The 278,829-nt window shown below is 39.5% G+C and overlaps 8 protein-coding genes and 1 long non-coding RNA gene across 13 annotated transcripts; 4 read left to right on the forward strand and 5 right to left on the reverse strand.

Moving 5' to 3' along the window:
- Positions 1–1,232: 1,232 nt before the first annotated feature.
- Positions 1,233–6,518, forward strand: tmem72 (transmembrane protein 72). Its single transcript, XM_053621279.1, has 4 exons — positions 1,233–1,499; positions 3,208–3,279; positions 3,415–3,554; positions 4,305–6,518. The coding sequence occupies exons 2-4, from the start codon at positions 3,224–3,226 to the stop codon at positions 4,697–4,699; spliced, it is 591 nt and encodes a 196-aa protein (XP_053477254.1). The 5' UTR covers positions 1,233–1,499; positions 3,208–3,223; the 3' UTR covers positions 4,700–6,518.
- Positions 6,519–7,769: 1,251 nt separating this feature from the next.
- Positions 7,770–13,559, reverse strand: cxcl18a.1 (chemokine (C-X-C motif) ligand 18a, duplicate 1). The gene is made up of 4 exons (XM_053621282.1): positions 13,348–13,559; positions 13,137–13,269; positions 12,852–12,929; positions 7,770–11,111 (listed from the first exon to the last, which is right to left on the reverse strand). The coding sequence occupies exons 1-4, from the start codon at positions 13,415–13,417 to the stop codon at positions 11,021–11,023; spliced, it is 372 nt and encodes a 123-aa protein (XP_053477257.1). The 5' UTR covers positions 13,418–13,559; the 3' UTR covers positions 7,770–11,020.
- rassf4a (Ras association domain family member 4a) lies at positions 9,464–54,137 on the forward strand. The gene is made up of 11 exons (XM_053621278.1): positions 9,464–9,552; positions 31,385–31,467; positions 31,573–31,648; positions 44,011–44,159; positions 45,130–45,206; positions 45,596–45,762; positions 46,921–47,022; positions 47,156–47,207; positions 47,295–47,416; positions 52,060–52,157; positions 52,367–54,137. Exons 2-11 carry the CDS (start codon positions 31,412–31,414, stop codon positions 52,434–52,436), a joined length of 969 nt encoding a protein of 322 aa, XP_053477253.1. The 5' UTR covers positions 9,464–9,552; positions 31,385–31,411; the 3' UTR covers positions 52,437–54,137.
- On the reverse strand, positions 26,694–28,439 carry LOC128605639 (C-X-C motif chemokine 9). The gene is made up of 4 exons (XM_053621280.1): positions 28,251–28,439; positions 27,939–28,068; positions 27,762–27,845; positions 26,694–27,571 (listed from the first exon to the last, which is right to left on the reverse strand). The coding sequence occupies exons 1-4, from the start codon at positions 28,312–28,314 to the stop codon at positions 27,472–27,474; spliced, it is 378 nt and encodes a 125-aa protein (XP_053477255.1). The 5' UTR covers positions 28,315–28,439; the 3' UTR covers positions 26,694–27,471.
- On the reverse strand, positions 37,914–42,052 carry LOC128605641 (uncharacterized). Its single transcript, XR_008385581.1, has 2 exons — positions 41,451–42,052; positions 37,914–41,298 (listed from the first exon to the last, which is right to left on the reverse strand). It is a non-coding gene; the product is annotated as an uncharacterized LOC128605641 (long non-coding RNA).
- A 4,421-nt stretch (positions 54,138–58,558) lies between the features above and the next one.
- On the forward strand, positions 58,559–65,881 carry paox (polyamine oxidase). The gene is made up of 7 exons (XM_053621283.1): positions 58,559–58,840; positions 62,720–63,209; positions 63,334–63,533; positions 63,710–63,965; positions 64,044–64,156; positions 64,570–64,724; positions 65,107–65,881. Exons 1-7 carry the CDS (start codon positions 58,681–58,683, stop codon positions 65,251–65,253), a joined length of 1,521 nt encoding a protein of 506 aa, XP_053477258.1. The 5' UTR covers positions 58,559–58,680; the 3' UTR covers positions 65,254–65,881.
- A 2,382-nt stretch (positions 65,882–68,263) lies between these two features.
- Positions 68,264–106,212, forward strand: LOC128605643 (zinc finger CCHC domain-containing protein 24). 2 transcript variants are annotated; one of them, XM_053621285.1, is made up of 5 exons: positions 68,264–69,238; positions 70,861–74,592; positions 77,935–78,135; positions 102,705–102,869; positions 105,633–106,212. In XM_053621285.1, exons 2-5 carry the CDS (start codon positions 74,356–74,358, stop codon positions 105,744–105,746), a joined length of 717 nt encoding a protein of 238 aa, XP_053477260.1. In that variant the 5' UTR covers positions 68,264–69,238; positions 70,861–74,355; the 3' UTR covers positions 105,747–106,212. The 2 variants fall into 2 exon arrangements, with proteins under 2 accessions (XP_053477260.1, XP_053477259.1); XM_053621284.1 differs by lacking the exons at positions 77,935–78,135; positions 102,705–102,869; positions 105,633–106,212 and having other exon boundaries at positions 70,861–74,351.
- Positions 106,213–110,395: 4,183 nt separating this feature from the next.
- Positions 110,396–115,884, reverse strand: ppifa (peptidylprolyl isomerase Fa). Its single transcript, XM_053621290.1, has 6 exons — positions 115,744–115,884; positions 115,593–115,623; positions 113,817–113,905; positions 113,543–113,639; positions 111,707–111,782; positions 110,396–111,531 (listed from the first exon to the last, which is right to left on the reverse strand). The coding sequence occupies exons 1-6, from the start codon at positions 115,882–115,884 to the stop codon at positions 111,396–111,398; spliced, it is 570 nt and encodes a 189-aa protein (XP_053477265.1). The 3' UTR covers positions 110,396–111,395.
- Positions 115,885–116,775: 891 nt separating this feature from the next.
- Positions 116,776–242,516, reverse strand: zmiz1a (zinc finger, MIZ-type containing 1a). 4 transcript variants are annotated; one of them, XM_053621288.1, is made up of 24 exons: positions 242,349–242,516; positions 209,338–209,462; positions 194,684–194,758; positions 167,533–167,652; positions 162,189–162,302; positions 155,858–155,963; positions 134,343–134,478; positions 133,005–133,119; positions 132,669–132,886; positions 131,996–132,191; positions 131,405–131,695; positions 130,839–131,021; positions 130,688–130,753; positions 129,733–129,901; positions 129,263–129,404; positions 127,927–128,137; positions 127,330–127,435; positions 125,728–125,888; positions 123,915–123,982; positions 123,745–123,813; positions 123,368–123,612; positions 122,521–122,687; positions 121,564–121,827; positions 116,776–120,668 (listed from the first exon to the last, which is right to left on the reverse strand). In XM_053621288.1, exons 4-24 carry the CDS (start codon positions 167,599–167,601, stop codon positions 120,561–120,563), a joined length of 3,204 nt encoding a protein of 1,067 aa, XP_053477263.1. In that variant the 5' UTR covers positions 167,602–167,652; positions 194,684–194,758; positions 209,338–209,462; positions 242,349–242,516; the 3' UTR covers positions 116,776–120,560. The 4 variants fall into 4 exon arrangements, with proteins under 4 accessions (XP_053477263.1, XP_053477261.1, XP_053477262.1 ...); XM_053621286.1 differs by having other exon boundaries at positions 130,688–130,756; XM_053621287.1 differs by lacking the exon at positions 209,338–209,462 and having other exon boundaries at positions 130,688–130,756.
- Positions 242,517–278,829: the final 36,313 nt, after the last annotated feature.

Here is a 278,829-nt window from a genome sequence, read left to right on the forward strand (position 1 = left end):
TGTAATAGTGATCTGTATAAATAGGAACTAAATGGGCATTTGATTGAAAACAAAATGTTGGTTACTAGCTCTTGCAGAGTACTGTATTGCTTAAAACAATACAATGAGTGGCCATTGCATTTTTTTTCTTTTATTTGTCACATGAAATATAAATTTGTATTTATTTTTGCAGCATTTATATGATATTTTAGTATAATTGTAATGTCTAGGGGAGGCATGGTGGTCCAGAGTTTAAGATTAAACATTACAGCTCCAGGGTCCCTCGTTCAACCCTGAGCCATTTTTGCGTGGTTTTACATGTTCATGGATTTCCTCCAGATTCTTTGGTTTCCTCCCACTGTCCAAAACCATGCCAGTAAGTGGATTTGCAAACCTAACTTCCCCAGAGACTGTAGCATAGCATTGTCAAGATGGTTGCGGCTACTTCCATTTTTTCAGAAAAATGTTTAAGTCTCGTACTCCCGGAACCGGTACTTTGAAACAACAAACAAGGAAAACAATAAAATGCATGCCTTACTCATCTCATCCAAATAGCCAACTCCGTTTACTATAACAAGTGCCGGAGGAACCCGGGTGTAAGCTCCTCCACAATCACTTGATTGCTGCTGAATCTGTAAGTTGGATCGATCTGGTCCAAGCTCCTTTATCCTGTGTTCTTCTTCATCTGAATGCCTTGAGAGAGGGTTCTTTGTAAAGATAAAATCGAATTTTCTTTCATCTGGAAGAAATATTGTGCCTTTTACGCCGTTAACGATCTCTTGCAGTAGCAGGAAAGAGAGTCGTTGAGAACGGTCCAATCACATGAGGTCAAAAAATATAAAAACGATATTTATTTGCTAACAACAAAAGTGGGACTGTCTGGGGCACAATGTGCTGCACCCTGAGGACAATCTGAAGCAAGCCAATTAGAGAGCAGCCTCAAGTCAACTGCTTTTCAGATGTTTAAGGACCTACATACACATTCATTTGGCCAGTGCCCTGAACACAGATATGATCGAAATGCAATTTTGATTTTTTTAAATAAATGCTAACATGACTACCACGTGAATAGTATGACTAAATAATTTTTATTTAATAATTATTTTGCTATATTTAACTTATGTTTAACATATTTAAGTAACCTTCTTCTCTGGATAACTTGAAGGGGCAGTGTCCCAGCGCCCCCTATTGATCAGCTGCCACTGCTGCCTCATATTGTATACATTACATAAATTTAAATTTTATCTCCAGAACTGATATATTTCTATAATGCTGTTTTGTGACAATATCCATTGTTAAAAGTGTTGTACAAAAAAATGTGTTAAAGCTGACATTTACTGTATAAGTGAGAAGTATTAACCAGCACTACATACATAAATATACACAACAGCAAATGCAGAAGTAACCACATTAATGCTTGTGTGAGCATTGACTTGGAATCTCCTCATCTCAGTGTTGTGTGCTGTGGGAGTGGAAACACTGTATCAGACAGACTTCTACAGCCTGGCTGTGTACCTGTTGTAAGTATTCCCATTGATTTAATTAGCATGACCACATTCTGCACAAACTACTAATTTATAAGATGTTTACCACACCAGTATAAACAGTTTTTTGTTGTTGTTGTTGTTTTTTTGTTTTTTTTAATGTCCAGACAAGTGACAAATTAAAGGAACATAAAGTGTTTTAATAAGGTGTTGGTTCACCACAAGCCTCCGGCGCAGCATTGCTGCACCTTGGCATAGATTTTACAAGTCTCTGGATCTGTACTGGAAAAATGAACACCATTTTCCCAAAAGATATCCCCCTAGTTGGTGTTTTGATGAAAGATGCTCAGCTGGTTTGAGATCTGCTGCCTGTGGATTGAGTAGATTGGCCATAAGGCAATAAGCATATGATTTACATAATTTTCTTATCAAACCATTCAGTGAGCCCTTGTGCACTCTGGACTGGGATGTGTCATCCTGGAAGAGACCGCTCCCATCAGGATATAAATGTTTCATAAAAAGACAAAGATCAGTAAGCATAGGACAATTCCACAGATATTTCAACCTTACCATGGAAAAATTAAGCGGTGAGGACAGGAAAACTACTTTTAAAATGTTCACCCTCCTATTTAATCAACTCTACAATAATGCTTTTTGCAAGTATGTAAAAAATGTGTAGTCTTTCACAAAAGTTTGTTTAAAGTCACATCCATAAATTGCTATGTATTCGAAGCATGTGAATGAATACATGCATTTTTAAGATTTGTCTGCATTGTTGCCCAATATATTTGCATTTGCAAAGATCCTCTTTCTGAGGGGACAAGTGGACCTATATCTGTCACCAAAATTCCCCTTAAACAAAACAGAACCACTGGACTCCCTCACTGTATGGGGCTTTCCTTTCATTTGTCACCAGACTATATGTCACATCCAGAGTCTATGAATGTAGCATATGGATTATTTATATATGTGTATGTTCATATTGGTGTGTGTATTATTTTTTCATGAGGCAACTATTCATTACCACAAACACTTTTAACAACTAGGCATAATGTACCCTGGGTTTGGCTCAGATTTCTGAGCAACCGGTTTTTCCATGCATTTCATTTTGCCTTCAGGGTGTGGAATATGCTGGGATCCTTGTCTTAACACATATGAAAAGATAGAACACCAAAACCAGCATTAGACTATAAAAGTTTATATTGTTCATGTCTATCTAATGTACTATTGTATGCTAAGGGAGCAGGGGGAAACATAATATAGTTAGTGGCAAACACCTTCAGAGTTAATCTAGACTTGTTGTCTAATTATCATTTTGAACATGTCGCTATTTAAAAATGAAATGAGTCTCAGTCTTATTTTATGTCACCTTGTTTTATAACCATGCCATATCTTTTGAGCTGAAACAGAATACCTTAAAACCTTGATTATGTCATTTGTCTGATCTTGCCTTGAAAACTGAAAGGTTCTGCATGAATGAACAGGAGAAATATTTGAGAACCACAAAGCATGAATGCTGGAACATGTCCGGTTTAGACCAGAAAGAACATAGACATTATTGCTGAATTGATAAGGCTTTATGCTTAGACACATGAATGAATAGGTTATAAAGTCTAGTATATTATGAAGCTTGAAATATTCCTCTTTGCTACTTTTGTACAAGTGACGTTATATCTCTACACTGCTATATAAAAAAAATAATAAAAAAATTTTAAAAAATTATTGTGGTTCTTGCTTTCTAAAGGGTCTCATCAGCTGGAATGATGCTTTTTGAAATGACATATTTCATTGACGCTTTTTTGGTGACATGGCTTCCGTAAGTTCCAAATTATACAGTAATAGCAAAAACAATTTCACTTATGTATTATGTTACTATAATAATATACTAATTACTCTATATACGTTATTGCTATTGACTTTTCTCTGAAATGTAATGTTCAATTTATTACAGGTATCCGGTTACATCAAAATTCTTTGTCATTTGGAAAAAGATGGCAAATGTTGGAGGCTTCCAAAAATTCCTCTACTACACCATTATGTCAGCGATGTGTTTTTTGCATCCAGTGTTAGTCTGGCATGCTGTCATACCAGGTACAGTGTATACTCATTCACTGTCGGAGCCACTGGACTTGTGTTTGTGATTCTTTAAAATGATTTGCCAGTCTGATCACGGAGTATTCAGGACAGTAATAATATCCAAATACTCAAAATTATACTACAAATCCTATCACTTTGGCATACTACTACTAGACAATTCTACTTCCTGAATAGCTAAAATCATTTAATTACTTCACCACACAGTGCATATTTACTAACCATTTAAAACTGTAGCACTTAGATTGGTCGTTACGTTTTTTTTTTCTTTACAATTCAGTGTTATTTCTAAAATGCTTTACACAATAGGTATTGTCAGACAGCAGCTTTATAGGAGTCCAGTTATAAACTTAGATTCCTAATGAGCAAACCAGAATTGACAGTAGCAAGGAAAAACTGCCTCAGACGGCATGAGGAAGAAACTTTTGAGGAACCAAAACTCATTAGGCAGCAAGTGAACCATCAGTCTCAAAGATTATGTGTTGGAAGCAGGAAAAATGGGTAAGCGTAAGGATCTGAGCGACTTTGAAAAAGGCCAGACTCACAAGGGAACCCATACTCTGACACCAGATAGTGGGATTATGTCATTTCTGGTACACCATTTTAGACATGTAAAGTCAAACATTACTCAGTGTGCCGAACGGATGTAGAGAACAGACGGAGCAGAGAACTACATCTTTATGATTACAGCAAATTGTAGCTGGTTCACTATCATGAAAATACATTGAAGTCTTTCTCACACTTTAGGGACTATGCTGCTGCTGACAGGACTGCTGAACTTCATTTTGAGCAAAAGGGAAAAGTCAAGTCCTCCCAAACAATCCATTGAATCTTCTGGTGACTCAACTGTGTCCATCGCTGAATCGGAGGAACCTGAGCAAACATTTTCCTTCTTCCACATCATCTCTGGGAAGAGAGCCTCTTACCTACCCAACAACATCAGGTTGAAGAACACTGCTGACTCCTCTCAGGTCATGCTCGGACCAAATCATTCCACACAGCACATTTACAATCCACTGAGCAAAGCTGACCAAAGAAACGTGCACTTCACAAAGAGTTTTAAAGATGACACTGAGATGGAGGAGTTTGACATGGATCCAGAGGAGACCACCTCAGATAAAGCACCAATGATAAGAATGTGAGGGGGAGGCTGTGGGAAAGGGAACGGCACTGTGTAAATTCTAAAGAATTTTTTTTTTCCAATAAGAGTCATGCAATTACAAAAGCGTTTATCAGCACTCCATGTTGGAATGTGATTTTTTTTTGTTTTTTTTTTAAAGATCAGTGGAATCTGCTGTGAAGTCACAGGAACGTCCAGTTCATTTGCTTTCATATGCAGATACACTCACATACATTCTATTAAGAAATATTTACAGCTTGCATGGACATGAGGAGTACTGATATTTCAAAGATGCCATTGAAGACTCAAGATTGAACTGGAGTTTTTAGATATGTCGTATAGCAATTCACGATATAATCAGCAGTCGTTCTATATATTTAAATTATGTACATTATGTTTTAAGCAAAGAAGATTAAGTCTAAAGTATTTCGAAATGATCAGCCTCATGTTGCCTCTAGAATTAAAGCATCCTTCATAAAAATGAGCAAAACCTGCAGTAGGAAATAAATATTACACACAATAATTCTCCACTCAAACAATAAGAGAAAGTATTTATCTTAATCGTTATTTAAACTATCATTGTTCTAATGTTTTTTAATAATAGTGCCAAAATTGTTGACACCCCTAAGGAAAATGTTTAGGATTATTTTAAATAAAGCCAGATGCTCATTCTTAGGAGAACTACTTGTTGGGCATGCATACCATTAGTATCCAGTTTGACAGCACAAGGAGACTGCATACAAGGAAAGGTATCTGATGCCCCACTATAAATTATGGTAGTGTATCAGTGATGTTTTGGGGTTGTTTTGTGACTGGGGGCTCAAGGGCTCTTTTGAAGATTGATGGTATCTTGAATTCTGCTAAATACCATGTTATTCCAGCCCAAACCTTAGGTACTTCTGGCAGGAGGGTCAGACTTGGAGGTTTCAATAGATAGAGTTTTCAATAAGACAATGACCCAAACATATTTCAAACACAGAAGTGGAAGACCCACAATCATTGTTTTTAACTGATCGAGTCTGTATTTGAACCCTATTGAAAACCTGTGATATGAATTGAAGAAGAAAGCCAAGGGAAGAGTTTAAAATTGCATGGAGGAGTGGACCAAGATCCTTCAACCTGTGTTTTCAACCTTGTTAGACATTAAAGAAAGCGATTCAGTACTGTTATTCACTTCAAGGCAGACATCACAGAATATTAATGATAAGGGTGCTGATAAATTTAAATCACTGTTGTGTATAAGTAAGTGTAAATGTTTGAAGAAAAAAAAGATGTTTGAATAAAATCGAAGGTAGTGTTTCTGCCTCACAGCTCCAGGGTTTGATTCTGAGCTCAGGATGCTGTCAGTGTGGAGTTTCCTTGCATGTTTTCTCCCTGTCCATTTCCTCTGGGTTCTCCCATTTTCTCCCACTGTCCAAAAACAAAATTAGGGTGCTAAATTGCCCCTTGATGGCAGCTCATCCAGGGTGTATTCCCTCCACATAACCAGTGTTCCTGAGATAGTCTCCAGATCTACTGTGACCCTGAAGAGGATAAAACTATTACTGAGATGTCTGAATGAATGAATGAATGAATGAATGAATGAATGGGGAAAGAAATGAATGAAAACTGCTCATTTTCATAAAGTTTACGAATAATTCTAGAGGGTATATTGTATACGCTAAATACATATTTCACATTTCTACTAATCTATCCTATTTAACTATTCTCTTTTCAAGCCAAGATCCTTTAAAAAAGTCAACATTACATAAATCTAATCTCTCCAGTTTACATGAACCATATTATATGAGTAACTGTTACTGTCAGCTGTGTGTTCTTTGTTTTGAGAGCTGAGCCTTGGAGAGATGAACCATGGTGATGGAGGTGTGGTTCTGACTGCAAGCACACAACCTCATCTGCTTTTTTACCAGTTGAAAAGCTCCCCTAATAGACTGATGTATACAACCATAGGGGTGAGGAGTGAACTGCTTTAAAATAATATCACTCACTGAAAGCAGTTCACTCCTCACATCTATGGTTGTACACATCAGTCCATTAGGGGAGCTTTGCCTTAAGACAGTATCACCTACATTGAGGCTCCAAAAATCAATAAAGTCTAAGTGTCCATTCATCATCCTGCTTCTTGCTAGTCAGATACAGACAAGATTATCTTCCATCACAATTGGATGGCTGCAATCCTCTTGTGGTTAGCAGTCTGCTCACAGTCTATCCTTCACAGGCATTCTCCTATAAACCTCCTGCCAATGTCATCAAAGGATTGTAAATTTCTCTCTCTGAATTCAGTGTTTGTTTTACGCCAGATGTAACGGGACCTCTGTCTTCCAAACAGTTCCACTTTTGACTCATCAGTCCACAGAACATTTTCCCAAAAGGTTTGAGCATCATCAAAGTGTGTTTTGGCAAAATTCAGATGAGCCTTAATGTTCTTCTGGGTTAGCAGTGGTTTTCACCTCACCACTCTTCCATGGAAGCCATTTTTGCCCAGTGTCTTTCTGATAGTGGACAGGAACAGTGACCTTTATTGATGCAAGAGAGGCCTGTAGGTCCTTTTATGTTGTCCTTGGCTCTGTTGTGATTTGCTGTACGAGTCTTTGCTGTGCTTCTGGAGGAATTTTGGAAGGTCGGCCACTTCTGAGTTCACTACTGTGCTGAGTTTATCCATTTGTAGATAATGGGTATCACTGTAGATCTTTGCAGTCCCAGAGCCTTTGAAATTGCTTTGTAACCCTTCCCAGACTGATGTATTTCAATCACCTTCTTTCTCATCATTTCTGGAATTTCTTTCTATTTCAGCATAGTGTGTTACTGCGTAAGACCCTTTAACCAAGTTCATACTGTTGAAAACGTTCTATGTGAGTGTTGATTTGATTGAACAGGGTTTGCAGTAATCAGGCCTGGTTGCATCTAGTTCAGCTGAACCCCACAGATTTGGGAAATTAGTAACTACGGGGCAAATACATTTCCACACATGACCAGTTAGTATTCAATAACGTTTTTCAATAAATCAATAAATAACATTATCATTTAAAAACTGCATTTTGTATTTATTCAAGTTGCCTTTATTTTATCTTAGATTTTGTTTTAATTTTGGAAACAATTTAGTATGAGATATAACAAAAAAAAAACAATAATAATAAAAAAACAGTAGAAATCAAGCAAATACTTTTTCACAGCACTGTAATTTCATGGTCAATAGACAAGTAAATATGTAAGCTTAAAAAAACCCTGCTCCTATATTATCCAGCAACAAATAGGAATTTGATAGTGGACACTCCTAGAGTACAGTTGGCTAATTAAAACAAACATTAGTAGTCTCTAATAATAATGTAGTTAAAATTAAAGCTCTCTGAATGGAGAATGAAAGAGCGAATAAATTCCTGATCTGACAACAAGCTCTTGTTTTTGATATTTTCATATTTTGAATTATGTACCTTCTTCAGTGCTCTCATTGTAATACTCATATCCTTTTTGACAAAACTGGCTTCCTGCTGGGGAAGTGTCTTGGCAGCTCAAAACTCCAGCTTCCTCAGACATAAGTTCTTGTGGTGTCACATGTTTCTAGCTGGTATTCTCAGACCAGGCTCAAAAACAGGATGCTCAACACGTTCCGTCAGAGCTCCAGAGATACAGATGTATACAAACAAGTGATAAATTAAAGGGGGAAAGTAGTGACACTTATGACCAGCTCATTTTGCTGGTTTGTGTCCACACATAGATGGAAGGGCCACAGCAAAGGGTCACCTTTACAGCAACACACACACACACACACACACACACACACACACACATCCTTCTGGTCCTATACCACAGAATAATTACTTTAGTACAAATTGCTGAAAAAGTTAACGCTGGTTATGATAGAAAGGGGTCAGAACACACGGTGCATCGCAGCTTGCTGACGGGTGAGAGTGTCCATGCTGACCCTGTCCACCACCCAAAGCGCCTATAATGGCCACATGAGCATCAGAACTAGACAATGGAGCAATGGAAGAAGGTGTATCACAGATGAATCACATTTTCTTTTACATCATGTGGACGGCTGGGTGCATGTGTGTCATTTACCTGGGGACGAGATTGCACCAGGATGCACTAAAGGAAGAAGGCAAGCCGGCAGAGGCAGTATGATGCTCTGGGCAATGTTCTGCTGGGAAACCTTAAGTCCTGGCATTCATGTGGATGTTACTTTGACACGTACCACCTACCTAAACATTGATCAGAATGGTCTTGTGGAGTCCATGTCTCAATGGTGGCACAAGGGGGACCTACACAATATTAGGCAGGTGGTTTTAATTTTATGGTTGTGTGTGTGTGTGTGTGTGTGTGTGTGTGTGTGTGTGTGTGTGCGTGCGTGTGTGTGTGTAAAGACCACACATCGATTAGGGAAGAAGAAACTGCATAATCAGCTCTTAACCAAACGGGTCCTGTATTTGCCGGAAAAGCTTTATTTTTCTTTGTTTAATAACTAAATAAAACGCGATAGCAATTAAATTTAGAATATTTAAAGTTAGTTAGTCATACAATAGTATTCTGAGTCGTTTTTTTTCACAGTTTAAAAAAATACTGGAAAATATACGCCATTAGCGGAACCGCGTCCCACGGATTGGAAAGCCCTGATCTAGCGTTTCCGTGGTAACCGAAAAGAACCCGCCTTCAGGCGCATTTCATTGGCTATTTTTGTCACACGTTTCATTCTGATTGGTTCGCAAAGCCGTCACTTACTGTAAGTTATTTTGACCAAAGCGGCTGCCTGATCTTGAGCGGTTATGTAGAGTACTACAGAGAGGCTGGAAGATAAAGACTGCAGGAAATCCTACCCATCTTACCGTGATTTCTTTGTTGGCGGCGGAAAAAAAAAGCGCGACGTGTGATGAGATGGTAAGGTTAAAACGCGAATAACCTAATAGCTTGACAGAACTGTTTTCTGATTGTGAAACGCGATCGCTGAAGTGAGAGAGAAACCGGGTGGTTGGTCATATTTCCCACTGTTTAATAACTCTGCAGGTAAACGCTCCAGTTATCTGAGTTCCCTGCTCACTAAACTCATTCAGATTGAAACATGGGGCGAGTATTCAGTATTCAGCACTAAATTGCTGGACCTGAAGTTAGACTGGACGTGTAGCGTTGTGTCTCTGTAAGCAGGCCTTACTCCATTCATGCCAGTTACATTAGAAGGAAGTTTTCCTGCTGTGGGCATTAACTCGACACAGTCACTTGTTTTTGTGTGTCTGATCTGTTTTGCAGAACTTCTGCAAAATAGCTTCATATCCACTGACTGACTCTGATAAAGGGATATGCTGTGGGTGAGAACTCGTACTCCTGCACATATCCTGTAAGATCAGGCACTCCTTCATCTTCAGTAATGCTCCATCCTGCTCGGGTTCATGGTGAAACCAGAATCCATCCCAGGAACACTGAATACACCTTGAATGGGATACCAGTCCACTGCAGTGCAACATACACACATACATACACATACACATGCATACACATACATACATATACACACACATGCATACACATGCATACACGCACACACAAACACACACAAACACATGCATACACATGCATACACATACATACATATACCCACACACACACACATGCGCACACACACGCACACACATACATACATACATACATACATACAGACAGACAGACACATTCAATCACACCTAAAGGCAATTTAGCATAGCCAATCAAATTACAGGCTTGTTGTTGGACAGTGGGAGGACCCAGAAGAAACCCACACATGCACACACAAGCAGAAACTCTAAAAGATCGAATCAGGGACTCTGGTGCCATGAGCTGGTAGCAGTGTCTGATGTCCCACTGTGCCTCCTAACACAGCTTTTAGATAACAGTAATTTAGTTTAGAAATGGGGTTGAACTCTGATTTAAACTGAAATCCAGTCTTTGAATTGACTGGTTTAATTTGTTTCGCTGTTCCTTGAACCTTCCTTTTGTCTGGAACGGACAGGTTTGTTCATATTTGATATGGCAGCCATTTACTGTCTTTTCTCAAGATCGGCCTGACTGATTTAATAATTTATGGCCGTAGATAGAGTTGGGGTCATCAGAATATTCAGGTTCCTGTTAAAATAAGGACTTCTGTAAATAAATAATTCTTAAAGCAGTATCAGTCAGGCTGAAATATCTCTGTTTTTCTTCTTCTGGCATTTCTTTTCTGGGAATATTCACTACATTCGCAGTTTACATTTTTTAAATGTATCATTTTAATGTTACAAAATAAACACAAAACAGGTTTTACAAAGCAGTATAAGAAAACCGATACAAAAATAAAGCATTATATAAAGGGACAGTTGACAAAGAACAGAGTCTTTGACTAGGGTTGTGGCGTTTTTGGCTTTTTTGGTCTCCGTTTGACTTTTCCTGTCTGCAGACAACGCTTCTTCTTTCCTTCATTGAAGTTAATCCTACAGAAATCAAAAGGTTAAATGGGTTCATTACTCAGTGTTCAATCTGTTAAGAACCACAGAAGCGCTGAATTTATTTAGCTCTAGAGTCTTACATGGTCCTGACCATGGTACTCGTTACAGGTTAGGTAACGTTAGTCTAATTCAAGCACTGCTGAGGTTGTCTGTGCAGAATGGCACAAGTAGTATCTTCTACAACACAAGCAATTACCTGTAGTAAGCAGTACCACAAGACAGTTACATTCCTCGTAAATTTTCTTGTAGCACATGGCATTAGTAAATCTTTGTGCTTATCATTTAGAAATTACTTTTTAACCATGTAACAAACATTTCCAATTAAGTGTGTTGTGCTCATAGAGACAATGCTATATTTCTTTGCTTTGGAACCCTTTTGTAGTAACTTTGCTGTTACATGTTTCTCCATTCAACAGTTTTTCCACGTAAGTTGTTTGATAGTGTAAGTGTAGTATAGAGTCTACAGTTTGGAGAAAATAGTTTGCAATGGTTTCTAATTATATGCTGCTGTAACCACATAATCCATCCAAAATCTTTCTGTTGTCCCATTTAGTTAGCGTGCACTGTTCTGTGTATTTATTGTCCTGTGTATTTATTTTTGTATTCAAGTCTTATAGAGACAATAAATCTCAAGATTGAATTCAATCTTATCTGCAAACGGCTCCAGGTTTTCATTCCAGTAAAATAGAAATGTACGCTGAGTCTGACCAGATCACTGGAACCAGGTGTTGCTTCTGCTTGGTTGGATTAAAAACCTGCAGTCACTCTGACTGCTTTGTGAATCCAATTGAAGTCCCCTGGTCTAGGGCAGGTTTTGAGAAACGGGTGCATGCAGATTTTTTACTCTAACACTAGGTGACAGTGTTCACCAAATTCAATTGTTGATGCACTCACTTGCCAGTTTATTAGTTTTATGACAGGACTAGTAGTATTATTCCTATACGGAAAGAAGTCTTCTTGTATGTATGTATAAATAGGAGAAACGTGCAATTTCTACAGAAAAATCTATATTTATATAATCACTTACAAAACATATTATATCATTATTACATCCTACTACGTTTTGTTTTTACATTCACTTTGATAATGAATGAGGACGGATATTCTTATATTATGATTGTTAAAAGCTAACAGCAGGATTGGAAGTATTAGATCTGAACACTGAGGAAGGGAAACGATGATTATCGCAAACTGCTTGTGGTAAAATTGCGACCTATTGTCTCTTACTAATCTCAGCATTTGCCGTGCCTGATACAGTTGCACTAGTGCAACACACTCTAAAAGATTTACAGTTTATAACCCCACTAATATTCGGTCAGTGGTGTTTCTATGGTGGTCTCTTTCCACTGATGAAGTTACATTCAAGGGGGAATGACATTCTGCATAGCTAAAATGTACACCTAGCATGCAGGATATATGGTACACCTGATGAAATGACAAATGACTGTAGCTTCAGTGTTGGGTACCTGATGTGTAACTGTACACAGTATATGATGTCTCAAAAACATGCCAATATAGGACGTGCCTGAACATTTAATTGGCAATTTATGTTTTTTCATGACCTAAATAATATACTTTTTAAAAATTTTTTAGTAATGTAAGATACACAATAATTACGTATTTTCACATCTGTGATGGACTCTTTGACCATTTTATTTATATTCATGGTGAAAATGGTTGAAAAATGTACCTCTTTAGAGAAATGTCTTCGTAAAGTTTACGTACCGCTTCCAACATTGCTGCAGCCTCTTCCCTTGTTTGGAATTTGTAGCCAGACAAACAGATGTACTCCCCATTTTGATGCTAGGATTGAGATCATCAGATTATCAGGAAAAAACCAAAGTGGTCAGTTAAGGTTTTGGCTTGTTAATCACATCATTAAATTTCTCTAGGGGTAATTTAGCGAGAGCTTAGCAAGAATGCTCTTTCAGTACAAACCAGAACTTATCATTACTGTATAGCGCACGCACATTGGTAACATGGCATCCTTTTAACAATGGGCATACTTACATGATCTGAACTTTATAGCAATGAGGCCCTGCATCAATCACGTTGAAGTCCGTCATGCGTCTCCATAATACAGCATTACTCCCTCCGATGCACATACATTTCTCCCGAATGTTTACTGCTCCAGTCTTCTTATCTAGAAACAAAAAGAGAAACAACATAGGATTAACCAAACTTGTGAAGTGTTTATAGAAATGCACAGAGAATACTGTACCTTTGAGGAGGTTTATGCAAAGGAGAAACAGCAGCAGAGTTAAAGTCTTTTGCACTCTCCTGAAAGCCATGTCAGTTGCAGTTGCAGTACAGAAATATTTGTGCGTGGTTTTTCTGTGAGAGGAATGTTTCTCTCTTTGCTATCCCTTCTCTTTTTTTTTCTGCCTGCCCATATTTAGCTAGAACAGTGTCACATGACAGTTTCACATTTCTAGTTTTCTTCTCCTCCTCCTGCTCCTGAAATCTTACTTGAGAAACATGAAATCACTGTTAGCTTGTTAAATATTAACCCATCAAAAGCAGTCCTTCTTGAAAAGGAAATCATTGCCTGGGCAAAACAGAAATGACAAAAATAAAGATGGTTCACATTAAAGTGCACTTATTATGGTTTTGAAACGTGCCCAATTTTGTTTTAAATGTCTCATCCAATAGATTTACATGCATCCAAGTTCCAAAAAACATTTTAATGTGCTCATATTGTAAATTGCAGCATTACCTTTTCTCCCCCCAGTGTCACAAACGACTCGTTAAATTAACCATTCTAAATTATTTGTTCTAAACTCCTCCTTTCAGAGAGCATACTCTGCTTTCATTGGTCAGATGTCCCAATCTGTTATGATTGGTCTACTGCTGTCAGCGTGTGTCGAAAAGGAAACGCCCTCTACCGTAACGAGTTTCAGCTCCATCTGAAAAAAAATTAAGACCAGAGGCGGGGCTTTTTGTTTCAAACCTAAATAGTTTTGTTTAGGAAGTGCAGGAAATTTTGGACCACTTCAGTCTGCACTGACCCTGCTAGCTCACAAACTTAAACTATGAACTTTATTAAGCAAATCTGACTTGTATTTTTGGAGAAATAACATAGCAGAACTCACGGAGACTGGATTCAGAAGAAGCAGGTTTATTCAGCAGTCAGCAAGACAGCAAAATGAACCCACCTGGGCCCAGGGTTACATGCCTCACTCAAAGTGAAACATGCAACAACATACAATCGTTTACAAAGTGTCTTATATACAATTAAAGCATCCATGTACCTATAGGGAGTGCCCTTATCACAATTCTGCACACCTGTCTTTTTTCCTCTACTGTGTTCTGGGCGGGTGCTTTATATGTTTCATTTTTTATGTCTTTTAATGTTATCCTTTCATCTAAATGTATGATCCAAAACCATCTACCCTGGTTCTTCTAGGCAGAACCCTGGACCTCCCATTAAGAGGAAAAAGATAAATACTTTTTCCCAAACATACTTTACTGTGCCTTTCATAAAGAAAAGATACGCATATATCATATGGTACACAGCCTCCCAGTAGCCCCTGGACAGTTAACTATAAAATTATGTATCCCCCAAGATTTTATGTAAAACCCATGATTGTTAAAAAGTAATTCTGTAAGGGCTTTTATTTAACTACACAAAGTTTTCAAAACTCTTTTTCTGTGTGTGTGTGTGTGAGCGTGTCTATTTTACATACGCATAAATTTTCTTATCTATCCCTGCAGGCTTACCTCATAAAACAAATAACTATGTACAGGGGTGAGCGAAAAAACCCTCTCATTTATCCAACTTAATGATGGAAAAATTCTCACCCTGCCAGCTACAGTATTAATGTTCGACAGTGTATTTCTCCACCTGGACTGATTACATACAGTATCTCACAAAAGTGAGTACACCCCTCACATTTTTGTAAATATTTGATTATATCTTTTCATGTGACAACACTGAAGAAATGACACTTTGCTACAATGTAAAGTAGTGAGTGTACAGCATGTATAAAAGTGTAAATTTGCTGTCCCCTCAAAATAACTCAACACACAGCCATTAACATCTAAACCGCTGGCAACAAAAGACAGCACTTAACGCTGATTATGTTTGCTATATATACCGCTCGCCTCCCAGTACACAGTATTGGAATAGATTAGTTCATTTTGTCCACGCTGGTTCTTCCGCTCCCGGTTTATAGTAATAGTTCACGTTTCTTGTTTTGTGTTTTGACCGTGTTTTCTGCGACCGCGACTTCGATTCCTGCTTTGCCCCGTTTATGCCTGTTTGCTGATCGCCCGACCCTTTGCCTGTCTTGGCTACGTTTTTGGATTACGATTTGGATTTGTCTGCCTGCCCTTAAATAAAAATAAATGTCCGTACCTGCACCTGCTTCCATACTCAACTCCCTTACGTCTGGCGACGTGACACATGGGTACACTTTGCTTGCGTTTTGGATTTTCCTAACGATTTTACTGTTACATCAGATGTTAATCTAATTGTTACTACTGTTGTAGCTATTATTAATAGAGTTGCTAAGGTTACGGGTACCTTATTCATTGCTGAACTTTATCTTTGGTTCTATGTTACTTAGTTTTTTATACTCCCTGTTTATTTGCTCTTTGGATTGCTTCTATTCTCAGCCTCTTGTAGCATTGTTCTTGCTCTGGTTCTAGTGGCTGGTCCACCAATTATGTCTTCCTGTTCAGCAGTTAATTCTGCTCTTGACCTGGGTCGCTCCTCGAGTGGTTCCTTTAGTAGTTCTCTTCTGATGGTCCTTCTACCACTGTTGGTTCTTCTTCTGTCTGGGTTTCCTCTGCCAGTTCTTTCAGTTTTTCCAGAAGTGGACTTGGGGTGTTTGGGCCTCGTGCTAGTGTGCAGTGATTGAGATGATACCACCCGTTTTTACTTATTATCTTGACTGCTGTAGGTGTGGCCAATGTTACCTGATATGGCCCTGTTCTTCTCACCTCGTTCCACTTCCTTTTGAAGGTCTTTATGTACACCCACTCTCCTGATCCTACCTGCTGGAGATTGTTGTTAGGTTTGATAGTCCTTGCTTCTGTGGCCCATTTTACCTGTTGGGACAAAGCTCGGTACATTTTGGTTAGATGTGTTACATAGCATGCAAGTTCTCCTTCCGGCTGTTCAAGTGAGGGCCCTTTGTAGGGTCCTCTTAGTTATGGCACCGGCATCGGTCGGCCTGTAAGAATCTCATGTGGGGTTAGATGTGTAATATGGTTTGTTTGCATACGCATGCTCATTAAGGCCAATGGCAATGCTTGTACCCAAGTCAATTTAGTATCTGTGCAGATTTTAGCTAATTTTGCTTTCAGTGTCCCATTAGCTCTTTCCACCATTCCCTGTGATTGCAGACGATACACACATCCAAACCTATGCTTTATCCGTAGTACCTGCGACACTTTCTGAGCTACCTTGTTCACAAAATGTGCACCGTTGTCTGAACTAAGTTTATCTGGAATTCCAAACCAAGGTATGACTTCTCTACACAGAAACTTTACTACTGTATCTGCATCAGCATGTACTGCAGGGTGCGCTTCCACCCATCTACTGAACCTGTCCACTACCACCAAGATATACCTTTTTCTTTCTCTCCTCTCTGTCATATCCACAAAATCAATGATCAGGTATCTAAATGGTCCATCTGGCTGCGGAATGTGTCCTATTGGAGCGGTCAAACTTCTCCTAATGTTATGTTGTGCACATAATTCACAACTTGCCAACATGTGATCAATCATAGGGTTCCAAAATGGAATCCATCAGTCCATTTTGAGTCTTTTTACCACTTCCCCCCTTGCGCAATGGTCTAAACCATGCGCAGTCCTAATTAAAATGGGAAGTAAGGACAGAGGTGCTACAAAATGCCCTCCTGGCCCACGCCAGAGTCCGGATTTAATATGCTTCCCTGCTCCCATTTCTTCCCAACGCGTGATTTCCTGGTGTGAGGCTGCGTTTTGCGTTTCTGCTAAGGACGTTAAATTTTATTCTGGTGGAGGCGTTTCTTCCGGTACCAAGGCTGGCATAATGTCAGTACACTGCAGCGCTGCCCGCTTAGCAGCGTCATCCACTGCTGCGTTCCCTTTAGCGACAAATGAGCCATCCGCTTCATGCGCAGTACACTTAATAGCCAATTTGGATGGTATGTTATAGCATGTAATAGCTCTGAAATGGCTTGACCATGAGTTACAGGCGAGCCATCTGCTCTATTAAAACTAAGCTCTACCCAAATTGGTCCGTATAAATGGCACACCCCATATGCATATGCTGAGTCAGTATAAATAGTACAGGATTTCCGTTCTAATGTACAGGCTGCTGTTAAAGCCTTAAGCTCTGCCAATTGGGCAGAGCAGGGTTGACTGACAGACATGGCTTGAACAACATTGAATGAAGAAAGATCTGGATTTGGAGCCACGATTGCATAACCTGCCAAGTTTCCGTCCGTCCCTCTAAAACACGACCCATCTACAAATAATGTCAAAGACGACTGCGGCAATGGTTGATTTTCGAGGTCTTGTCGTGCCTTCAAGTACTTATTAGAAACTACATTTACATTACATTTATTCACTTAGCGGGCGTTTTTATCAAACGGACGTTTTTATAATACAAGCAAAGCGATATATCAAGCAGAGAACAATACAAGTAGTGCTACCATACAAGATCCATTAATTGAGTTCCAGAAGAAGCAAAGTGCACAGAGTAGAGGTGTAAGTGCAATTTTTTAAAATTAATTTATTATTATTATTATTATTATTATTATGAGTTGGTTAGGTGTTCACGGAAGAGGAGGGTCTTTAGCTGTTTTTGAAGATGGTGAGAGATTCTGCGGTCCGGATTGAGATTGGAAGTGCATTCCACCACTGAGGAACAGTTAGCGTGAAGGTTCTGGAAAGGGACTTTGCGCCACGCTGAGTTGGAACTGCTAAACGTCGGTCGCTAATCGATTGCAGATTGCGAAAGGGAACGTAGGCCTTCAGGAGAGAGTTGAGGTAGGAGGGTGCTGTTCCTGACAAGGTCTTGTAGGTGAGCATCAAGGCCTTGAATTTGATGCGGGCAGCTACAGGAAGCCAGTGGAGGGAGATGAAGAGGGGTGTGACATGGGTTCTCTTGGGCTGGTTGAAGACGAGGCCTGCTGCAGCATTCTGAATCATCTGAAGGGGTTTGATGGAGCTGGCTGGGAGGCCTGAAAGCAGTGAGTTGCAGTAGTCCAGTTTAGAGATAACAAGAGCCTGGACTAGTATCTGTGTAGCCTGTTCGGTGATGTAGGGTCGGATTTTCTTGATGTTGTAAAGGATGAACCTACAGGACCTTGCAGTTGCTGAGATATGGTCTGTAAGAATCACCCACAAACTATGGGTCTTTCATCAAGAATCACCCACAAACTATACCACAATCATGCGGCTCACCCTCCAACGGCGTTACCATCCTATCTGCCGGATTTACTGTCTGACACCTTTGAATAGTTAACTCTGGTGCAGAGAGTATTACATCATATCCTGTCTTACATGCATGAGTTATTACAAATGCTGGGCTTGTCAAAAGTGCGTGTAGAGCGTGGGTGGTGTATAAAATAGTTGGGTGACCCATAGTAATTGCAGATGCCTTTTGATACGCAAAAGCTGCTGCTGCTAATCCACGATAACATGGAGGCATCCCCTGTTCCACATTATCAAAGGTTGTGCTAAAGTAGGCGATGGGCTGTTTCCCCGGACCTTGCTGCTGAGTTAACATAGCATTAGAAAATCTCTGTTTTTCAGAGACATACAAATGGAAAGGCTTACTATAATCAGGCCCAGCCAAAGCTGGCGCAGAACAAAGATCACTTTTTAACTTTTCAAATGCTGCCAACGCCTCTGGTGTCCAATCAAGGTATGCATTTTCTTTATCCTGTCTTGCTGCTCATATTAAACCTCGCAAGGGAGCCGTTTTTAGTGCAAAGTCACAGATCCATTGTCGACTATAGCCCACTATTCCCAGAAAAGAAAGCATTTGTTTTACCGTCTGAGGTTTTGAGGCGGTTCTTTTGGCTTCTACATGGCTCGGGGCTGGAAATATACTTGTTCCATGCAAAATCCTGCCCAAATATTCTACTTCTTCTTTACAGAACTGCAATTTGTCCCTGCTGACTTGACCATTTCAAGCATTGTTATCCTTAACAATGTGGTCATTGCCTTTTTCATGTGCCTGACATTTAATGGTTGCTAACTGCCTAGGATGTTTCATGGCAGAAATAAATTGAACTATTTGTTTAGCATGTTGAATGGGTGTACAATCACTTTTTCTAACACCTCTTTTCTTCCAAACAGCTCCAAACAGGTGACACACTTCATGGGCATGAGCAGAGTCAATATACATATTAATAATTCTACTCTTAACCAATTAGCACTTAATAGTGATAGCTTTTAATTCAGCCAATTGGACAGAGCAGAGGTGCTCATAATGTTTTTGTGAAATTTCAAATGCAAAATTTTCCAGATGGAAAATCTGAAAAGTTCAAACGTAGGCTTGAAGAAATATGAATTTCGACTAGGCAATCATGTGTGCTCTCAGTGGCTGGCTCAATAGAATTAATTTAGGCAATAGAGCCCTTCAATAGCTGTGTTAGGCACACTAGTAGGTTTGATAGTTAAATTTTAAATGGCACAACGAATAACCTCATGACCTGGTTTATGTTAAGCTGTCATGTGTTACATGCGGCTGTAAGTCAAAATGACAGTGACCTGGTGTGATGAGTATGAGATTAATGTGCGAGAGTGAGCAATTTTCCCAGTGGTCTGCACTAAGAGAGCAGCTACAGCCATGGCACGGACACGCTAAAAATGTTTGTGCCACCAACTCAAATTTTTTATTTTTTTTTTTAATAAATAAGCTAAAGGCCTGAAAGTGCCCCCACCCTAGCCAAGACCCCTGCTGCAGCCTCAACCTCTTCCTTTGGTCTCTGCTCCGGATTTCAGTGCTTCTAGTAGACTGTCCATCACGCCAGTCTCATCTTTTTCTGCGTTGACCTCCAGCTACCTCTTATTCCTCTGCTGTCGTTTCTGCTGTACGGCATTCTCTTCGGCAGCCTTTGCTCTCTTTGAATATTTGTTGCATAAGTGAAAGTCTTTGTTGTATGTAGACAGCCACAGTATAGGTTCAGGGCATAAGCTTTCAGAAGGTAGCTTTCATGCCATAAGTCCATTCAATCTCAGGTTTTTTCTTAGGACTTCCAGCTCTCAGGATTTTTATCAGGAACAGCTTAGAATTTGTTGTGTGGTATGGGGCGGAGAATGACCCCAATGATGTCCTGTTGGTCTTGGAAGCGTGAGAAATTCGAGGGAGTCTCTGACCACAGAGGAGAAGATCGCAGGGAGTCCGGACCCCTGAGGGAGACGCACCCAGGCGTATTGTTGATTTTGGAATGCTAAGGTGAACAATGGCCTTGTGCTTTCTCATGCAGGCTAACACAGGTTAACAACAGAAGCGGTTACAGTAGGGACATCAGGCACTAATGGAATTATGGGGATGACTAATTAATTGATTTTAGAAATTCTTTGTAAGATGCTATCCTCTTATACCAGCCTTAAACATTGATTAATATGTGTGCTATAATTATATTGGAATTATTAACACAGTCACACCTTGCTGAACTAATGCCTGAATAACTGGGCGTATTCCTTCCTCCATTTCTGAGGATGGATGGTATTGTTTACTATGACTATGAGTATGTTTCAATTTAGCTTAATGCGGTATAAATTTTACCTGTACTGTCCATATAGCCCATAATGTGCCAGATATGTTAGCGAGTTCAGGATGAGGGATGCCACCATTGCTGTCAGATTTGAAAACAGGAGACAGACAACTGGGAACACACAACTTCAAAGCCCATCATTAGTGTGAGTGACATGTTCACTTTATGTATCAAATCAAAGTCCAGTAAATTAAAAGGTAAATAATCATCAGGTGATTTACTGTAACATGCAGTGGGGTTACACATGGATACTGAACTGGAACCCCATCAATTCCCACAGATTTAATATATTAGTTTTGTGGATGCTCCTTTATACTGGCTACAGCATGACTTACACTCACTTCACTCACTTCTTCTAGATTGCTAAATTATGTTATACTCTGTCTTTTGTTTCTTTGATTAAAGGAGATATTTGCCATAATAAATCCTCATATTGATTCTATCTCCAAAAATGTGTTAGTATTCCCTTTCATTCGCCTTTATAGTCCAACTTTATCCACTTAAATTCTGAACCTCTTACTTGCTCCTTACTTGCACCTAAACCACCAGACAATCAAGTTGCCTGTACTACACTCAAAAAAGAACTCAGACCCTTCATAAACATGACACAAACATGATTTAAATTTTTGTTCAGTTTCTGTAAATATATCAATTTCAGGGTTATTTAACTCTCTTCCAGTTACTTCTTTACCTTTCATATCCCAGTTGTAGGTAAGCGTTTACATGTACTCCTATTGGTATCATTACCCAATGTAATTGATCTGACTCTGCTAGTTTCACAAGTGCGTCACCCAGAAAGGACTTTTCCAGTTTCTTCTCACTATAGCCTCCCATTTAACATATGATCACTCTATACTCACCTCCTTTAAGTTAGTGAGTTGTGTTATGCTTTGTAAATAATGACTTTTCTTTTTCTTCAGTTAAAGAAGCATTTTCGTAATAATCCTCATACCAGCTCTCCCTAAAAATGCGTTCTTGTCCCTCTTGCTTCTACAATTAATTTATGCTCCCCTAAATTTATGTCTACCCCTCTTCTTAGGAAGCATTCCACTAGCCTACCAATAGGCAGCCTAACACCGTATACTTTCGGAAAACTGGTAACAAGACTCATCTAGTCAGGACTCCAATAGCCTAGATATATTCTGCAGTTTACTCCTACAACCCAATTCCAATTTACGTATGGCCACTCTTCTTCCATTTCTGCTATATTCTGTAATCTAGATATTTACATCAGGGACTTGTTATTTTTCCACTCTGTTAGCTACTGTCTTATCTTTCCCTCATCTATATAGAATCACTCTTTCCAACAATGATTACTAATTCCCCTTGTTTACACTATAGCTTGATGCACTCTCTCATTCATTGATTTTAATCCTTATAATTTAATGTGCTGCTGAAATCAAAAGAAAAGCAGCTGTCATGCAATTGATATGTTTTTTACTCATATATGCTCAAGTAGCAATAATGATTTCTAAACTGATGTCCACAAAAGTAAAGATCCAATCTGCAAATTTTAATTATTTCCTTTTTTAATAGCTTTTCTGAATATTGCTACCAGTAGAAGGCCAACTTCCTCCATTCTAGAATGATCCATTGTGTATGCTAACCTAAAGTTTACAAACCCCAATGGTATTTAATGTATAATAATCCCAATAATGTGGAACTAAAAAATAAAAAGTGTGTGAGGGTGAGAATTAGCCATTTATTCTACAGATTGCTTATCCGGGACCGAGTCTCTGCATCTGGGTCACAGCAGCTCTCAGAATCAACACTCTCTGTTTTGCTATTGGATTTAGCAACTAAACACACTTTTATAACTACACATTTAATCATAAACTTTTTACAGGATTGCTTTTCAAAATCCTTTTAACTTTTATAGCAAATCTTTAAGAGTGCTAAACTGGCTTATTGAACTTAGTACACTTAGGATTTATTCAAATAATGTGCTGAGCTAGATGAATTCGATTACTTTATTATTAACCGTGAACCTATTCCCCTATCTTCCACTATCACATTGCAACTTAGCTTTTTCCACTTTAATTCCGCCTAAGTATCTAATTCCTTATATGAAGTCAAATAAGCATGTATTCTTAGATCTAAACTGGGATCACCTTGTAAAAACATTACACATTAAACAGATATATAAATTATTTTATTACCGCAGTTTTGGCATATGATTAGTCAGGACACTGGTGGCTTTCTCTGTGTGTTCAACCGGTGGATGGGAAAGGGGCGGGGTTAGAGCTCCCTGCTGGGCAACCAACCCATAAAAACTCCTTACTTAATATTTTTATTTATTTATTCATTTATTTCTATACTTATTACTATACTTATTCATTTATTTCTATACTCTATACTTATTTCTATACTTACTTACTTACTTACTTACTTATATATATATATATATATATATATATATATACTTATATATATATATACTTATATATATATATATATATATATATATACTTATATATACTTATATATATTTATATATATATATATATATATACTTATATATATATATATATATATACTTATATATATATATATATAAGTATATATATATAAGTATATATATATACACATATATATATGTATATATATAAGTATATATATATATATATATATATATACTTATATATATATATATACTTATATATATATATATATATATACTTATATATATATATATATATATATATATATATATATATATACTTATATATATATATATACTTATATATATATATATATACTTATATATATATATATACTTATATATATATATATACTTATATATATATATATATACACTTATATAGGGGGCGCACGGTGGCTTAGTGGTTAGCATGTTCATCTCACACCTCCAGGGTCTGGGGCTCGATTCCCACCAGGGCCATGTGTGTGCGTAGTTTGCATGTTCTCCCCGTGCTGTGGGGGTTTCCTCTGGGTACTCTGGTTTCCTCCCCCGGTCCAAAGACATGCATGGTAGGCTGATTGGTGTGCCTGTAGTGTATGGATGGGTGTGTGAGTGTGTATGTGATTGTGCCCTGCAATGGACTGGCACCCTGTCCAGGGTCCAGGGTGTACCCTGCCTTGTGCCTGATGCTCCCTGGGATAGGCTCCAGGTTCCCCCGCGACCCTGAAGAAGGAGTAAGCGGTAGAAGATGGATGGATGGATATATATATATATAATTTTATTTTATTTTATTTTAACGAAGCCTATTAGTGTTCCTACCACCTTAGGTTGACCACAGTGGATCTATGCAATTTTATTTACAAGTTTATACAATATATTATCTACAAACTTATACATCTACTGATCTATACAATATTATTTATGAATTTTGCATAGCATAATCTTCCGGTTTTATACAACATTATTCATAAAACATGGTCTATGGACTTTGTACAGCGATATTTGCGGACTTTATACAACACTGCAATAACATTCATCCACATTCACTCTCTCTTTCACACAGCTCCACCTCCTATCATCGGACCAAAATTTCTGTATCTCTTTTTTTCCCTTTTTCTAAACCCAAACTTTTCCTACCCCGAGCAACACTTGCACCTGGCACCGTTTACACAACACGGCAATATCTCAGGAGGAAATAAGTTAATACTTATAACTTCTTCCAAAACCAACATTAAAACCTCACAATACTCACAACTCCATTTTTCGGAGTGCTATACTCTAAACACTGTATCCAAAACACAATACTCAGACACTACATTCGTTCATAATACTATGCTCAAAACACCCTGCTCGAAACACAATATTCATGACATGATATTCGTAACTTCAATATTCATAACTTCCATATTCATAACACAATATTCATTGTGTGACCCACCCGTGCAGTCCCGAATCAATCAACTATTAATTAATAATTAATTACCGATTATCATTTAATAATTAATAACAATTCAGCGGTATCCGTGGGCTTCCCAAAATACTTAGGTAATTCCCCCTGTCCACCCGTGCAGTCCCCAACCAATCAATTATCAATTAATAACTAATTACCAATTATCACTTAATAATTAATAACAATTCAGAGGTATCCATAGACGGGGTTTTCCCAAAATACTTTTATTATATAATTCCTCCTGTCTACCCGTGCAGTCCCGAATCAATCAACTATTAATTAATAACTATCCACCAATTATCACTTAATAGTTAATAGCAATTCAGTGGTATCCATAGACGGAGTTTACTTTCTACTCACCCGTAACAGTCCCTTTCTTCCTTATTTTATATTTTATTTTATAATTTCGTAAGGGCGAAAGGCGGTATCCATGAGTAAAAGTTATAATCTGTTATTAAACATAGATGTGCACATAAACTTCATTACAATGTACCCATCTATGCTTTTCACAGACGCATTTGCAATTGTTTATACCTTCATCCTAATCCAGTCTTAATATCATGCAAACACACTTTTTTAACTTCCAAATTTCTAATTTACTAGGTTCTTTTTAAGAAGGTAACGGAACTGATCCATCCCAAAGCGGGGCCTTCCCCCCTTCACAGACCATACAAAACTATAGCAGAGACTTTGATTTAACAGGTGTCTTCTTACCTTGTTCTATAGTTCGCCAAAGTTGTCTGGTCTGGATGGCGGAGCCGGTCCCCCCCGTCGGGATTCGGAGCTCCCGTTGAACCTCCTGGCTGGGGCTCGCCAATTCAATGCAGGAAATTTTGGGCCACTTCAGCCTGCACTGGCCCTGCTAGCTCACAAACTTAAACTATAACCTTAATTAAGCAAATCTGACTTGTATTTTTGGAGAAATAACATAGCAGAACTCGTGGAGACTGGATTCAGAAGAAGCAGGTTTATTCAGCAGTCAGCAAGACAGCAAAATGAACCCAGCTGAGCCCAGGGTTACACGCCTCACTCAAAGTGAAACATGCAACAACATACAATCGTTTACAATGTGTCTTATATACAGTTATAGCATCCATGTACCTATAGGGAGTGCCCTTATCACAATTCTGCACACCTGTCTTTTTTCCTCTACTGTGTTCTGGGCGGGTGCTTTATATGTTTCATTTTTTATGTCTTTTAATGTTATCCTTTCATCTAAATGTATGATCCAAAACCATCTACCCTGGTTCTTCTAGGCAGAACCCTGGACCTCCCATTAAGAGGAAAAAGATAAATACTTTTTCCCAAACATACTTTACTGTGCCTTTCATAAAGAAAAGATACGCATATATCATATGGTACACAGCCTCCCAGTAGCCCCTGGACAGTTAACTATAAAATGATGTATCCCCCAAGATCATGTGTAAAACCCATGATTGTTAAAAAGTAATTCTTTTATGTGTTTTTATTTAACTAAACAAAGTTTTCAAAATTCTTTTTCTGTCTGCGTTTGAGTGTGTGTGGGCATGTCTATTTTACATATGCACAAATTTTCTTATCTATCCCTGCAGGCTCACCTTGCTCGGGCCCCTTCGACACTTAGTTTTTTCAGGTCTAGAAAAGGAGGGTTTTCCTTTTTAATTTTTCTATTTTCCATTTTCTTTAATCTGATATAATTTCCCAACAGAAGTAAGTCTGGAATTACTGACGACTCGTTTCAGCTGTTCAGAATCGCTTCCTTCAATAACTCAATAACTATAATAAGTCAGTAACTCAGTTTGTCGTGCGCTTAGATTTTTGAAACTTTGCAGTCTTTCTTACATTCACAAACAGCTATATAACACATTACATGAAAGGTAATATTTGAAAAACCATAATAGGTTTAAGGTATTTTAAGGTAACTAAATCACAGTTACATACTCTGCTATATGTAGTATATCCTGTTGTGTCATGCTGTTAGAGATGAAATATTTTTTTCAAGTCAGTTTTCAAAACACCAGGCAGCAATAACAAAAGCAGTAAAATGATGGCAAAATTACTGTGACCCAGAAAATAGAATTGTGGAGAGTGAGACAGCTTCTCTGGTCAGTGTATGAGCAGTTTGTCTTCCCAAAGTCATGCCAATAGGTGGATTGGTTACTCTAAATTGCCAGAATGTGTGAACATATGTGTGATGCCCTGCGATAGACTAGAGTCCCATCCAGGGTGTAATACACTACAAGTGTATTACAGCCTTTGAACAAGTCCGACCTGGATAAATCCGTAACTGAAAATGAATACATTAATGAATTAGCAAACAGTAGTATGGTCCGAGCTTTCAGAAGCTGGAAGATTATTACATTATAACCAGTTCTTCACGCACTGTTGATTATTTGTTGTGAAATGCATGCATTAATAATGAAGTTAGAAAAAATAAACAAGACTCTTTTGCTTAAGTTTTTAAATTTATTATAAAACTTAGTGAAAAAATGTAATAACATTATTTTTTTTAAAAAGTATAAACAATGTGCAAAATATGTTTGACTGCTTTCATAAATCCTACTAAAACTGGTAATGAAACACGACCTTTTCACTGGATTATGCAGCAAAGACTGTGATCCAATGCATAGGAGTAAATCTTAGGAGTGCTGCTGTATGGTAACCTAGTTATGAATGGGGCCAGCCCTTCATATACACTTTGTCAACAGCCACACTGCTACAAATAGCTTGTACAGACTACTGAATCTGTCGAAGGTCCTGGTGTGGCACTGTTTATCTTTTGATTGTCTTTGATTTGGCACGCTGCTTCTTCTGACGCCGTGGTCTGAGTCTTCCCATGCATGTCTTCCCATTTTTACCCTCCGCCAGTTTTCTTTAAAAGAAATCAAGGCAATGAATCACTTAAATAATAGAGCATGGAAAGTACAAAATATGTTTGCACAAGGATTCGTGTCCTGAGCTTGTGTTCCACAATTTACAGGTTATAGCACTAAAAAATGTAGAGAGCTTTATGGAGGGTGAATACTTATGCAAGGCGCTGTGTTTACTTGGTGTATGCTTACCTGTGCCAGCATTTCAACAGTCTTTTGCCTTGACGTCCATGAGGACTTAGACACACTTTTCGGTTGTCCTTCTTCAGAATCACTCTACATTACAAAACACAGATTTTAAGATTCAGAGGAGCACTAAATAGGTAATCTGAACAAACGTTGGATTAATCTCGGGCCAGTGTTACTCACATGATCTCATCTCTCATACAGCCAGGTCTTTTTAAGGTGACTGTAAAATCTGAAAATGGTCCCCAGACTCCGTTGCTGGACTTTAGACAGACGCAGCGGTTCGGAACATACTGACTCTCTGCCCTCTGAACTGCATTAAAGAAACATGCCATAATTACATTTCTTATAGCTTTTGGTCTTTTCTGAAATAGCTATAATCAATATAATGAATATTTTAATTCATTACAAATGGATTGGTTACATATTTACAAGATATCCTAAAAGCCTTTTTCTTAATATAATATAAGTTTCAAAAAGCTGTGTGAAACTCACCTGTGAAATGGATACAGATTCCCAGAACCAGAAGAGCAGGGAAAGTGTGTAGTGTGGACTTCATTGTAACACTGCCAGAATTTTGCTCTCTTGCTTTTAAATACTGCGAATGGGATTTCCCAGCACTTTTGCCACTCCCTGGAAATTCCTTCACTATTCAGATAAACTACAGGGATTTATAAGAAATGGGATTGTTCTTGGCAGCCTTGAAAACGGGAGCAATGACATCTATTTTTAAAAGAGGCCTATGTCTATAGACTACGAGAATCTAGATTAGAGATGCAAAACATTTATATTTTTATTATCAGTTATTCATAAGAATGAATCAAGAAATAATATTTTAATCTACTTAAATGGCAGAGATAAATTGCTAGGTACTATGCCAGAGCCATATCTCCCTGCTGTTCTTGTGTGATTTCCTAATGAAGCAAAGCACTGTTGAGCCTGGCCAGTACCTGGATGGGAGACCACCTGGGGAAAACTAAGGTTACTGCTGGAAGTGGTATTAGTGAGGTCAGCAGGGGGTGCTTACCCTCTGGTCTGTGTGGGGTCTATTTCCCCAGTATAGTGATGGGGACACCACACTGTAAAAACAGCACCATCTTTCTACTCTATTCACTAATCCAGCTCACATTTTACCTGACAGACACACAAACAAACCAACAATAACTAAGAGTAGGTTTAAATTTCCTCTTTGTTTCGTTTGGGAACATACAGAGGCAGCACGGCTGACAACACTGAGGAGTTGCTGCCTAAAAAATTCAACATCAGATATATGGAACTATTGGATTTTACCCAACTGTCATGGCACACACAACAGCCGTTTGCAAAATAATGCAAAGGCAAGATGGGTACATTCAGGAAACATGACCAACTTGTATAACCACCAAGAAAGCACCCCAGAGAGTGTGTTGATATCCAGATAACATGCGCTGAAGTAAGCAAATGTGTTTGTAAAAAGCACTACTAGTGTTAATTCTATTCATGCTGGAAAGACATCACTGATACATTGACATTGTACCATACCAAGGCTAAAATACCTGTCGAAACGATCGAAAAAGTGGGTTTTTAAAAGTGGGTTTTTAACTTCTAAAAATAGTTGATTGAACGGAAGTCCAGAAAGGCTTTCTTTCCTTTTTTTCTGATCTCAAGATAACAGAGGTGGTTTTCTCAAGATAACGACTTATTTTTCTTGCGATCTCATGATAACAAAAGTTGTTTTCTCAAGATCACGACTTGATGTCAGAAAAATGTCGAAATGCATTACTGGGCATATATATAATACATCAGGGAGCACCTTAACAAAAAGTAGCTGGTACAGTGGTAGAATTATGGCCTTATAGCTTTGAGGTTCTGGGTTTGATCCTGAGCTCAGGTGACTGTGTGATGTTCAACTACATTTTTCCCAAATTTCCCCTTAGGGATCAAAAACAAACAACGAACTAAGTAACTATGGATGCAGACTAGTCCCTCAAATTGACTGGCAGTGTAACTGAGCACCTGTTCAGGATCACTATAGTGTTCACTACCTTCTCAAGTGGCTGATCCCAATTTGTAAAAATAAGGCTGGGAAATTTGGGAAAAAATATAGTCAATCGCCACACAGTCACCTGAGCACATGATCAAACCTGCAACCTCAAGGCTGTGATGTCGGAATTCTACCACTGTACTTTCTCTTAAGGTGCTCACTGGTATAGTATTTATGCCTAATAATGAATTTTCTCATATAAAATAAGTCATGATCTTGAAAAAACAACTTTTTTTATCTTGAGAGCACAAGAAGAAAAAAAGTTGCATGGCCTTTCTGGACTTCCGTATGAACCGGACTTACTGAGTCATTTCTCAGGTGTACACAGAACGTTACAGAGAAGTGCAATAAAAACCAAAACAATGAAACATGAATAGCTTATTTTTAAATGCTGAACAAAAAATGTAACTCATGTATTCAGTATTTATATATCAAATATTCACTCATCTGTCAATCACCTTTACATTTATTGCACTTTTAAATACTGAACACATTAGTAGTCATGGTGATGTGTATTTTATGTACTTGATTTATTTGCTTAATCTGCTAGAGTGTTTTATTTTAGAACTAACGGTTTACGTTTGGTTGGGAAGTGTACTTTATTTCAAATTAGTTTGAAAAGGTACTTTGGCTGAAGTGGTCTCTGTTGTACTATGCTATTTGCTTTGAGTTTCCTTGTAAAGCTGTATATTTTCATCAGTAGGGAATTTAATTCATTTGTTCTGTTCAGTAACTTGCAAAATAGGCTTAAAAAAAAAAAGACTGAAAAATGAACACGATAATACCGGGAAGCGTGATCCATCCTGAAAAAATTATAATTTTGCCAGATTGGCCCACCCCAACTGTTTTAGTATATTAATTTCAATCACCAAGTTTTCGGGTGTGCTTACTTTTAATCCTTGTGTACACTGATGTGATCTTATGAAAGGCATGTTTGCTTTTCGTATGCAGCATTATAACAGACATTTACTGTTTGGAGTTGACTTATCAGCGTTTCATTTATTCCTTTTTTCTTTCTTCATTTATTTCTTTTTTTTTTTTTTTTTTACTTGTGTTGTATCTGTCACCTTCACATGAACTAGAAACAACATAAAACATTTTTTCTTACTGAGTTCAGTCTGACTGCTCCATTTTCTAAGCAAGAATCATGTGAAGTCAGTTGATCTGTTTTTTGTGTGTGTGTGTGTGTGTGTGTGTGTGTGTTCTGTACATCTGCATTAAGAATGTTGGGCCTGAAAACAGGTTTGTGACACAGTGCTGCTCCACTTAACTGATTATTCTGACTAATCTTTGCAGCTGTAATCTAGACCTTTTTGTATTTGGATGAGTGATCTTGGAGATCAGTTTAAAAAAAAAAAACAACCTCTGAGGTGAAATGTCAAGACATGCCTGTTCAAGCTTGCTTGTTGTGACATGACTAAAGGTGTAAACTCCAAGAGGTTTTTTCCCCCTCCTTAATCTCTGGCATTTACTTTCACTTGATCCAGCTCCTGAAGCCACTGAATGGAACACCACGGCAGTGTTTTAGCTAAACAATGAATCTTTGTTGTCTTTGTTTTTTTCTATGCTTTGATTAAATGATCTGTCTCTCACTCACTCCATCTAGTTGAGAAGATAACGGAAATCTCCCATCATGAATCCTGCTCAGATCCCCTTTGTCAGAGTGAATGAAGAGAAAGTCATTTCAAAGTGAGTTCAACTCTGAGTTCAGATCTTTATTTTGAGCATCTCTGTTGTGCTGTCCTAAATTCAGACTGCTTGTTTATTTGTTTGTTTTTTTTATCCTTATTTAAGGTCAGAGCTGTTGTCCCTTTTAAAAACCTATAACTGCTACCATGAAGGAAAGAGTTTTCAGCTCCGCCTCCGAGAGGTATGTGCAAACTCGTATACCAAAAGGTCAATCCAGTTATCAAGCTAATGTTTACTGTCTTGGTCTTGTGTTCGAGTTCTGTGGAAAAGGCTTTGAAAGGCTATTTGTGATTAAGTTTCAGGAAGTAGTTTAGCTCATACAATGGATAAAAAAAAATCTCCACTCCCTGTTAAAACAGCAGGATATTGAGATGTAAAAAAATATCCACCTTTTAATGTTAAAATTACAACCCGTGCACTGCCATTGAAAACCAAACTGACACATTTCAGAGAAAAGAAAAACTTAGAATAACCTAATTGCTTAAGTGTTCACACCACTGAATGAATGGCTCTTGCAGTCGAATGCAAGCAAGAAGATGACAGAAAAATCCTACAAGAACAGCTGAGATTTATTTGGAGTTAATAGTCACTTAAGTTGAAGACAGGTGTGTACTAACTATTATTTCACATGAGCTTGATTGGTTGATTCTTAACACACCCACATACACAGTTAGAAAAGGGTGTGCACACTTAAACTTACCTTTACACTAAAGGTTATTCGAAATTATTTATTTATTTGTTTTTTTCTTTTTGTTGTGTTTTTTTTAACCTTTTTTTTCTCTGAAAGGTGTTACTTTGGTTTTACAATACAATATTACAATACAATGACATTTGTTACAGGTTGCAATTTTTACATTAAAGATGGAAATGTTCTGATATGTTTTATCTTTGTTTTACAGTGTTATACTGTGTTATAACAACTCGCCTTATACATTACAACTGGCCGTGTACAGTAATATGCCTCAAATGATTACATTTTGTGTACAGTTTGTGAAATGTCAAAATGTTAGCCACAGTATACTACTCAAGATTCTCAAGATTATATTTGTAAAACATGTTGCTAACTTCAGCGATAGTATTATCGAGGTTTTTTTAGCTGAACGGTGAAGCGGAGCGGATTCTTGATCTTGACATGACCCTATTGTGGACTTTGCAGTTTATTCTTTCTTCCCAATGGCTTAATAATGCTTTATATTTGGATCATTAACAGCACTATGCAAGGCAGACAGGAAATGTTGTTCAATACTGCACACAGCAAGTAAATCCACTGGAACAAACATGCTCAAACATGCTATAGCATGATTAAACTCCTGTGTACAAAGCAATGTTCATGAAGACAAGGTTTGCAAAGGTTGATGTGGAAGACCTCGAGCCCCCACCTCAACCCCACTGAACACCTTTGAAATGATTTGGTATATTGACTATGGCTCAGGTCTCTTTGCCCCACATCGGTGCTCGAACCCATTAATGTTCTTGTTGCTGAATGAGCACAAATCCCTACAGCCACACTGAGTTTATTATGACAGCAAAAGGGGGACAAACTCTGAAATGTGATATTCAATAAGCACATATGATTGGGATAGTTAGGTGTCCACATATTTTTGGCCATATACTGTATGGCTCATATGAATGTCACGCTCTGAAAGGCTTTTTAAAAATATTTCATTTTAAAGGAAACATCAGTGTCCCAGGGAGAGTTTCAGTAACATGGTTTGGTTCATTCTTTTGTTCATTTTTTTTTTTTTTTTTTTTTTCTTCTGGTTAGTTTTTTTTTTAGGGGGTTTTGGCTTCACTTGTCATTCATGGAAAATAGAGACACAATTGAGGCTCTGATTGTGAAAGTCTGAATGATAAATACTGTCCTGTTGTTTGGATTTGCTGTATTAGGTCAGCCTAGTAGGCAATTCCCAGCAGTCAGAGCTGCTTCAGGAAGGATGACCAATGACAAATGAGTGACAGTGAGCTAATCACAGAAAGTGCTTTTCCACTGACCTGACCTTGAAACTGCTGTTTACAGTTGATGAAGTCAACTGAACTTCATTTAATGAAGTATTATGATTAGTATTCAAGAAGCATCATGATTAAAGTTGGATCTCCCTTACTAACAACCATGTGCAGGTTATACCGATCAAGTCCATATGTTTGTAAGATGTTTGTTGCAGTGATATTACTTAACAACAGACTTAGAGTGGATATGTGCTTGAACAGGATGTGAGTCAGATAAGTAAACAAAGGGTGTGTTCATTAATGCTGAATTTTCTGCCGTGTGTGTGTGTGTGTGTGTGTGTGCGCGTGTGTGCGTGTGTGTGCGTGCGCGTGTGTGTGTGTGTGTGTGTGTGTGTGTGTTTGTGTGTGTGTAAATAACAAACAAATACTGGCTGGCTATTGCTTATATAACTTGTCTGCTGAATCTACAGTGGTGCTTGAAAGTTTGTGAACCCTTTAAAAGTTTATGTTTCTGCATAAATATGACCTAAAACATCATCAGATTTTCACAAAAAATTCTAAAAGTAGACAAAGAGATCCATATTAAACAAATGAGACAAAAATATTATACTTGGTCATTTATTTATTAAGGGAAATGATCCAATATTTTATATCTGTGAGTTGGCAAAAGTATGTGAACCTCTAGGATTAGCAGTTAATTTGAAGGTGAAATTAGAGTCAGGTGTTTTCAATCAGTGGGATGACAATCAGGTGTGAGGGAGAGCCCTGTTTTATTTAAAGAACATCTGATCTTCACAACACATGTTTGTGGAAATGTATTGTGGAAACAAACGCATGAGATTTCTGAAGACTTGATGAGAGTTGTTGATGCTCATCAGGCCGGAAAAGGTTGCAAAACCATCTCTAAAGAGTTTGGACTCCACCAATCCACAGTCAGATTGTGTACAAAAGGAGGAAATTCAACACCATTGTTACTCTCTCAAGGAGTTGTCGACCAATAAAGATCACGCCAAGAGCAGCATGTAATAATCCGTGAGGTCACAAAGGAGCCAAGGTAACTTCTAAGCAACTAAAGGCCTCTCCCACATTGGCTAATATTAATATTCATGAGTCCACCATCAGGAGAACACTGAGGAAGAATGCTGTGCATAGCAGGTTGCAAAGAGAAAGCCACTGCTCTCCAGAAAGAACATTGCTGCCCGTCTGCAGTTCGCTAAAGATCACATGGACAAGCCAGAAGGCTATTGGAAAAAATGTTTTGTGGTCAGATGAGACCAAAATAGAATTTTTGGTTTAAATGGGAAGGTTTATGTTTGGAGAAAGGAAAACTGCATTCTAGCATAAGAGCCTTATCCCTTCTGTGAAACATGGTGGTGGTGATACCATGGTTTGGGCCTGTTTTGCTGCATCTGGGCCTGGACAATTTGCCATGATTGATGGCCATAATTGGTGGAACAATGAATTCTGAATTATAACAGTGAATTCTAAAGGAAAATGTCAGGACATCTGTCCATCTGTCCATCTGTCTCAAGAGAAAGTGTGTCATGCAGCAAAACAAGGACCGTCAGCACACAAGTCGCTCTACCAAAGAATGATTAAAGAAGAACAAAAGTTAATATTTTGGAACGGCCAAGTCAAAGTCCTGACCTTAATCCAGTAGAAATGTTGTGGAAGGACCTGAAGCAAGCAGTTCATGTGAGGAAACCCATCAACATCCCAGAGTTGAAGGTGTTCTGTACTGAGGAATGGGCGAAAATCCTTCCAAGCCGGTGTGCAGGACTGATCAACAGTTACCGGAAATGTTTAGTTTCAGTTATTGCTGCACAGGGGGGTCACACCAGATACTGAAAGCAAAAGTTTGCATAACTTTTTACCACTCATTAAATAAGTGACCAAGTATAATATTTGTATCTCATTTGTTTAATTAAGTTCTCTTTATCTACTTTTAGGTCTTCTGATGATGTTTTAGGTTATATTTATGCAGAAATGTAGAAAATTCTAAACACAAGCTTTCAAGCACCACTGTATACTCCTTCTGAGACTTGTATGTGAAGCAGTCGTAATACTCAAGTAATTAACAGTCACAAATGTTGAAGCGGCATTGTATTAAAGCACATAGTGCATAGTGTACATAGTGGTAACGTATAAATCGAGCAATTTGAGGAAAAAGAAAAGCTGTGAACCGTTGTAATGGACTTTATGTCTTCATATGTGGTATCTTTGTGTAGATGTGATTAGAATGAATGATTTGTTATACTCCATATCCATGTCATCAACTCTTATGCTCTTATTTACTGAGTGCAGGCTTCTACGCTTGAATATGAATTTGTCCACACTTTTTTTTTTTGGTCTGGTCTTTCAATACTTGCATGCAAATAAGGAAGAAGTTGCGACATGTGGCTGAGGGGTTATTGAATAAATAAGACGTAAAGATCTTTGAAAACTGGGGGGTGAATAGAATGCAAGATATCCTGCATTTTCTGAGGGGAACAAAAGAGGACAGAAGGCTAGATATGAGTAACAGGACTGGGATCCAGTGGGAAGCAACTAAAAAAAAAAGTCATGCGAGTGAGAGGTTTCATGTAGGAATGAACAGTAAGATATGAAGTAAAGTAAGACCACATTGCTTTTCATGCATTTTCCTGTGTTCTTTCAATCATCTTTAGTAACTGTCTGGTCAGGGTCACAGTGGTTTAAATTAGGTATTAGTGTGCTTATAGTTACAAATAGAACTAAATTCATTAGAAAATATTGTGGGCAGGTACAAACAAAAATAATATCAGCATGAGAGGGATTACAGAAAAACATGCTACGTTCAATTCTAGTTGAGAACAGTTATGAACTAGGGTGATGTAGCTGAGGACCTGTCCGAGCCAGAATTTGCAGACCATGCTGATACCGCTGCATTTCCACTTCTGTTTTTAATGGGTTTTCCAGTGTTTCCAAGAGCATAGTGGTTCAAATGAAATTAAGAACAAAAACCCCTTCTGGTTTAGGTCATGGCCACTTTGGGAGTAAATCAGGAAACGGATATATGTCTGGAGTACTTCTTCTTCTTCTTCCCTTTTTCTTTTTGAAAACACCATAATTTGTACATTGTACTCATAAGGCACACATCTTTTTGGAATATACATGTACTTATTAGTTTATTAGCTTGTGCAAAAGTACTCCTATAAAAAGCACACTGTAGCACATCTACAGGTTGTCCTAAAAGTCTTCATACATAGGGGATATGAACAATTTTTAGCTAAATGTAACTTTATTTAAAAACATCCTTTATACGATTGCCATTTTTTTGTAAACGCACTGAGTCATCTCACCCATTCGTGATGAACTCGTGTTAACACATCCGGTATTATGCGTGTAATTGCATGTCCTTGCACAACTTTAAGACAGATTCCCAATCCAGCCATGAGAATGATTTCAATACGTTCTTCTTTTGTCAAAGGCATATATATATATATATATATATCTGTGTGTGTACATACATACATATATATATATATATATATATATATATATATATATATATATAATATAAACTAAGTATGAAAAACTTTGAAAGACATTTTGCTAAAAAAGTGTTAATGGACCTATACACTCTCTGAGCACTTTATTAGGAACACTATATTAATACTGAGCCTCACTTTGCTTTCAAAACAGCCTCAATTCTTCCTGGCATGGGTTCAACCAGATGGTGGAAACATTCCTTTGAGATTCTGGTCCATGTTGACATGATTGCATCATACAATTCCTGCAGATTTTTCAGGTACTGTTTCATGCTGTGAATCTCCCATTCTAGCACATCCCAGAGATGTTCATTTGGATTCAGATCTGGTGACTGGGAAGAACACTGAAGAACATTGAACTCATTGTTATGTTCATGAAACCAGTGTGAGATGACTTTTGCTTTGTGACATGGGGCAGTATCATGCTGGAGGCCCAAAGTGTACGCAGAAAACATTCCCCACACCATTACAACACCTCCACCAGCCTGGACTGTTGACGCAAGGCTGATTGGGTCCATAGGCTGCATCTGAAATCGCATACTGTGACAGTACGTGCTGCATTTGATGCAGTACGTACTGCACGGCTGTTGAAACAGTACGTACTAATCAGTATGTGTGTGTATTATGACTACAGTCCTGGATATACTACAGCTGCCATGTTAGCATTGTCACTGACAATTTACCAGAATTTATTCTGGTATTATTATGGTCTTGTTTAACCAAGGATTAATACTTAAAAAGAGCCGATGCTGTCTTCCACGATTTTTTTCCGCACTAGTCCCATTGCGTACTGCAAAATCTCGCCAGAAGCAGTATGTCATCCGAGTATTTCTCACCTACTGTTTCTCGCCTACTGAGAATTCGAACATAGTACCCCTCTGGCATACTGCTTTTTGCCTACTGTGTAGTAGGGTAGTATGCGATTTCAGACACAGTTATAGATTCATGCTGTTGGTGCCAAATTCTGACCCTACCATCTGTGTGCCTCGGCAGAAATCAAGATTCATCAGACCAGACTTTTTCCAGTCTTCAACTGTCCAGTTTTGGTGAGCCTATGCCCATTGCAGCCTCAGCTTTCTGTTATTGGCTGACAGAAGTGGAACATAATGTGGTCTTCTGCTGTTGTAGCCCATCTGCTTCAAGATTCAACATGTTCTGCATTCTGAGATGCTTTTCTGCTCACCACAGTTGTACAAAGTAGTTATCTGAGTTACTGAAGCCTTTCTGTCAGCTCCAACCACTCTGGCTATTCTCCATTGACCTCTCTCATCAACAAAGTATTTCTGTCCGCAGAACTGCCGCTCACTGGATTTTTAACAATTTTTTGCACTATTCTGAGTAACTCTAGAGACTTTTGTGTGAAAATCTCAGGAGATCAGCAGTTATAGAAATACTCAATCCAGCCCATCTGACACCACAGTCAAGCCACAGTCAAAATCACTTTTTTTGACTTCACATTTTTCCCCATTCTGATTGTTGATGTGAACATTACTTGAAGCTGCTGGCCTGTACCTACATGATTTAATGCACTGCACTGCTGCCACACAATTGGCTGATTAGATAATTGCATGAATGATTTGGTGTACAGCTGTTCCTAATAAAGTGTTCGTTGAGTATCTTACAGTAGAAATGGTTCGGTATATCATCGACGTATTGTCTGCACTTACACGTTGACGTGTTGCCGAAATTTTAGATTTCAATAGAATTATTTGCTTTTAAAAAAACAAGATCTTAGTGAAAAACAGGGGGTTTATGGAGTGGATAATATCACAAATGCGTCAGAAATACATGTAAAATAATTGTTTGCTTGCACAAAGGTTAGATTCAATAGATAGTAGTCTATAGCATCAGTCTTGTGTGATAGTCTCCCGACTTAATTTTGTTTGAGGCTATGTTGTTATTAATGTCATCCTGCCCCACTAAAATCTGTGGTCACAAGCTACTGCTGGAATTGAGGGATGGCAGCATTCTCTGCTTGTGGTAGAAGCATTTTGAACACATTCTGCAGTGTGGGCTTTTAACCAGCAGAGGGAGCCTGCTGAATGCTAATAATCTGCAGTCCCCTCAAAGTATTGGAAATGCCAATTCTTTTGTTTTTCATATACACTGAAGACATTTGTGTATTAGATTTTTAATTAGATTAAAAATTAGACTACTCAATTTTTCAGGCCATGAATAATATAGGAACAGGTGTTTCTTGTTGTCCAGGTGTGCACTGTTAGATTGATTGTTTAAACAAGTAATAGCTCTGAATTAATAGCTGAGATGTATTTATTGTATTGAAAAGACACTTTAAGGTTTATTTATAGGCATAAAAAGTAAACATGATGTTTGATTATTTTGACAATCTGTACCCCATTTTAAAAACTGAAGTCACCTATGGCAGTAAAGCATAGGGTTCCACAAATGCTGTGTTGTTAGTACTGTTTATTTTTGTTTCAGTGTAGAAGCTTTTTGCTATCAAAAAATAATTTATAGACGACTCACACAAGTCTGTTTGGTTCCATCATTCTCAAATGATCTCAATTTCACATGAACAGTTGCGCTTTGGTGTTGGAGCTATGGTTGCTGTTATGGCCTTAGGACTGCAATTACCACATACAATTTTGCACTCAAGTCTCCTTTAGTGAACAGTGGATTAGTTCAACAAAACAGACTTCATATAAAACCATAATGAACTTTCTTTTACTTTCACACTATCCATTGTTACTCAGATTAGGATGTGTTCCCTTCTGAGTCCGGTTCCTCTCAAGGTTTCCTCCTCATATCATCTTAGGGAGTTTTTCCTTGCCACCGTCACCACTGGCTTGCTCAATAGTGATAAATTCACACATTTAAAATCTGTATCTTCTGTTTATATGTTTCTGTAAAGCTGCTTTGAGACAATGTCCTTTGTTAAAAGTGCTATACAAATTAAATTAAATTGAAAATTGAATTTCAAGTTATTGTTGTGTTGCGTACTGGGCACGAAGATTCAGGTCTTCTCAATTCTATCAGTGCCGTGTAGATACTTCACGTACTATTTCACATTGTTTTCATTACATAATGTGCAAATTAACTATTTTATTAGACACTGAAATACAAAGAAGTATATAGTCGGATGAACATTTATGAGGAGGCCTGTACAGAACTTATTTACTAGGCTAATTATTTTCAAATAAGCTGTTATATTCTATGATATTTTGTTCATGATGCACAACTATAGATGTTTATACCAGATGTATAGGCATCTATAAGGGTGGTTTATAGATACCATTATAGAGATTTTGTTATAGGTCAGGAAGAAGTGCTCTCTAGCTCATGTCAAATATTATGTATAAATTAAGATGTAGGGCTTTGGATCTTAATTTGGTGCTGGTTAAATAGTGATGGTTGCAAATATGTCTTTCTGAGTAAATGAGTGCAGCAGAGCTTTTTTTCATGCATTTTCAGTCAAATTGCTAAATAAAAAATAATCATAACATATTTAACATGTTTGTGTAGTCACAGATCTGGATGTAGCTTGATAATTGCTAATATTAACATAAAATTAGACATACTCTCAGATTCATGGTCACAGAATGGTAGCTTTTTTTGTCTGTATAATTTTCTTTAAAACTCATTTCAGGTACAGTCATGATCCTTAAGGTTTAAAATGGGTTTTAAAGGTTTACAGTTTACCAAAGCTGTTTCAAAATGTTCAGTTGACCCTACAATAACCACTCTGACTGACTGTGTTTTCAATATGTGCTATTGCTTCCTGTTTGCACTATATAGATTTATTTAAAGGATCATCATAAGATATTTAAAAATAGCTTTAAAATGACCACATTTCCAAATTTTTTAACTTTTTTAAAAATATACAATGTAACTAAATACAAAAAAAACACACACACACACAAATAAATTAAGCTATTACTAAGTCCACATCCAACATCATCCAGTGTATCTTTTCTCAGTCCAGTGCAACACAGTTCCATTGTGTGTAGTTTATTACAGTAACCTCAGGGCAGCTGGTGCACTGTCAGTCCTGTGCAGCTCATCTCGAGGTGCAGGTAGCTGCGTCTGTGCAAAGAGCCAGTCCACTGGGTCTCGGTGGCTGCTGGGTGTGAGCTCGTCTAGACTCAGTGTGGCTACACGTGACCGTGGGGTCCTGTAGGAGCAGCGAAGTGGGCTGCTACTTCCCAAGTGTTTGTCCAGAGGCTTAGAAAAGAGACAAGGCCTCATAGTCCGTACAACCCGCACAGGGCCGTATGCAGGCTGGGCCAGCTTTTTAATGGAGTCGATATATTCCTCCATAGACTGCGAAGAGCATCCCGTCTGTGAGGCATCCTCGTGTGTCTCTGTTATTGTGGGCAAAGGAGCCACGGATAACAGCAGTCTTCTCGGCTTCATGCTGGAGAGGCATAAAAAAGTTTGAGTGAGCTACTTCTGGATGCTTTAATTGTAACGAAAAACAAACAAGAAGCAGTGCGCACACTGCAGAGGTACTCTTTTTAAGTGAAATTAAACTTCTGAAAGACTTTCCAAATGAAAGCAAATACTTACCTGTAGTAAATAGATTCTCGAGTCTTGTGAGATACAAGGTAGTCCTCATACTGCGCTGGGTCAGAGAGCTACTGCGTGGCTTAGTCTGTGAGGTGGGTCTGATCTGCTATTCAGGGAAAGCCTTTTATACTGTGACTGGGTGTAAGCCAGGCTCATGACACTAAATATAGCCATGCACTGACCTCGCTCTCTCTGGAGGAAGTGTGTGTGTGCTGGGCTGAGAGCATGGAGGAAGCTGTGGCGTGGCAGATGACCATGCTTCTCTGCTGCAGCTGCCCTGATTGTTTATATTTCGGACACAATGAGGCCTTGGGAGCACTCGGCCCTCCACCTAGCTCACACAGGAGAACACGCACACTCGACCTCACTCAGTCTGCTGCCAGCAGCACATCAACCGCTTCATCCTCTTATATACTTACAGGGCCTCAGGGATCCATGTGGGAATGGGTTTGGAAGGCTTCAACTTCTCAGTCATCTGTTTTATTGTTAGTGTGGTGAATGATTATTTCAGGACTGACATGTTTTAAGGAAAAGCAATACAGCATTCGGCTTTTTTTTTTCTTCAGAAGTAGTTAAACATGAGTGGAAATGTCGAGTGTAATTATACTCAAGTCAAAGTACAGGTATTGTGTGAGAAGTATAAGGAAATGTTAAGAGTCCACACTTATACATGCATATTTTTTGACCCACATTGCAAATGCATATCAAGTCAGATTGTATGAAAAGTGGAAGATTGAAGTTAAGGTTTAGAGTTGATACCTTTTGATAAACCTTGATTCATGAAAACAAAGATTAGCCACATCACCTTTATTTACAAAGAGGGTTATGAGAGGAACTCACAATCCTCATTTATTGTACATATAAATGTGCTGCTAGTTCCTTGACAACATCGAGTGACTGACTCAGTGTAACAACAGAAAGCAAACATGAAAGTATGTGGAAAATATGTACTGAAGATGGATTTACAGTCCTGAGGACAAATACAGCCAAAATACAGCGACAACACAATACCCAGAAATGTCTTTGTGTGCCATGAACATGATGGTCCCTTTGCAAGGTGTGTAGTTATGTTACATGTTACTGATATGATAAAATGTTCAAACGTTACACTAATAATTAAATTATGAATCTGGAATAAAAATGCAGGCTGGTCAAGGCTTGGGGCTGCAGACAATTCATAAAGTCCATTGAGGTTTGTTTGCTTAAAAAGTTTGGAAACCCCTTGATTTAATGTATGAAGAGCAATTGAGAGTAATATGGAGTTCCTGCTCAAACTGATGACTGTGGTTTGCACAGAAACACAATTGATTAGATAAGTATGATAAGTAACTGGCCAAAAAAAAGTCTAAATGTAAATAAACCTACTTTAAGACTTGCATTTCTTTCTTTATGGAAATGTAATTGAGTAAGAGTAATTAAAGTATAATTAAACATGAATAAATACAAATCCCATTAAATGGTACATTATTGTATGGTAATGAAGTATAATGAATTATTAATTGAATAAAGGGCGGGTAAATTAAGTAAATTAAATAAACTACTATAATTAAGTAATTTCTACTACAAATATAATTAATGACTGTAAATCCTCTCAGCTGTTTTGTTGTAAGAAGGCTATAAACTTGAATTTATTGTATCGGTTGTTACTGATTCATTCCAGGCCCAGAACCTGGAAACATGCTTTCTACTGTAATACTGTCCTTTGCCAGACATCCTGCACAAACAAGATTAAATTAAGTGGACTAAGTTCTATTTATTTAGTGAATTATTTCTCTGATCGGTGTACTAGACATTAAACCATATTAGATTATCATTAAGCAATAGTGAAAGTATTAATTTAATGTTGGTATAAAATGTATTATAGCCGTTTGTTTTCCATGTGCTTACCAGTGAGCATTGCTAGCCAGGATTTAGGACACCATGTTCAAGGCAGCTATATCTGGCGTTCAATTTTAATCTGATGCTTTTTGGCCATGTCAAGTGCAGTGCTCACAGGAGGAGGATTGTCGGAGGATTATCCAGCTAGTTCCTGAAAGGATTAGACATGTGTTCACATGGCACGTTTTTGCTTTCAGCTGCTATACTGCACTTTGTAGTTGTACATGACCTGATGTGACTCCCTGAAACTACTGGAAGTGGACATTCAAAGGTGCAGAATTATATATATATATATTTCTAAATAAATGAACAGTGATATAGGTTGAAAACACTTTAATTATTGGGGGTACTTTCTGATATATGAATCTAGACTGGAGTTAAGAATATCGTCCATATGCATTTCATGTTTTACAAAAACAAAAGAATGTGGACGTGACTTAATACAGCGCTGTGTCATGATTCAGTATCACACTCCAAGAAATGACCTAAGGTAGATTGTCTGAAGCGGATACCTCCCAATGTGACTTTCCACTGCTCGATAGTCTCAGAACAGGAGTGTTGGGCCCCTGACTGCCTTCTAGCACGTAGACTTGAAACAGAGCTGGGCTGATCATGAGCCAACAGGATTTCCTCTGTCCAATAGAAGAATTAACGATTATTATTATTTCTTGTGTCACTGCAGGAAGGGGGCGAGTTGATTATGGAGGGTTTACTCAACATCTCCTGGGGCCTGAGGAGGCCAATCAGACTGCAGATGCAGGATGACCACGAGCGCTTCCACTTTGCCAATGCAGGATTCTGGAAGCCAGAGAGCCCAGGGAGAGACCATGGGTGGGTGGGACTGAGCTACATCCACTTTTTAGCTTTTGCCTTCATTAAAGTAAAATCTGAATCTTTTATTCCTTTCATCGTCTCAGTACATTTGTTATCTAAATACACATGAAATTGCTGAGCAAGCACAGGTTGAGTGCAGTCATAATCCCCTTTGACACTCCCTCCTCGTTCTCACGTGTAACACCCTCTTACACAAGGGAATATTAAAGTTCCATAAGCATAAGTCTAACACTCTAGTGACTTTGTCATACGTCATACTGTATGGTTGCTGGAATTGCTGCATCAAGACATGCACCAATCAGCCATAACATTAAAACCATCTAATATTGTGTAGGTCCCCCTTGTGCTGCCATAACAGCTCTGAACTGTCAAGGCATGGACTCCAAAAGACCTCTTAACGTGTGCTGTGGTATCTGGTACCAAGATGTTAGCAGCAGTTCCTTTAATTCCTGCAAGTTGTGAGGTGGGGTCTTCATGGATCGGTTTATTTGTCCAACCCATCCCACAGATGCTCGATCGGATTGAGATCTGGGGAATTTGGAGACCAAGTCAACACCTTGAACTCTTTGTCATGTTCCTCAAACCATTCCTGAACAATTTATGCAGTGTAGCAGGGCGCATTATCCTGCTGAAAGAGACCTCTGCCATTAGGGAACACTGTTGGCATGAAGGGGTGTACTTGTACTAACATCCACATGAATGCCAGGACCCAAGGTTTCCCAGCAGAATACAAATACGTTATAGGATACAAATGGGAGAATTTGTATCTGTATACAGTACATCGTATTTAGTAACTGCCTGGTCAGTGTTGCAGTAGTTTAAATTAGGCTACTTATTTGTTTATGTTTTGGGAATAGAACCAACTAAATGTGTTAGAAAATGTCACAGGCACATTAATTAAACAGAGTTATGTTTTATAATTAAAGTGCACTAAATCTTCTGTGCTATACATTCTCTGTGCTGACAGGAATGAAAATCAACAGAGTCCCATTCAGTTTTCATTTGAGTCCAACAACAATGAAGTTACTGTACCAGCAAAAAACAGTAAGTTCAAAAATACTCTCTAGCTTTTTGTTTTCTCTGCTTACCAATGACGGACAGATCAAACTACAACAAAACCTTTTCTATTTGTGCACTGGCAGTGATAGTGTATTGTTTATATTTCTGTATTGTTTATTTTTAGCCATGTTGTTTTTCTAGATCGCTTATCCATGACGGAGCATTTCCGCTATGTACACGGAATTTGGAATACACGGAATGCACTAGCCACTGTTCCTCCAGGTGTTCATGCAGCGAGCGTAGTTTAGCATTTTGCTGGAATTTTCACAAGTGTGTTTAATTTGTGATGGTGAATTTGTACACAAAAGCATGTTTCAAAGCGTGAAAGTACTATAGTAAAAATGTGTTCACTGGGTTTGTCCTGTCTTCTGTAGGTTTTGATGGCCTTAGCTCAGAAGAGGAAACTCCTCAACTTCCAAGAACCAGAAGTGATGCCAGCTTCATGAACATCCAAAGAAGGTCCAAACAGCGATCCTCAGGAGACTTACAAAGGGTTAAAAGGCATCGCTTCTCCATCAATGGGCACTTTTACAACCACAAGGTGACGTTACCTTAAGAAACATTTATAATTTCAATATCCCATATTGCAGAGTTTGCATGTTCTCTCCGTGCTGCGGGGGTTTCCTCCGGGTACTCCGGTTTCCTCCCCCAGTCCAGAGACATGCATAGTGGGCTGATTGGCATGTCCAAAGTGTCCGTAGTGTATGAATGGGTGTGTATGTGAGTGTGCCCTGCGATGGACTGGCACCCTGTCCAGGGTGTACCCTGCCTTGTGCCTGATGCTCCCTGGGATAGGCTCCAGGTTCCCTGTGACCCTGAAAAGGAGTAAGCGGTAGAAGATGGATGGATGGATATCCCATATTGGTAATCTGCTTAAATGTAACTTCTAACAGAGAAGAAACTCGCATAATGGATGTCTAAAGGAACATCAGCAAAAATGAACACAGCACAATAGTGTTTGTCGGGAACTATCACACCCTGTGGCTGGTAAAGGGCCCTTAAGCTGTCACTAATGACTGTAGCAGCATGTGTAAAGGGAAGTGTTGGTGGTGGTGTGAGTCCTGTGGGTCAGAGAGCTGTGATAGATGGATGCAGGTGTTGAGAGGGAGTACTTTCCTGTGCAGGCGTTCCTCTGGCAGCAACACGCGTTTCGCAAAGGCCTGTCACCTGCTTTTCTCATCAGCACTCTTCAAGGTTAGGGATCATCCTGGTCATGAAGGTCTTTCTGCAGATGTGGAGAAACTGGAAAGGAAGCTGTGTGTTTAAACGATTCGTCTTCGGGGCGGATGATGATGGTGGATTGGTATGCTGCCCTCAAGAGTGTAAAAGTAAACTAATGAACAGGAAATAAAAGAATCACACATGAATATATGTGTACGTTGGCAATTCTTATGAGCTACATGACAAGACATGAAATAAAAAAGTAGGGCAACATGCTGTAAGTCGCTGTATTTTCTTGTGCTGACAAACAGTTTGTTTTGGATTGCAAAATAGAGAAGAGATATAAGTTTGCTCTCTGTGTAGGATAATGATGGAGATCTCATGGACAGGATTAGATCAGCATTTAGGAGTGAATGCAACACTGCTGCTTTACCTTGTGTGTCTTTTTTAAATAGTGATTGAATAAAAAAAAAGATATTATTCATTGTAGGTTCTTTATGTGGCAATAGCTACAGTAATTAACTGTTTGCATTTTCAGACATCGATCTTCACCCCAGCTTATGGGTCAGTAACTAATGTTCGTGTGAGCAGTTCAATGACAACACAACAAGTGCTCAGTCTGCTACTGAATAAATTTCGGGTATGTAATTTTGTAATATTTTGACAGGACTTTGAGAATATTACCTGAGTGACCCCTCTCATATGAGAAACCCTTAATAATTCTTCGTCTTCAACCCTGAAGCTATACACTTTATCATACTGTGTTTCTACAGGTGGAAAATAAAGCGGACGAATTTGCACTTTATATCGTCCATGAATCAGGAGGTCATTTTTTATCTCTTTGACTTTTAATTACTGCCAGTCTGGTGTGTATTTATGTATAATATTTGTAATATTTTTTTTACCATTCAGAAAGGACGAAGATTAAAGACACTGAATATCCCTTGGTGTTGCGTGTGCTGCATGGCCCATGTGAAAAAATTGCCAAACTATTTATTATGGAAAAGGATCTGGGTGAAGAGGTTACTTATGATGTGAGTCTTTCTGCCTGTATCATTAAACACGTGTATACAGTCTAGTGGTCACGATGATGCGTATATATGTGTGGCGGTCTGAGAAAAAGCATCTGATGTTGTTGAAGCTGAAATCTGGAAAACCAAATCATCCAAAAACGTGATGTTTCTGCCAGTAATGTACTTTGACATGCCTACATAAATATACACTCACAGGCCACTTTATTGGGAACACCTGTACGTCCGCACATTTATGCAGTTATCCAATCAGCCAATCATGTGGCATTAACACAATGCATAAAATCATGCAGATACAGGTCAAGAGCTTCAGTTAATGTTCATATGAAACATCAGAATAAGGAGAAAAATGTGATCTGTGAGTTTGATCGTGGCATGGATGTTGGGCTGGTTTTAGTTTACTTGGAGTGGTGCAACAAACAAAAAGCATTGTGAGCAAAATGTCTTCATGCGGTCTCCCTCTCCCACCCTCTCACACTCTTGCAGTCTCCTGCCCTCTCACTCTCTCCTTCTCCCGCCCTCTCACTCTTTCGCAGTCTCCCTCTCCCGCCCTCCCACACTCTCGCCGTATCCTGCCCTATCGCGGTCTCCCTCTCCTGCCCTCTCACACTCTCGCAGTCTCCCGCCCTATCGTGGTCTCCCTCTCCTGTCCTCTCACACTCTCCCTCTCCTGCCCTCTCACTCTCTTCCTCTCCCCCCTCCTCACACTCTCGTGGTCTCCCTCTCCCGCCCTCTCACACTCTCCCTCTTCCGCCTTCTTACACTCTCGCCGTCTCCCTCTCCCGCCCCCTCACACTCTCGCGGTCTCCCTCTCCCGTCCTCTAACACTCTCCCTCTCCTGCCCTCTCACTCTCTTCCTCTCCCGGCCCCTCACACTCTCATGGTCTCCCTCTCCCGCCCTCTCACACTCTCCCTCTCCCGCCCTCTCACGCTCTCCCTCTCCTGCCTTCTCCCTCTCCCGCAACTCTCACACTCTCGTGGTCTCCCTCTCCTGCCCTCTCACTCTCTCTCTTTCTCGCCCTTTCACTCTCTCCCTCTCCCGCCATCTCACACTCTCGCTCTCTCCTTCTCACTCTCTCCCTCTCCCGCCCTCTCATTCTCTCCCTCTCCCACCCACCCTCTCACACTCTCGCTCTCTCCCTCTCCCGCCCTCTCACTCTCTCCCTCTCCCGCCCTCTCATTCTCTCCCTCTCCCACCCACCCTCTCACACTCTCGCTCTCTCCCTCTCCCGCCCTCTCTCACTCTCTCCCTCTCGCGCCCACCCTCACACACACACACACTCTCCCTCACACACACAGGTGCTTGCTCTCTCACGGTCACCCTCTGGCAGTCTGAGAACTAGGGACAATAAAGCAGTGTGACAATAAATCACATGCCATAAGTCAGGTTGCTTTTGTCAGAACAACAGCCCCTGAACCCATACAGCTGCTATCAAATTATTCAACCCCCATTGCAAATCAGGTTTATTGTCAAAATTTACAGACTTTCAGCTAAATCGTACCGACAATAAAAAAAGATGCCATCTCGGTGGATGTGTGTAGTGCAGCAGGTGGTGGCATTCAGAACAAGTCGTGGCACTATGGTTGCATCATCAAGATGCGACAAACCACATGAATTGTTTAAACATGCATACCAATTTGTTTCCAAGAAAGTATCAAAACCCTGTCTGCTTGTCACAGGTGCTCAGGCTAATGGTCGATCCCAGTACTGAATAATATTGGAGAACATTGAGTATTGTGAGAATTATTACACCATTTATATCACATTACTCAACATAGTTGTACAGATGATTCACAGTACTTGTATTTCTTTTTGACGTCTGTATAATTACCATGTGAACCTGAGGACAGTGTGTGTGTGTGTGTGTGTGTGTGTGTGTGTACACACCATTCACATCCTGCCTCATTAATCCTGTCTGAGCCGCTTCAGTGGGTTTTTTTTAGTGCAGGAGCTGGACAACCTGTCCACTGAATACACTGTAACACCTCTACATGTACACGTGCGCATGCACACACACCACACAAAACCAGAAAAACATTCAGCCATTTACTCCAACAAGCAGCAAACACTGAATAAACGGAAGCCAAAGCAACAAAGTCGTGAGGTTAAGAGGCTACAGTGATTGATGCCTCCTCCTCTCGCCCTCTCTCGCTCTGTTTCTGCCGAGTGGAATATTTACACAAAAATTAGGCTTTCACTTCGCACTGAACGTGTTGCTTAGTTATTTATAAAGAATTTCACACGTGGCAAAAAGTCACATGAAGACTGGAAGGACAGAGCGGTAAGAGTGTACCAGGGCAACACAAATCGAATAATTAAGCAACTGTTTTATTGTGGTGGCTGCTCTTTAATAAAAGCTGAAACTAAATTAAAATAGTGACACAGAAAAGCCTGAGGTCAATTTAAAGCAATAAAAGATAATCAGATTCGTTTCGGTAGATTATTAATAATGTCAGTATGGATGTAGCAAAAATAAATTTCAAGAAACAGCTATTTTCATTATATTTTTGACAGGCCAGCTGGTGCAACATCAATCCTATACAATGTTAAGGTTTTGATGAGAGCTGAGCAATGTCTGGGCAGCTTGAACTATTCTGGCCATTTTCCTCTGACCTCTATTATCAACAAGTTGTTTCCAGACACAGAACTGTCGCTCACTCAATCGGGTTTTTTTTCTTCACCATGCAATGTAAACTATAGAGACTGTTGTGTGTGTAAATCCCAGGAGATAAGCAGTTTCTGAAAAACTCAGACCAGCCCATCTCGTACCAACAACCATGCCACGTTCGAAGTCATAGAAATCACATTTTTTCTTCATTCTGATGTTTGATGAGAACATTAACTGAAGCTCTTGACCTGTATCTGCATGTTTGCATTACGCTGCTGTCACATGATTGGCTGATTGCATGAATTCTTTTTCAACATCTCAAAGACGTGTTTAACAAACTATCAGAGAGCAGTAAAAGTAGCGAAAGCTAAGTTTTTCTCTAAAGTAATTGCTGATAGTCCACCATCGACCAAAAGTATTGTTTAATACAATCGACTCTGTTTTAAGCCCTAGGAGAGATGCTTTTTTTTGGATGTTACCCAAGAGACCTGTGATGAATTTGTAAACTTTTTTACTCACAAAAGTGAACAGATTAAAGGTGCTGTTTACTCACCCTTTGATCAAGCATTCATACCTTCTCCATCTAGCTCTCTGACTCAATTTCAACCAGTTTCATCAGCACAGTTGGCAGATGTTGTCTCCAAGATGAAGTGTTCCAATTATAAGCTGGATATTCTTCCTCCACATCTTTTCAAATACATTTTTATAACTGTTCGCTCCAGTGTGGCATATATAATTAATAGCTTCTTAGCAAATGGAGTTGTTCCATGCAATGTTTTAAACATGCAATTCTACATCCCTTGTTAAAAAAAAAAAACTCTCTTGGATCCGACAATACACAATAATTATAGACCACTAGATCACTAAATTCCCTTTTTATGTCCAAGATTCTGCAGAGAGTTGTCCATTCACAGCTCTGTTCCTATAAAAATGCAGTCAACATTCTTGATGCATTTTACTTGGGCTTTAGACCTTTGCACAGCACCGAATCTGCGTTGTTGAAGGTCACTATTAACATTTTGCTGATTCTGGCTCACATGTTGTTTTAGTTTTATTAGATCTCAGTGTGCATTCGACACTATCGACCATAACATTCTTATCAATTGTCTTGAGTATTTGGTTTGCATCCAGGGAACGGCCCTTCAGTGGTTTGCCTCCTATCTGAAAGACAGGACATTTTCTGTTAACTTAGGGCAATTGGCATTGGCTTCCTGTGAAATTCAGGGTGGATTTTAAAATTCTGCTCTATGTCTATAAAGCACTCTCTGGTCTCGCACCCAAATATCAGTGATCTTCATCATTACTCCCACACAAGAGCTCTCAGATTGTCTGATCAGCTTCTTTTGAGAGTTTGCTATAGAAATCAAAGATCGTGCCCTTTCTGTGGTCCTAAACTCTAGACCTCTGTGAGGTCAAGGAATTTTGTTTCAACTTCTGTTGTTTTAAATGTACTCTATAAATAAAGGTTGACGACTTGAATGTGCAAATATACAGGTGTTCCTAATAAAGTGGACAGTGAGTGTAGTTTACCAAACCTATGTGGAAAGGGTTTTATTTAGACTCATTTCTAATCTTGCCTTTGCTTTCTGCTGTTGAGAAAGCAGCCAGTTTATAAATGCATTTAGTCTGCCTAAAGATGCCAAGTGCAATTTCCTTACACAGTGAATGTCAGGCTTTGATCAAGTTGATTGATGTTTACATTCAATATAGCCAAATTGACATAAGCCTAATCGGTTCTATTTGTGATTAGATGTTGGCTGTCCAGTTGTCTGCACATCATCGTGAGATGCATGCATGCATGCAAAAAAAAAAAAAGCATATTTCAGCTCAGGAAAACCTATAGCTTTCAGAACTATGTTTAGTAGAAAATGTCCAAATTTGACCATGTGAAGGGTTTTCCCAGACTTCCACACTTATAGTAAATAGATAAAGGTTCTGTCTAAACTCAAAATTAAACTACAGGATACTACAAGTCTATTTCTTGAAGTTTAGGATGTTAATACCACAATAGACGAGTGTTGTTGTTTTTCTTCCCAGGTTGCACAGTACATAAAGTTTGAGATGCCTGTATTGGATAGCTTTGTCACAAAACTGAGGGAAGAAGAGGAGAGAGAGATTTCAAAACTGACAGAAAAGTATGTCATAGCATATATATGATATCATTCTTATTACTGTTCTGATTCTACAAATGACATCTACTGCAAATGTGATATCCTTTACTGTGTTTGTTTCTACTCTATGCTACAATAATGAGTTTAATGCTAGATAAAGTAATTATTTTCACAAGGACAATAAAGCCTGAAAGCTTCACTAACTCTAACATTATTTACATTCTTTTTTATAGGTATGGTGTACTGAAATCAGTGATACAACAACAGCTAAAGGATATTTCTGAAAGTGCAGACTGTGTGTGAAGATATAGATTTCTTACTTGTTTTTGACTGAGGACATACTAGATGCAATATGATTTATACTTAGGAGTTTGGAAGTACCAGTAACTGATTTCACATAGAATACTCAGGAGTGACACACAATGTGAGATGCTACTGTTAAAATACTTTATAAAGCACTTAAGTATTTTTAAATGCTGAGGGTTGGTTTTTTATTTTTATTTTTAAAGTTAGTGACACTTCTTGAACTACATATCATAATTAAACACTGAATGTATTTGGTTGAACACAATACACTTTTTAAGAATGTATAATAAAACATTTTTATTTATTATTTTTTTTACAGATGTTCAGTCTATGTATTTCCATGTGGTTCGTGGTATTTCTAGTAAAATGCATTAATTGTAAGGTATGTTTCAGATATATTTGATTCCACAAACCTGCAAAAGGAGGCACTCCAGACATACATAAGTGCAAAGAGCAGCAGAAAATCAAAAAGCACAACAACCAGACCAAAAGCTCAAGCGTAAATTCAGAAACACATCAGTGTCACTTGAGAAACATTGGCCCGTACTGACATCACATGCTCACTACTGCTTTTCAGTCTGTTATCTAGTTAACCTCGTGAACACGATGTTATTATAGGGATTAGTAATTCATTCTTGTGAGTAACCTGGCTTCCTTTTTCAGTGCTCACACGCTCATAATGCTGAGAAAAGTTGACTGCATATGTAGATAACATTACATGAATGCCCTTGATGATACGTTTTTTTTTTAAAGTATGAATAAAAACATGAGTAGATTCATTTAAACTGTTTTTGAAGGTCTTGTCTATTTTTGAAGACTGACGCACACTGTAACCAATCAGCAGCGAGCATGTGATGTTCAACAAGGACCTGCCCTTTCTATTTCTACTTAAAGTTGCTATGTTTTCTAATTTTCTGCTGTAATTTTGCTTTGTTTATGTGTTTTGCATTTTCAGGTCCACCATTAAAACAAAATACATCATCCATCAGGCCTACAAAGAATTTGATTTCCAGTTTTCAAATCACTACTACAGTTAAATATTATATATTTTCTTTGCTCTGCTCCCAAACCTCACTTTTATATACATGTTGTTATTATGCTACATGATCTCATTATCTCAATTCATTGTCAGGGTTGCTTTCCTTGAGAAGAAAAAAGTAATTTGCTGTTTCCTGCATCCTAACAATGAGTCCTGCAGAGTTACTCATTGTTCTGTGAGTGAGCTATGGAGAGTAGCAGTTCCCACGAGCTATTCCAGGAGCAGTTTTGATGATAATATGACAAGTAATCAGTGTCTGCTGGTAGGAGTGCCACTCTTACACGGTGGCATCATGGGAAACAATGTAGAGCCAATTTCTCACGTTGGTGATTTGGGCCTTCTCATCACACACAACTTGAACATTGATGGAGTAATAGCCCTTGTTGCGAAACAGCTCTCCATTTTCTCCACCTGGGTTTTGAATGGGAATATGAGTGCAGTCAATTGCTCGTGTAACTCCTGGAAAACCAACTCTTCTATAAAATCCAGTAGATGTTTCTCCTGTTGGGGCAAATCTTATAAACTGATTTTTCAAGGCTGCAATTGCCCCCGATACTCTTCCAACAATTCTGCTCACTGTTGATTTATTTACTGCAAAGAGGTCTCCATCCACCATTTGGAAACAACCAGTAGCGTAAAAGCGCAAGGCTATTAAAAGCTGGAGCATGGGTGGTATGGCTGCATTTTGGTCACTGCCATGTCTAATTGCAGGTTCAATTTTTTGATTTGATATAATGACAGTTTCCTTGCTGAATCGGTATCTGTTTGAAAATTCAGGACCATCATAAAACTCAACAGGTTTGAGACGGTCCGTTATTTTTTTGCGAGGAACTCTTTCATTTTCTCCAATCCACCAAATAGGTGCTGCCATTTTGACAATTCGAACCTCCTCAATAGCAAGTTTAAATTTAATCTCTAACTGAAATTTAAATCTGAGTTTAAAGTGGTGGAGTAACAAGATCATAGTTAATCCAGGTTTATTGTGAAATGAAATCCAGAATTAAAGTGATGGTTTAAATGTAAGCTTGCTTATATTTAAACAAATTTTAAAGTTTGGTGCAACAGAATTATTAGATAAACCTTGATTTAATCTAAATTTAAGCTTAATCCTTATTGGTGCAACCCACCCAGTTAGTATGTTATGATTCATTATTAGAGTGTTGTTTTTTTTTTGTTTTTTATAGCATGTTTACCGGGTGGCACACGTTTGGGGGGGGGGGGGGGTAATGTTCAGGGCCCCCTTATTATTAATATTTTGTTGTATAATAAAAAAAATAGTGGCAGTAAATGCAACCTCAAACATAAACAGACACACATGTATCTATTCAACAGTCTGAATAGGCAAACCAAAACAATGTAGGGTAGGCTTATGTATTGTGTCCAGCAATCTTTCAAATCACACACATAGTACATACAAATGTTTAGTATCGTGGGTTTATTGTTTACAAAAACAATACATTCCATTTTGGGTCAAAAGAGTTCACAAAAAAAAAAAAACAGAAAAGGCGTTCAACGATTAGGCCTACATTAGAGCAAAACACAGCTGTGCAGTATTACCAACTACAAACAAACAGATAACTTAAAAATCCACTGACAGCTCCAACCTGTTATGTTATCCGACCTAAACAATCAGACAGTCTAATTAAGAAAAACGAGCAACTGAACGAAATCATTAAACACGTTCAAATGGGGGAAAGTTTTTCAAATGAGAACAATGCATTACTGAGCCAGGTTATAGGCAACACAACAAACACCATTTTGGCTATTTAAAGCTTCATCTTCCTCGCCTTTTCTTTGGCAAATCTGGCGACTATCTTGTTCTTGTTAATGTCAATTTCCCTTTCGATGCAGAGCAGCGATAAATTTAACAGCTGCGACTCACCCATGCTTGACCGCAAGTAACTTTTGGTGAGTTTCAGAAGGCTGTAAGTCCTTTCTGCCAGTTACTGTTCTAAAGGGAAATGACGCATATGTAAACAAATTGCAACACACTATTATTTTAGGCCTCCTATTCTAATAATCCATCTAATTGGGTGCATGGTGGCTTAGTGGTTAGCACGTTCGCCTCACACCTCCAGGGTTGGGGGTTCGAATTCCCGCTGCTGCCCCTGTAGGGAGTTTGCATGTTCTCCCCGTGCTGCAGAGCTTTCCTCCGGGTACTCCGGTTTCCTCCCCCAGTCCAAAGACATGCATTGTAGGCTGGTCGGCATGTCCAAAGTGTCCGTAGTGTATGAAAGGGTGTGTGAATATGTGTGTGATTGTGCAATGGCCTGACACCCTGCCCGGACTGGACATGTCCCCTGGGGTAGGCTTCAGGTTCCCTGTGACCCTGAAGGACAAGCAGTATAGAAAATGGATGGATGTGTACTAATTCTTTTATTACCTGCTCTGATTACCACCCAAATAATTGGTGTTTTTGTGGATTAATGAAACACAGTGCAGAGAAAATTTACATGTGAAATTAGGTATATTCTGGACCCTGTATTCATTCAAAACTTTCATTTAAAATCAATGGCCATGATAGGTCTACAATAAATATATTGCCATTTCCACTGCCTCTCTGTTACATTATCACTTAAGCTGTAGTGTAGTTTAGTTATATAGAAATAAAGTGCAACAATTCTGCCATCTAGTGGTTCATGCCACATTTTTATTCTTATCACATAAAATAAAAAATGATACACACAAATCAGCCATAACATTAAAACCACACTGACAGGTGAAGTGAATAACTGATTAGCTTGTTACAGTGGCACCTGCCAAGGGGTGGGATATATCAGGCAGCAAGCAAACAGTCAGTTCTCAAAGTTGATGTGTTGGAAGCAGGAAAAATGGGCAAGCGTAAGGATCTGAGAGACTTTGACAAGGGCCAAATTGTGATGGCTAGATGACTGGGTCAGAGCATCTCCAAAACAGCAGGTCTTATGTGGTGTTCCCGGTATGCAGTGGTTAGTACCTATCATTGACGCATGTGGGGAGCGGAGGCTAGCCCATCTGGTCCGATCCCACAGAAGAGCTGCTGTAGCACAAATTGCTGAAAAAGTTAATGCTGGCTGTGATAGAAGGGTTTCAGAACACAGTGCGTCACAGTTTGCTGTTTATGGGGATGTGTAACCGCAGACCGATTAGAGTTATTTTGAGGGGACAGCAAATTTACACTGTTACACAAGCTGTACACTCACTACATTGTAGCAAAGTGTCATTTTTTTAGTGTTGTCACATCAAAAGATATAATCAAATATTTACAAAAATGTGAGGGGTGTACTCACTTTTGTGAGATACTGTATGTATATATATATACTTTGTATCCACGTTTGTCCTATTTGACAAAGACATTTTGGCTAATGCGGTTGTGGGGGCGCGTAGAAAATAGGGTAGACTACACCGTTATAACAAACAGCAGAAGGCACATTGCTACCATCTGCTGTTCGGTCTGAGTCCCAGAGATATGCCGCGTCTTCTACTCTGACTAAAACAGTGCGCCCCTAGCGGATAATTTAGGAATAGCATTTTATTAAAATTGTCCAGTTCGGGTCTTTTATGCATTTTTTTACTTTCAAAATTCATCCTGCAGGCCGGATTGAACCACCTAGCGGGCCGGTTTTGGCCCGTGGGCTGTACGACTGACACCCCTGCGGTTTACCCATTTCTTTAGACCCGTTTAAGTTCCCAGCAGGAAAACTGTGCTTTTTGTCACATCCTTCGTCACGTAATTATGGAATTAGATCTCTCTTTCAAAAGGAGCTTGTAACAACTCCATATGTGGTATCATATTGGAAGAACTCAGTTGACCATACGGATTGGAAAAAAGTATGGACTCTGCCTTTGAAATAGGCTACATAATAACTAACAAGGTTTGACAAATTTCATTCAAATTATTACACAAATTTTACCCGGTTAAAATCAGATATAGACACAAGTTGTACTTTTTGTGGTGCCCCTAATGAAACTGTTCTTCATATCTTCTGGGATTGTCCTCACACACAGCTAATTTGGGTCGAATTTTCTAAATTTATTAACTGCAATGTGTTTCCGGGTTTCTCTTTGTTTGGTTTTTGTTTGTTTGTTTGTTTGTTTGTTTTTAAGGATGTAGCCTACTGTTTGGCTCCTGTAATGTACAAAAAGCTAACTTTAATTAATACTTTATTATTAATCTATTATTGCTGCTTGCAAAATTGCACATTCACCGCAGTAAATTCACTCATCAAAATCCCTTATCCATTGTTTTTAGAAGAAAGGTCCAACAGTACATCCAAAATATTTCATCATCTATGAATTTTAAAGCTCTTAAGACAATTAACTTGTTTCACCTTTTTCATTTATTTCAGTAAAGTTTTGGGGGGGGGGGGGAGTTGGGGGGAGGAGGTATGCAGCCTATATGCATATATGTATAAATGATCCTTTGCTTTCATTATCATTTCATTGTATGCAACTTTTACATTTTGCTATGTATTTGTATTTTTGATACCTTGGCATTATTTAAAAATAATATAATAATACTAATAATAAATAAAAAGAAAGTACAGTTAATCTAGCCGCACATAATTTTTAAGGACGCAGCTTTTACACATTTAGCGGTAACTACGGTGGCAGAGACGCAAAACAATTCGCTAATATGAAAGCAAAGTAACAAACCCGAGCACAAAATAACAAATCCAAAAACAAAACAACAAATTATAAACACAATGGCAAATCTAAAAACACATTAACAAATCATTTTGTTTTCAGACTTGTTATTTTGTTTTCATATTTGTGATTTTATTTGCATTTCTCGGCCACCGTAGGTAACAGCACAGAAAGCGGAAAACGAGCTACTACACAACAAAGACATAACGTTTCATACAAAACGATCATTTTAAATAAATAAGTAACAAAACAAACACAACAATTGACAGTATTTCTGAGTATACAGTCAAAAGTTGTTTTTTTATAACCATTTACATTTAAATAATGGCAAAATCAATCAAGTTGATAATAATAATGTAAAGATTTATTTTAGAAAAAAAAAAAACATTTAGCCTGTAAACTCGGACTCTCGCTTTCCGCTTTCGGTGCTGTTACCAATAAGTGTGTAAAAGCCGCGCCCCCCAAAAAATGTGTGTGCGGGTATATTAACGGTGCTTCCAGGAATAGTGACTGGTTTAACCTCAGTGTCTACTTGTGGGTATTATTCAGTACTTTATACGGCTCAGAAAGAGGAAGATGGCTCTCCATTCCGGTGTTGATGCAAGACTCCTTATTGTCGGATGCGGGATTTCAGGAATCGGTGCTGCGCAGAAGTTAATCAAACAGGGTTTCCGAAATGTCCGCATTATTGAAGCAACGTCAAGAAGCGGAGGAAGAGTTAAAACCGGCAGACTGGGTAAGAGAGAGCGAGTAAACGCCTGTAACCTGTTGTAATCTGTGGCTAAAACATTGAACTTCTGATCCCGAGTTCAAATCGCAGCACTCCCAGTGCTTATGTAATAGCAATGCTATTAACCTAAACTGCATCATAACAATCAGGATAAGGGACTTTGCCAAATACTGTAAATGTAAATAATCGAATACCCGAGTGTTGATGTTTTCTCTCTACCACTCTCTTGGGTCACTTGTGTGTGTTACACCGTTATTTCTTTTTACAGGGGTCCTGTAAGTAACTGAATACATGTATAATATCAAATCAAGTGGGTTTTTATTGTGATTCCTCTATATAGCTTGTATACAATGGAACGAAATGGTGTTTCTTTAGGACCATGATGCAACACGGAACAGTACGAAAGACTACATAACGGTGTGAGACGAGTGCAAAATCAACAAATACACAGAGCAACACAATACATACACAGGACTTTAAATACGCAGGACAATACATACACAGGACTTTAAATACACAGAGCAACACAATACATACACAGGACATAGGCTATTTAAGTTACTGCCCTACTGGTATTTCTGTCAAAGTTTTATAGGCTTGTGGTATACTACACTTGCAAAAGAAATAAAGTATTCGTCAGAGAAACGTGCGACCGTGTTTCACTTCTTCTCCCTTTGCGGGTTAATCACAGTACTGTATCCCACAGCACCCTCAGGCTGTTTCTCATTGCACCAGACACAACAAGGTTGTATTGAGTTGTTTCACTGACCGAAGTGCCAAAGTAAACGTGCATGTTTTGTTGCGAAACAGAGGCCTGTGTTTTGTGCTCTAAATTTAAGCAAGAGTATGGCAGGTTATAGACTACCTCTGTGACTCAAACAGGAATGGTTTTGTGATAATGTTACCTATCAGTTTTTTTTTTTGTTGTTTTTTTTTTTTGTTTGTTTTTTAGGAAAAGCTTATAAAATAGTATAATAAAAGTACAAAGTAAAATGTATTTATGATCTGGCAGGGTGCAATTGCAGCCTTGAAAAACTGCTTATGTGTTGTGGGAAGAAGTCAGTATAATCATTACAGTGTTATGTCAGATCTTTTATGGTACTGTTTTTTAGTTGGTTACTGAGTGAACATGAACTATAGTGATAACTTTATAGACCTGTACCTCTGGACTGTATGAACTATGCACTGTCACTCCCTTAGAAAATGTTTGTCAAGGTTACACATATGTCCTTATCAGCATGTTCATTTCTGCAGGAGAAGTAGCAGCTATGTAATACTTTAGTCCAGAGGTTCCCAAACTTTTCCAGGGCAAGGCCCCCCAAATGGTGTTAAAATTTGACCGAGGCCCCCCTTTTGCAAGATGTCTTTAAAACACATTAAAAATACAGACTTCTGAATATATCCCTTTTTAAAATTAATAATTACATCTTACATCTTTACATTACATTAGGAATTAAGTGTGCGTGTGTGTGGTTGTCTGAGAGTGAGAAAGAGAAAACATACATTTATTTATTTTTCACACCAAATTGTTGAGGCCACCCGGGCGGCCCCCACTTTGAAAACCACTTCTTTACTACATCAAGCACAATGGCATAATGTTTGCTTTATACCACAGTGCTGTTGAATTCTTAAATCTGATTGGTTAGAAGGTTTATTAAAAGGTGATTTTCTTTAACAGCATGGCTCTGACCATTCCAACTGGAATTCATATAACAGGTTTAGGTTAATGTGCTTGCTCTAATACATTACTATTTCTATTAACTGTGAGGCCCCATTCACATGGCCTTGCATGGCAGACACTCCAAATAATCTAAGCCTAATAATAAAGAGATTAATAAAAATTATAATATTTTATAGTGAAATTATCTGCAAATCTATTGAACTTTTACTTTCACACTATCCATTGTTACCCAGATGAGGATGGGTTCCCTTCTGAGTCTGGTTCCTCTCAAAGTTTCTTCCATATATCATCTTAGGGAGTTTTCCTTACCACCGTCGCCACCAGCTTGCTCAATAGGGATAAATTCACACTTATAATCTGTATCCTGTGTTTATATGTTTCTGTAAAGCTGCTTTGAGACAATGACCGTTGTAAAAAGCGCTATACAAATACAACTTAATTGAATTGAATCTGTAAGGATGCATTAATTTATTATTCATGAAAGGAGTAATGGGTGCTAGGGCTGTGTAACCCTCACTCAGTTTTCCTCCATGGGAAAGATTTCAAGACAGGATTTAAAGCTCTGACAAAAGATGTCAGTGAGGGGATGACTGTTTAAAGATGATGTTATGAAAGTCATAACAGGAGCTTGTTTCATGGCCATTACACAACATTAAATGTAACTAGATACTGATTAGAAAGTACCACATGTTGTTCTTGAATTAATACAAAAATCTTACAGTTGAGGTCATAAGTTTACATACGCCTTACAGAATCTGCAGAATGTTTAATAAAAAAAAATAATAATCACAGGGATCATTAAAATTGCATTGTTTTTTATTTAGTTCTTTATTTCACATAACAAATGTTTACATCTAGTTCACAAGTCAGAATAATTGAATTGACACAAATGAACCACTTCAAAAGTTTACATACCCTCGATTCTTAATACTGTGTGTCGTTACCTGGATGATCAACAACTGTTTTTATGTTTTGTGTTTTTAAAAAAAGGTGCAAACATTCACTGATTATGTTTAAATGGAGAGCAGTAATCTAATTATTGACCTTGTTCTGAATAAGACAATATTGTGATTAAGGTGTTTACTTGAGTTGCTTTTAGAATATTCCTTTCACGTACCCGTTTTACATGTTATTGAACATAGAGCGATTAACGACACACGTCATTACATCACTGCGCCACGCTGTCCGACGTCCCTCCAGAATTTCACATATCAACATAGAGTTCGTCTTCGTTATGGTACCGTATACAGTTTTTGTGTTACATTTTTAATTTTACGAAAGCTTCAAGTGCAGTTAATTATTTGTCATGCTGTATGTGCAAATAGATGACTGCTTGAAGCCGTGGGTTGCGTCCAAAACCGCGTACTTACCTACTATATAGTAGCCGATATACATGTGTATTTCACCTACTATATAGCAGGTAAGTACGCGGTTTAGGACGCAGTCGCGCTCTCTTGTTTGCCATCAAAGCACTGCCGTGTGTGTACGTGTCCTGTCGCAAAATGTGGTGAAAACTCCCACACGACGTTAATAATGTGATTAAGGTGTGTACATGTCTGTAATGCACGTTATGACATTAGCCGGATTAAGGTAATCAATAATCACTGTTTACATGGTAGTTGCTTAACAGAGTATTGTCTTAATCGGTTTAACATTGGATTATTGCTGTCCATGTAAACGTACTGACTGATGCTCAAGAATGCAATACACTACATTAAGTGCCGGGAGATGTAAACATTTGAACAGGATTATTGATGTAAATTGTTTTTACAATACATTCTTTTTTTTTTCATTTAGTACTGTGCTTCAGAAGCTACATAAGATATTTACATGTTTCCCAGAAGACAAAATAATAACAATTTACACACGATCATCCTGTTCAAATGTTTACACCCCTCTGGCTCTTAATGTATCGTGTTGCCTTCTTGAGACTCAATGAATGTTTGCACCTTTTGTAATAGTTTTGTACAAGTCCCTCAGTTGTACTAAGTGTGCAAAGATCCTGTGATCTGCTATGATAAAAGAGAAATTAAACACTTTAGAATGTACTGTTCTAGGAGCACAATCAACTAAGCCATAGTGATTGTTTTATTCCTTACAGAATTCATATTCTCAAGCCATACAACTCAGAAGCAATATCATAACCTGACCTTAAATAAAATTAATTTGATATGTCACAAATCTTTACCTTTTTTCCCCTGCAGATGGTAAAATTATAGAAATAGGTGCCAACTGGATCCATGGTCCCTCACAAAAGAACCCAGTGTTTCACTTGGCCTGCCAGTACCAGTTACTTGATGAAGAGTGCATGTCTGAGGAGAATCAGTCTGTGGTTATTGATGGTCTTCCACCTTTGTTTTCTACTTGGCTTTCCAGCTCAGGCAAGAAGCTTGAGGCTGAGGTAATGGCACCTGCAGTAGAGGTCTTCCTGACATTACTTAAGAAGTGCCAGGAGTTCTACAACAGTAGCAGAGCACCCATGTCTAGTGTGGGGGAGTTTCTTAAAACAGAGGCTCTCCGGATCAGCAATGATGAATGGAAAGAAGATGAGGCCAGAAAGCTCAGACAGGCTCTGTTCAGCACACTACTGAAGCTTGAGTGTAGCATTAGTGGGACGCACACGATGGATGATGTGGACCTTGGCTCCTTTGGCATGTATAAGCCCCTTCCAGGGCTGGACTGCACTTTCCCAGGGTGAGCTGGCGAAGGACAATTGTGTCCTTCAGCTTATCTTCAGCTTATACTGAACCTTGACAACCAAAGCTGAGGATACAGTTAAATTTTTTAATTAATGTATGTATTTGTGTCCTTCTTGCAGAGGCTATGAAGGCTTAATTACACACATGATGAATGAACTGCCTAATGACATTGTCTTATTTAATAAACCAGTTAAGTGCATTCACTGGAATAACATTCACAGCCGGTCAAGCGCAAAGGAAGGAACGTGTCCTGTTACAGTTGAATGCATTAACGGAGAGACTTTTGAAGGAGATCATGTCATTGTTACCCTCCCACTGGGTATGAATAGTGGGTTACACCATCCCTCAATTGTCTCCTTTGTACATTTTCTATAATCTCATATCTGTATATCCTCATTATTTCATGTATATTAGAGCTTATTTAGTATTATTAACTCTGATATAAGAATTCCATGTTTTTTTGTTGTTTGTTTGTTTGTTTTTTCATCTGTAAAGGCTATATGAAGAAGCACCATGACACTCTTCTGAATCCTCCTCTGCCACAACACAAGTTGCACTCCATTCAGAGATTAGGCTTTGGGACCAATAATAAAATATTCTTAGAGTTCGAGCAGCCCTTCTGGGATGAAGATTGTGAAGTTATCTTCCTCATATGGGAGGATGAATATGATCTTCAGAATCCTGTTTCTGATATGAAGACTGCCTGGATCAGGAAGTTGTCATGCTTCACTGTACTGAAACCCGCCGAGAGGTAAGCAGAATTCAGTCCAGTAATTTTCCAGTACTTTATGTTGTATGTTAAGGTTTTTATTTCTCTCTGACTACACAGGTATGGCCACATTCTTTGTGGTTGGATTGCTGGGCATGAATCTGAGTATATGGAAACTCTGTGTGAAGAGGACGTGCTGTGCACGGTGACTCAGCTCCTTCAAAGATTTACAGGTAGTTATAATAATTGTAGTTAATCTCTGTTCACACTTATTATACAGTGGATATAAAAATCTGGCACACCCATGTTAAAATTACAGGTTTTTGTGGTGTATAAAAATTAAACCAAGATCATGCCAGGTCAGATCATGTTCAGTCGTTTACTGTTATTAATGTTATATAGCAACCAACAAAAAGCAAGTGAACAACAAATATAAATATTTTAGGGGGAAAAAGCACCTTTTTGTTTGTAATATAGAACTCTTTACAGTCTTTTGGGGTAAAAATCAATAACTTCTGACCAACAATTACAATTAAACAGGGTTGTGGTATACATCATGTTCCAAAATATTAAGTTACACTTTAATCTAAATTCAGCAGTCTATTTACACCCCAAATAATAAAAAAAATGTATTGTATTATTGCAGGAAATCCAACAATTGCACCAAAGAAGCTTGTACGGTCCCGGTGGTTCCATGATCCCTACACTTTCGGATCGTACTCTTATGTGGCAAACGGTTGCTCAGGTCAAGATATCGATAACCTGGCCGAGCCTCTTCCACTGACGGGCTCAAATGCTCAGGTATATTACATTATCACTATCTTCATCACTTCATAACACACAGTAAGGCCTTCTGATTGCTTTGGCGTTTGAAAGTCTGTATAATGGTGAAGCCTGTAGAGTGTTGTATTTTATAACATTCTGCTTTCTTTGCAATAACAAATTTATTTGTATTGTGTCATGGGGTGAACTTTAACAGATTGAAAATCTTATATATATATATATATATATATATATATATATATATGTGTGTGTGTGTGTGTATATTGTCTTCATTAGTTTGCATATTATTTAGCATGCGATTATTATTATTATTATTAGTAGTAGTAGTAGTGGTATTACTGTTATTACCGTTATTGTTTGTTTGTTTTAAAGAGTGATCTAGCTCAGCTTTCTTCTTCAGCCCTTACAGGTGCTGTTTGCTGGAGAGGCCACTCACAAATCGTTCTTTTCCACTGTTCATGGAGCTTTGCTTGCTGGCTGGAGAGAAGCAGACCGTCTGATATCACACTACAAGCCATCACCAAGGAAGGTCACAGCAAATCTGTAAAGAGTGAACTATGTGCTTGTTTTAAAGAGATGCAAATTATATACTGATGGGACAAAAAGATCACTCCATCTTTTGAATATCAGTTGTAATAATGTAATAATTAATTTATAAAGGTTTATAATTGTAAGGTCTATAATTTTACGTGGCAAGATTACTTTCAACTTTCTGTTCTTTGTCAGGTTTCAGCCAAATACACCAATCCAACTGTCCAAAACTGGACATCTGGACAAATTCTGAAACTAAAAAAAAATCAGGAGTTATGATCAAATTATTTCTGAGCAGTTAATTTGATTGACCAGATTTGTCAATGTTCAGAAACTGTTGCTGTAATGGTTTTACCACCTTCTTTTGAAAAACACTAGAGAGCTGAAAATCTTTGGAAATTCTAAACAGGTAAGTAGTATTACCATCACCTTTACCACAATCTAGGGCTGTGCCTGAAATCGTGTTCTGTAACAGTATGTACTGGATTCTATATAGTACCTGATAATTTCGTGTTTACTAGTTTGGTTTTTCTAGTTTTTCTGAGTTTCTGCATCTCCTGGTTTCCTAGTGTTTCTTGTTCCTAGAGTCTCTTCCATGAGTCTGTTTCCCTGTGTTTTGTCTGGAATAAAGAAGTTCTGCATGAGATTCAGTAAAAGGTTTATTTTTTTAGACCTTATACAAACAGAGAGCACAGCAACAAGCAGATGTCTACATGCAAACCTTTATTTTAACCACCAATAACTGAAAATATAGGTTTTACAAACTAGGTCTTCTAATAGTTGGTGCTAGCTATCTTGTATAGCTCTAGCTGAGTGCTAGAAGTTAATGGTAACTATCTATGCAATGGGCCCAAAATCTCAATGTTTCCTTACACCTTGCTGCATGTTACATCAGCTAATGTAGGATGTTTGAATATTAATGGCCTAACATTGCTCATTTCATTAATGTATGAGCATGAATGTTGCTTGTCCTCTGTTACTTCAGTTGTCATGGCAGTGTTTCACTGTGTACTGCACAAAACCACTTCTCGGTTGGTTCGCAACACTTCCAATCTTTTTGGATTTGTTAATAGGTTTGGAAACAGTGTTGTGTGTGTGTGTGTGTGTGTGTGTGTGTGTGTGTGTGTGTGTGTGTGTGTGTGTGTGATGTGCTTGCCATATTTCCTGTTAAAGTCCATCCCAACCTTCCCGATCCAACTATGGGAATGATTTAAATACTTTCTTTTTTTCTCAAAGGATTTCTTAAAGGCTATCTGAAAATAAAAAAAAAATGTGTATGTGTGGTTGTGTGTGTATATATATATATATATATATATATATATATATATATATATATATATATATATATATATATAATATAAACTAAGTGAACAAACTGAAGTTACATTTGGGTCTCAGACTTTTGGGACCCCACTGTATATGAGCTTTACTTGCTGGCTGGGAAGAAGCAGACCATCTCATATCACACTACAATCCACAGCAGAACACTGCAGATCTGTAAAGAGTGAACTGTGTGCTTTTTTTAATGATAAAAAAAGATTCCTCCATCTTTGACCATCAACTGTAATAAGGTCTATAATTTTAAGTGCAACTGTTGCTTAATTTATTCTATTCTTTGTCAGATAGCAGTCAAATGCAGCAGTCTGACTGTCCAAAATGTCAAATTTTAAGCAATTGTATACAGGTGCATCTCAAAAAAATAGAATATCATAGAAAAGTTCATTTTTTCCATAATTTAATTCAAAAGAGAAACTTTCATATATTCTAGATTCATTACACATAAAGTGAAATATGTCAGGCCTTTTTTTTTGTTTTATTCTTGATGATTACGACTTACAGCTCACAGAAATCAAAAATCCAGCATCTCAAAATATTAGCATAAAGAGTTTATAATACAGAAATGTCGACCTGAGAAGAGCTCTAATCAGCTCATTAACTCAAAACACCTGCAAAGATGGTGGGTGGGGGGGATTACTTTTCCACGATATTCGAATTTTCTGAGATGCACCTGTATATTAGAAATAATAAGCCATTTTAAAAATCAGGATTTATGAGGATTATTTACATTTCCGAAGAAATTATTACACTGAACAGATTTATTGCAGTTATAAAACTGGTTGCTGTGATGATGGATTTGCCACCTTCTTTTGAAAACATTAGAGGGCTGAAAATCTCATTGGAAATTCTGAACAGGCAAAAAGATTGAACTAATTTCATTGGTAAAACATTGGCTAAATATAAAACAAGTATTTAAATAAATAAATAAAAATAAGAAAGCAAGGCAACACAAATCCATAAATTAAGATAAATATCAGTCATTTAATAAAGACAAAAGAAATGCTGCTGTACAAAAGGAGGACAGTCTGGTCCATGCGTAGCCATAAGCCAAAGTGGTGCAAACAGCTGACAGATTTACGGCATGCTGCACTTAAATAAGATAACTGATATTTGGATGTTCGTATGATTTTTTTTTTAGAGTATGAAAGCTGGCTTATAAACTGGTTCCATTGGCCATGAGATCTTCTTTAAGTGCAACACTTTAGATCCAGCACTAATTTGACCAAAAAAACAACCTTCTGCAATTCCTGTGCAAGTTTATGAGTGCTTGGATTTCTTGTTGCTGGCACATGAGCTTTTTCTCCCTCCATTTTCCTGTCAAACCATTTCTTTTCACTCCTTTAACACCTAATTGACCTCTTTTGTAGTTTGTCTCTGTCTTCTTTATCCATTTTGTCCTCATTACGCTCTTTAAGCTCTCTCTGAAATGTTTTGTTTTACACAATTTTTTTTTGCATGATTTTAAAATAAGCAACTATTTAATTATATATAAACACTAAAGCTGTAAAACGATTGATGTCTTTTATACTGCCTATGATTATTTATTGACAAAATGAATGCAACTGGATTTTCATTAAAACCCCACAAATGTGACAAAATATTGCTGATACAAACTTTTTTAATGTTGTTTCATCATTTTAGGTTCCAGCTCCTACCATGAAGATATTATTGTTTTTACAGATTCTTTCTTTTTGAATGTCTACTGTAAAGCAGTAGTTACGTGGAAAATTAAATACATATAATTTACTTCTTTCTCTGAATGCAGCTGATCAGTCAAGAGATCTTAGGTATCTAAGGTTTGCGTATTTAGTTTTGCGCTGGAGATAACAATCATAATGCACCTTAAAGTGTGGAAAACCGCTTTTCTAGTTGATTTTTCTGATTTGTTTTACTCTTTATGTATGACCCTGATTCCTGTTTCATGTCATCTTCTGTGTAAGTTGTATGTGATGAGAAGGATGTGCCTTTTCCTATAAGTCCTCTTATCTCTCCTCCATTATCTCTTCTCACTCTTTTCAATCTTTATTCCACATCTTAAAAAAACAAACAAACAAACTGGTATCCAACTAATGACTGAAATACTGTAATGATCTCTGAGATCCTAATAAATAAGCTGTCCAATTCTAGTTCAGTCTGAATCTCGCTTATCCTACACAGGGTGACAGGGGAGCCTATCCCAGGCACTTCGTGGCACAAGGCACACATTCCAGACAATTTGAAAAGCAAATCAGCCTACAAGGCATGTCTTTGGACTGGGGGAGGAAACCAAAGTACCCAGAAAGAACCCCAGAAACATGGGGATAACTCATGCAAACTCCACACACACAGGACAGGATTCAAACATGAGCCAAACACGCTAACCACTAAACCACCATACCATTCCTCAAGATGTTTTCTTTCAACATTTTCATTTTTGCCGTGTGAAACATTACATTATAAATGGTACAGTTTTATACAATTTACACAGGCTAATGCTAAACTGCCCACATGGGGAATGAAATAACTGAACACTATAGTAGCATTAGACACATTATCCATACAAGCCAGTGTCATGTCGCCTCCACAGCAGTAGATGGTGATACAAAGTCAGTTTGATGACAGAAAATATCCACCGACAAAATACTGTAAACAGGACGTCGTATTCTGTGCCTACATGACCACTGGTGAGTGATTATAAACTATCTATTATTTCGTTCTAGTGAGTGTGCAGCTCCTGTGCTCAGCTCTGTTGCACTAACACACCGCGGCTCAGTTTTCAGAAAGCTCTTGTGTGTTTTCTATTCCTGTCTCTGTTCCTGCACTGCCTGTTTTAGGATTTTCTTTGCTCAACACTAATCAGGGATCCCTTTCATTTCTTAAGGGTTTGTTTGTTTGTATGTTTGCATGTCATGCTGCCTTTAGGAGGTGCCTTTATCTGCCCGCTTTTTGAAAGCAGCATACACGTATGCTTTACTATCCTACACATCCCATAATCCTAGGCATGTGAAAATATGGCGGCGGAAAACACCTGAGAGAGAGGGAACTGTTTATGGATAAATGCGTTATTTATAATGAATTTTGTTTTAATATTTGCTTTTATTTCTACAGAGAAACTACTGGTGTCGTCTCAGAATATTCACTCTGTTTCCCCACACTGATTATTTATTTCATCAGATCTAACGGACCTAGTGTATGTTGGTAACCTAGCAACGCGATGACGTATGCTGCCTTCGAAGCTAGTGATTTTGTAAATAAATAAATAAATAAATAAATAAATAGATAAATAAATAAAGTAAGTGATTTTGTAAACTGTAGTTTTCAGAACCGGGCGCTTATAGGCTTTCATCTGACTATCCATACTAAAAATTTGGATTTATTAAAAAAAAAAAAACAAAACAAAAAAAACACACCACATTTTCTTTCTGGCACTTTCGAGTGCACATAAACATAAAACCACGAGATAAGACAGTAGTGAGCAAACATTTTACTGCTGTTGACCATCTATGACCTTAATGCTCTAAGGTTTTATCTGGATGAAGAGCTGTTTGAGATATGAGACAAGTTATCAAAGACATTTCATCTAGAAAATGGACAGAAATGTACACCTTAAGCGTCACGTCAATTAAGCATTATGGAATTACTGAGACATTTAGAAAGTACATTCTTGAACAGTGGCTTAGCACAGATAGATTTTATACTGTTTATAAAATACTATTTTTCTAAGCTTCTGTTTCTTATTAAACAATCTCTTTATCTCATTAAATAACTAATAAATGGTGTGATATTAGTAGAGAACGACATTATGATCATAGATGCCTTTAGTAAGTTTAATTCTTAATTTATTCTCTAAAATCTAAAAAAAAAAAAAAAAAAAGATAAGATTTTTTAAAATCAATTTTTAAAAACAGGAGTTGTTCTATAACTATATTTTACTGTGAAAGTTCACAGTACTTTACCTGGTTTTACATTTACTTTCTTATTTCTCTCACGGAGCATATATAAATAAATCATCTACAGCTAAAATTTACTTTCTCCTCCAGCTTGCCATACAGAGGCTTCAAGTCTGTTTTTCAGTGTTATTCAGAAGAGAACTATATTGGATCTATTGGATTCTCAATTTAATATTGTTTTTGCTTAAGATGGAAACATCACTGATATGCACTATATGTAAATGTGGTATGATTATTCTGGCCTCCAGTGTTATTTTTTCAATATGTTTTTTTTTTTAAAAATATTTATATATATTATATAAAGGCGTTACAGGAGTTATTATTCTTTAATTCATGTTTTTGTTGTCCCCCCACAGGTATCAAGATCGTTTGCTTATGCAGTTGGAATTAGAATAAAAGAGTGTTATTTTTTCCCTTTTCTGTTGGATGGCTGAAGAAGTGAGAGATGAGGTTCTGGCAGCAGTAGTACACACTTCAGGAAATGCAAAATCATCTTAAGAGTCATGGAGACTGGTTTGCCATCTGCACCATGCCTATGTCAGATAAAACCGGAACAAAACACACAACCACCTAAAAATGGCTGCATCTTGTTGTTGCAAACTGTCAGTCTGCCCGCTGACTTGACCTGCCCTGTACGAGTTAAACAGGAATCGGATGTACCTCAGTCTGAAAGTTTGCCTTGTCCTCAATTTGAAGAAATAAAGGAAGAGTCTGTTGAGATGAATGAATTCATTAAAAAGGAACAGCATGATGACTCTAGCCTGACCCTAACCAGTGAAGCATCACGCCAGTGTGATGATAACTTACCCCATGGTCTGATTCCTCCCATTGAAATGGAAGATGACGAGTGTGATGTAGAATGTGCTGAAAACGTAAATACATGTCTAAATACATTTTTAAATAAAAAAAGAAATGCTGCTAAAGTAAAGCTTCGTGCTTCAAATACAGACAAGAAATGCACAGGCAAACCGAGAAAGGCACAGAAATGTACAAAATATCACTGTGTCAAGGGCCGTGATGGCAGGACGTTGTTAAAAACATGCACACGCACTGACAGTGAAGAAGCATTCTGGTGTGAAACTTGTGGAAAAGAGTTCAAACAGTATGACTGTCTCAGTAACCACAGGAGAGTGCACGGAAGAAAAAGGCCATACGCTTGTGATCAGTGTGGCATGATGTTCACCAAACCTGCTTATCTGAAAATCCATCTGCGCAGACATGCTGGGGAAAGGGCATTTCCTTGTGACCAGTGTGACAAGAGGTTTTTTGACAAATACGACTTAGGAGTGCACCAGCGAGATCACACAGGAGAAAGACCATACGTGTGCCAAGAGTGTGGAAGGAGCTTCAAACGGATTTATATACTAAACAAGCACAAGAAAACTCATTCAAATGAAAAACCTTTTGAGTGTAAAGTCTGTGGGAAAGCCTATAAATATGGTTACAGTTATAGGTTACACATGAAAAATCATTCGGCATAGATATTATCATGGACACACAGCCAAAAAAAAAAAAAAAAGATTGAAAAAGAGATTTTTAATTTTTTATATATTTTTTTATGAATGCATTGTTTTGACATTTTGTTTCTTTTTTGATGGAATTATTCCTTTTAGCCTGGCTACACAGATATAAAGGTTTTAACATAAGATCGTAAAATGTTATAAAACTTTTTTTTTTTTTAAATAACAGCAATAAACTTTGTGAAACAGCTTAAAAGTGATTAAATTTTTTTTGCAGTTTTATGCAGGGTTTTTATTTTATATTTTTATTTTTATTTTTATTTTTATTTTTTTTTGCAGTTTGTACTGAGAATTTATGGAATTGGTTATTTGAAGATCATGTGACTACTGTGTATCCAAAATAAGAAGTCGTCTACTATGTTAGAGAATTCATTCTACCAGCGGATGTCTGTCTTTCATCGGTTTCAATTTGAGAGTCCACTATGAAAGAATTGCACTGATTAATCCAGAATGTGTGTAATACCTGTATAATAATTCAGCATTTTTCTTCCCTGAAGTGAGTGAAGTGATGTACTAGTTTAAGTATAATAATAAACAGTTTAGAATGTTCTTTGCTTTGGGATCTTTTTCCTGACAACACCAAAATGATTGCATAATGAATGTTTATTGGTGTTGCTCGAATGTTTAGGATATTAAAAGAGTAAATTTTTTCAAAAAGCCCTGATTTATTCTCAGGGAATGTCTGATGCTCTCTGTATTTAATTAAACAATTAATATATTTGCAAATCAGTGAAATGAATAAATATGAGGGGGAAAAAGGAATTGTTCAAATAATCAACAAATTGATAATTAAACAAAGTTAAATAATATAAATAATATCATTAAAATAAAGCAGAAAGTAGTTATATGTTTTCCATTATGTGATGACCATTTGTTATATAATTTTTCTTTACAACACCACAAGGTGGAGTATCAACATAAAGTATGGAGAGCTACATGCAGTTGAGTCAGACAGTATTTTTTGACATTAGATGTATCGCATGAATACACTTTTAATAGTTTTGTTCTAACTCTGGGTATGGTGCATTGTTACTCCATTAAAACCACCCTTTAAAGAGATATATCTTAATGTATTTTTATAAATAACATGCCAAAACTCTATGGAAGCAGCGTAAACCCCTTAAAGTGCAGCATTGTTTATTAGGGGTAGTATTACTCGGTTTATTTGTCTGTTAACCACATATATGCTTGATGCTTGCCCTTTAATAGTCCTGTTGCATTTATTTATTTGTCTGTTATAGTAATGCATCTTAAAATACACAATAGTGTTTATTTTAAGTGACTGAGCTCATCTAGCAATTTAAACTGAGAGCATATTTTTACATAGTTTAATTTTAAATAGTATGTTTTTACCATGAATGGTAATAATTGAATCAACGTTTCATCAAGCATTCATGTTGCCACTTGCCCAATATTTTACCCGAGATTAAAGAAGTGAAAGAAACTGTTATAGATCTACTCGGGAGTTGCTCGGAAATCTCACCTCTAGCTAAATAAACAGGACCATTTGTTTTGTGTGAGTCTGTTTTCCACACCTAAAGCCAGCAATAGGAGCTGTTATAATGTAGTAATTACGCTTAAAGGCTTAAAGGAGAAAAATTAGTTTAGTTTTGTTGTTGTGATGTTTCCAGAAACCAGTATAACAGAAGTGTGTCAATTTTTTAACTCCTTTTATGAAAGAATTAATGCTTGTTTTTCTCGAATCTTCCTCATCGATATGCTATATAAATTATATAATGTCTATATGTACACTTCGTATAACTTTTTATTTTTTAGATTTTGACATCATGATACCTGCATAAACATAATACCAATCAATCTATCTGTATGACTCAAATAGTTTTTAATAGATTCTGCACTACAATTTCTTGTTTGAGATTCTGTGTTGACATGCCCTAGCAGCTTTCCAGTATGAATATGTAATAAGTATTTAATAGTAACCAATAATGATCAAGTCTCCTTAATATACATGCACATATATTATACTCCGTGTGCTGATTGGCTTTTGCAGCTGATGACGCACACAGTTACCTACTGAATACGCAATGAGGTCCTAGCTGTAGCTGTGCAAATAAAGAGAGATAACGGGCCGCGAACAACGCGTGTAAAACTCCCTTTTTTTGTTATGACATATTAGAGGAATAGTTTAACGAGTGACTGACAGGGATCCCAGTGAAGGAATATCGCTGTTCAAGCTGGGAGAAGGGCGACATTTCCAGTTGTGGGGTGTGGAAAAGCCCGGGACGCGCCGTTATAAACTTAGCCCTGCAAGTCTCCGAAGTGTCTAAAACAAGTGACTGTGGCAGAGGAGAAAGTTCGCCGCAGTTAAAGATGAGCTTGTTGTCTGCCATTGACAGCAGCACCTCGGTGTACCAGCCCGCACAGCTTTTAAATTGGGTTTATCTCTCTTTACAAGACACGCACCAGACCAGCGCTTTCGATGCTTTCCGACCAGAAGCGAGTTCTGGCCATCCGGATCTGAGCTACAGCAAAACCCCTGCAGCCGAGCTCAGCTCCTCTCTCAGCTCCAACTATCTCAACAGCTTCTTTCAGCTCCAGCGCAACGAGGTAGGCCTTTCTCTGGAATTTCACAATTTATTTAGTGCCAAGAAAACTTCATGGCAGGCAAACATTTGTGTGTGTGTGTGTATGTGTGTGTGTGCCTGGTGTGTAAGCTTACAGCTCTGTGTGTATTCCGGGAGTGTATAAGCAGCGCCATGACGTTTCTGAAGAGCATAATGAATCATTTGGTTATCGCTAAATAGCTAACTTACACAGTGTTGACAATTCAAACAACAAACTGTTACTTAATTACCTGCTTAACTCTTGTTTTGTTATTGTTCTCGGTTAACGCTGTATCAGTAATACAACTTGTTTAAAACAAGTTCTAAATGAAACTCTCAGTATGAACGCAATGAATTCCAGTGAATGACACACTGAGACTGATTTATTAATGAGCCGATTTTATTCGACTCAGCAAAGCTTCTTATGTAAACAGTTCGTAATATGTCTTAACTGTGCTTAAGGCCTACTTGCTTAAATGGGGAAATTGATTTAAACTCACCCAACATTAACCCTAAGTGTATATTTCTTCATTTCGTGTGTCTAGAGTGTAACATGGCATCTTATGGAGATGTTCAGCAGCCTCAAATACCTCCCAGACTAAATGAGTCAGTCTGAGGCACTTTTAATGATGTGGTCATTAAGGTCACAGGGTTATGGCCTGCTTTAGGAAAATGTAAAAAATCACTCTTAACAAGTTAATGATGAGGTTACCAAAACGACCTTACATTGGCCGTGTGCATTATTCATTGTATTAGGTTTGTAGATTTGCAGTAATGATGAATAAAACAGATGTAATATAAAGTCTGTATGAATACGATTTTTTGAGAAGCACATTATTTTACAAAATAAGGCAGGACGTGAAACCACAAGACCTCGTTAATTCATATGTAATACACTAAAACGTGTGTGACAGTAAAATGAGAAAGTTGGCCTGGCAACCAGTTAAATTAAACAGCATCTGAATTTGATTATACAGTGGATTGTTTAATGACAAGCAACTGTTGGTATAAACTGTACATCGGGCCTCAGAAGATGAGCGCAATACATTATTAATGTTGGCACTGTGTAGGGAAAGACCAAGCTTCGGGAATAAACAGAGGATTGTAGAGATTCTTTTGAGATGATGGCGGTAGAGAATATGTTTGTCAAGAGAAATCATTGATTCCAGAAGCATAATCAGATGTGTAAAATGCTTTACTTTTAGGTTATAATGTTTTTCTTATGGAAAAAGAAGAGAGTGGATAACAGATGTTCGGAAATGTACGTTTGAAGTATGTCTTTCTTCTTCTTCTTCTTCTTCTTCTTCTTCTTACTTCTGAAAGTTGGCACTTGTGGTGTGGAGATGCACAGGGAGAACGTTGTAGTGAAAATTACAGTTATTCAGTTAGTTACTTTACAATTAGCCCTATTTTCTCTTCCCGTGTGTATTCTGATTTAAATACACTATACCAGCTTTTTTTTTTTTATTACATCCAGCTTAGGACCAGATGATTTTATGGCTGCAATGTAATTTACTTTGTGTTCAGGTCAGTTCGGTTTGGGTCAGTTTTCATTCTGTTTTCGTTGGGGAGTGAAAATAGTGGCCTTCGCTATAAAAATATGTGCTCCAGATGAGAGTCAGCAGGGTTTAGTGCTGTTTGTGAGCTCTGTAAAAGCAGTGAAGTGCGCAGAGCAACACCTCTACTCCTGAGAAAGCGTTCACCTAATCACAGGCCTCGTAACAGGAACAGCTGTGTGCGTGTGCGCTTGTGTATGCGTGCGTATGTGCATGTTTTTATGAACATGTGCATGCTTTTAAGCGTAAGCATGTGGCTCTGTGTGTGTGTGTGTGTGTGTGTTTAAGAAGTAGCAGTAAGGTATAACAGGGCAGGAATAACCCCCCTGAGAGGCTCTCCTACTGAGTGAGAGAGCAGAGAAGAGACATCTCGTCCATTAGATGAAGTGCGTGATGGCCATCTGTTCCCACTGCGAGCTACGTCTGTACCTACTGAAGTTTATTACACGCTTAAAACATCTGACCTTATTGCATTATTACTACAAAAATATATACACATTTTATCCATTTTATTTGATTTCATAACTCTTCCATTCAGGAATACTTTTGTTATGCTGTCCTTTTTTTCTTTTTCTTTCTTTTTTTTTATTTTTATTTTTTTAAATTTGACGGTGGGTTGCATGATTTTTTTTTTTAATGATCAAAACTATGCTGCTAATTAGGCTATTAAAATTGTGTAGGCTGATTGAAATATTTTATGTTGCTATGCAGTTCATACATTTGAAAAAAAATATCAAAATTCAAATTCATGCTTAAAGAGTTCTGGATAATTTATATTTAGATGGTTAATACAGTACTGCTTTTATTCAGTAATGGAAAGGGCACACACACACACACACACACACTGCATGTGCAGACTATTTCTGTGATGATGAGAACACTTATTTATTTGTCCCAACTTAGTAGAAGATTGAAGTGACTTATGTAAATGTAGGTGACACATATCTGAATAAATTTGAGTTTAATGTGTGTTACTCTTATTTATTGTAGATTACTGTCATGAAAACCATAAGCTGTGTGTGTTTCAGCGGTCAGGACAGAAAATGACAGGCAGATGTAGAACCATGGAGGAAAAGCTTTAATAAAGTGTTTTTGATGTATCCTGACTTTATCTAGCCCATGAGCAGAATTTGGCTAAAAGACGAGAGCTGGTCAGTGTCTTGCGTTTGTATGAACTGCACCCCGCTCACTGCCAAGGATATGTTTTCAGCAATATGTCAGACATCAACTGGAACATATCAATCCAACGTAAAACTCTTTTCTCAAGAAGGAGACTCCAGCAGTTTATTCACCTCCAGAATTTGTAGCATTTGTGTGTGTGTGTGTGTGTGTGTGTGTGTGTAACATTCCTGCACACTGTGGTTCTAACACACCTCAGGCTAAAGCACTGATCATGATTGTACTGTTAGAGAAGCCAAACTGACTGCAGGAGCAAATGTGAGGTGTTTCATTTTCTCTGGAATACTCCCTGTGCCTCGCGACGTTCGCCGAGTGAATTTAACTCAGAGCAGTAATGTTGTCTAGCAAATTTGAGTACTTTTTCTCCCCCACTGCTTTGTGGTTATACAAGCATTATGTAATTGTTTTTAAGCTTGTCTGCTCCTGTTTTATGAGGCTGTTGACATAATGTGACTAATATGATTTAGACCATCAAGCAGGTTTAAAATGACGGACAGCATTGGTGTACATGACGGTATTTCCAAAGAAAGGTTTTGCCTCATGTTTGGCTCATTTATGAAATTTAGTAAACGAATTTTAATGAGTGCCTTTTGTTTTCTATTCATGTGCAGGCCTTGAATAATGGCTTATATAAAAGCGTTTCTCCATATGGCTCTCTGAACAACATCGTGGACGGGCTGAACTCTCTAACGGACCACTTCTCCGACCTCTCCCTGACCTCTGAGCCGCGCAAGCCCAGCAAGAGACCTCCGCCTAACTACCTGTGCCATCTCTGCTTTAATAAGGGCCATTACATCAAGGATTGCCCTCAGGTAAATCCTATCAATCAGGATATCATATGTATTGTTGGCTTTCATTTGGTTTCATATGACGGCTTAAGAAAAGATACTACTGCTAGTGCTAACCCCACCCCGATTCCTATCGTTATCCCGTGCAGCTTTTTATGCAGGGTGAGTTGTTAGGAATTTGCAAGCATGAGATCATACTGGTGTGCAAAAGACAAAAAGAGAGGGATGCAGTGACCTACTTTGTGAAACAGGCAAGTCTCAGTCTTTTTAGTCAACGTGTGTCCAGTATATACTGTATTCTGCTTTGTGGCACTCCAGTGGTCTTTTAATAGTTATCATTTTATTAGTGCATTTTTTTTTCTTCTTCGTCTTCTTCTTCTTTAATTTATTAGTTATGTATCATATAATCTTACATGTTTACTTTACTCTCACACTAGTAGCTCTTGTTTCTGAACACCCACTCATCCATTCTCAATAATCACACTCATATGAATTTTATAAGCAAATGATGTTTTATAAACGAACGAGACAAACCCTTTGAGAGAAATCTGAAGCAATACGTGAAGAATTCTACTTCAGTCTCCAGTTTATCTACACAGACTCTGACCTGAACCGTGTCACCTACATTACTTCATGACGTATTTGTATCGATAAGAGTGAGAAGAACGTTTGATATTCGGTTTTTACTCGTCAGTCTCGTTCGATAAGATGATCGGAGCAGACCATTGCCTTACAGCACAAGACAGCGTATCAGATTACCCAGAACTGAGCTTTTGCAACAGCTACAGTACTTGGACTTCTGTGTTGTCATTAAGGTGCAGAACATTTGTAAATTCTTGAATTATTTACAGCATGTCTCTTCCACAGTCCTCTTTAACATGAACAGTAATTTGTGCACGACCGTCTTGTCAGTAAGCAGCATCACTCTGGATGTTTTTATGGTTTTTGGAAACAAAGAGAGGGTGAGGTACTCAGTAAGATCCAGACTTGAGTTAGAGCTGCATGGAATGGTAATGCACACCAGATGTGGGATTAAAATGGCAAGCCTCCCTTTATGAAAGATGATGAGGGTTCGCTGCAGACTGTTAAAAGACCTGTGTCATGATAAAATGCCTCCACCCCTTTGACTGTGCCTAAGGTGAATTTAGTGACGGGGCCTCTGACATATTTAGTGCTGCGTGTTGAGACAGATTATTAGCAACTGCTAGTAATGTTTATCGCCTTTGAAATCTGTTAAAAGAAGTACTCTGTTTAGTCATCAGTAATCCCACAAGAGATTGTAGGGGTTGCAGTTGTAGTTGTAATGATGTAATGATATTGTTCACCATCACAATATTTAGCATAACAACATGTATTGCGTTTGTCCAGAAAAATGTGAATAATGAGCAAAAATAGGAGCTCGTTCAAATGGTTGATTGAATCGCTTCAATACAGGAAGTACAGACAGTGACTAAGTGTGCACTTCCTTTGACTTTAATCCGCCTGAGAAATCCTGTGTTGTGTGTGTGTGTGTGTGTGTGTGTGTGTGTGTGTGTGTGTATGTATGTGTGTGTGTGTGTGTGTCATGGCTCTGGAGTTGGGGCATAGTTTAAATCACAAGCCAGATCTGTCCTGTTTTAAATTTCAGCCGCTCAGGTTAATGCCAATGGAAACAGAAGAAAGAGCGGTCCCCAGGCAGCATCCACACCTACACACTTCAAATGCTAGCAGTTTAGCTCAATATATGATTTACTGACCATTTTTCATAACTACACACAACAAAACCCCCACTGCTGAATTAGCAGACACAATGTTCATTTATATTAAACTGTAATAAACACTGACAATTATTTACATTTAAAACTAAGGGGTTGTTGCCAGGCAGGTCTGTTGCACACTGCTGCATATGGGCAGATAGATATCTTTGTAAACTCTGACTGAAAATAAATTCCAGGATAAGCTGGTCCCCACTACAGGTTCATCAGTGTCCAGAGGACTACAAGCCCCCTGCCAACACAAACAGGAGGATATGACTTCACAGGGCACAGCGAACTCTGTGATCTAGGGCCAGGTCTGAGAATCACATTCTCCCACTTTCTCCTGGCGCACACTCTGCATCCTTGCTCACTACCCAGCTCTTCAGACGATGGAGGCGAGGATGAGTTTCCAACACTGCCCTCCCCTCAGGACACAGAGAACGGGAGTGTGTGTAGCATGGGGGCAGGAAGCATTTGTGCTGGGTTGAAGCCGTCTGGTGCATAACGTCCCACGTGTCAACCATGGTGGGAAATGACGGGGGCCATGGAAAGCCAGTCTATTGGGAACGCTAGTTAAAAGAGTGAAAACCACTGCGTTGACAGCTGTGGACCCATGCTGTTTTGCCTAAGTGAAAGTTATTTATGAAACAGGCCAGCTTTTGTATTTTGTTTATTATCAGCATCCTCTAAAATGTTGGCTCTAGGCCTGAGCTGTGTCGTTATCATTGTAGAGGTTTTGCCACTTGCCAAACAGTTTGAGTGCATGCTGGCATGCAGTGGAATTTCCTCATGGAAAATGTGCTGCGCTGGAATGCAGGTTGCAGCACTGCGACTGGCTCGGCATGTTAGCTAGGCTCGTGAGTCACGAACTCTGCAATGTGTCCCTCATGCCCATGCCCATGTCTCTCGCACAATCATTGTGAGACTGCTAGTAATTCACGGCAGGTATTCTTATAGCTAGTCGCATTAGCATCAGCATGGCTCTTGTTAGGAATGTGTTGTGTTTTAGGTAGGGTCACAACAGGATCCTGTTATGCCTTTTGGTTTTTCACATTATGTTTAAGCAGGGTTTTTTTTGTTTCACAACTTGTTTGTTTCACAACATATGCATTTACTTAAACAACTTTTGTTTAAGTAAATGCATATGAGTTGTGTACTGTATATTGTGCCAAGTGCACCTCGAGACTGTATTGCTAAAAAATCCATGCTTCATCTTATTGCGTGTATCCTTGCCATTTGGAAACAATATGTGGCTCTGAAATCATCTTATAAGTGATCTCAGAACATAGAAAGCTCATTGACATTCCAGCAGCTGAGGCCACAGAATGCTGAAGAGAACCCGAGGCCAGAAATTGAATGTTGGCTTCGATTGGCTTCAAGTGCGGGGATTTCATGGCTTCTTTTAGTTTGGCGCTCCAAGTATATTAATGTAATGTTAACCATAAACGATGCTTGAAATCACAAAGCTGTTCATCATATAAGTCTTATCAGAATGGGTGGGTCATTACAGTATTGTGGGTGGAGTATTGCATGTTTTTAGAAGGAAATTCGCCTAAATGTATATGCCGTGAGGCACAACACTTGATCTAGTTATAGGAGCCAAAAAACGTTACCGTAAAGCCTAGGTTTCGATGGCCCTAAATGATATAAATCTGTCCCTTAATGTACTAAATGGTCTTGTAATGTAGTTATCGTTAAAAGCTGATTAACTATTTCAAGAGATTCTCAATTGTCAGAGGCTCTTGCAGGAGCCTGTTCCAGCATACAATCTAGCAACTTGTTACTGAAACACCTACTCAAAAGCAACAAACTGCAGCCGAAGGATTTGGGACGGCAAACGGACATTGGAAACATGGCTAAATATACACATTCCATTGCCACTGTTACAGTTTCAACAGAAGATACATTATCTCAAAGGAATAAAAGAACCTCTGTATGAATTCAGTGTGATCCATGTGTTTTCGATTAACATGAGAGAATCATCATATTGCATTTCAAAGATATCAGACTTCCAGATTTACTTTAACGCATCTGTTTTAACTTCTTCAAACATTATTTCCTTTATTGCCATCTCCTGATCATGTTACAGAATTTCTGGAATAATTTAAGAACCAAGAACGTGCGGTCCTTGGTTCAACTCAAATGTGCACGGCATATCATTAACAGCATACATCCGTGGCGAGGACATGCAAGCGGAGGTTTTAAATATGATATTACACATTATGGGAAAATATCCCAGATCTGCCTGTTAGTGTGCTGAAAGGAACACGAGAAAAATGGGTTAATATTGCATCAGCCACGTGTCTGTGTTCATGCACGGTCTTAGTAAATTGCTGGCCAAATTGGACAAGCCCATATGATCAGTTAAATGTCTTTACCCTGAGCTTCCTTGCTCTTAATTGAAGTACTTTCCGAAGGTTCTCTGTCTGTTGATTAGGGTAAATTCACTGTGTGAAAAAATGCCACCTATTTCCATTGAAATTGCAAATCCATTCACGTATTCATCTTCAGTAAACAATTTATCCTGTTGAGGAATGCAGTTGATCCATAGCCTATACTGGGAACACCAGCTGTGAGGCGAGAATTCATCCAGGATAGGACGCCAGGCAATAAGAGGGCAACATGTACACACATTCACACCTAGAGGCAATTTAGCCTAGCCAATTCAGCATGTTTTTGAGAGGTGGGACGAATCTGGAGAACCTGGACGGACACAGGCAGAACATACAAAACTCTGCAAATATAGTGACCCAAGCTCAGGATTGATACTTCCTGCTACACCACCCTGCTGTTCCTGGCAGCAAATTGTTGAGCGAAATCAGCCGACTCAAGTTCAATCACAAATGTTTCCCTCATGTTGCATTGGCTCACTTCCTCTCAGTGTAGTGGTTCTCAGGTCTTCGGATCGACTGTGGCGGATTTAATACACGGTGGCATTTTGTAACATGTGGCTTTTGGAGATCTCACTCTTCTCCAGCAACAGTGAAACATTTAATCTGGTTTGTCCATCCCCCTAATGTTGCAGGCTCATTAAGACCGAAGCAAATGGTTTTAAACTTTGTCTTGTTGTGTCCTAACCATTTGCCCGCACTTGGTCCAGGTGATAAAGTCTTGACGGTTTGTTATTGCTGTTGGCGAGAAAATTTGTATTTTGTAAAATGAAAGCCTTTGTTTGTACGAAACTTCCATTAGAACTCGGCACATCTGTGAAAGCAAAACACTCTGATGTAAGAAGCAATCAGAGATCTTTGAGGAGGCAGCCACCTTCACTCAAGGCTCTTGCTGAGATAATTGCATAAACACAGATGTAATAATCAAGGCCGTGTTGCAGTACCCATTCTGCACTGAGTCCTCAAATATACATACATCCATGCAATCTCTTTCCAATTTGGCTTTGCAGTGTCTTACATCACAGATGACCCTTTACCACAGTTGGGAAAACAATTCGTTTTTTGTAATCCGGGCACAGCCAATTTCCTGACGAGTGCCTCAAAACAATGACTCTGAACGGACATGCTATATTCATACCGTACTTTCAGTTTCTCCATAAGAAAGAAACTGTCTTGTCTTCAACATAACTTATTGTATTTTACATAGTTCTCTGTCTGGCTGCTTCTTTGGTCTGATCACTTAAATAAAAACAAACAATAGCTGTGATCATTCAGTGTTGTAATAAAAACGTACAAGCTCTGTTTTGTATTACAGCCACACAACCACTATTGGACTAGCCGCCTTGTGAATTTTGAGTGCACTGTGGCAATAAATCATCTGTTTGCATTCCTTGATGTCTAAGCCAGCTGTAGTCCGTCTGTCTGTGGGCCTGATAAACTGCCTTTGTTCTGCAACACAGCATCATAAAATCATTAAAAAGTGTCTACAAATGTTCAGATCATAAACAAGTGTTTTAGTTAGGCCTTGGTTTTCATAACAAGATAGACGGCGCTTCCCTTATTAAATGTTCAATTAGGACCGCAAACATGTAACTTCTTATAGACATATTAATAGCCACATTTCTCATGTTTTATACAGTTAAACACGTTAGCCGATGTGGAACGGAACAGTCAGCCTTAATTGCACATGAGCGTGTAATTTATTAAATAGTGTTTACCATCAAATAGGAGAGAAAGACAGGATTTGGAAACAGCCAGAAGTGAAGTGTCAATGTCAAAGAGGACACGCTGAGAACCGTTCCTTAAAAAGGAAATCAAAGTTGAAAGAAAATGAAAAGAGGCTTTCCTGCCAGATGGTTTGTGTTCAGTACAGGAATACAACTCTTCCTCTGGGTTTTGCTGATACAACAGCCAAAGCACTTCCCTTTGTCACAGATAGAGATATGCACCCAGCCTTTGCTTTTTGGCGTTCGTCTTTTATGGAAGGACGAGATACTAACCAAATAACCAAAACCAGCCTTAAACCTGCTGACATATGTAAAGATGTGGAGGAAAATAACTAAAAATGTAAGCTGTATTTGCTCAAAGCTTCTTTTTTTTTCTTCCTCCTTTTGTGGCATGTTTTTATCTTCAAAGAGTGTGAGATTGTGATTTATGAGGGCTTAAAAAAGTTAAGTCACTCTGGTTTTCTCAGTCTCTTAAAAACGCCTTCATTAAGATTAACAAGACAACGGTTGTATGGTCATGCTGCAGAAAGTCTGTTTTTCTTGGATGAAGAGTCAGAGAGAGAGAGAGAGAGAGAGAAATGGAGAGAGCGGAAGAGAGAGAGGGGGAGAGAGAGAAAAAGAGAGTGGGAGAGAGAGAGAGAGGGAGGGAGAGAGAAAGAGAAAGAGAGAGGGGAGAAAGAGAGAGAGAGAGTCTGTTTTCTCAGCTCATCGTTCTGCTTCTAAGATCCTGCAGGGTTTAGTGCAATTATAAATGAAATCCACTGTAATTATTTTTCCATGCATGTTTATTTTTATAGCAGGTCCTCTGTAGGCTTCAGTTGTCTTCTAACAAGAGGGCCGAGTCATGACATGTCTCTTCAGCTCCAAAGCTAAGGAAAGAAAACAAACAATAATAAACTTCCATACGTCCAAGACGGTGTAACGTGCCAATGAAACAGACATGAGGTTTTTTTGACGTTAATGTTTACTATTAGGAGATTTTAGACCTGGTTCGTTTCATACATTATGCTTATGTTTAGTGGATTTGATTTTATGTTAATTCCCTGTTGCATGATCTGCACTCAGAATTGAACACTTTTCTGTCTTGAGCTTACAAGGAGAGGATATTACATGTTGAGAAATGTTTCATGAAACATGCCCTGTGTGATTGAAGAGGAACGTTGACAGCAGCATTTCTGTGGTCTGAGCTCTTGTCATCAGCAGACTGCATTTTTACCAACCAACATTACCATGCAGTAAGAGACTGAATTCCACATTCATGTAATCAGAAGCCATTTCTCATATTTGACTCATAGATAAGAAGGGTCTGACTATTCCCACTCTCTGCTGAAAGGCAATGTTGCTGTGGCCTGAATGGCGGCGATCATGCTGGGGAGCCTTGCAGCCTGGGCACAGTATGTGGTGTCAGAAGGACAAACACAGCAGGCTTTGTGTGTACGCCTCAATTGGAACTGTTGGGAAGAGCCTTGCACTACCCGGAATGGTCAGTGTTAATTAAGGATCACATTGTTTGCCTTAAGATCTCCAGACGAAGGGGGTCAGGAAGTCAGCGCATATTGTTCCCCCTCTGGGCTGCTGACTAAGGATACAGATCACTTTTAAGTCTGACTAAGAGAACAGAAAAAGACAGCTTCTCTTGTTCAGATTTAATGTGCTGTTGCTTAAGACTTGAGATGAATGTTTAATTTCAAAGTAAGTGCATAGTATCGTTTCTGTCTTTGGATGATTCATTTTTGTTGACTGCTATGCTCTGAAGTGTTCCTGCAGGATTAGGTGTTTCCTTATGTCCAAATGAAAGGAATATCAAAATCTCTGAGATGGTGCCACTGTGGATCGTCGTTAATCTTTTCAAACACCGATGTATACATCTAAGCATATGTTAAGACTTATTTGTAAAGCTACTCAAGGCAGAAAACAGGACGAAGTGTACTGATTCCTTCAGTTCAGTATGTGAGAGCTGTATAGAGAGGGCCTTGTCATAGGCAAAAATGTCCTGAGTCTAGTCCTAGCTGCTGGAAAGTGGTCTTCAGGGAAGCGCCAGAGGAGGGGGTGGGAATGAAGTGAGCGAGCGGTGAATGTGGGGGAAGGGTACTATGGGAATGTTTTTACAGTCTGACCTGAGATCTTCCTTCTATTCTAACTCAGGCTTGCAGACATCCAGTTACTCAAGTTCCTAAACCACATCATTTGTGCATATATGTACGTGTATGTGTGTGTGTGTGTGTGTGTGTGAGAGAGAGAGAGAGAGAGAGAGAGATATGGGGAAAGAGAGAAAGCTGGGGCTATCTGAGAGTGGACAGTGAAACAGAGGCTGAAATGTAAACAGATAGGGCTTATCTGGGACGCTGGAGATATAACAGAAGGCTTTTTCCTCTTGAAACGACAGTCTGCGTTTAGGTTGCTACCCCATTCTGTTGCAGATAGAGATGTGCATCTTCATGGCTGTGTACCACACAACAGAGGACTATCAAAGCTAATTTAAGGAAATGTGCAATGTGCAGATACATCACAAAAACAGCACAAAAAAAAAACTGCACACAGACTGAACTGCAGTTTCAGTATTAATCTAACCATAGGCTGTATTAAAAACTCACTCGGTTGCCATATATAAGAAAACAACAGTGTCATGCAATTACCCGTTACAATTGATCATTCGTGTGATCTGAAGTAAAGTGGATATGGGTAGCTATTATTATAATTTTGTATTTTTTTTTTTTGGCAAGGCAGTCGACCTGCTCTTGTCATTCATCGTCAGGGTAACTTAATCTCATTTTGCAGCTGTACGAGTTGTTATGGGGAGTAGAGTCGGAGCTGGGATTGTGAACATGGAGATGACTAATGCAGAGCTTAGTCTTCCAAGAGCAAATGAACAGCTACCAGCCAAGCTGACCTACTAAATGCCACAACTGTAGAATCAAGAAAAACAGCTTGGCAACAACTGATTGGGCAACCAGTGTGAAATTCTAGGAAGCAAAAGAGTTTAGCTGGATTTTGTACAAACTTAAGTTGTAAGACAAACCACAACTGCCGTAACCATAATGATCTTTTCATTAGTTTTCATACAAGCTGGATTGTGCAAATTCTTATGACGATTTATTGTGAGTGCTGAGGTGATTATAGAAGTGACCTGTTTTTAAAGAGAGCCATGTCTACATGGTCTACATGAACACATGTGGTCAATGTAAAATCTGGTGTTTTATTCTTGTGGCCCTGTCAAATAGTTTGCTTTCCATGTTACGTGCCATTACACACATGTGCTTTGTAGCAGTGAGAGTTTAAGGTGTGAAAGTGGCCTCAGAGAATCTGTTCGGTCTTGTCTTCTAAAACTGTCAACTCAACTTTATCTGCCGAAGACATTTGGCTATACCAGCTAATGCTGATGCTAACGCAATCTTTTTCTTTTTTTCTTTTTTTTTCCAGTGAAACCTGATGCACTAAAAACATTTATCTACACACCAGGCGAAGAGAAAAACCTTCTCCTTAGAAACCGAAGAGCACAATGCGCCTATTCACAAATAAGTCTCCGAGCCAAACTGTTCTTAATTTCAGCATCTATTTAAACCCACTCATATTTATAAATTAATTAGTGGTTGAGACAACTGATCTGGCCATTGTAAGGGGTGACACAGATGCCAGATTTATAGATGGATGACCGGTAAACTGTCAGTTAGATTGTAATTAATGCTGAACTTAGTGGACTTTATTTAGATTTATCATGAGAATTGCTCAAATGTATTTAAACATTGAAAAGAAACATAAAAATGTATTTGTTAAAAACAAAAACTGTTCTAGCACAATCTGTGCAAATGCAAGGGGTCTAGGTAGAACTACACAGTACCACTCATCTAAAAAGCCTGCCCTATCCTTAAATATCCTTTTAAGAAAGGCTTTCAGTGAACATGAGCTCATTTGTCAGATTGTATCAAACAGTAAATTCTTTGACTATTTGAATTCTTTATACATTCAGTAACAAAAGAAACGACCTCTCACATTCAACTGCTTTTATTTCCAGCAGATTTCTTAACATGTAATGTTATTGTTGAATAAAAACATTCAACAACTGAGACATAAACTGAACAAGTTTCACAGACATTTGACAAACAGAAATGGAATAATGAGTGCCTGAACAAAGGGGGGGGTGTCAATATCAAAAGTAAAAGTCAGTATCTGCTGCCTTAAGTACTACAGTACATCTCATCCTCATGGACTGCACCAGATTTGTCAGTTCTTGCTGTGAGTTGTTACTCCACTCTTCCTCCAAGGCATTTCCAAGTTCTCCATCACGTCTGGAGTGGACACATTGTTACATGTAATTTTCCATTGCAAGGACGGTCAGCTGTCCTTCCTGTCTCCCTGTAGCACTGTCTTAGGTGTCTAACATTACAGACATTGCAGTTTATTGCTCTGGCCACATCTGCAGTCCTCATGCCTCCTTGCAGCAGGCCTATGGCATGTTCACGCAGGTGAGCAGGAACCCTAGGCATCTTTCTTCTGGTGTTTTTCAGAGTCAGTAGAAAGGTCTATTTGGTGTCCTTAGTTATTGTAACTGTGACTTTAATTGCCTACCATCTGTAAACTGTTAGTGTCTTAAGGACGATTCCATAGGTGCATGTGCAATAATTGTTTCTGGTTCATTGAACAAGCAAGAAGAACATCGTTTAAACTCTTTCCGATAAATAACTGTAAAGCTTTTATGGATTTTACAAAATTATCTTGAAAATACAGTCTCCTGAAAAAGGGACGTTTCTTTTTTTGCTGAGTTTATATACAACGATCAGCCATAACATTGAAACCACTGGCAGGTGACGTGAATAACATTGATTATCGTTACAGTGAAACAGTAAAAGAGGAGGGATATATTAGGCAGAAAGTGGACAGTCAGTTCTAGAAGTAGATGTGTTGGAAGCAGGAAAAATGGGCATGCGTAAGGATCTGAGCAACTTTGACAAGATCCAAATTGTGATCTGGGTCAGAGCATCTCCAAAACAGCAGGTCTTGTGGGGTGTTCCCAGTATGCAGAGGTCAGTACCTACCAAAGTGGTCCAAGAAAGGACAACCAGTGAACTGGCAACATGGCCATGGGTGCTCAAGGCTCATTGATGCGTGCGGGGAGCAAAGGCTAGCCCGTTTGGTTCGATCCCAGAGCTCCTATAGCACTTGCTGAAAAAGTTAATGCTGGCTATGATAGAAAGGTGTCAGAACACACAGTGCATCACAGCTTGCTGTGTACGGAGCTGCATAAACTCAGACCGGTCAGAGTGCCCATGCTGACCCCTGTCCACCAGTGAAAGTGCCTACAGTGGGCACGTGAGCATAGGAACTGGACCCTGGAGCAATGGAAGAAGGTGGCCTGGTCTGATGAATTACATTTTCTATTACATCATGTGGACAGCTGGGTGTGTGTACACCAGGATGCACTACGGGGAAAAGGCAAGCTGGCAGAGGCCGATGCTCTGGGCAATGCTTGACTGCGAAACCTTGTGCATTCATGTGGATGTTACTTTGACCTAAACTTCGATGCAGACCAGGTACATCTGATTGGTCACTCTAATGAGAGTATTGTGACATAGCAGTAAGGATGTGCACTTAAAATTCCGTACTGTGGATCAGCTGTGTTAGCTCAGCGCAGCCAATCACATGGTGCTCTGTGACGTTTGTTCCTGTAAAGACCAGAAAGAGCTGACGCAGACTAGTCAGACGGAGCGTCTGAGAGGAGACTAAACAGCAGTCATTGTGTATTTCTCTCAGGTCCATTGCGAAGGAAGTGTTTATTCACTGTTACATTCTTGTCCTCTAAGGGATCACAAAAAGCAGGTCTGTTTGGAGGTATAATATCTGAGAAATGTCAGAGAATGTGCAGACAGATAATCAGCCAAGATCAGTCTGTTCTCTCCTGAGTTTCTGGTAGGGAAAAAAGAGAGAGACGCTTGTCATGTTTATATATCTCTCCTGATCCAGCAGAAATACAGACCAAAAATATTAGTGGGTAAGACAGTATGCATGAGTGTTACCACAGCACTCGGACTATTTATCCGTTTATCTAGTTTAACACTATACTGTATGTGTTAATGAAAGTGGGAACATGTTTTGACATCATGAAATGCATAAGCTTTATGTGTCGATGTTTCCAGCTCTCAGTCTTGGCTAAACTGAAGGCCCCGAAATGTGAAACTATTTCATGACAGCACCAAGAGAGGTTTTGGTGTCACAGGAATGTACTGAAGCTATAGTTTTTCTGACTGCGTATGATGAATATCTGGAGTAGGAATGCCAAATGTGTTGGATACAGTGAAGTATAAGCTGATGGCTCAGCTGACAATTGACACACGGGATAAGGAGAAGTGTTTATCATTTTTGAGCTGAAACTAATGCATAAAACACAACAGGGTGTGCTGTTATAGGAAAATTCAATTCAATTCAGTTTGATTTGTATGGTGCTTTTAACAATGGACATGGTCGTTGTTGTGCCAATGTTGTGGCATGTCTGGAAAATGGAGGAAAACTGTGAAAACTGAGAAAGAAACATCTCACATGCAGGAAACCTTTGCACAGCTTTACCTCTGACTGTTACAGAGTGATAACATCCTCTGCAAGCTTCATCATATCATATCACATTTACAATCTTCATCATATCAGTTATTATTATTTGTTAAATAACAACACATTTGTTTTAAAATTCAGTTTTGATTATGCTTAGATTATTGCTGCATCCACCATACAAGTACCTGTGTTTGAGCATGAGCTGTTACTATAGAAACGATAATGTATTAAAATGAGCACTTGTATTATTCACTTTGTGACCTAACAGATTTGAGAGCTGTGTTATAATACATAATGTCTGATAGGTGTTTCAAAGCGACTGTGTATTAGCAAAGTGTTTACAGACCAATATATATTTGGTAAGGCTTCTGGAAAATATCAGTGGTTTGCCATCTATTTGCTGGTCACTAGGAATAGGACTCCAGCGATAAATGCGGATGTGTGTGGTTTGTGGATCTGGCATCAAGGTCACATTCCTTGTTTCTTCCACTAGACATTAATGGTGTGTCACATGTTGCAGTGTAAGATTATGGGAAATGAATGCTTTTGTACAGTACAGGAAGAATCTGATATTTGGAGAGAAATTTTTTTCATTATAATTTTTCTTTCTGTCACGAATGTGGAGACGGAGGCAGAGGCACGTGCAGATTCAAAGTTTAGTAAGAGTGCAAACAAAACACAAAAGACACTAAAGTCACTATGTGAACAGGGAAAACAAAGCATAAACCAATACTTAGGACATGGGAAAGCATAACGTGACAACATGGGACAAATAAAGCCAGACAGAGTGCTGTACAAACCGTGACTTAAATACACACAGGTGCTCATTAACCGTCATGAGAGTCAGGTGTGGGTGGTCATGTGACTGTGCTGCAGAGGTGCTGGGTATTAAAGTCCCTAGTTCCTTCCGGAGACACTTTCATCCTATGACCTGTTTTTTTGTTTTGTTTTTTATTAGGTATCTTGACCATTTAATATGTTTAATATATTCAATTTATTTAATACCACTATATATATATAACTTGGACTGGTCACTTGTTAATTCCCTGCTCCTTGTCCTGGGAGGGATTGAGCAAATTTTGTGGTATTATAATAACTTCTCCATTTGTTACTGTAAATGAATGTAATTTTACAGCATCTAAATTAGAACCCTGTTGGTTTCCATGAGCTGATTTATTGTGTGTTATGTTATTTAGTGTCCACTGCATGCTTATTGAGGTTTGAGTTCATTGTGTTTTAAAGCACTCTCACGGGTATTGAGAGAATACAGAGTTGCGGTTCTTGTTGGATTATTATTTCTATTCTTGTTAGCAATGTTTCACATTATTTCTGTTCCTTTTGGCAGTTTTAGTATATGAACCAAAATAAACAAAACCTCTACAGTGCTGTGAAAAAGTATTTTGATTTCTTCTGTTTTTGTGTCTATCTCATACTAAATTGTTTTAGAAATTAAAACCAAATCTAAGATAAAACAAAGGCAACCTGAAAAAACAAAATATAGTTTTTAAATGATAATGCTTATCCAATACCAACTGGGCCTGTGTGAAAATGTATATGCCCCCATAGTTACTAATTCTCCAAATCTATGAAACTGCATTCATAATGGGGTTCAGCTGGACTAGACACAGCCAGGCCTGATTACTGCAAACCCTGTTCAATCAAATCAACACTTAAATAGAACTTTAATAAATTCCAGAAATTATGAGGAAGAAGGTGACTGAAAATCAGTCTGGGAAGGATTACAAAGCTATTTAAAAGGCTCTGGGACTCCAAAGAACCACAGTGAGAGCCATAATCTCCAAATGGAAAATTTCAGCACAGTAGTGAACCTTCTCAGAAGTAGCCGAGCTTCCACAATTTCTCCAAGAGCACAGCAACGACTCCTACAGCAAATCACAAAAGTGCCAAGGACAACTTCAAATGACCTACAGGCCTCTCTTGCATCAATAAAGGTCAGTGTTCATGTCCACTATCAGAAAGACACTGGGCAAAAATAGCTTCCATGGAAGAGTGGCGAGGTGAAAACCACTGCTAACCCAGAAGAACATTAAGGCTCATCTGAATTTTGCCAAAACACATCTTGATGATCCTCAAACCTTTTCGGGAGAATGTTTTGTGGACCAATGAGTTGAAAGTGGAACTGTTTGGAGGACTGGGGTCCTGTTACATCTGGCGTAGACCAAGCACCGAATTCCACAAAAAGATCATCATGCCTACGGTCAAGCATGGTGGTGGAAGTGTTTTGGTGTGGGGTTGCTTTGCTGCTTCAGGGCCTGGGTAACTTGCAATAATTGAGGGAAACATGAATTCTGCTCTCTACCAGAAAATCCTAAAGGAGAATGTCCAGCCTTCAGTCCGTAAGTTGAAACTCAAGCGGAAATGAATTATGCAGCAAGACAATGATCCAAAGTATAAGAGTAAATCCTAGTCCTAGAAGAAAGTGAAAACTGATCTCCAGTTATCGGGAGTGTTTGGTTGCCGTTACTGCTGCTAAAGGTGGCACAACCAGATTTTAAGTTTAAGGGGGCGGTTAGTTTTTTGCATGGGTGATAGGTGTTGGAAAAAATTTTTTTATCAATTAAAAAAATATATATATTGTGTGCTTACTCAGGTTGCCTTTGTTTTATGTTGTATTTCGTTTGAAGATCTAAAACTATTTAGTATGAGATACACACAAAACCAGAAGAAAACAGGATACAAATACTTTTTCACAGCATTGTATACAGGGTGTTCCAAAAGTCTCCATACATAGGGGACTATGTTACTATGTTTGCCAGCACCATGTCGGTTGTGTCTTCGTCAGTGGATGTTTGTGGGTGCCCACTTCTCGGAACACTTCCAGTCTTTTTAAATTTGTTAATAAGTTTGGCAGCAGTGTTGTGTGTGATGTGCTTGCCATGTTTCCTGTTAAAGTCAATCGCTGCCTTGTGACAGCTTCCCGATCCATCCACGAGAATTATTTCAATACGAATTTCTTTTGAATATGTATATAAAATATAATATAAGAATGTACAGTACTGTGCAAAAGTTTTAGGCACCCTATTTTTTTTTAGTACAAACTTTGTTATAGTTTTTATTTTTATTTTATGACTTCTACATTATCGAGCCAGTACAAAAAAACATTTTAGATTCCCAAGCATTAGTTTTCCAGCACAAAAGTAAATGTTACAGAAAAATGTTTGTATGTCAGTAAAGAAAGCAGTATATTATGTAAGAGACACTTTTCACACAACAAACACAATGAAAGCTGCTGGATTTTGCTGCAAAAAATAAGAAGCAAGTGCGACAGTCAAAGTCTCCAGAAGAACCGTGACTGGTTCTGCAAGATGCTCAATAAAACTTACAGCTCATTTCCTTAAAAAACTGCACAAATTGTTTCGGAGAATACTATTTTTTATTTTTTGTCACACCACATATTGACTTTGTTTCATATTGTCTTCGTTTCATTTCATTTTGTTTACTGCTCTTTACGTTAGTTTTTTAAAATCTAGAAACATTTACTTTCATTATTTTGAAGGCATCTTTGTCTACAGCATTTCTTTACATGTGCCTAAAACTTCTGCACAGTACTGTGTGTATATATATAAACTAAGTATACAAAATGCTGGAAGCCTTTTTGCTAAAAAGTGTTCATTTCCCCTATGTATGTACTTTTGAGACACCATATATTTTATACCCTGCTATTTTTGAAAAGAGTGTGAAGTCTTAATGCAGTGTTAACTGAATGCTAATGTTTATATTTAGCAAGATAAGCACGATTATCTCAGCATTAATGCGTCAGAAAGTGCTTCTGGCAACGGACACTAATATGCACTCATGCATAGCTGGTCTTTGTAAAACTAGAGCACATACAGTATGTATTTGTGTGTCAAGTAAAATGTGGCCATCGCTCATATTTGAATGGAGGCCAAGGATGCTTGACACACAGTGTATAAATAAACCAGCATAAATAAACAGGTGAATTATCTATGGCTTGATTTGGCTTAAAGAGAGCTTCTCATTCATCTGTGTTAGTTACCCTGAAAGCACTTGGCCTGTGTGCCCTCTTTTTCTGTGCCCGTTACTGTGCATGCACACATGCTATATTAGTCTGGAATGCACTAAGTGCAAACTCCCACTGACAGCAGTCTTGACGTGGTGAAGCAAATAAGCAGAGTCGCACAGGATGTTGTACTTTCAGAAGTATCATACCAGAGTTTATGACTATTGTTTTGGAGAAAAAGAAAATATGTTCCAAATTTAATTTTTTGGATTTGAATTATAACTGCCATTTAAAGGAAATGGAGCAGAAAATAATATTCAAGGGAACACGACTCATGCCCTAAGCTGTTTATCTGATGAACACATGCTTGACCATCGATGACTAATCGAACACTCTGCAGCTAATTGTTTAAGTAAATATAAGATAGGTGACTGAGCCGTTCAAAGAGACCAAAACCGATCTTGGTGCTTTTGCATATCTGTAAATCTATCTCGACAGTATCTCAGCCAAGTCAAACACAGATTAGGAGAAGTTGAAGTTGTATGTGTTTTTTTTTGGTTGCTCTTGCTCTTCTCTGTGGGGTAATTGAGCATGTTGTATCTGGTGGGTTTGCTGTTCCAGTGTTATGTGCAGTGGAGTCTCGTGGGATCCGGTGCAGGGGCTCAGGCTCCGAGGCCTCCATTGTTTACGCTGATGGTTTCCATATGCTGGCAAAGGGAGCAGCCAAACTCTCAGGGCCTGCGCCAGTAACCAGGAAGCTGTCCAGCGCTATCTGGAATACTTGGAAACATGGCACAACTTTGTAATAACCTAGAAATGAGTGCAGGGTCCAACAGTTGGGCTGTATTTAATTATTAAGTGACCTCTTGGAATGAGAAAATCCCAGGATGCAAAATGTTAGGAACTGGGCATATTATTCTTAAGTCTTACAGTGCAAGCAAAAAAACAAACAAACAAACAAACAAAAAAAACAATTTCCTCTGGTTGAGATTCAACATTGTTGCAGATTGTTATCTGACCTTAAACATCAGAGATAAATAGGGAGTGAGTGTATAATACCATGTTTTATTCTTTACTTTGTTTAATCCAGGCTATACTCCCAGAAAAAAACAGTACAGTTTTACAGTACAGTGGAACAGACATACAGTATAGACTTAGATTTACTATAATATTCTTCTCTGAAGTAATTGTAAACTAACATAGACAAGTAGATAAACAGAAAGCAAAAACACAAAATGTCCACTGCAAGCAAAAATAATAATAATAATAATTACAGTAAAAAGGAAAAAGGTTCATTTGTGATTTCAAATAATTAGCTTGTATGTTAAACAAATGTAATTAGCAAATAGAAGCAAATAGATTTTTTTTGTTTACATTTTCTCACTGAATTTGTTGCACATTAAGAGTGTATTTAGTTAGATTTATTCAAATGTTGACTTAATGTCAGGTTAGATTTTGCAAGCTAATTATCACACTCTAATTTCAGTGTTTCCTTTTCCTGTCTTACTTTGGATCCAGCTCCAGAATCATCTATCCTAATGCCGTGAATAGCGAAGCTGCAGTGCTGATCCCAGGTCAGCTGGTAAGACTGTGTTAGTGCCAACTTAACCTGCCTCTCCGGAGAGGCCTTGCTTGATCATTCGTGGTCTCTCTCAGTATGTCAGAGATCTCGGGTTCAGGAGGGCAGATTTCACTAACACTGAGGCATTGTGTGCGTGCAGATTTATCATTTAACAGCACACCTGTTCCTCCTCGTCAGTCTCGGTGATGCAGTCTCTCGCTCTCAGGCAGAAAAGGAGACAGCTGCACCCGCAAGAACAGAACCCGGGAAGACCGAAGGAAACACTGGCTTCATTTAAACTCCCTTGTGGGAATTAATAAGTAACACCAGCACGCACCTGACTGGAATGCTCAGGCCTTTTGCAGAGCTTGCCGGAAATCACACACACACACGCAGCTGATGAGGGTGACACTGTCACTCCTGTGTGTGTCTCCAGGGAAGGCCATCTGCACACTAAGTCTTGGCCTTGGCTGAATCTCTCTATCTAGCGCAGACAGAGCATCGCTTGATCCGCTCTTTGCATTGTGATGCTAATGGAGCTGTGTTCCTGAGCACGCACTGGTACTCCCACCATGTTTACATGTACAAATGCACATGCTCCCTTTATAAACAGGAGATCAGCTACTGACACATTAATACTACACACTTTTCAATTGTATTCCTACTGTTAGAAGCTTATTTAAAACAGTATACACGTTTAATATGCCTCACAATGGGCGTTCAGCTTGCAGTTAAAAGTTTGTTTGTTTTTTTGTAAATAAAGCATCAATCATGAGCTATTTCCAAGAATACATCATAGATTTGTGCGAAAGTTGTAATTGTACACCAAAGTTTGTTTCCATTTTACAAGCCTAATTATTTTCATGTGAATGTTCAGCCCATGCTGAAGAACTCCAAGCTATTGTTTGCTGTTACCAAGCGTGGTTTGTGTGATTAGTCAAAGAGTATATCTGTTGGTCACTTCCAAATTCACCACATCTATTGTGCAACCGAAAGCCAAACGCAGTCCTCCGATTTGTATAGGCTTTTCTCCAACCTGTGTCTCAAAAAGATGGCATGTGTTTCCTAACAAAAACAAAGTGCTCAGACGAAGCCAGAAAAGTGGTCTTCTACTATTTCCAGCAAGAATGCGCTTAAATGGCACAGTCGGGCTTCCAGTACATGCTTCAAGTAAATCATGTCTTCTAGAAGACATTAACATATGACACAGAAGGGAAGGGTGAAAGATGTTGTAAACTTCTTGTAAACAGCAGTACGTTTCTGAATTAGACGTGACATTCATTTTTAGGGTAGTAAAAATGTTTAATCTGCAGGTTATCTGGATTTCTTTCAATATTTGTTTAAATGAGCAAAACATGTTTGCACATGAAATATAATCTCAGGGCTCGGAACCACAACATTCCCCAAGAGGATTAGCATTAATTCATTAAACAAAACAAAAAAAGACAAGACATGACCAACCTCGCTAGTGAAGATGCATAGAACGACTAGCATTCATAGAAGTGGAGGAACATGAAGATGATGAATTGTGATAATTTGGTATTAGGTTTTGGGGTTTTTTTAATCAAGGATGGCTCATACGACAGATTAACTGTCATTTGAAACGTATGTGTAAGCCTGCTGCACTACAGTTTGTACATATATCAAGCAAAAGGTGCTTTATTTTTATCCATCTTGTATTAAATGATTATAATAGGAAAGTGTTTTCTGTTTTTTTCTTTTGCTGTCATGTTATGTAGTGCTCCTAATGTTCCTCTGGCATGGAAGCCACATATTTATCAATCATATGGCAGATCTTTTCCAATGATAATACGCCTAATCAACTGCGGTCATAGCGAATATTTCAGGTTAGCACTTTCCTTGGGTCATTGTTTGCTAACTTAAAGGCCTAATTCAAAGCAGATCAGTGGTTTTATGAGGGGGTTTGAGTTTTTTCTTGTGTTATACCAGTGTGGGACCCATCTGTTTCTGATTTCCTCCTCCCTTCAGTCATGTAGGGCTTGCTTGGAGGGCCCTCTCCAGCTGCGAGCGATGACCGCCGTGCTGTGGTATTTGTCCTGTTACAGGGAGGTTGGCTCTGCTGCTCGATCTCAGCCTCCTCCATCCTCCTTAGGGGACACAGCTGGAGGGCTGAGGAAGGGGGAGACACTGCTCAATTTCAGTTCCCTACTTTACCTCAAGAACAACTTAGAGTCACTGGACACATGCCTCTAATGTCCCAAGCAGCCATCAATGCAGAACTCATGAATTTTCCTTGAAGGAAGCTAGAGCATGCTGATTCCACCACAGATAGACAAAGTGCTTGCAACATCTCTGTGCTGAGGTGGCCCTGTGCTTGTGGTAATAAAAGTAGCTTTTTGTGGTCCAGTGTACTCCTTTTTTTTTTTTTTAAGCATGCAGCACAGAAACAGTCTGAATGTCTTTAAACATCCTTCTACTTTGACCAGTAGTCTTAGGGCCGAGCTTCAGAGTAAAGTGGTAAAGTGGTGCTGCTTTTAGAGCAGTTCACTGAGTTCAACTGTGTAAACATGCAACCAAAATGCAAAGGCCTTGGCAACAATCTTTAATTTAGACTGAGCTGTTTATTGGTGTATTCATTATAAAATGTTGCCTTCAAATACAGGCACTTGGTATGATTTTGGAACAATACTGTGCAGATAATTATAAACCAATGAACATTGTGTTATGGACCATTAAAGCTTGTGGGGTTTCTGTTTCTCTTCTTTGCTATTTTCTTTTTTTTTTACTTCTTGTAAAAGAGACATTTAGACAAACCAGATGTAGAGTAAGATCCAAGCTCTTTTTATTTGTTATCCAAATACCCTCATACAATTTATTATTTAATTGAATTTTCATGTATTTTGAAAATATACACTCATTTCAAATCTGATGACTGCAACACACTCCAAAAAAGTTGGGACAGTCGACTGTTTACCACTGTGTAACATCACCTTTTCTTTTAATAACACTTATTAAGCATTTGGGCTCTGAAGACAGCAGCTGGTTAAGTTTAGCAAGCGGAACTGTACCGGGCCTTCATTGCCTTATTTTGAACTTCATAATGCGCCACATGTTCTGGTGCTAGCACCCGCACTCTCTGCTTACACAACCATGCGCTTGTAATCCGGGCAGAATGTGGTTTGGCGTTGGCCTACTCTGGATGGCAGCATATGTTGCTCCAAAATGTGTACAGATATTTCTGCATTAATGGTGCCCTCACAGATGTGAAAGTTACCCATGCCACGAGCACTGACACATCCCCATACCATGACAGACGCTGGCTTTTGGACCTGAAGCTGGGATGGTCCTTTTCCTCCTTGGCCCGGACAACACGACGGCTGTTTTGTCCAAGAACTATTTGAAATGTTGACTCGTCTGACCACAAAGCACGATTCCACTGTGCTACTGTCCATCTCAGATGAGACCGAGCCCAGAGAAGTCAGGGACAGTGTTGATGTATATCTTCTGCTTTGCATAGTAAAGCCTTAACTTGCATCTGTGGATGCAGCGGCGAATGGTGTTGACTGACAAAGGTTTACCAAAGTATTCCTGAGCCCATGGCAACATATTCATTACAGTCTCATGACGGTTTTTAAGACAGTGACGTCTGAGGGATCGGAGGTCACGCACATCCAGAAGTGGTTTTCAGTCTTGCCCTTTGGGTCTCCGAGATTTGACCGGATTCCTTGAACCTTTTAATTATATTGTGCACTGTAGAAGGTGAAACGCCCAAAATCCTACCGATTTGACTTTGAGGTATGTTGTTCTCAAAGTGTTGGAGTATTCGCTGACGTATCTGTTGGCAGACTGGCGAGCCTTGACCCATCCTTGCTCTTGAAGGACTAGGCCTTTTTTGGAGGCTCCTTATATACTAGGATTAGATGATTGCCTCACCTGTTTCACATCACTTTCTTATTTCAACTTGTCACATCATTATCAGTCCTAAATTGCCCCCGTCCGAATTTTTGGGAACGTGTTGCATGCATCAATTTCAAAATAAAACTATGCAGTTGATTAGGTAAAACATCAAATACCTTGTCTTTATACGTTTTTTGTTTAAATACAAGTCAGTGTACATTTTACAAATCACTCCTCTTTGTTTTTATTAGCATTTTCCATACTGCCCCAACTTTTTCGGAATTGGGGTTGTATTAATGAAATACACTATATGGCCAAAGGGTTGTGGACACTTGACCATCACACCCATACGTGGGGCTTCTCAAACCTCATGCCACAATTCTGAAGCACACAATCATACAGGATATCTTTGTATGCTGTAGTATTGCAGTATCCCTTCACTGGAACTAAGAGTCCCAAACATGTTCCAGCATGACACTGCCCCTGTGCACAATGTGAGGTTCATGAAGACATGGTCCCGTGACCCTGAAGAAAAGGATAAGCGGTATAGAAGATGGATGGATGGATGGATGGATGAAGACATGGTTTGCTCAGGTTGGAGTGGAAGAACTCAAGTGACCTGCACAGAGCCCTGACCTTAACCCCAACAAACACCTTTGGGATGAACTGGAAAGCCGACTGCACCCCAGATGTCCTCGCCCGTCATCAGCGCCCAGCCTCACTAATGCTCTTGTGGCTGACTGAGCAAATCCCCACAACCAAACATTAACGCGGAGAATAAACCTGGAATGGGATGTTTAACAAGCACATTTAGGTGTGATGGTCAGATGTCTACAGACCTTTGGCCATACAGTGTATCTAAAATCACAAATTCATATTCAAATTCAGATCACAACTGTCTCTAGCCTTTAATATATCTGAAATCTATTAAAACACAAATCAAAATAGATCAAGCTTTTTTTAAACAAAATATCACTAGCATGGGCTCAGTCCATGACGCAAAGCAGTTCTGCTGCAAAGACAGAGCCTTTTTGCATGAGTAGATAAAGTTCTGAATTGTCTAGGAATGCTTATCAGATCTGTCTCACAAGAACATCGATCATGTACTGTATTTGATTCAGAATGATTTCATTTAATTCAGAACATGTAGAATATTGGCCAAGGTTGATGTATTGCTGATGAACTACAAACGACTGGCACAAGACTTTGCACCAGGTCATATTGTACACAACGTCCTAACATAAGACATTATGCCGCTTAAAGGGCATAGAGCAGTGTTTTTAGTATGTTCATTCCATTTAGCTGGAGTTCCACCTAATGCTTAATAAATCACAACAATGGAAAGTATGAATCAGTGGGACTGAGGTCAGTTATGTTAGGGGTTTTATTATTTTTCCCCTGTCCTAGAGCTCCCCACCCACACCAGTCCTACAGTGATGCTTGATCAGCCTTGCGTCAGTCCATTTGTGAAGTTTAGAAATGTAGCCACAAAACTCATGGTTTCCAGCTGCTGCTAAGATGGGAGATTGTTTGTTGACAGTGGTTGAGTCATATTGTTTAAGGTTGGGGAGGAAGGCCTGTCGCATGCAGCGAGCCTGTTGTGACGCATGATGCTGGCTCTTTGCACACTGTAGCAGATGCTAATGATTTCACCTCACATAACTCATCTGGGACCAATGCAACATATCCACCATCTCTCATCCTCGCTACAGTCTGAAATCAGCTTCAGGCAGAGAAACCCATCACCCAGAGACAGGAACTAATATGATATGATAAGTTTCACATGGACAGACCAGGGCCTCAGAAGACTCCTTTTATTACCTGGTTGAAAAGCCGTGCTTAGAGCTCAGGGCGGGGAATATTTTCAGCCAATGACTGATTGGCTTATTTTCTGTCTGTTTCATCATTCTCTGTATCTCTCCTTTAAAGACAAATTATTTGAAAAGGAGCCATAATTATATGCACATGCTGGACTGAATGAACAGAACACACATGGAAGTCACATTATATTCCGTGAAGTCTTATCTGTGCTTAAATAATTCAAAATTCTTTGGGATTCTGCATTTAGTGTGCACAAAATTGAGGAGTGGTTGGATTCTGCAGTTGAAGTTATTGCTGTAGCTTGTATTGCATGCATTTCTGGTTTGCATTATAATGGCTTTGGTTTACCAGTGATGAACTGGTGACAGTAGGGGAGTTTTTGCTTGGCAGGGTACATGACTGTAATATTACTCTGCCGTAAATTTAATGCATACTGTGTTCCGTCCTGTTAAAAGGAAATAAACTGACTTGTGGCATTTTCTAAATTTGTTTGTTTTGGATGTTGGCATTTCATGATCTCCCATCACGGTGATTTAAAACTCTTGTTTGTGACACACAAGGGAAAATCTGAGTTTTCCTTCTTGCAGTTGTGGCCTCGATATCAATGCCAGCATTAACTCACTCAGCTAAAACCATGCCCAAGTCTGTTTGTAAATACGTTTGGGGTTTTTTTGCATTTAAAATCCCTTTGGAGCATTAAACAAATATTTATAATACCATCAAAGCCTTGGCTAATAAACAGCTTATTAGCCACAGAACACTGTGTCTATAGCCTTTCATTAGCTGGACAATTTTGCTGTAAAACTATTTGTCTGAATTTGATACTTTCTTGCATTTGAATTACACAGTGAGGTCTGGTGATAAATCAGGTGACAAGTTCTTCCAGTGAACCTTAGTCCAGGCTTATACAAACTTTCAGCTTTGCTCAGAAAAAAGGAAGAGACTTATCTAACTGAATATTCTGCTATTCTGTTTCAGGCTCGGCCCAAAGGTGAAGGACTGACACCTTATCAAGGAAAGAAGAGATGTTTTGGAGAGTACAAATGTCCCAAATGCAAAAGGAAGTGGATGAGTGGAAACTCCTGGGCCAATATGGGACAGGAGTGTATCAAGTGTCATATCAACGTGTACCCTCACAAACAGGTGCAACACCACTTTCACTCCATTTTCCAGTACACTTCACATACATGCCAGAGGATATAATGTGCAAGCATATCACATTGCCATGTGTGCATGTGAGTGCAATGCTGAATGATAAGCATACCTGCATAATGTACACACACAGTGCACTGTGTGGTGGAATTTCTGTGGTGGATGGGGCTCCTTGGGTTACCTTGAAACTTGAGATTGAACCCAGGCATTCTCATTAACACCCCTCCTCTTCCTGTACCCCCACTCCCCCCACTCCCTCCCCACCAAAGCCCTTATTCCCACTACAGATTATTACTTGCATTTAATGGCTAAAAAGATGGCACAAAACAAAAACCCTGCTTTAGCGGTGCTTGTTATTGTACATTTAGTCCCAATTACTAGAAAGTATGGATTACATTAAAGGGTAAATATAGAAGCATTAATTATAGACAATGTCCTCAGATAAGGTTTTTTATATAATGAGAAACTAACCAGTCTCAGGAGACTTGTGGGAAACGCATGCTCTTTTCATTGAGTCTGTTGTGGTTAACTTTTCTCTTGCAGGCAAATTCTTTGCCTTTTAATCATCGCCACTTAACATATTTGCCCCCATTCCACGTTTGAGGTGTACAATATGCAGTCTCTGTGACAAGGGTTTGGGAGCAGATCTCATCTAAGAGGCTTACGTCTCCTGTACGCATCTGAGCTTCTAGAGAAGAGACGCTGTCGTTACAATTGTCACCATCATACTGGCTGAGGTTGAATTGTAAATTAAGTGTCATTTGTGCAGTATATTTTGCAAAAGCATCCTGGGCTGACACCTCATGTCTTGCAGTTTATATTATTATAACGAGTAGGCCTATTTATAACTGAGGTGTTTAAAAAATAAAATATAGCAATCAGACATTTTGCCAATTTCTCAGTCTAACATAGCTAACTATTTTAATAATGGAACGAACAGATACAGCAGAAATGTATTGTTTAATTAAATCACAATCAAGAATATACATGTAGATATAACCAGTTGGCCCAGGTATAACCATCAACAAACAAAAAGTAACAAAAACAGTAGCTTAAAAAAACTAGTAACAAAAAGTAGCTAGAGCTAATTCATTGGCCACCCATGTTGGTATTCTGTAACTAAATATATAAATGTGTTGTACTGACCACAATGGTGTTGCAGTGGGTAGGCTTAAAACCTCACAGATCCACGGTCACCCAGTTCAATCCTGAGCTCAGGTTACTGTGTACGTGGAGTTTGTGTGCACGGTCTCATCATGTTCATGTGGGTTTCCTTTGGGTTTCCTCCCAGCACGCAAAAACATTAGCCACACTAAATTGCCACAGATGTTAACGTGTGTGAAAGTGTGTGTATATGGTACCTTGTGATGCACTCTCATCCCATCCAGGGTGTATTCTCACTTCATTCCCAGTGCTCCAGATCCACCACAACTGAAGTTGAATGAGTCAATATGTTGTACTTTAAAATGCATTACCAAACCATATCAGAACTACACAGTATGTATTTTATTCCGTATCTGCTCACTTGCTTTAGCTCTGTAAGCTGGCTAGTACAGTCTGCCATGTTGAAATTCATTTTCATTCACACGATGTCCTCAAACAATGTGGTCGTTTCCTGAACTCGGGGAGGAGGTCTTACAGCCAAGGTGGACTGAGAGAGAAGATCCAAGGCTAGACACTATGTCTCTATGGTTATGGGTAGGCAGCCAACTCTTGTTCCTGTAAAACTTAAGCAATAACATCAAATATGTGTGTGCTCATGCGTATGTTTATTTTTTCATGCTGAAGAGATGTTGCTGTACCACAATGTAGCATCTATCTTTCTCAATAGTTTCTATTGGGTGATTACATGAAAGTGTCTCAATAATGCCCACATAAAAGTCCAGTAAGAAAACTCTACCAGAGATTAATTTAAACAGCATTCGGAAGTGCTTCCATCAGTCTCCAATTTAATTCCTTGCTCTGGGAGTGCGACTGACATCTTGTATGAGCAGACTAGAAGCAGAGGTGTAATTCTGCAGTCTCAAAGTTTGCTGCTTAACTGTGCTCTTCTCCTGTTTGAAGGTAATTCATTCTAGTTATTAGGCACATAAGCCAAATGCTTAATCCAGAGCGGTGTCCGATATTCCCTAATATTATCATTCACAAAGCTCTTCACTCTTGAATAAACACTCTAGTGTAATTCTACATTGCCTCCTCCCAATGACCCGTGTTAGCCTGATTTTCCATCATTTATAAAATACAGCTGAGACACACTGGAAAGAATAACAGGGTCATGAAAAGATTCAGCAGCAGCAATGAGTGGGAAAACAAATGATTGTGGAGGTATTGTTAGTGATCAACAGCCAAAACCTGCTGGCTCCCACACATATTCTCAGGGTCGTTTGCATAATTTCCAAGAATAGTATTCACCTTGTCAACTGTCATGCTGGCGTGAAACTTTGTAAAACAAGAGTAAATGTACAAGAGAAATGGAATCCTGAAATGATTTCCGATACCACTGAAATTGTTTAAGTGATCAGAATATAATCTCCAATACCGGTTTTATGATGTTCGACACACCCTGTCTGACGGATCCAGACTGTGGTTTGAAAGCTGAACTCACATGATTTTCCATAATACTGGTCTTCAAGGCCTCATCACCATTTTTAAAGCAGCCACAGCCCTAGTCGGGTATTGAGGTGAAGAACGATTTATGGTAACCAATTTGAACTCAACTTTGACAATGAATGGCGGTGTATTCTCTTTTCCCAGCGTCCTCTGGAGAAGCCTGATGGCCTGGATGTTTCTGACCAGAGCAAGGAGCACCCGCAGCATCTGTGTGAGAAGTGCAAAGTCCTGGGCTACTACTGCCGCCGCGTGCAATAAAGACCTGCAGGTCTGTGCCCACTGCCCATCTTCCCCTGTGCCCTATCCACGAAGAGCTCCAAGAAAAAGTGAAATGTGCCAAAATGTTCTTGTAAATATCGCTAATGCAATTATGGCCTTATGTATCAAAAGTATAAAACACATTTATTTGATATATGTGTATAATTGATGATGGAAAATATGTTTTAGAAAGGCGTCACTGCCAGTATTGATACTGGGCACAATGGGTGACCTTAACCTTGTGCTCTCTGACTGCGTGTTTACAGACTGCCGTCATTTTCCCTGTCAAGTGAACTATGTGGATGTGCTGAGTGGTAAAGGTATTATATTAGTTCAGTCACACAGGGCTGAGTATGCCTTGCAATGTTCTTTGGGTCAGCAGCACACCAATTTAACTGTGAATTAACAGGGGATATCATACTAATCATCCCTGGCTTTTATTTGCATATTTATTTGTTTTTATATCGTCGTGCAATTGATTCAACTAAACTGGGATTTGTATGCACATATTGTTTAACCCCACCTCTTGCCATTAGAAACTACTGTAGGATAGAATTGTTGTGTAAGAAACTTAGCAAAGTTCCTACTTTTGATGCCCATGTTATATATATATATATATATATATATATATATATATATATATATATATATATATATATATATATATATCACGGCATGCAAGATAACTTAACCAAACACTACAGCATTCAGCAGTCAGGAAGTTCCAGAGTTAACATTTTGTAGGTTTTGTTTTGTTTTTGTTTTTTTGACAACAGTGAAATGCAACATACACAAGTCTTAGTCATGTTACTGAGCAGTAGCACATGTAGAGTCACAGTATTCCAGGTGTGAATGCTACAGGTCCTTTATTCTGTTCAGGATAGAATCAGTATTAGAACCTCCATGTATCGTTGCGAATGTGGGTACTGTTACATTTAAGATGTCATGATGTTTAAGGCCTGCTAAAGGCAGGATCCTGACCTTTGTATATCTATGCAATCCTACATTGGTTTTGTCTTCAAATAGCCGAAGTGCCACGTTTATGGTGTATTAATAGCATTTATTAGTGGATCTAAAAGTACTAAGATTATGTGCTAAAATCAGTCAGATCAGCTCTGGTGTATGCATACTTATCTGATATCTGTCAAGTTCTATAATGGTGTAAGAACTCCTTTTGAATTTATATGACAGTTTTTTGATACACAGGCTTTAGGGACAGTAGTGATATCACAAAAAAAAAAAAAATCATATTTCATCTCTTCTAAAGATTTATACATCATGGCTGTATAAAAGCTTTGCTTATTCCAAATTACCAATAGCATTGGCAGGTGCTGGATTTAGTCCCATCAGAGCAGTGATTTTTTGGAAATAATTGCCAGTCTAGATGAAATGGAGGTAACGTGGTTGAAAAGTAAGAAAAGGACATTGTATGTTATATTGAAAAGCGTTCAAAACGTCTAGAACTGACAAGACACGGTTTGGCTATGCTTGATCATAGGATATCTTGGAAGTATTTGAGGAATGTAGTTTATTGTAAAGAATTTATCATGGGAGAAGGACATAAAATATTACTTACAAGATGGAAAGACTATACTGTAGTTTACGTCTGTTTTATAAGCAATTACTTTACATACTTAGTGGTCACATCTGAGTGTGATCAAAGAGCAGTTCATACTTTATAAGTTTAAATGTAGCTTTATTTTGTATAACAATGGTAATTTGTAGACACATTTGTAAGCATTTGCTGATTGAAGTTATTACAGGCAGAATATTATCTTGTCAAAAGTCTAGATGTACATATAAAGTGAAACGCATTTCTTGATTATATAGAATGTGTGTAATTGTTTACTAAACTTTAGAAGTCCTAACCTCATATATATATATATATATATATATATATATATATATATATATATATATATATATATCAGAGACAAACTGATACTATAAGAAGTAAACTATGCCTGAAGGGACAAGTGTAAAACGCTTTAAGAGGTGATGTGAAACGTTGAGATTCCAGGAGGTAAATGTCATGTCTCATGCTGGTCTAAGATGTGAATTTGATGGGGCGGTAAAGTAACGAACCCATTAGCACTGAAAACATGAAACCATCGTATATTTTTCCCTCCATATAAAACTGTTTGTGGTGCCTTGGATTTGATTACCTGGCGGTAAATCATCACTACAGTCTGCTGCCGAGGAATCAGTAGCGAGATAGAAAGATCACTGTCTCAAAAAAAAAAAAAAAAAAAAAGCTCTGTGCACAATCGGTCACACCATTTCATCAGTGTTAGTCTTCTGCTAGAGCTTCTTCATTACTCAATCAATGTCGTTTTACTGTGGAATCTTGTTGCTAATAGCTCTTCTGTGCCCACATTGGTACATGGCAAGTTTTACTTCCAGCCTCATTTAGCTTGGAAGCAGTTACACTGTGTTTTGATCATTGTCATAGGAGAGCAGCCAGAGCCTGTTTTTTCTAAGTGAAAAGCCAAGACGTCAGTGTAATCGCTTGCTGCTGATTCCTAAATGTTCACCACAAACCTGTCTGCATCACTATTCCTAAATAATATTTTCCTCAGAAGTTAATTTCCTGATCTCTCAAAGTAGTTGCTATTTACTCACACGCACCCTTTCAGGCTTAAAGATTATACTGATTAGGAGCACAACTTCCTTTGAAAAGCTTCACTGATTTATAAAAGTCATAAAAAGAACAGATTATTATGGCTGAGATTAGAATGACATTTTTTTTTTTTTTTTTTAAGGCCTGTGATTGACGTGCTCGTTTTTGCTCTTGCAGCCGGAGAGGCCTGGAGCAATTGCAGATAGTGATGTACATGCATTTATAGTACAAGTGCTTTTGCGTATGTGTTTGTCTTGAAATACGTATACTTGACTTTTATAGCTCACTTTCAGCATAAAACTTATTTTTGTGAACGATATGTGTATTTTGGAAACCAGTATAGATGTGGAAAATTGTGGAAAGCAGATGCGATTTTTTTTTTCCCTTTCAAAGATACAATTTTATGTTTGCTTTTCTGTATATATTCGATGGCCGTCATTTTTAAGTTAGCTCTTTTAAAAGTTATGATGCAATATTAAAATTGTTTATGCGAAAAAGGGCAGATTTTTGAGATACAAAAGAGCTGGGAGTTTTTACATTGTTTTACACTAATCTTAGGTTTTATCCTACAGAAATATTTATAGAAGGTCTTTCTGCATTTTCTTTTTCTTTTTTGTATAAAAAGCAACAGAACTACACTATGAAGGAAATATTGATGATGACATATTATTATTCATAATATAAGGTTGGTACATAATTATTATGCCCTTTCAAGCCATTTTATGTTTTGTTATTTTAGACATTCTCAGTATATATGGTAACTTTTCATACTACAAATATAAGTGCTTTAATACGACTATAAAGTCACCGTGTGTCTGCACAGATGTTTTGAATAACAGTTCTAGGAAAGCAATAACATTGTAATAACTAACACTTCATGTAAAAGACTGACTCACACCACTGTAAGTCAAACTGTATCAAACTGTGAGTGTTTTAATGTCACCAGTTAATGCCAAGTCAAAGAATGAATATGAATTTTCTTCATAGTTTTTGAAATCGAGATTTGCTTAATTGTGTGAGACAAAGAACTGTAGTTGAGTTTGCATGTGCATGTATTTTAACAGAGTTAATAAGTATACTTTTGTGCAATTTGTTATTTAATATTAGTTCATGTCATTTCTTGGAGACGTGCTTTCATAGAGTTCACCTCGCAAATAACTGATTGTTATAATTAAATGCCTTTATTCACGTGTAGAGTATATCGATTAATACATATTTACTGAATGTACTGATGAGTCTCTCATGTGATAAGTTAGAAACATATGTTTATGTTTATAATGTCTGTAACATTTTTGAAATCATATTGGATTGGACGGAGCAACAGCGTGATAAAGGAGGTTTTTAAAGAGAGAACAACTGTTGCTTAATGTCCATGAAATGGCATTCCGATATGTGCCTTATTTGTTAGTTAGGAAAATCAAATACTTTGTGCTTTTAGGGTTTGTCAAATTAAAACATTGAATCTAAATTCATTTTTGTTTCCCTCCTTTTTAAAAAAAAAAAAAAAAAACATACGGCAGGATTCATTTCTTGTTAGATCCAACTATATGTGTGTAAAGATTTCTGTATATGTTTTGGCTCTCAGTAAGAGTAGAGAAATCTCCATTCTTTCACTCGGGAGGCCGTATGCTCCTGATTAATGATTAAGAGTATGGTCCTGGGGAGTGAAGCTTGTGTAACAGAAATCCAGGTTTAATCCAGCCTTAGGAATAGTTGTCATTCTGACATCAGGTTCATATTATTGTTTGTTTTGTTTTTTTGTTTTTTTTAAAGCCTCAGGAAGAGAATTTCCGTCGGTTCATACTTTCAGTACACTTCACTAAAGCAAATTTATATTCTTTGCCACACAGCCCACAGTAAAAAAGACAGATGTCTCTTTTTTTACCGTTCACATAATGGCTTGTGATTGTAAACATGTGAGTGCTACATGAGAAAGTTGGAGCTTGGCAGTCGGACAGATGTTCTTCTCGAAGCCAAGTTTCTGTAATTGGACTACATATTCCAAATCACTAAAAACTTCACAAGAGGGTGGAGGTCCAAATTATATCAAGTTTGTTTTACAACAATGTAGACTTAAACAGAACGGGAATGTGAGCGTCTCCAAGGCAACTCTGTAATCTGAGAAGTCAAACAAACCTTGTGATCTCAGCATACATATGGTTTCATTTAAGAAAGTGGACTGTTTTTCCACGAAGATTCATAATTTACTTTCATAAGGCACTACTGTGATAAGCTACACCTCCACCTCAAACTCACAGAGCATAGTGCAAGGAAGGTATAGACTTTATTGCAAATACTGTAATAGAGATTTTGGCTTGCACGCCATACAAAAGAAGCCAATCTGACCTTAATGTGAAGTGTCAAGGACACAGATATGATGTCACATCCTGTTCTAGGGGACAGGAAGTTTTGGCTTCACATCATTATCAGGAAACTTTATTAAAAAAAAGTAAAAAAATTTTTAAAAAGTGGGGGCAACTAAATTAGCTGTTAAGAGAGTTCAAAATGCAATGGTGTGGAATTGTGGAAATTCACTTTATAACTAAATCCCACGGGTGTATATTCTGTAGGTCTGTGCTTAGAGATACAGGGGAAAAAAGTTGTAACCCTCATCTGGAAAGAGCATTTCAGACATTAAAAGATAAAACCAGAGGCACACAATAGGTTTCATATACAGTTTAGTTTATTCTGTGGAGTTATACAAACTTCATGTACTTTTCCACAAAAAAAAAAGAAAAGTATATACATAGCTTTTAGGTTTGATTTTAATTGTTAAGATTTGGCAGGCAGTGCAGAAGTGCTTACTTAGCAAGCATAAAGCACTGAATCTAATTTCCCCACACATAAAAGTGGGCCATATTTATTTAAATCAAAAAGATATAAAACATTACATCATTACTTTAATCATAAGGAATTATATCCAAATGCAGAAATGGCTATAAAAATCAAATCATTTACCTTTTGGCTGGAGACTAATCATTTACATGAGAACAGTCAGTTGTCAGCACTGTACAGTGTAAAGTCGTGTATTATTTAAGTTCCCCACAGTCTGTGATGACAATCTTCTTAAGTGTTCCTCCATCATGCAAACCATACGACTCCATTACCCTGACAGTCTCCATGCCCTCGTTCACTTGACCAAACACGACATGTTTGCCATCAAGCCTGAGAAAGAATGCGCGAGAGGGAGAGCATAAAGCAAACACTATGATGTGTTAGACATCATACTTAATAAAGCACCACAAAAAACAAAGCTTAAACAGAGCAATAATGTGTTTCATACACGACACTGTCAGTGAGAGAACTTGATCATGTGTGAATGCAGGCTGTGTCTGTGTACCATTCTGTTTTGGCAGTGCAGATGAAAAACTGAGATCCGTTGGTGTTCGGCCCAGAGTTCGCCATTGACAGCACACCTGTGAAGAGCAAGACGAGCAAACATTACACACTGCAGTGTCAATCCGTAATACACTCCTGACATCTATCATATTGTACAGTTTAGTAAATGCTTTACAACTGAAAATGATTTAGTGGCCACATCATAAAAAAAAAGTTCCAGAAGGATAAGAACATCAGAAAAAAGAGGGGGGGGGGGGGGGTGTTGGCAGAATATACATCTGGATTGGGTAAGTTATGCTTCACTACTATAATTACATCCAGGCAAGTATTGCACAAGCTGACAATATTTGGCCGTATCAATCTATCAGGAGGGTCTGTTGGTTTAGGAACCCCCTGGCACCGAAAATGCATTGTAAAACACTGATGTTGACTTTCTCTAAAAGTAGGTCATTCACCAGGGAATTACAAAATCTCTGCTCTTTACCACTGAGTCCTGTGCCACCATCTAGTGGAATGATCTAGAAGTGAAAAAGGTATCTACATCCCCTGGCAAAATGTATGGAATCACCACACTTAAAGGATGTTCATCTGGCTTTTTTTTTTTTTTTTTTTAACTTCATAGCAAATAAACAAATCACAGATATGACATGACACAAAACCATTTTTGTTTAATAGCTGAACATTCTGGCTTTGTGAGCCATACTTCAAACAAGTTAAATGAAATGATTTTAATTAAAGGCTTTTTTTTTTTTTTCCAGATCATGTAGCGTAAAAAAAAGGGACTCACTCAATGTTGTTTTGTGTCATATTTGTGATTTGTTTATTTGCTATGAAGTAAAAAAAAAAAAAAAAAAAAAACAACAACAGCTGGGGGATTCCATCATTTTTGCCAGGGCTTGTAGTATCACTTCAAAATCCCTGACTGCTCCAAACATTTGTACATAACTAACAATAGCCAAAAAGGTCATATTACTAAACTGGAAAGAGAGAACTAAAATATCCTGTATTATACGTCCAAATATAGTAATATCTCTACTGGCTTAATCTTTTCAAAAAACACACAACATACAAAGAAACTTACATTGCTGACATGTGTGGAAAATGATTCCTCGTAATAACAATAATCTAATAAATCATTTTATATGTTCCTATAAGCCTATATCCGTTGCCCTGCCTCAATGGCTCCTTACTTCACACTGTACTGTACTATAATGTTAATTACAGGCAGTGTAACCTGCCTTAACCCTCAACTGCTCAGTTGTATTAAAAAACAGACATAAATAGTCACTCTGAATAAGGGCATCTGTCAAATGCCTTGAAAGTAATTATTGTTGAGTACAGTTCTCTCCTTGTTCTGTGTTATACTGTATAACCGGCAGGGTTTTCCTTACCATAGAAAGGCTTAGGCATAGCACCTAAGTGTTATTGCAGAGCACCTTAAGCCGAATGAATGTAAAAAGGCATTTATTTTCATTAAATCTCAAACATGTTATTTGGTGAAATGATAAGACTTTTGACTATTAGTACAATAAGTGTTCCAGCTTTCTTTCACAACTATGTCAAGGATAAGGGTCAAAAACAACATGAAAAACAACATTACAATAACTTAAAATTTCTTGAGAATAATTTCAAACCCCTCCCCCGACCACCACCAACCCCCACCCCCCGGAACCCAGACAGCACCTAAGACCTCTGAAAACCTAGGAAGTGTTTATAAATAAAATAAATTAACTGAACCATGTTCATGTTCATTTCGTTATTATCCATGAGTGAGAACCAGTAGATAACGTCTGATGTCAATCAATACGCAAAAAAAGCGCACAACTTATTACATCACCTGATCCAGTGTGTTTCAACTTGAAATTCTCATCTTTGAAGTTCTTTCCATAAATTGATTTCCCACCAGTGCCATTGTGATTTGTGAAATCTCCACCCTGTAGAAATAAAAGTGATCAGGCTGTGGAACAGGGCCAAGCACACATACTGCATTCGCACAGTGCAGATGACTAACACTTGCTCTTTTACACTACTTTATCAAGGCAACATCTGCTATGCTGCCTGAAGTGTAAGTAGAGGAAACCTCAAGCTTATATAATCACAGGCTGTTTTACCTGACACATGAACTCAGGAATGATTCTATGGAAAATGGAGCCCTTATATCCAAACCCATGCTCTCCTGTACACAACGCTCTGAAGTTCTCTGAAAAATAAATAAATACAATTCCATCCCATACTCAATTATGATAATTATGCCTAACCTTTAAGTAAGGAGTAACAAAAAAAATGATGGGACATTTCCAAATAAGAGCATGTAAATGGTCTGCACTTATATACACTTTTATCCAAAGTGCTTTACACTGTGTCTCATTCACCCATTCACACACCAATGGTAGCAGAGCTGCCATGTAAGGCACTAACTTGCCATCAGGAGCAACTTGGGGTTCGGCGTCTTGCCCAAGGACACTTCGGCATGTGGAGTCACGTGGGAATCAAACCGCCAACCTTACGATTAGCAGACAACCCGCTCTACCATCTGTGCCACAGCTGCCTGTGCAGCAGTACACAGCATGTACTGAAGTGCTTTATTCCTCTTATACCACAGCAATTTGCCAACAATTACAATTTTGCACTTATAGTCAGCGACACATTGTGCTTTTCAACCGGTTATCGTTATATTTAATGTTGTGGAACGCCGCAAACAAGTTAGTACAGATGTTACTTTGTAGCAGCTATAAACATCATTCTCTTACGATTGCATACATTTGAAGTTAATAAGACAAACAAACAACCAAAACAATAAAACACAGCTTGTCACGTGACAAGAAACCAGAAAGTGGCAAGTCTTCCGTCCTGAAGTCTTTCTTTTAGAATTATACAACTTACTGAATGTTACAAAGAGCTGACACCTGAGACTCCTTAAATATATGTGAAATTCATTTCTCCTTATAGAAAGCGTCACCATAAAGGATTGTCTATGTTTTTCTTCGTGAAATAAAATCTGTTTATTTTGTAAGGGATAATGCAGGCTAGGTGTGCATCACACGATTTGAACGCACAACGTAGCGGCAAATAACCACCCAACACGAGACGCATTCAAATCATGTAACGCACACCTCGCCGTGGATTATCCCGCTTATACCGTGGTATACTTGACAACGATGACAAGTTAAAGCAGTCACCGATGTCTGCAGTGCAAAATATGACTGAACGAACATTTCATTTTCATTAGTTGTTTTATATACGGGTCGTTAGAGCTAGAATTCTGCCCGCTCTAAATCATACACAGAGATAAAGTAGTGCATTTATTAAGATTACTTTTATTTGAGTGAATTATAATAAATAGTTATGAACGAGAGAGAGAGATTGTGCGAGTCTTTACTAATAATGAAGCCGTGACTGTAACTGTATGTTACTATGGTTACGCAGCGCATTAATTTAGAACAGTTTTAACGCATACCTTCCAGCCAATCAGAATCGAGTATTCAGACAGACCATGGTAGAATAGGTTTATATTATGTGGCTTGTCCGTCAAACTATTATAGACTGCTATTATAGAAATGTGGTGGCTTGGCGGTTAAGGCTTCCGGTTACTGATCGGAAGGTTGGGGGTTCAAGCCCCAGCACTTGCAAGCTGCCACTGTTGGGCCCTTGAGCAAGGCCCTTAACCTTCTCTGCTCCAGGGGCGCTATATCATGGCTGATCCTGTGCTCTGACCCTAGCTTCCTGATAGGCTGGGGTATGTGAAGAAAACAATTTCACTGTGCTCTACTGTATATGTGACCAATAAAGACTCATTATCATTATTACCTTCTGACCAATCAGAATTGAGGATTCAACAGACCACTGTGGTATAGGTTAAAACAAATAAACAAAACACACGTTCTCACCTGCTGTTTTGGGAACCGCATCTGCATTAAGCTGGAAAAAAAACAAACAAAAAGATTAGGAAATTAGTGCAAAAACCTTTACAAAGCAGTCGAGCTTAAAATATGTGAGAATGATATCTAGCAGATGAATTTCTATTAGTCCTAGTCTTACTTCTATTATAATCCTGCCTATAAACTCCCCATCAGCCGCAATGTCCAGGAAGACCAGTGGATTCCTCATGGCTCCGGTCAGCAGTCGGCTGGCGGCGATGGCGAGTGAACAATATTTTAAGCGATTTTTCATTTGTAACATGGTGGCCGGTTAGAAATAAACCGTAAACGTTGAACTAGAGGGACAGTGTTAGAGGTGAAATTCTATCTGTTTACAGAACGTGGCTGTAACCGCCGAGTGAGAGCGTTTTAAAGTGGAGCTGAACTCACCGCGCCCTCGTGTGGCCATATACTGTATTACATCTCTGACTGCTGAGCCCGGCATGTAGACCCCAGTGTAATCAATATGCACTGTATATAAACAGCAAAAAAAAAAAATAAATAAATAAAAAAGGCCCTTTTTCAGGAGACTGTATTTTGTATTTTCATGATAATTTTGTAAAATCCAAATAAGCTTTACAGATATTTATCGGAAAGGGTTTAAACGATGTTCTTCTTGCTTGTTCAATGAACCATAAACAATTATTGCACATGCACCTGTGGAATCGTGCTTAAGACACTAACAGTTTACAGGCTGTAGGTAATTAAGGTCACAGTTACAATAACTTAGGACACTAAATAGACCTTTCTACTGACTCTGAAAAACACCAGAAGAAAGATGCCTAAGGTTCCTACTCACCTGCGTGATAGACCTGCTGCAGGGAGGCATGAGGACTGCAGATGTGGCCAGAGCAATAAACTGCAATGTCTGTAATGTTAGACACCTAAGACAGTGCTACAGGGAGACAGGAAGGACAGCTGATCGTCCTTGCGATGGAAAATTACATGTAACCATGTGTCCCCTCAGACGTGATGGAGAACTTGGAAATGCCTTGTTGGAAGAGTGGAGTAACAACTCACAGCAAGAACTGAAAAATCTGGTGCACACACCAGTATCTGGTGAACACACCAGATACTGACTGTTACTTTTGACTGTTACTTTTTTCTATAGATAGATAGATAGATAGATAGATGTAGTACTGTGCAAAAGTCTAATGTACATGCAAAGAAATGCTGTAGAGCAAAGATGCCTTGAAAATAATTAAATAAATTTTTCTACATTAAAAAAAAGAGCATTAAACAGTAGTAAATGAAACAAAGTCAATATTTGGGTGTGACAAAAAATTAAAAATAGTAGGCTCAGGTACAATTAGTGCAGTTGTATAAGGAAATGAGCTGTAAGTTTTATTGAGCATCTTGCAGAACCAGCCACGGTTCTTCCGGAAGCTTTGACTGTCACACTTGATTCTTATTTTTGCAGCAAAATCCAGCAGCCTTCATTGTGTTTGTTGTGTGAAAAGTGTCTCTTACATGATATACTGCTTTCTTTAATTACATACATTTTTCTGTAACATTTAATTTTGTGCTAAGAAAACTAATGCTTGGGAATCTAAAATGTTTTTGTACTGACTCGATAATGAAGAAGTCATAAAATAACAAAGTTTGTACAAAAAAAAATAAGGTGCCTAAAATTTTTGGACAGTACTGTAAATAGATATAGATATGGCTGAATCCCCCCAAAAACCTCCCCATTAGACATACAGTACAGTGCAATACATAGGATTTAACAACCATGCTGCTGTTAGACATGTAGAGAACTTACAAAGATACAAGAGCAATTAGCTCTAACCAGACAAACAGACCAAAAAACAGACTGACAACATAATGAGCATGTTTCATCTGAATACATATTTATTAGATAAATATTAGGATGTCACAGCATCTAACTACATACAGTTTTGCAAGACTAAAAATCACAATTAGTTTTTTTCTTCCGAACAGTTTAGAATATGAAATGATTGTACACAGAATGTACAAAACAAAAAAGACAACTGCCACTTTAGGCGCCAATCACCTCAGATTGTACCTTCCCGCCCCCCACCCCCCTCTGATCATGATATCAAAATTGTACAAACTATTAATTTGGTTACAATCTTTTGGAACTACTCCAGGCCCCATGCCCCATCCTCCAAATTATTCCCCAGGATTTTCTTCATCTTTTGTAGCACCTTATAGAGTACACAGGTAATGGAGCAATACACAGAAGCTAATTACACAAAGGTGAAACAAATGTGTCTCTTTGCCCCCATAATTCCCCTTTTCTAGGAGGCATTGGAAATATTTTACATAAGTGAAACGAAAGAACAAAACAAAACAAAACAAAAAATCGGAAAGAGGTTCCACAGACGCTAACAAACACAGATTCATTTTACCCAATTCGAGTCTGATAGGAGGTTGCAAGCTTTACAAATTCTAAATACACAATGCACATTCCCCTGGGGAAAATGAATACATTTCTGTTAACGTGTCTCTATTTGTCATTTACATATGTACATGCATCCCTTATGTCCCCGGCTAGGGCATTCTTTCAAACCGTTTCCCATTGAGACCTGTGGCTGAATCAGGGACAAACAGCGTCGAATTCATTTCACTGTAACTGTCTCGACATCAACTCGCGTTCTTCTCCAATAACTGTACAGCTACAGTAAGTGACAGGTCTAAAACAGGGACTCGTCTCAACAACCTGCAGTGTAAGCAATGTGCAAGTGGAGAGTTCAGTTCAGGTTCTAGGTGTCTACAAAGTAAGAACAAAAAATGTGGCAGTGCATCAGTTTAAAAAAAAAAGAAAGAAAGAAAGAAAAAAAGACACAAGTGAATTACAAACCTACTGGAGCTACGAGCTAAAGCACATTTGCCTGTTTAGGACTTAAAATGTGTCAGCAACGAACATAAGGTCTATACATAACTGAACACCAACAGTCTGTGATAGAAAATAATTTAAAATGGAAATGAACATTGAAAAATAAAACACATCGTGAAAGGTATTCAGCTGTACGCGTGTGTGAAGCTCAAACGAGTCAATGTATCGTTTGAGAAAAGAAAAACAAACAAAACAACTTAAAGCAAACATACAGTACATTTCGACGATTAACAGAATTTAAATAAGCAAGGAGTAACTCATATTTATTTGCAGTTCCTATTATGCTGAATTTATATTGTTTCATAATACAAAAACTGTTAAACAGTGATCTGATGTGTTGAGTGGTTTCCTTCTTGACTTGTCGAGTTGGGCCTAAAGCCAAAATGTACACACGTAGGAAAAATATCATTTCTTCGACTCTTTCAGGGGGTTATCGGGATAAAAATAAAACCGATTATGTAGAATTGTACATAGATATGTAACCTCTACAAAACCAAGACTATAAAAATTATTGTACCATACAATACTGTGTGATAATTATATTGTTGTGTGAATGCATCGGCGGAAAATAAGGTGTCACATGCTTAACCATCTCGAACGAAGATTATTAGCTTGGTACGACAGGATTGGGCCATCTCCTCCAATCACTATGCAAAACTTTGGTAATACATGGCCATTTTGTAATAAACGCACATACACTGTACATTTAGAGTTACAACAACAGGGTGAAAAACAGGAATTATATCATGAACAATATATTGTGCGTAACAAACGTAGTCCTTACATGATCATAGTTCGTGTCTGAAATGAATAAAAACAGGACAGAGGAACACGTCTGAACGCACTGGTTTAAAAAAAAAAAAAAGAAAAGAAAAAGAAGAAAATCAGTCTACACTTGGTTCAGTCACTAAAACAACGTGGGATTGGCACGAGTGCACAATGAACACACTGTATGCACACACGGAGTTCTTGTTATTCATGACATCACAGGCCTGGGAGGGACAAAGCTCATGCATTAAATGGGGAAAGACTCCCAGAAGAGACAGCTGACAGAGGACACGGATGTTGTAACACTCAAACTACTCTTTAAAAAGTGATTGCATTACTTCTTACGTTACAAAATGAATTGCGTTGCCCACCGACTTTTGATTCCACGGTACTCTGAGATGGAGAGATTTGTGAAGGAGGTACAGTGCTGGTTATTGATGCACGTTATCACACATACAGTATTGATATGTTGGCGTTCCTATTAAAAAACAGTGAAATGAATTGTCACAATGCCCTCAGGAACTTGTTTTGATTTGAATACAACACTCGCGAGTGAATATGATGGACAAAACGAGATATGCTATGCCGATCTGAATGGGATTCCCGCACATCACACGTTCGCACGTTCCACATGAGCTACATGAGGACTTCAGAGGCCTGGCATTAAGTCTGTGAGATGGGAGTACCACATTGCTATGATGCTAAACCTCTCAGTGACTGTGATGCAGCCTTTGGTTCCTGTGATGTTTTCCTTTTCAGTCTTCCTGTTGCAGTTCCGCTGAATGTCGTTGTGCTTTTTCCAAGGGACTTCTGACATACAGTGAGGACATCCAGTCAAAAACACTAGATGGGAGATTTGGGAAGCTGTGGACATAAAGCTTGGAAGAACAAACCTCAGAATGCTCATGGGAGGACACACACATAAGCCAGTACAGGAAGTATCTTTTTTTTTTCTATTCAGGTCTTGCTTTTCACAAAAGGAAAAAAATCTGAATTAAAAAATGCTACAACACTTTCCTAGTGAGCACACATACAGTTCTGTGTGACATATATTCTTATGATTATAGCTGCACAGTTTTTTGTTTTTTTTTTAATATTAGTATTGAAATATCACTTTAGTGCCAACCAACATGGCTGCCATACATGTGTGGAAAAAGGACGTCCGTAAAAGAGTGAGATATTTACACAAGTAGAGGCAGAAGGAGGACGAGTGTTTCGCGGTTGTAAAGTACTGAATTGGTGGTCAGGGTTCTGCTTGACTCCTGACAGCTGAACATGTCAGTGCCTCAGATAAAGGTGGGTTAGGGAAGTCAGTTGTTTTCAAAGAGGGAGAGCAGATCGTCGTTGCTGTTACTTGGGAGGTCCGGAGGGTCCAGATACGACAGTAACTCATCTGGGTTGGCCAGCTCGGGCAGCAGCTGCACACAAGACCAGAGAAATGATTTCAGATCATTAACAGTGCATATAAAGACTTTCCTTTATATTCATAATCAAGTATATTTGCTCCTTCAAACCAAACTGAAATAACCATGCCATAGTCAAATTCACTGAGATCACACTTTTCCCCATTCTGAAGTTGCAGTATCTGAAGCTCTTGGCCTGTACCTGCATTATTTTATGCACTGCACTCCTGCCACATGATTGGCTCATTGGATAATTGCATGAATAAGCAGGGGGAGAGATGTTCCTATTAAAGTGGCCGGTAAGTGTAACTTACTAATAAAAATAAAAATCAAATAAAAGACAGGACATACATAATAGGTTCGATAAATAATACCTATTCATGAAATAAATACAATAGTACTGAAGTCAATAACAAAATATATCGTTACGCACAGTTCATAGATTAAAGACTGAATGAGATATATAATGACATAATGACTATATTATTAATACATTTGATTATATAAAAATCTAATTGAGAATAAGCATCATGTTTACCTACTACATAATTCTTTTGTGTATATTTGCAATCATCTCAAACAAACCCAGTCAGCTCAATTAATTACGATTAGAGACATCTAGTATTATACAATAAGATTACTGATTTTATTAGGATTCATTTATTAAGATGCTTTGGTACCATTATTTTGTCTTTAACATCACCAGCTTACATACTTTGCCCTACTACTACTAAACCTTTAAAAGTGCTTGGATAACTGACAACTGACATATACTCCATTTCTATTAAAACTGAATACACTTTTGTTTCCTTTTCCCATTTAAGCCAGCCATGACTTTGCAAAACAGGTTCGCAGTGTGTGACCGCGCAAAGCGCAGGGAAATGACTAATGCGGTGCTGACGGTTCTCACCTCCAGAGAGGGCTCGGGCATGTCTGCTGCCCCCTGACCGCCCACCTGGCCCTCAGCACCAGGGTTAAAGGTCATGTCACCGTGCGTGTGGCTGTTGGGGCCAGGCTGTTGCTGCTGCAGGGGCGGGGCTTGCCGTGGGGGCGGGCCAGATGAAGGGCCGCTGTGATGTAATGGCTGTGCTGATTGGCTGTTGGGGTGGGGCGATACGTGCATGCCTGGTGGCATAGAAGCATGGGATTGCTCAGCACTCACAGGATGAGGCATCTACAGGGAGAGCAGAGAGAGGCAGTGAGGCATCATGGGTATTGGGGAGCATGAGCAGCCAGACACATACAGGTTAGAGCCATGCAGATGGACCTCGGAGGATAATACCAGGTTCATAATATGGCGGTTTAGTCAGCAATGGATGTCCCATTAACCCAGGGAATCACGATTTATTTAATAACAATACAATTATACATTTATCTTAAAATGACATATGATATGATATTCTTATGATACTCCTAATGCCGGGAGTGTGTAACCAAATAAGAGAGGGAGGTCATGTGACAGGACCTTTTTGTTTCATATTTACCAGTTTCTTTAAATCTTTATTTAATCTATTTACTTTTAGGTCAAGTAAACCTGAACAGAACCTCTGTAACAAACTGGAACTATTTTTTGAAAGAATTATTCCACCTTTCGTAAATATTCAAAAATGAGTCATTTTGACCTGAACATAAGGGTTAAAGACAACTTCGTCCAATTTCCTCTCCTCTCCAAACAAGTGCCAATGAGAGTATGTTGTAAAAAGATATATCAAACAGGTTCTGTCAACAAATGAATAAAAAACAAGACTCTGGAGTGTTTAATATAAACAACACTTGAACGAGAGCAGCAAGGTTCTGGACGAGAGGCCGACCCGAAGAGAGGAGCTGATGTCAGAAATCTGGATGGGTTTCTATGCAAGTGTCTTACCGAGTCGGCCATGCCGTGGCTCAGAGGTTTGTCTGGGCCCATGAGGTTGTTGGGTACATCCGGAGGGTGTGAAAGCTGAGGGCCGTGCATGAAGTCATTTATTGGAGCTCCTCCGCCAGAATTACTGTGTGGAAAATCAAAGTTTCCATGGCCCTGGTAACTGTTGCCTGACAAACAAAAGCAGAGAAGAGTAATGAGATGCTGTAACCTCAGGCACGATTAGCCAGAGGCAGAGAGAGAGAGAGAGAGAGAGAGAGAGAGAGAGAGAGAGAGAGAGGGGAATACTCACTTTACTGAGCTGTTTAAAAACCTGCAGGTGTATACATGACTCTTAATATAGTGAACAAATGAGTCAAACCAAAAGAAAAACCAAATCATGCAAAAGACTTGGAAAAAACTAGGTTTTGTTCAATAGTTACAAATGGCCATGCCATTTCTTTGGTTTTCAAACAATGAAACTGTAAAATTTATTGACATGTACCCAATCTTATTTACAGCTAAAAGATGAGCAGGATAAAACTATATTGATAGAAATATAGACACATAAAAACCCCTATATATGCTTGGCAGGTCAATGAGCAATACAGACACGAAGGTCACATGACATGCAATAAAATTGTTTGTTTTTTTGTTCCATATTTACAGGCCAGTCAAATTGTAATACTTTTATGTCACCAAGCTGAAATCATGCAAAAGTGATCATAATGTCTGTGATATAAATATGGCATTTTAAAAAAAGAATGTTCATGTGTACCTGAGAAATTGAGTCAAATGGAAAAATCATTGCTGGAGGAATATAACAGTTTGAGTTGATTTAAGCTGGAGTAGCTGGACTCATGATCGCTACCTTGGCTGGCGTACTCTGTGTTGTTCCCTCCATGCTGAGGTGGGAGGGAGGTGTAGGGTGAGGGTCCTGGCCCCAGCTGAGCGATCATATCCATCACGTTAGGCATGATCATCTGACTGGGACTCATGGTTTTAAAGCGCTTGGCAAGAGGGCCATCTGGATCCTCCTTTATGTGCAGGTCAGACTTTATGGGCACCGGCCGCCAACTACATGTGGGGTCAATTGTGACCTCCTCAAACTCCGAACTAAGGAGTACGAAAAAACAAAAATATCCAGGGTTATGACAACGCTAAAAGTTTGGACAGGTCTAAACACTGGACGTACACAGAAAAAAGTTCAATAGTTTACGAGAGTATGTAGTTTTTACTCATACATACTTTTGGATGGCATTGAGAATTCCCCACATGTACTGGTCCACTTCCAGACCTTCCAGTAACGCGGTTTTACTAGGAACAGAGAGAGCCGTATAAACTATGAAGTTATGTAAAATGACAAAAACATTCTCTTGGTCCAAAAGTAAAAACAGTGGTTGAATTTTGCAACTTACTTGCATACAGGACACCTCCACGTCCCTCTCTCACAGTTCAGCTGCAGGTAGGACTCCAGGTCAAAGCACTGCAGATGAGAGGTAACATCAATAATAGTAACACTATTCTATCTTCGTGAGGGGTAAAAGCTGAAAATCATGGCAGAACATCAAAACGAAATACCTATCTCTAATTCACAAAAATTCAACAAGAAATTCATTGGATGCAACATTTAACAATGCACTTCCACAGCATCATCCATTTGATTCACACTGCAAATATCCCGAGTGCTACACTTGTGACACATTACTTTATTGTTCTTTTTTTTTTAAATAGCACCTATAAGCATAACAGTGTATATGGAACAGGGAAAGTGGTGACAGTTAAAGTTGAACCAGCTATAATTGCAACACAGTTCACTTAAAAAAGGTGTCATGACACACTGAGACAGTGAACAAAAAGCACAATCACAACTTTACAAAATGATTGAGTTTAAGTAGTCTTCATAACAAACATGTTCATAAGTCTCAAGTCTCTGTTCTATTTTTTCATCAATAGTTCTTTCAGCTCGTTATTGTAATGAATGTTTATTGTAATAAATCAATTGTGAAATATTAAAACTGATTACTTCTACAGAGTGTCTTGTTCATTTATTCAAAATTGTCTAATAAAGCACACAAGACTTTACTTAAATCATTCAATCAAAATTAAATCAGTAATCAAAAACTATTACTTTCAAACTATTACATTTGATCCAACAGAACATTCATAGAAAATTCAGGAAAGATATTATTGTTTTCTCATTTAGTGCAAAATTCCAACATGCTGTGTATTTGGAGCTATTTGAGTTGCCGTAGTTTGCTGTAGTTTTCAAGCAATGATGGGTAAGGTAATCCTCCAGTAAGTGCCGTGTATAGATGCAATTTAACTTGGTAAGCTTGGATATTATATGCATATGGTAGCAGGGGAGGGGGAGGGGACATGAAAAGGAAATGGAAACATTTGTACTGGTTGAAAATGGACAGTAAGCCCCCTGACAGCTGCGTAACACAGCGGCTTCCCTTTGGATTAATTAATTGCTTTTCAAATAAATGACACGAAGATTATCACAAGGTAAGACTTAATTACATTGTTTTTGTTTGTTGTTCATTTATATAACAGCACTTTTCCAAAGGAAAAAGTGCATCATGCGTCAGGTGCGTCATGCGTGTATATAATAATGCTGGCTTGGTGTGTTTAGAGATGAATTGTTGTGATATCAGCACATACTGATGAACAGGGAATGAATGAATGAGGAATGAATAGAAAAATGTGCTGTTTGATGTGGTCATAGTAGTAAACATAGAACATAATCGGGAATGCCGTGAATGTTCAAACCAAAATGACTTGTGTTTTTCACGAGTCTCTCTCTTCAAGTACAAGTCTTGAGTAATTTTTTTTTTGCGACTCGAGTCCAAGTCGCAGACTCGAGTTTCCATCTCTGGTTCATAACATAAAAAGTGGGATTTGAATGGGTTTGTATGGAAATTATGGATTATTTACAGGCATGTGTGAAAAGTGGGCTCACACTTTCATACACAGAAATTGTCTCTCTCACAGAGCCGGTGTGGACTGCAACACTGACTAACATGGAAGCGTTTCAGTTATGTGTGACTTGCGCCAGATGTGTGACTTCAAAATCGCTGTAGAAATGCATCTGGTGTCAACTGACCTCAAGAAATCTAAGGTTTTCATCCCATAATATTTTCAGCATATTCAGATAACAATCTGAAGGTTGTAGCGTTCTGAGTTGTGTTTAAATGTCATTTTGAACTTTTTTTTTTGACTGTTTACCTGCACATGCTTGCAATCGTGTCCCCGGGCTGGGAGTTGGATCCGCCGGAATGTTATGGGACACTTTAGGGACACTTTGATGGCCGTCTGCTCCACGCCATCCTCTCCATTCAGTGTCGTGTTCCCAGAGGACGCTGCTACACTGCTAAAATTTCTCTTTACTGCACACAGAGGATGAGGAAATCAGCAAGCAGAAGAAGAAAGGATGAAGCAGAAAGCAACAAACAGATATTAATAACAGTCTAAAGCAATAAACCATGAGAGGGTTTACGTTACAGTGATTTTATCACTTGGTATGGGTGTTCTTAGGCAGGACACAAAGCAGAGTCCCTAAAAACCCACTTAGGTTTGATATAATCACTGTAACGCATGTCCTTGAGTGAAAAATAAAACAACATTAAAATAAAATAAAATCTAGTTTTATTACAACTATTTTATTAAATAATATTATTAAGTTATTACAATGAATAAGTTATTATTAATAATATGTCTCTCTGGATTATTAATAGTATATATCGCACTAAACAATTTTTCCACCATGCAATGCAGCCTGTTAACAGTAAGCTTTGGTTTAAAACCTGATGTATTAATACAGAATTCATTTGCAGGTATTGTGATTCGGTCAGAGGTGTGCGTATATCAAAGACTTTACAACACCTTTAAACTAGAGATGCACCGATACTAAATTTCTCAGCCGATACCGATACCCAATTACTCAAAGTGATATCGGTCGATACCGATAACCGATACCGACAGTTCTGCCTTTTCTGCCTACTTTTCAATGAATAATAATTAATTCCACAATTCTGAAGGAAATGCAAATAAAACCTTTACTCTCTCCATTTCAACAAGTTGTTTCACAGTAACGGGTCTCATAAACAGAAAACACATCACTCACATTAACATTAACACATGAACTAAATTCTGAAGATTAAAGTAAGATTTCTTAACTTATTGAATGTTCTTAATTCATATTAACATTGACTGAATTGTAAAAAAAACCTCCTGTTAGGCTCACATTCAGTCACCACAAACAAAAGCATTTCTACTTCATCACTGAACATCAAACTCATAATTTATAGGCCTAATATAAATGAAATATATATGAAATATACTACTGTACAAATATATTTTTCTGTGCAATATATACTTTTTTGTCAACCCATCTTCATTTAAATCTTTCAACGGTGTACTGGTGCTTTAATTCAGCTCGAGCAGCACTGCAAAAAAATTTTGACTCGACGCCGAAACTCTTGTTTCACGGCTGCAGTATCCGGTGTAAAAGCACCCATTCATTAACATGCAGTGCAGAGCTTACAAACTGCAGTTTTGTCATCATTGTCACCCAATTCAAAGTAATTCCACACAAGAGACATCATCTTTACACACAGCATGAAATCGATGTGTTTTCCCGCCCTCTTTTGATTGACAGGATATAATCAGCCCTGATCATCGGATGCTTTTAAACTATTGGCCGATAGCCGATACCATGAAAAATTGCCTTTATCAGCCGATACATCGGTGCATCTCTACTTTAAACACAACTCAGCCAATCTATTCTATAATACAGAATTCAGTTCATCGTAGACTGTGTGCACTTACTTTTGGTAATGCAGTGTTCTGCTGGCAGGAGCCTCTTCTTGAGAAGACCCTGCAGGACGGATCTCACTGACGGCCGGTGCACCAGCTGCAGCACGAACAAGTGAGACTGCGACAAGAGCAGACATGTGTTAACACACACCAGCGAGACTCCCACACCATCCAATCTCCTTTATATTAGTGCCCTGGGATAATGATATCTCCTTTGTGCCATTTGCTTTTCCAGCAGAAACTGATACCAAATTCACACAGATACAACACACACACACACACACACACACACACACACACACACACACACACACACACACACACACACAGAGCTGCTAAACCAAACCAGTGCTGCCATTATATACTACATTTCCTTCATTTAGTATACACATTTTATCCAATATGACTTATAATTGAGACTAGAATAAAATGTAACTACACAGCATGAGAGTTAATGGTGACGCTCTGGGCTTTAAACTCACAACTTTAAGGTCAACAGCTCAAAGTGTTAACCACTGAATCACTATGGTTCCGTTAAACAAGGTCAGTAAATGAGAAGCTATACATTATTCAAAACATGGCTGTTAGCTGAAGCGCAGCAGTACTCACACAGCAGCAGGCTGTGACGGTAATCTGGATGGTGTTCCTTCCCGGCTGACACACATGCTTCAGGTGCAGGGGTTTGTGGGATGTCTTGTTGTCTCCTCTCTCGATGGTGAGTGGTGTGGCATTAACGCTGACCTGCACCGATGCTGGCCAGTTCGTGTTCATCTGCCGGTCCTCATGGTGGTAGCACTTAAACTGCAGCTCCAGGTCAGACCTAACACCAGCCAGATCAACCTGATTAACACACTAGCATGCTTGTTTAAAATATATATATTACATGCGTTTGCATTCCATGTATCAAATTTGTGGGATATGACAGAAAAGTGCACATGACAGGAGGTTGTTCACAAGGTTGTTAAGAGAATATTCAAAAGCATTGAAGACAGTTATAAAGCCAAAGGGTGAGCATCCAGATGCGCATTTTAATCTCACTCTCTCCCACTTCCAAAGAAATTCTGTTTGTACCTGCCTGAGATAGTTTCTGAAACGCTTCAAGTTCTATATCCCAAAATACAAACAGATAATTTATTTAAATCATAGCATCACTGACCAAGATAAATCATTTATGAAGATGAATGAATGAATGCATGAACGTGGTAAATTTGTAGTGCAGCTTTCCACCAAATCTAACGTGCTCACATGATAAATTTTATTTCCCATTTTGTCACAGTGCTGAAAATCACAGCCATTATCAAAGTTATTATCAAAGTTATTATTATATTAGTTATTATCACTCCTTCTTAAGTTCTTAGCCTTTTTACCTGGTCACTTGAATTAAATTAATCAAAACCTCAATAACTCAAAAATGAGTTATATGAGGTCTATAAATAATGTCATTGTGAATCTCATTTTTTTTTTTTTATGAAAAAGGGTTTTAATAAAAATATGAATGAAACGTCAGGAATAAAAATCTCTAAGGCTCAGATAAATACCCATAATATTTCTGACACATGTTAATAATGAGCCTAATATTTAAGCAGATGGATTATGTTCATAAAATAAATATACTGTCTATACATGTACTGAGGGGCTCCATGGAGCTTATTTTACAGTTAAAGGGCTTCCTGGAAGCAGAAATCTGAGAACCCTGACATACACTGATCTTTTTTGTTACTTGTGGTTATGAGGGAACTTCTCTTAATATGACCAATGACATGTATTGTTGTTATTAATTCATTTTCATTGTGTATGCCAATTTTCGTAAGGGTATACAAACGTTTGCACTCAACTGAATACAGCTGCATTCCATGCATCTAAATAAATGAAAACTTATTATTATTATTATTATTATTATTATTTTATCACCACTTATTTATTTATTTATTTAGAATTCACACACCTCCACATGAGTGTTTGATGAACAGAGGGCCGCAGGTGGAAGACGTGGTTGCTGACAGCCAGGTTGTGCTCCAATCTGAATGGCTCGAGCACCACACCATCACGTACGGGGAAGGTCAGCCGCAGCTCCTCATTGGGGTTAGCTAAAAGCAATACGCAGCATTAGCTCACACACACTCCCACAAATGCCATGAGTACTTAGCTTTTTAACTGACACCCGCTGCATTATATGTGGTTGAACTTTGCTTTCAGGGTCACATCGTTTCAACCTTCCCACTGAAATGCATGTATTATGAATGCACTCTGTGCAGATGTGATGTAGACTGAAGCGAGATAAATGAGCAGTGGGACTTCTTCTCACCCACCTGAAGGTGTTAAGAGGATCAAACACTTCACTTCACTGCTGACTGATGCCGAGGTTTTAATAAAGCGGACTGAAAAGCTTTAAACTGTGCTGTCAGTGACACTCACTCGGTGGTGGAGGCAGTGACGTCATATTCGGTTTCAAATCAGGGGGAAAAGGAGGCTTGACATCCTGGTTGGGCGAGAGGTATGTAGGGATACTGCTTCCTGGAGTCATGGGCGGTGTGGGATTCCCAGGAACGGGTGAATGAGGATAGTTCACAACCTGCCGAGGAGGCTAAGAGGGGAAACATACATATACATTTTCATTTATTACATGTATTTATTTTATTGATACACACAGAAGGATAGCCCTCATGTTCAACGATCAGGAGCTGCAAATAACAGTCCTAAAGTCAAATCAAATATTTAATGAACAAAATTTCATTAGTAAATTTATAAGGATCCAATGTAGTAACATTAAAAAGAGTTTTAAAAGAATTACATCTTAGCAAGTGAAAATATCAAATCTAAGCTTACTAAAACGTATTTCCAGACTTTATTTTTTATTGGCAGATTTTTTTTCCTTCTAATTTTAAACACTTATTTCTAGGAAGAAGCAACGTTATCTGCTAATAGAACAAGATGTGAAGTTTGAAATGACTAAAAATGTCTAGAAATAGACTTAATAATCTTATATTTGGTTAACTGTAATCTTATTATAGGAAATACTAAATAAATCTGACCATACTCAATATATTTTCCCTTTGATAAGATGTAACTTTCTGCAGTGTATGTCTTGATAAACGTAACATATCATGGTGTCCCATAAGTCTAGCATCATAGGGTTAATGAGTATTTTTTTTATACTTAAAAAATTAATTGTTCCTTCCTGAGCAAGGAACAATGAATCCAAATAGTTCTTCTCATAGGAAAACTAATTCACCAAGAACTCAGAGAAAGTTTTGTTTTGCCATTTCTTTTCATTTTTCTCCTATGATGCTGGACTCAAGGGAGAGTGAAAACAGTAACATATCAAGCACAGAGCAAGAAAACCACAAAGCGAATGAGAGGAACTGCTTACCCCACTGCCTTGATTATAGCCATAACTACCTCCAGAGAAATTATTATTTTGGCCATTAAATGGCTCCTGCTGAAGGGAAAAAAAAGCACATGATGAGCTGTGAAAAATGAAGTGTGATACTGCTTTGCTCTAAGCAGTTTGTGACACTTACCTTGTAGTATTGGCCCATGGGTACTCCTGAAGGTGGGTACTGGCCTGCTCCCTGCTGGCCTGGCATCCTCTGACCGGGGTAACTGGGAGAGGGCAGGGCTCTGGACGCATTAGGGTTTGGATACTGTCCTTGCTGATTGGGGAACTGGCCATTAGGTCCAAACTGCTGTCCCCCATAGTTGGGCTGAAAAGAGAATAATAACACAATTATGTATTAAACTTTTCAGATGTAACTTCTAAATTAAAAAAAAAAAAATTAAAAATTATGACCAGTACAACTTGTGTTCTACTCTTTTAGTTTTTCCAAAAAGTTGAAAATATACCTTACTGGCTTAATGCATCTTATCAACATTAAAAAAAAAAATGCTTATCATATTTATGGCTATAGAAATTATGTTCAGTTCATTTGAGCTGAGTGTGACAAGGTGAAATAAAATGAACAGACATAACTGTAAATATGAACCAAAACTTTACACTTTTCCTTGCACTCACATACATGTACATTGGTAATACTGATAATAATTTAGATGAAAATAATATATGTATTGGCTAGAGATGTATCCTCACCTCTCCAGGATAGGGCCTCTTTGTGCCTTGCATTGGCATGGACTGAGATCTGGGGCCTGGGTATCCTTGCTGGGGCATCCTTTGGCCATGGGCCCCAAACGGCCCCATTCCTGGTGCCCGGGGCTGGTTCATGCCCATTGGAGGGCCGCTGATATTGGAGCTGTTCATGCCAGCACCCATGCCAGCTGGGTTCATGCCTCCTGCCATGGCCGGCGGTCCCCGGGGTCCGGGCTGGTTCATAAACTGGCTGTTATAGCCCTGCGCAGGGCCCATCTGAAATGATGAGCACATCTGGAGAAAGCAAACATTATAATTACACACATATGAAAAATAATCATTCTAACTATACTTTCCAGTTGTCATGTAATGTTTAATGTGTACATACAGCACATAATAATTTTCAGCATTATTATAATATTATTTTAATCTTTAATACATTCGTTTAGTTTTTTATTTTACTGTATTTCTTATTCTACTCTTACAGTGTCTGTGGCAAGTCACACACTTGTAAATGATATCTTACTTGCCTGGTTCTGACCATATTAGTCAATAAGTAAGCAAGGGAAGTCTGACTGAATGGACATTATTCACCTGTCCATACTGGTTCATGTCCTTGTTGGTTTCCTGCAGGGCAGCCACAGTTGCCGTGGCAGTTGCTGTTGCAGTGGCAGCAGCAGCAGCGACAGCAGCAGCAGCGGCAGCAGCAGCAGGCTGGGTAAAGTCGGACGGAGGCCGAGTATGAGGGGGCATGCCTATGCCACTTGGAGCATTCGGACCACCCGGGTAACTGCAAAAACCAAAAAAAAAAACAACCTTTATATCCCAACCTAATGATCTTAATATACACCTACATAGACTAAAATAGCAAGATTCCAATGTACTTTAAGATAAACTAAGAAGACAATTAAACAAATAAGAGAAAGCTTTTCTCTTTGATTAAAAAACAACCGACATCATTGAGCCTACTGGATTTTTAGATACATCCTTAATCACTGTTCTCACTCTCTTTCAGCTTGGCACCTTGGGAAGGTGATATCATCTCTTTTGAGAAAACTCCTGGAAGACTAACATCCCTGAGCTAAGTGTTGGCTTGGCATTCGAATAAAATATCAAATGTCACTAATGGAAGCCTCATTGCCCACGTTTATTGAATTTCTCACAGAATGGGGCAAGGAGAGACTCCTCTCTTTGTGCAGTAACTTTTCTGTCAACATGTTTCATTCTGGTGCAGTGATTTGTCAGTGCTGCGGTTTTGAACACTCACCTCCCGCTAAATCCTCCAGCTCCAGGATGTCCTGTTCGCCCGTACATGCCCTGCTGCATGTAGGCCTGGTTGGAGCCACCTTTGGCTGAGAACTGCTGCTGTTGGCCAGGAAACTGAGGGGAGTTCAGCCCTGGGTTGTTGGCTGACATGCCAGACCCAATTCCATTGCCTCCAGGGTTCATGGGGTTGTTGGTGTTAGCCATGGGGTTGCCCAATACCTATTTTAATAACAACAGGATTAAACCTTTTAGTTGTCAATTATATGAATAAAATATCAGAGATATTCAAATGGGAGCTCTTCATACATTAGTGCCTGTCATTACTTGTCTGTCTCACCTGACTTTGTGATGTATTGGTCACCCCCCACACAGTCGTCACCACTGACAGTGAGCCTGGGGCCTGGTTGGCATTCTGCTGCCAGGGAACCGAGTCGTACGGAAAGGACCCATCACTGAAAACCAACCAAACACATCGGCTACATGAGCTAAAAACAACATCCTAGCTCTGAAGCAACAATAAGCCATGTATGGGGAGGTGTGCTGACTTTGTTCTCCATTGAAGAGAGAATTCTTCTTCATTGTTTCTCATGGAACCAAAGCTATAAGATTCACCAGGGAGACTTCCTTGGCAACCAATCAGAGCTCAGGCCCTGAGTACAGAATGTTCTATTAAACATAACTTCATTGAGCCAGCACTTCTCTGCTCAGATGCCCCTGAGGCCTTTTGGCACTGTATCAACAAACAATTCTACCTCCCCAAGTTCTTTACAGACTTACACAGATAAAAGTTTAAAGCAAGGTGGGATATCATCAAATGTTTTCTCTATCTTGGGGAGTCTTCAGTTTGCAAGCTATCAAAGTCATCTTGCGATGATGCAATGTTTACGTAGTGCGGCTGACAAAACTTTGACTGCTGGTGTCTTGGAAAAGATTACGTACAGGCAAGTGGTGGTAACAACAGGTCTACAATAAAAAATTTTAAAAAAAGAACAGCCTTACCTTTTTTATTCATTGTAAACGTTCACTATAAGTAGGGCTTTGTGTGCATGAAAAAAAAATCCTCTCGTTGAAATTACATTCAGGTCATTCACTTAAGAGTAACGAAGTGAAATTAAAGTGACTAGGCTTTGAAAATAGGAAACAAAGAGATGACTTTAGTTGCTGTTGCATTACCTTGTTCTTTTATTTGCATTCACACCTGTGCACACACACCTCCCATCCCCAAGCTTGTGAAGAGATTTTGCGTATGTCATTTACATTCATTTACATTTATTCATTCAGCTGATGCTTGTATCCAAAACAACTTAGAATAGAGCCATAATCCAATCCAAGTTTATTCCTGTGCAGTTGGGGTTAAATGCCTTGCTTAACAGCCCTACAGTGTGGTTCTGGCTGTTCTGCGATTAAATTCAGCAAAACCTTAGCATTAACATCATGTTCCCACTGACCCAGTTCCATAAAAATGTTTCTGGTGTTAATCATAAACTGATCAAAAGGTATAATTGACAGTTAAGTGTATATAAAATTTAAAGAGATGTCCTAAGTCAGTGGGATATCTGTTGTTAAAGTGAACAGAACAGCTTTAGGGTCATACAGGTACAGGCAGTGGTCAACTCAGTGTTTGGAAAAAGGTCAAGTGAGGGACAGGCTAGCGCTTAAGGCAGTTTATACTGACCCGTGGGATAGCGAGGGCTTCATGGAGTTCATGGGTGGCTGCATAGGCACTTTGCCCGGGGGTTCGCTCTGCCGATTCTTCTGGTGCCGCAGCAGGAGAAGCCTACCCAGCTCCTCACACCAGGAGGACAGCAGTGCTACAGAGAGAGAGAGAGAGAGAGAGAGAGAGAGAGAGAGAGAGAGAGAGAGAGAGAGAGAGATGAGATAATGAGTCTACAGTTTCAAGGCACAGGAACATTAATATGATACCTGAATATAGGACTTGCAGTGTGATTTGTTCTTCATTTAGATAATCTACATTCATAACCCTGATCCAACTTTTTCAGTACTAAAAGCACAGTTTTAACAGACCATTGATAAATTATACATTCTAGTGCAAGGATGTGACAAATGACAAGCGAAACCATGCTGGAGAAAAGATAACTCCAATAATTCTGCGAGACTGCAATGCAATAACACATCAGCGTCTCACCTTAACCTTCACTGACAATAACATCCTCTTTCAATTTCAAGCTGCAGTTTAAGCCTTTACCACAGGAGGACACTGCAGTCCTGTATTTCCCCAAGCGTTTAAGAGTCATTTCGGCCTTTCTCAGGATCATATGCTTTTCATCTGCAGTGCATTGTAAGCAGTGATCCTACAAAAGACTGCTCTTGTCTTCTTGTGGTGGGAGGATGAAAAGCAGGAGAGGAAGAGAGAGATTGAGCTACGGGAGACAAGAACTGAGGATGGTGAATCATGTCGTGGCAGCAGTTCACTGTTTGTCTTTCTCTATATCTCTGACTCAAATAAGTGCTTTAAGTGCTCTTTGGACTCTCTCTCTTTCTCTGCATGTTTATTCAAACACCTGTGTGCAGTGAAATGGAGGAAATGAGAAAATGTAAGAGATCCATGCTGTCCACTACAGTACTACTCGGATACAGCATGAATAAAAGCTATGAACTGCCTCACCAGTGTGGTCTTCCCTGCACCATCAAAAAGACAGTGCAAGGCAGCGCATGAAATATTTCCTTTAATACAAAATGAGTTCATCCTCTGGAACGATGGTCCTCTTTCTTCCCGAGACCCCTCCACGGAGACAGTGGATAGAGAATAAAAAATGCCCTGTGTGCTTATTCGCCACAGAGGGTGGTGTTAAAGAGTCTTTTTCTCCTTGTCTGGGAGACTGCAGTGCTTTCTGAGCTGAGTGCATGTTCTCTCTCTCTCTCACTCTGGTGCACAGAGACAGACGTCTGCTTTAGCTCTTTCCTCCCTGTATCGATCAGCCAGTAATGACTAATAAGACTGCTCAGCTGTCTCCAGTGCTCTTAATGCTGGGTGAATGTAAACGAGCAAACACACATCTGACAAGCAGAGAAGACCCACGTGCACCGAACACATTTTCACCTCCATCCCAGCTTTATCACACACGTCTTTGAAAGGCACACGATCCCTCTTGCACACCTGTATTCATTACATTTCCAGTGATTCATTTTATTCATTGTTCTCCCAGTGTCTGCCTCTGTCTGTCCACGTTATAAAACATACAATTACAGTAAGGCCGTGTATTGGTACACATATCAAAAAGAGCCGCGTTTGAAAGCGAGTGTGGCTCACCGCATGACAGGCATGAAAAGCCGTTGCAGCAGGCTCGGAGCAAGAGGCTGGAATCACCCACCTATTTAAATGAGAATTATTCCACCCTGCCATTACAGAGAGCTTATCTCCGCGCTAAATCACCACCTCTGCACGCTGGCAACTGCTATTTTCTCACAAAAGACCAACTTAGAACACATATGACAGGTTACAGCCAGCCAATGCCTGCCAATTCCTCTCTGTAGTCCCCTGCTAGTACGCCTCCTACACCTAACAAAGAGAAGAGCACTCACTCCTGCTATCAGCCTGTGCATTAGGTGCAAATATATATATATATATATATATATATATATATATATATATATATATATATATATATATATATATATATATATATAAAATACAATGCTTTAACATCTGAACACCTTTAATCAGCAAGCAAAAACACCTTTCTTCTAAAGGCTATTCTTTAAATAGCCTTTGATTTTTTTTCCTCCAGTCACTAATTCTGCTCTAACCACGTCTCCCACAAACACACCCAGTTCTGCCTCCATTTCCTTCTCATCCTTCTCTCTGTACTGTTCTCTCCCTCCCTCTTTCTGCCACAGACACCTTCTCCAGTGTTAGCTGTTTACTGGGTGTTGGCAACTTGGCAGTGGGCGAAATATGGCTCTGTCACATGCATAGTAAGGCACTCCTTTCTGGCATTTATGGCATTCTGCAGGAGAGAGGTGTTCTGGCCTCCATGGTTCTATGTGTTGGGTTAATGACTGCAGGCAGCACGGTGTTGTGGGTGGGTTAATGCGAATGTTGAGTATGATGAGCTGGTGTGTACTGGCTCTACAGCCTGCAGTATGATGGTGTGTATGTGTGTGCTGGCTCTGTGGCAGTCTGCAGTATGGTGATGGAGAACAGGATGCCAGGGTTGGCACGCAATGGCACGCTTTAGCCAGAGACAGACGCAGCAGGAGGCAGAGAGAGCAGACACACAGCAGGGATCCCACTGGGCCAGGCGAGCACCAGTCATCCAGTGCTGAGCCTCTACTAACACCAAATTATCCAGCAGCAGTCATCAGCTCATGATATACTAGCGTGTCCAGAAGTCTTACAATCCAGTAGAAGATTTGTGATTTAACAATGCGAATTTGTGAATATCCTTTGATATTTTTTTTTCTCAGAATTTTTGAAAATGACTTGTTTCACTGTTCATATATTTTGGGAGATTGATTAAAAAAACAGTCTAGAGTTAGATTTTGAATATCCTGCATCATGCCAGGAAAGTCGGCAACCACAATGTTATATCATTTAATGTACAGTAATTGCCTCAATCAGACAGAAAAGTGGTTAGGTAGAAGCAGTCACAACTGCAACACCATATTCCAACAAGCTTAAAAAGTACACCCTACATTACATTTGTTTTCATTTAATACATAAATGTCAGCAACTGCTAAATGCCATAAATCTTTGTTTACATTTATTATTTTCCCGTCAAAAGCATTAATGGCCTGTTTCTAGTTCATAGCCAACATCAGGCCATTCTGTGCTACAGCTGGTGATTGGGCACTTCACAGGCACACCTAATATATCAAAGTAAACAAACAGAGGCAGGAAAACATGCCACAGTTATTAGATGTGGGGTACGAATCTAAAGTACAAATCCTCTGGCACAGGGTGCACGTTACAGATCAGTAATTGTTGTAGAAATCACGATAGCCACATTAACATGTAGAATTTAATACAGCGCAAAATTTATTATAATTAAGACATTTCAGCACGGATAGCTTAAGGAGTCCTGACAGATCTTAATGAGAGACCAGTGGGCTTTAAATTATCGTAGAACAGATTGTCTTATTCAAAAATCAGGTTCAAAATGCCAAGAACCGACATTCTGAATACATTTGATACGCTTGTACTATTTTCTTTGCTGTACTAACTCTCATGCTAAATATGTAACATGTTTTAGTTTTATGGTATTCTTAGGCCATAGCCTGTTCGCACTAGCACGAGGACAGCTAAATGCTGTAAATGCAAATGTTTCATAGTAACTCCTAAGAAACAAGCTCTGCTGATCCTAACGTGTCGGATCATTCCGTCGTCTAATGGATCTGCTGAGAGAACAACAGTCCGTGGCCCACCAGAGAGCTGGCAAACAAGCTACAGATTTCAGACATGACCTATCTCAGTGTCTCACTCGCCCTATCCCTGTTCCCTGTTGCACATTGTGGTTTAGTGAACTGATGCCTATCAATCCCTCCTGCTGATCATGGTAAATCCTCTAACATGCAGGTCTCCAGTGGTCTTTGTCACCCCGGTTACACAAATAACCCCCATATCTACTCAAAATATGTGTGCTCCCCCTGTAGACCTTGCAGCCCTATTCCTGCACCACATCTCAACCACCACCTTGTTATGAGCTTTTTAACTGCAACAAAGCCTTTCCATCACTAATAAAATGGAGATTACAACAAACAGACAGTGGTGTAATGGAGAAAGGCCAAAACGAACAAAGCCATCAAAGTGGAGAACTCCACTTGACTCCATAATCACAGTCTGGCCTTATCAGATAGCAGATTTCAGCCTGGCCCGAGCAGGCGGCCCACTGTGCCAAACGCAGCACAGTGCCCTCGTCCTTTCCATTACTTATTCATTGAATGTATTACATCTCTGCATGTGAAGAGGCAGGCTGTGGGAAAAGAAGATTTGATTATTAAGAGTGGTGAGAATTATTAAGTGATGATGTTTTGGATAGTTACTCTGCAAGTAGGCCTATCTGCATGTTCATTTCATCTGATGAAGGATTTATGTTATATTATTAGGCAAGATTTGCATGTGTAAAGGGCAATTTTTTTTGGATAATAATAATATAATAAAGCAATTCACAGGGAGAGATAATGAAAGTGAGTGTTAGGTTAGTACTGAATATAAGTAATCATTAGAATATATTATTATTATTGTTGTTGTTAGTACTTATATTCTAAGTAATCAAATTTCTTCTTGATTTACACAATGGGCATTTCTATTCCAGACTACACCACCCAAATCAGTATCTTCAAAACATGAAACAATATTCAACCCCGTTTTCCATAATCCTCTATCACATTTCCTTTGCTCTATTTTATCCCTCTGCTCTTTCTCGCTGTCTGCGTGGTGAGGTTGTTAGTGCTCAATCCGGATGGCTGCCATGCTGGCGAGTGTTTACAGGCCATCATGTTCTGTTGTCTTATCATATCCACATGACACCACAGAATAGGCCACTTCCTGCCCTAGAATGACATCATTCAAACCCCTCACTCAGCCAGCTAATGGATATTATAATAATAATAACAATAGTACTACTACTACTACTACTACTACTAATAATAATAATAATAATGATAATAATAAGAAGAACAATAATAAGAACAACAACAACAACAGATGTGTCATTATATAAACACAGCTTCTGTTATTTTAAAGTGTTGCAGGCTAAGGTTGGTAATATTTCACAGTGCATAAGTACAGAACCGGAGTGTAAATAAGACAATAGATGTGGCGAATACACAAAATATCACTATAAGTTAATCTGACACCTAATATCCTATTTACATTTCTTGAAAAAGGTACACGTGCCCAACTTTGGAAAAATCTCCATATTTATTTTGTTCTGAAATTTTCAATCTGTTCCCATGTAAAAACTGCAAGCTGGTCAAGAAAACTCCCAGAATATTTTAAGTTATAATACTAGGCCATTAAAATACCCAGCGATGCCAGTGGAAAGGTGGATTTCTTGCTACTTTTCAAATAAAATCCTGGTAAAAATTTGTGGTTAGATATGCGTTGGCCCACCTCAGTATGAGACCTCGCCGTGATTTCACTGACTATATTCTCTTCTGAAATGTCAAGTCATAAAGCTGATTTGTAGTTTTTATACATATATCTAATCTTAAAAGGATGCGTTTAGTAATTTTATTCTACATCACATGTGTCAAATTGGTGAAAAGCTGTCATGTGAAGCAGATAAATATTCCAATTGCATAAATCATACCAGCAAGGCTCCTCTGTCAGATTACACCAAAAGTCTCTGGGGGCAATTTAGCAGTGTGTATATTCACATCATAGACACACGGTATACAAATACCACCCACTAAAACATGTTCACAATACTACTCCATCTGCTTAAGTACAAATATCATTCTGGGGACTATATATCATGCAATTTATCATGCAAACTATTTGAGTTAATAATCTTTGAGGTATTCCACCACTGTTATCATCCACATCAGAAAATGGACCACTTCCATAAAACATTCTTGACAGCACAAGAGCTGTGATTGTGTTGTTTAGTGTATGAAGGTGCAGTAGATGTGTGCTCCCAGCAGCACGTTGCTATTACCTAATGACATCATGCAGGTCCTGCCTTATGAGAGAAGCCTACATACTAATTAAAACTACAGTTGATGCTGAGTGCAGACTGAATACATGTAGCGGGACCTGTTAAACCCTGACCGAGGCTAGTGAGGCACATCGTGGCCTCCCCTACCTCTGATGTAATGGCTCAGGACAGATCTGTACACACACAGCAGGTGAGCTGCACACACCTACTAAAATTCTTTAAAAAGTTTTAAACACATATGAACTAGGGGTGTAATGCAATGCCACAATTTGTATCTATATCTGTTCTGTGCTCCAAATATTCATATCTGTAAACCCAAAGTAGTTTTAAAGAAAATATATGAACCCTATTACTATGCTTCTAGAAACAATGAAGCATGGGGGGGGGGGGGGGGGGGGAAGGGAAAAATAATCACGCTCAACGGGTTATTATTTTTGTTTGTACCTGGCCACAATATTATGATAATGAATTTAATTGGTTCCCAGAATATAACTGAAACAGCAGCCTAATTTAAACAGCAAAACCAGACCAGGTAGTTACTAAGGATAACCTCACATTCATGCTAATTTCTTAACAATATTTATGTTGTGTCCCATGGGGTCTGTAGTCTCTGTAGTCAGACGTCCTGTGAACTTTTCTGCCGAGAGAAAAAAGTGCACCTCCGATTCATATCTATATCTGCATCGTTCTAGATCACATTATCTGTTCAAATGAGAACATATTCACATTCTGTTACATCACTACTACGTAAGTACAGCCGTACACTGAGGCTGTTTAGTGTATAATCAAAACAGACGAACTGCAATGATTTTTGTCAGTGCAGATGTAATACTTGAGCTGCCAGAGATTCCGACAATGCCTGACACGGTCTTTTTTTTTTTTTTTAAAGCATCAATAGAAATAGCTTGATTCTAGGTGAACTGACAAACCACATCATATTGTATTGTATCTACAAAAGCAAGTACAATGAATGAAATAAGGCTTACTCACAAAAAGGCATTAACAACACAGAGGCTGGCCCCAGAAGTGAAGGACATACAGATGGAGGTTTTGCTTACACATACGTCGTAATATGTAATAAAATAAGGAAATAAAGAGGCAATTGGCAATGACTGGCACAGTCTGAAAATGCTTTTCCTTGTCTGCGGTATTAAGTGAGTGCGGAATACTTTTTGAAAATATGATAAAAACATAACTGAGCAGCACATGCTTCTGTGATACAGTTATGGATGCCTATTCAACAGCCAACGAGCCACACACACACCCCCTGCAAGAGGAAGCACATCGAAAGCATCTGTGTCACTGTGACTCAGCTCCTGTGACTGCTCACAGATGAATAAAAAAAATACAGAATGAATGTCCAGGGTGACAATGGCAGGGGAGAAAGATAGAGGAACAGAGAGAACGAGCTCTCCACTGGATGTGTCACACAAACCAAATGAAGCTAAAACACAGAAGAGTACCTGAGTCACTTTGACATCTCCTGCAGGTGTTGGTTTCTGTAGGGTTCAAATTCAACATTTTACTCATGGGGGCAAAGCAAACGTCAACACAAACAATGCAGCATTAACAAAAAAATCAGTTTTTAGATGAGTGACTTGATGAGGTGTGAATGGTCCTCAGTCACAGGCAGGAAGCCCTAAGCAGTTCAGTGCAGGAATGCCGAATTTGACCTGCCTCAAAAAGGCAAAAACATGCTTAATTATTCGAGATACCGTGCATATTTTTCAAATATTCTAAGCCCTAGTCACGAATGTTAAATGGCCCACATGTAACTGAAAAATGGATTCGCCTTGTATTGCCGAACTATGAGTTTGATGTATTATACTAAATCATTTACAGATGTAACATTCCTTCCACAGTGTATACATGAGAATGAATGTGCAAGCACAGGCCAGTCTTTATTCCTCACGCTTGTGATATCACTCCAGTGAACACATACTGAAGATGTTGAGAAACGTCTACATGTTATGCTGTTCCTGGATGGTAGGCATATAGCGAAGATCTCTGCCAAGCCTTACGAAACATCCAGACATCAGAAAGCAGTGGCCGAAGTTGATCTTTTCTGATACCCCTGAGGGTTTGAGTCCGTTAAACTGTTTGCTCAGCACTTTTCAGCCTGAACTGCTGGAATACAGTTCAGACGTGCCAAAGAGTCACTGCTGCAATCCATAAGTAGCTCAATTCATTCAGATGTTTTATACAGTATGAACGTTGATTTGAAGGCATGTGGGATTCAACATTCAGGAACGTTACAACGTTTTGACATTTCACCCTGCAATTGCACTCCTTATCACTTCAAGGTGCAGGACATGCCATTCATGGTGGTGACATCACAACCATGTGATTTCCAATGGCCTGCTCTCGGAGCTTGTTTTCAATTCATGGATCGCATTAACTGATAGATTTTAAACATCAACCACCTTTTTTCACAAAATAAGAACAATCTTGGGGGGATGGGGGTGGGATGGGGTATTCATGATATGGCCATGACAGGACATGATATAACTCCCTTGAATAACAATACTCTCCCATATAAAATCATGAAACATTATGCCACAACCTTCAAACAAATTCTGTCTCACTTCCAAATGATATGAATATATGCAAATCGATACAGGTATGTCTATATTTATTATGGATCCCATTTCATATGCCACTTACAAAGGGATTCTTGTTTATATGTTACTCTCCTGTTTCTTTCTTTTTTTTTTTTACTACACCTGCTTTTTACACTTTAGTTCTTCAATACTCCAGACCTCCTTATTGGTTCCAAAACAATCTAGCTGCACCAAAGAAAATATATGTCTTTCATAGAATTTTATATAAACAAATTAATTTGTCTCATTTATTTTTTTATTCAGTGACAGTGTAAATATTTATAAATCCTAATTTATAGAATTTATAATTCATGCATTTTCTTCTTCTTCATGTGCATTTTACAAACATGTGTTGGTAATAAATATTTTTATAATCCATTCAGCAAATATATATATATATATATATTACTGACCCAATTAAAGCAGGAGCTCCCTTTATTCATTAATTAGGCATAATGAAGTGCTATAAAATCATATTTATTATTTTTTATTACCATTTAACAGCTCTTTTAATTCATCCATCCATTCATTTTCTGTACCTCTTATCCTACACTGGATCACAGGGAGCCTGGAGCCTATCCCAGGGCACAAGGCGGGGAGCTCTTTTAATATTAAACAGAATTTATATATAATATATATATATATATATATATATATATATATATATATATTTTTTTTTTTTACACATAAAAGACTAAACCCAGTATGCATTTGAGACTATATTGGTATCATAGTATTTGTAATTTTCTTTGAGCCAAGAAGAGGCATCTCAATGGTTAAGGCTTTGTGCTACCGATCAGAAGCTCGTGAGTTCAAATCTCAGCACTGCCAAGTGGCCACGGTTGGGTCCTTGAACAAGATCCTTAAGCCTCAATTGCTCAGTTATATCCTGTCACAATTCCAAGTCTCTTTAGATAAAAGTCTCAGCCAACTTGAGCAAAATCAGCAAATGTAACTCGATTGAAGCTTGTGAGATTTCACACAGCTTTTTTAGTGTCTTTCACCTGTTTGCTGGCTTGGCCCATCATTTACACCTCGTACCAGATAATAGACTCCTTACAATCCACAGATACAAACAAAGAATGCATCATTTAGTAGTGCACATAGACGCTATCATAAAAAGACAGTGGAAAATGTGCTCTGCTGAAGGATACTCACTAACCAGCTAGCTAGTAGTTTGCTAACTAATCTGATAATTAGCTTTTCACTTTTAATGCACATCAAAACAAAAAATAAACTTGACAGAGCGCAAAGCATTGTTGGTGATGACATATTTTTGCTTTACCTCATGACAATAAATGGAGTCTCTCAATTGCCGTATTAGACTAGTCAGGACGTCTTGTTAGAACTGATTCCATCTGTACTAGCATTTGTGATATTTCTGACAGTCTAGTAAGAGTACTAAGCAGACAGTAGTGTCTGAGAAAAAAAAAAAAAACGTTTCAGAGATTCAGATACTTGGATTCTTTTGCACTGATGACCAGATCTGAAAATAATAACCCAACTTCATTTCAAATTCAGTAACAAGCACTCATACAATTATGTATGCCATCATGTAACATCAGTTAGGCTTAAGGGCTCTGAAATGTCATTGTTATCATAGAGCATGACCTTAAAATAATGTTGTTGACAGGGATTACAGCCATGCTTAGTTTATCAGAATAATAACATAAAACAGTGCTCCAGTCTGGTGTTGTAATTAGCGTAGCTCGAATTATTGTTAGCTGCATGTGAGAGGTTACAGTAACAGAAAGACAAACACACACAGGGAGATTTGGCAGGATTGGCACATATGCTAATTCCTACCTCAGCAATTCTGAATAAACTGCATTAAATTCATGACTTTTAAGCCTCGGAAATATCCTGTATAGCTAAATGCTCATGCTGTGTGAATGGGCTGTGTAAGAGCTGATTGTATCACTGTCTACAAACAAGCTCCAGAAAAGCAGAGCTATTAACCGCACCTTGCTGTGGAGGCAGTATCACTTGTGAACAGCAGGATCCTGGTTATAGAAAACCACAATGCATTTCACCGTTTTGTCTGTTAAAATTCACACAACACCCTGAGCATTAACAAGAATTCACACACGTTTTTATAGTATTAAAGACACCTTCAGTTCTACGCTGGACAAGTTATATGTTATATATTTATGTATATATACATACTAATGACTTAACTGGTTATATAAATGACATTGTGTACACAGCAATAACAGCACTGCCATAATCTGTCACGGTTCTTTCTTTTGAGGTTAGTTAGTTCAGGTCCTTTTTGGCAATTATAGTCTTTTCATTACTGGAGTAGGTCTTGGAGTAAACATTTTTTTAAACTGATGCAACTTTCTCGGTTGCATTACACTGTTAGCTTAATTAAATGAATCATTTAGCATATTGTATCAGTATCTACTATCAATACTTATACTTTCATATTTCTTATATACACGTGTATGCTTATGCAATTGCATGCATAATAATATGTATATCTCTATAAAATATGAGAGGCAACTACATTTTTTAGGAAAACAATGATTTGTTTTCTCACAAGTCTCAGAAGTCTTGTTAATGTTAAGCAATGTTCTGTGCAGGTAGGATAATGTGAGCGAGATCCGAGTTCTTCTCCATATAGGAGGAGAACAGTGTGATGATCTGGGCCAGTGGAGACCAGTTGTGTTTGCTTCATGACTGGCGCTTACTGTGTGAAATTTGATATCTATCAAATCAAATGACATTTCAGTGTTTTCTGAATGAAAAAGCAACATTTAACATCCATTAACTCATCTCCCTTAGGTGCTGTGGTTGATATAGATTAATTTCAAACTATACGTTCTGCGGCTGGATTTAAAATTCTGAGAACATTACCCAAAATGGTTAGAGTTTTTCAATTACAAAAAAAACCTGATATAATTTGGTATTGGTAATATCCGTCCATCCCATCCATCCATTTTCCATATTGCTTATCCTACACAGGGTCACTGGGAGCCTGGAACCTATCCCAGGGAACTTGGGGCACAAAGTAAGGAACACCCTGGACTGGGTACCAACCCATCACAGGGCACAACTGCACACACATTCACATACTACGGTCAATTTGGAAATGCCAATCAGCCTACAACACATGTCTTTGGACTGGTGAGGAAACCAGAGTACCTGGAAGAAACACATATGAATCATATGCATGGGGTCTCTACAGCTATAAAACATTGCAAGTGAACAGGATGTTCAGATTTCCCATATGAACAAGCTAAAATGCCTTTATTTTATATAATGATTCACGTATCAATTATCATAGAGCCTTCTGTATATGATGGCGATAATAACACAGTGTGTCAGCACTGTCTTAGCACCAACTGCACAACAAAGGAGACATTTGCCAGTCTGAACTACAATAACAGTGTTGTTGAAGCTCAAACTGGGAGGGGAGAAAACTGGACCCAGGCCATGGTCATGGCTGGCCTCTTCTCTCTCCGCTACAAATCTAACTTTCAGGAAAAGTTTGATTCACAACTCCCCATATACACTTACTGCTGTATTCACATTTTAAATCGCATACAGTTTTTAACATGTGCATCGTTCTCCCCAAACACAACAAACTGCTCAGCAAACACACCAATTTTCAATGCAATTATGGCAAAGCATCTGTTACTTCAACTTTCGCCCCTACAAGGTAAACCGAAAAATACAGGAAGTCTTTCATACTCAGAGCAGCTCTGTTGGCTACGGATGTAACGGAGTATTTTACTGATGCATTTTGAAAATAACGAGCTGCAAAATCACATTTTCAGAATGCAAGCAGAATACGTGCGCCACATATTAGATCCGAACAAACATTTAAGTGCAAAGAAAAACTGCCTTCAGATATTTGCTGCCTCAAAGATAACTCGCTCTCTGGTACTGAAATGACCACACATCCGCTACGCTACACAGTGCAGACGTGCAGTTGGGTTCTAAGAGCGTCCCGAGCTGCTCTGTGTAATTGGGCGAGCAGTTGGAGCCGAGCTGTCGCATGGCTCATGTCAAACGGCTAAAGGACTGCCAAAAAAAACCCAGCCTCAAGTAGGTCAGCTCTTCTACGAGAAATAATCAAGCCCATTTGGACCTTCTCTCTCGGTGTGTGAGCGGGAAGTGGGTCAAATGTAGTCAGCTGTTACAGCTCTATCATTCGCAGCACTGGAAGCTCCAGTCAAGCTTTACAACTCGGTTTCCATTAGTTAAAGGCACAGTAGGGAAACCCTCTGGAGCCCCACAGAGGCAAAGCTCATAGCAGCAGCTTGATGCAGATACAGTACCACTCTGGAACCCGCCCACACACACACACACACACACACACATACACAAACAGACACACCTCTGTCTCCAGACATTACTGATATACTCAACTACAAAGAGACTTACCGATGGCCAAGCTTTGTCTCCGCACGTCTCAGCCCATTCTTCTCACAGCGCTGGGAAACAGGACTCAAGCGGTTGGAAAACAACTCCAGAGAAAAAAAAAATGTTCAAGCTTTCTGAGCTCTTCCCTGTTCTTCCCTCCCTGTTTGCCTCTCAGTCTCTCCCCCGCTCCTCTCTCTCTTTCACTCGGTCTGTCTGTTTCTCAGGGCACCAGGACTCTGTTTTCTCTCTTCTTTCGTCTGTCCAGTGACTGCACGATACACATCAATTATTCAGAAGCGGTCTCTGGATTTCCACGGCAAAGCCAATCACAGATGGAGCTGTGTGCTAATGGGCTCCTGCTGTACCTGCCACCGGCTCCTTCATGCTCCGAGACACTGGGCCACAGGGAATCAGGTTAAGCTCTTCAAAACTTCACACAGCTCACACACCCATACACAACTCTCCACTTTCCAGCACGCACACACACACACACACACACACACACGTATTCACTGCTGGGAGAGTGACCGCATGCCTGTAAAGCATCTGCACTGCAAAGCCACAAATGAACAGGAAGCTCTCTCTGGTTTCAAAGGGGTTAAAAGGAAGCGAAAGAAAAAGAGTGCAAAAGAGTGAAACAGACAGAGAGATAAAACGAAGCAAATCCTTTCTCACCTTGGATGTGCTGTTTAACTGATGTCCCCAGTCTCTCTCTCTAGTGATCCACTGCACTTTTGCCTAATGTCCCCATCACGTCGAGATGGATGGACAGACACACACACGAGTGCAGATACACGCGTACACACACGAGCACGGACACACGCGATACACATGCACGGCGTGCCACTTTGCCCCGAAGGGAGCAAGAGGGAAATATGCAAGCGGCTCACATTTCAGACTTGCAAAGGGGGATGGTGCCTAACGTGGCAGACAGTCTGTGTCTTGGCCCATAGCCAAAGCATCACAAGAGAGAGTGATGGGAAAAAATCCCAAACAACAAGCTTGAATCAATCCAGTCAAAGCTGTGTTTGAAAAAAGTGATTACTGCTACCAAAGCAGGGGAATCCTCCCTATTGGTGAAGCTAATCTGTGCAAGTTTATGTGGGTTTGTCTGACACTAGTGCCATCAAATTACGCTGATTAATTAAGTCCAAGGCTGATGGCTGGCCCAACTGAACCATCTTACCCACACTATCAGAGAGGGTGGCGCTGATGGGAAAATTGTTCGTTTTTAATTCCCCTGATGATGAGGGCTGATTATAACCATCTAAAGTGTTCAAATTTAGAAACCGATCCTGCTATTTTCCCAGGCCGTCAATGCCAAGTCTTCATTAATTAATGAATAAAGAGCTGTTGAATTAGTGTTGCATAGTGCTATCATTGTTATAACAGTATCATTGTTAGCTTTAACTTGACACAGCTAAAAACACTAGAAAATTATTAATTAAAAATTAAAAATAATTAAAAATAGATCTTCTGTTCAGGCATTATATATATATATATATATATATATATATATATATATATATATATATATATATATATATATATATATATTAAAGCATCACGGCCAGAGCGACCTCGCAGCCTGAGAATGAGTCCTTCAATATTATACTTCTGCAGTGTGAAAGAAATCATAGAAACGCGAGGACATGTCAGGGCTGCAGGCTACATTAAAGAGGTGAAGAGATGAAGCTGGCTCAGACAGGAAATTGAGCTTCCTCTCACTCTTACTGCAAAAGCAATGAGTCATAGCAGGTCTCCAACCATACAGTCGGCACTTGTGACACATCTGGGCGGACGCAAATAAGCCTTCAAAGCTGATCCAGGTTTGGATTAACTTTTTTAGATCGTGCTAAAAACTCTCCAATTTTCATAGTTTCACACCAAGTACAACATAACGACCGAACTCCAGTTTAACTGTTGCTGAGCGATTTCATCAGCTGGACATGGCACAGAACATGTCAAAACAGTGGCCTCGTTAGAGGCAAAAACCAGTCCTGTTCATTATTTCAGCCTGCTCCTCTCCTCACTGCAGGGGTTGATTACATTACTAGCACAAGAGATTCTGGCTTACTAATTACACATCATTAGAGTTAAAGCTCCACACGGAGAAACCAAGGCAGTGGATTTCTGATCGCTGGGTGGTGGACTGAATAAAGAAGGGAGGACGAATGGGTTTGCGGCAAGTGTGTGCCACAGGGAGAGCCCTGGGCTTGGGTTTCCTGTGTATTTGCACTCACATCAGTTCTATAAACTGTGTGTGTGGATATGACATGTAAAATACAGCAGGGCCAAGGAAAAGCGATCCGTCACGAGCGACATGGCAGATTGGGTGCTCTCTTGACGCTGCCTTCCAGTTGGGCTGATTTACAACATGCTGACGGAATTCTTATGCAGAGCAGCGACATTCTTTACATTTGCACTACAGGAGCACGCTAGTTACACCTCACTGCTGCAGCTTTGGAGCTGCTTTCACTTCCACCTTCATTCAGTAATTCATTCAAAACATTAAAAAGCTCATCACGGTGTCTTCTTGAGCAATCAGCTCTGCCTAACAAGGCTATTCTTACCCTAACTTACACAAACAAATGTGATTAAGGAGTAAAAAGCTCCGGCATGGTGCAAGTTTTTTTGTGCTGCTAAAATGAGAAGTGAGAAGCATCGCTCAAGGAGACAGCCGAGTGCATTAACATGGCAGCTCACGCTTTGCAACAGAGGGCGCCGAAAATTAAGAGAAGGATGATTTTTCACCGAACTGCTGTAAGGAGTCAGAGTGCATGCTGGATACTATCAATCTTTGTCCCACTCTTTGGGTGTTAAGCCATCGTTTAGAACCCCAAAAGCCACCAGAGCACCTCTCAAAACTCAACAGCTTTTGGATTGTATCATAATCCTGAAAATGATCAAATACACAGACAGGGCCATCAACAAGAGGCTGATTCCACAACTGAGGAGTCATTTGTGTCCCGCTGATATTTGATTCACAAATACTGTATGTATATAAATTAAGGGTAAAAAAAAACAATTTTAAACATGGGTAAAGTGTACTTTACCAAAACCTATGTACATATTTCAAATAAATAACTTTAAAACCATTAATAAAAACCTATGTACCGCACATTATAACTACACCGATATATACCATGAAATATAATCATTACAATACTTCAAAAATCGTATTATTTTTTACAATAGCGTGTCAATACATTTAACAGCTCATGCTTAAAACATCCTTGTCTGCGAGTCATCCATTATAAATGATGAAAAATGCACATTTTTAGTTCTGACAACATTCTCTCAGCTCTGCTACATGGACACACTCAACCCTGGGAAATATTTCGGAATATTCCACAAGTCACATGTTCAACAGGAAGCTGCATTATCTGAACCTCCTAAAGTTCATGGGAAGAATAAAAGTAATCAATTAATGGAAAAATATTAAGCACATTATAAATGTCCTTAATGAACTCATCCATTAGCATAGATGTTAGTTAATCAAATGTTGTGTATTTGCTAATTCAATGCGGGGAAAAAAAACCCCAGTCCTGTGACTTTCAACACTGTTACTCCTTTAAGAGCATAACGCAGCCGTAGTCAGCAAAGAAACAAAAACTAGAATGAAAGATGTTGCTTGAGATGGGTTAGCACATTTTTAATGTGTTCTCAGCTTCTGTGTACTAGCAAATGATGAGTATCATGGGCTAAATAGCACCCCAAGCATGGAATCCCCCTGGAAATAAATCAGTCCATACAGGATCTCGTTGCAGGAAGAGCTGCGGCTTTTTCAAAATTTGCGTTACAATTTGCGGAGTTTTTTCCTCCTATTTTTGCGGCGAAATTGCAATTGCAAGAAATTGTTTTGCACGGTCTTTCGCAATGATGTTTGCTGGTAAATAAGACCTTTTAGCTGAACTCATGTTCAATGCACATGAATCGAAGAAGACTTTGGCTGAATGCGTGTTGTGATGACGTCACGACGCATTTTGTCCCAAATCTACGGCCGTTTTGAAACATTACAAGCTCCTCCAAATATTCCGGGGTTTGCTTGATTTTGCGTTCATTTCTGCGATTGCAAAATCACGAAATCCTGGAGGGGCTAATAAATAAGTAAACAGAGCAAAATTCACAGAGTTATGAACGTTAGTACATTACACTTCCCTTATTAGAAACCAATAAGTCCCCCTTTTATTTTTTTTAATGTTTTAAAATATAAACCCAACTCCAAGTACAATGCAGATGAACTGAAGCCACAGAGGAGCTGTTGTGTTCTGAACACTTAAAGTACACTTTGGAAAAGACAACAAAGCATTGTTGTGTATCCAGTCGCAACTGTCTTCTGTGCCACTTGCTAAAACTAGTCAAAAGGCACGTAAAAAACACTCGACCAGGAGCGCACCTCGCAATTAGTCTGTCGCAACATCTCAAGAAGAACAATAGCGTGCTATCTTTGCTCTCGCATGCAAGCAAAAACGGGTCTTATGGAGATGAAATTGGTAGAGAAAAGTGTAAACAATAGCAGGCCGCCTGAATAGGGGTGTGGGAATGAGAGACGCGTCCCGCCAGACAAACACATTAGCTGTCACTCGCTATGCTAATGTACTTTCTATTAAATGTCAACATGACATGCTCTAAGGGAAGAACAAGCTGTTGATCTAAGACAGCTGACTGCTAGCACTGACAGCACAATGTTCAAATAATAAAGAGAAAAAAAAACGACAACAGTGGTAAAATATGTACATTTTTAATGATATAAATGTGTGCAGATGAGTGAAATAATGAATCACTTCATTGGTTTGTATTTCAGGATAATTCCGATGTGTTCAGATAAAAGCCTGTGAGTGCTGCAAGTGTTCAGCAAAACAGACAAAAGAGCTGCTGCTGGATGTTAGACAAAATAATTATCTTATTGCCCTGTCAGTGGGGCGCCCACCAAAGCCGGGGTAAGGAGTCTGTCTGTAGCATGTAAGCAGATCAGCTCCGAATCCAGACACACACGCACACACACTGTGGACAGATCACTCCAGCAATCACAGATTAATACAGGAGGCTAATCCTACTGACAGAGAGGTCAGCGTTCTGTTCATCCTGTCCCTTTCTCTCACACTCACACAGAGACACAACCCTAAAGATGATAGTGATAATGATAATGAGTCCTTATTAATCACATATACATTATGAAAATTCGTTTCGTTGCATACCCCAGCATGTGAGGAAGTTGGGGTCAGAGTGCAGGATCAGCCATGATACAGCACACCTGTAGCAGAGAGGGTTAAGGGCCTTGCTCAAGGACCAAACAGTGGCAGCTTGGCAGTGCTGGGGCTTGAACCCCCAACCTTCCGATCAGTAATCCAAAGCCTTAACCGTCAAGCCACCAGTGCCCCAGTTCACGATCAGTTATTGATAGATAATGGCAAACATGAATATGTTTGCCCTGATCACATCACTCTTTTTCAATCTTATCAAACTGCCAAGCAAAAGTACTGCATACGTTTCAAATGTACTACCTCTGATGTGCACCTCGGAGCAGTAAAATGCCAAAATGCCAAAATCTGAGAACGCACAATAAACCAGACCGTCAATCAAATTATGATTGTTGAAGGACATCAGCGATTAATTGAGGGAAAGACAAATACAGCGCAACAGGAATTCCACAAAGAGTCGATTAGAAGCTTTTGGAATTAGGTTCATTATGGACAGATATGTTCTTGTCATCTACAGCGTGTGTAAAGCGTGTTACGCAGGTCGGGGATCTTAGTATAACTGTGCATTGATCAAGCAGCATGGCTCAGTGCTTGAGTGTGTGGTGTCGGGTGGCCGTCCTTCTGTCGCCATCCTGCCTGTCACTGGTCTTTTCACTTGAGCTGCACTTTCCCCACCACAACCCAGAATGCACTGTGTACATGTGTGTGTATGGTTTTGTATGTAAATGTATGTATGAGAGCAACAGAGATAAATAAATAAAGAGCTAGGCAGACATAGAGACGAGGAGAGAATGAGGATGTGAGCAAAGGCCAGGCGGAGTTAGTGTTTATGGCTGCTCTGTGCTGTCGTCTCCCTGTCTGGGGCAGCAGACGCCCTTGTGACAGGGTCAAGATGGATGCCTGTACCATGAGAGTGGGGAAGCTCCAGTCCATATCTACTTTCCTCCCTTTCTTCAGCAAGCACGCTTCCAAATGTACCCGCTGCTAAGAGGACACAAAGGATCCTAACAACTCCAGCAGTCGCCACACAGCTCCTCTCAGTTTTATGAGGCACGTGAGTGCAATCCACGTCAATAAATGTCAAATATTATCTCCCTTTATACTCAGTGCTGCTTAGTATCTACAGAAGAGAACCAGCCACTCTTTTTGGAAGGCTCCCAGCGTCCAGCAATCCTGGTAATCTGTACTCCTCTAAAACATCTGTTTATCTTCATTCCCCACAGCTCGCCATGTCAGGCCTTCTCCGAATGAAGTACACACACACTTCAACCCGAGTGCTCTCTCGCCATCTATCTGTGTTTTGTTGATGCCCATTCGTAGCTCACTTTGACAAATGGACAAGAACAGGACACGTCAGGAGAGCTGGGCTTTGGCTGGGCAGGTCAGGATTTCAAACAGGGCCAGTTAGAAATGAACACTACTCTCGAGCAATGCTTTTTTTTTTTTTTTTGATGGCATTTTCACAAATTAGGCATTTCTGGTGTCTGCTTTTTTAATGTAAGTGGTGAAGGGATGTTTAAACAAGGACACAGGGTGACCAGGAGAAAGCAGCACCTTTTCATAGCTGCTCAGCTGCCCTGGCTTTCTCAAGGCCATACGTTTGGGTTGAACATTTATATAGGAGTTAAATGAATCCTGTCCTTCTTCATAACATGTGGAAGTTATTCTGACTTTAACAGCGGCGTCGGAATGGAAGTGGCTGTCGGCTTTTTCAAGCACTTAATTACTTACTTTCCGCTGGAGCTGAAAGTAAAACCTTATGTTTTACCTCCTCGTGCAACTGGCAAATATCAAAGTAAAGAAAGGCTGACCACTATTTAGCCAAATTCAGCTTTTCTGACCACAGCAAACAGTGTGGCTAATAGTTTCCTGGGTGAAGTTTGATAGGTGACTAATAGAAACAGATTAATAACACGTTATTATGTTTTACTATGTGAATTTAATTTATTTTTGAAAACATACATTTCAAATCTGATGACTGCAACACACTCCAAAAAAAGTTGGGACAGTCGACTGGTGCTGAAGACACCTGTTGGTTAAGTTTAGCAAGAGGAATTTTCCCCCATTCATCCATTATGCATTTCTTCAGCTGTGCAACTGTACGGGGCTTTCATTGCCTTATTTTGCGCTCCATAATGCGCCACACATTCTGGTGCTAGCACCCGAACTTTCTGCTTACACAACCATGCGCTTGTAATCGAGGCAGAAAGTGGTTTGGTGTTGTCCTACTCTGGATGGCAGCATATGTTGCTCCAAAATGTGTACATATCTTACTGCATTAATGGTGCCCTCACAGATGTGCAAGTTAGCCATGCCATGAGCACTGACACACTCCCATACCATGACAGACGCTGGCTTTTGGACTTGACGCTGATAAAAGCTTGGATTGTCCTTTTCCTCTTTGGCCCAGAGAACACGACGGCCATTTTGTCCAAAGACTATTGGAAATGTCGATTCGTTGGACCACAAAACACGATTCCACTGTGCTACTGTCCATCTCAGATGAGACTGAGCCCAGAGAAGTCGGCGATGCTTCTGGACAGTGTTGATGTATGGCTTCTGATTTGCATAGTAAAGCCTTAACTTGCATCTGTGGATGCAGCGGCGAATGGTGTGGACTGACAAAGGTTTACCAAAGTATTCCTGAGCCCATGTCAGGATATCCATTACAGTCTCATGATGGTTTTTAAGATAGTAATGTCTGAGGGATCGGAGGTCACGCACATTCAGAAGTGGTTTTCAGCCTTGCCCTTTATGCCCAGAGATTTGACCGGATTCTTTGAATCTTTTAATTATATTGTGCACTGTAGAAGGTGAAATGCCCCAAATCCTACTGATTTGTCTTTGGGAAATGTTGTTCTCAAAGTGTTGGATTATTTGCTGATGCATATGTTGGCAGATTGGTGAGCCTCGACCCATCCTTGCTCTTGAAGGACTAGGCCTTTTTTGGAGGCTCCTTATATACTATGATTAGACGATTGCCTCACCTGTTTCACATCACTTTCATATTTCAACTTGTCACATCATAAATTGCCCCGGTCCCAACTTTTTTGGAACGTGTTGCATGCATCCATTTCAAAATAAAAGTTTATCTTAAAAAAAAACTATGCAGTTGATTAGGTAAAACATCAAATACCTTGCCTTTATACATTTTTTGTTTAAATACATTTCAAAGTACATTTTACAAATCACTCCTCTTTGTTTTTTTCTTTGGCATTTTCTATACTGTTCCAACGTTTTCAGAATTGGGGTTGTACAAGTTTGTGATGTATAAAATGTAGTTTGCATTTAAAAATGGACATACCGCAGGACATCTAGTCTTTTCTGTGCTGTAGACGTGAGAGAAAGACAGAGGAGGGAGTGCATAAAAAAATCTGAGCGGAAAGGCCTCACCTGCTGACTTTGGGGTGAACTTGTCCCGGTTGGCCGCACACACAGCCAGGAGCCGGTAGCCCAGGTCCAAGTCAAAACCCTGCTGTGCGGCAACACGGCTCACCACCTGTAGGGACAGAGCACGAGTGTGTTAAAACATGTCTCTGTGTCAGTGTCAATGCATGAGAAGAAACGCTTCTTCCTCTGCTGTGCTCTGTAGAGAAACTACCAAAAAAAACAAAAAAACGCCTCATAAAACTCTCCGCACTAGGGGATATGAACTGAACTCCTCTAAAACATGCTGCCTAGGACTGGGACTGTTCAATTTACATATATAAGATATGCGCAATTATGCTTCCTTAAAATTCCACCCCAGCCCCTCATGAGAGCAGCTTAATCCAGAAGTGTGTTAGCACTACACCGTTCACCCTGCATATCTCATCCTCTTACACAAAATATCTCACTAAAATAACTCAGAGTGGAGCAATTTCCCCTATTCCCCATTCAAACACATGAAATATTTACCATATCTGTTTGCATGAATAATGCATAGCAAAGGAAAACAGCCACCTCCACTGATGTGTCTCTGTATTAAAGGTGGATTGGTTATTTTCTCACTGATGGCTTTTCCCTGGAGACATGTCTGTTTGTTTTCTCACTCACCTGAGCCTAAACTTGGCCCAGTGAACTCAACGGAAGAAAAAACAAAAACATTTCAGTGCAAATCTATAGTGAACAAGGCCAAAAGGTAGAATGTAATGTGGCATGAAAGGCATAGTGGTGGAAATGGAAATTCTGCCTCCACAAAGGGGTTCAGTCAAACAAAAGAATTCTTAGAAGAACATTAAAAGACACATCTGTTATTTATTGCGACAGTGCACAGTCCTGGATTGCTACAGTTACAGCTCCCTTTTCTTAAAACAAAGACCGATGTTTCTTCACAAAAAAAGCTGAAGTGATCATGTAGAACAACAAACTAAGCCTAGAGAATTAAAGACAGAAAACTAACCTGCCATTAATCAGCAACATTGCACTATCAGTACTATCAGCTACAATATGTCAACTTTAGCTGAGACCACTGCTAACAAACAGTAAATCATACACCATTGTATCAGCTCCACAGTAGAATAAATCACTTATTAACTCTATTTAACTCAAACCAAACCTTCTGATGTATGTATTTAGGGATGAGCAATATGACAAAAATATCATATCACGATACCTGAGGACATTTCTACGATACACGATGCGTATCACGATATATAGTTTATCTAGCAAACTTTCTGCTAAACAGTATTAAAATAAATAAACAGGAAAAAAATGTTAAACTAAGTTTTCTTCAAGATTAAGTAAAAAAAAAAAATTTAAGCCAAATCAATGGCATCTATTCAGTACCATTTAATTTGTAATTATTAAAAACATTAAAAACATACATCAGCATACCAAGGATATCTCAATCATTTATCAAGATATTAATATTATATCGATATATCACCCAGCCCTATATGTATTCATTTCACTGTTTGACTGTCAAAAATCACGTTCAATGAAAACACTGACAACCTGACCTGGAAAGACAGCATTTCTTTCATGGTTTAATAGTCAAATAATTCAACGGTGACAAGACTCTGAGATCTGATGAACAGCATCTCTTATAATGAAAATCCAGAGACATTTTTTATCCTGTAGTTTGCGGGGCGTTTGACAGCAGAAATGTCGAGTTTCTGCCAAACTTTAATTTCCCTTCTGCAACTGCATCTGCCAAGAGTACGGGACCAGGCACGGTGCCACGCAGGCTAGCACGGATTCGAACGGGCTTTAGAAATGTTCCCTCTTATAAGCCTTTGCTTCATAATCTCTTTTCTCAGAATGCTGGCCCCAAAATTATATGATTTAGCAGCAACATTTCAGGTCACTGAACCAGGCTGATCCGAGTTTATGGTTTTATCATGTAGCAAGAATATGAGGGAAACAAAATAACAACAAGAACAGTTGAGGATCGTTAGAATAAAAGACATGCCGCAAATCAAAACACCCAGGATATTTTCTTCTAGTTAGCAGTGGATATCCAATTTATCTTATCTGACATAAACTAAGATGATTATAAACTATATTGATGGAAACAGACACACCAGGTCAGTCCTTTCACATGCTTGGGGATGTGAGTATAAATAAGAAATGGAAATAACTTGATAGTGAGTAATTGTGTTGATTTAATTCTGAGGATTTAAAATCATTGTTTAGTTTTATTTCACCTTGCTACACTCAGATTAGAATAACTTGAACATAGGCTCTATGAGTGGACTGGCGTCCAATCAGAGGGGGTTTCCTGGGAGAGGCGCCAAATCCACTGCAACCCTGACCAGGATAAAGCGGTTACTGAAAATGAATGCATACTCTCTATAATATAAATACTGCTAACGTATTTCTACAGGGTGTCCCAAAAGTCTCCATACATAAGGGAAATTTACACATTTTAGTTATTTTGGAAGACATTTGTTCGAAAAATTGCCAGAAATACTCATGGATATCAAACAACTGCAAACAAAACACAGTTTTATAAAACAAAATCTTTGTTAAATATGTGTGCAACAATTATTGACACCCTTTCAGTCAATACTTTGTACTAGCTCCCTTTGTCTTCTCCTGTAATGACTGATGAGGTTGGAGAATACATGGCAAGGGATCTGAGACCATTCCTCCATACAGAATCTCTCCAGATTCAAGGTCCACACTGGTGGACTCTCCTCTTCAGTTCACAGGGTTTCTATGGGTTTTAAGTCTGGGGACTGGGATGGCCATGGCAAGATTGATTGATTTTGTGGTCAGTAAACCATTTGTGTGTTGATTTTGATGTATGTTTTGGATCATTGTCCTGCTGGAAGATCCGACCACGGCCCATTTTAAGCTTTCTGGCAGAGGCAGGTTTTCATTTAATATCTGTTGATATTTGATAGAGTCCATGATGCCATGTATCCTAACAAAATGTCCAGGTCCTCTGGCAGAAAAACAGCCCCAAAACATAAAGAGCCACCACCATATTTAACTGTGGGCATGAGGTACTTTTCCATATGGGTACCTCTCTGGTGTTTATTGCCAAAAAGCTCTATTTTGGACCATAGAACCCGATCCCATTTGAAGTTCCGGTAGTGTCTGGCAAACTGAAGATGCTCGAGTTTGTTTTTGGATAAGAGTAGAGGCTTTTTTCTTGAAACCCTTCCAAACAACTTGTGGTGATGTAGGTGACTTTGGATTGTAGTTTTGAAGACTTTCTGACCCCAAGACATAATTAACTTCTGTAATTCTCCAGCTGTGATCCTTGGAGATTTTTTGGCCACTCGAACCATCCTCTTCACAGTGTATTGAGATAATATAGACACATGTCCAATTCCAGGTTGATTCATAAAATTTCCAGTTGACTGGAACTTCTTAATTATTGCCCTGATGGTGGAAATGGGCATTTTCAATGCTTGTGCTATTTTCTTTTAGCCCTTCCCATTTTGTGGAGCTCAACAACCTTTTGCTGCACATCACAGCTATATTCCTTGGACTTACCCATTGGTTTGAATGACTATGGGAATTTGGCCTATGTCATACCTCATATTTATACCCCTGATTGAACAATGGTTGAACAATTTCTTGTTCCTAGTCACCCAGGTGTACATTTTTTTTTTAAATCTCAATGGGAATATACTTCAAATATATTTTTCTCATATGAATTCACAGGGGTGCCAATAATTGTTGCACACCTATATTTAACATATTTAACAAAGAGATATATATATTATTATTATTTTAATTTTTTATAAACCTGTGTTGTGTTTGCAATTGTTTGATATCCATGAGTACAAATATCCATGAGAACAGAGTATTTTTGTTAATTGTTTGTATTTAGTGCCAATATTAGTGGAGGGCACTGTGTATATATATACACATACATACATACATTATATATATATATATATATATATATATATATATATATATATATATATATATATATACACACACATATATATACACACACATACATGCATACATACATACATAGTGTATATATATATATATATATATATATATATATATATATATATATATATATATATATATATATATGTGTGTGTGTGTGTGTGTGTGTGTGTCAAAAGACACACACACACACACACACATACATACATATATATATATATATATATATATGTGTGTGTGTGTGTGTGTGTGTGTGTGTGTGTGTGTCTTTTACTTTCCTAGATAGCCTTTAAAGATCATTTAAAGGAACGCAATCAAAGAGCAATTACATGCATAATACCAGAGCTACACGAATACATGAGTTCATCATGAGTGAGATAGATAACTCTGTGTGTATTTACAAAGAAATGGAAATCATGTAGAGAATGAGAATTATATTTTGCTAAACAGTGTTCATTTCCCCTATGTATGGAGACTTTTGGGACACCCTGCAGTTTATTAAAACAATTAATCCACAAACATCCATGTTAAAAAATATTCTCCAATATTGTTTCACTTTACGAAAAACAAATGTAAAGTAATATGGGTCCTTTGACCTGCAGATGATGAAGAAGGACAGTGAAACAATGTGCTCCCAGATAGTAGTTGTCACTATTGCTCCTGACAGGCTATGGGACATGTCATTTATCATTTGGCACAGTGTGGAGAGAGTGTGTGTGGTGGGACGAAAGACTGTGTTGGGTACGGATCAGCAGCGGTGAGCTACCTGCCGCCCGAGGGGCCAACGTGTAAGACATGTCCACATCTGTCGACTAGCATTCTTATCAGCTCTTCACTTTCATCTCCCTAACAACCAGAACAGTGCTGGAAGGTGGGGATGGGGGAGGACGATTCAGAAAGCTAATTCTAAACACACCTAAATAGACCAAAGACACCTACATGCAAATTGAATTGGCAAAGGAAAGCGATGTTATATACACAAACTGCACAGATATACTGTACACATAAATGTCTACTTGTTTGTGTGTATTTAGAATTCATGCATAACAAAACCTGAAGGACTTAACCGAAACAATGTTTAAAAAAAAAAAAGAATCACTTAAGTATAATGGATGATTACAGGAGACCGAATTATTGGACAGCACTTTCATTACACAGTATAAAGAAAATGCCATATACATGGATACAGGAAGTAGCAGCAGACTGAATCAGAATGAACTCATCTCAAATCTCTGTGCTAGGGGTGGTCTTGTCTGAAGATCAAAGCTAAAGCGATCTTCCTCTTCTACTTCGGGTTCACACTTGTTTTGACATTCACTTGCAATCTCTCGTGTCATCTACATTGTGCACTTAGCCTTTGATGATACATGATAGAGTCACTCGAACTATGCACAAAATTCCTTCCATTAACTTCTGCTTCTTCTTTGTACACTTCTTCGCTGTTTTTGCTAGTCATTGGGGGCATGAATGAGATCTCAGATGGAATTTGTTCTCTCCATGAGCTCTTGATTGCAGAATTTACTATAATTAATCAAACGGCAAAAGGCTAAAAGTGGTTTCAAAGAGTGGCTGAATTCTCTGGTTGGCTGGTTTAAACAGGGCTTTAGGGGCTTTAAGGACTTATTTAAAGAATAACGATTATTTTGTCGTTTACTCGATGCTCCTTCAGTTTGCCATTAAGTCCCATAATCTCGCCATAAGCTGAAGATTCATCCAGCATTACCCCCAACTGCTCCTACAAAAGAACACTCTCGGATCACACGGCTAAATGCGGCTGTTGATAAGACATAAATTTTTCCAATATGTTTTTTAGTAAATCATTATCTGAAGAATGGAGACTGATCACAGGCAGAGTGGAAACGTCTCTGCTGGAAATCAATGGGAAGGATGGCTTTACAGCCACGCTAAGCGCCTGCTCTGGAGGCCTGTGTGAAGCTGGAGGTGTTGGTCACTGGCCTCCTGCCATAATCGATGAGCAGCTGCAGTGGAGGATGGCAGGGTTGACTGCTTCTCCCTGACCTGTGCTTAAGTACCAGTGTCTTATCAGAGCAAAGGGGAGAAGGACAGCGCGAGAGGGAAACCCAGAGATATAGACTGCATGTGTGTGAGTGTGTGTGAATGAAAGTGAGGGGGCAGGGCAAGATAGAGAGAATGAACACCAAGACTGAGAAACAGAGAAGGAAAAAAAAAGGGCAAGTGAGTGGGAGTGAGACAGAGATTATGCGAGAGGGAATAAAGGCAGTCTAAGAGAGAGAGAGAGAGCTCGGAGAGAGAGCTCGGAGAGAGAAAGGGGAGAGCCCAGCTATGTGAAGCGTGACTTTTGCTTTAACCTCCGTCTCTGGCCCCTGATAGGGCAAAAGGAGTGGAGCAGCTGATGTCTTACCGTCAGACATCCCATCAGGCTTTGCTCAAATGGCCTCTGGAATGCTCTCGGGTCGCCACACCAGTCGAGCAGCTCTGTAGCCGCTGTCTGAAAATTGGCCGGGTTCTGTAAGTGCTGTTGGAGAGAAAGCAAATTTACTATATTAAGCACTAAATCCAAACATCACAGCAGACATTCAGTATATTTCAATTATAAAGCACCTCTCATACAGAAACTGCAAGAGACTAATTACACAATTTGTCCCTTTAAAAGCCTGGAGTGCACACTGAGGAACGTATTGTGATATACGTATTGAAGACAAAATAGTAGACAAATAGTAGCGGAGACCGGGTTTTATAAATAGAACATGAAAAAACTGATAGCCACTATTTGCAAAATGCACTGTGAAGCTTCAGTACTTATAAGGGTAATAAAATATTATTAATTTGATTAACTGATTCATGAATTGATTAATATATATTATAAATCTGTACCTTATTTGGTTGCCTGGGTTAAAACTATGATTATACAGGCATAAATGAATGAATGAATGAATGAATGATTAACATTACCATATTAGCAGGATCATACCACAAGGTAAAAGGCAATTTACTACAAACTGGACCCATAAGTACATAGCTACAATTCACTCATTATACTAATTAGGTAAGCTTGCTATACATTGCCTGATCTTGCAATTATGGTTAAATAGCCAGCACAAATCTGTGTGCTATTTTCTCCTCTGATTGGCTAGTAAACAACCTCACACTCACTGTTACAACCCTTGGTTTACAATTACAGCAATTCCTTACTCAAACTTTTGCATGTTCCTCCCCCCCCCGATGCTTATTTATGGCTACATATAGTGTCTCATACAAACTCGGAATTACAAAATATGCTCTACATATTTGCAAACATTCAGCTAGAATTGTGGTTTGTGCTTCATGCTTACAAATCGTGAATTATGATTACAAAACCGGTTATACACATTTACACTGCTTTCACGGAGAACGTGAAAGATTGCTGCCAGGAGCCACGCGATATGTGAGATGCCATCTTATGGGTGTTTTCGTTTGTATTTGCAAAACGTGCTCTACACATTTGCAAATAGTAAAATCCGAGTGCAAACTGTTTCACAATACAAGTACAAAATCTGCTCCACACATTTGCAAATTGTGACGCAGATTACACACTTACATTACAAAACATGCTGTAGATTGTAATCATAGCTAACAATAAATACGTTGTCCTGAGACGGGTGTTGTCATGTGTCATGTGTTTATAAGAATAATTAAATAAATAAATACATAAATACATAAAAACGGACTGCAATTCTAACTCAACGTCACAGCAACAATGTGTTTAATTGAGGAAGTACAGTGTATATCAGTGTATTCAGTGAATGTTTTCTTACCTAATCCCCTCGATGAAAAGATAAACAGTATAAATTAGGTTTTGGCACATGTGTTCTCGTATGAGATAATACTGAGATTTCTCTCAAAGCCACAACCGAATCATTCAATCCGAGCTTCAAGAACTCGGTTTGTCTAGGTCCTTACATAAAATAAATAAATAAAAAAAAAGAAATGGTACAGCACAATTGAATTTAAGCACTCTTTATCAACCTTACTTTGATCACTGGACATTCTGACCTTCGCAGAAAAGTAAAAAAAAAAAATCTTCTTCAAAGATGCCTCAAAGCATTCTGAGATAAAAGGCATTTTGAGTGAGGGTTGTTTATATTTTCAAGTCTCTCTCTGGGGAGAGTTGCAGCTCCTCCTGCTCCATCTTTGCTTAACCTCTGCTGCATCTGTGTGACCCTGTGAAGACCGAGCCACTAAACACAAGGCCTCCTGGCTTGAACGCAGCTGTGCATTCTGGGATGGATCGGTCCCCCCCATTAACAAAGAGCTGAGCGCTCCTCAAGGCCTGCTCACACCACCCCTGCATGTCCTAATCCACCCTCCTCATCATCTTTTGTCCGCTAAGATGTAATAGATCCGCAACACTGAAAGCAGTAACCAAGCGGGCCGGTAAACAAAAGAATGCACATGAGGGAAGCTTTGAGGCACTGAATGAGAAGAGGCTTATTATTTTTCACAGATTTTTTTTAATTGAGTCCTGAAATTGTTTATCCTTTCCTTGAGTCAACCCCTCCTTTTCCTTTCCGTCCCTATCACACTGCTGCTCACAAGACATGATGAGAAATTTAAAACAAACGAGCCAGCAGAGGTCTTCAGAGCTCTCGGCTTTGGAAATGGCCCAACGCTGTCCGGCCGTGCCGAGAGGAAGACCGCGCACACTCTGAAAACTTCCATTATGCTTGTTGACGGGCACCTCCTCTTCCCCGCTTGCTTCAAGGAAGCAGCATTGTCTCCGGGGGGGCAGCAGAGGTCGCCATTTGAATGAGCAGCTTTGGTGTCCATTGACAAAGAGCTCATGTGACAAAGAGCCAGTGTGTGCTGCCACACAGCCCCACTGCGTAAATCCCGCGCAACATAAGGGCAGTGTGGGCCGGGGAAAAATCTCCTCCTGCCACAAAGCTGGTCGTGACGAAATTGCGTTTTGAGGCGAGTAATTCCCTGATTGAGTTGGTATTCTGAAATGAATAATGAGTGATGGGGGAGGGAAATGAAGGTAAGACAGAGGTGAGAGGGATAAAAAAGCGTTTGTAAGTGTGTGTATAGTGGCACAGTTGAGCTTAGGTGTGCGTTGAACCACTGTGTAGTTGGCACAGCTTATGGCACAGGTGTTCCGAGAGCTCCAGCCAAACCTCAGCGCTCCACCTTTCCCCCGCCACGCTGACACTGTCCAAACATGACCCCTCCACCACAGAACTCCGTCTATTTGACACTTGACAAAGCCTCATATTGCTGTTTTAAATTTGGGTAAGACTAATAAGAGATATTTCCCAACATTTGTCGCTCGAATACAGAGGCATGTCTAATCTAGATTTTTTTTTTTTAGATTTTTGTACCATCAGAGAGGTAAGGGTGCTCATCTCATCAGTATTTGGATGTGAAGCTCCACATCTGGCTGCTTTAGAAACAGAGCATGGTTCACTAGCACCACACATTTGTATTCTTCTTGCATGCGAATAGTAATTCAGTCCTGCTCCAGAACATAGGAATAGGCTTTCTAATTAAAACTGAGTTGCTCTGCCATGTTACTCTAATTAATTTCAAGCACTGAAAGTTCTTGGTCTTGAAGAGGCTGGGGTAAATTAATTGTTCTGATCATTCGAGATAACATTTTTAAGTGCTCCGAGGGAAGTGTTGTGAACAATAAAGAGTTATATAGACTCTGAACAGGAGGGAGTTTTGCTCTAAGGAGCTGAAAGTAATGGTGTGCCAGATCCAGGATAAACACTGTATGGAATTCAGTTTGAAGTGCAACTGTAAGGGCGTAGGGGCTGTCACTGAAGCAGTTCACATTTTGTTTGATAGCTTTCAGCTGCTGTCTGCTGGTCATGTGGCTTTTACTGTGCATCAGGAGCTCTGTGACAACCGACGATATGCAAGGAAAGGCCTGTGAACAGTAAATGAAAGCCCTTCAACAATGAAGGGAAGGAAAATATTACTCCTTTACACTAACTACCTTGAACAGATCACAGATACGAGCAATGTCAATTGGCGAAAAGTAATATTGTCGAGTACATGCTAAAGCAGCAGTTGATGGGATGTTGGGATTGAAAAAATAATATTCAATTTTATAGCATTTTCCTACTGATCCTTAAGGACAGCGTCCTTCGTATGCTTCCTTTCCTTCATGCAGATGTTCAAACGTATGTCCAAAACTGGCATTTCAAAAGTATGTTAAAACTTAGACATAGAGAAATTTACAGACAAACTATAGTCCATTATCTCACTGATGACATGCAATCCAAGTGCTCAAGAAATGACTAAAGGTGCTTTCGAATAATAAGCCAGAACTGTGTATGTTTGACCAACCAAGTAGCATGTTTGAGGCTAACTTTTGAAAAAAGGTCACACGCTACTTTTCGCATTTTAGAAAGTTAGCATCGGACACGGCGTGTCGTTGCTCAACCGTCCACAATTCTGGCTCACGTCTCTATGTCTATGACAATGAGAGAAAGAGAGACGCAGCAAAGAGTGTCACAGGCCAAAGACAGAAGAAAGACAGGAAGGAGAAAGTCCCCATCAGATGCAGAGTATCAGCCTCCCAGGCAGCGAGGCTTCAAAGACAGACCTGGAGTGATAAGGTGCCCTTGTTTACCAGCAGACAGGATCAGGCTGTACCTGCTGCAGTGAAAAAAAGCACACAAACACACACACACACACACACACACACACACACACACACACACACACACTGGCCTCCAGCCAGCACCCCCGAATCAGAACAGCACACCGCATTGGGCTGCATGCAAATACAGATACACACACAACACCGGAAATCACCGGCCTATACAGACTGACGCGACTGTCACACTTGATATACTGCACACTCACCACACCCCAAATGTGCCATTTCAATTTGATTAATGAGTGTCAATCGATGGTGTTTTGTCTTTTTAGTTAATAAGCCACAATCTGGCATGCATAATAAAGCTAGTAATGTCATTTGTTATGAATTAAGCGGGGGAAACGTTTCAATTGGCACCCGTTAATGCCACAGACTGGTATAATTGAAAGGGCAGAGGTAACAAAAGCCAAGAGTTAACACGCACAAGCGAGTGAGATACTATAAATGCTCCGGAGCACACACGGAGTCATGTACTGCATTCTCATAAAGCTGTCAACAGCAACAAAGAGTCATACCTGCACTCATAACAAACACAGTGTCAAGCAATTAGTGATGTTTAAAGAAATGACAAAGTATAGCCCTGGGTCACAACTACCTCTGTGTTTACTATACATGACTCTAACCCATATACAGCGAATATCCTCCTGTGACGAAGTAACTCTGCGCCAGATATGTGTCTATCTGATATTCCAACAGATGAGCAAAAATGATGTCACAGACACAAAGCTTCAGAAATGCCCGGGAAAAGGGCTACACACGAGGACCTCGGATCTGGCCCCCTTTCTGAAACCCGATCCAAGCCCAGCCAATTGGAAAGCTAACACATCACCATTTAAGGCAGCTCACACAGGCCGAGCAGCCGTGAATGCTCAGCTACCAACTGCACACACATGTGCCTCTGCTCAAGCTATATTTGTATGCAGGCTTTATGAAGGGCTGCAACAGAAATAAGACAAGCGTTGCACCCTGTTTTGACACTATAAAGAAATCCAGGGTATACGTCGGGATAGGATTGTTTTATTACAGCTGATGAGCTCAATGTACACATGTACGTGAAGCCTGTTTGAGATGATTGTGCTTAGTGCTGTTGTCAGCTTACCTGTTTGATACACAGCAGTCTGTCATTGGTCTGCTGTATATGTCTGTCCATCGAAGGAATTGAATTCATCTTGATTGCTGTCTCTTTCTCTCTACCTGGAAGCCATTAAAGTTCTTCTCTCTGAGGATTGGACAGACAAAGAGAGGAGTGTGTCAGAATGAGAGGGAAAGCACTTCAGTGACGATCACCTCAGCAAGGATCTAAAGACATTAAGTGTTCAGGTGATTTATTTTTTTTACATAAGACTTCAAGGATAACCATTGAACACAACTCCATTCATATTTTTCAGGGCTCTATGGAGCAGTTGTTAAAGTAGAAGATAGAAAGAAACTGAGTTATCTATGAAATACCAACAGCAACGCTGTTTAAGATGAGCCGTATCTACACGGTCGTACCCGTGGAGTCAACTTACTGTTTGCATTGCTCAGAAGCTAACCCGTCGTTGATTTACCAGTCCATGCCGGGCTCTGTCATGGATACGCTAGTTTCAGGAGCATTGGCCAGCCACGAAAATAAGATGTTACGGATAAGACATGCGCTGCATGTGTGTGCGCAATGTTCGCAAGCGAAGGCTGCATCCCATCAGCATGTCTATTACATGGTGTTAAAGGTATCATACCTTCCATTCAAGGTTATCAATTCTGCCTTGCTGGCTGATTTACAGTTCTATTCAGCACCGAATAAATCCAGGGCGTCTGGCTCGGTGCTGTAACTCGTGCCAGAGGAGACATGGGGCGGTAAAGCAGGACTTCATTCCTCATCAGCCCAACTTATCACCATCACTCTTACAAATTTCCTGAATCCAAACAGGCAGGCAGCTGAAAGAATCCCCCAGCATGCAGCCCTGTGGCAGCCAGATAAAGCTTGCGTCACACGTGTTGTATATACGATCCGGGTGCTTAGCATGTGCTGGAACGTGCTGCGTTTAGGTATCTTAAAGAGAAACAGTTATCGGTGTACTGACAGGCTCATTAATGAACCGCTAGACATGTAAGTTAACGCAGGATGACAGGTGTGTACATGCTGTATCAGACTGCCTCTTTAATAGTCTAGTAGGTCACTGTAAGCAAAACGGTACAAATTTATTCCATGATATACAAAGCTCTGGGAAATAAAGCTGAGTTAACCCAATAGCAGCAGTTGAGCTCTGAGCTGTGCAGAAATGGGACGTTTCCAGCAGGTGTCTCCCTCCCACATTGCAGTCTCACCACTATCAGTGCACTGCTTCTCGTGTTCCTTTAAGCCTTTACAAGCGCTACAAATCCTCCACTCCTGCTCGCTGACAGGACACTCTCAAACCTGCCGCATGCCCAGTTGACCTTGTGGCTATTGATTAACCATTTCCTACCAAATCCCCGCTGTCTCTCAGCTTCAGCTACCATCTGAGACGCTGTAACAGTTAAAGACAGCAAGAGAGAACGTGAGAAGGTAGGAGAGAGAGGAAGTAACAAGGAGAAGCTTATCTGTGTCTCCCTCATGGTTCTGGGTTGTGTTTGTTAGGAGGAAGACAATAACATGAAAACACCATCATGGCATATACCAAGCATCCTGCTCTGTGACGCAGACCAGTCGTGGAGCAGAGCCCAGAGTCCGGTACTCCGCTCCTCCTTCACTCCTCTCTCCTCTGTCCCTCAGGCAGGGAGGGCTGGAAAAACAGTGGTTATATAACCCGGCAACTACCTCAATGAAAACAAACTCATGTCTTCATTATCCTGAGAGGAGCACAACCTAGCCATGAAGTCATTCCAAACACAATGACTTGTGATACTCAGACAAAAAAAAAATGTTTTCAGTTCTTATGTATGTATGTATGTATGTATGTATGTATGTATATATGTATATCAGTATATATGTGTGTGTATGTATGTATGTATATATGTATGCATATATCTATCTATCTATCTATCTATCTATATATATATATATATATATATATATATATATATATATATATATAGATATAGATATAGATATAGATATAGATATATATATATATATATATATATATATATAAAACCAAATGCTGTGCCTACAGATGTGTTAGCATTCAGATAACCTGTACACTGCTCCGAATATAGCCGTATGAAACGTATAAGAGCGTACACAATTAGAGGAGGTGATACTCAGGGATTACAAAACCGACCCATCTGGGCATGAAACAGCCCTCCGAAGCGGAAGGAAGATTAATCATATCAGAGAAACAGCCCTACTAATAACGCATACCACCAGAGCGAAAAACAAAAGCCAGGAAGTGGGGCAAAAAATTACTGTGTGGAAACCCATTCTGCCTTAACAGAGGAAGCAGAGGAACAGGGAGATAAAGGGAGGAACAGAGAAAGTGCGAGAGCTAGAGGTACAGAAAGAAAGAAAGAAAGGAGATTATCTCTTTATAATCAGACACACGCCGCATGACTGACTTCTGTATGTTCAGCTCGCAAATGATTTCTTGCTCTCGCTCTTAAAATATCATCAGCCGCTCTCCCGAGTTAAGGACGTGGATTGAGGCAGAGTGACACCAGCACACACAATCGTACAGAAGAGCAAAGACCAGGCTCAAAGCAGTGACCATAATTACATATCATTGAGCAGATCTGAACTTCTCAAGCACCATTATATCATAATGTTGTCTGCACCAGGCTGTACTGGTTTTGTAAATCCTGTTATCAGTCACCTCTCATGCTGGGCTCAAGGGTGAGAAGGGTGTTAAACAGTGTACCAGCAGGGGCTGATGCTGTGTGTCTGTACCTGTTGGTCAGAGAGGCTCGACTCCCATGCCGATCGATCAGATCAGAGAAAATAAAAAAGCACAGCCTTGTGTTCACATGCTACTGGTACCCTAACCCTAGCTAAGCGCCTGGACGAGAGCACAGGAAATCTGATGAACACTACGTTAACAATTAAATTGGATGGAGAGGAAACATGTCTCATCGTACAAGTCACAACAAGTTTGTAAATGATTAAAGCATTTCACAAATACTTCTGATTAGTATGTCATGACAGTGTGTAAAATCTGATAAGTGGCTCGAGTCATGGTTTAAATGTGTAGAGTTTTTTAAAAAAAATTTCAGTGCTGCAGATGCCCCGTCCCAGCGTGCAGCCCCTGCACTGAGCATAAAGCTGTGTTTGTTGTGTGTGGGGAGTTGGGCTGGGTAAAGGCACTCCACCGCTTGCCATTGTCCTGTCCCAAAATGCTATAATCCTCTGAACAGCCTCTGCCACTCAGTGTGCATGTGTGTGTGTGTGTGTGTGTGAGTGTGTATGTGTGTGTGTTGGCCTCCGCCTGCCCCCGCCTCTCCCTTTTTCTTCTCTCCCCATTCCCTCCTGCCACTCACTCGCCCCTTCCTCTCCTCCCTCCCACCTTCTGTCTCTCCCTCTCTCCCTCCCTCCCTCCCTCTCTCTCTCTCTCTCTCTCTCTCTCCAGAGCCCTGCGAGCATGCTGCTTTAACAGGCTGAGGAATGGATTCATTTCATCTAATGTGGTTTGGTCTGCAGCAGAGCCACTCACCCTGAGCAAGAGGCTCCCCACTGCAGTCATGTGTTTTCATACAAGCCAATCAACACGGCTGCACCAGACTGGCCTCTTCCCCTCCCACATTCTCTCTCTCTCCTCCCGCCATCTCTCCATCCCTTTGACTAACTCTACCATCCCCATTCTTTCTCTCTCACTCACCTCCCTCTTTTTCTCCTGCCTTTCTCTTTCATTCTTTCCATCTGCCATTGGCTCTCTATTTCACACTGTCCAGCAGCTGACTTTCCTCCACATCTACCTCCTTTTAAATAAATCGACTTCTAGACAGGGTCTGTTAGGAGTGTGCCATTTTTTATTCTCTGGCGTACTGGACAGGCACTAGCTCAGAGTTGGGGTAAAGGGGGAGAAAATGTGCAACCAATCACTCAATACACATCTAACATAGCTATTAGCGCTGCCAGTAATGATACTAGCTGCTAGTACGCAGCATCTGTCAGTGGTAACATCACTACTGCTATTTTTGCCACTGACCACCTCTTCCCCAGAGGGACTGATAAGATTGGACATTATGCACTCAGCCCCTAGCTAATGCTTAATCCTGGCCGATGCTTGGTGAAGGCAGAAAGAGAGAGACAGACACCACTTGGTCTGAGATAAAACATCAAGAGGCCACAGAGTGGCGGTAACACTGAACATGAAGGAAAAAGCCTGGACACAGGAAAGCAGAACGACACAAAATGGATTATTTACAAACGCTGGGTATATGCACGTTAATAGGCCAAACGTCTAACATTGTTCATTCATTAGCTTTCATTATTCAACAGTTCAGCAAGGTGAGAAATCAACAAAATGCAACACAATTTCTCTGTGCTCAAAGACATCACACAAACCACAGTCACACACTCCAGTTCTTTGTGCAGTATATTTTCTACACCACCCCAGGAATTGCAGTGACCTCAGCGTGAGTGACCTTGCCCCCAATCGTGCCAGAGAGGCAGGGATGAAAAGCACGTCGCTAACACGGGGCCGGTTTCGCCACACTGAAAATAATGTCAAGCCAGCATTTCCCACGTACTAACAGCCAACCGGTTTCTGCCCCATGCTGCTGCACCAGGAGCAGAGCTCAGATAATATCCACTTTAACTTCTCACCCGAGGCGAAGTACTGCAGAAAGAGCTAGCGTCAGTGCAGTGCCCATTTTTTATGCACAAGCTGTGACTTCTGTGGCCGCTCCGGGGTCAGTTCGGAGTTTTAGCTCACAGTAGCAAAGCTTGGTAATTCACCCAAGACAGTCGATCTTACACCAGCAGTTACTGATGAAAGTGCTAGATCCATGCAGCTGATGTGCCAGCTCAGACCTTCTAAATTAGAAGAAAGAAAAAAACATGGTTGTTTAAAGTAAATTAATTAGCTAATAAAGAGACTAATTTGAAGCACAAATGAGCTATTTTATATGGAGACTATTCCTGTGGTCCTGCGTTCTGCGCTTCCCAAAAGGGGAAAATTGAGAGCAGCTGTTTAACAATTTGATATTTGAGAGCATTTGGTGGCTATAAATATTGAACAGCAGCACGGTGCCAGAGGTCCCTACAATGGCAGGTATGTGCAACCAGATACCCAAGGGAAAATCCCATCATTCCATGAATGTGTTGAGGGAAAAGGACCGTGGGTACGCTTGAGCTCCGTGATTCACTGTGCTGAACGGAGTCTGTGAAAACCTTCAGCTAGTTCATATAAGAACTCGCCACCTTGCTGTGCCACTCGGACTGCTCGTCCTGACTCTACCACAAATCGCCGAGAGAGCCTAAATCACAACTTACCTCCTTGCTCGACGGCCTGAACTTCCTCTTGCTCACTTGTTAGTTCAGAGAGTTAGCTGGTTTAGATGTAGGACTGGGCAATATGATGAGACAATATCGATACTGTGATAAATTTTGACTTTTCTGAAACTGGAGCCTATGGCAGGGGACTTGGGGATCAAGACAAGGGACACCCTGGATAGGGTGTTAATCCATCACGGGGCACAATCACACACATTCACACTCTACGGACAATTTCAGCTTACAACGCATGCCTTTGGACTGGGGGAGGAAACCGGAGTACCCGGAAGAAACCCCTGAAGCAGAGGGAGAACACACAGGGTAGAGGCGAGATTCAAATCCCCAACCCTGGAGGTGCCCCCGATATTGTGATATCTTTTAATAGTTTTCTTTATTTCTTTAAATAACGGCGTCTCAATGTATCGAAGTAAATTTAAATATGCTAAAATGTTATACTTTTGTTTTTTTACATAATTATTTCCTCCTTTTCAATTAAATATTTCTTCTTTTTTCATTAGTTACATTTACATTGCTTCCCTTCACCTTGCATTATCTGTGGAATTTTACACAAATCAGTGCAGGTGGGTTTTGCATTTTCCTTTCAGTTCCACGTTGTGAAAAATGCTGTCTAGTCTGTGGTTATCGATGTAAGGGAGGAGCAGTACATTTGAAAAATCAGGTCACACCGAGGCTCATGACCGCCAGTGAATCTCTCATGTGCTGTTCCAGTCTAAAAATAGAGCTTAATGCACATCACATCGAGGCAGCCTCTAAAAGTCTGTCAGCATTAGAAAAGAAAGATTCCAAGAATATCGAAGCCGTGTACAGTAGCAGTCGGATTATGCGGAACAATACTTCAGGAAATGCCATATTCACACTCCGAGGAAGGGTTTCTGTTCGTGCACGTACGTATTTACTGCTTTAAAAGGAGAACGGACTTCAGAACGTGTTCGGACCACTTCAAGATGTGAGCATCTCTGCCAACGTGATGCATTATCAGTTAAGAGGCAGCGGGCTTCAGTCTGAAAGATTGGGCCAGCAGAAAATGTGGTTCCAATTTTTAAAAGATGCTTAAATCTTAAAACGTCTAATTTAGGGTGACAGCAGAAAGGAGGAATTCCAGGCCCGGGCTTTTTGGATACGCTGTAATTTACATTCTTGCGAAAGTTCGTCAAAGCGAGAGGTTGTATTTCAGGCCGGGTCTTTATCTCAAAGCAGAGCAGTTCCTTTCAAACATAACGACTCCGAGTTACGAGGCTGGGGCTGACAGAGTGCTTTAAACCAAACTTGGCAGGGCACGGATCCAGCACAGAGCACTTGCTGCTGAACAGGTAAAGCTGAGAAATCCCTTCCGTTTCATGCCAGGCTCGCTCTAAAAGTGCTGAAAAATCAGCTCCTGGATGATTTACGCTGTACTGGCCAAGAAGTTCACTGCCTCCTACACTGGACAGAGACAGAAAACCCTGTCGATGCCTGCTGCCAAGCACTGCACAAATACAGCACACACTACAGCTGCATGCAGATTTTATTACACATTTATTCACTTAGACTCACACATAACCATACAGGGCCGACAAAGAGACAAAAACTGAAACTGTATGAGTGTATTATACCACAGAGAAAGACTGCACAAGTAATAACGCGATTAAAAAGAGACAGAGATGGATGAGGAATAAAGAGGAAACTGTATGGAGACACTTGTGCTCACACATAGACACAACTAGACTGTAACTGCTATAAATCTACCACTTTTTCTCTTTTAGGACCCCGAGTGTAGTGACCTCCAGCGTGACAGCTTTTTCTTCTGTTTTATGAAACAAATCTAATTAGCATGAAACCTCCAATGAAATGAAAGGAAAACCAATTAGAGGCAAAACTGAGAATCCATGAATAGAAGTTGTCAGTCTCAGCCTCAGCCTGAGCGCCCAAGCCTACAACAGAGATTCTGATTAACCTAGCTCGCAGCGAATGACGCTGCTACGATAATTAAAGGGATTCATCAATAGTCGTGCACGCACCTCCCAGCGCCCATTACTCCAGGGCCTGAGTGCACTTTGTAGCGAGTCTCGCGTGCAAAAGGGCAGAGGGGAAGCGAGGAGGCTCTCTCATTTTTGCTGCTGGATTGGACAGAGAGCTAATGAGATTAGTCTGTAATGGACTGCAAGTAAACTCACACTTAATACAAGCTCTGCTGGACAGGCGTGAGCTTGATCGGCACTCACGGCGGCTGTGCTAATCGTGGAATGGCTGTCATGGGAAGGGTTGGCATGAGAAGGGTTGGCATGGGGGATCCTGTATGAAGACCGCGTCGGGCAGTAAGGGCGCCAGCGGGCATAGAGTAACAGACCTGCAGGGCTGAGCTCAGCGCTTCGCACAAACACAGCTCTGTGTTCACACTGAGGAGGCTCATTCACGCACACGCAGCTCCTGGACTTCCCCTTAAAGAAAAAAAAGGCAGGCGTGGGCACTTGTAAATATTTGTCAGCAGGAATGTAACCGCCGAGTACTTACACAGCCTAGACAAAATTCCGCCTCTTTATATTTATTGTTCAAGGAATACTGCAGGGGTATTTTTTATTTTTTATAAACTGACTCTCCATCTTTGTGTGACAAGACACGTTTCCCTATTCTAAGAAAATACACAAAACTCGCTTATAATAGATATCTAAAGGCACTTGTTCACGCATGTGGAAAAAATATTTGAATATGAATTTCCAACATGATCAGATGTAGATTGCATAGTATATTACATAGAAACTTTTTTTTTTCTCACTAGAATGTTGATTATGATCATTCTTCCATGACTTAGATGCTGAGAAGTGTTGGCGAAACACGGGAACGGTATTTTTAGTGATAGCAGCAGTGCATAAATAAATAACATTTCTTGAGGGCTTTTCCTTTGTTTAAGAATGTACCCTGGCTTCTCGGCCATAACTTGCAGGGAACCTGCTCCATGAACTGACCGTATGGGGTGAGGCGCACCATTCATCAACAGCACCATAGCGGAGCAGAAGATGTGTGTGAGGAGGATGGTGGCAAACTGTCACACTATCACAGAGAGAATCAGCACGCGCGTGGCGGCCTGGAATCAATCCTGCCGACTGCCACTCAGCCCCTGTGGATTAAGATTTAAATTGGAGCCCATCTATGCTGTCACTAAAATGGATACTGTATCCTTCATGAAGGAAGTGGGGAATTACTACGCCTCCTCGACCCCCCCCCCCCCCAAACCCACTGCTCTTGACAGATAAGTGGTGCAAAACAAAGCTGCGTGGTGCAGACAGCGCTGCTCCAGACCCAGCGGCCGCCTTCATCTAGGAACGAGCAAAAAGAGCCGGAGACGTGTGGCTCTTTCCGAGTGACACGCTATTGCTTTCACAACCTCACCATGAACTGAGCACAAACAAAAACAGCCAAAGGCAGTTCTCGCTCAAACAAAGCTTTCCAAATAAGAGAGTCAAATCTGAGCCAAGAAACGGCACCGCCATAATACTCGTGTACTTAAGTCTCCATTCTGCTCTCCTCTCCTCGGCTAGGATGGTGTAGCTGAAAGGTCAGCAGTGGGTAATTTGTTTTTAGCCACGCGGACAGCCTCACAACAGACGCAGGCAGGTAAACCAATTACGCCATGACATGAATCACCATGACGAAGGGCAGTGCAGCCATTAGAGGCCATGTTACTGTCCTCCTTCTCCTGAGCACAGCCATGTCCTTGACACCCAGGCTGCCTTTCTGAGTCTTCCTCATTAGCTACCCTAAAATGCTACTTACACAGAGACTCCAGCAGCTCCTGCATTAATAGCGAACACTATTTTAACAAAATCAGTGAAAAGTCACATACCATGAGCATGACTGCTTTTTAAATGGCAACAATCATTTGAGCAAGTCACTGTATTTATTACTCGAGCAAATCAAAAAGTAAGAGCTGCAACAAGCCGTGTCGTCGGCTTAATGATATAAACAGTTCTGCTGCCTCGAATAAACCATTAGGGTATCTGGCTCTGTGACGGCTAGAAAAGAATGTCCTTTAGGCCTTCCACCAATGAGCTGAAATGCAGAGATTTGTTAGGATTTGGTGGCTTTTTTGAAAGACGTTCAGTGATATGAACAGACTTTATTTTTCTTAATAAATGTTTCATAAAGCTTCGCAAGCCTGCCAGGTTTTTTTTGTTTTGTTTTGTTGTTGCTGTTTTTTGCGTCTGGTCTCCAGCACCACCTTGCGAAAACAACAGCTTTCTTGGCATTCATTACCGGTCCTCCAGAGGAAAACTGCAGCTCTGTCTGGTGTCCATGGCTTTATGGATGTGAGCAATTTCATCCACGTCCTCCTCTCTGCTTTTAATCAAATTGACTCCCTCATCTACCTACAGTAAGAAAACCTCCTTCTCCGGGCCTCTCACTCACTCACTCTCTCACTCACTCACTCACACACACACTAACACACACACACAAACTACCATTTGACTTGCAGCTGGCCTATGGGCAGAGCAAAGCTCCTGTACGTTTCTGTTAAATATGCCACCTCTGAAATTATTGATGCAAGCGAGCAGCACTTTTAGTCTCTCTAACTAGCCTTTTCTGCCATCTGGCTCTTTTGCTCATCCACTGTACTCCATTCACCGGCCCCAGAGCAGCCCTCGGCCTCGGCTCGGCTGTTACTATAGCAACGGAGCTCTTTCAGCACTTGCAAAATAATGAAGACAATGTGTTTTCCATTTAGATTAGTTTTTGGCTTGGCGGAGATACAGAGTGTCCATCTTAGCACCTCTTTCATGGCTGATACAATGCAATAAAAAATGGCTCTCCCAGTCACAACTACAGGTTAAAGTTTGCTATCGGGCAGATGGCTGACAAGCGAAACTGGTGTTTTCACACCAGGCACAGAAAAGTTCAAAAACAGGCTAAAAGATGAGCTCCAGCCAACAGGAAACAAAGAAAAATGGGATATCTATTTCAACTTACTGTAGATTTGGTTAGCAAAAAAAAAAAAAAATTATTATAATAATTTTACCTGTATAGTCATGAGGTATTTCATGAGTGTAGAGAGGGGGTAATTACTTTTTTTTTAAATGCCATAGCGTCTGTAGAATATTTGTCTTGTATAAAGGATAGTGCTGTATTCTCTTCATTTTCACACAAACCTTCATTTTTGTTCCTCGAAAGAAATGAAACAGGTGCAGTGGAATGGTTTACTCTGTTAATTCCGATTCGCAATTTCGAAACTGATGCAAGCAACAACCCCGCCGTATGCACACACTCTTCCATCGTAACTGATGTGGAAATGAAGCAACCGTGATAAGGTGAATTACAACAGCAGTCAAAGCACACATCAAACACAGAGCTCTTTCACTCTCGAAGCTCTTTCATTCTGGACTTTCTCACAGTCAGAGTCACCACTAACAGTTCAGGCTGAGGACACAGAGAAATAACTCTCAGTAGTTAAACATCTTCACTCGAGATACCTGTTAGCGCTACTGATATAATGTCCAAACAAAGTTTTTGCCTGCTTTGGCCTTTTCCCTGAAAGGAGCCTTGGTGGAAAGAGCTTAGTGCATGTTTACAGTGGAAACAGTGAGTCTGGGACATTTTCTTCAAGTCCCTTTTCCACTGTTTATACAGAGGGGAGAGGAAGAACACTTCCTGAAAGGAAAGCCAGCTTTCCAAGCCCAAATGAAATCCAAGCGTTTCAACAAATCTGCAGACAGGGGAACACTCTGTATCCAATTTTTGTTTTCCACTTATTGGCCAGTAAACACATGCATGCACCATTGGGCCCACGCACATGTGTATGCCTTCTTTCTCTGACACTCACTCACACACACACACAAATAAATAAATGCTACATGCAAGAGATTCCCTTTCATTCTAATGAAGAAAATCCGCAATTCCACGGCTAAATGTTTACTAGCTCTAATAGGTTTTTGTCATGCAACAGCATTAGAATTTATGAGTTTGCAGCAGCAGTTTATCTGTAAAAAAAAAAAAAAAAATGCAATAAGCCACTTCTTAGATCTCCTCTTGCCTGAAGTAATTGAGTCGCACATGGCCCAGCCCTGACTGTTTCTCACGGTATCTCTGGCATGATGTAAATAGAATTGCAAAAAAAAGAAACTTTACTCCTTCATTACAATGAATAAGTCTATTACTAAATAAGGACTGCTTCAGAACTCCTCCTGTACAGAATACTGTTATCTGGCTTTGAGATCTAACTCAAATGAAATCTTTGCCAAATACAAAGCATGTGCATTTATAGACACTTTGCTCAGTTGGTGCAGATGTCACTGTTTTACTGCCTGACCTGTTTGGTGTGTATCTGCACACAGGTAGCACTCAACTACATGAGGTCTACCTATAGTAGACAGAATAAGTCAAATGAAGCAGAGTGATATCTAAACTGCACGCTCTGGTAATAATCAAACAGGAGATCCCGTCTCATTCTGTAGGATTACACTGTACAGTGTAATAAGTGTGTGAAAAGTCGAAAAGTTATGTCAGATGCCCACATAGAGGAACCAGTGGTGGACTGCAGCGATATTGCAAACAGTAAGCAATTATTAGCAATCGAAAACAGTCCCAGCTAATTGGCTAGCTCAGGTCAATACACAGCATGTATATTTAATGAGCCACTGGGGTTCATCTGATCCAAAAAAGATCACAAGGGGATCGGTGGTCAATTTCGCATGGAGTAAATAACCATTTATAATGATGTGTTGTTAATGTTTCATTTCACAAAACAACAGGCCTTTTCTTGTTGCGATTCCTCAATGATCCTCTACTGATTCATGATGAAGTGTTATATGTACAAGTGAACTGTTGAATACACTTATAGCGTACTGCACTTGGAAAAAATGGTTCATAATTGTGATGAACTTGGCAAAAAAAAAAACCAACATATTTTGATTCTAGTCAAAACATTAATACATTCCCATAGACTTTGATAATAATGCTTACACAGAGCAGCCCTCACTAAGGTAAGAGCTGGGCCCCACTAAGTACCCAATTATGTGTTCAGTGACCTTAGCGGAAAGTGTCACTAACTCCGGTATTAAACAGCCAAAAGCAGTTAAAATGGCAGTGTAGGGCGAAGGCCTACCATATTACGTGCATTAAACAAGTTTAAGGCCACTTTGGCCTCTGGCTCATTAGGAGAGAAAGAGGTTCATCTCTCCCGCCATAACATTGTTAAGCACAAGTGTGCTGATATTCGCAGGTTTAGCTGTAAAATGGCCACTGTGTTTGAAAGTGTCAGCCATGCTGGACTTGTCCGTTCTCGGTTAGAAGAGCCCTGCTAAAAAGGCCCATTGTTCCAAGTGACAGGCCTGCTCGGGAATATGTAAAGAGGAAGAAAGAGAGAGAGAGAGAGAGGGAGAGAGAGGCAGGTGGAGAGGTTTGATTAATGCCACACGCTGCCTAGGCTGGGCTGGTGGGAGACCCCCACAGCGCAGCCTGCCAGCCCTCACAGAGACCACCAGGTGAGCGCCATTCATCATCCGCAACTAACACAGCCAAGCCCAGTCGAGCCCAACCCGCTCCAGATCGGGCATCTGCTCACAGAAGGCCCACTCGACACTGACGCACAAACCCCCCCAATGTGTCTGTGTGTAAAAGCGACACAGAGACAGAGAGCGCAAAGGAGCGAAACGCCCCTCTTCCTCCTGCCCTCCGATCCCGCTGGGGTAGATAACATGCGAGGCCGCAGAGGCCAGTTTCCAAGCCAAAATCTGTAAGGCCAAACTCGGCCAAGTCTGGCGCAGCACGCACTCATTAAGATGCAGCCGCTTTGAGAGGAAAACGTTCGGACTGATGTCATGGGGTCTGCGCTGCCATAAGGTCACACTGCAGCCCATGCCATGCGATTTACATAAATGAAACAAAAACACATGCAGTTGGCTATGAAGCATGTGCAATGAGCCATGAATGACAGCAAGCAGAACAGGGATAAAGCCCTGTTCATTATATAAGCCATGTGGCGTCATGACGTGGTGCTGAATTTGTGTCATGTGATCAAGACTATATGAAACTATTTATTCACATGCATTCAGTTGTAATATCAGCGAGTCCTCATTTCGGTGTAATGAAGTCACATAAATTGTTTCCTCATAAAATTAACCACTGGGCAGATTACATTATAAGATGATAACTGCTGTAAATGTGGATGACAAACCGCTAGGCTTTCAACTTATTATCAGTCAATTCCCTGCTTGCGATCACAAAAGAAGTATGCTGATGGCTTTTTGAATTCAATTTGAAATTGATTAAAGTTACAACACTGATTTGACTTCACATTACGTCGCCAGCAAACACTCAATCGAGCCGTTTTTATTCCCGGAGGGTGTTTATTTCATGAAACGCATTCTGTCTGAGATGTTTTATTCTTTTCAAGCCTCCCCATTAGTTAAGCTCTGCTCATTTCTTCCATCTGACATAATGAACACAAACTTTGCTCCTTCACCATCAAATCAATACATTTGCCTAATAAGTATTGACAGTCTCCATTCAAAACAATATGACACGCAGGTCCATTTAGCTGCATTAATTGGTGTTTGGAACTCATCGATCAAACTTTTTTCTTTTCTTTCTCAGACGTAGGACAATGAGTGTGCCATGGCCCTCTCTGAGATGGTGCCATGGACGGAGGAGCAGAAAGCGGGATTGTTTAATTATACAAGCTGAAGGCCTTTTCTCATGCCAGCACACAATGGGCAATGATTAGCAGAAGGTGTGCCTTTGCTGGTGGAGGATGCTAGATGTTGCGTGAGCATTGTGTTTGGCTGGCAGATCAGTGCCAGGCAAGACCAGGCTCTCCATGAAAAACACAAAAGCTCACCCTGAGCTGTCTGACCGCCAGCCAAATTCGACACACACCAACCGAGGAAAAGCATCTGGATTACCTAAATGAATTCTGTTTTCTGACAGTAGACAGACTAAAGACTGCAAGAGCAGCATTAACCTTTTTATATAATCTGTATCAAACCTGGGAAAAACACACACACACACACTCAGGCACACAGATGATTGTCTTACTATCCTTGTGAGGACCCTAACCTTTACCTGAGTAACAAAACAGAAACATTTTAGCTCTTATATATATATATATATATATAAGCTGCAGTTTTTGTAAAATTTTCACTGTGGGGATCAAGCAAATGTCCCCAGAAGGTCCAAATTGTCAGACATATCTATCCTTGTGGACACACACACACACACACATACACACAGAGACACAAAATGGGAGTACTTGCATAACGAAAGGAAAAAGTCTGATTTTATCCCGCAGGATGGACTGAAATCAACTGCGTGTTTATATCATATAGCTTTGGGCCAGATTAGGGCAGTCTGAGGGAATTAAATGGTGCTGTTAAATGTTTTTTTTTTGTAGTTTCAGGTCTGTGGACAGGTTACAAAGCAAACAATTTAGCACGGAGCACAAGGATAGCTTTACTGTGGCGACACACAGTCAGCATGGTGTTAGGGAACGGGAGCAGGAAAAACTGGAGGTGTTTTATACTCGCTACGGATAATGGCAGCAGGTTCTACCCGAGGCAGGGAAAGAAAGAGAGGGAAAGAGACAAGGGTGGGGGGCAATCATTGATTTTGCACACTGCCCCTCTTTCTATTACAAGAAGCTGATCAATATGCTTGACACTGTGCAGCAGAGGAATACTGCTAAAGCTGCATATCTGCACTGAGCATGTGGCCTGTCTGGTAATCATTCTTTTCTGATTGCGTCTCCCCCACCACTCAAGTCTGTTTAAGTGTGTCTGTATACCCCCCCCCCCCCCCAACACACACACACACACACACACACACACACACACACACACACACACCATATCTAAAGATACATGTGCACACCATGCACACACATATATAATTATGTTCATGGAAACCCACTATAGAAAGCAGATTGTCCTGCTGTGAGCACACAGATGTTCAACAAACAGTTGATGTGACCGCTTGTTTCAGAGTAAATGCGTGTGGTTATGAGTGGACAGGTCATTGATCAATAGGGCCCAAGCGCTATGGTCCATATCTACAAGCTGCAGGTCAACTAGTCTAAAGCACAGAAATCTCAGACCTCAGGGTGTATTCACTCTCTCTCTCTCTCTCTCTCTTCTCCTCTCTCGCTGTCTCTCCATCTTTCTCTTTGAATCCACGGCCACAAACACCAACAATAATAATAATCAGAGTCGTACACAAACACCCAGCCCCATTCGGAATGTAATTGTTGCAGCGTGCAGAAAGTGAGTCTCTGCGGTCTGGTCTCTGCCGGGGCTCGCACGGTATGCTGCCTTTGATCAGATAATCATCGCCCGGGTGTTCATTTGCAGAACAGAACATCGGTTGCATCTCAAGAATCAATTACGCCACTCGAAAGCTCATGTCTACTACCGAGAATGAAACTAAGCAGCGCATACAGGCCTCGTGCAAGAAGAAAATCAAAAGAAAGTGAGTACGACAGCACTGTGTGAGCTTTAGCTTCTGTCAGCACACTGATGTTATGATAGTGGCATGCGGGCGGCTATTACTGTTGGCACTATGCTCTCCTGACTAGCCGCAGATTTACCAGCAGAGTGCAGCTTCTGAATCCTCAGCTAGCGCACTACCTGAAGCTGTGTGAGGCTTAAAGTGTCCGGTGTCGAGCGCAGGCCCAAACGCTGACTCAAGATCAGGTAATGAGGCACTTCCTTTCAGCGTTTGAATAGAAACAGGCTATTAAGTGTGGAAAGGACTTATAATGCCAAAAGCCTGCTTCAAGAGCTAAATAAATATAAGCATTGACTACAAGCTGCTCTATGGCTGCATTTTGTAATCAGCTATTTTTCGATGTAGTCATTTAACACAAGTGGTTCAAAGAGGTTCAAAGGCCTCTTAAGTGCTGGATATAACTGTATGTTCACACATCGTAGTCCATGACAATTCCCCCCAATGAAAAGAATTTGTCACGCGCAACAGTGACGATATAGTGGGCATCTCGCACATAGAACGAGAAGGCGGAGCTTAAACCCGAGATGAGGAAGAAGAATTCATTCCCAAAAAAGTAGCTTCCTGCGTAATATGGAATAGAGTGCTTTGTATACAGAAGAAAAGATGTGAATCAAACATCTGTGATTTGTAAAGTGTATCAAAGACCTGTGTCAAAAAAGAGTGGAAACCAACTGAAGCAAAAACACCAACCAGTGTATGCTGATGTGACATGTGGCCAAAAATATAGTGCTTTCATGCCATCATTTATATCGTTAGAGCAAAAAAATACCATGAAATATCATGATATAGTTTTAAGAGTATATCACCCATCCCTAGTTCACACTAGCAAGCAAAAACTTGCTGATGTTATCAGTAGTCTTTCATGGCTGTGCATGGTCCAACAACTTTTAGTTCCAGTGAGAAACTATACACCACTATAACTCCATCCATCCATCCATCCACCTTCTATATTGCTTATCCTTTTCAGGGTCATGGGGAACCTAGAGCCTATCCCAGGGAGCATCAGGCACAAGGCGGGGCCAATGCATCGCAGAGCACAATCACATACACACTCACACAACCATTCATACACTACGGACACTTTAGACATGCCAATCAGCCTACCATGCATGTCTTTGGATTGGGGGAGGAAACCGGAGTACCCGGGGGAAACCCCCGCAGCACGTGGAGAACATGCAAACTCCGCACACACAGGGCCGGTGGGAATCGAACCCCCGACCCTGGAGGTGTGAGGCGAACGTGCTAACCACTAAGCTGCAGTGCCCTTACCAAGTTGAACCTATTGTCATTTGCATAAAATTACAGAATTTAGCAAGTCTCAATGTTCAAATGTCCATCTTACGCTTGCTAGTGTGAACAGAGGGTAAGATATTAGAGCTTAGTGATAGTGGGAATCTTTACTGATATTTTATTTACTGAAAATATCGTCGACAGTTGCGTTGTAGCTGTGTCCTTGCCGAAACAGACACTCTCTCAGACTGCTTCTGATCTGAGCAAGAAACAACTGGCTTTTAAAAGTGGCAGCCAACGAAAACAACGAGGAGGCAGAGTCTTGAGTTAAATGAACACTAGGTCTGGTGTATTGCCGTTCTTAGAAATGAACTGAAACAGTTTAGACTTCATGCTGCTGTTTAGTCCATCTGCATCCAAAACCCTTCCATTTTTAATACTCTACTTTAATGTGTAAGTGCGCCAGATAACAATTTGCTCTTATGTGAAAACAAGCATGGATAATAAAGTGTGTTAGTACATGACTTTTTCTGGTATTCTGTTAGAATATTTATCACCGTAATTTGTCTTTTTCAAATCACCCAGTTCCATTACACAATCAACATGGCTATGTGTCTGGTATTGTTTTGGTGTTAATGATTTCAGAGTTCCATGCTGCTCTGAGTCTGGCCTCGTCTGGGTCTGACTGATCAGCTCTGTCTGCATGGCGGAGTGAGAGAAAAAGAGAGAGAGAGAGAGAGAGAGAGAGAGAGAGAGTAGAGTAGAGCGTGGAGATGCTGTGCTCAGGTAACAGCCCATGGCGTTAAATGATGTTTAAGGCAGCGGCTTGAGCTATGCATTAGTCAGACACGCTCCCGCATGCTCCCAATGCTTCCGCCCACCTTCCATCAAAATTCATACCCTCTTCATTATGATTTAATGCTCCACACAAGATTCTCTAAATGAATCCTACACAAATAACATGGCCATTAGGTCATTTAATATCCTGAGTCTAAACGTGTGGGGCCCCTGGGGTTCTGCTCCTGTCTAGACATATGGAAGCACTCACACATGCACACACTTACTTGCACGCACACACTCAAAGCAATCCACCCAGTGCACTGGGGTCCCCCAGGAGTAGGCAAGAGAGACAGAAACTGCTGAAAGAGACCAGGAGCAGAGAAAATAATCAGCAGTGGTAGACTCTGTGCATTTATCAACTCAAAAAGAACATCCACTCATGCTGGCCACTGCCTGCTCCTCGCTACCTGGCAGCATTTCCTTGGTTACAGACATAGGTCTTAAGCGATTAAGAAGAAGGAAGACAAAAGGATTTTGCTGACGGACATACTGTGGGAGGCTGGGCCCCTAGAGCGGCCCTCCTCCTGCCTGCCTCACAAGCGTGACCTCTGAACCCTGCCAGGGGCCCAAAGCGCAGAGTCCCAGCTCAAGCTGAAACTTAAACTCCTGTGTTTCCATTCCATTCAGGCCACAGCTGACAACTGGCCAAAAGGAAGCCTCTTTCAGAAAGACAAAGACTTGGGCTGCTCCTCACACTGATAGCACAAGAAGACCAAACGTGAACAAGCACTGTGCAAGCGCCGAGGCACTCTGCTTCCGTAGTTAACGCTCCCTTTGGTACACAGTGTTGTAAACACATGCAAACACGTGCGAGATCGTTCAATGGCCCCACTGCTTTAGCGGCAACCATTAATATCAGCAGAGCGGGAAGGCTCCTCTCTTTTCACACCTCAATAATAAGCCGTCTGATGCTTTGTTAGAAGAGGAACAGATTTGAGGATGGAGAGGGCAGAGGAGGAGTGAGTTTGAAGGGGGGGGGGGGTGGTTCTCAGAGCACAGCTACATAAGGAGACACGACGTCCTGTTTTGGTGCGTGCCGTTCGCAATGGCAAAATGCAGCGTGTCAGCTCACCGGCTGAGTGCGCTCAGGAACAAAGGCACAGTCAAAGCGGCTGGTAATGATCTGAGAAACCTGCACAATGTCTGCAGAAATTCCCCTCGACGCAGACGCCAGCCACCCAGAGGAGGCTCGTGAGTGCAGGACTAGCCCTGGTAATCTGTCTCCCACTCACAAAGAGCGAGAGACAGACACAGAGAGGGAGAGAGAGGGATCATGCTGAAAGGCTACTGAGGGGGCGGTTGCTAATGCTACAGTGGATGACATAGAAAATGTTTCTTTTCATGTGTTAGGAAAATCTGTTATGTAAAATAAACTCTAAAAACAGCCTACAGATAGTAAAAAAAAAAAAACACACACACACAAAAAAACCCACACATATGGCCTCGATGCAAAACAAAAAGAGCACACAGTTGTTAATTAAAAATGATAAAACAGGTAGTTTCAGTTTTAAATCTGATTCGAAGCCATTGTTAAATCCTCTCTATATATGCACACTTGTGACCTTATTGCAATAACTGATTTGTGTGTTCATGTGCCAAATTTATTAGAAATAAATGGCTTTATTGTTTTCAAATTTTAGTGAACAAAAATTTCCAGAATGCTGTGTCACTACAAGACATTTATCATTTGTGATCTGTTGTTTTGTTAACACCTCCACCGCTGTTCCTGCGCCTTTAACCGTCATGACATCACTGTAACAGACACTCTCATTGGCTTATTGATTTATTATATGAAAATACCTGTTATTACCTGAAATGATTATGGTTTTCAGAAAAATGTTTCTGGCATACCTGTCAACGTCCACATCAACTGTTACGGGAACTGAGCTAAAGTTATGGCTGGAGCTGCAACACTAGCAGTGCTGCATTTCATGACTTGTACTACGCTGCCAACTCAAGCCTTTTAAGTAATGGGCAGCTCAACATGGTGGCAGCACATCAGAGGCTTAAGCGCGTGGTGCGGAGACAAACAGCAGCTCAGACGTTCCACCTCATCGAGGCTGCACGGATGGACTGGACCCATAGTAATTAAGTTCATTAAGGCAGACAGGAAAGGCCAAGTTAACCATAGGGTTCCTACTGAATTGGTGCTTAATCCTTATTGGGGAGGCAGTAATCCTTCAGGATAGCATCGTCCCAACACCTATTGTGACTGATCTAGATCGTACCTTCACCTTCACCTACACCCTGAGGCAGAGGAAAGAGAAGCAACAACCAGTTACAAGTTTGTGGTAATGAGAGAGACGAAGCCTCAGTCTGAGGCCACTGGAGTAATTAAACTCCCACACGGCTTCTTCAGGGTTTGAGGAGGTGAAATCTCCTGAGAATAACACCCATTCTGTGTGGGCTACTAGGAGCTGCAGCGTGTTGTGCTGCGCTGGACCTGAGGGACACTAACAGATGAATGCCTGTCACTGAAATGGAGCCCCTGCCTTGCGGGAATCAGCTATAAGTACAGAAAACTAATCTATAAAAGGAAGATAGGGCCATCACAGAGCCTGGTGTAACCACACACACACACACACACACACACACACACACACACACACACACACACTTACTTCAAGCAATGTAAAACAAATAGCTGTTTCCTGAGTCATATTCATGCTACATCTACTTGTTTTGATGATTATTTTTTTCTCTATCATTCATGCAATGTAAATTTCATTTCAGGTAAAGAGTTTATTTCTACAAACAGCCTCGCCGGTCCACTCGTCTTTACGGAATTGCTTCCATAATTAGTGCTATTGTATCATACTCTGTTTTCTCGATATAGAAGTGAGCATGTGGGAGGTCAGACGCATGGTGCCCTCTCCAGCTGTCGATGGGTCAACATGTACGTAGTGGAAAATAGGCTCCGTCACATTCACAAGAGCTTTCTAGGCAGCAGCTGTACCCTTAATAATCAAAAAGTATGTGTGGTATTTAAATTAAACTAGCATGCCTAATATATATTACCAAACTGGTACACCAAAATAAACCATACAACAACAACCAGATCGCAGCACATGCTCGGCTGATATACAGCTGCCAGATTTCATTACGCAAAACGAAACAATATATGCATCTTAGTGAGCAAAGTGTTTCAGCCTGGTTCTGTGTAATTTCACTGAATGTAAAGTCTGGTGGAGGAGGCCTCTTTCAAGAGGAATTGGCGTATCAGGAGAGTCCATAAGCCCATATCTGGAAGCTGATACAGCAGCAGTGATCGCAGATCATTTTTCATGTACCAAACTGCTTTGGCCAGAACATGCAGGCAGGACGCAGAGCAGTAGCAGGTAGGGTGAACATGATGGCATCCTAGGGATGACAGGGAGAGCATGACAGCAAAAGGGAGGGGGCATTATCTACCATCAGTTCCCTCCCCTCGTCCACAACCCCGCCTTGGGCCTTCCTTCCCAGTTGCTTGGCCAGCTGAGCAATCAGGTCAGTCAGCTCTTCCTGCGTCGCCCCTGGTCAATTGTTCCCTATCCACGCCTCATGTGCAGCCCACAGCTCTGCTAAAATGATGTCATATCTGTTCCTGCGGCAGTCAGACAGTGCCACGGAGTAAACACACAGAGGTGGCTGTGACTCTGGCAGGAGACAATGAGCCGGATTCAGTGACACCGACATTTCTGATGATCTTGGCACTTCTGTCAGGAAAACGGACTGCTTTTAAAACGGCTCGGATGCCATTTCTCTTTCTGTAGTTTCTGCATCAGGTGGCTCTTGAATAAGCAATAGAATATAAAGAACCATCACTGGTTCATTCCTCTTTTTTGTGCTCTCTGTTTAGAGGCATGAAACAAACATTATTGCTGTAGTCAATATGTGCTCTCTGAGGACTGATTATTGGCATGGTACATATATTAGCGGTAGTGAGGGCATTGTGCAGCCATTCTATTCACAGAATCATTTCTCTAAGAGATAACAGAGGCATTAGGATTGCTAAGAAGCACCTAACCAAGCATGCACAGTAGTCTGTCTCATCAAACAACTACAGACTCACAGAGAGTGAAGCAATGTAATGCAGTATCTATAAACTCTCTGCCACTGATTTAAAAGAACGCAAACTCCAATAACACTCTAAAAGCAGAAAACGTAAGACAGCTCCCCCGCCACCTAAAGTGATTACCATGCACTTCACCAAGCAAGGGATTTCAGATAAATAATTCACTGCTTCAAAGCACGAAAACAGTCAGAACATACAGCACAGACAGAGTGTTTCCAGTGAGCAGTGTGAGAGAGGAAGGTGGTGAATGAGAGGTCGAGTCTCCAAGAGCATGGCCTCAATGAACGAGGGGTGGGTTTTTTTTCTCTCCATGGGAGTGCAGAGTGTATAAACAAGCAGGCGATTTGATTAAGTGTGTAATCGAGTGAGAACTGGAGCCCACACAAGCCCAACACACTACAACACTCACACTGCTTTGACACACACCAGCTCACAGGGCTGCTAATGAGGGCAAGGGTACACATCTAACACACACACACACACACACACACACGCACATGTACGCACGCAGCACACCCACTTTAACACCTGTGAACGGTCAAACACCAACATAAATGATTTACCAGAATTTCTTAAATAATACACGTCAACAAGTATCTTCCTCCATAAGAATTTGATTATTTTCCCCCAAAAGAGGCCAAATGATCTTAACAAGTGCATTATAATTTGATGGAAGTATAAAAATCACAGCATGGTACAGTAATAATACTGTAACATTAATAATAATGATGATGATGACATAATAGAGTTTCATACTGCATTATAAAGAAATGTCTTTATTTAAAAACTGGAAATTGGTTTCATTCAGTCAAGGCAATTATTAGCTGCTGTGTATATACTGTACATTAGTTCAGAATTGAAATTGAAGAAACAGAATTGAAATACGCTTCAATGATATTAATGTTAAGAACTCACCCACCTAATAAGTCCCAGTTTAACCTCTGGAAACAGCTGTATAAAAATGATGCTTTATTAGTTATGCTTATTTTCATTTGCAAAGTATAATTCACAATTATACATTTATGCATAATACAATTTGAACATAATTCACCATTTTCTGATCTTTAAACATGATTTTGGGCGTGCTACTCCACTACTGAAATGATCCTGAACCTTGACCTGAAATACTCTGTAAACAAAAAGTGCGGCTGTCCATATAAAACATGCTTACCGTATTAGTGAAAGGTTTCTCAAAGTTAACCATTGACAGAAACACAATCTTCCTTTCACTGTTTATCTGGTGTCTAGGTAAACATAAGAAAGAACTAGCTTATATCTGCGCAAGTGTGACTGCTATCTTTTAGATTCTGACCGGGAGCTCCTTTACGCCCTCTAGATAAACAGTACAGAGTCTGGTGTTGCCACACTATGTATCACAGCTGCATAGAGTGTCACATTTGAGCCACATTTTTTTGCATTTGTCTCCGTTTCGTTTTTGTGCTGAGCAAATGCCAATCGTTTTGAGATCGCTGAGGGATCGCATAAATGTATTGATGTATTATAGAGTAGAAGAAATAATTCATGCTAATGTACACCATTAACATTAACTACCAGCTTGTCAGTTTAAATAATGCAATTTGCAGCAGCTGAAATAAGCAGAGCAGAAGTTGTAAAACAAGTTCAAAAGATTACCTGAAAGCGGTAATCATAAAAATAATAATAATAATAACTGAATTGAGACGCATATTAATGACATAAGCAGCTCGAGCGCATTTGTGCTCTTCCATGTGTATCTATGAAGACAAACAAGTTTTTTAATGCACCATTATTATTAATGTCAGTATGAATTGAATGAATCTAAAGTCTTGAAGGATACTTCAGTTAAAACAGGATCGATATAAATCGTACGATACTGCATAAGCAACGTTAAAAAAACAATGAATAGTAAATAATATTAAATCATAATTAAGAAAAAAACATACTTGCATAGTCCCACTGTGTATTTCCTAAAAGACATCTGGTGCAATTACTCTGACTAAAAATTTGCACGAGATCTGGTGCAGTATCAAGGAGATAAAATGCTAATTCGTGGTGGAATGAAATGATTAGGAAATACTGGTATGACGATAAGACGATTTATGAGCATGTTTGTTTGTATTCGGTATCCAAGGCTTGGTACGTCCACCTCATTCCTGCCCACATTTAGAAAAGTAGCTCTAACAAACCGATTGAAAGCATGGTGATTTAAATCTGAGCAGCCTGTGCCTACATGTTAGAGCCTTGGCAAAGGCAGATGAGATCATGTCTCGGCCTGCTGTGAAGTCACGAATATTTACAGCGGTTACTCAATGCCAGCTGCGCATCATGCATCTGCAAGATGCACCACACACCCATTTCGGCAAGGATGGTGTAGCGGTTGTTCGAGGTAGAGAGAGGCTGAGCTTCGGTGCTTCAGTGGTGTGTAGGTCAACCGCAGCTAACTGGTAATAGAAGAAACCTCTAACATTGGAGTAAATGTTATGATTCGTTTCAAACGAGATCAGTCAGATCAAATTGCTCCATGGTTACATGCGTGTCTGTGCGTTAACAGATCCAGTGACTACTTCCTACTCGAATCTGTTTTTCCTACTAATGTTATTTGTCTCTGCTCTACATCATCAATCCCCTAGGAAAGGTGGACTCGAGAGCCATTTGTCTGCGTGAGTAAGGTTAAAAGTACACAAGCTGGGATGTGGCTGGAGCTCGGGTCCATCTGACCACTGATCACAATCTCTTAGCCAAAGCCGAAGCCCGTGTCACTAATAGTCAGAGATTTTGTGACAGGTCTCAAGCACATATTATCCTGCATGGACTTATTTGATGGTGTTGGTAATGAACAGTAGAACTTCACATAAACCAGTGGATTTCTGTTTCAGGATTTCCGTTTAACATACATTCTAAAAGAGAACTGAACAAAAATGTGATTTATTTTCATAGTTAGTGTCCTTCAGTGATGCCACTCGTAGGTTGCCCTTGGTGACTTTCCACCCACGTTTCCTCTTCCTGAAGTTACCACGGTTTGACACCAAAGCAAATCCTAAGTCAACAATGTGACCTGGTATAGAATTACTACAATTTCAATGATTATGATTTTTCCATGACATGACATTTTTCCGCTCCTGTACACGGTCCAAAATCAATCAACTACTTAAATCATTAACAAACAGGCAACAATGCACAAGCTTGCCCCACAATCTTACTGATTTTTTTTTACAAATATTTTTAAAGAAATAAAATGGAAGAATGATTAATTAATGATTCTTCAATTCATACATATACAAAGAAAATCAATCGATCTAAATATTGAGCAGGATATTATTATTTCCCCGTCCGCAGCCACGTCACTCAGGATTTGCTCGAACGGGTAGCTTTGGTGTTTTTAGTTTCGGACTGCGGCTCCCTGTCGCAGCTCGGCCTCCTCCAGCTGAGGGTTAAAGCTATTTAAAGGAGACCCTAGAGCAAGTCCACCAAACACACCACCACTGTACAACAGCAGCTCCCAGACAGCTGAAGAATGGCTCCATTATTCATAGACATACACACACACACACACACACACACACACAAATACACACACACACTGAGGTACAAACACCACTGACCTGCTCCTTGTATAACCCATTTCTCTCCCTCTGCCTAGTGGAAATTCCCCTGCTTGTGGTTGTGAGCATTAAGCATTAAGCTGAGCACATTGTTATACTACAAGAATTCTTTACTGATAACAGATATATCACAGCATGCAAGTGCTTCATTTTCATTACTACTAAAGAAGCTCTAATTAGTATCTCAAACCTTTTAGGACTGCACACTGCATCTACACTCCGACTTACATAAATTAATGTAGCACTTAACAAAGCATGGATAAATTTAATCACGCTTTATCCCAAAATCATTTCTTCTCTTCTGACGAGTCGGCTATGTATAATTACCGGGCTAATTGGTTTATAATCTTTAGCGATCACCGACTGCAATGGGTATGAGCAAGGGGAAAGGTTTCACCGTTTAAGTTGGAAGACAAAATATGCTAGGGAAACTGAAGTATGAAGGAACACGAATTCACGTGCTTGCAGACACAAGACACGGTATTCTCCTAGCAGAGAATTACAGGCAGAGAGGGATTTTCTATATATTTGAGAGGATCAGCAATTTACACCCTGAGTATGCAGAGTCAAGAGGATCATACTGTAAAGTATACGCTCAGTGTGTCAGGCGGGAACGGCATTGTGAATTATACCTGATGATTAAATACAGTTCACTCAACTGCAAACCCTAATCCTAGAGCAAGTGAATGAAAGCCTACTTATTGTGGCCATTCTGTCACAGCCACTGTCTGTAAATGAACAAAATCTGTGTGTGTGAGCGTGCGTGTGTGTGTGTTTATGAAACATCAGGAAATACCAAGCCAGGCATTCCATCTCGTCAGCACCTCTGTTTCTCATGTGACTGGAGACACACAACCCAGATTGTGTGCAAGTTTGCTCGTTGAGGATGATAAGAGAAATTTGGTAAAGTGAGAGAGTGAAAGAGAGAGAGAGAGAGAGAGAGAGAGAGAGAGAAAGAGGGCAGGGAGGGGGAAGATAATCTGATATGCATGACTTGAGGTTCTTCCCAGCTTCTCCCTTTCTTTGCTCTGGCACAAATCACAGGTTGCATCCATAATTTACAGGTCGCTCTCTCTCTCTCTCTCTCTCTCTCTCTCTCTCTCTCTCTCCTAGACACCCGACTGGTGCGGCTCCACCGTCATGCGCTCATTAACATAATGCAGATGGCATGTATACAGTACAGCCTCAGTCATATACATACAAGGCGATGGCACAGGCAGGGTTTGCATTGCTGAAAAGCCCCCAAACTGGTTTCAGACTATTCAGACATTGATGCAACACTGTCACTTTTAAAGTAAATCTCTTATCTCAGTAATTCCACCTGTCATTAATAATCATGTCGAAAATACTGACACTAGCTTTGTGAGGAGAAACAACAAAGAGGCAGCGTGATTTGAGAGTCCCTGCTGCTAATTATGACTCATGTTGTACAGTGTGCTCTGCTGTTACTCAAAAACACTAAATGAATTTGTCATTTGCCAGCGCTCAGGAAATATTACCTTACACAACACAATCCATGCATTCCTGCTTTAACCAGCAATTACACTAGTAGGGAAGGTTCAGAAAGCAATCATGCCATGCAAGAAGCACACATGATTGTAAATCTGTGATTGGAGTGAGAGTCATTAGGAGAAATGAGCAGTGAAGGATCATCAATCAAGAACCTTACCAGAGGACGCGGTAGGTTTCTTTGTTTAGTGTTTAGCCAATCCACTCTTATATCCTCATCAATCATAGAGCTGATCTGCAATGGAGAAACAAAGAAAAAAAAATACCGTGTGAACACCTAAGCAAAGCAACACTATTAGAATAATTTAACCGTGCATCAATTCTGTATCGCTTTCCAACACCGTGTGGATGGTTAACCTGATTAAAGAACGCAGCATACCACAGCTACGTAAATATGGCAGAATATCAACTTATCTCTCACATAAGTTGCCAGCGTGAGCAATAACAGAAAAAGCACAACCCACTAATTCAGATCTGTGGCTCAGGTGGTAGAGCGGGTTGTCCACTAATCGTAGGGTTGGTGGTTCGATTCCCGGCTCACATGACTCCATGTCCCACATGACTCCATGTCCTTGGGCAATGGACACTGAACCCCGAGTTGCTCCTGATGGCAAGCTAGCGCCTTGCATGGCAGCTCTTCTACCATTGGTGTGTGAGTGTGTGTGTGAATGGGTGAATGAGAATCAGTGTAAAATGCTTTGGAACCGCTAAGGTGCAGACCATTTACCAATGTTATCAAAATAAAAGGTGTGAGATTTGTAGCTTCATGGTATAGGAGGCAGATGATTCCGTATCGCAAACTATGATTCATACACAAAACAGGTCTATATCGTTAAAACCATATAACAGCGTCAATCTAAAAGTCCCATACAAGCCATACATCATAAAAAATTCAAAGGTAGTTACATCAATCTTACATGCCCCTCATGTGTGCTACTCGGTAAATCAAACATTCTGCACATTCATTAAAATACTCATTCGAGTTACCTAAAAGAGAGAAGGGAAAAGAAAATTGTGGGTAAAAATATTTGCAATGGATAAGGAAAACATGTCAGTAATGACCTAATACTGATCCAGCATTTTAGGCCAATATTAACTATAGACCAATATCAGCTCAGTGAAACTTTATTACTAAGTACAACAATTGAGGAATCCATATTCATGAGATTACAGAACATGCCTGAGCAACTCTTAGCAATCTAATATGGTGCAGAAGCCAAAGCATCAAAACATCAGCTTTCCAGATGAGAGACTCAGTAATATGGCTGCATGATGATGAAACAGGAGTCTTGATACTTGATACTGTTACTCCTGGCTGTTTGACACAAGCACAACTCTTTGGCAAAAACTGTTAATGAACAAATGGTAAATGGTCTGCACATATATAGCGCTTTTATCCAAAGCGCCTTACACTGTGTCTCATTCACCTGTTCACACACACACTCACACACCAATGGTAGCAGAGCTGCCATGCAAGGCGCTAACTTGCCATCGGGAGCAACTTGGGGTTCAGTGTCTTGCCCAAGGACACTTCGGTATAAGGAGTCATGTGGGCCGGGAATCGAACCGCCAACCCTATGATTAGTGGACAACCCGCTCTACCACCTGAGCCCCAGCCGCACCTGTAATATACATATGCATGCACAATATGCATCCATTCATCCATCTTCCATACTGCTTATCCTAAACAGGGTTGAGGGGTCCCTGGAGCCTATCCTAGGCACAATCACACACTACAGACAATTTTGGAAATGCCAATCAGCCAATTCCAATCAGTCTTTGTACTGGAGGAGGAAACCCCAGAAGCACAGGGAGAACATGCAAACTCCAAAACAGAGGAAGGATTTGAACCCCCAACCCCTAAGGTGCGAGGCAAATATGCTAAAAGTGCTAACCAAGCCTATGGTGAATGACAACTTGTTTGCATTTTGAATTACTGATTGAATGGCAAAGAAGCTATTTTGCCAAAATCCTGCGCAAAAAGAATTTCCATTTAAGTATAAAACTTTAGTCATAGTGCCCAGAGTGGTTAATAAGAAACCAGAAATATTAACCGCCAGTTAAATAATAAGTTGTGGCAATGTTTCTGTTCTTATAACTTATACGCCTCTTATGAGAAAATCTGTCTTGATAAAGGAGCTCTACTGTATGTGTAATGTGTCACCGACAAGTTTCGAGCAAGACGGCGTGTGCAGCCATGACTCACTCATCCCATTCACTCAGTTCATACATTTCATTTGTCTGGTATTTGGGAAATCATATAATCAGCACACAGTAGTAAACATTTGTTGAAGACAAATTCTCACTGTAAGCAGGCATTTGGGTCATTTAAGAATTCAAGTAGAGGTCACATGGTACAGCGTGAATGCTCACTGATCACTGTGAGTAAGGGGGAATAGCAGTGCTGTGTTTTATGTAATGGTTGTCCGAGTGCAAATGCCGCAGAATCTATTCTTGAATCAAGCTGCGTTGAGAAACAAATCAGGATCGCGGTTTTAATAAAACATTTTGTGCAGTCGCGCTCAGCAACGGTGTTCATTTCTTTAATGCGTCGTATTACTCTCTTCATTCCCACCCGGCTGTAATTACACACACATATTTCAAGTCAGCTTTCGGAAAAGTGAAACTGCTGATATTTCGAACGGGCTCAAGCTCGGGCTCAAGCTCAGAGTATTAATAGCCTGTTTACGGTGACTGTATGTCTTACTTGTTTGTGCTTGAGCATTTGAGAAGTGTCAGTCTTCTGATATCGTCCTAGAGTTTATACAGTATGTCAGGTCATGTCTTTCTTCATGGAGTCGCTCATACACATCATAATTATATCAAATCTGCCTGACAAATGTGACCCTTTCATATGTTTGGTGATGTCTGAGATCAATTAAATTGGGTATATCTCCTTAATTAATGAATGTTATCCAGTTGTGCTATCACACACTGAAACTTGGCACTGGGGGTGGGGGGTGGGGTGTATGTGAAAAATATGACAGCAGAAAACCTCCACAGGTTTAATTCATATCCCCTTGAGAGCATCTACAAGATTTACTCAACCTAAGGACTTAAAATAAGGTTTAGGCTAAAGAATCATAGTTACTCCCGAAGGACTGCTACTGCTCCAGATTTCACATCAGCCAGTACTGCTTTAATTGGTTCAGTTAGGCTATTTAAGCAGCTTTCTAATGGTGCATCACATATTGTCTCGGCCTGCCTTTAGCTTGTTATAATGACAGAGTTATAACGCCAATAAGATAGCGGATCGCTCAAACAAGGCCTACTCACCTTAGGCCAGAAGGAAAAAATGATGTGAAGATGGAGAGCAATAAGATATAAGAGTGAAATGTACTGATGATGAAAGGGGAAAAGGGAAGGTGGAAAGAAAATGCACACACGGCTAAAGGCTTGATTATCCGCACTTTCGCACTGACTGAACACAAATGGAAAGACATCTAAGGCGGACCTCCTCCGGTTCTTGGACTGCACCGGTGCTCAGATGGGCTCTCGGATTGGCCTGTATTGTCTGTGCTCCACACTCATTAGCTGAGTCAAGGAGGGACTTACTGGGGTGTTTAGCTCGCCAGGCTTGTGTGGCAGCTCAACAAGCACTCCCAGCTGGAGCACTGCACTCTCATCACAGCTGCACACATACAATTAGTGCAGGTGCAGCCAAAGGGGTGAACTGGTACAACACACACACACACACACACACTCACTCACACACACCGAGGTATTTCACACTTCCGCTGACCATCAGCACTCATATTGAGTAGTTTCAATTTTCTAAATCTTAATGCACTCACATACGATACGTCACTTTGTGTAAATAAAAAATATCTGAGCTCTGTTACTTGAGTTGGAGTGTTTAACGCAGTGCCTGGTCTGTCAGTACTACATGAATATTCCTCAGATCATAGCCAAGCTTGGCATTCCGTTCTCTCATGACACTAAATTAGTCTGAGTGCGAGATAGGTTTAACGTACTGACGGCATTTTATAAATAAGCGGCGAGGAAAATGGAATGTGTGCATATGCTTCCCCCCCCCGACCTAATATTGATGCTAAGAGCTCTGCTTGCAAAACATTATCACAGAGCTGTGTGCAATGGCAAAATTGCACTACAAAAGCAGGCACTGATTTGCGAGTTGTTTATTTAGGGGCCTCTAGAGGTGAAATAAATTCTGCCTGTTTTTTGGCTTTGTCTCGCTGCCACATGGAGTAAAGACAAAGAGAGAAGAGATACTCTCTGTAGAACGTCGCTTATTCTGTGATCGTCTTACATCGGGATTAATCTCCAATGGATGCCATTAAGCGGAGCGGCCAGCAAAACAAGCCATGCACACAACTCGATGATTCATTTAGGGCCCGGCTCGATAGAGGGATGGGTTCCTGTTCTTTTTTTAGTTCAATTTTTTTTTTCTTTTAATTGTTTTGTTTGTTTGTTTGTTTGTTTGTTTTTTGTTTAGTTTTTTACATGAAATCAAGCTCAGCATGAGATGGCCATTCTGCAGACATCCAACACTAATTAACTTACAGGTTCCTTTATGTGTAGAATAAGCTTTTGTTTACCTTCACACACAGTTAAATGCACCCGCTGATCACACGAGCGTAATGCAGGACTTCGGGGGAGAAAGCAGTCTTTCAGCAGGAGGTCTACAGTACACAGATGAAAACGATAATGACGGCGAAAAGCAAAGCCACGAGGGTCATCAAAAGGAGGAATGAAAGCTATCGGCAGCATAAAGTATCAAACTTCGTCGTGGCATTACATTTGAATTTCAATCAACCGAAAGCACATGACGACACACTCGTGATCTCTTCCACTTGTCCCCAGGGAAGGAACAAATCTGTTCTCTTGAGCTACGGCTTGCTTTATTGTGAAAGAGAACAGCATGAGGATGCAGAGGATCTCATTATGAAAATAAACTGCACACGATAACAACGCACCTGAATTTAGTCAAACACATTGTCAACAGTGCTAAACAAATGAGCAGAACGGCTTATAAACCTCGTTTATAATCAATTACTATCTATTAATTCGGCTCCTGATATATCACCTATGATCTGCGTCTTGCAATTCTCGGAGTTTCAACATCGAAAAACATATATGAGGGAATTTTTAATTACTTAGCTTGGCAGCTGCAAAATGCCACGGTAGCTCACAAGTTCACAATGGCTCTTTCATTCAAACTCCAGAAAGACAGGCAAGCGGCCAACACTACCAAGCAGCAGCACTGGGCCAAGCCGTAGCACTGGGCCAAATCGAGCAGACAACCACAGACATGCACACAGGCAGGGGACTGACCGACACTTTCACATGTGTGACACCGGGCAGAGAAACGCACTGAAACATAGTGGGCCACCCTCCACAGCTCAGACTATACACACACACCTAACAATTATCAGGCCTATTTTACCTGCAGAGCCAAATCCTGTTTATTGGCATCTAATTGTCAAAGGTTTACTGTGTCAGCCCTCAGCAGGCACCTCCCCCACGGTCAGTGGGATGAGATTGAGTCGAACTCAGCAAAGATGAGCGAGATTCCAGCTCAGACTGCAGCATTCCTCAAGCTGGCGCCCATTAGAGGCTAGATGGCTGCTTCTGAAGGGATTAAAAACAACTCAAATTCCCTTTGGAAAGGTGATTCTCAAGATGGTGACCTCAGCAGTAGCTTGTAACCTGACAGTTCAAAGATCTGTAATGTGGTATTACAAAAGGTAAGAATAAAGTAATAGTTCAGAGAACAAGACATGTCTGGTGTTTAAAGTTTGCTTCTTTATATTTGTACTGTAGCTACAATGCTAATGTAGCTAACAAGTAAGAAACACTTAGAGCCCTCTGTTTAGCACTGGGGGGAAAAATGCAAATCATCACACTCACCTCAGACAACATGAACGTGTGAAGTAATCACACATATTTTCCTACGTTGTTTCTGACACTGTATGATACACTACTGTAACAGTCTCAAGCCTTACATACAGTATTATGAACAAAAACAGAACAAAGTACATCACAGAGTAGTAGTAGCCATCATGACGTCATCAATCACTCTCTTCTTCAGAAAATCCTACTCGCACAGGAGGGCTGATTCTCCTTTTTTAAATGAAATTACAAGTGATTTACATGATTTCAGGGTGTTAAAGCCTTTGACAAAAGTAGAACATATTGAAATCATCTTAATGCCTGGATCAGGAAGGTTGCGATGGACTTTAACAGGAAACATGGCGAGCACATCACACCCGACACTGTTGTTAAACTTATTAACAAATTCAAAAAGACTAGAAGTGTTGCGCACCGAGAAGTGGACGTCCACGAACATCCACTGACGAACACAGAACTGACATGGTGCTGGCAAATATAGTCCCCTATGTATGGAGACTTTTGGGACACCCTGTATAACAAAGTTTCATTTGTATAATTATTTTAAAAATACAGATATTCTATGAAACTACAAAAGGTGTGTTTAGCCAAACAATGCATTCTGAGGACAGCTAGAGATTTGAGCAAGCAGTTTGTGCAATGGTTAGCTACAGTAACCTCATAGCGCCAGTCAACTTCAGACATGTCTTGACAGATCGGTTACATCTGAAGGGAGGGGAAAATTGTGTTTAATTTTGGTCCAAAAAAACAACAACAAAAACTCCTTTAATGTATGAGTAAGAAGGATCTCCCCAAAAATGTCAAAATTAACAATCGAATGCTCCAGATTTACTCCTACAGTTACAAATCCCCCACACAGCAACAAAGGAGCTCTAATTACACACAAATGTCACAAACCGAGGAGTGAAAGTTAAAAAAAAAAAAGCACCAAAATGTTGGCAGTAGCAAACTGCTCCTGCTGGAGCGAGGTCAGCAGTGCAGCCACACAAAATAATTTGCTGCTTTCGGAAAGCTGCTTCCTCCCTTGTTTCATCACCTCATTCTCCTTTTGTTAGTGCTCGGAAATGCCTTGAGTGAGGAATGAAAATACTGGCATGTCCCTGCAGCGCGGAGCGAGTGTTTCTGCAGCTGCAACACGCACTTGGCCCATCAGAACAGGGCGCCCAGGTCAGGTTTCCCCCACAGATAGCCATATTAACCGAAAAAAGCATAAACACCCACATCACATTTCACAGTGAAAGCTTCTGACTCATGAGGGTTACGAGGCGATCTTTAGAAAAACAAAATCGCCCTCCAGTTTTCAATTTCTATCAAAATAAACAAAAATCTCATACATACACATCACAACAGGGTTTGAGAAGGAAGGCTGTAATTTATGGACGTATTTATCAGAAAATCAAAGAGTTTCGAGAGTTCAATGTCAGACATGATTACTACTTGTGTCATATTAGGCATATGGCACAAAAATTCAAGCCATAAATCTAACACCGAGCATGTAAGAGGACTCCTCCGGAAAAAAAAAAAAAAACTAGCCGTTGAAAAACATGGTGTTCTGAAGGTTTAGCTGGTCAACCATCATGGCCATGCTAGCATTCTCAAATTCTTAGCACATGCATTATGATGCAGCTGGTGACCAGTTATGTTAGTCTATTTTCTCTAGCACAGGTGTGTTTGCAGCTCTGACAAAAAAAAAAAAAAAAATCTTGCCTCATGCTGCTTTGATTTCAGTTCTGCTCCCACAGTTGAGACATCACCGATACTCCGATGTTCACACGTGCCAGCATGACCGTAAAAGAGAAATGCAACATTGCATGCAGCAACATTCCGCTGTCAGGAATGTGAGTGACAGCAGCCCAGCCCTGGAGTGACAAAACCGACACAAGACTGACGAACGAATACAATTCCGGGTTACGTAGGAGGCCATTGCCATACAGACCAACAGCACGATTATTATACGCTTATAGCAAATCTGCTTATGATGTTTCTAATCTCCATCACACATGTGCTAGTGCATGTGGTGGTATCATGACCTTACTGTCGTCCCTCTGCGCTTTCCCATTAAGTACACTGCTCCCAGTAATTTTAGATGAGTCAAACTGCCTTCCTGGCTCACTCCAATTAGGCCTGGGCAGTCCGAGCTCGCACTGCAGGCCTTTTTAGCCAAAGACAGCGGGGTGACGGTGATGACATCGAGATGGCGCGTGTGGAAGCCTGAGGGCCACACTAAGGAGACAGAAATATCCCCCTTTGACAGACAGGGATACATGACACTGCGCGTGCAGCTGTCTAAATGTTGCTGCTGTCTTTCTGTCGTTATTTCTTTTTCTCTCGCTCGCTCACTCGCTCACTATCTCTTTCTAAGCTTAAGCACTTTGACTGCTTGTCTGCGGCTGAAGTGAGAGGTCAGGCCAACAGTTGGACATGAGTATGCGAGATGGATGGGGCTGGAGCAGCTACTGGAGCCTCCTACATAACCCGGAGACAGCCTCAGACGTTATCAATTAAGCAGGTCACGGTGCTGAGAATAATTCACTCTCCGCTATGTTGGTCTGGACAGGGCGACGGTGTACTGCAACTCATCCTGGCATGCAACTATTTGCTTCTCAAAACAGCAGGACTGGTTTTGTTTGCGTGTACGTGTATGGCCGAGAACACGCACGGCGTGTGGCGCTCATGGCTGCGCAAAACGTTGCTATGGTGAGCTTTGAAACCTGACATCAAACGTGTTCACGTTTCACAGAGCTCGAAGAAAACACGGTAGAAAAACATTCTGGGGGCTAATCTTAAACATCTAAACATCTGCCTTAGTTTACAGCAAAGCTACACAGCATCCAAATCATTTCCAAGAACAGTCTGGATCCCAGACTGGATCCTTCCCATGTTCCTGAAATGAGAAATGCTGCACCCTATCCTCCCGATGCAATCAGAGGAAACTATGTTTAATAGCTAGCTTTCAGTACCTTTTGCTAATTAGACACACCATTCTCTCATTCTGTGCTTCATTAAAGCAGATACGCAGACCTTAAACGCAAGCTGGTTGCTTTTCAACCCGTTCCTGCTCAGGACCGAGCGGAGCTGGAGGAGGCCTCGCTGCTGATGAAATCATTTCCATTCAAATAGCGAATCTCCTGCTGCTTTTCTAACGCTCGCCACATTCCTCCCTCTTCTCGTGCATTCACACACATCCTTACTGAATCCATTAAATATTTTCCCCACGCTGCATCGACTTAATTGCTTTGTTTTCAGTAGATCTGCTAGTGCCGGAGATACGCAGCCACATGTGCAGGTGCTGCTGGAAGCCCCGATCAGACGAGAAGCCAAGTCCCAAACAGGAGGAACAGAACAGCCTGCCACACCTGTCTCTCTTTATGGAGTTCATAAAGAGCTCAAGTTTGTGATACAGAGAGCCAAAATATACAAATGGCGAAGCAGTGCATATAAGGCATCAAAATGACAGATGTCAGATACAAGCACAGAAAAAAAAAATAATAAAGCTTCCAATATGGTGCACGCTGCCTGCTTTGAATCGCACATAAAAGCTGGAAGTGCAATAAATTAAGGCCAAAGAGCAAGCCAAATCATAATGCGCTCGAGCTTGCCATCCAGCAACTATATATGTAAATCATATTGTGCTCTCTCTGCCAGACAGTAATACTGATCTCTCAGCTGCCTCGATTGTTAGTACATAAGTACGAGAAATTCATAGAACGTGTGTAGCCGAGCAAAACGGTATGTTCTCAAAGCTTCAAGCTTTATTAAGGCTCAGCTGGACACAAATAACACAGAGCTCCACTCCAGCCCCCTTAACAACCCCCCCCATACCCGTCTCTTTGATATTCTCAATTTCAAAATTACACTCCAATTATACCACCCCTTCCAAGCGCACTGCGTAGTGCTTAGAGAATATGAAAATATCAATCTCTGACTGAACAACCCTGTGAGATCGTGATGTTATCTGAAGACATATTCAGATAAGTAATTCGCATATCCTGTGCAGATGAATAGCACACAGGTTCGCAATTGTGAGAGCGGCTGTGATTTATTTCGCTTCAGTCAAACCTCGAGGGTTGGCACCACTCACTCAGCTCAGGACGGGTGCTGCCAGGAACCACACCATTTGTGATATTATTCAAATGAGCACATTGTTTTCCTGTGCGCTGACATGTATGGAGGGCAGAGGCAACACAACGAGATTAGATCATTCCGACGCAATCAGATGCCGCGCGCTAGTAGCATTCTAAGTGTATCGCACAAATTATGAAGGCCCATTAATGAATGTGTCCACTCCTGATGCACAGTATATTACATTCATTCATCATGGCTGAACTGCCTGACAGGCCAACAGAAAACATCTTCAGTAATCATATAACTTCATGTCAAGGGTGGCGTGCGTTCGCGTCCATTTAATGGCTCAAATGTTATTTCCCACTTGTGAGTAATAGACAACGAATGACTATAGTTCGGATTCAGAACCAATAGGTTCATATATGTATTTTAATAAAGACTGAATTCCAAAACCAAGCCAATGGAATATTGTTTTAACAACTAAATATTACAGAATATGCAGAGTTATACTGATCATATCGAAAGCTGTGTCTCAATCAGCTCCCTAGCTCCATAGGTCATGACAGTATATTGCGAGTACAAGTTCAAGCACTGCTACGCATTGAGACACTTATGACTCAATTTCTGGGGATATGACTACGTACTCGTGTTGTAAAACACCAGCACTGGCATTTATCAACAACAGGCAGGACCGATATCTTTCTGAAATTATATGTCATATAAACTTGTTAGTGTAATCACACGTGTTTCTGTCATGGTACTTCAAGTAGGATTGTATGCAAGCTTTTTTTTTTCAAAATCATTAAACTCTTAACAGAAAGTCAAATTAAGCAAAAAATCGCTAACACTAGTAATCATCTGAGAGCTACAACAACGATAACAAGCTACTTACATTTGTAGACAAAGTTCATCCACCTTTTTTTTGCAAACTTCAGAAAATATGACATCATTTCCAGTAAGGGAACATCGTGAGCATTGATGCTTTTGTGGTGCATTGTGGGATATTTCAGGCCAGGAACGTCCCAATGCACTAGAAGGATTTTGTTATTGAGACAGCCCTTAAAATGGCCGACTCCCTGATCCGTGCCTATGGAGCCGATTGAGTTGCGCCCATATACTAAGTATTCTCAAACATTATTCTAAAAATCTTAAAACACCGCATCTGACAACAAAACTCAAAAAATACAGAACACCAGCAACCCATTTTGTAACGCCAGCAGTTTCAGGACACTTTCTACTGCAAACTCTGACATCTATAAGACCTATAAAGACAAGTCTCCCTTCTCTTGCTCCCTACATGCTGCTGTCATCTGCATAGAGAGAGCACAGATGCAGCGTCCTCAGGGATGCCATTCTCAGTTTCCTCCTAAAGCACGTTGAAGGACATCCAAGCAAGGAGAGCGCTCACTGCAGTATTGAGGTGTTGAGATAGTTAGGACTGCACCTGTCCCACATTTACTGCACACGGTAGGTTGACAGGAGACAAAGGGCACTTTCACATATGCAGTATTTTAACCATCTGATCTGAACCCTAACACGTTGCTGCAAACTCGGGCACAGACTAAACCAACCGACCCAAGTGCAAAAAGCTAGCAGATAGTGTTAGAGCGCTGTATAAAGTTCAAGAACAATTTGTTCTGGATATTTGGGTTGATTTAATTAGCAAAAAATCATTTAGAATCAGCTCCATGTTCTCCATGTTTGTTTGATTTCCATTCTTTCAAGGTTATACAATTATACAAAGGTGTGTAAACACTGTAAAATTTCTCTTTTATGGGTAGATGTTCAGCCTCGCTCCTTACACACGCCCCATAGAGAACGTTTTTCTTTCTTTATTTTATTTTATTTATTTATTTATTTTTGCTTTTTGGTTTATTTAATGACACACAGTGTAAAGGTGAATCAAACCAAATTGCAAACAAAGCAAGGTTTCGATTTCGCTGTAACTAGGAAAGTTTTCGATTTTTAGAAAATACACTAACACCAATGCATGCAAATGTATTTCAGGTTGGTTGAACGAATGCTATGAATTAAAAAAGGTGATGACTGAACATACAAAAACAGTGACAGGATGTAAAGGTTATCAATATTGTCACGAGTTCCCCTCGCGCTACCGCTGGGTTTCAGTGACATTGACTTTGTTTACTGTTGTGTTTTGTAATGGTTTATGTCCTGTCTCCGCACCTGTATTATCATTGGTTGTTTCCCTTATGTGTCATCATTAGTCTTAGCTGTTTTGTGTTTCACCCTTGTTTACGTTTGTCATTTAAACCCCTCATGTCTCATTGTACTTCGCGGAGTATTGCGTGAGTTTTCCGTGTACCAAGCCCTTGTTCATAGTTTCATGTCTCATAGTTTTGATCCTGTTCTCGACCTCGTTGTTTTATTCTTGTTTAGCCTAGTTTATGCTGATTTGCCGATCGCCTGACCTTTAGCCTGTTTTTGACCATGTTATTGATTCACGATTTGGATTTGTCTGCCTATCTCTCGTCTCGTCACCTTTATACGACCATTATGATACGATTTGTTTTTAATTAAATGAAAGTTGAAGAACGTATTGCGCACATATAGTTCCCAACTTATGTTAACGAAAGTGTATTTTCTGTAATAGTTTTAACGCAGTGTTATTTCTGGCCAGTGCTCTGTCTCTTGTCGAATAACTTTGTGTATCATTCACCCTAGGTAGAAGGTAGAAACCTTCCCTCAAACCTGCACAGACATGAAAACTAGAGCAAAAACTTTAACCTGACTTGTCTCAGACGAACACAGTTTTTACTAGGAAGGACCACATGGGGGACGAAAAAACTCTAACGTGACTCATGTCCTACGTGTCATGAGCTGAGAGGTTAACATGAATTCCTGTAGTGTTAGCAAATCCTGCGAGTGTTGACATCCTTTCCCTTTATCATGGACACCGTGTGGCATGAACACACTCCTAGTAAGAAATTTTGCACTGAATTAATTTCTTTCTTCATATCACCCTGAGATCAGCACACTCAAGTCATCTTTATTTATAATTTTTTTAAGTCTATTAGGGCTCATTCTACAACACAAGGATGAAAGATAATGGTGCGGAATTATGTTGTGTGACTGAACACTGGAGACTATGCATAATGAATATGAAGACCAGATACACTATCCGTACACACCACACACACTCATAATAAGACACTGAGGAAGGGAGAGAGAGACACAGAGAGAGAGGTCAAAAGGTTGCATGCATGAGAGGCAGAGAAAAAAGGAAAAAAATGAAAGAAATAGCAGAGAACCCCTTGCAGGAAATATCACCCCTCCTTCCCTTTAATGAGGTTATCTGTGAAAGCCTGGGCAGGATATAGTACCCTTTTGCTAGTCACAACGGATTTCATGTCCCCCAAAGAGGCCCCATTTGAGTGCAAAGGAAGTGTAAAATAACAACTATGCCCTAAGGAACAGCACTTTTCATTACATACTTTGCAATTAATTAAAAATCCCTTTTGACGTTTAAAAAAAAAAGCTGTGATAAGCATATCTGTTATCATAAACAGATTGTTCAATCTTCACAGCTATACGTCGCTTTGATTGGTATCAGAGTGTGTGGTGCAGCACTGGTGAAGTGTGTGGCAACAGCCACTAGAGTCACTCCGTGTGTATGTGTGTGTATATGTCAGTGCTCCAGGTGGAGTGTGGGAGGAAAGCCTGGCGTTCTGGCTTTTGTAGCGAAGCGCAGTCTCCGCAGGCTGACGTTAGCACACTAATCGCTTTAGCTGATCCCACTCGGCTGTGTGTGAGGCAGATGTTTGTCAGGCCATGGCACTGCTCTGCATTCACACTACACTAAGCGAGATTAACAACAACTGTCCTTGTTTGTTTATTTATTTATTTATTTATTTATTTATTTATTTATTTATTTCCCCTCCTCTCCCTGTCTTGGCCTGGCCTAAATATTAAATCCCTCCCTAAAAAGATTGCAGAGAAAAATCGATATAAATGTATTCTTTTTCTAAATCATTTCATAAGGCACCGAAGAGTCATTTCATAGATCCCAGGTGCAGACAGGAAGAAAAAGAAAAAAAAACATAACAGAGAAATGAACGTTTATGAAACAACATCACCGTGGCTGTTCGACAGTGTCAATACAGTATAATATCATGTCACCTTATCAAGTCATAACAAATGTTCCTGCTGTAAATCAAAGAGAAAAGAAAATGCTTGCAGTACAAAGCATTAGCCTCTGTCATTTGATTCTCTCTCACCCCCTCTCACTGTTTTTTTTTAACTCTGTTGTTCCATTCTGCAGGTGCTGGGGCCCCGAGGGCCCGCGGCATCCACAGAAGTGAGCCAGATTCAGATGGAGGCAGCAGCCGCTTGCACGGAAACACTACCAGACGCCTTGGCCACATGTTACCTCCAGGCCCCCGGGTGACTCAAATGAACCCGGTACTTGTCATGCTCATGATACACTGCGAACAAACTTCCTGAAACATTTCACAGCAAATAGAACAGAAAACTGCAGCAAAAGCAAAAACTGTTTGAAGGTTTTGGAGTCGAGCCTGGTGCCACAAATTTAATCAAAACACCGTTGGAAGTTTTGTTTGTGATTGAGAATTTGTTCGTGGAGGAACTTGGACACATGGAGCACTTTATCCAATCTCGCACTCGGTCCACATGTTTACCTCAATGTATCATGCTACAGTTACAAAAATGCAAGCACATCTGGTAGAACTTTAGCTGACACAAATGCGTAGCTATGTATCGTGATTTCTCTATGGCAGATATTAAAACAAGGCATTGAAAAGATCTCAAAATCTCAAGTCGGAGTCCCAGAATGAAATTTAACGCCCCCCGCTGCCTTCAACAATGTTTTAAAGCTACATAAAAATGGAAAGGCACTCCAACCTGTTCGCAGTGCAGGCTTGCGGTGTGGTGAGTGCCCCCCCTCCCCCTCCCCCTCCCCTCCCTTCATAGAGTCGGTGGGGAAGCTCCTCTGTCCCCGCTCGGAGCTACACCGGCCTCCAGCGCACCTGCAACCAGATAAAGCACACGTTACACTCGGCTCAAAATGCATCTTCCATGAAGTGTTCCTGAGCAGCCAGACTTCACTTAACCCGACCACACACGCGACCTCTGTGCTAATGATGTGTCCTGTGTGGTTTGGGTGGGGCGCATTTCGCTAAAGGCTAAGACGAGGAGTTCCGAACTACAAATGCAAGTCTTAAACAGCAAGCAGCTGGCATGGCATGGAATCACATGCCCCCGAGGCGCCCTCTCTTCTACGGTGTCCTTCCAAAAAGGTTATCGTAGAGCCGCTTTGTCGCTCCTAATCCGAAATTCATTACATATAGCAGTTACCACAGTTTAATGTGATAGGTTTCCTGAATGCCTGGCTAAGCTCCTTCACAGTTCACTGCTAACTAAGGACAGCGCCAGTGAGAGAAGGAGACACTTTATATAAGCACGCAAGCGCCATAAACATGTATGGTGGTGCGTGTCATCGTCAAATCTAATTTACCGATCTCACAACTCATAGCACATTGACAGATAAGCCTATTAAGTCACTATTAAGTCTACAGAAATATAAATAATGGCAGTGTGAAGACTCTTGAGTTTCTTGGCATGAGTCAAAGCGATAGCTTTCCTTCCAATAAGAAAGGTCAAGCAGCACCACGTAAGAAGAATCTGAGGGTGATAATGATGAGCTCTTGTCACAGGACCAGGCTCAGATAGCTGTTAGCTGGATTGAATGGCATACTGCCTCAGTTTAGACTACGGGGACACGCATGTCCTCCTCTGAGAGCGTAGTGTAAACGGGGTGAAACAGAGAATCGGCAGGTTACTACTTTAGTGCTATCTGGCAGCCAGCAAGATATACTGGTGCTGCTCCAAATATTCAACAAATCTGAAACTTTTACATTTTAATCCTTAACATAATTTGGTTAAGCGATGCATTGTACCACTTTTTTCTGAATCCTCTAACCATAGCATCTACACCTTTATATGGTAACACCTAATTGCTATCTACTTCTAGGCTTGATTCGATAGCCGGCGTTCCCAGTGTTACACGGTGTTCGGGCCGCACACCGATTACATCACTTTCCCACCGTCGTTTTGCCTTTTTATAGTAATAAAAATCATTTAGTTCAGTTAGAGAACGGACACTACGATTAAAACCTGAACGCGTCTGCTCAATTCAGCACGAGCCGAATGAGTCGGAATCGTAGCACAGATCAGCAGGAGTCAGATTTCATTTAGCACGAGTGAGAGTGAGGCGAGCTGACTGACAACACGATGGCGGAAGATTTGGTTTCAAAAGTTCTACGTTTAATATAAGCGAGTTTGTCATTGTACTGTTTTGTAGTTGTGTTTTTCATTAAAGCAATTGCCACTAATTCGAAAGCGAACGAGAAATGCGCATTCATAAGTGTGGGGGAACCCCCCTTCCCTCGCGCCCTGGTAATACCGGTATTGTCACACGTTGATTAACCGGTGAGAAAATTTCCTCACCGTCAGATCACTATCTACTACTACAGTTTTCTACTTCATTAATGTGCTGTGGAACAAGTCGTTTCTCTTCCTTATAGCACCCAGTATGTTTTAAGCTACTGCTCAGTCACAACATTTACATTACATTTACATTTACAGCTTTTGGCAGGCGTGCTTATCCATTGTGACTTAGATAAAGTCTCCATCAAAAAATATCCTCATGCTAGTACAAATAGGCCAAGGTCTGAGAATACTATCGAGCACAGTTACAACAACAGCACCAGCTTACAGCTAACATCCAACTGAGAACGGTCAATGAGACTGGATGAAAATATTTGACCTTCAGGAGTTCAAGCCCTAGCACTGCCAAGCTACCACTGTTGGGCCCTTGGGCAAGGCCCTTAACCCTGAATTGCTCAGTGGTATAAATTATATAAATGTAAGTCGCTCTGGATAAGAGCATCTGCCAAATGACCTAAATGTAAATGTAAATGTATCCTGGTCAGTGGATCGGGAGTCTATCCCAGGAACACTGGGTACAAGGCAGGACTACAGCCTAGATGGTCCATCATACACATGCACACATTTACATGTACGGGAAAGTTGGAGTAGCTAATCCAGCTTCCGGCCATCTTCTCTGTTACATCCGTGAATGAATGCATGGAAAGGATTAACCAATCTGTGTGGAGCTGTAGGAAATGTATTTGGATTATACATGTGTGATGATGCCCTTGAGTTTAACACACATCTTGATAAGCAGTCTATAAGCAAGTTAAAAACTGAGAATTCAATATGTGATACCTATCACATATATTTGAACTTATTTATGTCATGGTTGCACAGAATACGGCACTGGACTACAATTCCCATCAGCCACTGCATCTCACCTCACCTCAAATCACATGACTGTTTGCACCTGGTTCACATTTTGATTTAACGAGCACTAGTATTTAAGTTACTTTGTATAGCACTCTTTCAGTATGTCTCAATCAGCGCCATAGTTCAGTAGTCAGGGCACTGGGAGTCGGGAGTCATTTCAAGGGTTGTCTCAATCTCAAAATCCTGCAAGTGCACTGGAATGTTCGCTCCCTAAAAAATCCCACAATGCACTGCAAAAACCAGGGAGTATGTTCTTTTACTAGATCCATCCACCCATCCATCCATCCATCTTCTATACTGCTTATACTTTTCAGGGTCACTGGGAACCTGGAGCCTATCCCAGGGAGCATCGGGCACAAGGCGGGGTACACCCTGGACAGGGTGCCAATCCATCACAGGGCACAATCACATACACACTCCCATTCATTCACTATGGACACTTTAGACATGCCAATCAGCCTACCATGCATGTCTTTGGACTGGGGGAGGAAACCGGAGTACCCGGAGGTACTCCGCAGCACGGGGAGAACATGCAAACTCCGCACACAGAGGGCCACGGTGGGAATCGAGCCCCGGACCCTGGAGGTGTGAGGCGAACGTGCTAACCACTAAGCCACCGTGTCCCCCCTTTTACTAGATACGACATAAAATTTTCTGAAGCATCTCAGCTCGGGGGAACGAACTCTCAGCTAACTTCGTCTACAAATGTAAGTATCTTGTTATCGTTGTTGTAGCTCTCAAATGGTTACTTATGTTAGCGATTTTTAACTTTATTTGTTGTTCAGTGTGAGGTTCGTTTGAGTCTAATGACTTTTAAGAGTTGAATTATTATTTTTTTATGCTTGAAGTACCATGACAGATACACGTGAATAAGCTAAAAATTTATGACATAAAATATTTTAACACCATAAGTCTAGCATCTGTAGTGAGTAGTGTTGTTGTATGTTGTTATATCCATGCCATGCGCATGTATATTTCATGCCTGTCTAGTTTGTGTGTTTATGATACATAGTACTTCATCTTTGTTCATGTGTTGCAGTTTTAAATGAAAGACTCCACACTTGCATCCATCTCCAACCATTCCATGACCATTTATATACATCTACAGAGTTATGTCAAAGATCTGGTTTCCACTGCTGATTACTATATGATTAAATCATTAAAAAGAAATGTCTCGAGCTAGTATTACTCAAATATGATAATATCTAATATGTAAATTTCCACTTGCTTTTTTTGCATGAGCATTAGAACCTGTAATATTACGCGATCGTTTTTATTCAAATGTTTTACTAATATAAAATGCATAACCAGGTGTATGAAAATTTTCATAAGTGCATTTTTCTCAGAGCCCTACATGTTGAGGATCTCTAGAAAGAGGATCTAAGCTTTTATCATTTCAATGCAAAACAGCACTTTTAACCTATGTCGGGTTTTTTTTTCTTTTTTTTGCAAGTGGAACAATTGACAGTTTTACAGAAACACAATTATACTGAGTGAAATGAGTACATGCTTCACTCCAGGAGAGAGAAACTGTCATTGCTGCATATTTGAGTCTACTAGAAAGCAATCACTGAAATATGCAAACATTCATGAGGAAATAAATGTAGTAGAAAATTTGGTGCAGATCTGCAATTGCATTTGGATGGGGAAAGTCAAGACAGAAAAAAAACACACTGCGCATACACACACAAACACACAGCAACACTGAAAGCACTACACTATTCCACCAGCACTGAATATTAACTACAGAACAAACAGCTTAAAACCACATAAAAATCTACTAGAACACATGCTCAAGTTCACACCCCTTGCATGTGTTATTAAAGTGTGTGCAAGTGTGAAGAAAGATGTTTAACACGCACAATTAGCTCCATGCATTTATCTGGGGATGACTTTCTGAAGGTTATGAATGTACCCTTTCTCTAAAAGCCACATTTCTTTTTAATTCACAGCCATGCTGATGTTTATTCATTAATTCTTAAATCTGAGCTAAAAATGGCTGAAATGCAAGCGAGGCCAGCTTTTACTTTTACTCAAACCTGGTTGGAGCATTTCTGCTGAAGATAACTGGATTCAATGCACCACTCGTGTACTTTATGTTCACTTATTGCATTGTAAATGATGTGAATAAACCATAAGTAACGATTCCCAGCAAAGAACAAACCATTCAACAACAGTTTAATGTCAACGTGAGCTTATTTTCACTAGACAATAGTTTGTTTGTTTATTTTAAATCTCTGCCATGTTTGAACAATTCTTCCTGTTCTTCTGAAGTACCTACAGAGTCTCACTCACAGCTGGCTCAACATAACCGGTGAAGACTTGACACTTCAGTTGAGATGCCTCTATGTACTGTATAAATCAGCACCCTATAATTTCACAGTTTACCAAGTTCCTTTTAAATTTTTAATACACGAATATACCTGACTTTATTGATCTAACATGCACCTATCATGTCTTTCATTCAGATCTCTAAACTCTTCAGCTCAAGTGGTGGAGTTGCATGAGTCTGACTCCACTGAATTAGACGTCCTGGAATTGAGAAGAGCATTAAACTACAGCTTACCTCCTCATAATACACTCAGTTTAAAAAAAAAAAAAAACCCAACCAGCCTAAGTGCAGAGACATGCAGAAAAAAAATCAATGTAGCCAGCAGAGCAAACGGTTGGTAATTGCAGCTGGAAAGGGGAGTACTAAAGTGATTTGTTAAGGTGAAATAACACGGCTCCCTCCTAACAGCACTCATTGGAGACAGAAGTATGGCGGCGGAGGCCTGCCAAAAGCAGTAATTGATAATTTACATGCAAATAGAAAAAAACCACAAAATGGGGGCAATTTAGAAAACGCAGTGAGCTCTTTCAGATGCTGTGTGGCACCGGCTTCCTGCAAAATCAATTCACACTCTGAAGAAACCATTTTCTTCAGCCGGAGATAAAGTGCCTGACTATGAGCTGTCAGATACTTATCAATGGGAAATTAGCAAAGGAGTACTATTTCCCCCAAAACAAACAGGCTAAGTGTTCCACCTAGTGCCACTGTCTCTTTTTCGAATGAACTATATCATCATCTGTTACTTTCAGTGATGCGCCACTATAAATGTCAATGATAAAATGGCTGCAGCATGTTTCCCTCAGACAGGTCATTTCTCATAAAAAAAAAATACTGGAAATACGGCACAATTTGAATGCCACATTTTGAAGGAAACAATGCTGTTACTGCTTGGGAAATACTGCAGTGTGTAGTAGTACCAGTGTCTACACATAGATCCATCCACCTCCATGTCTTATCCAATGGAATCATTTTATTTCTCTTTATCAAACATCTATCACTTTTCATTGTTGAAGACAGCGGTGCAAGACAATAGAGTTCTCAAACAGATGACAAACTTTTCTGTTTACATGAACTGCAATATGCAGGAACATTCCCACTCTCAGCAGGCAGCCCACCCGCTCATCTCATCTCTCAACACAGGCTACAAACCCCAAATTTGATTCTGAAGTTTCAACCTAACCGCAAGCCATTTTCCTTTTCATCTTAGTTGAAATGTGTTTACTCTGCTCCCTAAATGTGGGTGCCAGTTAAGAGAATCTTGTTCAAACTACAGCAAAGTAGTTTCTGTTCGAACCTTTCTAGGGTTGTGACAAATACTCGATTATAATGAACTACCTGATGATGATGATGATGATAATTTAAAAAAAAAAAAAAAAAAAAAAAGGCCTCAATGAAAATTTCTCGTAATCAAACACGACACCAAATCCGCAACTGACACCAGTCTGAAAAACAAACCGAGTTAATATGTTCAAAATGAGGTTTCTACCAAAGCATTTTCATCCAAGGTTTCTGTCGCAAGGTTTTTAATGGACTACACAGTCAGATAGCAGTTTCGGAGCACAAGCTGATCTATAGAAGAGGGAAAGTACTGGATGCGATGAGGGAAAATGTTACATTGCAGATATACTTTGGAAAATATTAATCTGATTTGAACAATATTAATCGGAACTTGATTACATGGAAAAAATGTCACGTCTCATTAAACCGTTTCCGTGTACACAGACACACCTCCTTACCAACCAATCAGCTTTCTCTTGTCACACAGCACCGAAGATACACATACTGCATGTTAGTTAGCTCGTGGGACGTCCCCTCTGTGCTCCGTGATGCAAATATGCGTAAATGCAGAAGATTAAATCGCCCTTAAGAGCTACTTTAACAGTTTGTTTTAACTAGACACTTTTCTAACTCTTACTCAAGTAGATCTCTGGATGAGAACTTTTATTTGTACTTCAGTATTTCTTTCTTAGCAATGGTACTTTTACTGGAGTAACTATTTTTGATATTCTAACCACGAGTATTAGTTCTTATGAAATTATTATGAATTATAAAAATGTAAACGTTTTATAACGTTGCAAAGCCTACATTTTAATAGATGATTTTAACTTAACTTAGCTATAACAAATCAGCTATAATAAATCAAATAATTTAATAAAGATTTCATAGTTATTTTAAACTTTTTGAGATTGAGATTTTTTTTTTTATTATTTCTCTTCCTTATCTGCCTTATAGCAAGAAACAGTAATGCTACAGATACAGTACTAATATAATATCTGAAATATTTTTGTTCAGGAAAACCATGCATTACTAAACAATATTTTGTATATACATTAAAAAATAAAAACTTGTATAAACATTATTTAAAAAATTTAATTCTTGGGAATTTATTTTTAAAAAGACAGAATTTTTAATTGTTTGTGACATTTTTAAGTGACAGAATTTTTAATGTTTAAGTGAATATATTTATATGTAGGATTTATCGAGAGGGGAAAAAACAAATGTTTACAATTGTGTGTACAAGTAAGTTTTAAAGCGCTATATGATATTGATTATTAATCTAAGGAAAACAGCCAACTAATCAAGTATCAAAATAATAATGACTGCCCTAAACCTTTGAAAAGCAAGTGCCTCAGTGAAATAATGTGTTTAGCATGCAACAACGTGGAGGCGTATCGAAATTGGGCTGTTAAGAGCATGGTGTAATTTCAATCACAATATTGCACTTAAATTGCAAGGCCCTAGACATCCTGACCCTACAATTACACTCAGTTCATCCTTCTAATTGTTATTACCATCCCAGCTATGCCACGAGTCCTTCCATGCTGAAGACATTTAGGATAATCTTTGAGATGTCTCTCAAGATCAAACATTCAAAGGAAGCCCTGAAGACAACTTGTGATTTAAAGGAATGTTTGTGGAAGCATCGTATAGCAGGAGAAACTAGTTGCAGAATACAAAGGGGTTTTTTTTCTTCTTGCTGTGTTATTTGTGCTTTCTAATTGTAAAGCTACCTTGAGTGTGTAGAAAGGCGCTATAAAAATGAACATTATTATTATTATTATTATTATTATTATTATTATTATTATTATAGGTTTTAGTCTGAACATCTGTTCTTTTGGTTAAAAAAATGTAACATTGTAGCAGAACAATAAATGTTGAATGAACATGGCTGATTTTGAATGAAGGATGCCGAATTAAAAATGAAATGCCTTAATTAATTTACAGATACGCATGACAATCTGCTTAGCATTAATCAAACTGTAATACACTCCATTAGTGGACGTGTGTGGTACAATCATGAAACACATTACGCAATGTTGCATATCCAACATTGTGAAGAAATTCAACTTTATAAGAGAATGTGGATTAGGAAGAGACCTACAAAGCACCAAAATCAAGATTTAATAATACAGTGGAATCCAAAAGTCGGTAAAAATGCCTCTATTGTACATACTTTTCTAATTAATACAACAATTTTCTTTAGAAATGATATTATTGGCAATCTTATTAGAATCCTTGAAATATTTGAACCTTTACATGAATTTCAGAGTTTCTCAGTATTTGGTACGTCCCGTTTCTGCTTTAATAACAGTGTGCACTCGAGCTGCCATGGACTCCTCAAGTTTGTGCAAAACCTTAAAAACCATTTTAGATCACATCCATCAGACTGTCGTCTGAACACATGCTTCAGTGGAAGGGATAAGACTCAAAGAAAATCTAAACTTTTGTACAAAGGCGTTAACACAGTCAGTATCACACATTTGCTCGAGTTTAAATAATGACCTAGAAATTGTGCAGAATCGTGAATATTCAATATATTAAACATTTCCTTGTTTTGTTTTAAATTGTTCAGAATTCTCAGACTTTTTCACCTCACTGTTTTATAGCATGTTCTTTTAACTCAGATGTAATCACAAGCTGTGATCTAAGTGACTGTAATAAAGTGCCACAACAGAGAACTGCCACAGGGCCACATGACACAACTATTAGTTGGTTTTGTGTTGAAAAGTGGATTGTGTCGTTCTTTCGTGTGATATTTCTACTTGTTTTCATGAATAAAAGAAACACCTTTTTTTTATATTGCGATCAGCGATTCCAACTGAAATTCAGTTCGAGGAGTTATTTCTGTGTGGTTAACTGTGTCTAATGGGTTTTTTTTATTACCCTATCAAAACTATCCCTAGGACCCATCTACATCATCATTCCTTCCCAGAAGGACACTTTTCGAAGGATCACATGCTTTATGTAGCAGCTGAATTATCTGTCAGGGAGCTGAGTTCCTGAGATTTGAGCACCGATATGAAAACAAACATGACAAATTCATAAAATTATGACTCCATTTTCTCTCCGCCGTTCTCTCAGTTCCATTTATCCCCTTCACACTGACTGGCTGTTTACAACAGCGGTAATTAACAGACCCTTCTCTACCGGAGGATGCGCCAAGCAGTAAAGGTAAATTATGCAGAGTTTTGCTATGCTAATCCAGGTAATTTGCTTCATGCTGAGCAAACTTCCCCAGTCTTGATTAACGATTCATTTTACTGCATTAGTCATCCGGTCATAATATGACATACTGCAACACGCACACCTCACAGAGCTTGTAAGAGAAGCTGATTTGGTTGCAGATTGTTAAGGCTGTCTGTAAATAAGACATGAAACACTGGCCAATCAGAAGGCCATCGTTCAAGTTTGAAAATCTGAGAAATGAATAAATGTCTGTTGGCAGATGAGACCAGACCTAGCATGTGACTGTATGATAAACAAAGACTCCATTCTCAACCTCAACAATGTCCCACTGAACGTTGGTTCATACAGCCCTGGTTATGCATAACACTTTAGGCACATGTCAGAGGTCTTATCGAGGACAGGATGACTGATGGCCATAGCAAGAGCTCCTTATTACATGAACTAAGACCATAAAGACCTAAAGAGCACTGAGCTGTTATATGAAGTGTGGGCTGAGCAATAGATATTGCCGTACTCACTCTTCATAACCCCACAAGAGACAAAACAAACCCTTTTAGAAGAAAAAAAAACAACACCACCACATTTTCTTAGTAAATCAGCTTCCTACTATATTCTCCATGAGCACTGATGACAGTTTGCTTGTAGCAGGACTGTGCTGTCTGGAGAATCCTGCTGCATGATGCATTCATTTATACGCCTGTCACAGAGGGCGGTGGAAATATCTCATTTTTCCCCCTCAACCAATACCTCATCAGTCAATGGTAACAAAAGGTCAGAAACATTAGAGTGGTCCCACTTGGCACGTTTAAACCAACTACTTCTTGTCTGAGGTGAACTACAGCATAGCCCCAAATGGTAAATACAATTCCGTGCATAAAAAATAGACTACCGAAACACTCTGATTTGTAGTGTTTAAAATAATCATTGAGGGATTACAATAATAGCTTTCACCACCAAAGCCTGCGAAGTGTCACTTTCTGTTGATTGTAAACTATGTCCACAAATGAGATGAGCGGAATGATAGTTGCTGTTTTGGAGGTTGCTAAATGGGGCTGAATGCCGGAGAGACAGAGATAAAGAAAGAGAAATAAGGAGTATGAGAAAGCAAGGGCGAGCTCGACAGCTGAGTAGACACTGATTATGGTGATGATGCAAGTCCAGACCTCAGGCCGAGCCACAGTGAGTCACAGAGGCGAGCGAGCTGTTTGGATCGCACAACAGAGTCTATTATTACATCTTACATGTGACAACTCCCAGCTCGCCACACGGCCACGGCCCACACCAAAACAGCAGCAGGGCTCTGCCACACAAACATGCTATCAATGTGAACAACTTAAAGTTAATAGATAAATATAGGTCCATATATGTGCTATGAATTACTTGGATAAGATTCAATCAAATGCATTACTGTGCATTATAATCTGTGGCCTTTCGTTTAATGTCATAGAGCTGAAATGGCCACTTGACCGAAATAAAAAAAGAGCCATTTTCAAAATGCAAAAACTCTTGTACTGGCGACATCCAGTCAGAGGTAAAACTGCTTAACTTCACTGAGGTTAGCCTGAATCTGGCTCACTATACACATACACACTTTACAAATTCTGCGTGAATGAAGGTGGTAGGGCGAGTGCAGGGCAGGGCGGCTCAGGCTGGATCTGAGAAATGAATGCGGCAAACGGGCGGCACTTCAGGGCCGCTCTCCACAACTAAAGACCAACAAGATCAATTACCAACAGTGAGCGGCACCTTAATGAGAGAGGTTTCCATTACTTCCATAAAAGGCCTAAGCGAGGCCCGCTGATGAAGCGGCCCTGTAATAGCCTTCCTCCCTCTCCCTCCCTAATGACACTGCAAGTGGATTACGCGGCCAATCCCAGCATCCGCTGTGTTTATCATTTATGTAAATGACATAAGGAGCGGTGACATGACACGGCAATGAGGCTCCAGAGCACCCACTGAGGGAAAAGGTGGAGGAGATGGCACAGGGGGTTGGGAAAACAGCAATATATATATACACAGGGAAACGGCTTTTAACAGTGTATTACATTTTTAAAATTAGGTTCAACCGTGACCATGTATATGTTCAGGAACAAAAATGTATTAGCAAGTATATAAGTGTATACTGTGTTTGTGTGTGTGTGTGTGTGTGTGTGCACAAGATTTTATTTTAAATATAAGGACACTAAAAGCCTTCTTGCTCTGCACCAGCCGAGCTATTCTAATATGCAACACCTGACAGAAAAGGATAAAAAATGCATCAGCAGAAATATACACAAGTGGCAGTAATCCTCTGCCCCCAATGTTCAGGCTGCGCAATAAGCAAACTGAGCTTATCAGTTCCAACCACCGCTCCTTTTAATAGTCACCGTGATGGCAGTCATTTCAGGCAGGTTTCAGTTCCTGCTTTTAAAGAGCCCTAGTGCATGCCTGCATGTGTACACAGTATGCATACATGTCGATGTGTGTATAACTTTTCTGCTCTTTGAGCTGTGCACAGGTGAAGACTGAGTCAAAAGCTGTCTGGACTGACTCATTATCTGGGCGTAAACAGCTGAAGTGAGCATGCAGCACATTAATGCTTTACCCCCTGCTCACTCCTACCAGCTTTTAAATTACAGTTTTGCAGCAGCTCGATTTTTGAGGCTGTTTATCATGTAAAGCACAGTGCACTCTGTCTCCAACACCAGCTCCTGATGCAGTGGGGAAAAAAAGACCTGTGGTATGACTTTAAAAGCTAATAAACTTCGCCACCGTCCATTGCGGCTCCCCGAACGCTGTAGAGCACTCGTGCTAAAACTCGGTGATGCGCCAGATCTCAAGTGACAAGGACAAACAGTAAATTCCCGGCGGATCACAACTAAGGCAATTTAGATAAGTGTCAAAACAGCCCAGCACATGCTGCAAGTTTCGGGTGACAACTTCCTATAATACCGAGGGGTGAGTTTACATTACAAATCAAGCAGTTCACACATTTTTTTTTATTTCTACAACAACACAAAGACACAGCACTACACAGAGGAAAGGTCTGGCCAATCTAAACACAAGCCGAACTGATTTTCACATAAGGAAGTCTGGTGATTATCTCACTAGTACGTCGACTGTGTTCGGAAAGGTCAGCCGACACTATTTCAAGTTCTGTTTCATGAATCACACTTGAGTGCAATTCTTATCATTAAAATTAATCTCCATCTGTAAATCTAACGGATGGCATGCGGATGTGGATGTTACCAAAGGCTTGAGAGAGGAAGCGAATTATATAAATATTAGCTGTTGACACAAGAGCGTGACCATATTTCAGCAAAGTGACAAGGCGAGCTGATCACAGGCGCGTGATAATAAAGTCAGTGACGGCCACTAACGTCAAGCGATGTAAATGATCTCAGTCGTCCTTGCTGCCAACAACTGTAGCTCTCTCTCTCTCTTCTGTTACAAACAAGCATCCAAAAAAATCCCAGATCTCAATAACACTAGGCCGATTTGCATACTTTCATGAAAGGTGTTAATTAAGAAACCCATGTAGATACTAATAATGACAGATCAACTCTATCACCTAGAGCAGGGGTTCTCACACATTTGTAGCAGCCAAGGACCCCCTTTAACTATCAAACAAATTCCACTGACTACCTCTGCACACACAGTGCCCTCCACTAATATCAGCACCCTTGGTAAATATGACCAAAGGAGGCTATGAAAAATGATCTTTCTTGTTTAACTTTTTGATCTTTTGTGCAAAAAATTCACAAAAATTCTCTGCTCTCATGGATATCATTTGTTTTGAACAAAAGATCAAAAGGTTAAACAATAAAGACAATTATTCACAGCCTCCTTTGCTCATATTTACCCAGGGTGCCAATATTAATGAAGGGCACTGTACTTATCAACAAAATACAACTATTCACATATTAAGCTTATTATTTAAACGTGTACAGTAATGGCTGTTTATCAGTCCCTCCAGGATTTTGCGATTATGCGTTCGCAGAAATTAACGCAAAATCACGCAAACTCCGCAATATTCTGAGGAGCTTGCATGTTTGTTTGTTTTTTTAATTAGCACAGATTTGGGCTAAGATGCATCATGTGATGTCATCACTACACAAATTGAGCGAAAGCCCTCTTAGATTCGTGTGTGTCGAACATGAGTATCGCTAAAAGGTCTCATTTACCAACAAACATCACTGTGAAAGACTGGCGCAAAACAATTTTGTGTCATCTCGCCAATTCAAATAGCACCAAAAAAAACCAAAGTCTTTTTAAAGCCGAAGAAAAATCTAGTATTTTTGACCGCAACAATCACCAAAAAAAAAACTCTGCGAAATACTGTACAGACTGATTTATTATTGTCATGCGGTTTTTTGTTGAAATTTCCACCAGCACAACATATTAGGCCCAAGTTGACATTATTTTAGTGCTACTTGTTTTGAGTTATTGAAGTCTGGATTAACACTCAAATAATAAATTAAGCTCAACTGATTAAGCTCAATAATAAATAGAAGTGCTTTAATAATGGTGGGTTGTGATTTCCTCTACGTAAAAAAAAAAAATCATGGATACGCTGAATATGCTTTTACTGACCCCATTTTAAGAACCACAGACCTATAGACATCCATATAGGTTTTTGTAGAAATGCTCACAATCAAATATATCATCCTTGTGCGATTAGTGGGTGCTATATGCTTAAATGGAGTGTGCGAGTGTGGTGGAATGCACACACACCAATGCTTAATCAGGTCTACAGCAAGGAAAAGGAGGGGGTTATCCTCAACTCGCTCTCTTTTGCGCCTGCACATTCTGCACATCCCTCAGGCGCTCCCAGAGCCAGCATGAACTCTCTGTCCATGCTACAGCCTCTCTGTCTCACTGTGGATGAGTCTGAAAGACACACGCGCATGAAATACGCAAACATCCCAGCAGCCTGACATGAAATTCCAGCTTGTTAGTATACACCAGCCAGCCACGGCCTTCACAGTGACTTAATATGCCTCACACAGACACACACACACACACACACATACTTACACACACACTTACACACACACACGTCTCACTCTGCCATTTCAGGCTAAAGGCCAGGAAGACATTACTGTGCTCTTCAGTGGAATGTTCTAGAGTCTGCCCCAAGGCCACTGAGGACATTATCATGAGAACTCAGAGGAAAGGCCATTGTGTTTACAACAGGCAACTTCCTCTCTCTGATCCCTTTGTGTGTCCACGTTAATGCAAATAGATGGGACTTGACGCGGACCTGCTATTGGCCTAGAGGAAAGGGGATCCCAAGTGCAAAAAAAAAGACGTCCTTGCTAATAATATGCGTGTTTAGAAATGTAGACTGTAGTCCCAAAAAAGTGTTGAACAGAGTTTATAGTAATTAGTGAGCAAAAGACTGTTTTTATTTGACAAGTTAAGAGCTCTCTTCAACTTGCCTGCTCCTGGTGACTACTCATAGAGACAAGACAAAACAAACACAAATATCAGCACGGAGCTACGCACACACGTCTCCAGCTCCTCGTGAGTTAAAGGTCAAACTGTCAGTGTACTGCCAGAGGTAAAAGCAAGCACACCGAACTGATGATTATGGCTCTGAGTAAATTATGTGAAAGTTGGGAGTGCTTAGCGACGTGGTGCAACATGACGAGGTTAAAAGGACACATTTCATGTCGCATTCCTTCGAGACTCAAAATGTTCAGCTGAGGTTAATTACAAAATCTAGCCGTAACTGCAACAATGTATTCATGGAGAATTACTCTAGGCCTTAGTGTAGAAGGGTTCTTCCTGTTTTAATCAAAACTCGCTCTCTCTCTCTTTCTCTCTCTCTCTCACATACACACACACACACACACTTCAAGCACAAAACATTGCTGAGGAGAAAATGAATTATATATATATATATATATATATGTGTATATATATATAATTATATATATATATATATATATATATACACAAACCACTAATTCCTTTGACAGGTACTATCAATTTGAGATTTCAAACTGGTGACTGATATTTCATGGGCCACCAAAAGTGCTTTGAATTATTGATAACGTAGGAGCAGGAAGATTTTAAGCAGCTCTGCTCCTTTTATCAATCATTCATGCGGTTTCCATCGAAAACACTTCACTCCCTCAAGTATCAGATCTCACTTGAAGGTGGAGGGCTTACACTTGGATCTCACTTAATTTGAAGGGCTACTCACCAGGAAATAACGCTCCCCTGGAAATTAGGAAATATTATCTCAATCAAACAAAATGCATGATAAATTTAGAAACAGCCCTGGTTTAGGTCACTTGACTAGTACTTTTATTGTTTTTCTCATATAAATATCTGTAAAGTCAACAAATATCTCTTCTTGCAGATCGAAGAACTGATCAGGAAATGAAGAACCAACATTCGATATCAACCAAATTCATCTAACTAACAATTTAGTTCTTAGAATAAAATTATTTTCAAGCTTTCATGCTTGTAAAGTGTGAGATGTTTACTATTACACTCCAAATCACTGAGGATTTTTCTTTATTTCCTTTTATTTATTTTTTTGGCTGAGGAATGAGTTTCCAAAATGAATGCTTCCAAAATAACAGGTCATGGTTTCGGCAGACAACAATTGTAATCACACTGCATGGTCTGTCTCACTCCTACTCGCTATAATGCAACACAAGGGCTCAGTGCAACGTCCTAAGGTGCCTTTTGCCCAATTAGGGTCCACATGTGAGTGCTTCCTACACCAGCATCAAACATCAAAAGCCAGAAACCCAGGGACATTGAAAACCAAGCTTTCACCATCTGAGCAAGTCAGAGAACCTCAGGAGACACAGAAACCTAAATTAATGTTGGTGAACAAAAGAGAGAATGTGTCTTTATGTCTATATTTCAGAATCATGGTCATGTCTGTACTTTCAAGGATTTTCAGGAAATTATTAAACACGGATTTTAATCAAACGTTAATCAACTGTTCAAATTTAAACAATCAAATCAAATGTTAAAAGAATAAGTACAATAATCAGTTCTCATTACACCTTCCCTCTGCATGGCACACGGATACAGCTAGTAGTCAGTGGAACTTTTCATATGCTTCTACAGGCTGGGTTATTGACTCTCCCAACAACTTAGCATTATGTTCTCTTCCAGCTTTCAACACAACTAAATTATATCATCGTGAGCTGGACAACAGCAATTACCAGCCTCGGGTATGTGGGACATATATTTGAAAAAAATGTATGGACAGTGGACAGTTTGCATTGAGGACCTCTAACTTAATGCAGGAATAACACAGAAATCATGTATTACAAAAAAAATTTAAAAATTTTTAAAGCTACAGCAAAAACCCCTCAGAAAAGTTTTAATAGCAAATTGGAACACTGGGAATCCCTTCAGATATGTCAGAGAGACCCTGTATCTTGGTCCTCTCTGAGCAAGCGTTCCCTCTTTCCTACCATTGATTTGGCCTGCAGTTTGAAATGACATCTAAACCTATTTTTTATTGCCTCTTATTTGTTCCTTCCCACCACCAAATGACCTTTCATTCAGGATAATGGGCAAGTGCACTTTTGTACAGCTTCAGTGTCAACTTTGTTGAGATCCTATCAGCACATACCTAACATTTCGCAGTCCACCGAGGCCTATGAGGGAAGAGATTCGGTAACATTTTCAAGCCGTGTGATTTAAAGGTCAGCTTGGTTAATAAAGCAATCATATCTGAAATGCATGGAAGAAATATGCTGAGAATGATCAAACATAACACATCTGTTTATGAAGTGTTCATGGCTATGAATTTTAAAATGCATCCTTCTGGCAGAGCGCTGTTCTCTCATTACACAAACCAGTTAGAGTCTCCGACTCAACATCCACAGCTCGTACGCTTTCAGTGGACAAGATTAGCTCTGGAGGTCTGTGACTTATTAATCATAGGTTAGGACAACATACATCGTTCACTGAGAATGTATTAAGTAAATGAGAAAATCTGGGTTAGAAGCATTTATATTTGGCAGTTTGTTTACTTCAATTTATTGCACATTGTCTAGACGAAACAGGTCAAAGCAACGTCTTTATAAAATGTAGCTTCAGGAAGCAAAATCAGCAATGATAGACTACTACTAATTATCATCCAAAATGTTTTTGACAGCAATCCCTATGCCAGTAATCTCAGTCTTGGCGCTCTGCCAGTCATGCTTATTTATTTGATTTCCGTCACAGTCAAATGCAGGGTATAATGGAGGTAGCAGTCGCTGTGGCATCAAGAGGAAAACAAGCAACCGTTCCTTTTCCAACCTTTTCCTTTAGCAATCTTGCTTATCTTGTGCACTATACAGTCATTTCATTTCAATCACTGAGAACAAACCACGCAATCATACCAATTACAAAGAACAGTCTAAAATGTTATTTCAAGTTTCTATAGAAGGAAACCACAAGATTTTATCTTTACTATAAATTGACTAAAAGTCAATTATACCATGTAAAGTAGCATTATTACAGACAATTTTATATGGAAAAGTTTCCAAATAAATAAATACATCAGCTGCGCTCAGTGGTGATCCAACACATCACCAGCATGTGAGCGAGATTCCTCGGGCTCGTGCATTATGCAGCAGACATGAACTTCTACATTTTAGCTACCTAGCAAAATGCTTAAGCAAACATACAATATTGATCTTGCCGCTCCTCTTTTCTGAACACTGTCTATAATTATTTCATAATCCATCCAGACCTGGCTCGTTTGCCAAACAAGTGTCATGATTTAATTGGTTATCAGATAAGGCAAAGGCTGCACCTGTGAATGACAGGCCTAAGTGTAATCTGTCTGCACTGCTTCTTGCTTTTCAATGCTTCATAAGAATCTAAACAAACAGTGAAATAATTCACTGAAGTGGCCGTCATCGAATCTCCCGCTACATTGGCCACGTCGGGACGCAGCAGTCTAGCACGTTCAGATTTTATAATGTCTTTAATAGAGCGCTTTTAATATTAATCACCTGTTAAGTCTTAAAAGCAAATGAGGTAGAAATGTGCTGAAAATACATACTGTAAATGCTGTCAAAACAACATAAAAATGAAAGGTGTCCTTTCTGCCAGCTGTGTAGGATAAATTCTGAAATATATTCGAGAAGTCAAAAAGAGATTTACATATCACTTGTAATGTAGTTGAGAATGTATCTTCAGAAGAAACACTGTGGCAGCGCCAAAACCAATAGTCCTGAATTGAGGTTTCAACTTGGCTCACATCAAGCAGCACTTCTGTCCTCTTCTGAGAAAGTCCTTTCCCCTTCTTTAGACTGCAAGGTCTCCACTGCACAATGAACTAGGAAGCATGACACCTCCATAATTAGAAACGGCACAGCATACACTATATACCCTATTTCCTCTTTCTAATGAAGCAAAAGCCACAGCAGCCAATTCAGAGTAACACCTATGTAACGTATGAAATACGAATAGGTGTTTGAATGTGTGTGTGTGTGTGTGTGTGTGTGTGTGTGTGTGTGTGTGAGTGGTTGTGCCCTGTAATGGGTTTGCACCCCGTTCAGGGTGTCCCCTGCCTTATGCACCGAGTTCCCTGGGATAGGCTCCAGTCTCCCCTGCGACCCTGTGCAGGATAAGCGGTATGACAAATGGATGAATGGACTTTATCATTACAGATTAAATGTCCTTGTTTTTATCCACTTAAACCATTCATGCACAGTGTAAAACAAAATCAATGTTTTTTTTTAATGTTTATCATGGCTGGGGCTTTGAGCAGTCATTATCAGTGCGTTATTAGTAAGACTGTGTACTTAAGAGACAGTATAATAAATACTGTCTCAGGAGAGATCTAGTCGCATCTGTGACTTTCAAAACATAAGGAGATTTAGATTCAGCTTGTTATCTCTTCCCACTTTGTAACCAAAACAGCACACATGAATTAAATGGCGTGCAACTGTACATAAAATGGAACGGCGTGTGCTACAGAGGAAACGCACGACCCATCAAATCATGATCAGTTTCAATACTGACAAATCTACAGGCAGCAATACGTGAAATAATCAATGATTCGGTTCCAAAACTAAAACCAAAACAGTTTAATCTCACAGTGTCCACTGCTGTGAGTGTCAGCGAACATCAACATGGGGTGATAAATGTCTGGTGCAGTCCATGATGCCAGACATCGAGTGGCACAGGAAAGTAGAGAGAGGAGCTCACAGATGTTTATCAGACAACAAACAAGGCTGATCTTCAGGTCGTGATGCGCTTTGTCATGTTTCTGACAGCCAAGAACCAGTCTGGTGAGTAAAATCACACTCTTGACAGTTAGCCCAAAGCAGGAACAAATTACCTGTGTGTTATTTCAAGTTCAAATGAATGAGTATCTAATGATTTATCTAACTGCTGCATCATTATAGAGAAAACTGATGAGATTTGATGTCATTTCATGATTAGTCCCATTGCATCCAAGTAAAAATGTATTACAATTAGTAGATGCATAAAGTGATGTAACAGTCATTGAAAATATGGCAAAACAAAAAGTAAACAAAGCACCGCTAATTGCTGGTACTGCCAGAAATGTTAACACTAATAATATCTTTACCAAAGGCGAAAAAGTACAAGCAAACAAAAATATAATTGCTCAGAAAAGAACAACTCACCCCCCCTCCCGCTTTAAATGAAATAAAAAGGCTTTTAGCCATCGTAATGATTTACAAAGTGACGAGTCAAACAGATTTACGGCGACAGCCTGAAAGGAACCCAACACAAATACAATTACTGCTCACGTGACTGCTGCTCCAACCCCCCTACACACACAGAGCAAAATAATAGGAGCCACACTACACATACAAGCTGTAAGCTTCTCCACTTCCTTAAAGAAAAGTCAAAAAATTATTATTTTTTAAAATATAAAAACCAGATACAGGGACTGCTACTTGTTGGAGTTTATTTTAGTGACACACCCTCACAGCAGTGCTGAGTAAATTTGGAAGGTTTTAAAGAAATCCAGTCACTCTCATTGCTCAATATTTGTTGAGCTGATGGAGCATGGCCAGAAGGCAGTCACGTGTGCTAATTCTTTAGACACCAGCTGCAGCTAACAACACAGGCTACGCCGCCTCATTAAAAGGGTCAATACACAACAAAACAGTTATTCCTTTACCTAAATAAAACGTTTTTATTTTGATATAGAGACAAACAGAATAACTGACCTTGATGGATAAAAACTGCATCTACTGATTTGTTGTTCATTTGTTGGGGATTTTTCTTAAGCTACAAACAGATTTCGAAAGCAAGAACATCAAAGGGGGAACGTCAAAAATCAATAACTGGACGAAATGCAACAAGGATTAAAATAATAATATACCTTTTGTCTTTCAGACTATATTTTTGTGTGGACTGTTTAGTTTTTGGTTTTTTTGTTTTTTTTAAAAGGCTGCTTATCTAGTGCAGGCAGCCTAATTTGTTGCTAATCGATAATAATAAAATAATATAATTATTGTACATTATTTTAAAAAATGAATCTGTAAAGAAATTAGCTTTATTGGTGATTGGAAAACCCCATTAGAATAGGCTTAAATAAATAACCATACATGTTGCTTCTCTCTTTGTCAGCAGCTTTCACGCTAATTAAGGGCGAAGTAGACTCATGTACTGCGGCCCCCATGAACATCTATTCCACCAGCTTTAGTTATCCCACTTCAACACTAATAAACAAGCGGGCTTGCCTGCTGGGGTAGTCAATGGCAGTGTTGTGACGCAGGCTCATGGTTCACCCCCTTCCTTGAAAGCAAACCTACAAAAATGTGTGCGTGGGTGTTGGCAGCTATATGGGTGGGAATTCTCAACCGGCAGAAGCCCTGAGGGCAAGCCAGATTGAGTTTCCCATTCCGGCGTTCCAAAGTCAAAAGAATTCCAGTGAAAATCAGAAAGACAACCATGCACCCAAAGGCTCATAAGCCAGTACAGAGCTCGACTAAGCGAAATAGCTTCAATAAGATTCAATTACATCAAATTGATGCCCAAGATGCTCTGAAAAAGGCATTTTGCTTCGCCATAATCAGGACTGGAGTGAGCATAAAGAGGATCTGACTGTTATTCCTGATCAGGCTGTTTCTCATCCGTCGGCCACAGTATAAATTCGAGCTGGCATGTGCCACTTGTCCCTGGTGACCATTTACTACAGATACAAAATCAGTACACGCACCTAACACACATACACACACACATGCCATGCCATCGGCTCACTCACACCAACACAACTGGCAAAGCTTCTCGATTCAGCCTTGATTTGAGAGCGAAAGCCTGAATAAATGCATCCACACACTTTCCAAAGCTCACTGAGGAATACAACAGCATGGGGTTGAAACACCAATAGTAGTAACCATTCTTGCAAATATAATAGCAAAGAGAATGTTTATACTATAAAGATCATTATCTAAATGTTTCGAGTTTATTAAAAAGAACGCTTAAAACAAATACTTTTTGAGTCACAACACATTATTTTTAACCCACAGCAAGGGTAATTACAACACTTCTGCTTACTATAACTGTTTGAAACTTTTTCAAACATTAATGTCCTGAAATACACTCATGCACTTACAAGGTGCTGGTACATAGAGTCAGCAAAACTTTTTAAGACATTTAAATGCCAAACTATTACACAATCACCACAAGGATATCACAATAGACAATGATTACATGAAAGGACATGTTTTTATTACATGAACCTGCGTGTTCTGAACATGTACATGCGCCGAAGGAGCTTTGTTAGCATTAGTATTAGTATTGCAGCTCCTATTTAATTACAAAGGACAATAAAATGGTTTGTTTCCTTCTTTGAACACTGATTCATAGTTGCAATATTCAATGTTATCAGCCATCTTCAAAGCTTTATCCACTGCTAAAATTTTATTTTAATGGCTGCCATGAAAGTACTTGATTAGCCTCTTTATGATTCTTGGTTCCAGGCGAGTAGCGTTTTAGTGTTGGCTGAGACACCAAAGCAAGCAACGGCATCTTGTTGGTGGAAAAGCGCTGATAAAAATATTGTACTAAGACTTTCTTTTAATAACCACCCCTACCAAAACTAATTGTATCCCGATCCAGCTTAGTCTGATCCAGCTGCTAATCACTGAGCTGCTCAAACTGGTAGACCATCTTTATCTACTGGTACGTTATTCTCAAGCTTTCTCAGCAAACAATTTAGATTTTCTAACTGTCTTGTTAAATGTTTGTGTTATTTTCTTATTTAGATTTTCTTTTCCATCATGTATTCTCATAGGTTCTCATAGTGGTAATTCAGAAACTGTTTCGTTTTTACTAGCATTAACCACCTAGTAAAGGAGATCTGCCAGTTTGAGTAGCTCAGCCTGTGTTTTGCTAGCTGGTCAGACTAAGCTGGATTTTTCAGCTGGGTAAATATAAATGCACAATCAAAAAATGGTTTCTCAGTATTCTGAAGGTCTTCTTCTATCCTTGGTGATCTCTTCACAGTGCTTTGACATGCTTTCAGAACAATTTTTAAACGATCTAATGGAGCTACTCCAACACATATTTTTGTTGCTGCTCATCCTTCCCACAGTGTAATTCCATATTCTGAACAGGATGTAACTGTGGTGGCATTTATAACTATGTCATTACTAAAATTTCTTTCTCCTCAAACCACTCCCTCCTGTCATCTGAGCTGTAAGGTACCTTATACTGTGTCGCTGAACATTTTATATCCACATTCACATCTATTAACACCTTACTTGTGTGGCAGTACACACTAACCAAACACTTTATTAGGAACACTATACTAATACTGGGTAGGGCCCTTGCTCTTTAAACAGCCTCAATTCTTTGCAGTACAAAATTTTGAAAATGGAAATATTCCTTTCAGTTTCTGGTCAATGTTGACATGATTGCATCATGCAATTTCTGCAGATTTTTCAGGTGCATGTTCATACCACATCCCAAAGATGTTCTACTGGATTCAGATCAGGTGACTGGGAAGGCCTCTGAAGAACACTGAACTCATTGTCATGCTCATGAAACCAGTTTGAGATGACCTCTGGTTTGTGACATGATGTATTATTATGCTGGAAGTAGCCATTAGATGATGGGTAAATTGTGGTCATGAAGGGGAGCACATGGACAACAACAATACTCAAATAGGCTGTGGTATTCAAGCGAAAATTCATCTGTATTAACAGGCCCAAAGTGTGCCAAGAAAACATTCCTCACACCATTACACCACCTCCACCAGCCTGGATTGTTGACACAAGGCAGGTCTGGTCCATAGATTCATGCTGTTTGCACCAAATTCTGACCCTACCATCTGTGTGCCTCAACAGAAATGAAGATTAATCAGAGCAGGCTATATTTTTCCAGTCTTCAACTGTCCAGTTTTGCTCAGCCTGTGCCAAGTGTAGCCTCAGCCTTCTGTTCTTGGCTGACAGAAGTGGAACCCGATGTGATCTTCTGCTGTTGTAACCCATCCGCCAAGGTTCAACATGTTGTGGTAATTCTACAGGTGTTCCTAATAAAGTGCGCCATGAGTGCACAGTACTATAAAGTACACTATATAGAGCACTAAACATGCTTATATCACTCTATGGCATTGAATGTAGTCAGTAGTGTGCAATTTTATCTGCAAAGAGCCGGTGTGGCTGAAGGTTGTCATTAAAACTAAAGCAATAGTCACACCTTGTTTAATCAATTGGTCTCAGCCTTCAAACAACTGATGAGCTGCATCAGGTGTGTTCCTGCTTGGCTGGGATAAAAAAAAACACAAAAAAGAACAAAGCCATGCTGGTGCTTTGCAGATACCCCAGCTATGGAGCATAAAGTGTATCCTTCTTGCGCAGCCTAGGCCTAGTCACCATTTTAGTTTTAGCCACACCTGTCAAACAAACACAGGGAGTGGTCTTAGTTTTGTGGTTTTCGTTGTTTAAATGAACAGTGAGGATAGATCCTTTTCAACACATCGAAACTGTTGCCAAGTGTCAGTGCACACATTTAGGCAATACAGTGTGCTAGTGTACACTAGGGGTGAGCTATATGACAAAAATATGTCTAGCATAGAAATGCCTTTGAGAATCGTGATTTTTTTTTTGGATCATTGTCTTGCTGGAAGATTCAACCACGGCCCATTTTAAGCTTTCTGGCAGAGGCAGTCAGGTTTTCATTTAATATCTGTTGATATTTGATAGTCCATGATGCCATGTATCCTAACAAAATGTCCATGTCCTCTGGCAGAAAAACAGCCCCAAAACATTAAAGAGTCACCACCATATTTACCCGTGGGCATGAGGTACTTTTCCATATGGCTACCTCTCTGTGTGCCAAAACCACCTCTGGTGTTTATTGCCAAAAAGCTCTATTGTGGTTTCATCTGACCATAGAACCCGATCCCATTTGAAGTTCCGGTAGTGTCTGGCAAACTGAATAGGCTTGAGTTTGTTTTTCGATGAGAGTAGAGGCTTTTTTCTTGAAACCCTTCCAAACAACTTGTGTAAGATGTAGGTGACTTTGGATTGTAGTTTTAGAGACTTTCTGACCTCAAGACGCAACAAACTTCTGTAATTCTCCAGCTGTGATCCTTGGAGATTTTTTGGCCACTCAAACCATCCTCTTCACAGAGACAATATAGACACACGTCCAATTCCAGGTTGATTCATAACATTTCCAGTTGTCTGGAACTTCTTAATTATTGCCCTGATGGTGGAAATGGGCATTTTCAATGCTTGTGCTATTTTCTTTTAGCCCTTCCCATTTTGTGAAGCTCAACAACCTTTTGCTGCACATCACAGCTATATTCCTTGGACTTACCCATTGGTATGAATAACTAAGGGAATGTGGCCTATGTGTTACTTCATATTTATACCCCTCTGAAACAGGAAGTCATGGTTGAGCAATTTCCTGTTCCTAGTCACCCAGGTGTACTAAAAATGTATTTAAAAAAGAGTAAAATATCAATGGGAATATACTTCAAATATATTTTTCTCATAGGAATTCATATAGGTGCCAATAATTGTGGCACACCAATATTTAACAAAGATATTTCTGGATACACCTGTGTTGTGTTTTCAATTGTTTGATATCCATGAATTCTCCAGCTGTGATCCTTGGAGATTTTTTGGCCACTCAAACCATCCTCTTCACAGAGACAATATAGACACACGTCCAATTCCAGGTTGATTCATAACATTTCCAGTTGTCTGGAACTTCTTAATTATTGCCCTGATGGTGGAAATGGGCATTTTCAATGCTTGTGCTATTTTCTTTTAGCCCTTCCCATTTTGTGAAGCTCAACAACCTTTTGCTGCACATCACAGCTATATTCCTTGGACTTACCCATTGGTATGAATAACTAAGGGAATGTGGCCTATGTGTTACTTCATATTTATACCCCTCTGAAACAGGAAGTCATGGTTGAGCAATTTCCTGTTCCTAGTCACCCAGGTGTACTAAAAATGTATTTAAAAAAGAGTAAAATATCAATGGGAATATACTTCAAATATATTTTTCTCATAGGAATTCATATAGGTGCCAATAATTGTGGCACACCAATATTTAACAAAGATATTTCTGGATACACCTGTGTTGTGTTTTCAATTGTTTGATATCCATGAGAGCAGAGTATTTTTGTGAGTATTTTGAACAAAAGATCAAAAGGATAAACAATAAAGACAATTTTAAAAAATTTCGCCTTTTTTGCTCATATTGCACCAAGGGTGCCAATATTAATGGAGGGCACTGTGGTCCACCCCTAGTGTACCTGAGCACACTGTATTGCCTAGATGTATGCACTGACACTTGGCAACAGGTTCTATCCCCACTGTTCATTTAAACAAGGAAAACCACAAAACCAAGACCACTCCCTGTGTTTGTTTGACAAATGTGGCTAAAACTAAAAAAACAAATTTTTTAATGTATCATGATGTATAAGTGTTGCATTTTTTTCATGATCTGCTTGATGATACTTTATTTAATGGCTACAAAAATATTTTAATTTTTAATATTTAAGAGAAATAACATTTGGTTTTATTTCAAATGATTTCAACATAAGTCTATAAATCTGTAAATAAAAAAAAAATTGAAATGAACGTCACAATTTTAAGATTAATTTTAACTTTCACATTGGCTGCTTCTAGTCAGTTTGTAATTATTACCAAAAAAATTACAGAAATTTAATTGTAAAAAAAATAATAATATTAATAATAATAATAATATTCATGCTATCTCAGAAAAAGTGTATTGTGACAAAATATAGCAATATGATAAAGCTATCGGTAGTATATTATCATATCACCCAGACATTTCAATGATACACAATGTTTAGGCATGCAGTAAAGCAGTCATATTTCTGCGAAGAAGTGAGTTTAATACTTTTATTTAATGTCCTACAAAAAATTATTCAACCTGAAAATAAGGGAACATCTATACTAAAACTATAGAAATTTCTAGCATTTACAAATTTAACACCTAATCAGTTTCTAATTGTTATCAGAAAAGTCTTGCATTGTGTCGATACTGTCATCATATTGATTGACCAGTACTAGTATACAGAATGCGAATTTGCTATAACCAGTAAATACATTATATACAAGTACAATACAACAAGTACATTTTAACATTAAACGCTGGTATTGAATGTATATGTGTTTTGCACACACTCCTACCTCTCTGATATAGCCTGTTTATATTTGAATATCTGTGGTGATTTATGCAGACTGCACTCTGTGTTTCTCAAAAAACACAGTTTTTGCAGTTGCATTTATATTGGGGACGAGCACGGCACAGTCGCTCTCTCCTCTGTCACCGAGTGACAATCAGGTATCTGTTTGCCGTATGAAAAGGAATACAGAAAGCATGCACTGTTAAGACTGGAGCCACTGTTAAGAGGGGATGAGAGGGACAAGCCCAATGGAACACTGGCCTGGTGGTGAATACATAAAAAAAAAATGGTTTCAAATGCTGAAAATCTACAAAACCTGTTTCAATGTGGCTAAGCACATATGTCACTCCTTTTCATTTGTATGAACAAACATTGAAAACCAGAGGATCATAAAATGCAGTCGGCATTAGATCAGCCCACGGCTGCACTTCAGCTCAGTAAAAAACTGCTTTGCCAGACATTCCGTTTTATAATATTTTCACACTGAGGTTCCAAATGTGGCTCTTTATCTATAAAGCCCAGGCTGAAAAATGAAAAGACATGAGCTTATAAGAGTGTGAAGTAGTACAGTTGCACTGGGAGCATGAAGGAGAGGGGAGGGAAACCAACTGTGCACCGAAAGCCAGGCTTACAGGACAGTTATTAACAACTGCACGATCCTACACTTACCTGGGAAGTAGTGGTGCTTGCAATCACATGTCAATTTGGTCATACACACACACATGCACAAACACACACACATTTACACTACTCTAGATTCATTATGTTCTATCTGTTGCTGAGACTGCACCAGGAATCCATGAATGTGTCTCGGTTGCTTACAGCTGTCACCTCATGAGCTCTGCATTGAACCTGTCATGCATGAAATGCATTTGTGCAGCAAGAGTTGTGTTCTCAGATAAACCAGGCTTTTACTTTCCTTGTTTGGGAGCTTAATAGCCACTAATGTAATAGTAGAAATGATTTTGTATTGGATGTGGTCTGAATTTCATTTCCCAGAATTCATTTGTCAGGTTTACGTGACACCTTGTGGCTGCTTTTCCTTTCAGCTTTCATTTTGTTCACCTTGCTAAAAATGCCACAGCGTCGTGGTAGGTCTAATGATGTGAATGGGCAAAAATATGAATGGAAAAAAATAACAAACGTTCTTAGTAGATTCTGCTTAATTTGCTTTTTCAGAGAGGAGAAAAGTATGCATCCCTTGAGGCCATGCCGAATGTAATTGGGACCGCTGTCCTAGTGTGTCAGCTATCGCTCTTGGTGATGGAGGAAATCTCCTCACACACCGATATATTAAATGAAAGGAGGTGTGTTTAGCAGGTGTTGCTTTTCAAGCACCGTGTGAATGAAGACATGCAAATGTAAGTTTGAAACAAAAAACAAAACAAAGATCGTGTTGTGCTATTTTCACCTAGCCTGTAGAAAAAGACATTACAAAATAGTCAAACATGATCTTCTCAAGAGCTGAAAAAATCGTGGCAGATTTTCAATTCCATCTTCCTTCTAAACATTAATGGGGTGGGTGATGCCACCGTTAAATAGATTCTCTAAAGTCTGAAAGGTTTTTCAACCATCCCTAATCCCACAGAAGGGCATTCAAATTTGCCCACCACTGCCCTCACGTAGTTAAGCTTTTCACATGAAACTTTGAACCATCAAACTGTTGGCTGTATGGTTTTAATGTAAATAATAATAATAATAATAATAATAATAATAATAATAATAATAACTTGACTTGGAATATCAAAACTTTTCAAATGGTTATCTCTGAAAAATAAAATAAAAAAGTGAGAAAAAAAAGTCACAAAATTGGAGATTAAGATTATAAAGCTCTTAATGACGACACTGTGATCAAATCACAACAACCATCTCTAAACGAGTCCCACATTTAATTATTGTGTGTTACTTCTTATGTATATTTTTATAATGATTTTTTTTTTCCTCAGGTGATTAATAAAAACAACACACATGATCTTGGCACGTCTTTTATAAACATATTACTTCAGTAACACAGTATGGAGCTATAACTCATCAAATTGGACAGTCACAAAAGATTATTATTAACCAGCATTATTTTCTTAACACCTACGTGCCAAGTGTTTCTCCGTGAGAGATTATATTATGCAATCAAGAGCGATCGACATTATACACAACGCTATCACTAGCAGCTCTGTGTCTCTCTAACTGAAGAGCTAGTCTAAATCAATCCTCCCAGAAGACAGCGCTTGCCTAAAATACAGCATTTGATTTTCCTGTGCCTGATCTCCAACTCACAGCTGTCTATTAAGTGAACATGAATAGAGCAGCAGGGCAAACGGCTTGACACGGAGAACATGGCTCAATGAATTTGTCGTCGTCAAAAGGAAACAGTTTGGGCGCAATATGTTTGTTTTACTCAGGACGGATTTGCAAGACACACAGCAGTTCGAGGAAAGCGCAGGGAGCTATCCCCCAAACGAAAGGTAATTGTTTGTGATCAGGTGAAATTTGGAGTGCCACAGAACACTCTGCCACACTAGTTGCAAGCTCAAATATTGAGCGAGAGTAGCTGGGTGTCGTTTAGGATTCGAGATTCTTGCTCTTTTGCTGACAGAAATGGGATACATTCACTGTGACATCTTCCGCGTTCATTTTTCAAAGAACGTCAAATCAAACATGCATGAGCCCATGACAGCATGGGTTTGGAAGTCTCTATCTGCGGGCGAAGCACTCAGAGTGGCACAAGCTAGCTAATGCTGTGCCCATCACATACTAAAGCTTGTGTGGTCATATTGTCAGGCTGACAGCTGGAGGCAGCCGACAACACCACATTCTTCTGGGGACGTGAACTCTCTTTGGACTGAATGGAAAAGAAGTAGCTCCTGTCTGGTTTTGCTTCAGCAAAAAGCAATAAACTGTCAGAGGACATCAAAGAAATCAAGAGGTGCTGATGCATTTAAAACTGCTGTTTATAAGAATTGTGCTTTACAAGGTGAAAATACTTAATGTGCTAGAAGCCTCAAGAAGAAAAAAAAACATTTAAAAAATGACTTCGAAAAGTTTCCTGTTTTAATGGTATTTATTTATTACACTGCAATAAAAGGCCTTCTTCACTGTTCTAGAAATCTCACGTGTGTGAAATGGTCACCGGGTTATAAAGTGAGTCTGCGTGACTTCACTTGTCAATAGGAATGAAAACTGCTGTACAAATCGCCTGTGGAGCACACGCAAACAGATACAAAGTCTGACTTATGTTAGAGAGTGGGTGTGTGCAGCTGGTGACGAGTAGGCTGTCCTACTCCGCGATGGATAAACACGAGCCAAGTATTTCACAACTCGGCACAATAGTGCACTAACAGTTAAATGTCAACCTGTCAAAACACTGATTAGTGTTCAAGCCGTTTTAAAGAACTAGCAGTTCTCTTGTGATTACAGGCAATAAGTCATTAAAATAACACTTAACACGAGTTAAAGAAGTGGTCAACATGTTTTAGCCCTGCTTTTTAGACAATAAATCAGTAACAGACATACTGTAATTTCATCCAACGCTCAGATCAAAATAGCAGGCTTTGACGTTGTTCGTGTTTCTTGTGTTTTTGTCAAACACACTTGTTTAAGGGAAACTAGACTTTGCTCCATGGTTGGACATTTCAGGTAGCCTACATGTTTGTTAGGCCATTACTATGCAATTACTAATTACTAATCTAAACCGCCGACAAGATGTCTAGAACAGTGGTTCTCAAAGTGGGGTCCAGGAACCCCCAGGGGTCCTCGGTTTTTTGGGGTGGTTTTTGGTTTTGTATTTTATTTTGTTACAGTGGTGGAAACCACAATGTAATTCAAAGTTATTACGTTTTTTATTAAGTTTCTATAGCTCTTAGCCGATTTGACTGTTCACTTGAATTCAATGGATTTAATCCAAACCTCAATAACTCAAAAACAAACAGGCGTAAATATGTTCAACTGGGACAATGTTTTCTGTTGATGTAATAAATAGTTCAAATTGTACTGTACACATTGAATTAAGGACACAAATGTCTGAATTGCTGGATCATGTTCATTAAGAAAAATCTGTACTTCATGGAATTTATTTCAGTTTAAGGGGTCGCTGGCTGCAAATGCTTTGAGAACACCCTTCTCTCCAGCTTTCGATTATTTGATATATATAAAACCAGCCCCTGAACACTGTTTGTTTTCATCACTACTGTGCCACTCAGATAAGCAATGAAACCTAACCAATAAAAGGCCAATGCTATATACAATCTTATTTAATAACCACTATCACATGGCATGCTCTTTCAGCTCGAGTCCAAATCTGTAATATACAACCACTCCTCTTTAACCTGTACCTCTTTTACATGTGAATGGCACGATCGCAGATGTAGTGATATGCCTCATGGTAAAGCTGATCCTCGACCTGAGGCCACTGTCTGCACTAGTGACTAATATAAACTCTTCTATACACATTCTCAATTCCTGACTCACACACACACATTCATTGACATGCACACTTCAGATTTCACAGGAGTTTAGAAAGCAGACACTGACAGCATGAGAATGATTTTGAAAGCAGTTTGTCAAGAACCACTCTTGAAAACTTTTTTTGTGCCTAAGAACACATAAGTATAGACTATAGACTCAAACATCATTGAGTCGGTGGATGGAGAGAAAAGGACAAACATAAGATACATATGACAACTAATTACCTTTCACCTTTGCACCAAAGGCAAAGGGAAGCTTTTACATTATCAGTATCCACACAGTCATGTAAACATTGCTTCAGATTGTACAGTGCTTAAGAAATAGCCAGGCTATAGTCTGGCACGAGCAAAGTACCTGTACTAATAGTGTACAGTTTATTGTTCTGAGTGAAAAAAAAAAAAAAAATATATATATATATATATATATATATATATATATATATATATATATATTTTTTTTTTTTTTTTTTTAAAAGTGCTCTGAATGAAAAATAATACCCTAAAGCAGCAGAGACAGACATTGCTCAGTAGTTATATGATATGATGTGCATTACAACAGCTTTTTTATTCCATTTGAACATGATGGCTGTTTTATTAGTTCTAGTTACTGGGTCTGACAGGACTTCTGGTGCTTCAGGAATCGCATGAAGTTGCTTTAGGCTAACAATAGTGCACCTCACACTCAACCTTGCCCTTTCGTGACTTGCTGATGAAAGTCATGTTTTCCTAAAATTCCCCCAGAAAGGCACTAACAAGAGAGGAAGGGGCCACTCTTTCCTCCTCAATGCTCGCACTCAGCTCGGGTCGGATCTGATCTGATCTTGCCGATCAATCAAACAGCTCGGCGTTTAAAGCCATCGCTGCGGTGTATAAAACATGCAACATCTCGCCTGCATTCAATCAGCTTTCTGTAGCGGACAAAACCATGATGTGGTCTCGGCGCGCGCCTTGTGACCGAGTCGGTCAAAGAAACAGCACGTTTATTGCATGCACATGCTTTCAATGCGCTATTACAGTGTCCGAGTCAGGTCTCGAGTTTTAGGGATCGTTTAAGTGTGATAGAAGTATACAATACTACAAAAACTCATGCCTGGATGGCGAGGCTCTCAGCTTTTTCTACAACACTACAAACGCCTAATGTAATGACGCTAAGCAGCAGCTGAGCGCTTGACAGTGTGTCCCTGTCTAATCTGCAAATAATAATAATAATAATAATAACAACAACAACAACAACAACAGCAACACGAAGAGAAACGTGAAACAGCAGATTGCTCCTAATATCATGATCACAAAAGCCAAACTCCCGTCCCTCGTTCACACCAAGTGGCCAGGGAAAATATCCCCCAATCACCGAGGTGTTGTTTCACATCGCGCCCTGTGAGTCAGATCCGAGAGTGAGAGACAGAGAGACAGAGAGAAAGCGTTTCTTTTGGCCAGGCGACAAACACAAGCCGATTCAGGCCACGATTCAAATGCTACACTTCAGCGATCCTTTAAGCCTCCGCTCCATTGTTAGCTGAGGTCGGCGCTAGCTTCGCAGGCTACACACACACACACGCGCGCGCGCGCGCACACACACTCGCTCTCTCACACACACACACACTCACACATTCAAATGCAATGCACAAAAAAGCTTCGTGGACATGAGCGAGAGGTGCGAAAACGGCTCGCAACTTACTTTCAGATCTGATCCGAGTGCGGCTCCGGGAAAAATCCTGCCTTAGCGCAAGTCGCGTCGCTTATTGTTTTGGGTTTTTTTTCCTCCTTTATACTTTGCAAAACAGTAGAGAAAAGGCGCACAAGGCTTTCGCCTGAGTGCGACTGCCTGAATCAACTAGCGTAGAGCACGGCAAGTTGAAGTGTCAAATTACACGGGCTATTCTATTACCACAGCCATGCTTGGCGGTTGCTAACAAAACGCGTCCCAGAGTGCGCGCCATGAGGACACTGATCGCACTGACGCGTCACTGATCCTGCTGGATTCACTCAGGTCCGCGCTCCTGCTTTTGCTTTTCTAATCGTCCATTCAACGCGCCTTTTAGAACAGCTTATTATTATTATTATTATTATTATTCGGTTGCGCAATAACAAAAGAAAAGCGCACGCCTCATACTGTAGTAGAGCTACAATACTACATACTGTTGTTGTTGTTGCTTTGCCAAATAATCATGTTAGTGTATTTGGTTTGGTTGGCGCGTGCCATGCATCAGCAATTAAACCAGCTTTTCAAAATGGAAAGATTAGGCTCTAATAATTGATTGTCCATGACCATGTGATTCCTATTCACCGTTTTGACACGTCGTAGTGTAACAGAACTGAACAAGAAGTGACGCAATTACTATTAGAGCGATGACCAATTTGATTCTGGTGTAACATTATCGTGTTACAGAAGCAATCAACTAGCGTGCGTAACCGCCCCCTCCCTCCCGTGCTTCCTCGAAAAGGAGAGGAGAAGAGAGAGGAGGAGGAATGCCTGGTTCCGTATTTTGCGAGTCGCCGGCTCTGTGCGATAGAAAGCCCTGAATAACAAAGACGTGTTTGAGAGCAGCGGCGGCGGCGGCGGCAGGCTCGCGCTCAGCGGTGACGTCAAGGAACAATGAGTCTCTCCTGACGGTGGAAAGAAGAGAGCAGCGCGAGCTCCAATAACGCACTGCGTCCTCCTACCCCTCTTCTTCTACTTCATACAACGCCGCGAGGCTCAACTACCCCCCTTGGGGGGTTATAAGGGGGGCAGGTCCAAATCTCTACGAGTGCAACATGGTATGCACGCATTCATTCCACGCGCCGCGACTGAGCCTGTCCAAACACTGACCGACATTTCCATTACCCCTTATTGGTGGTGGGGGGAAAAAGGTCCTCTCGGATGCATTATGCAAATTATGACATGAATGCGCAACTGAGTCCAAACGAGCCTTGTGTTCGCTTAAACGCTCATTCTAGTCAATTGACGTTAGAGCAAATTAGGCGTTGTTTATTTACAGAGCTTTGACCTCCTCAGTGTTATCTTAATAAGCTTCCTTATTCACTATGTTGGCCGGTGCTTTCCAAAGAAACATTAGCTTTGCCTTTTGAACAGTGTCCTTAGCTCTTCTACTGCAAGGCTTTGACTCTAATGCATTGGGCTTATTCTGTGAGCACTCTGTCTCAAGGACACTAGCTCCTGTGCAGTTATCTAAGTTGGCAGGGATAAATCTGGCAGATGACATCACTGGTTTCAGGCACTCATTCATTTTTATTTCTGTCCTGTTCTTATATGGTGATTGTCCGAATGACAAGAGAGGTAGCATGGGCAATGTCAGATGTCACATCTTTATCAGATCGGTCATGTTTTCCTCACGTGATTTAATTAGACTGTTCTACTTGAGATTGGGCAATCAAATAATGTGAATTATGACATTTGAAAAATTGGTTAAAATTCTTGGAATATGGCTTTTAAATCCCCCTAGGAGAGACTGTGAAAGTGCCTTAACAGATGCTGAATTTGCAGACATCTGGATTTTTTTTGCAGATGTAGCCTAGTGCTGGAGATTTTCCAAAGATGGACATACCCATGTAACATCAGTATCAAAGCAAGGTTTAGTTATTGCAAGTGATCCAGCACCTATTGTCATATAGGTTTCAGGCTGCTCATAATATCCTGTGTTATGGACCATTAATCATGTTTTTGTGATGTCGCTCAAAGTTGTATGGGTTCATGTCGTCTGGGGGGAAAAAACACAGGCAGTCAATGAACAGCCACTTTAGTTCAAAGCCAGTTGTTGTTCGAACCCCTGGTGTTGATGGGTAGGCCCTCAATTCTTGCATTCTGAAACAATATGGCCAGATGGCTGCCAAGAAGATGGATGGACTATAGGTGGAGTGACTTCAGCTTGACTGAATTGCTGTATAATTTTATACATACACGCAGCTGTGAGGTGTTATTACGGACTATTTTGCATTATCAAAAGAATGCTTCAGCTACTGTGTATCTTGAAGCATTAGGATGCATTGCTGCTAGAATAAGATTCTTATTAATTTTAAATATGTTTCTGAAATCTTTAAATGTCTAATGACAGCCACTGCTGCTGTATTTTTACTCATATTTCCATCTGAAATAAAAAATAAAATTTAATGCTCCATGCTAACATGACTTTCAGGCTAAGGTGTAGGGAACTCGACTGCCATGGTGAACCTCAGCTTGGCTAATTCCCTGACAATCACAGGGGAAATGATTGATGCTGTTGGGCCTTCAATGCTACATGATGGAGAGAGAGTTTCAGTTCTGCTGACATAAGCTTTCACACACAGGCCGAGCTTTCACAGATTATTTACAGCTCCTATTTGCTTTACACAGTATACTATCGTTCTCATGGACCTCCTCAGAGGAAATATGGGCTATGCTGCCAAACTATCATTAACATGGAAGCAGAAGATGTTATTAAGAAAATGTGTAACAAACAAGGCGGGAAACGTAGATAAAGGACAAGATGGTGAGACGTTGAGATTCTTGAGATTACCCACCGCAGAAAGGCAGAGGTGCACAATGTATTTGACAACAAGACACAAGAGAAATCTGTTTAAGTACACTATTGATCCTCTTTGGAACAGAGCCACCGAAAGCAAAGGCAGGAGTGAGAGAGACAGCGAGAGAGATGCATTTGGCCAACTATTTGCAGGAGAGTAGAGGAGGAACGCTCTTGGAGAGTTTCTCTCCCCCTCTTTTATTTCAGTGAAAAATGTGAGTGGTGGTAGATAAAGCAGACAGCCTATACCCCATGCTGACTGGCTCGGCTGGCTTTGGAGAGGGTAGAGGCAATCAATGTGTGCTCACAATAGAGCAAGAGCATTGAGAGAGGTAACTGCTCCCTCAGGCCATGAATGGGGGGGGGGGGTTCAGGGGGGGCTAAACAGACAGAGAGTGAGTTAAGGTTCATTTTGGAACTTCTTAATGAAGAACTAAAGGTGGAGTTCTTTATTTGCCCTCCTATCCCCAAACAAAGAGTAGATTATGTTCAGCCTAGACACCTTAAATTATTAGCAATGTTTCACAATCAATATTTTGTGTACCTTACTCAGTGGTTGTATGGGGGTTAGTGGTTAACATGTTTGCCTCACACCTTCAGGGTGCCACGGGTGTTTCCTCCTGGTACTCCAGTTTCCTCCCCCATACCAAATACATGTATGGTAGGCTGATTGGCTTGTCAAAAGTGTTCGTAATGTATGAATGGGTGTGTGTATGTGTATGTGATTGTGCCCTGCGATGGATTGGCACTCTATCCAGGGTGTACCCCACCTTGTGCCCATTGCTCCCTGGGATAGGCCCCAGGTTCCCCGCGACCCTGAAGGATAAGCAGTATACAAGATGGATGGATGTTATTATATGGCAACTATACATCATACAGTTTATGTGTTCATCAGATATCATCCATGGAAAGCAACATGGAATAACAAAAGCGACAGCTGAGGGCTGCTAGTTATAAATGTCTTGGAATTAATGTAGTATATAACATCTTATTTAAATGTCATGATACAAAGAATGGCATCCTAAGGTAATGATCACTATCATCAATCATTCTCTGTATGTGAGAAACATGCGTATTGAAAGATTAAAGCACCTGAAGTAGTCTAACACGATCACAGACGAAGAAAATTTTAATTTATAAAATTGAATCCCACCAAAACATACAGGATAAGCATTTTAAACATCTTATTGATTATATATTCCCACAATTCCCAAATGGTCTGTTTTAGAAAAAAAAAACAAATAGATTTTCAATAATTATCTATTGTGTTTGTGAGTTCTAGCAAATGAATCATAATGAGAGACAAACTACTCCATTGTCAGATATCCATTTTAAAAAGCAAACAAGATGTCCTGGAAGATTCAATTATTGAGGGCTAAGCTGAATAATCATTACTGCAGTCTTCTGTAAGTCTAAGAGCAGAAAATCTGTTAATATAAAATATCAAAAGTTTATCTAGCAGCTCAAACTAGAAGAACACAAAACTTTAAAAACAACATTTACAAATGTTCCTCTTGTCACCATTAACCAATATTCATATACTGAATATTCATGAACACTCTCATTTGGTGTAACTGAGAGCTTGGTGCAGTTCTGAGGTAATGAATCACCTCCTGAAGAAATCAATTAAGCTCTTGTCTGAGAATGACCAGCATTTTCTTAAAGCTTTTGGAGGTAGATCATATTACTGGAGAACTGGCATGAACCAGCAGGATGAGGTTGAGGAATACTTCTCCATGCATGACATCATGTGGCTAAGCAAAAGTGTAGCAAACAATCAAACCTCATTTTATGCCCTCACTGAGAGTACATATGAGATTAGTTGCTATATAAATATATAAACTTAGCATTTTTGGCTTAATTAGGAATAGTTGTCTCTATCAGTAAGGTCACAGAGGTGGAACTGAGCTTCTTTTCTTTTCTGATCGTGGAAAATATATCAAGTTTGGTGGAAATTCTCATTGAACATAACACAGCACAGTGCTGTTTGCACCAATTATTTTAAAGATAATATTTTAAATATGTTAATGGTTGCGGTCACTGAGCTGGGAAATATTTCAATATAGAAGAAGAAGTCCATACATGCCAAAACCTTCAGAAACACAGGGTACAGCCTTTAATTTCAGATGTCTAGGCATGTTTCACCAGCACAACAAGTGGGCGCTTCAACTGGGCAATTAGTAGACAAGTGGCATGAAAACATGCTAATGAAGTTAATCCTTCAAAGGAGTGGTGGCTCTCAGGCTCTGATGATTCAATGACAGCGATGCTAATGCCTCTCGCCAACACAAACTGGGAAGAGGGGGTGCACAATAGACTGTGAGATTGTGTTATTGTGTGGGATGAAATTAACTCGCACTCTGTTGCCAGTAAGGGTGGTCCCCCCATCTTTGCTCAGCACAGCATGAAAAAAGGAGATTCTCCAAGGTCTTATGTCATCATAGAAGATAAGTGATATAAAGGCACAAACAAAGGATACTGATGTCGGAATGCATTATTCATCTATTTTGATTTCTTGCTCAGCCTTAAATATATGTCTGAGTACCAGTTTCTTCTTTACTGTTGACCTAGAAGTCAAATCTAAGACATTTGCTATATTTTAAAGTATCTTATACGAGCTATATGGTCAAATTGCCCTGCAGCAAAGTAAAGTTATCAGATAATCAGTCCTTATTGCAGGAAACCTGCTGTTATTTTAAAGCCTTACCACGTTTGCTGTTAATAATTAATGGTCGCAGCATACTGAGTGCTGAATTTGTTTTCACGTTGAGTAATATGTTGTAATTGAAAAGTGTGCCTCAAGTGTAACATGTTCTTCATAACATTGTAATGAACTCTAGTGCTTGTGTTTGAGTCCAATCCATGCTAATGGCTCACTTAGAGACTTGTATGTCACACTTAAATAATCTCCTGACATCGAGTGTTTAACCTTGGGCCTATCCACAGCCCTCCAGGGTGATGGCATCTGGGAAAAGCCACTGATACTACAGAGAAGACTGACATCTACTGGCTGAGCATCACCCAGCCTCCCTCATGATACAGGTTAAAGCTCAAGAGTGATGATATATGCTGTATATGTTATATGTATTTATTGGAAATGAAAGTTTCTGTATGTCCTGGAAGTTCCCACTTGTGTATGGATATCAACATTGTTGTTGTTGTTTTTTATATCCACAGTATTAGGAATTTACTACATGCTTACACAATCAACATGTAGCCTCTCAACAAAATATTAGATTTTCACCTCTTACCTCATAACTACATACCTTACCGATTTACACTGTAGCTTTAGGTCTGTACAGTAGATGCTGAATTCTTTCCAGTATTTACTGAATAAAGTGCATTACAAAATAACTACAATAATATTGTGGGTTTTATTTTTAAATTGTGACTGTAAAGCATTTTCTTGTTCGTTTTATACTATACAAATATCAAAGGAAATGAAATAGATAGAGTCCAAAAGGCTGAATGTATTTCTCATCCTGACTGTCCATAATTTTTGTATTGATTAAGTGAGGATTAATAAGAAAGAGAAGACTGTCTAAAGAACTACAGACTAAAACATCCTTGAGTCTGAGCAACAGATACCCAGTTGACCATGAATGCATTAACACACACTTGAAAGCAAGTAGCAGCTTACACACACCTCAGTAATTCAAAGCGTTCAAACATAACTGGCATCTTTCATGCGTTTGAATCGGCTGTTTTTATGGAACTCATTCAGTTTACAAGCATTAAGGTGTCTATGTCATAGGAGATTATACATTACTACAAGTAGGTTAGAAGTCAATAGGAGTAATTAGCATACTCCCCAGTTTTGTCCTTCACAAAGCCTTTCCTATTTAATAAGTACATGGAAGCTGTATTTCTAATTCCCACTTTTGACCTATTTTACAGTGTGTTTGTGTGTATTGACCTTGCTAACCTGTTCCTGTAGACATCACTCTGATATTAACCCTTCTGCCTGTGTAGACTAAGTGCCATGTGAAAGCCCGAATGAAATTTATTCATAGCCTGCTGCAAAATCTCCTGCATGATACATAAGGCATCCAATAGGCAATCACAAACCCTCTAATTGTTTCAGTTAAAAAATTTTTTTTTAAAAAAACGAACGAAAAACTCATAAGGGCATATGCTTATGCATTCAATTTGTGCATTGCTGCATTAGCACTAAGTACAAGTGCCTGCATGTGCACCTGTTACATCCTGCCCCAGACAAACTCACAGACACGTTTGTTGCCAGTTAAAAGGATCACTGATTAAAGACAGCTGAATACTGGCCAGGCTCCAGGTAAGCATAGACTACACTAAAATTATGCTTCACATAACTGCAGAGTATAACAGCTTAATTATTTGGTGAATGATACAGCTACTTAGCTGTCAAGCATGGCATTATTCCCCTGAAAGCTCTTCTTAAAAAGGCTACAAATAAATAAATAAGTTAATACAAATCTGTTGTGAATCACAAGAACAAACCTCTACCAGCCAATTCTGCTAACATTTGGCTGTGTCTGTCACATATGGTCTCTGCTTCATGCTCCCTGCTTTGGCACGTGGTTGTATACGCAACACATGCAGTCTTTGGTTGCTGCTCGTTATGTCACTGGCTATAAAGAGAGCACTTTGAGCCCTGGCCTAAAGCAGTAAAATGTCAACATATCAAAATAGGAATGATGTGAAGAAGAACTCCATGCACACTTTAGAATTGTCATGTTGAATAAATAACAATTGAGAAAATTTATGAATGGAGAACAACAACCTCTTTTTTGTTTTGTTATTTTTTTTTTTTTATGGGTTGACACAGAGAAAGTAGCATTGTTTCAGCAATCAATATGATTCTCCACAAGACTCCAGTGACGTAATTAATCAAAAGCCTTCCAGTCATGCCAGTGTGTGGGGTGGAGCATGTTATAGCACTGAGTGCACGGTATGAATTGAATTAAGGATGTTTATTAGATTCGGTTTGCAGAGATTTCTCGCTCTACAATGCATGCCAGAAAATATTCTAAGCAATACTAAGCATGCAGTGTAAGTAAACAGCTATCAGTATGTGGTTTTAGTCAAAGAAAATGTCTTTAAAATCTGTATAACTTGTGTATAACGTGTATAAAGCACAACCAGGTGTCCTGGTGCTTGAAGAAAACTGACTATAACACAAAAATGTGTCAAAACTTGAAACAGGGCTATTTTATTACAGTGGATAAGCAGGTATATTACATGCTTTTTTTTCCTGGTAATAGGTTGCAACATTAGTACCTTAATCTCTCACCTTAAAGCTCCCTCTTCGTGGTTTTACTTACAGTTATTGGCTTACATTAGGCTTTTGTACACCCAGCAGAAGTAAGTTTCCTTTTGTGCTGAGAGGTCAGCTTCCATATAAGGCTCTTCCTGTGTTTGATGAGCTAGGAGACATGCTACTACTATAGCCAGTAGTTTACAATCCTACATTTAAGTGTTAAAAAACGCATCTGTTTTATTTTTCTATCATTATGTTTAGCAATTGATGACAGAAATATTCTATAGTACTTCGTTAATCTATATTTTAAATGGATCACAAGACTCTCCACTGCACATTTCAGTAACATCCTCACAGAGAGCATGTCAGAAAAGAGGATATTCTGAGGAAATATTTTTGTAATATGATGTCTTTTTGGTTCTGCTTGCACTTCCTTTTATGAGTCACAAGAATGTCACACACCACAATGTGATTTTATGTACTCACCTTCATTTTCCACAGCCTCTACATTTTGTTAACGGAAGATATAATTTGTTGTTGTTGTTGTTGTTAAATTTCACTTTACATCATATTACATACGTAAGTGTTGGATGTGCAAATCTTCACCACTAACTCTAGTTAGTTTAAGCTTTTAGGTCAAACATAATATCACACACTGACACAGCTGGTGTGAGGCGTACATGTGGTATGCCACATTATTTCATTTCCCATCATTACTTAATTCAATAGTGGCGTGACATTAACACCACAACATTAATTTTGAGTAGACAATGGTTTTATAGGAAAGTTTCTGCACTAGTGGTGTAATGTGAAGGCTGGAGTGATTCTACTGTGCTAGAAATAAATTATACTGTATTAGTTCCATTAAAGCAGGGCCCATGGTGGCTTAGTGGTTAGCACGTTCGCCTCACACCTCGCCTCTGCCCTGTGTGTGTGGAGTTTGTATGTTCTCACCGTGCTGCGGGGGTTTCCTCCGGGTACTCTGGTACTCTGGACCTCAGTCCAGAGACATGCACGGTAGGCTGATTGGCATGTCTAAAGTATCTGTAGTGTATGAATGTGTGTGTGTAGGTGATTGTGCCCTGCGATGGATTGGCACCCTGTCCAGGGTGTACCCTGCCTTGTGCCCAATGCTCCCTGGGATAGGCTCCAGGTTCCCCGTGACCCTGTACGATAAGCGGTATAGAAAATGGATGGATGGATGGATGGATAGTTCTGTTAAAGCAACAATGCTAACAAAGCATGTCTGGTTGACTCTCTGTATCCCTGTAGAACTAACCAAGATCCCTTTTCTGGGGTAGTACACAATATAGTACTTAATATACAGTATAAAGGTTTGAACATACACTACATGACCACATAAAGGTATGTGGACACCAGACCAATCACACCCATAAATGCTTTTTGAATATTATATTCAGATTTACTCCCCATTTGCTGTTATAATAACCTCTACTCTTCTGGGAAGTCTTTCCACTAGATTTTGGAGAGGACCTGCTCATTCAGCCACAACAGCATTTCTTGGGTCAGCTACTGATATCAAGCAAGGAGGCCTGGAGTGCAAACAGCATTCCAATTCATCCCAAAGGTGTTCAGTGGGGTTGAGGTCAGGGTTCAGTGCAGGCCACTCAAGTTCTTCCAGTCCAACCATGTCAAACCATGTCTTCATGGAACTTGATTTGTGCACAAGGGCACTGTCATGCTGGAACAGGTTTGGACCCCTTGGTTCCAGTGAAGTGAAATTGTAACGCTACAGCACACGAAGACATCCTGTACAATTGTGTGCTTATAACTTTGTGGCAACAGTTTGGGGAAGAACTACATATGGCTGTGATGGTCAGGTGTCTACAAACCTTTGGCCATATAGTGTATGCTTCTCAGGATATAAAATATATCTTGAGCTAAAGGCTCGTGCCGGAATTTTGTCACTGGAATAGCTTTTACTGAAGGTATTTCTTACACTGACAAGTCCTCCCTGAAGAGGATGAGAGGCATTGTCTACAATGGTAATTAGTTTCCAATGTAAGACAAAAAAAAAAGGTGATGCCTACAAGTGATTAATTAAAATAAAAAAAGAAAGCAAATATTTTTTCTTAAATAACTACTCATGCATACATTTCCCAGGCACCCAAAGGGACACTTAATATAACTAAGAGGGTGCAAATCACACATCACTGAAAGTTTGTTTTAACACTTTTTGGCTATAGGATGCTTCCATTTAAAAAAAAAAAACTTTATAAGTTTTTTACAGTTATTCTAAGGTCAAAAAGTAGTAAAAGAAAATTGCTCTATTAGGTGTGTCAAAATTTTTGATGGGTGTTTTATTTTAAACATATTCAGGAAAAAAACCCTGTTATTAAATCAGTTCATCTGACTCAGAGACACAGAAGTGAAATGATCAGAGTTTTGGCTGTGTGCAAAGCTGGACTGATATGGGACATGAGGAAACTCTGTAAAGGGCATCTTTTCGTTCCATCCGCTCACTGCTCTCGGCTCTGTTAGGAATGTGTTGCATGGTAACAGCCATAGCAAACAGCACACCTGGCAGTCCCAGAGTTCCAACAGGAAACCACAACACTCTGAAAGCCCAGCCCACCACACACACACACACACACACACACACTTTTGCAACTAAAGAGCCAGAGAGGAAATGTCTGCTTCTATCTTGCAGAACACAGTTCCTCATCAAAAATAATGTATCTATATATCCACTATTTGTTTCTCTATTACACATTTTTAACAGTTCTTGCTTTCCTTCCTACATTTGGAGGACTGCATGCACAATTAACACACCCTAATTTATGACCACTTCCAATGAGGCATGTATCATTGTGTCCATTATGGCAGTTCCCCCAACTACCTCTCTCTCACTCAGCCATCAATTTATTGTTGTTGTTGGCGGTTCAGCTGAAGCTCATGTATTGATTTCTCACCCTCAGAGAAGATAAGGTGGAGAATCGAGATGGATTCCATATCTATTATCTAATGGAATTCCTCCTCTTAGAAAGGCTATAGATTTTCTGCCATTGAACCTCTGCAAAAGAGAGTGGGGGACAGAGTAGCTCCTGCAACCCACAAGAACTCGCCACTCAATGGATTAATGTGCACAGTACAATGCAGCAGAAACGGGAAGGGAAGCTGGGAAGTTGGACCATACTGAGAATGTAAAACAGCAAGTTTTGAGAAAAGACAGCACTGATCACAAATGTTTATTGACCTCCTGGTGTTTCTGCTAGTGCATATTCAAGTACTTTGTATATCTTTGCTGTCTCTGCAGGAATAAGCCAAACAACAACAAGCTTTCTAATTGCGTGTATGGTACATTCCAGGGAAACATTCTGATGTTAATTACATGCTATTCATTTCGATGACCCCCAACTGATGAAAATAAAATTTCGCTTGATGCCACAATTAAAGGCCACATAACATTTTATGTATGAAAAACATTATGTAATAGTATCTGTATTCATCCCCAGAAGACAAAAGTAAAAAATATATATATATAATAATTTCTCAAATAAAAGTGCAAATAATGTGTATTATCTCTTAAGTTCAAAATGCTTATTAGTCCAAATTTCTGGAGAAGCAAATATCCTAACCTCAGTTTTTGTATGGATATAACACAGACTTTTTGTATGTTTACACAATCAACAAAACATGTAGCCTCTCAACAATGTCACATTTAACCCCCTTAAACCGCAATCTAAAATGTAATCTATACATAATTGTTTTTCAAATTGTTTACTCACGATAAAGTACAAAATAAAGTACCATCATACACTCGAGGAACACCTGAACACCTACTCATTTGTGCAATTATCTAATCAGCTAATCATGTGGCAGCAGTGCTATGCAGATACAGGCCAGCAGCTTTGAGTAATGTTTAAATCAACCATCAGGATGGATAAAGCAAGACAGGCTGATTTAATTGTTTCTATAACTGCTGATCTCCTGGGATTTTTGTACACAACAATTTTCTCTAGACTTCACTCAGAATGGTGCAATAAAGAAAAAACATCAAGTGAGCAGCAGTTCTGCAGATGGAAACACCTTATTGATGAGAAAGTCTACAGTGTGGTGAGCAGAAAAGCATCTCAGAATGCACAACACATCGAACCTTGAGGCAGATAGGCTACAACAACAGAAGACCACATCGGGTTCCACTCCTGTCAGCCACTTCTTTTTTGAGAGCAAAGGAAGGTCCTACCCAATATTAGTATAGTGTTCCTAATGTATAGTAAATTTACAGTTTATATATGATACAGTTGAGACTTATTAGTTGAAATATGAGTTGAAACAGAGTTGAAATTAAATAATCAAATTTAATTTGAGGGTATTTACACCCAAATCTGGGAATGGTATAGGAATTAGAGTAGTTTTCATTTGTCCCCCACCACCCATTTCAGGGACCAAAAGTAATTGGACAAACCAACATAATAACATAATCATAAATTAAATTGTCATTTTGTAATACTTGCAAAAATCCACTTTAGTTAAAGACTCTCAAGAATTCAAAAAAAGTTTTCCATGCTTATTGGTTTCCAAGCCCTTTTGAAATTGCTCCGTCTCACTGTTAATTTTGTGGGGGTGTTTTTTGTCTGTAACCATCACTAAATGTCATTCTCTAAATTAATTTTCAGCTGTAGTCAGAGAAAAATGGCTAACTGTGTTTACACAGTCTGCTGCCACCATCAGATGAAAGAAAAAACTGCAACGTGTTTTACATTCTACATAAGCCAGGAGTCAGTTAACATCTGTCCATGGGCCCCATTTAGCCCTATGGATGGACTTTGGTCACCCCTAGAAAAATACAAACTGTAGCTAATGACAGATATACAGTCATGGTAAAAAGAAAATACACTCTCCTTCAATTCAATGTTTTTATTTATCAGGGTGTAAATAATAATTGCATGGTCCTCATCAACTTCTATAAACAAACAAATAACCTCAGGTGACAACAAAACACACAACAGATTTAAATGTGTACTTATTTTTTTCCCAAAAAGTAAGCCAACATTCCGAAACCAGGTGGAAAACAATAAGTACACCTTTCCTACTTCCACAATCATTAAGAGAGTAATTAGCAGCAAGGTGTTACTAATGAAATGCACAAGATTCATTAATCATCAAGAAGTTTGACTACCTCTATAAAAGCAGTTCCTTTGGCAGGTTGGCAGTTTCGAGCATGCATATCTGTGTCTACATCATGCCAAAAAGAAAGGATATCAGCTATTACCGCAGAGAAGCAATTGTTGCTGCTCATCAACCTGGGAAGGGTTATAAGGCCATCTCCAAACAATATGAAATTCACCATTCCACAGTGAGAAGGATTGCTTACAAATGGCGAGACTTTGAGATAGTTCTTCGAGAGAGATCTTCCCAGGAGTGGGCACCCCAGCAAATTCAGTCCAAGGCCAGACTATATAATGCTCAGAGATATAAAGATAAACTCAAGAGCTGCATCATGTGACCTACATGCCTCTGTAAGCACATTATAGGTTTATGTTAATGACAGCACAATCAGAAAAAGACTGAACAAGTACAGCTTTCATGGAAGGGTGGCTAGGAAAAAGCTCCTTCTCTCAAAAAAGAATATGGCAGCACAGTTTAGATTTGCAAAATTGCATCTGAACTAACCACAAAAGTTCTGGAACAATATCTTTTGGGCTGATGAGACCAAGGTGGAAAATTTTGGTCATCATAGACAGCACCATATTTGGCAAAAAACAAACACAGCATATCACCACAAACACCTCATACCAACTGTAAAGCATGGTGGTACAGGGGTGATGATTTAGGCTTGTTTTGCAGCCAAGGGACCTTGGAATCTTTCAGTCATTGAGACAAAGATGAACTCCACTTTACACCCAAATATTTTTCAGTCAAATGTGAGGCCATCTGTCCAGCAGTTTAAGCAGCTGACATTGGGTTATGTAACAGGACTATGATCCCAAGCACATGAGCAAATTAACATCTGAATGGGTAAAGAAGAAAAAATCAAGGTGTTGGTATGGCCAAGTCAAAGTCCAGACCACAACCCCATTGAGATGCTGTGGCAGGATCTTAAGAGAGCTGTGTATAAACAAATGCCCTTAAACATCAATGAACTGAAGCAATGTTGTAAAGCAGAGTGGGCCAAAAATTCACAGACTGATAAACTCCTCCTGAAAACATTTACTTCAAGTTATTGTTGCTAAAGGTAGTTCTACATCTTACTGAATTATAGGGTGTACTTTTTTCCCCACCTGGTTTCTGAATGTTGGTTTACTTTTTGGAGAGAAAAAAATGACTACATATTGAAAAAGTTTGTTGTTGTAGTTGTCACCTAGGTTATTTGTTTGTTGAGGAACACACAATTGTTATTTAGGTCCTGACAAATAAAAATATAGAATTGAAGGGCATTTCTCTCCTGATGGGAGTGGTCCCTTCTAGGATGACCCTGTCCCTGTATGAAGATGGTGTAAATCATATGCTATGGCTTTGACAGTCAGAACATCTGAACTCAATTGGAAGATCTTAGGAATGATGTGTTAGAAAGCTTTCTCCAAAAGAATCATTTAAACACCAATTAAGGAAATATCTTTTGAAAGAATGGTGTTTATTCCTCTAAGACACTTGTTGTTGGTTTTCCTTAAATTTACCAATGTCTGTCTATTGATATATTGTATATTGTCTGTTTTATAAAATAGTGAGTATGCTGTAAAGACTTTTCATCTGAAATGTAGCAAAGGTCAAAGGTCAAACATGTTGCGAGAGAGAGAGAGAGAGAGAGAGAGAGAGAGAGAGAATGATAATCATATTCTACAAATGGAACCAGCAAAAAAAAAAAAAAAAAAAGATTAGTGTCTCAATTAAATCATCATTTTTAGCTGTCCTAAAAGCAGCTTCTCCAGATTATAGATTCTGACGACATCCAGAAAATTACTTGTAAAGAGTGATGATAAGTATATGTCTAAAGTACACATCCACTGTCCATGTGACAACTGTTCAGACATGTGACATGTTGCTCTATTAAAGTATCAGGGAAGCCTCAGAGCTCCTCTTTCCTAATCAAGAACAGATCAGTATTGGCCAACCCACTGCAGGAAATGGCTCTATATTTCATTTTTAATGTCCAGAAGACAGTAAGTAGTATTTCATCCTCAACAAAAAGCACTTTGAAAAGTAACTGGCGCCATCTTTTATGTCCTGACTTGTGTGTAATGCAAGTTCTCCCATTGGAACAGTAAATCCATAATAAAAACTGCTAGGTTACTCTGGTTTTAAGAGCAGAAATTTTAAGACTATAGATAATCCCATATATTTGTGTCAGTTCATATTAATTACATATTTGATTTTCCTGAGGGAGCAACACAGTTCCTCTTAAATTACACCCTTTATTAGTTGTGCTTGCTTTTATTAGTTTTGCTTACTGGCTTGTGCAAGGATAAGGCAAATGTAATCAACAACCTATTGCCAACTTAAACAAAAAAAAAATAAATAAATATATGAAAAGGTAATACATTTGCTGTGTCGGAGAAATCAGTGTGCATGCATAGTTTACTAAGACGTGTCAGCAAAGCCTAACATAAGGGACATTGTTTTTAAATTCTTAGAATCAAATATTTTAAATAAAATGTTTTCTGGTAATAATTAAGCCAAATACACAAACTATATTATGTTCAATGAAAAATGAGAAGTATTCAGTACTAAAGATAAGTGTAAATACACTATATGGCCAAATACATGTGCACACCCACATGCTCGTCAAGACATCCCATTTAAGATTTAGTCCCTTTATTTTGATTACTCTGAATATATATATATATATATATATATATATATATATATATATATATATATATATATATATATATAATGCATGTAAATGCATTAACATTGAGGTAGAGGATTAGGGTACAAGCATAATTCAAGCTATGGAGTCACATATGTTCGATTTAAACAGATAAGGCACAGTGTACACACATACTGTGGCACTGGCACTCACAGAGTCTAGTGATAACAAGCTGCTTTGACTTTTTTTGTTGTTCAGTCCTTCGCCTCTGTGCACTGGTGTGGCCTGATCTGTACATGACATGTAACTACTGCAATTTTGAATGATATTCTTTTTTTTTTTTTTTTGCTCTTTTGAACATTAAAAGACACACAAAAGAAACCATATAATCTAGTTAGATCTGATAATGTGACTAAAATTAATCCTTTTAGGGATATAGTACTGCCAGATTTCAAGACATCAAGGTCAAAAAGAAACATTAGCTACAGCGCAAGCATCTAAAGTGATCACCTTGACATTCACGAGCTATATTGAATATCACCTACCATTAGTTTTAATAGTGTAAATATAATTTGAGTGACTTCTCAATATACCAGGTTTCAGAGAGATCTGTACCCACTTATAGGTGAATCAGTGTGTGGGTGAGTATGAGGAGAGTGGGTGTGGAAGATTTATGACAGTGCCGCCACAGCAGCTCACTGTGTCCCATGACGTGTGTCTGATAAGAGCAACCCGTGTCCTTTGTTAACGCCCCACCTCCAGTGACAAATGAAATAATAAAGCCAAGCTCCCCTTTGCATCCAGCCCCATCCTCTGTTCTCAGAGAGGACTTCTTTAATAGGGAGCATGCTACTCTTAATCGGCAAATGGATGTCAAGTGCAATTAAAGGTTCCCAATAATAAGGGTGAGCAGACGGCCAAAACTGGAAGCAGGTTATGGGTAGCACATGTATCACTGGGATTAAAGCCACAGAAAATGAACATTGCAGGCAAGGACGTCCTGAGGGCACTAACAGAACACACTCTCTAGAGAAAACATGCACAGTGAACTGGCTAATGCTAAGGGCGGTACATCACTGAAGAATCGGTAGCAAATGTCAATAAGATACTGAGTCTACACTCTTTCAGCATTTTTTGTGTGTTTGTTAACACTGTGACAAATACCCTATGCAACGTTTATTTCACATTATATTGTATGTATATTTATCGGTGATTGTCATAGACTATCCATAGCCATAAACTAGTTCTTGATTCATGATTCAAGATTCTTCATTGCCATTCTTCAGCACACAAGTGTATATACGTGAAGAATGAAAGGTTATTTACTCAAGTTCAGTGATGCAGTGTTATGTATAGGCAAGTGTGTGTGGGTGTGTGCGTGTATATATATATATATATATATATATATATATATATATATATATATATATATATATGCATAAAATAAGACATAAAATTACTTATTTATGCTGGAGTAATTCCACAATCATCAGATTGGTTTTTGCAACAAACAAACCATCAAATAAATAAATAAATAGAAGTAACAATCACATGATTCGCATGAGAAATTTACCCATGTGTTTTTAGACACTTCATAATGTATATTTTAAAAATGCAGACTTTTCATGTGTAATGCACATGTTTTCATTTCTCCACACATGATTTTTCAGTGTGATTCATTTACTGGATATTCATATGAAGTATGTCAGGGAAAAACATTTTGTTCCCCACATGCTTCATTTATTTTCACATGTAAATTGTTTTACATATCACACAGTTCACATTGGATTTACTTTCCAGTGTGCAATTTCAGATCATTACATGGAGAAATGCACTTTCACGTGTTTTTCCGCTTGTGGATTGTCACGAATTGGTAGTGGAGGCAGATGCAAGTGCAGATAATTTATTGTATAAAATACAAACAAAACAAACAAAAAACTGTGAAACCAAGAACCATCAACCTGTACTGCAGATACAAGGCAAAAACACACAGAGGAGAAGCAAGGCTATGGTGCCCACACACGAAAACAACTGCAACAGAAAGCTTGACAGTGAGACGCTGAAAAACTGGAACTTAAATAGTGGTGTTAATGAAGGTAAAACAGGAAACAGGTGTGAGTGAAAAGTGACATGTGCCATGCTGGGGGTGATGGGTATTGTAGTTCTGTACTCATTGGTGCTACCATGACATGTATACATTTCACTCTTATAATCATATATGAAAAACACATTATCACATATGATGTATGTGAGTTTTTCAAGGGTTGACATAATTGCAATAAATACTAGCGAGAAAGAGAAAAAGCATTCTATAGATCTGTTAAAGAAAGTGCAGTAAGCCATGATATACAGGTGTCAGAATATAACACGATATCATATTGAGCAATGAGTTTGAGAATTATGCAAAGCAGTTCTGATAAGAAATGGTTAGTTTCATAGAAAGTGATTTTTTTTAAAAATTAAAATTATTCTTATATACTTGAAGTCTTTCAAAAGCAAACCAATATAATCAGTATACACTGATATAGATTGTGGCGCTTACACGTGATACTTACACAAATGTAATTTATAGGTATTTTGAATTGGATTTCACTTGAATGAGGTCATGAGAAATGGCTGACCAGCCCTAGACAGCTATTCATATAAATTCCTATATTGGATTACTGATCAAAACCAATTGTTTCTGTTGTTCCTATTTGTTCAATAGGTATTAGCAATGAACTAGATTATACACCAGTGTTCACACACAATAATAATAATAATAATAATAATAATAATGCCTTAGATTTATATATATTTATATATATTTTCTAGACACTGAAAGCGCTTTACATAGTATGGGGGGGGGGGGGTGTCTCCTCAATCACCTCAACCACCACCAGTGTGTAGCATCCACCCAGATGATGCGACCGCAGCTGCACCAGAATGCCCACCACACACCATCTATTGGTGGAGAGGAGAGGAGAGTGATGTAGCCAATTCAGGGATGCAGATTATTAGGGGGCCATGATAGATAAGGGCCAGTGGGGGGATTTTGACAGGACACCAGGGTTATACCCTTACTCTTTATGAGAGGGATTTTTAATGACCACAGAGAGTCAGGACCTCGGTTTAATGTCTCATCCAAAAGACGGTGCTCTTTTTACAGTATAAACTTAAACCGTATAAACTCAGTGGTCCTGGTATTGTTCCAGTTCAGCTGTAGCAACAGTGGTGATAATACAATTGAATTTTGCTCACGCACTCTTTACTACATTGTAATTTAATGTAAAAACCATTACTCTGCCCAGGTGTGGGCAAAGTCATTGAGCTCTAGGCAGTGTGTAGAAAATACCCTTAATTGTATAAAGCATCCTCTTTCAGTGGCTTTCCATGTTAATGACTTGCACAAAAATCCCAGGTGCTATAAATCCACAGTGCACTAATCAAATTCAGCAGGGTCTTAAATTAGTCTTAAAGAGGGCAGACGCACTGCTGTGTACACTTGCACTTTGTCATTTGTAACTCCTTTATTTTTGCATGCTGGAAAGAGAAGCAGGCTGAGACTAATTTGCAGTCAACCTTAACAGGACAGTGAAGAATAAGAAAGGTCTGCTGCAGGGAGACAAAACCATGTTAGCACATTAACCCCTTATACACAAACACACTAAATCAAACAGACAAGCACTGTACACATACAGTGATTCTTTACAGTCTCAGATACTTCTAAGAACTGAGTTAATCATTGTAGCTTTTCTCATGACCTAATTCAAAGGAAATCCAATGCAACGGAACTCTCAGGCACTATAAATTCTTTATGAAAATGTGGGGATATTCTAGGCTAGTGTCTTAAAGCAAGTGTCTGCCTTAACCTCTGTGCCTTGTTTGCATCTTGGAGACAGAGAAACCTGTGCTGGCACGTATTGAACGGTTTGATTCAGACACAGGTCTCCTGGGCTCACTTCTGAGCCATTACACACTCTTCTGCAGTATAGGATAGGACACCAGGCTAAAAGTGAACCGCTGCTTTCTGAAACTCTCTAGCCCTGTTTCCCTAACAACAAAACACCCCTAAGTCTCACATCAGTTAGCAAATATATTTTACTACATCGATCTTCAGAACTGTCAAATAAAACTGAGAGAAACTATAGATTTGTAAATACAGAGCACAGAATGCAAAATTGATGTTGAAGGATATAACTTAAAATTCATTAAGGCTGAATTATGGAGTGTTCCTACTTGTTATGGCAGAGTTATATAAACACAGTTAACTTCAAATGCATCAGGCTAAGGAGTTGATGTATTACTGAGGTCTGATACAGTCCTCATTGTTCATCCATAAAATTACATCAGCTCAGTATGACATTGAAATTAATAAGACTTAATCATCACATTCTGAATCCCTGCAAATGGAAACGTGGTGACCTGAAATAAAACAGTGAGACATTAGTCAGCCATTGCCATCTATAGGAATGAAGTCATGACGCACTTCAGATTTCAAGACCTGAAACTCTTGTTGTAGACTTAACACTCTTGTTGTTTTTAATCCTGAATTTTAAAAAGTTCATGTGTCTATCAATACTGATATTAGGCCTCATTTGTTAAGCTGGATATGACTGAATTAATTCATGAATTGTTTATAGGAGCATTTACACAAGAAATGTGGTATTCACAAACATCCATTTAGTTCAGGACAACATGTGTATCCAGTGAATCGGAATTTGTGTAAACTTACACATAAGGAAACTCACTAATGTGAACTTTGATTGATAGGCTTCAAATCATAAAACTGACACTGAGTTACTGCATTTAAATATATATATATATATATATATATATATATATATATATATATATATATATATATATATATATATATATAATTTGGTGAAACACAGTTTTCATATTAATGACTTAAGAGAAAGCAATCCAGAACAAATCCATAAATTAAAACAAGTAAAATTTGCCATTAAATTAGGACAAAAAAAAAAAAAAAAAAAAAAAAAAAGGGCACCCTATAAACGTGGTAGTTGTTAGTGTGTACCTGTGGTAGCTGACACACTGGAATGACTGAGCTGTATCGTTGGAAGATTTAACTCTTAAACACTTTCCCTCTTTAATCTTCTTTTCCCCATTTTTCTCTGTGAGCTTTGCCAGTTTTGTGGGCATCACAGATGTTAAGCACAGATGTTGGTCATTTATGGGTGATTGGGTTTTATCAACACACGCACTTGAGTATGAAAAACATCATTGTTACTGAAACCTTTGTAAATTTAGCTGGAATTTTCATTTCAGTTTGGCCTACAAAAGCATTTACACACAACTTTAGTAAAAGGCCCATTGATATTAAACTCCAATCAGCGTGCACAGACTACATTCCTTACTTGTGCAACTACAAGCTTTTCCTACGTAGTTAACAAATAATTAATAGCAGTTACTTAATAACATAAATGAAAAGGAATTCCTAAAGAATAAGCTGTAACTTTGAGGTGTTAAATCTAATGGTGAGCACACAGAGGACCCTGAACAGTTCTGTAACACACACTGCGTTTCAGCAGCCCATATACAGCTTTCTACGTCACTTGGACAGCTTGCATTGGTACTAGAGTGAGACTGTCTGCAGTCTGCTCAGTCTCGTAGTTTGGTGCTGACGTTACCTCACTGCCTGCTGAGAGCCTGCTGGAAAAATGACAAAGAGCACCTTCACAATGTAAACTCTTACAGCACTCCTTTTTTGGCTTGATCACAGGTTAACATCTGCTTTGATTATTAGGTATTAAAAGACTCCAGTTGTTTCAGATTACACTGGCTCACTAAACTCACACACTCCAGCCTCTTGCATGGCTTCTGGGTTATGAAGATGATGTGTCCGTCTCACTCTTTCCAGTCTGCTTTCCATTACTGCTAAAATATTGAAGTTTGTGTATAAAAACCCAGCAATGCCTTATCATTCTTTATACAGGTTTTTTATTATTTATTTATTTTTTATCCAAGGCTCATATGAGATCTCAATTCATTATGGCCTCCTCAGCAGCACTCAGCGAAAAGCAGATAGCAGCTTTTGGTACAGTATGCTCTGTGCTGTCATCTGCAATGTGTTAAAAACATCAGCAGTAACACTGATTTTGGTCAACAGAGCTGTAAAATAGATAATGTTTTAATTTGTGGTGTTTTTTAATACTCCATAAGCATCATAACAGTATCGGAAAAAATGTTAATTTAATTTTAAATAGACTGAGAGTTGATTTCCTGTAAAACAGTACAATAAGCACATAATGATTATAATGTGCATGATGTATTAATATTGTATGTATTTACTGATTGTCATGTGCCTTAAATACATTTTAAAACCTACTATAATTATTTGTTTAGATGCCAGTTTAAGTGCTAGGTGTTGCCTCTGGTGCAGAAACAGAGGGAGGCAGGGGAAAAAAATGCCACTTCAGCTTTTGCCCTCCTGGCGCCTGTGAAGTTGCTGCCAAACTCAGCCCTCAGGCTTATGATGCAAGTCTTTCATTTTGAGCTCTTCATTTTACCCTCATAACCCAAATTAGACCACAGTCAGCTCTTTTTGCTGACTGATACAGTCACAGATGGGATTCAAATCCCAAAGAGCTGCTCAGGTACTTTCCATTGACATGAATAAGTGCCTGTGAACGTTGAGTGGCAAAGCTGTATTATTCTGCTGCTATTAATCTGTATTGTGAAAAGGGAGAGGCAGAAACCATGGACTATATCCCATAGTCCACATCTGGATTAGATGATGATGATAGATAGCATATACCTTGTGTTGCTAGGAATGCATCAGCCTTATGGGAAATCATATCTCTTTTGTGTCATTTTAACTGCTAAAACATAGATAGCTGTTAGTCCAATCACATAGCAATGCTTATGACACTGAGCATAAAAAAAAAAAAAAATCAACCAATTCAGCAGAGAATTGCATCGTTCTGTGAGAACACCACATTACCACATTTAATATGCTATAATCAAATGCAAAGAGTAAACAGTAACAACTAATGTGTTTCAGTACAACTATTTGATTTGTGTTCCCTCCAAGTTTTCTGGATTCCTCCCACCTCAAAATGAGATAAATTCTTCCTATGTGTGTGTGCGTGTGCGTGTGTGTGTGTGTGTGTGTGTGTGTGTGTACATGGTGTACTGTGATGGACTGTTGTCCCATCCAGGGTTTATTCCCACCTCACGCCTAGTGTTCCCAGGATAGGCTCTGGATCCATTGCAACACTGACCAGGCTAAAGCTTTTAATGATAGTGAATGAGAGCATTTGATTAGTCTCAATCAAAACATCTGTCTGTCTTGTTGCATCATCAAATCCCTGCTGTTCTGAGACATTTTTGCTGTTATGAGTCTCTTTTTTTATTACTGATCTTTCTGCTACAATTTTTCTCTGTGGGGTAGGGGTGTTTGGGGGGGGGGGGATTACTCTCTCATTCTTCAGACTTTCCCCTTGCCTTTTTATCCTTAGCTACTGCAGTGTGCTTAGGTTTGTTTATGCCTAATAAATAAAGGGAGGGAATCAACATCCTTTCAGTTTTCAATGTTTTGGTATGGGGAAACAGATTTCCTTTTAGAGCTCAACAGTATTTTTCTTCACTGCCAGCTCACCTTCTGTCCTTCCAATGACCCAATGCCTGCTGAAGAGAAGCAGCTTTTTGAACAAATTACGTGAAGAATGTAACACCCACAGTTACTGAAATAGAACCAGTGCCTTTCTAAAGAAAAGCTGAGTGTTTGTGTGTGTGTGTGTGTGTGTGTGGCTTCACTTTGTGGTACCCATGTGTGTGAATGCAAATAGCAAGCATGTAGTCCCAGTTCAGTGATCAATCCTGGCAGGTAGAGCTCCAACAGGAGCCTAATGTATTCAAGCTAATTAAAACGCGCCAGCGGGAAACTCCAGAACCCCGCTATTAAAACCGATACTTTTAAATGCAGCGCAATTAGATTTCCCATTGGCACACATGGCCCTGAGACCATCTGCAGCAGTACCAGCAGATCAGCTTCACCAAGTCGTTTCATGTTGTGTTCTGAAAACCAAGCTGAACTGTGTGTAGTCACAAAGCACTGCACTGCTCTAATTATGTCATGATACTCTGCCTCTGTTTAAGGAAATGTCTGTGTGAGGTTTCTTGATTGTTTTGGCAAAGGGCTCTCTGCTGAACACAAAATGTGGATATCATTAATCTAATAAAGAACTGCTACATGGTGCTCTTGGTTGGATAAATACATATGCTCCAGACTATAATATCACATTTAGGAGATAACTATTGTAAAGTATTTACTGTGTCAAATGTTAGAAAAATGTAACAGAAAAACACCTTGAATTTCTTTGCTCGGGTTTGTTTAGTTGTTGATCCCAGTGAAGGTTTCCTAAGCCATGCTGTGTAGAAGAGATAAGAATGCCTTGAAGCGTACGGCAGCTCTGATGTACATAAAAATGCGCAGCTCTGATTCAGACCCAGCTGCAAACAATGGATTTCCAGTCTAGGTCTACATTTTCATTTTTGCTTTGAAGCTTCACTGCTGTGTAACTGGACAATTGTACATTTTATTATCTTGACATTCAATTCAAAAAATAGTTCATCCTTTTGATAACTTAACATATCTTGGCTCACATACAATGCCAAAAATCTATCAGCATGACAGCTGAATTTCTACTCTTGTTTATCACCACTTGAAAGATAATCAATAAAAGAGAAAATCATTCTTTTGTGACAAAGATAGGGTATTTTCAACACTCCTCTAGTACTGAGAGTATAATTGTCAGTTCCACTGTTTTCTGTCTTGTCAGGTGTGTAATGAATTCAGAATTGAGTAATCAGTGAGTTCCTCAATTTAAACACAGCTGACTTTAGAAACAAACGCACTATTTCAAGATATTCCTTTCTTCCCAAGCTGTTCTATATGTACTCAAACCATGCTGTGATTTCATTATTAAATGATTATTTCCCATTTTTACTTCTAAAGTACTTCTAATCCTTGGCTTTCTGTTGCAATTTCACAAATACATGTAACCGCATTTGTAATAAAAGAGGATTACACATACAGTCTAAATTAAGTTGCAAGGCTTGATTATGACATATGTACATATCTATAGTACATCCCATTTGGGAGGGAAGACACAGAATAATAGACTCAGCTGTTCTTACTGTTGTTAGATTTTGATAGTGCAGCTCTACCCCACTGCCTGTGATGTTCACTTGCCCAGCAGTGGTCTCACAACACATTGCTTCTGACCCACAAGCCCCTGCCAGCTGATTTACATAAATCACACTGCAGATCTGACAGTTACTAGGCAGCGCGGGCAAATAGCGACCCATCTCCAAATGGAAATCAGGCTACCAACCCAGAGAACATCAGCTCTACTACTGTGACAAATGTGGCAAGGAGTTTAACTGTTTCCTTTTCCTGCCTGTGTTTACCCTCTTTTATTCCCTTTTTTTTTTCCAATTCATATCTTGAATGTTGCAAATGTAGCATTTATTTGAATGCACAGCACATATATATATAAAATGTGTGTGTGTGTGTGCGTGTGTATAATTTTGCATTTTCTAATGTATTGCCATTCATAATTATGCATTCAACTGTTGAAGTTAACTTATTAACATCAAAAAGGAAAAGGTACCAGTAACTGCTAAGTGCATTTAATCACTTACTAATTTTTTCCCAGAAATTGGCCTAAGTTACTTATGCACAGTTTATACCAGCACATTATTGATCATATCAAATGAATATGTCTCTAAATTTCCATATAAATGTGAATATAGGATAAGGTGTCTAAAGAAATAAAACATGGTATGACATTATAATGCCTTAAGCAAAAGGAAATTAATAACAGAAGTAGTCATGTTGATATAAAAGCTCTGAACCATGGCTGAAAGGTAAGGTTGAGATTTTCAGTACACTTCATTTTGGGAATGGAGATGTGACCCAGTGAAGTGAGGGTCATATTTCCCTCAGCTCCTTTAATTGGTATTTTAAGGATATCTCACCCCTAGACCAGCTCTCCTGTCGGACTCTTTGAAGTGGAACATTGCAATTACACACAGGAGAAGATTTTACCCAGCTAATAGAGATCTGAGGCGTTTCTTCCGAGTCGTGCTTTCCTGGTGTAATATGATGACTAATATGGTGACAGTCATTGTCTGCGTTCCTGTGGGAACGCTTCAGGAGATTGGTTTCTGAAAAAGACAAAGCTGAGTTTGTAAAGGAATATATTCCTGAAATAAACAACTTTACTTTTACTGGAAGGTAAACACTTTACATTCTATTATATTGTATGTAATGACTTGGATCAGCAAATGAGTGAGTGTGTTGCAGCAAATATCTTAATTAGTATTAGGTGAATTCAGCTCTAGGAAATAACATTTTATTCAATGTGACATTTTGGAAACTCACTGCTTATGCATATTATACTAAAGATAAACACACAATAAAAATGTTAAGTCTGCAAATTAGTTTCAACAGTCAGAATAACATTATTTTAGAATGTCTATAATTTATTGTTGTCGTTCCCCTGTCCACCAAACCATTATGAGTTTTTTTGAGGTTTTTTTTAGCAGCATGGTTTAAACTACTTGGCAGACATTGTAATATAGTATTTTTCATTTCTAAAAATATTATGCTTATCTGAATTATTGGAGAAATCATTCATTTATTAAAGCAAGCAAACAATCAGCCAAAAGATTTTTTGTTACTTGAATGGACAGCTACTTGAGCTGGAGGCATGGTTTGTGGACATCTTAATCTCATGTTCTCTCTGTTTCTGTTTGTTTTTATCTGTAATAGTGTGGCTTCTCTTTGGTAAGGTTTCAAGCTTCACGTACACACACCCCTGGCACTTCACCCCTCGCTGACAACACAGCTGTTTGCATGCCTGTCCTTTGTGCTCTGCTCATCCAGCTTACATAATGCTGCCTGTATGTTTACATGTCTGAGACAGAAGAAAAACATGGACCAGACCCTAAATGGTACTCTAAAAATGTTAGTAATAAAACTAATATGTAAACACGTGGCAGATTTTGTTAAATGGTTTATTGGCATTTTGAGATAAACAAAATGTAAAGGAATAGCTTCAGCATTTGAAATCTATTTTAGATAGGAACTTCACAACAGTGTGGTTTCAGGTGGAATCATTTAGTTGTGGTTTAACAGTGGTTCAAAATACATTTGATGGTTTTTTCCCTCCCTTTCCTGACTCACACGCATCAGTAGTTTTGTGAAAAACATGGAATCTGAGACAATATTAGAAGCTTTCCCCTTAGGCCCTTCTTTGAAACTCAATGCTAGAGCAGGCCCGCTGATAGAACGCAGCTTTCTCTCCTGGCACTGATGACAGCTAGGGCATCGTTAATCTGTGCAATGTTTAGGCATCCTACAGCCTTTTCCAAACAGTGAGGAATGTTACTTGCATATTTGTTTTAATTAGAATTGTAGATAGATATGTGCAAACCAATCCAATAAATATAGCGGCGCCTTTCTGTCTGGTGTTAATAGATGCACGCTGCAGTATTGTAAAAATACATAAAAATGCCATATGCAGTAATAAGGTATCATCCTGATCATTAATTTATATCATTTATTCTGCCTGAACAAATGTCATCAAAGGTTTTCTGTATAAAGCAATTTCATGGTATAAACCAGAGCCCTCAGGGAAGAGCAATAGTGTGCAGGGAGAGGAAGGACAGCCTCAGTTAACTCTCAGAGACCTCCCAGTCAGCTGCCACTGTGCCTCTGGTGCCTGTGAGACTATGCCGCTCTGATAAATATGTCATTTCTTTGGCTGATAGGGCTACAGATGGAATCTGGTTTGTACTGGGAGAGTATGCAATGCGTTTTGTCATCCACTGCACTGGCTGGTAGAGAAAGCCTCAGAGGGAGCAACCTGCCAATTCATATTCACACTGCAGATTTTCCCTGTCTCCTGCAGGATGGGGGTTTTCAGGTGAAAAATAGCATGTCGTTGTCCTTTAAAACAGGCTTTTTATAACTCCCCCCTCTGCAGAATACTGAACCAGTCTCATTAATATAAAAGCAGTTTGGGAGTAAAGAGACACATGCTTGTTTTGCACGCTAATGCTGTCATACAATCATAATGGTTCCCCAAGACAGTATTACATTATACAGTAATTGTAGTGTGCTTCTTTTTAGCTTGTGTCCTCTCTAATCACTCGATGTTGTTTGGGGCTGGAGGCTGTCTAACAACAGCACAGCTCAGCATCACACAGCCAGTGTGACACAACATGGTATTGTGTGAAGCATTGATGTAACTGACTTGAGTCTTGCTGTGTGGACACACAGCAGCTGAAACACAACAAGAACAAGGCCATGTAGAAGAAAAGAGTCCTATCTGCTCGACTGTCACATGGAGTTGAGTTTGCAGCGCCATTCATGGGTGAGACAGTGGGGAAAGAGCTTTCTTGCAGTTGTGCAATGGGGCCAAGTAGAGGTTAAGCACAAGCTGCAAGGGTGACAAAGAGTGGAGTGTGTGCTGAGTTTAAGGGGAGCCAGGCTGCTGCTGCTACTAGAGTGTAGTGAACTCCTGTTAAACTCCCAGGACTTGTAAGTGGGTCTTAGGTACATTCCTCATGCTTGTACCTATATCCCTTTCTTTTACCTTTCATTGCAGTTACTGAATAATCTGCTGGTAAAATAAGAAGAAGAAGAAGGAGAAGGAGGAGAAGAAGAAGAAGAAGAAGAAGAAGAAGAAGAATGGATGCAAACTTGACCCATGACATACATATTTATTTTTTACAATTTCCATATTTATTGTAAATTCAACACACAAAATTCCATTACATGTTCCTGCAATGGAAGATGTATGCACAAGTGTGAATGTAAAGAAGAAAAAGACTATTTTATTTCACCTTGTTACTTTCAGATCAAAAATCACTTTGGCAGTGGGTATCAACTTCTGTAATGGGTAGCATGGTGGCACAGCAGGTAGTGTTGACACCTCACAGCTCCAAGGGCCCTTGTTCTATCCTGAGCTCATGTTACTGTCTATATGGAGTTTTGCATGTCCTCCCATGTCCATGTGGGTTTCCTCCAAGTTCTTCAGTTTCCTTCCAATTCCCCAAAACATATCTATGAATATCTGTGACATGTGTGAAATTTAGCCAATAGTGTAATTTTTTTTTGTATTGTCCTATTTTTTTTTTTCTTTTACCTGAAAAGAACATTAATGTTAAGATGTAATAGTCAGTGAGACATTTCTTACCTGCATTCAGAATCCTGGGTAGAATTTCATCACTGCGTAGACTTCTTTACAGAGTTTATCTTCAGAAAGCCAAAGAACTACCAGATCCCTTTTTTTCCCTCACATTTCATATCATCACTATTTTAATCGTAATGATTTCAGATAGCATTGGTTCTGCTCATTTAACATCTGTTTAGACACTTTGCCTACTTGGGTTTATATAGCACAACTGGGGCATCAGTAACCCCACAGGCTGTGTGTTTATAATTACTAAATAACTGCGTGAGTTCAAACTGCAGTGTTCTAATCTGGTTAACAGAAGGTGGTGTGACATTAGATGGTACAATGCAATGTCAAGGTCCATATTAAGCATTGTGAAATGCATTGTTTTTAATGTAACACCATGACTATTCAATTATTGTATATTGAGATGACTTTGGAAAATCACATCAGTCTTATAAACTAAGCATTGCCCTAGCATATTTGATGCCATGTGCTGCATTTCCCTGAATAATAAAGCAGACAAAGTATATAAAAATTGACTCCAGGTCCTCATGCACATATAAAAACACTTTGTCCATCTTTCCATCCCACCCCCATCCCCCTCCCTGCTATCTGCCTGTGCAGAGCATCTGCTGCCCAGAGAAGAGGGGGAACATGGGAGCACATTAGTCACCAGATGTCACCTTTCGCTGCCAGCCCTATCGAACAGGCGAGCGGACAATGCCGCATGCATAGTGAACATCTGACTGAGCCTCTCCTCTGTGGCAGAACAGGACACATTTTCCTGGACTGAACAGCCCCAGTGGCAGCAGTGGCACCCAGAGTTTCCTTTACACACACACAGACACACACACTGCAGTCCTGCCACAGCATCTCACACAGTGTATGTCTGGTGATCACACTAATTGCTACATTCATATTTCTGCACCACTCATGCGATTAGAGTTGTGTTATTACATGTCTTTTTTTTTCAGATTGAATCTCGCAGAGGACAAGCAGGCAGCTCTCCACAGGGAATCAAAGCATCAGTTGTTGTGCCTGGAATAGCAACGCCTGTAGACATGACCTCATGCATACATTTCCAATCTATTAAGAGTGCACAAGGTGTAATCAGTTTGGTGTTATATTTTGAGCAAACTAAAAAGATTCACCTTGAAATGTCTCGTTAAATATTTTGAATGATCATGTTAGAGATTATCGATGGATTTTTAAGTCTTATTAACTCTATTAATGAGTATTTTTAACAAGTTAAGAAATTATTCATTTATATTCAGCTAGTAGGACACTGATTGAGGGTGTTAAACTCTTGTGGTGAGGTCTTTAGACTCACATTATGAAGACCTTGTGTTACACTGATGGTGCTGGAGCAACATGCTGACCTGAACAGTGACTAAGTCATAAATCAGAATCTCATAAATGATGAATATAACTGTGCCTATGGCAAACAGGTATGATGCACGGGTCTCAAGTTCAATTCTCCAAATCATCTGCTATATTGTGTCTGCAGCTAAACCTAGATTGTGTCCATCGCTGCTTTGCTAGAAACAGACTAAAATGGAGGTTCAGGTATATATAGTTGGTGATGTAGCCTATGTGAACTTGTTACTATGAATAATTAAATGAGAAATGAAATGATTGACCTCCCATCCATCTTTCTTCTCTCCATCTATATTTAACCAACTCTTTCAACCATTGAAGTTATTTATATGTATATACTCTAAATCGTATTTATTATTCAGTATTCATTGTGAACGTAGACATTTCCCCTCTACACACATATATCACACAAGCAATATGTTTTGTGGCCTTCTTTCTTCAGGAACAAATAGATCAAGAGTGTTCACATAATATAGGGAGAAACTCCTGCTTGAATATGAAATGTAGATATTTATATACAAGATGTGTTCTTTAGTGGTCAGTCACAATAGCAGGAAGGCAGCAGGAAGGTCAATGACCATTGATTTTCTTGCAGCAGATTGTCAAATCTGATTCAGAGGATTTTAACCCAGGCTTATGACCTGCATCTGTGCTTGTGAGAAAGCTTTATTGGTACTACACTATAAAAAAACATTAATGTTATCCAGATGTAAAAGATATAGGATTGTATTGAATATCGTTTGCAATATACAGCAGAGATCTACAGAGTATACAGCATCTGAAAATTGTATATTTGACTATATTACTGAACCCATTGTTTGTCATACATTAACATTCTGTGAAACAGAAAACATAATTATGAACCTTATACACATTTTCATGCTTCTAAATGTATGACATATCCAGGACCAACACATCAAGGAAGGAGTGAGACTCTCTTGCAATCAATAGTAAAATTCGCTGCTCTTTGCTCCAGTAAGTAAATGGAATTGAAAGTGGGGCAGAGGGTATTAATGCAGAAGGAGGAATATCCATTTAATCACATCCTCCCTGCAGGCTGTGTTGATAAAAATGACAGCAGGAGCATATTACTAATTCCACCACTGTCACATCCCATAGTCACTTACCTTGCAAATGAAGTGCAGTAATGACACCTGCCTAACAGTCCAAATACATACACATTCCCTAGAACAAGGCATTGTGTGCAACACTTAAATGACTTCCTTAGTCTGTAATTCAGTTCACATTTGGTGAAATGCACATGGAATGAATGGTAGCACTTGATAAGCTGTGGGATTTATGTTACAGGTTTCTAATTAAATTCTTCTCAAATGTTTTCGAACAAAAGACTCAATGGACTGATTTGATTTTTTTTTTATTATTCCATGCCAGAACCCAAATGTATTATTTACATTTAAATTGATATATTAATGTTTACGCTTAACCTCTGCTTATATTACTAAGATATGTCACTCTAATGCCATAAATAAGCACCATAATTCTTATATATGCATTGATGTCTTTTGTCATGTTATTTATCAAAGTAAATAAAATGGACGCTGCAAAGATTTCCCCTTTAAAATGTCTTATTTGGCTCCCCCTGGTGTTGATTTACCTGATTAGCTCCTGGCTAAACTGGGAGTGGTTGTATTAGAGGTTGCCAATTTGCAGGACGCATAGTGTTCTTTAGCACTAAATCATTCAGGAGAAAGTGATTTATGACACATTGGAAATAATGACACCTATTACAGTTGAATTGCAGCTGCTAATACAATATTAGAGGAGGAAAACATCCACTATGGAATGTACAGGAGCACATATACATCACACACAAAATTAATGCTCCGCAGTCCCCTGCCATGTTAAATGAGTTTTCCTTGTGAAAAAGTTTAGCACGTAACAAACAAATAGCTCTCTCTTATAAATTAATCATGGCATAAAACTCTGAACAGATAATTGGATCTGAAAGCCAATTTCGAATCTTTTCTATCTACACATTTAATGAATTGGGTTTTGTTCATGCGTTAATTCGATCATTCATATATTACTTAAAAAAACAACAACAGTATCTATTTGAATTCAGAAAGGCAGTATTTGCTTATTACAATACACAGTACTCTAATGCGGTGAGATATTTTAAGTGTTTAGCATTAAGGATTTGACAGCAGGTTTGTGTGAAAGAGCTTCTAGAAAGGCATTAGAAGCATCCTATATAGCACACTGTATGGGTGATCTAGGGGAAACAACTGGTTTAATCCACATAGCTGATTGAATCATTTTCAGCCAATCTTCAGCCTTTGATTAGCTGAATGATAATCTGCAGAAGGAAGGTAACAGATCACTAAGCCCATAGTCTATGATAAGGGCTTCAGTATGCTAAGAGAGAAGAAAGCATACACAAAGGACTACTGCAGAAAGGACCTAGCTCGTTGGTCTGCCTGCAGGTTAGGTCTGTATCAATTGTATCTGCCAATTTATACATATGTACTTGTAAATTATTACAATTTACTCCAAGCTCTGATCACCTCAGATCACCTGACTGTGACAGTTTTGCTTGGACACCTGATCATCATAGCTGATTATCATTTTTTGTCAGTCCTCCTGTTATATTTACACTGGCCTCCATTAGCCCTTGTTCTTGCCAACACAAACTATGATTGCCCAGTCAACCCTCTATTTTTTCCCCTATGAAAATAATGAGGACACACATTGGAGGAGCGTCTCTACCCCACTGCATGCTGCAATCTTATTCTTACTGTTTGCCAACAGTCTGACAGAGAGATTTTACACCAAGACAGGACAGAGATGAGAGCAATTTTCTATTAAAAACAGAAATGAGGCATGCATAGAGAAATCATCTACTCATGACAACCCTCCAAGTTAACGGTAAATCATTACCAAATTAACTGGATTGAAGACTTCAAGGAGAGTAAATTATAAGGAAATAAATAATCTAATGAGCATATGCAGATGGCAGAAGGCTAAGCCTTTATGTAAATGTAGCATGGTAGCACTCAGCGTGAGTGATGTGGCATGAGCATTGTGGAGCGAGTGGAGGAGACTCAGCTTGTTTTCATTATGCACTCTGCAGTTTTTGTCTGGGCAAATCACAGCCTGAGCCAGGCTCGGGATACAGTGTGCATGATTAGAATTCTACCAGCCCTGCATGGCCTCTGCAAATCATTCGCCAGATCCTGGGGGCTTTTAAAAGCCTGCACATTTTACATATTAGCACCTAGCAACCGGCACAAAGCACATTGGCAGTACCAACACGACTGGATGGTGATTACTGCTGCAGAACTGATATTATTGGGCCCTTCAGCAAAATGTATTGAGCTGAACTGTGAATCCACATGTCTTTAAATGTATCCTAGAATTAACACACTTGTGTCACTGTCATATTAGTGACACTAAGTACGTTTAACAATTAGTTTCTGCAATTACCACTAAATTGCAATAAGATATGAATGATGCAATCATTTAAAAGAGAAAAGAACAATTTCTGTTGTGAGAAACACAAACATCCCTAAGAAAGCAGCTTGTTTTTTCTGTTCACTCCAGCTGTGTTCGCAACCATCACAGGTAACTCATTTATAGGGTAGTGTTTGCTTTGGCATGAGGTAGTAGTGCCCTCTATGCTCCATGCTCCACTGTGAGGGACGTAAAGACAAGCTCAGCCTTGTGTTCATAATTTGGAACTGCCCTGATTCTCTGAGTAAAGCGGCAGTGCTGTATTGAAGATGTCATCTGAGTACTCTGTATGGACAAATACCAACACACAGCTTTAACTATTTCAACACACTGAGCCACACTGACATTGACATACTCTTTAGCTTAGCGCTGTCTTCAGTCTATAAGGAGGATACAGAGGCAAACTCTCCTCTCTGTCTCTGTCTTTTATCTGCAGCTGCCCCTGGAGGAGAGCTGAAGCGGCCCCGCCATCTGCTTACTGCGTCTGGAAGAGCCAGGATGGCCAATTCGGCCCAGATGACAGAACTGGCCGGCCGAACCTCTCCAGTCTTGCATAATAAACACCCGCCCTATCCTTCTTTCTGTTCCATCGTCCATTGTTTTTCCTTTTCTCTCCCTGGGCAGCATTGCAGCAACTTAATGTGGCAGTGGTTCGGTGAGCTCACTCGCTGTTCTTCCATGCATTTGTGAGTGAGGAGAGAGAGAAAGAGAGGGAGGGAGAGGCTGAGAGAGAGAGAGAGAGAGAGAGAGAGAGAGAGAGAGAGAGAGAGAGAGAGAGCCCCTGGGAGCCAGCGTCAATGCTGTTGAGAAGAGCCTCATTTTCCAATGCCATCTGTTACCAGTCCCTGAGTTGAAAGCCCCATTTATGTCATCTTTCCCATTGCCACACAGGCAAAGCAAAGCAAAGCACTGTCTTCTCACACTCTATTGTTGCTCATTCTGCAATCTGCAACCACCCAGACTCAAATGTTCGTCTAGTCATTTACACTGTTCAGCAACATGCTTTAGCCTTGAAATATAGATTGTGTTATAAAATGTAGCATATTAGTCTTCAAGGTAAAACTAACTCCATGAAATGTATGATGTATAAGGACAACTGAATGTGAAACATTAAAAAAGAACATGTTACTACAATTCATATCACGGGAACTTTCTCTAATATTGAACATGCTGTCTTATTGTTTCGTTCATCGTCGGGGCAAAAATAATGAGTCTACAGAGTCAATATACGGAGTCAGTATAAAACTGAGTAAAAGTGCTCCTGTTCTCTTAGAAATGTACAGTTGATGGTTTGCAGTGACAGGAGTAGACTGTAGACTGGCTTTAAGTAATCTGTGAGGGATCATGATGTAACTATTGCACTAATGCAGAAGTTATCAGTAAAGAATCAAACATAGGTCCACTTTGTAATAAGAAAATATTAAGGAATGGGTTTGCAGGAGCTCTAGACTCATTGCAAGTTAATCTTCATGCTATCTTTCCACTAGACCAATATGTCTCAGAATAGTACTTTCTTCTTAGACACTAGAACCTGTGTACCAAATATGTACCAACGATGTACCAAATAGTTTATTCTGATGCATCTAATGCATCTAATTATGTTCGATTTCCTGGATTTCCCACTTTTTCAGTCATGATGTTGAGACACTACAGTAAAACACTTCAGGTGTAAATGTCTCACTCTGGAGCTTTTCTTTAAATTTAGTGACACTATGCTGGCCAATGACCAACAGAGTCTAAATAATTATAGGCCCCTGAAACTGGAGGGCTATATTTAAAATAGTGATACAATACCTGTGTTGTCCACCCAATACCTAATACCTAATAGTATGTATTAAAGTTGACATTTTGTTAACCTCATAGCCATTATTTCATTTCAATGTCATTGTGCTGCAGTGATAAAATATGCATTTTTTTTTCCAGTTTCATTTTTATTGAACATTTCTGCTGAAAATTTCTGCTGAACATTTCTGCTGAACATTTCTGCTGAACTAAACATTTCTGCTGAACTAAACATTTCTGCTGAACATTTCTGTTGAACATTTCTGCTGAACATTTCTGCTGAACATTTCTGTTGAACATTTCTGCTGAACATTTCTGCTGAACTGAACATTTCTGCTGAACATTTCTGCTGAACTAAACATTTCTGCTGAACATTTCTGCTAAACATTTCTGCTGAACTAAACATTACTGCTGAACATTTCTTTTGAACATTTCTGCTGAACATTTCTGCTGAACTAAACTTTTGACACTATTCCAAATGTATGCAGACTGCACAGTATACTGCACAGTCATTATATTGGCAGACTGCAGACTTTATGCTGAATGACAGTGTGCTTCATTCATTCATCCATCCACTCATCTTCAGTAACCACTTTATCCTCGTCATGGCTATGGTGGATCCAGATCCCATCACAGAAACATTGGGAATGTAGCTGGAATACTCCCTGGAATCAGGGTGTTCAGCATATAGACCTCTGAGTAATAATGTTAATCTGATGTCAGTTGTGCCTCCTGGTTGTGAAAAACAAAGCAGGTGATTATAGTGATTTTGTTTTCTAAAATGTCGCAGTGTGCTGTTGGCTGTCAGGCAGTTAGGT

This window comes from Ictalurus furcatus, chromosome 3, assembly GCF_023375685.1.
Source record: "Ictalurus furcatus strain D&B chromosome 3, Billie_1.0, whole genome shotgun sequence".
Taxonomy (NCBI): domain Eukaryota; kingdom Metazoa; phylum Chordata; class Actinopteri; order Siluriformes; family Ictaluridae; genus Ictalurus; species Ictalurus furcatus.

Coding starts and splice junctions, on each gene's coding strand:
- LOC128605643 (XM_053621284.1), top strand. CDS start 71,008: ATGGAGACTGGTTTGCCATCTGCACCATGCCTATGTCAGATAAAACCG.
- rassf4a (XM_053621278.1), top strand. CDS start 31,412: ATGAATCCTGCTCAGATCCCCTTTGTCAGAGTGAATGAAGAGAAAGTC. Junction 47,208..47,294: donor TATCGTCCATGAATCAGGAG/GTCATTTTTTAT, acceptor TTTACCATTCAG/AAAGGACGAAGATTAAAGAC. Junction 47,417..52,059: donor GTGAAGAGGTTACTTATGAT/GTGAGTCTTTCT, acceptor TTTTCTTCCCAG/GTTGCACAGTACATAAAGTT.
- paox (XM_053621283.1), top strand. CDS start 58,681: ATGGCTCTCCATTCCGGTGTTGATGCAAGACTCCTTATTGTCGGATGC. Junction 63,210..63,333: donor CTGGACTGCACTTTCCCAGG/GTGAGCTGGCGA, acceptor TCCTTCTTGCAG/AGGCTATGAAGGCTTAATTA. Junction 64,725..65,106: donor TGACGGGCTCAAATGCTCAG/GTATATTACATT, acceptor TTTCTTCTTCAG/CCCTTACAGGTGCTGTTTGC.
- LOC128605639 (XM_053621280.1), bottom strand. CDS start 28,314: ATGAAGTCCACACTACACACTTTCCCTGCTCTTCTGGTTCTGGGAATC. Junction 28,069..28,250: donor AATCTGTATCCATTTCACAG/GTGAGTTTCACA, acceptor TCTTTAATGCAG/TTCAGAGGGCAGAGAGTCAG. Junction 27,572..27,761: donor CTGTTGAAATGCTGGCACAG/GTAAGCATACAC, acceptor TTTCTTTTAAAG/AAAACTGGCGGAGGGTAAAA.
- ppifa (XM_053621290.1), bottom strand. CDS start 115,884: ATGTTACAAATGAAAAATCGCTTAAAATATTGTTCACTCGCCATCGCC. Junction 115,624..115,743: donor TAGGCAGGATTATAATAGAA/GTAAGACTAGGA, acceptor TTTTTTTTCCAG/CTTAATGCAGATGCGGTTCC. Junction 111,783..113,542: donor GTTGAAACACACTGGATCAG/GTGATGTAATAA, acceptor TGCTCTTCACAG/GTGTGCTGTCAATGGCGAAC.
- cxcl18a.1 (XM_053621282.1), bottom strand. CDS start 13,417: ATGGCTTTCAGGAGAGTGCAAAAGACTTTAACTCTGCTGCTGTTTCTC. Junction 13,270..13,347: donor TTGCATAAACCTCCTCAAAG/GTACAGTATTCT, acceptor TTTTGTTTCTAG/ATAAGAAGACTGGAGCAGTA. Junction 11,112..12,851: donor CTGCAGCAATGTTGGAAGCG/GTACGTAAACTT, acceptor TGATTTCTGTAG/GATTAACTTCAATGAAGGAA.
- zmiz1a (XM_053621287.1), bottom strand. CDS start 167,601: ATGAATTCAATTCCTTCGATGGACAGACATATACAGCAGACCAATGAC. Junction 132,192..132,668: donor GCTGGAGGATTTAGCGGGAG/GTGAGTGTTCAA, acceptor TGGTTTTTGCAG/TTACCCGGGTGGTCCGAATG. Junction 131,696..131,995: donor ACATGAACCAGTATGGACAG/GTGAATAATGTC, acceptor TGCTTTCTCCAG/ATGTGCTCATCATTTCAGAT.
- tmem72 (XM_053621279.1), top strand. CDS start 3,224: ATGATGCTTTTTGAAATGACATATTTCATTGACGCTTTTTTGGTGACA. Junction 3,280..3,414: donor TTTTTGGTGACATGGCTTCC/GTAAGTTCCAAA, acceptor AATTTATTACAG/GTATCCGGTTACATCAAAAT. Junction 3,555..4,304: donor CTGGCATGCTGTCATACCAG/GTACAGTGTATA, acceptor CTCACACTTTAG/GGACTATGCTGCTGCTGACA.